General features: G+C 38.4%; 23 protein-coding genes and 1 long non-coding RNA gene across 40 annotated transcripts; 12 read left to right on the forward strand and 12 right to left on the reverse strand.

Moving 5' to 3' along the window:
* Nucleotides 1-9,435: 9,435 nt before the first annotated feature.
* LOC137130274 (sulfotransferase 2B1-like) lies at nucleotides 9,436-13,550 on the reverse strand. The gene is made up of 7 exons (XM_067510187.1): nucleotides 13,372-13,550; nucleotides 12,990-13,234; nucleotides 11,157-11,365; nucleotides 10,933-11,059; nucleotides 10,676-10,770; nucleotides 10,246-10,426; nucleotides 9,436-10,052 (listed from the first exon to the last, which is right to left on the reverse strand). The coding sequence occupies exons 2-7, from the start codon at nucleotides 13,123-13,125 to the stop codon at nucleotides 9,937-9,939; spliced, it is 864 nt and encodes a 287-aa protein (XP_067366288.1). The 5' UTR covers nucleotides 13,126-13,234; nucleotides 13,372-13,550; the 3' UTR covers nucleotides 9,436-9,936.
* A 223-nt stretch (nucleotides 13,551-13,773) lies between these two features.
* Nucleotides 13,774-18,433, reverse strand: LOC137130273 (sulfotransferase 2B1-like). Of its 3 annotated transcripts, XR_010914826.1 has the most exons (7): nucleotides 18,298-18,433; nucleotides 16,020-16,228; nucleotides 15,796-15,922; nucleotides 15,543-15,637; nucleotides 15,113-15,293; nucleotides 14,546-14,919; nucleotides 13,774-14,001 (listed from the first exon to the last, which is right to left on the reverse strand). XR_010914826.1 is itself a non-coding variant. In XM_067510184.1 (6 exons), the coding sequence occupies exons 1-6, from the start codon at nucleotides 18,431-18,433 to the stop codon at nucleotides 14,804-14,806; spliced, it is 864 nt and encodes a 287-aa protein (XP_067366285.1). In that variant the 3' UTR covers nucleotides 14,303-14,803. The 3 variants fall into 3 exon arrangements, 2 of the variants coding, with proteins under 2 accessions (XP_067366285.1, XP_067366287.1); XM_067510184.1 differs by lacking the exon at nucleotides 13,774-14,001 and having other exon boundaries at nucleotides 14,303-14,919; XM_067510186.1 differs by lacking the exons at nucleotides 13,774-14,001; nucleotides 18,298-18,433 and adding an exon at nucleotides 17,853-18,243 and having other exon boundaries at nucleotides 14,303-14,919.
* A 272-nt stretch (nucleotides 18,434-18,705) lies between these two features.
* On the reverse strand, nucleotides 18,706-24,960 carry LOC137130272 (sulfotransferase 2B1-like). Of its 4 annotated transcripts, none has more exons than XM_067510182.1 (8): nucleotides 24,803-24,960; nucleotides 24,234-24,609; nucleotides 23,060-23,143; nucleotides 20,853-21,061; nucleotides 20,629-20,755; nucleotides 20,372-20,466; nucleotides 19,942-20,122; nucleotides 19,132-19,748 (listed from the first exon to the last, which is right to left on the reverse strand). In XM_067510182.1, exons 2-8 carry the CDS (start codon nucleotides 24,247-24,249, stop codon nucleotides 19,633-19,635), a joined length of 828 nt encoding a protein of 275 aa, XP_067366283.1. In that variant the 5' UTR covers nucleotides 24,250-24,609; nucleotides 24,803-24,960; the 3' UTR covers nucleotides 19,132-19,632. The 4 variants fall into 4 exon arrangements, with proteins under 4 accessions (XP_067366284.1, XP_067366283.1, XP_067366282.1 ...); XM_067510181.1 differs by having other exon boundaries at nucleotides 23,060-23,146; XM_067510183.1 differs by lacking the exons at nucleotides 19,132-19,748; nucleotides 24,234-24,609; nucleotides 24,803-24,960 and adding exons at nucleotides 18,706-18,830; nucleotides 22,685-22,922 and having other exon boundaries at nucleotides 23,060-23,226.
* Nucleotides 24,961-27,027: 2,067 nt separating this feature from the next.
* On the reverse strand, nucleotides 27,028-32,252 carry tmem147 (transmembrane protein 147). Of its 2 annotated transcripts, none has more exons than XM_067511393.1 (8): nucleotides 32,233-32,252; nucleotides 30,770-30,869; nucleotides 30,573-30,642; nucleotides 30,390-30,455; nucleotides 30,144-30,280; nucleotides 29,956-30,040; nucleotides 29,491-29,612; nucleotides 27,028-27,967 (listed from the first exon to the last, which is right to left on the reverse strand). In XM_067511393.1, the coding sequence occupies exons 2-8, from the start codon at nucleotides 30,844-30,846 to the stop codon at nucleotides 27,847-27,849; spliced, it is 678 nt and encodes a 225-aa protein (XP_067367494.1). In that variant the 5' UTR covers nucleotides 30,847-30,869; nucleotides 32,233-32,252; the 3' UTR covers nucleotides 27,028-27,846. The 2 variants fall into 2 exon arrangements, with proteins under 2 accessions (XP_067367494.1, XP_067367493.1); XM_067511392.1 differs by lacking the exon at nucleotides 32,233-32,252 and adding an exon at nucleotides 31,210-31,300.
* Nucleotides 31,288-34,900, forward strand: LOC137130813 (uncharacterized). Its single transcript, XR_010914897.1, has 3 exons — nucleotides 31,288-31,371; nucleotides 33,308-33,468; nucleotides 34,762-34,900. It is a non-coding gene; the product is annotated as an uncharacterized lncRNA (long non-coding RNA).
* On the reverse strand, nucleotides 32,382-35,039 carry LOC137130811 (macrophage mannose receptor 1-like). The gene is made up of 3 exons (XM_067511391.1): nucleotides 34,741-35,039; nucleotides 33,989-34,628; nucleotides 32,382-33,453 (listed from the first exon to the last, which is right to left on the reverse strand). The coding sequence occupies exons 1-3, from the start codon at nucleotides 35,037-35,039 to the stop codon at nucleotides 33,244-33,246; spliced, it is 1,149 nt and encodes a 382-aa protein (XP_067367492.1). The 3' UTR covers nucleotides 32,382-33,243.
* A 3,910-nt stretch (nucleotides 35,040-38,949) lies between these two features.
* Nucleotides 38,950-48,888, reverse strand: gapdhs (glyceraldehyde-3-phosphate dehydrogenase, spermatogenic). Its single transcript, XM_067510753.1, has 11 exons — nucleotides 48,791-48,888; nucleotides 43,035-43,094; nucleotides 42,256-42,352; nucleotides 41,928-42,034; nucleotides 40,784-40,874; nucleotides 40,569-40,687; nucleotides 40,362-40,443; nucleotides 40,091-40,242; nucleotides 39,824-39,986; nucleotides 39,560-39,657; nucleotides 38,950-39,425 (listed from the first exon to the last, which is right to left on the reverse strand). Exons 2-11 carry the CDS (start codon nucleotides 43,061-43,063, stop codon nucleotides 39,356-39,358), a joined length of 1,008 nt encoding a protein of 335 aa, XP_067366854.1. The 5' UTR covers nucleotides 43,064-43,094; nucleotides 48,791-48,888; the 3' UTR covers nucleotides 38,950-39,355.
* A 25,231-nt stretch (nucleotides 48,889-74,119) lies between these two features.
* LOC137131032 (basic helix-loop-helix transcription factor scleraxis-like) lies at nucleotides 74,120-85,479 on the reverse strand. 2 transcript variants are annotated; one of them, XM_067511805.1, is made up of 3 exons: nucleotides 84,584-85,479; nucleotides 84,119-84,335; nucleotides 74,120-74,940 (listed from the first exon to the last, which is right to left on the reverse strand). In XM_067511805.1, exons 1-3 carry the CDS (start codon nucleotides 84,988-84,990, stop codon nucleotides 74,902-74,904), a joined length of 663 nt encoding a protein of 220 aa, XP_067367906.1. In that variant the 5' UTR covers nucleotides 84,991-85,479; the 3' UTR covers nucleotides 74,120-74,901. The 2 variants fall into 2 exon arrangements, with proteins under 2 accessions (XP_067367906.1, XP_067367905.1); XM_067511804.1 differs by lacking the exon at nucleotides 74,120-74,940 and adding an exon at nucleotides 79,676-82,310.
* A 16,858-nt stretch (nucleotides 85,480-102,337) lies between these two features.
* si:dkey-33i11.1 (B-cell receptor CD22) lies at nucleotides 102,338-114,864 on the forward strand. The gene is made up of 19 exons (XM_067511806.1): nucleotides 102,338-102,658; nucleotides 102,753-102,818; nucleotides 103,664-103,762; nucleotides 103,944-104,055; nucleotides 104,167-104,312; nucleotides 104,436-104,556; nucleotides 104,668-104,804; nucleotides 104,941-105,063; nucleotides 105,384-105,530; nucleotides 106,866-106,971; nucleotides 107,257-107,420; nucleotides 107,953-108,102; nucleotides 108,290-108,421; nucleotides 109,263-109,344; nucleotides 110,481-110,520; nucleotides 110,750-110,836; nucleotides 110,950-111,083; nucleotides 111,465-111,592; nucleotides 111,890-114,864. The coding sequence occupies exons 2-18, from the start codon at nucleotides 102,770-102,772 to the stop codon at nucleotides 111,565-111,567; spliced, it is 1,932 nt and encodes a 643-aa protein (XP_067367907.1). The 5' UTR covers nucleotides 102,338-102,658; nucleotides 102,753-102,769; the 3' UTR covers nucleotides 111,568-111,592; nucleotides 111,890-114,864.
* Nucleotides 114,865-115,300: 436 nt separating this feature from the next.
* Nucleotides 115,301-120,042, forward strand: LOC137130446 (B-cell receptor CD22-like). Its single transcript, XM_067510620.1, has 10 exons — nucleotides 115,301-115,482; nucleotides 115,636-115,974; nucleotides 116,055-116,279; nucleotides 116,801-117,079; nucleotides 117,687-117,977; nucleotides 118,121-118,199; nucleotides 118,803-118,833; nucleotides 119,040-119,201; nucleotides 119,305-119,414; nucleotides 119,631-120,042. Exons 1-10 carry the CDS (start codon nucleotides 115,398-115,400, stop codon nucleotides 119,686-119,688), a joined length of 1,659 nt encoding a protein of 552 aa, XP_067366721.1. The 5' UTR covers nucleotides 115,301-115,397; the 3' UTR covers nucleotides 119,689-120,042.
* Nucleotides 120,043-120,044: 2 nt separating this feature from the next.
* On the reverse strand, nucleotides 120,045-130,801 carry hpn (hepsin). 3 transcript variants are annotated; one of them, XM_067510622.1, is made up of 14 exons: nucleotides 130,660-130,801; nucleotides 130,459-130,535; nucleotides 129,893-130,033; nucleotides 125,444-125,551; nucleotides 125,210-125,251; nucleotides 124,630-124,759; nucleotides 124,426-124,545; nucleotides 124,185-124,225; nucleotides 123,756-123,921; nucleotides 123,306-123,496; nucleotides 122,443-122,538; nucleotides 122,159-122,301; nucleotides 121,834-121,998; nucleotides 120,045-121,431 (listed from the first exon to the last, which is right to left on the reverse strand). In XM_067510622.1, exons 3-14 carry the CDS (start codon nucleotides 129,927-129,929, stop codon nucleotides 121,387-121,389), a joined length of 1,284 nt encoding a protein of 427 aa, XP_067366723.1. In that variant the 5' UTR covers nucleotides 129,930-130,033; nucleotides 130,459-130,535; nucleotides 130,660-130,801; the 3' UTR covers nucleotides 120,045-121,386. The 3 variants fall into 3 exon arrangements, with proteins under 3 accessions (XP_067366723.1, XP_067366722.1, XP_067366724.1); XM_067510621.1 differs by lacking the exon at nucleotides 130,660-130,801 and having other exon boundaries at nucleotides 130,459-130,657; XM_067510623.1 differs by lacking the exons at nucleotides 120,045-121,431; nucleotides 130,660-130,801 and having other exon boundaries at nucleotides 121,861-121,998; nucleotides 122,101-122,301; nucleotides 130,459-130,657.
* Nucleotides 130,802-130,850: 49 nt separating this feature from the next.
* LOC137130448 (carcinoembryonic antigen-related cell adhesion molecule 8) lies at nucleotides 130,851-137,852 on the forward strand. The gene is made up of 8 exons (XM_067510624.1): nucleotides 130,851-131,492; nucleotides 132,027-132,169; nucleotides 132,389-132,468; nucleotides 132,579-132,784; nucleotides 133,665-133,928; nucleotides 134,361-134,672; nucleotides 135,770-135,872; nucleotides 136,640-137,852. The coding sequence occupies exons 1-8, from the start codon at nucleotides 131,432-131,434 to the stop codon at nucleotides 136,701-136,703; spliced, it is 1,233 nt and encodes a 410-aa protein (XP_067366725.1). The 5' UTR covers nucleotides 130,851-131,431; the 3' UTR covers nucleotides 136,704-137,852.
* Nucleotides 137,852-142,180, reverse strand: LOC137130449 (B-cell receptor CD22-like). Its single transcript, XM_067510625.1, has 7 exons — nucleotides 141,949-142,180; nucleotides 140,903-141,247; nucleotides 140,590-140,811; nucleotides 139,811-140,095; nucleotides 139,471-139,552; nucleotides 139,322-139,355; nucleotides 137,852-139,232 (listed from the first exon to the last, which is right to left on the reverse strand). The coding sequence occupies exons 1-7, from the start codon at nucleotides 141,992-141,994 to the stop codon at nucleotides 139,128-139,130; spliced, it is 1,119 nt and encodes a 372-aa protein (XP_067366726.1). The 5' UTR covers nucleotides 141,995-142,180; the 3' UTR covers nucleotides 137,852-139,127.
* Nucleotides 142,181-144,940: 2,760 nt separating this feature from the next.
* Nucleotides 144,941-149,319, forward strand: LOC137130948 (uncharacterized). Its single transcript, XM_067511673.1, has 6 exons — nucleotides 144,941-145,183; nucleotides 145,516-145,648; nucleotides 146,281-146,516; nucleotides 147,154-147,301; nucleotides 147,831-147,953; nucleotides 148,064-149,319. Exons 2-6 carry the CDS (start codon nucleotides 145,552-145,554, stop codon nucleotides 148,111-148,113), a joined length of 654 nt encoding a protein of 217 aa, XP_067367774.1. The 5' UTR covers nucleotides 144,941-145,183; nucleotides 145,516-145,551; the 3' UTR covers nucleotides 148,114-149,319.
* Nucleotides 149,320-152,414: 3,095 nt separating this feature from the next.
* On the forward strand, nucleotides 152,415-156,515 carry fxyd11 (FXYD domain containing ion transport regulator 11). The gene is made up of 7 exons (XM_067509370.1): nucleotides 152,415-152,584; nucleotides 154,233-154,277; nucleotides 154,714-154,746; nucleotides 155,195-155,209; nucleotides 155,406-155,480; nucleotides 155,695-155,719; nucleotides 155,847-156,515. The coding sequence occupies exons 1-7, from the start codon at nucleotides 152,419-152,421 to the stop codon at nucleotides 155,875-155,877; spliced, it is 390 nt and encodes a 129-aa protein (XP_067365471.1). The 5' UTR covers nucleotides 152,415-152,418; the 3' UTR covers nucleotides 155,878-156,515.
* Nucleotides 156,516-157,047: 532 nt separating this feature from the next.
* fxyd3 (FXYD domain containing ion transport regulator 3) lies at nucleotides 157,048-168,251 on the forward strand. Its single transcript, XM_067509372.1, has 8 exons — nucleotides 157,048-157,204; nucleotides 163,844-163,899; nucleotides 164,704-164,745; nucleotides 165,083-165,106; nucleotides 165,380-165,454; nucleotides 165,563-165,599; nucleotides 166,063-166,103; nucleotides 167,714-168,251. Exons 2-8 carry the CDS (start codon nucleotides 163,866-163,868, stop codon nucleotides 167,731-167,733), a joined length of 273 nt encoding a protein of 90 aa, XP_067365473.1. The 5' UTR covers nucleotides 157,048-157,204; nucleotides 163,844-163,865; the 3' UTR covers nucleotides 167,734-168,251.
* A 1,467-nt stretch (nucleotides 168,252-169,718) lies between these two features.
* On the forward strand, nucleotides 169,719-183,044 carry LOC137129919 (proline rich transmembrane protein 1B-like). The gene is made up of 3 exons (XM_067509369.1): nucleotides 169,719-170,005; nucleotides 170,782-171,009; nucleotides 180,514-183,044. The coding sequence occupies exons 1-3, from the start codon at nucleotides 169,865-169,867 to the stop codon at nucleotides 180,658-180,660; spliced, it is 516 nt and encodes a 171-aa protein (XP_067365470.1). The 5' UTR covers nucleotides 169,719-169,864; the 3' UTR covers nucleotides 180,661-183,044.
* A 3,706-nt stretch (nucleotides 183,045-186,750) lies between these two features.
* Nucleotides 186,751-195,019, reverse strand: sdha (succinate dehydrogenase complex, subunit A, flavoprotein (Fp)). The gene is made up of 15 exons (XM_067510592.1): nucleotides 194,879-195,019; nucleotides 194,328-194,411; nucleotides 193,861-194,022; nucleotides 193,561-193,704; nucleotides 193,135-193,299; nucleotides 192,883-193,031; nucleotides 192,582-192,706; nucleotides 191,674-191,842; nucleotides 191,345-191,540; nucleotides 190,701-190,872; nucleotides 189,049-189,167; nucleotides 188,776-188,887; nucleotides 188,513-188,643; nucleotides 188,146-188,259; nucleotides 186,751-188,016 (listed from the first exon to the last, which is right to left on the reverse strand). The coding sequence occupies exons 1-15, from the start codon at nucleotides 194,939-194,941 to the stop codon at nucleotides 187,930-187,932; spliced, it is 1,992 nt and encodes a 663-aa protein (XP_067366693.1). The 5' UTR covers nucleotides 194,942-195,019; the 3' UTR covers nucleotides 186,751-187,929.
* Nucleotides 195,020-195,106: 87 nt separating this feature from the next.
* LOC137130434 (coiled-coil domain-containing protein 127-like) lies at nucleotides 195,107-198,615 on the forward strand. 2 transcript variants are annotated; one of them, XM_067510593.1, is made up of 4 exons: nucleotides 195,107-195,282; nucleotides 195,934-196,071; nucleotides 196,828-197,072; nucleotides 197,179-198,615. In XM_067510593.1, the coding sequence occupies exons 2-4, from the start codon at nucleotides 195,942-195,944 to the stop codon at nucleotides 197,608-197,610; spliced, it is 807 nt and encodes a 268-aa protein (XP_067366694.1). In that variant the 5' UTR covers nucleotides 195,107-195,282; nucleotides 195,934-195,941; the 3' UTR covers nucleotides 197,611-198,615. The 2 variants fall into 2 exon arrangements, with proteins under 2 accessions (XP_067366694.1, XP_067366695.1); XM_067510594.1 differs by having other exon boundaries at nucleotides 195,968-196,071.
* Nucleotides 198,616-199,053: 438 nt separating this feature from the next.
* Nucleotides 199,054-200,501, reverse strand: zmp:0000000930 (telethonin). The gene is made up of 2 exons (XM_067510595.1): nucleotides 200,198-200,501; nucleotides 199,054-199,873 (listed from the first exon to the last, which is right to left on the reverse strand). The coding sequence occupies exons 1-2, from the start codon at nucleotides 200,329-200,331 to the stop codon at nucleotides 199,525-199,527; spliced, it is 483 nt and encodes a 160-aa protein (XP_067366696.1). The 5' UTR covers nucleotides 200,332-200,501; the 3' UTR covers nucleotides 199,054-199,524.
* Nucleotides 200,502-203,892: 3,391 nt separating this feature from the next.
* Nucleotides 203,893-205,597, reverse strand: mrpl32 (mitochondrial ribosomal protein L32). The gene is made up of 3 exons (XM_067511798.1): nucleotides 205,410-205,597; nucleotides 205,027-205,220; nucleotides 203,893-204,438 (listed from the first exon to the last, which is right to left on the reverse strand). Exons 1-3 carry the CDS (start codon nucleotides 205,504-205,506, stop codon nucleotides 204,187-204,189), a joined length of 543 nt encoding a protein of 180 aa, XP_067367899.1. The 5' UTR covers nucleotides 205,507-205,597; the 3' UTR covers nucleotides 203,893-204,186.
* Nucleotides 205,598-206,039: 442 nt separating this feature from the next.
* Nucleotides 206,040-209,461, forward strand: psma2a (proteasome 20S subunit alpha 2a). Its single transcript, XM_067509297.1, has 8 exons — nucleotides 206,040-206,186; nucleotides 206,717-206,793; nucleotides 207,301-207,433; nucleotides 207,605-207,727; nucleotides 207,842-207,923; nucleotides 208,150-208,223; nucleotides 208,423-208,480; nucleotides 208,577-209,461. The coding sequence occupies exons 1-8, from the start codon at nucleotides 206,146-206,148 to the stop codon at nucleotides 208,691-208,693; spliced, it is 705 nt and encodes a 234-aa protein (XP_067365398.1). The 5' UTR covers nucleotides 206,040-206,145; the 3' UTR covers nucleotides 208,694-209,461.
* Nucleotides 209,462-209,818: 357 nt separating this feature from the next.
* Nucleotides 209,819-226,334, forward strand: LOC137129892 (ATPase family AAA domain-containing protein 2-like). Of its 3 annotated transcripts, none has more exons than XM_067509291.1 (30): nucleotides 209,819-210,195; nucleotides 211,036-211,190; nucleotides 211,554-211,606; nucleotides 212,516-212,699; nucleotides 213,282-213,369; nucleotides 213,478-213,559; nucleotides 214,124-214,270; nucleotides 214,433-214,553; nucleotides 214,890-214,904; nucleotides 215,333-215,434; nucleotides 215,744-215,852; nucleotides 216,126-216,241; nucleotides 217,372-217,546; nucleotides 217,798-217,886; nucleotides 218,287-218,446; nucleotides 219,008-219,098; nucleotides 219,252-219,429; nucleotides 219,541-219,677; nucleotides 219,809-219,941; nucleotides 220,234-220,420; nucleotides 220,901-221,086; nucleotides 221,221-221,356; nucleotides 221,790-221,986; nucleotides 222,362-222,521; nucleotides 222,725-222,847; nucleotides 222,937-223,101; nucleotides 223,180-223,905; nucleotides 224,103-224,236; nucleotides 224,464-224,592; nucleotides 226,179-226,334. In XM_067509291.1, the coding sequence occupies exons 1-30, from the start codon at nucleotides 209,998-210,000 to the stop codon at nucleotides 226,209-226,211; spliced, it is 4,509 nt and encodes a 1,502-aa protein (XP_067365392.1). In that variant the 5' UTR covers nucleotides 209,819-209,997; the 3' UTR covers nucleotides 226,212-226,334. The 3 variants fall into 3 exon arrangements, with proteins under 3 accessions (XP_067365392.1, XP_067365391.1, XP_067365393.1); XM_067509290.1 differs by having other exon boundaries at nucleotides 213,475-213,559; nucleotides 226,179-226,333; XM_067509292.1 differs by lacking the exon at nucleotides 214,890-214,904 and having other exon boundaries at nucleotides 213,475-213,559; nucleotides 226,179-226,332.
* A 129-nt stretch (nucleotides 226,335-226,463) lies between these two features.
* LOC137129893 (zinc fingers and homeoboxes protein 1-like) lies at nucleotides 226,464-242,834 on the forward strand. Of its 5 annotated transcripts, XR_010914786.1 has the most exons (10): nucleotides 226,464-227,885; nucleotides 231,350-231,641; nucleotides 231,795-232,258; nucleotides 232,515-232,718; nucleotides 232,963-233,178; nucleotides 233,701-233,859; nucleotides 233,971-235,203; nucleotides 237,334-237,561; nucleotides 238,161-238,236; nucleotides 238,704-242,834. XR_010914786.1 is itself a non-coding variant. In XM_067509294.1 (9 exons), the coding sequence occupies exons 3-9, from the start codon at nucleotides 231,428-231,430 to the stop codon at nucleotides 237,613-237,615; spliced, it is 2,772 nt and encodes a 923-aa protein (XP_067365395.1). In that variant the 5' UTR covers nucleotides 226,464-227,885; nucleotides 228,866-230,143; nucleotides 231,350-231,427; the 3' UTR covers nucleotides 237,616-242,834. The 5 variants fall into 5 exon arrangements, 3 of the variants coding, with proteins under 3 accessions (XP_067365395.1, XP_067365396.1, XP_067365394.1); XR_010914785.1 differs by having other exon boundaries at nucleotides 237,334-238,236; XM_067509294.1 differs by adding an exon at nucleotides 228,866-230,143 and having other exon boundaries at nucleotides 237,334-242,834.
* Nucleotides 242,835-244,665: the final 1,831 nt, after the last annotated feature.

Consider the following 244,665-nt stretch of genomic DNA (forward strand, 5'->3'; position numbering starts at 1 on the left):
GTGAATTGATTCATGTCAAACCCTGCATGAGGCTGTGGGTGCAGTGATATTCTTGTGAAATTTCTGTTAAGGATGTTTTATTTCAAACACTTGAAATACACAACTTATTTACCGGATAATTGACACTGCTAAACATTGCGCACTGGAGTCTAGAATTGCAGAAAACAAATTATATTTTACTAATACATGTTTATCCAGCAGGGCAGCAAGGTATTGGAGTGGTTAGTGCTGCTTGCTAACAGGTTTCCTCCAGGTATTCCGGTTTCCTCCTGCAGTCCAACGACATGCATGTTCGGTTAATTGTTGACTCTAAATTGCTCGTAGGTGTGAACACTTGTGTGTTCATCTGTGTAGCCCTAAAAAGACTGGTGACTTGTCCAGGGTGTACCTCGTCTCTCGCCCTATGGCAGCTGGGATAGGCTCCACCTCCCCGTGACCCTAAAAAGAATAAATGGTTACAGATAATGGATGTACATTTGCATAAAATAAATCATGCAAGTCCACATACCTAGGACATGAGACTCCAGTTTACATCTGGACCAAAACACAGCCTTACCCCTTAACAAACTTTTAAAAGCAACCCGACTGGTTTTCGTCTGTCAGCAAGCCCCGGTTGAAAATGTGGAATGGCACGTTTAAAGCAAGTGATGTAATGAAAGGTTGGGTTGATGGTGAAAGCCTTCACTTAAAGATGACTAATCTAAGAAATACATTACTCACAAAAAGTTCGGGATATTCGACTTTCAGAAAAGATTGCAGAGATTTCAGAATGCACCTAAAATGCACTATAACCTTTACAGGTGAACTTAATTTGACCTTTTATAAATGTTTGAATGCAAATGTACAATGTTCAATGTTTCAGTACTTATTGTCTAACATGCTGTTCTCTAACAAGGTGATCAAGCACAAAAATCACAGCGTGATTCATGGATCAGACATGACACCATAGACAAAACTGTCATTCTCCACATTTCCATTTTGCAAAGGGATCATTATAACTTGTATTATATGTGCATTATATGAGTACCCCTAGGGTAGAGGTTCAGTGTTGGGTAAACTGGCACGTAACCTCCTCAAGCAGCATTACTACAGGTCATTATGGTGTATCTTATCTCACCCGCTTGTGTTGACTGAGGCTTTTTCTTTTGTTGAACTGTTGCCTTGGGGAGTTGATGAAGGGAAAAGGGAAACATAAACATATACAGTAAAATGCACAGTAAAAATGCTGCATATAGTGGCCAATAAACAAAATTTGAGGAACACGTTTGTGCATCGTTCTGTATATATATATATATATATATATATATATATATATATATATATATATATATATATATATATATATGTGTGTGTGTGTGTGTATGTTTATGTATATATGTATGTATGTATGTGTATATAAATATTCTCCCTTGTCATACTGGCCATACATTCAAAGTAAGACATAGGGAGAAGGGGGGAACCATGAGAAAAGGTGGAATCTAAACTGAATATAAATAAAATGTATTAATATAGGACTTTGAGTAATAGGATTTGAGTAACTCACAAAGCTGAAGGCAGATTTTAGGTTTGGCTGAAGTTTGAAATGTATTCTGCACAGACTCTGGTTTCTGCACTGCAATCCAGTAAAATCTCAACAATGGAGTAATTTAAACTAAAACTATTGATGCAGGAAAGTCCATTACAGTGGCAGAATGATATGAGACTGGAAAAATGTTGATGTTGTAAAAAAAAATCTAAACTATTAACTTATACAAAAAAATTAAAAGAAGGGATGTGACACAGTGATGAATGTGCAAATGGTCTTAATGTACAGTCACTTAGACTCAGCTACATTCTGGTCTCCAAGGCATATTACATATTATTACTAGCTTTTTCAGTCAGTCTCTAAAGATTTAACATAACCTACGAGTCCTGCCGGATGTTGATATAAATGCTATGTAAATATAATCACAGTCGACCCTGAACGCTACGAGCTTGATGTGCCTGCCAGTCTGACTCTGTGACCTGGAGCTACTTAAACGTATGTGACTTTGTTGTGTCTGAGTCCCATTTAGTGACTTCTGCTGTTTATTTTGTCAAGTCTTTTTTGGACCACATCCTCTTATGCTATACAGTGCTACATATAGCGTCATCCCTGTTGCCCCCCACCCCCCACCCCCACCCCCACCCCTCTAACCCACTCCTACAGGCTTGTGTCATGCATACAAGAAGAGAGACATGCTACTGAAATAATAGAGAGAAGTGTCAACTGCACCCAGGAGCTACGCTGCAGACGGCACATAGATGGGATGTTAGGTCAGTTTTGTTGTCTAAAATTCATGTTCAGTTAATGAGAGAACAGTCTGCTGGCTTACTAATTTCGAGGTAGCTGTACTTTTTTTTATGGATAACTATGATTCAGATGACCACAGACTGAGAATCAGTCACTGAAATTAGAAATAAAGAAAAATAACCAGCAGAACAAAAACTTTATTTATTGATGCTATCAACAGGCAAGGCGAGAATAAATACATCTGAAGATTGAATCATGTCAACTGGTCCTTTTTCTTCTTGGTTAGAAACTTTTCGCTATACATCCAAGCAGCTTCTTCAGTGTACACTATTTCCTGGCTCCCTCAAGTCTAATTTCTAGTTAATATACACACCAGGTGACTAATAGGGATGTTCTCCCAGCTGATGTGCCAGGGGTCTCTCTGTCCCTATACCGCTTATCCTACTCCTCTCTCCAAGGCTCTCTGTCTCTCTGTAGCTATACGTGACCAGTCCAGGGTATGTCATGGCCAGTGGAGGCTGCCATACCATTAGATAACATTAACTAGCTTCCTGCCATTACTGCTAATTGCCCCACAGCCGAGACCTGTGTTAACACCCTGGGTGGGCTGTGACAGAGTGTGTGTGTGTGTGCTTGTGTGTGTTTGGGAAATTCATATGTTATTCATATGTCGCCAAATACAACCTACCTGTTTCTGTTTATTAATGCCACTGTCCTGGGCAATCATTTTGTTAGTATGTTGTTTGTTTGAAGTATTGTTAAAAAAAACTATTTAAAAATGGAGGAAGAAAAGGTTTAATTTAGACTGCAGTGAGATGGTTGGTAGAGATAGCATGCAGCCAGACAGAATGTATATATTGTCTATGTTTATCACAAGGCAGAGAGGAAAAGTCCATAATCAAAACTGGCTAAACATCTTTGGGCCGGATGACATACAGTAAAATGTAGAAAATCAGTTGCATTCTAGTAAAGGATGAACACAAACTTATGGAAAGATCTCTTATAAATGGTAAATGGTCTGCACTTCTCATTTACCTATTCACATACCAATAGTAGCAGGTGCCATGCAAGGTACTCAGCTCACCCACAAGGAGCAACTTGGGGTACAGTGTCTCGCCTTCAAAGTTTATACAAGAGGAGGAGGGGGATCGAAATGCCATCCCCAGGATTGGTGGGCAACTTCTCTTACTCCTCAGCTACAGTTCTGTAGTGCACAATAGTACATAGTATATAAACATGCTGGTGCCTAAGCAACTTTGCTGTGCCAATCAGAAAGCGAGAAGAGGATGTTTAGATGCTGCAATGTATGTTATAATTGGTCAATCTGCAGATTCTTGGCTATACGAGACTGGTGATAGCTGGCCACGAGCTTTATGTTTCTAACAGAGACATAACGTATACATGACTTAGCTATTTAAATGATACAGAATCACAGTAGATGAGCTAGTCAGACTCAACGAGTGCACTGGTGAGCTTATTTCAGTACCTTTAGGTTGTGTGTGTGTGTTCTGTAACTGAAAACGCAAATAGCTTTATAACTGAGAGAAACATTTTCACTTACTAGGAAAAACACATCATATTAGTAAAGAGTGAGTGGCTAAAAAAACAACAGGGAGACTGTATAAATACATCCGGTGGACGATGTTAGATTTCAGCTGTGAGCGAATTTTATAAACTTTTAACCACTCCAGACTATTCCAAACATTGCAACTGATCAAACACATTTGTTTGTGCTTGACTGAAGCTTCATCTGATAAAGTCAGTGTCGCTTTGGGCAGAGGAAGTCAACAGACCTAAGATGACTCGGCTGACTGAGTGTACAAAGTTTAAAAAGATTACATGATCTTCACAGGGATTATTGGCTATCTGGAACAAATGTGTACGTCCACAGTAAGCTGATGAGAAGAGGGCATCAAAGCAGGCTGGCATCCTGTGGGCAGCCCAGGGCAGGACCAGTGGGCACAAGGCGGCAGCGAGGTGGGTGTCCAAGAGCAGGCACCATATTGTCTGCCCACATAGACAGACACACACTCCCAGGACCTCCCATGGGTGCAAAAGGCCACCATGTAATTGAAGTGTCAGAAGCCAGGGGATGGAGAGATGGGAGTGACACACAAACAAGTACTCAGAGGGGTTATGCTACAGCACCAGCGAAATTACACTACCTAATGTTGCATTTATAATATTATGTACAATGTTAAACTAGATCAGAAACAATGGATAATAGATGGCCATTAACTTTTGTCAGTCACTTTGTGGCTTTAGCAACCGCTGAAATGTAGTGTTTCAAGATTTAGATGTTTCTCTGGGACGCTTTTTGTCCTCCGCTTTTGATGACATGCGCATGATTTGTAGGGTTAGTGGTAAATGCCCTGATTGCAAAAAACATCCCATACTGTGTCTTTATTGGACCTAAAGGGAACATCTGGAAATGTTTTTGCACATTTGGCAAATGTGCTAAAAATACAAAGAACAGTAAAGAAACACAGAAAGAAGCATGCACAAGATAAGCTCCACCATTTTAACCTTCTTTCACAATAACAAAGGGAAAAAAATCCCAGCAGGTAAAACCCCATAGACTAAAGGCCTAGTAAAGTAATTAAAACTGGCTATAAAAAGGATGATCTGAAGCAGTCTGAATATCATCAGGCTTCCTGATAACAAATTTCCTATAGATGTCAAAAACTGACCCAAGATCCCACTAGAAGTTTTACTGTACACTTTGACATAAGTGGTGAGTCAAATTTAATGAGGGCTGAAGTAATGCAAAACGATAGAGTCATCATGGCTCCACCAAAATTAAAACAGTTGAGAATAAAAACCGCATAAGTGATACAAAACTTTGTATAATAATTGTCCCAAGGTCAATTACTTTAAAAAAGCATGCAAACCAACTGCCTTGAAAAAAGAATAAAGGTTAATTGGATCAGGAATTTTATTTCTACCTGCAAATGCTCATTAAGTGTATCACACTTACAATTAAGTTTACACAAGAGAAACAGTGTACAGTAGTTAGAAATTTATTTTAGGTGTACTTGTAATTTGGTATGGAGTACTCAGAATTATTATTTAAAAATCATTTCAAGTTGAGTGTACTGTGTGTTGTCTTCAAACAACACACTTATTTAAGTTGTAACGACTAACAAATTACTGCCTCCCACTGGTTAAGTAGTCTCATTGGCTAATTTGTTGCTATAGTACTTAATTGATTTAGGTTACCTTTACTCAAAAACAATGAGTAAAGGGGTTTGTTCACCCTGCTATTACCTATAACTTGATGAAAACTAATAAAAACTGCATATTGGTAATAACTGCGTTAAGTTAACTAAAAAAGTTAGGATTTTGCAATCTATCATTTATTGTCTCTGTCATGATCTGGCTGTCACATTCACTTCCTCACTTCACTTGTCTTGGACTTTTATTTTGTACCCCTTTCCACTACTTCCTGTCCCCGGTTCACTTCTCCAGCTTTATCACTCATCACCGTTCACAATTGTTTTCACCTGTTCCCCTGCCTTTTTAAACTCAGCGCTCACCTCTGTTCCCTGTCAGATCATTGTCTTTGTTTGCCTCTGTCATCCATGCAGCACACTGTCTTTGGGTTTACCTGACTCCTGGTTCTTGGACTCTGTTTTCTGTTCCTTTTTGTTTATTGGTATTATTAGATTATTAGATAGATGGATGTTTAGCTTTTCCAGTTTCCCGTTATCTTTGTTTTAGTTCCCATTAGATAACTCCTTCCCTCCTTGGTTTATTTGCCTTTGTTGTTTTAATGTTTAGTTCTCCTATTGAGATTCTTGGGATCTACTCCCCTGGTTTATGTTTAGGTTTCTGTGTTTTTTTTGTTTTTTTTAACAACTTATTTGTTAGTTTTGTTGCCCCTAGTTTTTTGTTACCACCTGTTTAATCTGCGTTTATCTTCCATTCCGCCTTTGAGTTTGTCTATTCAGCCCTCGTTAAATTCCTATGTGCCTTTGAGTTAATTCCTTGTTTCTAGTTTGTGTAGCCGTCCCTCTGGGATTGTGCCAGTTTTTTCCTCCTTTTTTAGGAGTGAGTTTATGTTATTTTTTTTCCTGTCTTTTGTTATAATCATAAATAAAGCTTTTCGAACCATACCCCCCTCCTTGTTGCACTTGGGTCCACCCTAAAAAACAATCCTGACAGTCTCTCAGGAGCATTTAGGATGCTTGTATGATAGATGACAGAGAGGGACCTCCGGGAATCAGCAAACATGTCCATTATTTTGGCAACAATAAAATGAGGCAATGACAGTTGGCACCATGACAAGATTATGTCCTTTTTCCTGCTCCCGTAAATAAACTGAATCACAATATCATCAACAGACTTTAGATTATACACTGTTGCCCATAAAGTTGGAATAAAATATATTTTAACTCAGCATATCAAATTTGTATTTATTGATCAATCTCTTCCAAACATATCACAGTGAAGATTAAACCACTGCCTCTTAACCTTTGCAAAATAGAGGAATGTGTCTGAAAACAAAATTATACAAATTTTATGTACACATTTTTCTGACAGAATCAAACATTTAGTGTACAATATGAAGAATAGAAAATGAGTAACCCTATGGAGAAACCAGAAGGGGAGTGCCTCTTTTATAGATAGATAATAGATACATTCAAATACATGTAATTTCATATCGTATGTCCAAATAGTTCAAGGTCAAGTATTCAGCCACCTGTACAATTAAATCAAGATTAAATAAAGTATCTAGCCCTAAAAGTCTCTAGCTAAAGAACACAAAAACTTCTGGCCTCTGAAGCTCTTTATCACCCACAGTTGTATGTTTGAGTGTCATGCTGCAGAATGAACTTGGGACGGATCACAACCACATGACCTTATTGAGAACTGTAACGGTATTATTTTTATTTTAAGTGTCATGTGTTAGTACAAGTGTTTTTAGGTTTGCCAGTAAAATGACAGCATCATGCAGCAGATTTACTGGTGTCTTTTAAATACTATAAAAAACGTTTTACTATTATGATGAATTTTCTGTGTGTGCCTGTGGATCTTACAGTCTGTATCCCTCAATCAGTTTTTTTTCCCTTTTTCTTGGAGTGAGTGCAGCATTTATGAATGAGAATGTGCTACACTATTGATGGGGAGTCCGGCTCTTTTCAAAGAATCTGCTCTTTTGCCTTGGCTCCCTTAAAAGAGCCAGCTCCAACTGCTCCCAAATAGCTCCTCATTTAGTATCACTCAGAGCCTTATTGCCATAGTCTAATTTAGCAATTATGAATGTTGTTTTGTGTATGTAATTTTTTTATTCAGTGTTTTCATAAAAGCCTTATTTTTGTTTTTATATTACATAAAAAATACACAGGTGCACAAAGTGTCCTTGGGCAAGACACTGAAGCCCAGCCACCACCATCGGTGTGTGAGTCTGTGTGTCAATGAGTGAATGGGATCAATATTGTAAAGTGCTTTGGATAAAAGCGCTATATACGCGACTATTTATTTAATGGTATGTTTGTCCTCGCATGTGATTGGCCGCATGGTGTGTCCATCAAAATAAAGTCCCAACCCTTCGCTGCATGGATTCTCAGCTGAGTGGAGCAGGAGCAGCTGAATATTCTCGTTCGCGAACCTCATGCTGAATGGCTGCCCTCTATTGGTTGACTCTGTGATATTACACTGTACCATTTTTCATTTGGCTCTTTCCTTATGTTAGTCCTGCCAGGACACCAGCTTTTAAAATCTGGTTACTTTTTTGTGTGTGCTCCTTTAGAGGGCATGTCTTTCTGACTCGTTCTGTCTCTTCCCCTGTTTGTGTCTGGTGTGCACAATTACAAACATTTTTGGACGTCTTTGCATTCAGTTTCCTTTTTTATTTTAAACAAAGGTAGAGTACCCCAGAAGTAAGTGGTACCACAACATTTATTTTCTGCCCAAGGGAGGAATAGGTCATCATGTATGAGATTTATTTTGAAACTACCCAGTAAATATTGGACTGTGATTACACGGTAGACACTGTATCACAGCTTCTCTGTCATGTCACAGATTTTATTTATCATATAAAAAATAAAGAATATAGACTTTGACACTATTTTTATTCCCTCAGAGTTTTGCCCTACAAATAGTTCTATCAGCCGGTGCATGTGCTGGCTAGAAATACCTCCTAGTTTGAGCATGTCTGCTGAAACACACACCTATGGTTCTCATATGTAAGCAGTGATGAGAACAATGTAACATAAACGTATATTCTGCAGTGTTTGCAGGCTGTATGAACCATTCATAAGAACCACAAAGTGCTACAGCAGCTGCTTTCCAATAGGCCTACCATTATAATGGACAATAGAGCATTAACATCTATGTGAGGGGACAAACTTGCAGCAATGTTTGTCCGAAAAAAGTGTCTATTAGCCAAATTTAGGATTTGTTGATTTACTTACATTGTCTTACAGTGACACATTTAGGACTAATGACTTTTTCCACCTTTAGGACAACAGACATCAACTGGAGGGAAACCATGGTTCAGGCGGTACAGCGGTCGTCCACCAATCCCCCCAGTTGCTGGTTCAATCCCAAGCTCCTCCGGTCACATGCCACATGTGTCCGTGAACAAGAAACTGAGCCCCAACTTAGTTTCTCCCAGTTGAGCACTGGCCAGCTGCATAGCACCTCCCACGTGTGTGTGTGATTTTGAATGAGAAGTGGTGAACGAGAAGTAGTGTAAAGCGCTTTGAGTTCAACATTCTCAATCCAGTAAACAATGAGGCTTTTGTAAATGCAGCTGCTGTGAATGCAACTTTGTCTGCTTTTTTTATGTAACTTCCTGCTACTACTTTCTGCTGAGGAAATACTGAAGCTACTTCAGTCAAACCACAGAAAAGTTTTACCAAGTAAATCTGACTTGTCTTTTAGCATCAATTTTTATTAAGAACAAAGCAACCATTCAAGTAATGTTAATAGGGATGCTGAATTCAGTCATAGTGATTCAAAAGTGGAAAAACATTTAGTAAGTGTCCCTAAGTTAGTGGTAGAAATGTGTATGCAAGGTTAAAACTGAAAAAAAAGTATAATTGAAACACTTTGAAAGTGAATTTCCCATTAAGACCCAATATTCAAAACAAAGATTACAAATCGTTTACAGCAAAGCAACCGTAAAACACCATATTTCAAATGATTACAGCATGGGGTCTGTTTTACATAACACTTCTTTATTGCATCAGGGTTTGCTTTTACCCCATCTATGTTAATTTCAGAGATAGTAGTTCTTCCCCATACATTAACAAGAAAATGAGCTCTATTTTCAATAACCGTAAAAACCAGATATGACTAAAAAGCTCTGGTAGTAAAGCATCAAGAACAATGAGCTGAAAATAGGTGTAAGGGATCCAAATGATCATCTTTGTAGCAGCATTTCCTTATTGGCAACTTACCATAAATTGCATTCATGTGTTAGTTGTACAAGCTGGATCAATTCACTAATGTAAAAAAGAGTTTTTCATAATATAAAAACTTTCATTGGGGCATTTCACATTTCAGTTGCTAAGATATTGTGCATTACAAAAGTCATGACGTGCTTTTACTTATATGCTTAATATTAAACTGCCAACTTGGCCTGGCCACGTTAGCACCAATTTCTTCATCAGGGACATTTTTCTGCGCTCTCATTCCATCTCTGCTCCAGCTGCTGGTCAATCCAGGCTCCACGGCAGAGAGAAGCTCTCACCCTCCAGCTGTTTGCGAATGACTGATGTGAATCGAGCCAGTTGCTCTGTGTTGAAATGGTTTTTCCAGTCTCCAACCACACCTGACAACCACACACAGACACAAATACAGTCTCATAAAACACCACAAATCTGATCTAAAGACAGTGGCCACAGGGTTTATTAAGCAGCCAAACCGCACCAGTGAAAAACTGTTGGACTTAAAGATAAATCAATTTTGCCTTGTTTAATCCAAAGTTTTTAAGTGAAATGCATGATGGATGCATAAACACTCACCTTTTCTAAAAAAATTTGATTTCTCAGAGTCCATATATTTCTTTGGCACCAAGCTGAAGTTGGACATTTGGTTGGCCTTCATAGATTTAAAGGAGCAATGCTCTGCTATCTTCTGAATTGTCTCTTCACTCAGATTTCTGCCCAGGAAATCTGAAATGTGTCTGAGAGCTTCAGGCAGGTCCTAGAAGAGGAACCAATTACTTTAGTTTTATTTACTATTTAGCTGTTAAGCTAGTGTTTCAAATAAATTAAACTTTCATATTATGCAATTCATATTTTTAAGACATTAAGACACAGACTGACACAGTATCGGGGTGGGGAAATAAATGTAAAATCCTGTCTGACTGGAACAGTAACAGATATACTGGTAGTAAATAAACACACAATCGTAATACACCATTTCTATAAACATGAACAGCTGTTATTTTACCTTAACCATTTCTTCATATGTGATGTACAATATTCTGTCTCCCAGCTTTGCTAGTCTCCAACCCTTCACATGGTCTGTCCATTTTCCAAACAGCACTGCACTCAATACACATATTATTCCACAATAAAAACTACAAATACTTCTGTACTTTGGCAGAAATCAAAGTGATAGCTTTGTCTTTCATGTGCTGTCCGTGGCTCCTTTATTTTTAATCCATATACTTCTCAGACTAAAGTTTTCATGATGTGACCTCTGACCTTTGCCCTCTAAGAATTTCTCCATGAATTCATCGAATGTCCCCGGATCTTCAAGAAATCCAGCCATTCGGTGGAAGTAGTAGGAGGACACCATGACATCCTTGGGGTTTCTCATAATATAGATCACCTATGACAAAGGGACAAGAGAAAATCTAAAAACATTTAGGATGTGTAACTGATGTGTAACTGATGTTAAAACTTTTCTTTTGATCACACCCATTTACCTTGGCTTTGGAGGTGTGTAAAGATGGGGGCATGAGGTAGTAGGGAAAATGTGAAACCAGTGCCCGTGGTGATTTCAGCCGATCAGCAACTTTTGCTAATCTCGTGTTTTCCAGCCAGGGAACCCTGTCCCAATTAGGAATAGTTTGGATGGGCATCAGATCGCCTCCATTCAGCACCAGTGAGAGGATCTCCTGAATCCAGACTGTACCTGCGATTCAGAAGTTATTATTATATTTTCATACACCTTGCATCAACCCAGAGGTTCAAATGACTTCAAACACTGAAATCCTAAGATTTTTCTTTAACATGAAGGATACATAGTTTAACCCACTGTATGCTGGGACGGCCTCCAGTCCCCTGACACTCAGTGGGGATAAGGATGTAAGGATGTATGGAAAGTAAATAAATGAACTGATTCCAAGCAGGCATCACACTCACAAGCCCCGAAAAACATAAATGACTGGAGGTGTTGAGGAAATTAAATTACTTCCCGTGGTAACAGCAGAATCACATGTTTAATACATATGATTCAACAATTTTTTTGTATTCCTGTTCAATTAATCTCTTTCTAGACAATATGTTAACGAGCTTACTTTGTCTGTAGGTAGTGTACAGTGGAGTTTTTACACTAAAAACAGCCAACTGCTGCAACTGGAAACAAAGCTGAACACAGCTACAGAGCTGCACTACCGCAAAAAAAAAAAGTGCTATGAAATGCAGCAAACACAGATTAGACTCTTCCTCGGGTAGCATGATGGTGCACAAACACCTCCTTCTTTTACCGAAAATTATATTTTTTTCAAACCACAGGACTTTAAATGGCCTCATGGTAAATGTACACCTCTTGATATACAAGCTACAACATGCTGCCCTTGTGCATAAAATGGTGAAAAATAAGCAGTACAGAAACTAGCAAAACCTACTACACCAACACTAGTAAAAAATGGATGACCTGTGATAAGAGACAACAAACACATCTGTACCTTCTTAAACAAGATTCTTGGCTTACTCCAAGCCCCCCGCTGTGTGACACACTGACAGTGCCTGAACATAATAGTGCTTAGATCAGGGTTAATCTGCCATTTTACTCGTTGTTCTTCTGTCTAGACAGTTTCTCTTCTTACTTACAGTCAAACAAAAAGAGACTATTTTAATATGGAAGATGCCTATAATTTCAATTACAGTGTCTTTTGGATTAAGCCTGGTCTTAAAGAAAAAGTGTTTTGCATCAACGATTTTGTTTTTTTTATTATGTTTTTATGTATTTATTTTATATACGTAGTAACTTCTTCTACTTCTTCTTCGTCTTGTTCTGTTTACTTTTCTTATTATTGGGGTTCCCAGTGGCTCAAAGTGTTGAGCATTGGGTTGGGATGCAGAAGGCCACAGCATCGAATCCCACCACACCGGGAGGAGGTGCACGGATGTGCCATGTGGATGTAAAGAGAGAGCATCTCACTGAGGACACCATCAGCGATATGCACCTACCAATGCAAACTTCACGGTGTAATGGCAACCGATGATGTCCACTGAATGACATTAGTGGCTGCTTGGTGGTGCACTCACTGGCCTTTTGTGCCGGCGATCTACGTCGCTCGTGCCACGAGTTTGCGTCACAAGAATGTGATGGGATGAATAAAACAAAGTATGTTTTATCAGTACTAACTTAAATGTAAACTGCAAGCACAGTTCAGGCACAGTGTGCAACAGCATTTACAATTTCCTAGCTCATTTTTTTTCTACTGTAACAGTCAAACTACTTGGATGAGAGGGGACCCGAAATCGACCCCTCTGGCCACGTGTGAATCTGTGTCTGTCGTACGAACACTGACCTGATTTCGGGTAAGTTACAGCCAAGACATCATCGTCTTTAAACGAGAATTCCTGTGCAAAGTTCAAGCACTCTTGCGGGTGAGTCTCTCTGGGAATCATAAGTCCATGATAATACATATACATCTCGGAAGACATTATGTCGCTAGTGTTGCCTCAGTACTTTTCTTCCGTGTTTCCCGAAGAAGCGAACGACTACCTCCTGGTGCCCGCAGCTCGAAGCGATTTCACTTGGGGTCCCTGATCCCTGAGCACCAAATCATGATAAAGTTATGTATTTAAAAAACAAACCCTACACACACTGTACAATGAAAATGGGAACACAACATGCTTATAAAAAGCTGATATATTCACCAGAGTAATAGATAACAAAAAATACTATACCTGATTTGGGGTAAGTCACACCAAACACGTCAGTATCTTCCACAGAGAAATGTTGAGCATACTCCAAACTTTCAAGGGTGTGAGCTACTGGGGGGAGAAGAAGACCTGAACGCTCTCGGAGGAAGACAAATGTGTCTGACTGCAGTGGAAGGACGTTTTCTTTTTTAACTGGCAGACCTAATGTTACTCCTCATCCTCAGAGGCCGTCAGGAATTTTCTCTTCTTACGAAACACCCTTCTTTCCTTAGCTCATATTTTTTCTCTTATGATTATGGCAACTTTTGGCCTTCTACATTGTTTCTAAAAGGACACTCAGTACTTTATCAGCAGTTGTTTCATTTAGGGCTTGGAACCTTTAGAGGATATTGAAGACCAGACCAAGTGTTTTTACACAGGCCTTCTTTTTTAGGGGTGGATTGTTATGAGCCCAGTGTAATAAAACATATTCCATGAATTTATGTCACTCTAGAACATTGATTTATAGATGAATTAAATCAACTCATTCTCATCTTTATCTGGAGGCAAAAAGCTGCGGTGATCCCATGTTAATGCATTCTCCAGCTGGAGATGATGGTCTTAAAGCGTCTTATAGCGTGGGAATAATAGCGAGTTAGATTCCAGAGGTATAAGCTAAGAAAGAAGGGAAGAGAGACACAGACTGAGATACAGCAGCGGTACATGTGGTACAGACAGGACAGATGTTAGAAAACATCAGATGAGTAGTATTTCCGAGTAGACATCCAGGACATATTAATCTACTTTCAGTAATATTTGTTCTCAATTTGTCTATCACTTCCGTTTTGTTTCTTGACGGAGAAAAGAGGTTTATTTATCAATTCCCATTAAGACCCAATATTCAAAACAAAGATTACAAATCGTTTACAGCAAAGCAACCGTAAAACACCATATTTCAAATGATTACAGCATGGGGTCTGTTTTACATAACACTTCTTTATTGCATCAGGGTTTGCTTTTACCCCATCTATGTTAATTTCAGAGATAGTAGTTCTTCCCCATACATTAACAAGAAAATGAGCTCTATTTTCAATAACCGTAAAAACCAGATATGACTAAAAAGCTCTGGTAGTAAAGCATCAAGAATAATGAGCTGAAAATAGCTGTAAGGGATCCAAATGATCATCGTTGTAGCAGCATTTCCATATTGGCAACTTACCATAAACTGCATTCATGTGTTAGTTGTACAAGCTGGATCAATTCCCTAATGTAAAAAAGAGTTTTTCATAATATAAAAACTTTCATTCGGGCATTTCACATTTCAGTTGCTAAGATATTGTGCATTACAAAAGTCATGACGTGCTTTTACTTATATGCTTAATATTAAACTGCCAACTTGGCCTGGCCACGTTAGCACCAATTTCTTCATCAGGGACATTTTTCTGCGCTCTCATTCCATCTCTGCTCCAGCTGCTGGTCAATCCAGGCTCCACGGCAGAGAGAAGCTCTCACCCTCCAGCTGTTTGCGAATGACTGATGTGAATCGAGCCAGTTGCTCTGTGTTGAAATGGTTTTTCCAGTCTCCAACCACACCTGACAACCACACACAGACACAAATACAGTCTCATAAAACACCACAAATCTGATCTAAAGACAGTGGCCACAGGGTTTATTAAGCAGCCAAACAGCACCAGTGAAAAACTGTTGGAATTAAAGATAAATCAATTTTGCCTTGTTTAATCTAAAGTTTTTAAGTGAAATGCATGATGGATGCATAAACACTCACCTTTTCTAAAAAAATTTGATTTCTCAGAGTCCATATATTTCTTTGGCACCAAGCTGAAGTTGGACATTTGGTTGGCCTTCATAGATTTAAAGGAGCAATGCTCTGCTATCTTCTGAATTGTCTCTTCACTCAGATTTCTGCCCAGGAAATCTGAAATGTGCCTGAGAGCTTCAGGCAGGTCCTAGAAGAGGAACCAATTACTTTAGTTTTATTTACTATTTAGCTGTTAAGCTAGTGTTTCAAATAAATTAAACTTTCATATTATGCAATTCATATTTTTAAGACATTAAGACACAGACTGACACAGTATCGGGGTGGGGAAATAAATGTAAAATCCTGTCTGACTGGAACAGTAACAGATATACTGGTAGTAAATAAACACACAATCGTAATACACCATTACTATAAACATGAACAGCTGTTATTTTACCTTAACCATTTCTTCATATGTGATGTACAATATTCTGTCTCCCAGCTTTGCTAGTCTCCAACCCTTCACATGGTCTGTCCATTTTCCAAACAGCACTGCACACAATACACACATTATTCCACAGTAAAAACTACAAATACTTCTGTACTTTGGCAGAAATCAAAGTGATAGCTTTGTCTTTCACGTGATGTCAAAGGATCCTTTATTTTTATTTTTCTTCTCAGACTAAAGTTTTCATGATGTGACCTCTGACCTTTGCCCTCCAAGAATTTCTCCATGAATTCATCGAATGTCCCCGGATCTTCAAGAAATCCAGCCATTCGGTGGAAGTAGTAGGAGGAAACCATGACATCCTTGGGGTTTCTCATAATATAGATCACCTATGACAAAGGGACAAGAGAAAATCTAAAAACATTTAGGATGTGTAACTGATGTGTAACTGATGTTAAAACTTTTCTTTTGATCACACCCATTTACCTTGGCTTTGGAGGTGTGTAAAGATTGGGGCATGAGGTAGTAGGGAAAATGTGAAACCAGTGCCCGTGGTGATTTCAGCCGATCAACAACCTTTGCTAATCTCGTCTCTTCCAGCCAGGGAACCCTGTCCCAATTAGGAATAGTTTGGATGGGCGTCAGATCGCCTCCATTCAGCACCAGGGGGAGGATCTCCTGCATCCAGACTGTACCTGCGATTCAGAAGTTATTATTATATTGTCATACACCTTGCATCAACCCAGAGGTTCAAATGACTTCAAACACTGAAATCCTAAGATTTTTCTTTAACATGAAGGATACATAGTTTAACCCACTGTATGCTGGGAAGGCCTCCAGTCCCCTGACACTCAGTGGGGATAAGGATGTAAGGATGTATGGAAAGTAAATAAATGAACTGATTCCAAGCAGGCATCACACTCACAAGCCCCGAAAAACATAAATGACTGGAGGTGTTGAGGAAATTAAATTACTTCCTGTGGTAACAGCAGAATCACATGTTTAATACATATGATTCAACAATTTTTTTGTATTCCTGTTCAATTAATCTCTTTCTAGACAATATGTTAATGAGCTTACTTTGTCTGTAGGTAGTGTACAGTGGAGTTTTTACACTAAAAACAGCCAACTGCTGCAACTGGAAACAAAGCTGAACACAGCTACAGAGCTGCACTACCGCAAAAAAAAAAAAGTGCTATGAAATGCAGCGAACACAGATTAGACTCTTCCTCGGGTAGCATGATGGTGCACAAACACCTCCTTCTTTTACCGAAAATTACATTTTTTTCAAACCACAGGCCTTTAAATGGCCTCATGGTAAATGTACACCTCTTGATATACAAGCTACAACATGCTGCCCTTGTGCATAAAATGGTGAAAAATAAGCAGTACAGAAACTAGCAAAACCTACTACACCAACACTAGTAAAAAATGGATGACCTGTGATAAGAGACAACAAACACATCTGTACCTTCTTAAACAAGATTCTTGGCTTACTCCAAGCCCCCCGCTGTGTGACACACTGACAGTGCCTGAACATAATAGTGCTTAGATCAGGGTTAATCTGCCATTTTACTCGTTGTTCTTCTGTCTAGACAGTTTCTCTTCTTACTTACAGTCAAACAAAAAGAGACTATTTTAATATGGAAGATGCCTATAATTTCAATTACAGTGTCTTTTGGATTAAGCCTGGTCTTAAAGAAAAAGTGTTTTGCATCAACGATTTTGTTTTTTTTATTATGTTTTTATGTATTTATTTTATATACGTAGTAACTTCTTCTACTTCTTCTTCGTCTTGTTCTGTTTACTTTTCTTATTATTGGGGTTCCCAGTGGCTCAAAGTGTTGAGCATTGGGTTGGGATGCAGAAGGCCACAGCATCGAATCCCACCACACCGGGAGGAGGTGCACGGATGTGCCATGTGGATGTAAAGAGAGAGCATCTCACTGAGGACACCATCAGCGATATGCACCTACCAATGCAAACTTCACGGTGTAATGGCAACCGATGATGTCCACTGAATGACATTAGTGGCTGCTTGGTGGTGCACTCACTGGCCTTTTGTGCGGGCGATCTACGTCGCTCGTGCCACGAGTTTGCGTCACAAGAATGTGATGGGATGAATAAAACAAAGTATGTTTTATCAGTACTAACTTAAATGTAAACTGCAAGCACAGTTCAGGCACAGTGTGCAACAGCATTTACAATTTCCTAGCTCATTTTTTTCTACTGTAACAGTCAAAGTACTTGGGTGAGAGGGGACCCGAAATCGAGCCCTCTGGCCACGTCTGAATCTATGTCTGTCGTACGAACACTGACCTGATTTCGGGTAAGTTACAGCCAAGACATCATCGTCTTTAAACGAGAATTCCTGTGCAAAGTTCAAGCTCTCTTGCGAGTGAGTCTCTCTGGGAACCATAAGTCCATGATAATACATATACATCTCGGAAGACATTATGTCGCTAGTGTTGCCTCGGTACTTTTCTTCCGTGTTTCCCGAAGAAGCGCACGACTACCTCCTGGTGCCCGCAGCGCGAAGCGATTTAATTTGGGGTGGTTCTGTGGTCCCTGAGCCCAACATTGATCTGGAGATTTTCTGCTCATTTGTCGTCAATAATGTACACGTTTGAGCACCAAATCATGATAAAATTATGTATTTAAAAAAACAAACCCTACACACACTGTACAATGAAAATGGGAACACAACATGCTTATAAAAAGCTGATATATTCACCAGAGTAATAGATAACAAAAAATACTATACCTGATTTGGGGTAAGTCACACCAAACACGTCAGTATCTTCCACAGAGAAATGTTGAGCATACTCCAAACTTTCAAGGGTGTGAGCTACTGGGGGCAGAAGAAGACCGTGGTATTGAACGCTCTCGGAGGAAGACATGATACTAATAATAATAATTAATTTTATTTATAAAGCAACCGTGTCTGACTGCAGTGGGAGGACGTTTTCCTTTTTAACTGGTAGACCTAATGTTACTCCTCATCCTCAGAGGCCGTCAGGAATTTTCTCTTCTTACATAAAACCCTTCTTTCCTTAGCTCATATTTTTTCTCTTATGATTATGGCAACTTTTGGCCTTCTACATTTTTTCTAAAAGGACATTCAGTACTTTATCAGAACATCGATTTATAGATTAATTAAATCAACTCATTCTCATCTTTATCTGGAGGCAAAAAGCTGCGGTGATCCCATGTTAATGCATTCTCCAGCTGGAGATGATGGTCTTAAAGCGTCTTATGGCGTGGGAATAATAGCGAGTTAGATTCCAGAGGTATAAGCTAAGAAAGAAGGGAAGAGAGACACAGACTGAGATACAGCAGCGGGACATGTGGTACATACAGGACAGATGTTAGAAAACATCAGATGACTAGTATTTCCGAGTAGACATCCAGGACATATTAATCTACTTTCAGTAATATTTGTTCTCAATTTGTCTATCACTTCCGTTTTGTTTCTTGACGGAGAAAAGAGGTTTAATTGTCAATTCCCATTAAGACCCAATATTCAAAACAAAGATTACAAATCGTTTACAGCAAAGACACCGTAAAACACCATATTTCAAATGATTACAGCATGGGGTCTGTTTTACATAACACTTCTTTATTGCATCAGGGTTTGCTTTTACCCCATCTATGTTAATTTCAGAGATAGTAGTTCTTCCCTATACATTAACAAGAAAATGAGCTCTATTTTCAATAACCGTAAAAACCAGATATGACTAAAAAGCTCTGGTAGTAAAGCATTAAGAACAATGAGCTGAAAATAGGTGTAAGAGATCCAAATGATCATCTTTGTAGCAGCATTTCCTTATTGGCAACTTACCATAAATTGCATTCATGTGTTAGTTGTACAAGCTGGATCAATTCACTAATGTAAAAAAGAGTTTTTCATAATATAAAAACTTTCATTCGGGCATTTCACATTTCAGTTGCTAAGATATTGTGCATTACAAAAATCATGACGTGCTTTTACTTATATGCTTAATATTAAACTGCCAACTTGGCCTGGCCACGTTAGCACCAATTTCTTCATCAGGGACATTTTTCTGCGCTCTCATTCCATCTCTGCTCCAGCTGCTGGTCAATCCAGGCTCCACGGCAGAGAGAAACTCTCACCCTCCAGCTCTTTGCGAATGACTGATGTGAATCGAGCCAGTTGCTCTGTGTTAAAATGGTTTTTCCAGTCTCCAACCACACCTGACAACCACACACAGACACAAATACAGTCTCCTAAAACACCACAAATCTGATCTAAAGACAGTGGCCACAGGGTTTATTAAGCAGCCAAACAGCACCAGTGAAAAACTGTTGGAATTAAAGATAAATCAATTTTGCCTTGTTTAATCCAAAGTTTTTAAGTGAAATGCATGATGGATGCATAAACACTCACCTTTTCTAAAAAAATTTGATTTCTCAGAGTCCATATATTTCTTTGGCACCAAGCTGAAGTTGGACATTTGGTTGGCCTTCATAGATTTAAAGGAGCAATGCTCTGCTATCTTCTGAATTGTCTCTTCACTCAGATTTCTGCCCAGGAAATCTGAAATGTGTCTGAGAGCTTCAGGCAGGTCCTAGAAGAGGAACCAATTACTTTAGTTTTATTTACTATTTAGCTGTTAAGCTAGTGTTTCAAATAAATTAAACTTTCATATTATGCAATTCATATTTTTAAGACATTAAGACACAGACTGACACAGTATCGGGGTGGGGAAATAAATGTAAAATCCTGTCTGACTGGAACAGTAACAGATATACTGGTAGTAAATAAACACACAATCGTAATACACCATTACTATAAACATGAACAGCTGTTGTTTTACCTTAACCATTTCTTCATATGTGATGTACAATATTCTGTCTCCCAGCTTTGCTAGTCTCCAACCCTTCACATGGTCTGTCCATTTTCCAAACAGCACTGCACTCAATACACACATTATTCCACAATAAAAACTACAAATACTTCTGTACTTTGGCAGAAATCAAAGTGATAGCTTTGTCTTTCATGTGATGTCAGAGGCTCCTTTATTTTTAATCCATATACTTCTCAGACTAAAGTTTTCATGATGTGACCTCTGACCTTTGCCCTCTAAGAATTTCTCCATGAATTCATCGAATGTCCCCGGATCTTCAAGAAATCTAGCCATTCGGTGGAAGTAGTAGGAGGAAACCATGACATCCTTGGGGTTTCTCATAATATAGATCACCTATGACAAAGGGACAAGAGAAAATCTAAAAACATTTAGGATGTGTAACTGATGTGTAACTGATGTTAAAACTTTTCTTTTGATCACACCCATTTACCTTGGCTTTGGAGGTGTGTAAAGATTGGGGCATGAGGTAATAGGGAAAATGTGAAACCAGTGCCCGTGGTGATTTCAGCCGATCAACAACCTTTGCTAATCTCGTGTTTTCCAGCCAGGGAACCCTGTCCCAATTAGGAATAGTTTGGATGGGCGTCAGATCGCCTCCATTCAGCACCAGTGAGAGGATCTCCTGCATCCAGACTGTACCTGCGATTCAGAAGTTATTATTATATTTTCATACACCTTGCATCAACCCAGAGGTTTAAATGACTTCAAACACTGAAATCCTAAGATTTTTCTTTAACATGAAGGATACATAGTTTAACCCACTGTATGCTGGGACGGCCTCCAGTCCCCTGACACTCAGTGGGGATAAGGATGTAAGGATGTATGGAAATTAAATAAATGAACTGATTCCAAGCAGGCATCACACTCACAAGCCCCGAAAAACATAAATGACTGGAGGTGTTGAGGAAATTAAATTATTTCCCATGGTAACAGCAGAATCACATGTTTAATACATATGATTCAACAATTTTTTCGTATTCCTGTTCAATTAATCTCTTTCTAGACAATATGTTAACGAGCTTACTTTGTCTGTAGGTAGTGTACAGTGGAGTTTTTACACTAAAAACAGCCAACTGCTGCAACTGGAAACAAAGCTGAACACAGCTACAGAGCTGCACTACCGCAAAAAAAAAAAAGTGCTATGAAATGCAGCGAACACAGATTAGACTCTTCCTCGGGAAGCATGATGGTGCACAAACACCTCCTTCTTTTACCGAAAATTACATATTTTTCAAAACACAGGACTTTAAATGGGCTCTTGGTAAATGTACACCTCTTGATATACAAGCTACAACATGCTGCCCTTGTGCATAAAATGGTGAAAAATAAACAGTACAGAAACTAGCAAAACCTACTACACCAACACTAGTAAAAAATGGATGACCTGTGATAAGAGACAACAAACACATCTGTACCTTCTTAAACAAGATTCTTGGCTTACTCCAAGCCCCCCGCTGTGTGACACACTGACAGTGCCTGAACATAATAGTGCTTAGATCAGGGTTAATCTGCCATTTTACTCGTTGTTCTTCTGTCTAGACAGTTTCTCTTCTTACTTACAGTCAAACAAAAAGAGACTATTTTAATATGGAAGATACTATAATTTCAATTACAGTGTCTTTTGGATTAAGCCTGGTCTTAAAGAAAAAGTGTTTTGCATCAACGATTTTGTTTTTTTTATTATGTTTTTATGTATTTATTTTATATACGTAGTAACTTCTTCTACTTCTTCTTCGTCTTGTTCTGTTTACTTTTCTTATTATTGGGGGCCCAGTGGCTCAAAGTGTTGAGCATTGGGTTGGGATGCAGAAGGCCACAGCATCGAATCCCACCACACCGGGAGGAGGTGCACGGATGTGCCATGTGGATGTAAAGAGAGAGCATCTCACTGAGGACACCATCAGCGATATGCACCTACCAATGCAAACTTCACGGTGTAATGGCAACCGATGATGTCCACTGAATGACATTAGTGGCTGCTTGGTGGTGCACTCACTGGCCTTTTGTGCGGGCGATCTACGTCGCTCGTGCCACGAGTTTGCGTCACAAGAATGTGATGGGATGAATAAAACAAAGTATGTTTTATCATTACTAACTTAAATGTAAACTGCAAGCACAGTTCAGGCACAGTGTGCAACAGCATTTACAATTTCCTAGCTCTTTTTTTTTCTACTGTAACAGTCAAACTACTTGGATGAGAGGGGACCCGAAATCGACCCCTCTGGCCACGTGTGAATCTGTGTCTGTCGTACGAACACTGACCTGATTTCGGGTAAGTTACAGCCAAGACATCATCGTCTTTAAACGAGAATTCCTGTGCAAAGTTCAAGCTCTCTTGCGGGTGAGTCTCTCTGGGAACCATAAGTCCATGATAATACATATACATCTCGGAAGACATTATGTCGCTGGTGTTGCCTCGGTACTTTTCTTCTGTGTTTCCCGAAGAAGCGCACGACTACCTCCTGGTGCTCGAAGCGATTTCACTTGGGGTCCCTGATCCCTGAGCACCAAATCATGATAAAGTTATGTATTTAAAAAACAAACCCTACACACACTGTACAATGAAAATGGGAACACAACATGCTTATAAAAAGCTGATATATTGACCAGAGTAATAGATAACAAAAAATACTATACCTGATTTGGGGTAAGTCACACCAAACACGTCAGTATCTTCCACAGAGAAATGTTGAGCATACTCCAAACTTTCAAGGGTGTGAGCTACTGGGGGGAGAAGAAGACCTGAACGCTCTCGGAGGAAGACAAATGTGTCTGACTGCAGTGGAAGGACGTTTTCTTTTTTAACTGGCAGACCTAATGTTACTCTTCATCCTCAGAGGCCGTCAGGAATTTTCTCTTCTTACGAAACACCCTTCTTTCCTTAGCTCATATTTTTTCTCTTATGATTATGGCAACTTTTGGCCTTCTACATTGTTTCTAAAAGGACACTCAGTACTTTATCAGCAGTTGTTTCATTTAGGGCTTGGAACCTTTAGAGGATATTGAAGACCAGACCAAGTGTTTTTACACAGGCCTTCTTTTTTAGGGGTGGATTGTTATGAGCCCAGTGTAATAAAACATATTCCATGAATTTATGTCACTCTAGAACATTGATTTATAGATGAATTAAATCAACTCATTCTCATCTTTATCTGGAGGCAAAAAGCTGCGGTGATCCCATGTTAATGCATTCTCCAGCTGGAGATGATGGTCTTAAAGCGTCTTATAGCGTGGGAATAATAGCGAGTTAGATTCCAGAGGTATAAGCTAAGAAAGAAGGGAAGAGAGACACAGACTGAGATACAGCAGCGGGACATGTGGAACATACAGGACAGATGTTAGAAAACATCAGATGACTAGTATTTCCGAGTAGACATCCAGGACATATTAATCTACTTTCAGTAATATTTGTTCTCAATTTGTCTATCACTTCCGTTTTGTTTCTTGACGGAGAAAAGAGGTTTAATTATCAATTCCCATTAAGACCCAATATTCAAAACAAAGATTACAAATCGTTTACAGCAAAGACACCGTAAAACACCATATTTCAAATGATTACAGCATGGGGTCTGTTTTACATAACACTTCTTTATTGCATCAGGGTTTGCTTTTACCCCATCTATGTTAATTTCAGAGATAGTAGTTCTTCCCCATACATTAACAAGAAAATGAGCTCTATTTTCAATAACCGTAAAAACCAGATATGACTAAAAAGCTCTGGTAGTAAAGCATCAAGAACAATGAGCTGAAAATAGCTGTAAGGGATCCAAATGATCATTGTTGTAGCAGCATTTCCTTATTGGCAACTTACCATAAACTGCATTCATGTGTTAGTTGTACAAGCTGGATCAATTCCCTAATGTAAAAAAGAGTTTTTCATAATATAAAAACTTTCATTCGGGCATTTCACATTTCAGTTGCTAAGATATTGTGCATTACAAAAGTCATGACGTGCTTTTACTTATATGCTTAATATTAAACTCTGACAACTTGGCCTGGCCACGTTAGCACCAATTTCTTCATCAGGGACATTTTTCTGCGCTCTCATTCCATCTCTGCTCCAGCTGCTGGTCAATCCAGGCTCCACGGCAGAGAGAAGCTCTCACCCTCCAGCTGTTTGCGAATGACTGATGTGAATCGAGCCAGTTGCTCTGTGTTGAAATGGTTTTTCCAGTCTCCAACCACACCTGACAACCACACACAGACACAAATACAGTCTCCTAAAACACCACAAATCTGATCTAAAGACAGTGGCCACAGGGTTTATTAAGCAGCCAAACAGCACCAGTGAAAAACTGTTGGAATTAAAGATAAATCAATTTTGCCTTGTTTAATCCAAAGTTTTTAAGTGAAATGCATGATGGATGCATAAACACTCACCTTTTCTAAAAAAATTTGATTTCTCAGAGTCCATATATTTCTTTGGCACCAAGCTGAAGTTGGACATTTGGTTGGCCTTCATAGATTTAAAGGAGCAATGCTCTGCTATCTTCTGAATTGTCTCTTCACTCAGATTTCTGAGCTTCAGGCAGGTCCTAGAAGAGGAACCAATTACTTTAGTTTTATTTACTGTTTAGCTGTGAAGCTAGTGTTTCAAATAAATTAAACTTTCATATTATGCAATTCATATTTTTAAGACATTAAGACACAGACTGAAACAGTATCGGGGTGGGGAAATAAATGTAAAATACTGTCTGACTGGAACAGTAACATATATTGGTAGTAAATAAATACACAATCGTAATACACCATTTCTATAAACATGAACAGCTGTTGTTTTACTTTAACAGTTTCTTCATATGTGATGTACAATATTCTGTGTCGCAGCTTTGCTAGTCTCCAACCCTTCACGTGGTCTATCCATTTTCCAAACAGCACTGCACACAATACACACATTATTCCCCTCTCGGGGGAAGACAACTGTGTCTGACTGCAGTGGGAGGATGTTTTCTTTTTTAACTGCCAGACCTATTGTTACCCCTCATCTTCAGAGGCCGTCAGGAATTTTCTCTTCTTACATAACACCCTTCTTTCCTTAGCTCATATTTTTTTCTCTATTATTATGGCAACTTTTGGCCTTCTACATTGTGTCTAAAAGGACACTCAGTACTTTATCAGCAGTTGTTTCATTTAGGGCTTGGAACCTTTAGAGGATATTGAAGACCAGACCAAGTGTTTTTACACAGGCCTTCTTTTTTAGGGGTGGATTGTTACGAGCCCAGTGTAATAAAACATATTCCATGAATTTATGTCACTCTAGAATATTGATTTATAGATGAATTAAATCAACTCATTCTGATCTTTATCTGGAGGCAAAAAGCTGCGGTGATCCCATGTTAATGCATTCTCCAGCTGGAGATGATGGTCTTATAGTGTCTTATAGCGAGGGAATAATAGCGAGTTAGATTCCAGAGGTATAAGCTAGAAGGGATCAGAGACACAGACTGAGATACAGCAGCGGTACATGTGGTACAGACAGGACAGATGTTAGAAAACATCAGATGAGTAGTATTTCCAGGTAGACACCCAGGACATATTAATCTACTTTCATTAATATTTGTTCTCAATTTGTCTATCACTTCCGTTTTGGTTCTTGACGGAGAAAAGAGGTTTAATTATCATCTTGATCCCATGGTCTAGCTGTGCATTAGAAAACCCCTACTAAAGCCCATTGGCAACTCTGTGCGTCATGGCTTGCTGCAAGAATGTAGTCCCACTTTCACTACAGCAGCTTTTTAGTAAATGGAGCAGAATTTATTTGACATAGTTAAAGACATGGACCTGGAATTCAACCAGCTTTTTCGTTACACGACTCAAACATGAATTTTTGATTTCTGCAACAATACTGCAAATTGTATTGTACGCACCCTTTCTGTATATATTCACGTTTCATTTAATTCTCATCATCACATATACATAGTTACTTCGTAGGTACCTTTTGGCTGTACTGTATGTAGGGTCAGGTCAAGACCCTTCACCTTTTAATCCATTCCGATCTCCACCCCACCACATTTTTATTGGATTGCTAATCACGAAACAATACTAAACACGTAATGGAAAGACCAAATACGTCCACATCGCCCATTTCCTTAGGACTTCTTTGGATTTGTTTTCGTCTTTCTCCTGGGAGAAAAGTCAATCCAAGTTTTCCTGTTATTGCCTCTTTCTGTCCCTTTGCCAAGGACTCTGGTTTCTCTCTGTGTACAGAGAGAACAGAATGTGAAGTTTGTGCCATCCACATTTTAACAATTAAAGCTGGCGCAAAAACGCACATGGAAGGGATATAACAGACACCCCCATTGCACATTGTTAAAAAAACATTATTTAAGTGAACAAAATAGTCATTGTTAAACATGCTAGATATATTGTAGCATTAACATAGATTTAGGAGACAGGAAATGGAGTTATAAAGTTATAGGCTGGTCAGCATGCTGAGATCACAAAATACTATGTATGAAATATTACACAAATGGTAGCAAAAAACAGCAGCATCTTCACACTGAATTACATGCAATGACAGTGAGGTGAACACAAGAACAAACTTAATGTATAAAGTGCAAACAATGTGCCTCTGGATTAGGTTTGAAAGAAAACTACATTATCAGTTAAGTTTTCACTTATTTTAATGCCGATCATTTACAAACAAACAAACAAACAAAAAAACACCCAACACTTTACCACTGATTAATTAAGATACTGGGGTCAGATAAAAGTCATTTCTGCCAAAGAATAACCATTTGATATAATGTGGTCATAAGTTAACTTCAGTTAATTCACACTGTAATCCTCAGTACATATTCAGTTACACTTGTAATCTTTCTCTAATAATTTGAAAAACCTTGCTACAGGCATGTTTCACCTACAGATTAAAATTAGCTGTATATAAATAAACTTGTAAATTTGTGGCCATACAGTAAACCGTTGCCATCATCCATCTGTTAGAAATCCACTGTACATTTCAACACTAAATGAAGCATTTACACCGGCTCATTGATTAAGACATAGAAAAAAATACGTTTATAAAGTCACTACTCATTTGTAGTTGTTCTAATACAAAATTAATTTTTCACAAAACCAACTTAGGCAATTGTTGCAAAAGCCTTCTGATATCACCAGTGATGCTGAGGTTGTAAGTATGAGACTGAAGGTTTACCCTTTGATGGTCCACACATGCTGATCAAAACAAACTGACAGAACAGTTCGGGTTAATGTTAGGGGCTTGCATATCAGCAGTCTCTGTTTCATTTCAAGATAAACTCAGTCCAAATACCCAATACCAAAGGTTGTTTCACAGCAGGCTTTGGTGTGGTGTGGGCACTAATGACTAATATCGTGTCAGTTGTTGGGCTCTGTGTCATGACAACCCCGATCCAATCGGGACCAAAAAGACTGCAGAAGTCTTATTTCATGGTGCTGAGGTTTACTTAGTTGCTGTGGACTAGAGTGACGAAGAGAAACAGTGAGCAGAGAGAGATGGTACCGGTCAGGACAGCTTTGACCAGCAACACTGTCCAACTGCCTAATAGGAAGAGATGGACAAACAACCTGAAGGCAGAAAAAAAACCCAATGGTTAAAAGGTTAAAATATTACAGAACAAAGCATTTCTGAAACCAACAATTTTAAACAATTTAAGTAACCCAGAAAATAAAGCACAGAAATTTGCAGCCCCTGTGTTTAATCTTGTTTTCAACTTCTAGGCAACTCCAGCCAACAACACTGACAGCACAGCAACCTGTTCTGAAAAAGCTAACTCAACAACATGATTGGTTAACTAGTGCCATCCTGTGGTTAACCGAGTTATGGCAGGTGGTCACACCCAGTTAAAGTCAACGTGCATTACTTTTAAAGTTGACTCCAAAGGCTGGACAATATTTAAAAGGTCTTGATTTTTTTTTTTTTTTTTAAGAGGTCTTGATTTTGAAAAAAAAAAAAAATAAAAAAATAAAAAGAAACATGCCATCCTTGGGAGCTGATGTGTTTTATTAGTTTTTGGAAAAAAAACTGAGTTTTATGGCAAAAACAAATTTAAAAAAAATCTAGGTGGCTGGCGGACCGCTTATCAAACATGAGTAAAGCACATTCTATGGCGGTTTTAGTGTCTGTATGGTGATTAGGGCATTATGATCAATTTATAAAATGACCAAATCAGTCAGTTAAACTAGGGTAGTACTCAAATCTGACAATGCTCAAATGTGCAGTCTGAATACAGTTTAGGGAGCTATAGACTTAATTCCAAAGTGACAAACTGACTGGTTAAAACACTGTAAAATTACTGAAAGGCTCATAACAGTTTGCTTACATTGTGATCTTTTTATTTGACACGTCACTCTTTTCCATTACAATGTATCTGCCCATTAAATCCCCTCTCTGGTCCATCACAGCAGTCCCTGTTGTGGTTATACTCGGCTGAGGTCAGCTGCTAGCATTAGCAGACTGTAATTATGGGGGCATTTGTTTTAATCCTCACATAGAACAAAGAGATTTGCCGATTTTTAGTAATTAATAATAATTGATTTGTGTGAACAGGATTCAGCAGTCCTGAACTCTAATGTTTTTTTTTTTAAAAAAGAGAGAGAACTCCTTGAATTCTTTTTTTTTTTTTGTCCTTTCGGCTTATCCCGTGAGTTCAGGGTCGCCACAGTGGGTCATTGTCTGCATGTTGATTTGGCTCAGTTTTTTTTTTTTTTTTTTTAACGTCGGATGCCCTTCCTCATGCAACCCTCCCCAATTTCTACAGGGCTTGGACTGGCACTGCACAGCTGGGGAGGGGATGGGCTGTTAGGGATTCAGTGTCTTGGCCAGAGAAACTTTGGACGACTGCCTTAATTCATAGAGGGGAGAATAAAAGCCCAGGCAGCTTTGACGCTTGTATCAAACAGCAAATATATTGCATGTGCTTGCGCTGCAGCTAATGTATATGTAGACATCGGGCTGATGATATGTCATGCAGCCATTCTTTCATCAAATTGCTGTACAAACACATTAAATACATAAATAAAAAAGACAGTTTAATTCTGTCTCCTGAATGTGTTCAGTTGTGTTGAAAATACTACCATGTAAGACTTACTCCATTAAGAACGCCTTGTAGACACAGAGAGCCAGCAGAACAGTAACAGGCAGTCTGAAGCTCTTAGGAAGGTCATATCGCGTAAACATCCATACCACTGCTGCCATGGCAATGTAATGGACCTGTGTACACAAAAATATTTACTAATTTAAAATGAGGTTTTACAGAGTCAGATGGACCTATGGAGATACTGAGGAAAGTAGATTGAGAATGAAACATTTTAAAATCCACGCGCATTTAAAATGTGCACAGGAACTAATTATTTTGAGAATTTTCCCATTTGAAATCTTTTCTGGAGACGGTTGCTGTCAAGGAGGTAGATGAACACTGTCAACAAAAATTGAAAATTAAAATGTCTCACAGAGTGAGAGTAGAGAAGTGAAATTAAAGATAAGAGAAAGGACAGAAGGTTGGAAACATGAGTAGAGTAAGTGTGAAAAGCACAAGTAGAGAACAGCTACTCACCAAACTGATGTTAGAGTCAAAGCTCATCTGGATGTATTTCCAGTCAAACTCAATCCCTCGAGCTCCCACCCACAAAGGCAGACACCTGAAGAACCACAACAAACAGTCAGACGCAATGCTTAAATATGAACAACCGTTTGAAAAAGTACAGCTGAAGTTTCTTTTACAGCAACTATGCTACTTCTTACCTGGACATGACAAGTTCTGCTGTAGCCCAGCCCATGGCAGCCACCATTATTTTGTACTCTCCTTTACCAGCATTACGAGACATCACAAGGTGGAGACCTAACAAGTCGGCCAAATCCACTGTTGCCTTCATAAATTCCTGGAACACAAGCACATACTTTTGTAGCCTCCTACAGAAGCTGTTTCTTTTAAATATTCTTTTCTTGCAATTACATTCTAATGTTGCAGAGATGCATCTTAGCACTTACCCCCACAAAGTCATAAACTCCAGCTCCCCCTTCCCATGTGGGAAAAAATGTAGCAAGGAAAAGCATCTGCAACACACACAAATGACCTGCTTTTCACTCCCAAACACAAGGAAATGCTACTGTTAATGTTTTATTTGTACAATAAATGATGAAGAACAGCAGATCATCAGAATGCTCTTTTACCTTACAGAGTTGGACAAACAAGTAGGTAGCTCCTGCCTGGACACACCTCCAGAAGGCATTGTACTCTGAACTAGAGATTGAACACATACATAGTGTTGAGAGGATTATAACAGGATTATATGGAATCCCCCAAAAACCTAGGACAATGCTTTTTAGTCTCTGAGCATATGTTGCTACAATGAAGAACAGTCACTTACAGGCCACTGCACTTGTACGTTATGAAATAAGGAAAATATGCCAGAGCAAAGCAGTTTCCAAAGTGAAACAGTGTCATGTCTGGTTACAAAATACAGCTCCCTGGGGAAAGAGATAAAGATGAGAAGACTTCAGATAAAAATATACAACAGAACAATGTGATATTATGTACTGAAATATAACATGTCACCGACAACGACATATAAACATTAGTATCTGTTAAAAGCAGGCGTATCGGTTCTACATTTAAATTAGCTCACATCAGCATAGTCTACAATCCGGTAGTCGCTGTATGCAAACCGCTAGGTCTAACGCTCACTGACACTAGTCCTCAGGAACATTTAAACACAAAACAATATTTAAATAAACAGTTTTTTGTTGTTGTTGTTTTATTTAGTTTTGTTAATCCATACGGCAAAATTCCTTCTGTGTCAGCCCTTACCAAATGAAGAAGATAATCTCGCTAAGGCCCCGCTGAATGACAAACGGAAGTAGAGCTGGTTCTACATCAAAATGTCTCCGGAATAAAACTACGAGAAATTTCTAAGTGTTCCGCATGACGCTCGCCTCGGTATATGGTAACAAATGTAAGGTGATTTTAAAGGTAATATAGTACTTTACATTGTGTACAGGGTATACAGGGAAAAAAATGCTTGTTATCATGATATCACAGTTTTCAACACTACCTTAAAAACGACTAGTTTATGTTATCTATCTATCTATCTATCTATCTAATTGCTCTTAGGCTGCTTGTATTATGATCAAAAAACAAAATGCTAGTCACAACAGGCTGCTTAACTTCCAGCGTAAGTTATTTGGACAATAGCAATATCTAAAAGTCTTTTGTTTTGCTTTACTGCAAATAGCTTTTGTAGTGTACCTGAAATTTAGTGTTCTTGCTTGTCATTTGACTCATTTCCAAAAGATCCACAACTTAAAAGAAAATGGGTGCAGGCAATTAGGCGAGAGGAAGGGGGAAGTTCTCTACGGAGGATTACATTAAAGCAGACAGCAGTCATCTTATAAACGGAGTTGTCCCAAACCGCTTTTCGTGGTGCAACTTTGTTGCTGTGATATAATATAATATGTAGTATGTTCCTATGGCAGAAGTTTATCCCATTTATTCCCAGTCTGTTTTGTTGACTCTAATGTAAAGCTAACTGACTTAACCTGTAAGGTAAAGTTAGTAAGCTTTACATACTTAGGGTTATTGCTTACAACACTATTTCCTTTTACATGATTAAGGTATCACATAACATAACAATAAATATTCTTGTCTGAGATACAATCTGCGTACAGGAGAGAGAGATATAAGCGACGGAAGAGGTGATAATCTGTACACCGAGAATTACAATAACTTATCTAGGTGTGCTGCTTTATGAATGTTTATGCTGGTAACTATACAAATACAATCATTTTATTCGTTAATAGAGAAGTTTGAAATACTAATGCAATCCATTGTTACCGTGTCACTGCGCTGCAGAATGTAAAGCGGAAGGGTTACCCGTTCGCCAAGTACTTCTGGTTTTTGTGAAAAAGGTCAATTGTAGAGGGCATAAAAAATATTACAAAAAATAATTATATAAACTATTATAAAATATAATAATATTTATATTATTTTTATTATTTTATTATCAACAGCTGATCAACAACAGCCACAATAATTAATTGAATGTTCTGGCAATATAGGCAAAAGGGACTTACAACAGCTCACAGGCTCCTAGGTGAAGTAAATAAGTACTTGGCTTTGTGCTTTTGTATCCAGCCCTTTCAAAGCAGTAAAGGGCCTTTTCTGATGCCATAAAGTAGCAGCATTATAGTTGCAAGACCATCATTGCAAGACCATCATCAGTACAACTAATAGAATAAACTCGAGATGAACAAATTACATAGATGAACAGTGCCAAAGACCTTACAGTACAGTAACCTGAGAGATTCCTATGTCAAGGATAATTTATTCTTTTTAATCAATTTTTAAAAAAAATTTATTGAACAAATTACACAAGTATTAACATGTGTGAAACACCCCAAAGGAATCTCAAAATATTTATTTTTAGCAAAGTGAAAAGTGAGTCAAATGACATCCTCAATCCCCGTGTGTGGTAATGTCCGCTATTGCAATAAACCAAAGAAATTCTAATACTAATTTCTAATTCTACATTTTTAGTGGTCATGACAAGTATTATTAAAACAAAATGTACCAATGGAAGCCTAAAACCCAACTAAAATATTTTGGCACAATTATCTTACTCAGAATTGTTTAATATATATTTTTCTTAGTTTAGTACTTGTAGTAGTTATTTTTTTTATTTTGGATAAAATGTATTTTTACAAGTGTTACTTGTGGATGATTTTTTTTAGGGCAATACTCACACTTATAGTTGTTTATAAGTTTGTCTACTTCTATCACCTCTACACACAGTATATGACATTTGTTGTGTATGCATTTCTATGTAGCCACAGACTGCCACCAGTATTAATGTTCTTCATTTGTGTGTATCATGTATCTGAGGCAGATGAAGTTTCTTCTTTCTGTGCAGTCCCTGGCGATCCAGCTATCTGTGTCGTATTTTGAAAGGGTCCCACAGCGTTCATTTGGAGAAGGACAATCTGGCCCCTCATCTTCAAGCTCCTGACCGTTGATCCACCACCACTGCCCTCCTAGGAAGCGTAGGCCCATCCATATCTGAGAGATTTAAGGGCAAGCATTCTTATTTTCATATACATTACATTTACATTTATATTTAGTCATTTAGCAGACGCTTTTATCCAAAGCGACTTACAAGTGAGGTACAAGGCAAGCAAAAATCTAAGTCAAGGAGAAAACATTGAACTTGCATAGTTGAGGACGTTGTAGATGAATATGTTTTTTGGAGACATCTCTACAAGTCTGTGGGCATTAATTTATATTTAAAGTAACTTAAAAAAATATATATTATGTATATTTTGCAAACCTTTGTAATGGTCTAATTCTATGTTAAATTATAAACTTTATATTCAACACAGTTGCAACAAACCAAGCATTTCATAAAAGAAAACAAAATAGAATAATGTGGTGTCAATTTAAATTATGTAGATTGGACCAGAGAAAACACATCCACTTTTTTTGTTTTTAGATTATTGTACCAGCATCCAAAAGACATATTGAACCTGTGACAAAGGTTCACCTACCTTGATTCATTTCAACCCCCACCCCCCATCACCCCTACCCGTTCTCTGACCTCATCAGTTGTGGCTGTGTAGATCCGGTTTCTGACGTAGCTGTAGTCATACAAGTGTTGCAGACTAAGTAGCTGGTGCTGGTAAATGCAGGGACCTGACAAATCATCACATGCTATTCTCAGATCCTCGCAGTGTATCAGGGCCTCCTCCCACGTCTTGTTCTCCTTTACCAACACCAGGTTGTCATCATAGCAGACAAACCGAAACTGACTTGAACACCTGTTGCTATACCACTTTTGATTTGCAGCTTTAAACGAAACACAGTCTGGGGTGAGTGGATGTCCTTTTGCCCAGTTACTGTAGATGAATGGCTGATTTCCGATCCATTTCCAGTTCATATCAGCGTCTCTATACAGCCCAATCCAGCCAGAATCCTGAACACTATCATAGCTCGTACTGGTGATGGTGGCTAGGGTACTATTCATTACCTGGCAGTACAGAGAGGCCTCGTACCATGTGATGCTACCTGGGTTAAAGAAAGTTTTGGACCTTTGTGAGCAGTATAGGTTATGTAAGTTTGAACATTGCTCACTATACCACAGTAGATCAGTTTTTACAATTGCACAGAGACTGCTCTGCTGTCCAGTGGCCCAGTATGGGCTTTGAGAGAAGTCATCTCCTGAGATCCCTTTTCCAGTTCTGAAAAAAGAAAGCAAATGACCGGGTATCTGACTTAGCAATTGCATTTTACCTTGTTTATATTTCCAGTTAATGAAATTAGCATAACAATCATTCCAAACTGGATACTCACTCAACATTTATCCATCTCCAGACTGTGCTGTCCTTGGAATCTCTGTGTAGGCCAATCCAGACTTGTTCAACTCCTACTTCCAACAACCAAGAAGCCAGCCAGGGTTCAACCACTTCGTTCCAAGTAATCAAGTCAATATAGTTGTTCTGACAGTAATTTCTTGCATCTGCCCAGTTCATCCTCTCCGCTGGAGAGAATAAGTTTCTTTCTATGATAGCTGCCTCCAAGCAAAGAGCAGTGATTAGCAGAAAGGAGAGTGTGAACTCAATGCTACTCTTGTTCTCCATTACTTTTCCCATTTCCTCATCAAGTCAAAGATGTGCCATATAGCAGAAACCCTATTAGGTAAGCCAGTGTGTGGCCAGTGCCTGCTGGGGACCTTTAACTCCGCTTTTATAGAAACTACATAATGTGGTCACTCCCACTTAGACACACCTCACCAGATCCCATTGACATGATGCACCTTTATGTACCTGGAGCTAGTCGTGCGAGCATTTTTTTAATAATGGTAAATGAATGGCTATTAAGATAACCACTAGAATTAAAGGCAGATAATGAAACTAAAAATGTTTTTTTCTTTTTTTATGCTTTTGTCTGTGCATCAATTAAATTTAAAAAGTTTATGCAAAAATGAGAAGCCTTATTAGTTGTAATCTAGCTTGAGTTGAATATTATATTAATCTATACAAAGTTATTAAGGTTTTGGCTTGACTTCAATTTTCAAAAAGTAAATGGTGAAAATAAAAGAACAGATGAAAAAATTTGAACAAATAATACAAAAAAGTGTAACCAAATCAAGTCATGTGTGCAGTAAAAGCCTCTGTTCTTTTGCATCTGAAAGCTTAATTCAAAACTTGTGCATTCAAAACTGTCCAGTCTGTGCTTGGGTGGGGAATTTAGGCTGCAGGCAAATTAATGGATTTGAATCTCAGTAGTCAAGAGATACTCTTGACCATGAACTTGTAGACATTGCTGAAAATGTGCTGACATTTGTCTGCTCAACTGCTTTGTTCCATCTAATATTATTCATTCATTCAAAAAATAAATCTGAGCAGAAGTTGTAGCTTTGTTAAATCTGTAAGGTTAACAATAAAAACTTGTTTTTACTTACATATAATTATAGAAGGTTTGTACAATTCCATAAATATAGCTAGTTTTGAAAATAAATGTTTTTCATAAGCTGCTGTGCATTTTTTCTTTAACAAGACATATTTGATATCTCAGCCAACGTTCATGTCCATGCAACAAACACATTGTTCACAAACTAGAGGTGTTACCTAAGAGTCTTCAGTCACTTAAAGTCAGCAGTTCTACAAGACACCCTGTTAGTTGTGTCATACACTGTATAAACATATTATATTAGATTCTTATCTTTGTGTTTAGTGTTACAGTAGTGAACCAAATGGAGTGGTTGCTTGGATATTGTAAGTCACTCTGCAAGCACAAAGAATTATGGGAATGTTTATGTGCACAGGGCTGCAGCCTGTGGTTAGGCACCATACTATTTTATATCCTTTAGAAATACAGAGTCCTGCTGATCTCTCAGAACAGTCAGCTTGCTCACTTGCATTAATCCAGCTTGGATTGACCACATTTAAATATATTTACATATAAGTCACCTAACTAAACAATATGTTACCAAAACCCTTGATGTATACAGTGTACAGTAACTGACTTGGTGTTCACTGTGGATGTTGCAGCAACACTACCACCAATGGCATTGGTCTAATGGCTACTGTTGCTCTCTTGACATTGGTAGAAACATTTGATTTCCCTCTACCCTCAACTGACTGCAACCCTGTAATGTTAGTGAAACAAAGTTAGTTGATATTTTATATGCAGTTGAATTATTCTTCCCCTATTTGAAATTACGTGTTTTGGCAAACTTTAAATTTAATTTAAATAGGTCTATCACAATTAATTTTAGAAGTGGTTCTTCCTAAGTCAACAAAAAATGCAACTTTTAATGACTATTGCAGTCCCAATTTATTTAACTTCCTGAATAGAATCCTTCAGAGCAAACATTTGAAAATCAGGTTTTGTCTTGAACACATGTGATGCAAGTAGTCAAGGGCTTCATTAGTTGCAGCAGGTGTGCTTGAGATAGAAAACTTGAAATACCTGAACTGGCACAGGATCTGTTGAGTGTCATGTTTGATTGCATATTAGAAATATGGGTAAGTTGAGCAGAGTTCATTGCCTTTCACAAACAAGAAAAAGAAAGTGAAGACAATGACTGTTTCTGGAGGCACTTTTAGAAGCATAGCCTGCAAGTTTGACGTTAAAGGAACAATGGCTGTTCTACCTGGATATGACAGAAAAAGAAAGCTATCCAGATTCCTGAGGAGGCAGATGGAGGAAACCCTAAAGTGACTGCAAAAGACCTGTAGCAAGACTTGGTGGCAACGGGCAATGAAGTTTCAGTTTGCACAATTGCAACAGGTAGTAAAACTTGTTGACCTATAAAAGTTATGATGAAGCCACTTAAAATATTTTCAAAACAATACCTTTGGGTATTTACACCCTGACTTTTAACCCATACATTAAAATGCAATAAACAAAAAACCTTGTTTGTAACCATCAGACCAATCTCAGCACAGTCACATCACAAAAAGCAGCAATTGGCTTCACATTTCTCTTAATCAGTTTAGTGTTGGCTGCTGCTCATCTCTTGCCACCACCCCTGCATGAGCCCCAATTTCTCTCTGACGCATAATGTTGAAAGGTTTCTCAAGGTCCAGAGCTCAGGATCTCTTGAAAAGTTGTAGAGATGATAAATTCTTAATTCCTTATCATTAAACTAAGAACTTTCAGACTTCTTAAAAACCTAATCATTCTATTGCAAATCATAATTACTACATATTTCTGTTATTGACTTCCACGAAATTACGTAGAGCAGGCGCTTAGACTTACGCAAAATAGCGGCCGCGCCGTGTGTTATTTGTTATGTTTGGTGGACGGTTATGCCAGACGTCAACTTTGCCGCCATATGAGATCGGGCAAGACTGGTCTGTATAGAAATACAATTAAACACGAAAGCGCCAGTTTTCTGGATAAAAAACTTAACGTTTATATTTGTAAAACAATTTCAGTGATTATTTTTATATCACAGCTTAGATGTCATCAGTGTAGAAGAAATACTCTTTTGTCTACAGGTACTGAATCTATATTGTTTGGCTGCTAAATACTCGAGAGTTGTGGGTATCAAGGTAGGAAATTCAACCATTTCAGCTTGCAGCTTTAACACTACACTGTAATAAAGAGATGGCAGTTTAGGTGGAGGTGAAGGCAGCATCTAAAAGACCAGTCTTGGGATTTAACTATCAATGGATGGATATATTCAATACTTCTGCCTATAGTTACAGTACAAAGACTCCGTTGCAATGTCCTCAATAAACCAGCAGGTGGCATTCCAAGAGTTAGTAAAAACTCTCAAAGCTTTATTTATTTATTTAAGCACTTCCCGTTAAAGAGGAGGAAATTAAAAAATATATAACCAAGGTACAGAAAAAACTACACATTTATTGTGTTAGATGCAGTCTTCATTCTGACTGAATCTTGTGTCCAGATGCCTGAAGCTTGCACTGAAAATAAAGTGACATTTTAGAGAACAAATGGCCACTCTGAAAGTTATACTGTTATGATACCCTGTGTATTGTTGTTTTCACGTGTAATTAATGTTTTAATACTATAAGGGGAGTTAATTAACCATTTTCTATAATGTCAGGTAGTACTTTCTAACAGGTTTTCTTATCAAACAGGATGTCTAAAAATACTAGTATACATACTGTACTAGCATGTACATTGTCAAATAAGTACTTTTTACAGTACATTACCTTAGAATGTAATTTAACACACACCTTTATAGATGCTTTTATTTGTAGCAAACTGTTCTTCCTCATTTCTTTACAATATTCTTTAAGTTACAACAGGTGAAGTACTAAATTTGAGTGTAAAAATAAAAATGTCACAATTAAATTGAGGAGCCTATGGTTAAAATTGGGGTTAGATCAATAAAGAAAGGAAATGGGTCTGTACCAAGAGAAAACAAAACAAAAAACACGTGTTTATTTATAAACTGATGAGTGGTAAAAGTTATACCGTGTTATAAAATACAATACATATGTATTTGAAATATTTTTTCTGATTCTGTAGTGGTGGAGTTCCACAGGACAGCATGAAGATAAGATAATAATCAAACAAGGCAGCTTAGGGTTTTCTGAGTTTTATTTCTTTGTCTCCATTTTTTGATGGATTTGTCTGATGATTAAACTTTTAAAACACACCAACAGGGAGATGGATACAGTAAGTACTATATTTTGGAGCCATATTGACACATCTAATGGAAAATCTAAAGGGAAGTGGAGTGGGGCACACAGACACAAATACTGTCACCGACTTATCTTCTCGTCATTAAAGGAACAAACTGAAAAAACACTCAGAACACTCAAACACATAGATGCTGCTGCCTACTGCACACATAGTAGTAGAGTAGTAGAGCTGGGCTGTGTGATGCTATGACTTGGCTTTCGGTGGGGCTGATGTGTAAAAGAGAAAACATGGGTAGATGGTTGGGGTGGTCCCTTTCCTTTTGTCCTTTATGACCAGGAACTGTCTACTCCTTGGAGTGCATATGCAGCAGCAGATCAGCGACACGGTGGCTGTAGCCACACTCATTGTCATACCTGCAGAGAAAGGGTGGCAAAAGAAAAGAGCAATTAAATGAGAAATCAGTTTTGAAACGATAAATCAATGTTAGTCCTTTCCTCATTAGAGCATTGCTTTAGATAGGGACTAAACAAGACATCTGAAAACTAACCAGGAAATGAGCTTGACAAAGTTGTCATTGAGGGAGATGCCAGCACCAGCATCGAAGATGGAGGAGTGGGTATCACCAATGAAGTCAGAAGACACCACCTGCAAAACAGAAATGATTGGAATATATTTTACTTAATTTATTTAGTTATTTTCTCACAAAACAAGTATGAATTCTCTTAAATATCGTTTTTTCTATGCACTCAAAATGAACAGCACACACCAATGCTTAAACCCATTCGCCCCAACAAGGAACAATGTATGTTACCTGGTCCTCAGTGTAACCCAGCACTCCCTTCAAGGGTCCATATGCAGCCTTCTTGACGGCTTCCTTAATCTCAGCGTAAGATGCAGACTTACTAAGGCGGCATGTCAGGTCAACCACTGACACATCAGCCACTGGAACCCTGAAGGCCATGCCTGTAAGCTTACTGGAAAGAACAACAGAGAGAGAGAGGGGGCTTATTTAGTCGTTCCACATTTATCAGGTGCAGCTGTTGCAGTTCAGGTTGATGGCATATGTGTTTGCCCTAACCCGTTAAGTTCTGGGATGACTTTGCCCACTGCCTTCGCAGCACCAGTGGAGGCTGGAATAATGTTCTGGTGAGCACCGCGGCCATCACGCCATGCCTTGGCACTGGGACCATCCACTGTCTTTTGGGTGGCAGTATATGCATGGACTGTGGTCTACAAAGGAGAGTCTCATATTACATGCATGAAACATACAATGTCTTGTATCATTTAAAGCTAAAAATACACCCATAATTATTTTTAGCATAAATACATAATAGAATAATATGATTTACCATAAGAGCTTCCTCAATGCCAAAGCTATCATGGATGACTTTGGCCAGGGGGGCCAGGCAGTTGGTGGTGCAGGAGGCATTGCTATCGATAGAAAGAAGGACACATCATTAAGTTCCAGACTACCAGATTTATTTCAGTTGTAACTGCTCCTTGTAAAATAAAAACAGTACTGTTTCAATGCACGTCTAAGACTTATCGTGTGTTACCTGACAATGGTCATGGAGGAGGGGTCATATTTGTCCTCATTAACTCCCATAACAAACATTGGAGCATCAGGTGAGGGGGCGGACACAACTACACGCTGAGCTCCACCCTGGAGGTGAGTCTAATGGGTAGATAGAGGAGGGGAGAGCGCAGATTAGAAACTAGCAGTCAGTATGTATTTGTCAGTGTAAATGCATCTGTGTATCTGTATACATACAGAGGCCTTTTCCACACTGAGGAAGACTCCAGTGGACTCAACAACGTACTTGGCTCCAACACTGCCCCAAGGGATTTCTGCTGGCTTCATACTAGAGTTTAAGAAACAGCACAGTCAGTCTCATTAAATAATTACTGCTGTTCTTTAGTATTAGTAAACTTGGGGATAAAGGTCAATTACCACAGAAACAGTATAAAAGTAAAAACAAAACATACAGAGACAGACATGGAGCAAGTTTCATATATTGTGAGAGAAGTGAGCCATAGTGGAGGGAGACAATCTTGTTAGCACAGTATATCCTGTGGTTTTATGTTAGTGTTTGCAGCATTTTTGAAATACTTTTTTTCTGAAAAAGAAAATAAAATGGGCATGGGATGTAAAGATTAGGTGCCTTGCCAAAAAAATGATGATGTTTGAAAACGGAACACAATAAACCTCACAAAGAGGAGCTTTGAAACAGGAATGCCTCTTCCATAGGCCTCCGTTTTGTTGATATAGCCTTTTGAAGAGAGGCGCCCATTTCTCAATAGACTAAAACAACAGCTGGTGCTACGGTTTGGCAATGTAAATGTAATGTGCAATGTAAAATGTCTATTAGGATTTTATCACTATAATTATAATTTAATCAATGTTTTTTGTTTATATATATACTCAAGGCATACAATTATTCAAAAATATCTTTATTTATTTAAACTGTATGCTATTGTCCAGTAAATAGTCTGGACTATGTGGAATGTCAATAAAACAAAAATACCTCAGGCACGGCTGTACTTTTCTTTTCTTTTTTTACAAAAAATGCTTGTCTAAAGAAATTGTATTCTGGGCTCTGAACATTCCGAAATGCCTTCAACACTTCGACACAGAACTCGGTAGCTGATGAAGGAAAATGATACCTAAGAATATTATTAATTATTAGTCTGTCATCCTAAGCTGTTGCGGCAGCTAATACACAGCGACAACATAATTTGTTGATTAGGTGTTTGTCACACAAAAGTTTTTAAATAAAACTGATTTGATAGATTGCCCAACCCTTTCTGGTGTGTGTAGGTTTAGCTGTAGCAGTGAAGCCAAAGCCAGCAAAAAGCCTCATGCAAATTCATTCAGAACATCATGCCTCTCAAACAGTCATCCCGTCGTCACTTACCACTGGAAGACAGAAATGCTGTTGCCATCGACAATAAGCTTGCCATCCTCGTGTTTGACATCACCAGCGTAACGGCCGTGGGTAGAGTCATATTTGAACATGTAGACCTAGGGGGCAGGCATTTATGCAATTACAAAATTATTACAGTAAGAGAAACAGGTTAAAACTTTGAGATTAAAGGCAATCTCTGTTTAGGTAGTAGGTTTGATTTATAGTATGCACATAGTTAACAGTTAACAATAGATACAGCAGGATTAAACCACTGATTTAGTGATGATGCTGACATAATACAAATAATAATTTAAGTATGAGCAATTTGTTTTCTCACCATGTAGTGCAAGTCAATGAAAGGGTCGTTGATAGCCACAACCTTGATGCCCTTCTGAAGGCAAGCCCTCAAAACCAGACGGCCAATACGACCGAAGCTGCAGATTGAGGTAAGGGGAGGGAGAGAGAGACACACACAAAGAGGGTTTTAATAATTGGAAAGTTCCTCAGGATGTCAAAGCTCTCTTTGGACCTAACATGAAACTTCTCATAACCTCACACAGTTTTGACAGCCCTTTAATTTCAGTCAACATTTAGAAATCATGAGTTCTTAAATTCTTATTATTGCTTCACTGCCTTTGAGTTGTCATTAAGATCAGTGAACAGGCCTTTTAACTTTCAAAGGACAGAATCTTGGTCATGGAGCTGTGAATGAATAGTGAAGAAGTATGTGTCCTTAGTAAACTTGTTAAATAAAAGAGGTGCAGGTGGGAGGAAGGACCTTCAACATCGTATCAAAGTAAACTACAGTTTTTACTGTGCCATTACCAATTATGTTGCTGTTCTGCATTACAATTGTACTAATTGGACTGGTGCTGAATGGGTCCACGCTATCATACGTTGCATTGAGAGTGGATGTTATTGAGTTATTTCACCTATAGACCAAAGTCCTTTTAATAACTAGTAACTAACCACCGGAAATTGTTGAACAGTCGATCTCCATCCGCAACAATTGTTGTGAAATGTCAATCTGCAAAATATGCTCTTAAATCAGTCCTAATCAATCTAAACTCATCCACAACCACTATGTTAATTAAAATTTGGCTGTTATCAACTTACCCATTGATTCCAACACAGAGGTTTGACATGGTTGCTGCTGCTTATGGGCTGTGAAGTTACCTGAAGAGAAAAAACAAAGTCAATCACTTAGAAACACTACAACTGAATGATGAATATGGCATAAAAATGCAGGCTTAGTAATTTCATCTACCAGGCAATACACTTAGTGTCCCTGGTAGCAATGCCAGGATTTACTGCAGCTTAATAATGTGTCAGCAAATTTGCTCTCTTCTTTGTCACTTAATATAAACATCAGATGACAGTCATGAAAACAAGTGTTATGCTTATATAGTATAACATTATGAAAAGATCCTGTGATTCAAAGTAGACAAGACAGAAAGAGTCGAAGAGCAAGATTCTTTTTCTCTTCAGTGATGGCAAAATACAGGCTGTAAAATAGCAGGTTTTATGTGCATCCGCTGCAGGGGTAGAGAGTTATTACATGCAGCGACATGTTTGGAAAACAATGGGATATGAAGGGAGGGAGATCCTGGTAGGCATGTAACCTAACAAACAGAGACTTGTTTAGTGACTTAACGCAGAGGAAGCCTGGTCTTGAGTCAACTATGTGACCTCCTTTCTCCTCTGCTTTCCACTCGTTTTCACACTATAAGCCCATCTACTTTACAACCCACACCTCCTCTCTCTTCTCCTCCCACTGTTTCGGCCCCAACTTTTCTGACTGTTGCCTCTTTTTTCCTTTCTTGGACTCAATCTTCCCAATAACGCCACCTCTTTGCTGCTATTTATATATTTGCACAAACAAGCATGGTCTGCTGCTTCCCAAGTCTAAAAGTCATGTGATCTTTCTTACTGTATGGAAAAGTGACATCAATCTCTTCAAACTGCATTAGAGCATAAGTATTAGCACCATCAGTGGCAAACATTTTTGTTTGGATTGAGGCAAGTGCATACAGAATAAGTAAGGGCAACACAGATTGACCTTGAAACTGGCTGGCTGTCATTTTAGACTACTGTAATCTCCTAATCTGTTGTGTGTGTGTGTGTGTGTGTGTGTGTGTGTCAGTGGGGAACACGTAGGATAGGCTGTCAGTGAGGTGAAATGCATTGTGGGAGAACCTTTAATACACTAAAGATGTAACCAGATTACATTATCTCTTGCACATTCTACCACACAATTTCAAATATAGTACATGATGCCCAGGAACATTTATCACAGATTTATTCACGTGTCAGTGATCACAAAGAGATGCTCTCTGAAACTCTAACACTACTTTCTCCTACCAGTCACTAGTCAACAGTTGCTGCCACTGGGTCATTTGTAGCATATTCTTGTTTGTAACATCTTTTCAGTGTGTGTTTATTCCTGTCCTTGGAAGGCAGAGCAGCCATTTTGTGTTCTGCTGCTAGCATCCATAATACAAGGTCAGAGAGAGAGAGAGAGAGAGAGAGAGAGAGAATACAGTACCAGCAAGCTGTTCTCAGATTTCCTTTGTCTCCTTTCTGTTTGGCTCCCACTATTACCTACTATGCATTGCAAGAACTGCAGTGAACTTTGTTCTTTCCTAAGTGTAAATCTTAATTGATTCTGGTAAGTATTGAAGACTATATATACACATGTGTGTCAGTCTGCCTGTATGTACTTGGTGACGCTTTCTCTCAGGTGCTTTCTTTCATCGTTGGCTCTCAAGCCAACAATATGAAATGTTTGTGTTTGTATTTAAAATATACTGCTATCTGCAGCTGTAATGGATAAATAGAAATGAAATACTAGCGCTTCGTGACTATGTATCCAACTTCCAATCTGACTTTTATTTGCAAGTTCTCAAGCAGCAGTAGGAAAAAATCCTCCATAAAAGCTGAATACCACTCATTGCCAGCACCTCATCCCACTTCACCACACAGTCCTGCCCCTTAGACTGTAGGCCAATCAGCTCTGATGTGGTATTCAGCACACACCCTGTGACAGTCCTCTCGTGTTCCAGCTATCAGAGGCAGTACTGTGCAGAGCAGAAAGGTAACATATTGTTAACTCTAACTAGCAATCTGCTGAAACTCATTAAAAAACAAGAGGCAGGCAGATGGGCAGACATATAAAGTGTGTCAAGAATTATTCAACATTTTTCTAACCATTTATAGCCAATTACAGATTTACTACATTTTGCTTTTGGCTATTTATCAACGGAGGTCTGACTGTAGGAGTTATGTACTGAAAACTGCTATATCTTACAAAATCTTTGCATTCTCTATTTCACCAGCTTGAGGTCAAACTGTCAGTCCATTTCATGCATGGTGCAATCCTCTCCTTATTGGTTAGACAAAGATAGGAAACAGTCAGTCAGAAGAGTTTCAATAGTTTCCAATCCTCCTTTAATAGAAAGTATACACCGTTACACATAACTTCTCAACCAATTACTCTTTATGTCTCTGTCACTCTTATCACAATAACTCTTAGTTTTCCTCATTTGATCACTTTGCCTTAATTTTCTTTCCTTTCATGTTTTTGTGCTTTATCACCTTCCTCTACATTTTTCTCAATTTGTTTCTCTCTCACTTGTTTGGCTCTATTGGTACTCTCATCGCATTTCCCCCATCACCCAAACTAATCATTAAAATTCAGCACCCCCCACACCATTGTTTGCCTGTCTAGTCACCATCATTTGGCACAACCCTACCCTCCCTTTGAGCTAAAATCTATTTTACTAATACAAACCCAGAAACCTTTTCCATTAAAAACACAGACAAAAGGCTCCATTATGCATACACACACACACATTCACCGCCAGTGCCCTGTAAGTTTGGGTTAGCAGGAAGATGTCAAATATTCCTAATAGGGCACTGGTCCTGGCTACCCACTCTCCACTCTGAAATTAGACTGTGTAACAAGAACAAGACAAAACTGCTTTGGTCCACAAATAGGGGTGTTCTATGTTCCAGCTCTGGATGTGCCTCTCTAACAGTGTGGTCTGCTGGGTTTATTTCCTTAAATTGGCGACAGTTAGACACCTAGTGCTGAGTCACTCTTGAGTTCCTTCTCTCTTACACACATCCTGGGCAAAATGGCTGTTGACTAAGTCATTTGCAGAGAAAGATTGGGAGGGGCACTTATATTAACTAAAAAAAAAAAAAACGCTCTTCTTTTTAAGTGGAAAAACTGTCACTTTAGAAAAGAAATTACACATAACAGTAAAGAAGGATGAATGACTTGTAAGTAAATTAAGTAAGTAAATTAGTCCCAGGAATATAAAATAGATTATGTGGAGCATCCATGTCTCCCTACTAACCTGACTGTAGTCCATGTTTGGTTGGAATAATAGGTCATGTGTTTTGGTTGTCCCTGCACAATCCTATTGGCTAATTGGCAACACCTCACTAAGCAAAGGGGCAATATGCCAGTCACAGTCACTAAAATTTGAATTTCAGACATTAAACTGACAACCCCAATATATATCACTCACAGAGCACAATTGTCTGCTAGAGTAAGTAACTGCTAGATTCATGACAAAATAAGCTAAAATGTATGAGCATTACATGCAATAGGCTAAATATTTCTGTGTTGGAAATGGCACTATAATAATGATGGGCCTCAGAACACGCATACTTTAGCTTATAAAGCTGGCCTACTTTTATATGGATATTGCTTGTTAAGCTTTGTTTAACCAGGAGATGTAGATCGCTTTTATAACATATTGCATACAGACTACACGAGATCACAAATAACTGTTCTTTCACTTAAAAGAACAATCATACATAAATCAGTAATGTTATAGTACAAGACAGAAGAGATTAGTCCCTCAGAAGAATGAGCTTCTAACTTCATACTCTGCTGCAATTCATTTCATTACTAAGTGCCATGCTCTGTTCAGACTTATGGAATGAGTAATATGGCGTAGTCTAAGGCATGAGGAAGCCAATCTCTCCTTTGATCTGCATGCACCAAATGTCCCTAAGAGGTTTTTAACTATAGAAAATTAATGAAACTGGAAGAAATGTTAATTTTGACATTTCATTACGGACATTTGTATTATATGCATATTAAGCTGGCGGGATGCTGAATAAGAAAGGCTTACTCTAATCGAAATTACAGATGTTGTGGAGATTATGGTTATGTGGTTAAAATACTTTCTAAATAAAAAAAATACAGCAAAATTTGTATCTCGTGGTGAATAGAATGAATGCTAATTTCTTTCTAAACTTATCATAGGGTCCCAAATCCCAGCACAGTACTTAGCATTGGCCTAGAGGTTTATAGCCTGTTATTATTAACCTTCAGAACTTGAGCTATGTAAAGTGAAAATCTTATTCTAGCATTGATTACCAATTTCAATAGAGAGACAAGTTAATCAGCATCACTAAATCACTGGGCCTTCTATGACCTTCCTCAGCTGAAGTGATGACCTTCAGCATTGAGACAAGGCCAGACATGGCTGCACCTGCAAGTACCACACCTACAAAAAAAAATCAATCAAAGTAACTGCTTTGATGATTTGGATGCTAGGATATAATGGCGCACATTAACTTTCTAATATTTTTAACAGTGGCATCTAGGCTTTGATATATTGAATCTCAAAAATCCATTTTTGTGTTTGCTTCCCAGTTTTCTCCACCACATATGTAACGTTCGCTTTTAAAGACGCAGGCCTCTTTGCAAACCGCATCAACAAGTCAGTCGAGTGTGAATTCAAACTGCGGCGGAATCATGCGACACTACAACAGCTCTTTGCCCTTCCAATTCAAATGCATCAAGGGGTTTTCAGGGCGCCTCTTTCATCTTTCGATATGACATTAAACCAAGGGTATTCGTTTGTCCCGTTTCGTTTCTTGCATCAGTACTAGCTATTCAGACTTCATCATCAAGAAGAGAGAAGGCACGTAGCTTCACCTCTTTTCACGTAACCTTAACGTTACTCATTCAGCTCCTAATGGCTTGTAACAGCTCGCAGCACGAATGCAGACGAAGTGATTCGGCCAGATATTACTGTAATCTCATTTCAAGTTCATCTATACTTAAACAAGCTGTTATTGCGCAGTTTGCTGTAGCTAACATGGTAAGATATATTACTGTATTAGGTTACATAACATGGAGACTAATCCACTTCCGCAAAGATGCAGCATTGGGAGCTCCAATGTCACGTCACGTGCGCAGACAATTCGTTTTCAGATAAGTGAATTATAAGATAAATTAAGAAAGAACCATAATTAAAACATGCATAATTTCTTCGTAACAACAAATAACTCTTTATTTGTTTAATTCATTGGCGACTTTACAAGTGTTGTTAATATTTTGGATTTATGACGGACTTCGAGGCCTTGGCCTGCATCCCCTCCCATCCTCGTTTCTCTCTTCCTTCCTGTACCATTACAGTGTGCATCGAAAAGAGACTGAAAGAGTAAGCGATTTAATCATCCTGACAACATTTTAACTTAAAGATACTTTACTCCAATTTAAACCGAAATCAGATTTTTAAAAAGCTTTAAGCGTCAAATTTTCCTTACAGGCTAACATCACTGGTTTTCGCAGGTCGTTTACGGATTTTTATAATGATAGTCTCTCGAAAACATGCTGCCTATTTAACTTGAACGTTAAAGATGACTTATCGTTTAATCTAATGTTAACTCAACGTTAGTTAACCATGCGGATACCGTTTTGCATCAACAGATAAACTGGCGTTAACGTTACAATCAGTGATAGATTGAAACGTTTCTAATGGCCGCAGTTTGCACGATGAAGGCAGAGTATTAAAACCTCGTCGTTACATGTACCACGGCACACTGAATGGAGTGTGGCGTCTTACCTCACGGATGATGCTGCTTGAGCCTGTGTGCGCAATGCCCAGTATGCCCTTCCGTTTTTATATTAGACACGTGCCTCCGACAGCCTGGTCGCCCTGACGACGTGACGTCACGCCATCCTTTGCTGCTGCTAGAGTCCATTATGAACGAGGGACTAGTCACGGTGTCTTTACGGCTGCCATAGTAACGCTATTCTGGTTAACATCTTACCCACACAACAGTATTATAAATATTGTGTTGAAGATGAAAAATATTATCCACCTGAGTGAAAGCTAGACAGAGAGACAGACAGACAGAGGAGAGGTAGGGAAACTGGCAATATGCCAACCTGAAAGTGGCGAGGAATGATGAAGCATTTTATCCCATTGCTATTATGCACAGAGTTGGACACGTGGATATGTAGAAGCATTGGGCCAACATAGCTTGATAATTAGAATACACAAACACAGGAAGCAGCAGCCGCAGCCGCAGCAGATCTTAGCAGTCGGAATTATGTTACAATGTTCATGTAATTGGTAGGTAGATCACACTCTGCATGTGGTGGGGCCCTGGAGAGCTGCACGGTCTATACAAGCATGGGCCTCATTGTGCATTGATCTGTAAAGGAATGCCGCTGGACTGCATTCAATCTATGTGTGTGTGTGTGTGTGTGCGCGCACTTATAAGGATGGATGGACAAATGTTATGTAAGAAGCCATGAATCTAACATGCCATGTCCCCGTGGAGACAAGCTGTTGTGCTGCTAAATCGACTTCGTAATAATATCGTATGCTCCCTTGTTAGATCACCACCTTATGAAAGAAAAAACTCTTAAATCAAACATACATTGAATGATATCGTCTCCTCGTGTCAGAAAGGACTATAAAGCCTACGTGAGGGATGATGCGTAGTATAACACAGGAAATACAGTGTAATTCGAGCAGGAACCCTCACTGACCAACATTTCCACACCCATCGTACATCCCCTCACATTTCCCGCATTTCGTCATCTCTGGGTTGCGTGGGATTTCCGCATTGTAAAGCAAGAATGGTAGTGTGCAAAATGTGAAGAGAAGTTAGGTACGAGAGAGCGCTCAGGTTAATAAAATTCCCTTTTTAATAGCCATGATATTTGTGGGTTTTTAAAAAATCTGTTTTTAGTAGTAGTAGTAGTATTACTATCCATCTATGTATCCATCTGTCTATCTGTTTGTTTGTGATCTTTTGTAAAGGGCTGAGGATATCCAAAATACAGTTAGCCTTATCCTGAATCGACCTATTTGTGTAGTTATAAACATCTTTGTAGTTTAGCACCACCCGTGTATTGTAGCACTATTCATGTTCACAATCTTAACTGTGGCGCCATCATCTGGATACATTCTGCACACAAACACTGCTGTACATGCATAACTAAGTGTAAAATGTGAAACAAGTAATAAATGTGTGCAAGATGTTTAAAACAGGTCTTGTGCCTTGACATAATTAGACTTTTTCTGTTTGGTATCAGCATATCGTGCACAATGAGGTACAGGCAGCATACAAGAGGTTTTAGAGTGGCCTTTTGCAGAACATTTACATTTACATTTAGTCATTTAGCAGACGCTTTTATCCAAAGCAACTTACAAGTTAGGGCACCTATGTTTGTGGAGCTCAGTCCAGTGGAAACAAAAAACCAAAAAAACCCCCCAAATATTTATATATATACGTATGTATGTATGTATATATATATATGTGTGTGTGTGTGATTATATATATATATACACACACACACACACACACACACACATTGGAAGCAATGGCAAGTTTTTCTTGCAGTAAATGTGGAACCTATCATTATGTTTGGTCTGAGCTGGCAATGGGTCTTATCCCTGGGATGTATGTGACTTGACTGTACTCAACAGCTCTGTTGAAAGTGAAGGAGCCAGTGGGACAGGCACATTGAGTGCTGCTCCTGCACTTGTTTAATATTGACTGGGGATGGGCCCATGTTGTGAAAACCTAGGTTGCATGATCGGTGGGATGAATGTGATTAAACACGTTTTGCTCAGTTTGGTTTGTGTGCACCAGATGGCGCACTTGCCTTTCACATTTATAGAATTGTTTTGCTGCAAAGGTGGTGTTGGTATCTAGTCACTGTCAGTGGAATCTAATTCTACACAAATGCCAAATTGTTGTGAATATGAAAAAACAAAACAGTATCTAATAAATGCATGAAAAACATATAGTGTAATGAATTACTTAATTGCTGTATGGACCACGGTGAGTGGTTTGATCCCCGGCCATGGCTATATGTCAAAGTGTCCCTGGGCAAGACACTGAATCCCTAACAGCCCATTCCCCTCCCCAGCTGTGCAGTGCTGGTCCAAGCCCAGTAGAAATTGGGGAAGGTTGCGTCAGTAAGGGCATCCGGCGTAAAAACTGTGCCAAATCAACATGCGGATAATGATCTGCTGTGGCAGCCCTGAACTCACGGGATAAGCCGAAAGGACAAAAAAAAAACTTACTTAATTGCTGTATCTGTTTTATTTAGAAATAGCAAAAAGAGATATGCTTGTGCAGGCCCACGTTGTGTGCCTTGTTTGGGTTATGCTGATGAGGATTTGGGACATGCTATTTAATACGTCTCTTTTGAAAATCACAATCATTATCATAATTTTGCACTTTTTAAAATAACTGTATATGCACTTTTAGGTTATTATATTTCATCTTGGGTGTCGCAAACACAACAGGTTCTCCAATCAAAATGTCATCCTTGCAGTGCTTCCCCCAACATTATACATGTCCAATGAAATACCAGCATCCTTGATGTCTGCAGTGAAAGCTAATTCCTGCTGTGTTTTAGTTCTTTTGGATCCAGATTTAACAAAGAGAATATTTCTTTACACACAATATCTTAATGGACACCTTCACTGATTTTGAACTTTATTCTTTTGGTTCTAGTTTAGGTAGTACTAACCTCCCTACATTAGAAATATCTCTCTACTTCTAACTGAGAAATGCCTCCAGACATCACTTGGAGGAGCTTTCAATTCAAATGATGTCAGTTGTTGCTCTTACTATAAAGTTTGTAATCATGGTCAACCTGCTTTTCCAGAGCTCCTCCAGATGACATAATCTGAACTCTTAATGATGAAAAACTCCTCTGGTGGATGTCATCAGGGAAATTAGCTTTTCAGCTATAAGCAGAGGAATAATCAGAGAAAAGTTTTAAACCATTAATGTATATTTTCATCTTAAACGAAAGTCATAGAAAGCAAGTTAGTGAAAAATTGGTGAAGTTGCCTTTTAACACACAAAGCAATCTGCACACTAAACCAAAGAATTTGGACACTTTTTAGGGATCTTTATGACCAAGCTTAGCAAATCATTTTGCAGACATTGTGTAGTTTATTTATTGATCAGCTTTAAAGCAGATCAAGAGAAACCTTTAAAAAATGAGTAGTATCTGGATCATGATGCATTGTGGCTGTCACAAAGTCAGCTTTTCTCAGATATTTTTCATAATTTCTTTCCTCTACACATCACGTCTTATATTTGCAACGGAAAGCACCTGTGCAGCAGAACAAAGTATTTATTGATATTTAAACTTCCTTAAATAAACTGTCAGCTGAAGTGAGCCACTAGCCAAATGACAAATCTTTCATATACACCTCCTACCACTACTTAACAGGAAATTTAGGTCTGAGCAGAGGTGTGTGGGCGTGTGTGTGTGTGCGGATATGAACATATGAAGAATTCAGGCCTTTCTTCATACACATCCCTGAAAAAACAAACCATTTGTCATTATAATTCAAACTTTTTAAATAATTTCCACATGTTCCAGTTATGTCAAGGTTTTAATAGTCAGAGCATTATCCCTAATTTTCACATTCGCATTACTCCCTACACGTATGATTGTATCTAATATAGTTTTTTCTATTCATTCTCAAGCCCCTGAAGGTGATTTAAGAAAACCCTAATGCCATGAGTGTGAACAGTTCAACACAGTGAGCCCATGGTACCATTAAAACAACCTCCTGACCCCCTCCAGGCAGAGAGCTGGCCCTCTCTGATAATATTTTCATATGCTGTGAATTATAAGTGTTTAAAAGGGCACTAATCGCAGAGTTACACTCATGCCAAGAGCTGCTTAGCATCAGTCAACCACGAAAACTGGATAGAGGGCCTAAAAGTTTCAGCCAAAGTTAAAACATTCATTAGAACAATTATTTTTTATGACATATCTGCTTTTTTTGCAAAGTATATAATGGAAAAGTGGGGATGAAATAAAACAAAACCATTTTTAGTCTGATTTAAAACGTAAAGCTGTGTTTGCAGAATTTTCCAAACTAGCTGATCAAAAAAAAATGGTGGAAGGCTGAGTCAGCCAAAAGGTGAGGAGTATGCCTAAAGGCAGAAGGACCTTGGCTATACCTCCTGCACTGGCTGAGAGTTTATGATTCTCCGATCTGAACAACCGATATAGGAACAGAACAGCATCAAAATTGGCTTTTGAGCAGTGCTCTGTGGAGCTGCATAGACCAACAGGATGAGATGGTGGAACTGTGGCTCCTCTCAAAATGCATATAACCATATGAATATGGGGATTTGCCATAAGGTGATTTAATATGCAAACATCACATTGGCCACATAATAGGAAACACATTGTAGGTCATTTTTTGCAGAAGTTTCATTATCTATTGTCTTACACCAAGAAGAGTTTACTGCTTTGGAAAACAGAATTACTAAATGAATATTCATCTTTTAAAAGTAATCATTTTGACTGAAATTATTTAGTAATTGGTGAAGATTTTATGTAAAACATAGTATCAAATATACAGAACCCATTGATCAGTTAATCTATATATCCTAACTCCCTGTCTCTCTACTCCAAAAAACTCTCTCTCCAGCCTCTCCCACTACTGTATTTTGTTTGGCCTGGCACTGAGGGAGTGGAAGTGTCACCTCATCACAGCAGGGTTTTGTTCACCTTAGAGGCTGCACTATGTCTGTTAATGTGATTTTAAATCTTCAACCTGGATCTGGCAGCATCCTACAAACACTGCTGGCTATGAAACTACTCTGTGAAGCCCAACATGTTTCAGTGCCAGGTTTAACCTTATTTGGCCCAAACAAGGTGTTGTGCAATAAAATTGTTCTCAAATTCCAGTGAGCCATGGATTTAATGTTTGAATTGAAAAAAAAATACTTGAATGAACAGTTATAAAAGTTATAAGATGTTTACTGTCAAAAACGACAAAAAGAGACTAAAATATTAATGAAAAATGTATAACTAAAAGAATTTTACCAAAAACTTGGGGAGAGCAGTGCTTAGGGATAAATACATATGTGAAAGACGATTGGATAGCATTGTGGGTATTGTAGGCACCAGCTTTTGACAAGAAAGAAGTGTGGAATAAAAAGTTCATATACAGTATGAGGGTGTGCTACATTAATCTGACAATTTTATAGTGTGTGTGTATAAAATATTGCAGAAGACGAGCACACAAGTAATGCTTTATGTCTTAAAATCTTGCAGCTCCCCCCATCATTGCATCTTTATCTTTTATCCCTATTTCATCTTGATTTATTTCCATTATCTTTAGTTTTTCTATTTCAGCTCTTTCAACCCTTGTTTGGATTTCTCAAGAATTTCTGCAGACGTGTTATTTTTGTTCACTGAATATTAGGTAATTTTCTATCTAGTTAATTGAGCAGGAGTTCACATAGTAGGTAAGTAGGTAAAATGTCTGTATGTACAAGGTCTGTATTTAAATGTATGTACAACATCTAACTAGTTTTCCAGCTGGGCAGGTAATGTGCATATACAATATTTAGTGTTTTTTGTGAGTGTGCATGTTGTTCACCAGTTGTTGTGGTTTGAATTGAGCACAAGAGCAAGAGTTTAGTCATATAATGGTTGGGGTGAATGTCAAGGGTACGATTTAAGAAAGGAAGCAAGTCCATGGAATGTCCTCACAATGTGTGTGTAAGAGGGAAATTTGATGACTTTGTGTACGTGTGTGTAAGACATGGTATGGCAAGGTTAGGACGGCATTCTTGGGAGTACAACGTGTCTCGTCTCTTCTGCTCACCTTCTGTCAAAAACATCAGGTGGGCCTCTGGAGAGATGAGCAAACTTTCTTGGAGGAAAAGAGTGAGTACAAAGTTGGGCAAAGTGGGCGTCAGTGAATGAAAAAGTACTGAGATGAGATGAGCAAACCCTTACTAGAATTGATATTAACCGTTAGCTTAGCATAACAGTAGCTTACATATGTAAAAGGAATTAATTCACAGTATATGTTTTTTTTTTTCACTAACATTTTTTTACAGACAGACAGAAACACAAACCATTCTTTATTCCGCTGGAATTTAAAAGTAATTTAAAAGCCATAATTCTATTCTTTATTTAGTTTTTTTTCAAGTGTTTATTACAAGGACCAACATTACTAAATAACATGTTAATAATAATGCATTGTTACTTTTCTTCTGTTGTTTATGATAAACGTGAACATGGCAATCTAAAAACAAGCATTGAAAATACAGATGTCTTGTTTAAAACTATGTATCACACAAGCTGCATATTATTGTATAATCTATATTGTCAAGGTAACTTATGTTTTTTTTATTTTCAATTAAAAGAAAGGAAAAACTTACTAGAAAATCTACATAAAAACAATGCAGGTTCAAACAAATGGATAACATATGTAGTAGCATTCCTGTGTACAAATAAACTGGAAATAAACTCACATTCATTGTAGTATGTAAAATTTATACAAGGATGAATATTAAAGAAAGTATTTATTACAAGCCAGCCTCTAAGGAGTTTTTGTTTTATTTCAAAGACACATTTTAGCTTAAAGCAGTAAAATATATATATGGAAACTTAGTAAACTATATTGTAAAATCAAATTACATGTTACTAAGTAAAATACATCTGTCAGAGAAAGTGCTGCATGTGATGATAATATACCAAGGCAGCACAGTTTTTACCTGCTGTGTACTGTGAAACAACTGCTACAGAACTGTTGTAAAAAAAAGATCCTGACAGTTTGAGCCTGTCAGATTACTGAAGTCCAGCTGCATGTGTGATATGAACTGGGTATCCACTATACAAAAATAACAGTAATGTCTCTTCCTCACTGCTAAAACACAATATGAATTAAACTCTTGTAATGTTCATTCACAAGAGTAATACAACTTTTATTTTATTTTGAATTAAAAATATAAAATCGTGCCACAGGAGGAGAATAGTGATTTTAATGAGGAACTGCACTGATGTAAAGTCTGTTTACAGTTATTGTGAGTTGTGACACTGTACAATAGCATTATTATTTGATTTAAATACGTAAATAAAATTAATAGACCAAGACCAAAACCTTTAATTCTACTTGTGTAAAGCAAGCAATGCATTTTTATAGATTTACAGTGTTAGTTTTTTCCCCATGTTCTTAATGAGGAAGAATGATTTGTCCATCTAAGTCTTAATTTCTTGATGTGCTCAGCACACTATATTCTATACTGAAGACCACACAACAAACAGTATGAGCTGCTATGATGTTTGAACAACTGCTATGTCACAGTCTTTTTTCAGTTTCTGTATGTTCTGTCCTTGGCACTATTTATTTATTTTTTATTCTTTCTCTCTCGTTTCTCTCTCTGAACTTTTTAAAACATTTTAACACCTTGACTTCATCAGCTCCTCTTCTGTGGCCTCCTTGCATCAGCACCCAGCCCTGTCTGTCACAGTATATGCAGACAATAAGCAGACCATTTACCTCTCTCCTTTTGTTCACTCCTCATCTTTCCCTTTCTCTCGTCACTATCATATCTGACACTTTGTAAATCAGGGACTATTAAGAGTATTAAACACATTATCCAGCCGTTAGCTGCGCATGGATAATGTCCTTGTGTACTTTCCGTCTGTTTTCCATTTTCTCTCGGTATTTCATTGTGTCTTCTTCTCCTTGCTCTTTGTCCACCTCCTCTCTTAAACCTTATTCTGCCTGTTTATTTTTGTATTACTGCACTTCTTTGCCTGCTTTCCTCACACTTCATTTCTCAGTTTCTTTCAGCACTGGTCTCTGTGTGTCTCTCTGTGTCTGTATGCTGATGTCATGTGTTTGCTTTGGGATGTGCTGCACTCTTTGACATGTATATGGAGCAAAACCTGTGATAATATATGCCCAGACCGCTCCTTAATTAGTAGTTTAAATGTCAAAATACAATTATCCACAGTTCTTAATTCTTAAGGAAGGGAACTGATGATTCCTGTGCAACTTCATAATAAGCTACAATATGCCTTGTATTATGATTAAATGACCTCCAAAGAGGCAGCAGATCCCCTCACTGTAGAGTTGTATGCTTGCATGCACTTGCTCATAGTGAAGGATCACTCATGTGATGACAATTATTTTTTTCACGCCTCAGTGGACCAGTGCCTTTGGTTTTTGCACCACTGCATACTTAAAGGTGCATTCATCACCACAGAAAGAGAGGCCTCTTCTGGTTTTCCTTGTATGAGCATCACAGCCATCGAATTTGTGCTGTCAACCACATTTTATGACTCTACTTACTAATGTTGCTACCACAGATATAAATTCACACGTCACTTTAGTCAGATATTGAAACACCAGCCAGTTAAGCTTTTTGCGACATGACCTATACCAAAGTCTTTGCGATGAAAGCTCCTGCCATCTGTGCCCCAATAATACATCATCTTTCAAAGTCACTTACATTCTTCAGGTTTTTCCAATAATTTGTCATTCATTTGTTACTCCAACAATGCTGAACACAAGCGACAGAGATTTTTGAATTTGCACACTGAAGGATACTTCTTCACTGCAGCTGCTGGGGCAAATCTTTGTTCAAGTGAAAACATTTTTCTATAGGCAGCAGTATTACATATTTGTCATGGGCCCCTCCCCCCTCCAATCATATTTAGACACACGCCCCCTCCAAACACACCAATCTATCTGCTCTGGGATGATAGAAGTTGACATTGTTGTGTATCAGACCTTGACAATCTGTATAGATGTCTACTACTAAACGACCAGCAATAACAAACCTTAAAATGTAAATTTGTTCCCCAAACATGAGTAAAATTACTTAAAATGGCTCGAAACCACAAAATACAAGTTGGTTCTTTTGTTATTTTGTGGCTGTGGGAACAGTAATTTCTGGGGCCCTGCATTTAGCACCCTAGTGTGCAATTTGCACCGCTGCTCCCACTTGTACCTCTGTTAAGGTAAAAAGTAGGTACAAAAAAACTATGAATACATACAGTATATATATGTGTGTGTGTGTGTATATATATATATATACACACACACACATACTGTATATAAACATATATATATTTAGCTTCCACGAAAATAGAAACCTAGGTCCTCATAGAGCTTATTAATGCTAATAGTTATATTTATATTCTTATATGGTTTTTTATTTTATTCGTGCCATGGTAACACCCAAATGTGCTTATAAAATACGTCCAATGCCCATTATATTGATACATCAAATAAAAAAATTCTGAATGTAAAATACACAAATTATTTGAGAACTGTAGCCCTCATATGCAATAACTTTGTGAATTGAGGTTAATTGTTTTTTATTCATCTTGTAATCTGCAATTTAAGTCTAAAGTCTATTTTTAAAAGGCTAAGAGAGAGGACAGAAAGAAACTGCTTTTGCGCTGAGCTCAAACCAACTTTGTTGCCAGCACATGGCCTCAGCTCAAGGAGCAACCGATCTCCTTGTTAGTCTTGATTTCATATTTTGACCCAAACCTGCAAGTTCCATCTGTGTGTTTCAATCCAAGGTTGACTGAAGGATCAGGTTGCCCCTCTGACTTCCTGATATGTACATGTGTGTATTTTTGGTTGATTGTCTATGCATACACACTACATGTGTCTACATGAATGCACATGGCTTTGTATGTGTACATGCAGGGATGTATTGTGAGTGTGTGTTGGTGCGTGTGTGTGCTTGCATGTGTGTGATGAATGAGGGCCAGGTATGGGTTGAGAAGAAGGATTGATGGTCCTGGAGGGACTCGGCAGCTGGAACAGAGAACAGCAGACAGACAGACGGACGGATGGAGAGAAACAGGAGTATAAATCAGAGCCAAGAGGAGAACAGGAAGATGGCTGGAAGTATGGAGGATGATGAGGAGAGGAGAAGGCGGATAGGAATATCATAGAAAAAGATGATTGTCCAGCCAAACAAATGGCAAATTCTTCAGAAATGATGTGATGTAAGATTTCAATAATAACCCAGTAGGCTGCAATATGTGCCATCATCCAGAAATGCCAGGAGACCATAGGAAATATCATATAATACTAATGTATCTGACCACAACCATTCTTGACTCTGTGCAGACACAGAAAGACAGACACACACACACACACACACACATACACAGACACACTTGCCTCACTCTCTCCTGACCACATCCCCTCCTCTCTCCCCTCTTCCCAACCTCAGGTCGTGTGGTAATGAGTGTGTGATGGAGCCTCGTGGCTAACAGACTGGCAGAGGTATTTTTAGCACTTCTGGTGGTTTCCATCACTAACTATGCTCCTACTTCATATTTCAAGATTGAAACCTACCTCAAAGGAGAAAAGCTGATAGTTTGTTGCAGTTAGTTTAAGCTATCAGTTGTGGTTATTAAAAGTACTGGGGAGATTTGTGGATTGACAAGTAGGACTGTAACTGGTGAAAACTGAAAAAACAAAAGTTACGCACCATGAGGAAAATAATGAGGGGCTATTTTTAAGTTGAACAGATGCAATGCATTGCAGCAGTAAAGTTAATGCAAATAATTCTAGCATAAGCATTCACTTGTCTTTACATTAATACATGACAATATGCTGTATGTCTTCTCACCTATAAAGGTGGCAACCAATTACCTCAAGTTTAAAACATTCAGGACAGACACTTTGAACATGACAAGAACTAATAAAAAAGCAAAGCTGGGAGCAGCCTAATGTTGGTTTGGAACGGCTCCCATTGCTTGGAACCACAGTCGAAGCAGCACCAAAACAAACTAGCAGCTACCAGAGATCCTCTTCATTCCTTTACACCATTTCACTCTGTATTTGAACAACAATAGAAAATAAAGACATAACCAAGTTGGAGGAAAACAATGTACTAAAAGTTCCTGCTAAAACCACCACATTCTCTAATAGCAAACATAGGCACCAGTAAAGGCTTAAAAGGCTTTGAGGAAAGTTCAAGACTCTGGTCAGAAGCAGGCAGATTGCGTGACAGCTTTGAAATCAGGACTGGTTTTAAATCAGAACCTGACATTTTTCCTGACATGTGCCTTGCAGGTATTGTGTTGCATGTGGTTGTAAGCCACAAGACAGAAGAGCCATGACAAAGTGTTCTCCATAACAAAAAATGAGAAAAAAGGAAAGAAAGTTTCCCAAAAAGGATGGCTGACCTAAGTGTATAGTTTGGACACGCATGTGTGCCATTTTAAGTGCTGCCTCAACCACATTTTTTTGCTGATAAAAAGCTTGTCATGCATTGCTCACTTTGTTTCCATAACGGCCTGTCAGCTGCAGTTGCCACTAAACAGTATATTTAACTCTCAAACACTTAGCAGAAACTCCCGTAACACAGCCAATTTGTTCCCATAAAGGTCCAACTATAAAGTTTCCTACCATTTCTTTTTCCATTTTCAGCTTGTTGTTGTCTTAAACGGTTAGCAGTGCTTATGCTGAGACCTTAGTTATAAATCTGCAGATAACTGTGCAATGTCCAGCCATAGAGGTAAAACAACAGAAAAAAATCTAGATTTGAAATTATTATGATTTTAATTATTATTGTTTTATTTAGTGTTTTTTGCTGAGAGTTACAGTGAGCAAGTTATCAGATAATTATGAATTGTCATAGTTTAAATCAAATGATATATGTTTTTTCTTTCTGCAAGGAACAAAGTTTACAATAAAAGTGTAGAAAGCCAAGCATCTCCTTCATTTCCTGATGTTATTCTGTAGATTTTCTGAGGCCAGACATAAACCTGAAATATGTAATGCTATATTATATATTACTATGTAATAAAAATGTACACATGCGCGAACGAGACGTACAAAATATTATTTATGTTGTTCAAAATATTATAATTTGTTCTTCCAGCACAAAGAGAGCGCATTCTGAACTGATTGATGACAGCGGAGTGGAGACCTTATTCCTTCGTTCATTTAAAAGCCTCCACGTTTTTTACAGATTAAACATCCTCCATCTTTATTTCTGTTGGCAGGCTTGTCTCGCTCTCCCTGAACATCTTTCCTCTCTAACAAGGAGGCTCATTGTCTGTGGAGGGCAAGGTAAGTTTACAGCCTATACCGAGACAAGTGGCAGAAGCACATTCCATGACTTACTGGGACCTGTAATCCCATCACTCCACGTCTTCCATGGTCTGTTTGTACCGTTTGATTGTTGGGTCTCTACAAAGTGTAAACAGAAGCTGGTTCTTCTCTGTTCTCTAGATGTTTTCACTGTATTCTCATATTTCTAAACATAATCACATCAATGTAAAAACAACATCAATTTTGCAGCCATTGAATCATTTTCCATTATGCCACAGCCAAAAACGGGGGAAAAAGCATTTCTGAAAACGAAGTGAATTTGAGAAGATACATCTTTGGTGATTTTCGTTGGTGAATGAACACAGGCTGACCTATCTTCTGTGTCTTTACTGGAAACCCTTCTCATTCATTACGTCTATGTGGTTCTGGCTTTTACTTTCTGTCCATCTGGATCCACCTTAGTTTCTGCTTCTGTCTGTCCTGTCTATTTTGTCATCTGTACAGGAACTTGAGTCAGGGCCTTCTGGGAAATAAGACTTCTGAAGGATCTAATCCTTTTCTCTTGAGCCACAGCCTCATTCTGGTGCCTGTGTGTGAATTTGTTGAGTTATTACATGATAATATGTCTAAGACTAGTATTACTAAAATAGAAAAACAATAAAGTCATCTAAGACAAAAATATTTCAAGTAAAGGCAAACAGTTTGACCTTTTCTCTTATCTCGTGATTTTTCTGAAATTTCATGTTGAAAAATTCTTCTCCTGCTTCGATTTGTTTCTTCTCATTTCTCATTTGTCCCTTCCTATAAGCCAATAAACTACACCGATCACCCTTGTAAAAACATTGTGGTGTTTTATTGTTGTGGTGAACAGGGGTCAGCATTTTGTCTGTGGTTACACAGCCACCTATGCAGCAAGCTGTGATTCACAGTGAACCACCACCTCTCTACAATGGCCTGCAGTACACTTTTTCCACCATACTAAAACCACCAGCTCATATTAACATTGGGGCTGATGGTTAAATTAGATTATATTCTTTTTTCTTATTCCATTTCTTAATAAGTTTTCTTTATTGTTTAGGAAATTTCTTACAAAAATAAGAAAGCTGTGCAGTGGGCACATAAATAGATAATTAAGCACAAATGTTTTTTTTTTGTTTTATTAAACAAACTGACACCATTAAAATCAAAAATTATTCAAGCTGCAGTTTACATTTCACTGAATACATGTACACAGCCAAACTGAAAGATTTATTCATATCCTGATGTTTAATTACAAGCCCAACCTGAGTAATTATGGTGTAAAGTGCTTCTGCACACATGAACAGTCGATGTTACACTACATAACAACCACATTCAGCTCCACAACAAGTTGCGGTAAAACTAATATTAATGAACCATATGAAATATTATCAGCAGTGCTCATAATTCTGCAGTACAACAGAGCTTGCATTGTACATATTAACATACTTAAGTATTTAGAGTATTTAAAAGCCATTAATATGTAATCCTTTTTGCCAGATTGTGACCTTTGTCAAACCTTGACCACACTTTTGGATCGAAACCCATAAGAATTTAGTTTAATAGCTTACCAAAGTTACTTATATCTGCCTAAAATCTAAAATCGAATTGATACCTCAAGAACTGGCAAAAGTGGGTTGAGTCACCAACTACATCTTTTTTCTTTTATCTATCAGATGATCCCATTATTATGGATCCATGAGGGCTGCCCTTTCCTTTTTCAGTCAGAATCTCACTTTTGTCTATAGGAAAACTCAATGGGCCTCACCTCAGCCCTGACCACAAAACCACATTGTGTAACTGCCACAGTAACCTGCTCATGGAAGTGGCTACCAAACTGTGGTGCCCAAACTTCACAGGCTGTGTCCTAAACATCCAGCTCACTGTTGCTTGTTTGGTAGATCTTTTCAAATGTATGTAATATGTGCTACCTACTTTATCTTCCTAAAACAAAGTGTGTTTTTGAGTTCTCAAAATGTGTTGATGACCTGTATGGGGATCTGGGGCATGTATATGTGCTGTTGCTGTGTGGATAAGTAGGACAGTGCAGTGAATTTAGCTTTGATGCAGTTATTTCTTTCTATTTATGGTTACAGTACTGTGAGATAATTTGATGAACAATTTCTGTTCACTGTTTGTTTTCGTTTTGTAAGGATTACCTTCTTGGCAACAGCTGGTGCAACTATTTGGCATTTATCTAAGGATAAGTTGCTGTGCTTTGTAAGGGAATGTGATGGTGAGAGAGGAATGCTGCAACCCAAAATTGAGGAGTGTTTCTTTTTGTTTGTCGAGTTGGCAACTCAAGCCACATAAACAGACTTCCGTGTTGACTCACAACTTGTCCTTAATTGACTCCAGACTTATAAATAATGACTCATTAAGAGCCAAAGATTTTTAATGTACTGAAAATTTCTGCCTGAGGAAAGTTTTTTTTATCCCTCTTCAATCCTTTAACCCATCTCAGACACACTTGCCAGTCACAGGTGTGTTACATCCAAAAAATAAAACACACGCATGGCATCCGCAACAGGATCAACACCATGTTGTAGCCTTTAGAGAATTTCTAAAGTTATGGACTTAATGGAAAAAATATCTGAAATGCCTGAAATCATTCAAAGCAAGTGGTCGTATCACAGTGAACTGTTAGATGGTCTTTGGAAGCTCAAAGGGACAGAATGCAAAGCCACAATAAACCTTTATTAGTTAATGCATTGGATAAAATTCAAGAGGGGAAAATACTCTTGGAATTGCCACATTAAGCTGGAAAAAGAAACTTGAGACTTTACTGGGATTCAGATTTAAACAGTTGACTCTTATTTCTATCCCAGAGACTTAAGACTGAGCTGAAGTACTTCAGACTTGACTCAGGCTAGAATTTTTAGAGGTAGAGTCAAAACTGAGTGTTATAAGTAAATGTAAGCATTTCTCCATATTTCTCTATTAACTGGCCAGTAAAAATTATGTTAGCCACATATTTATTTTACAATAATGTTGACTCAAGTTTTGGGTACACTTCCTGACCAAAAATAGAGCAAACATCACTAGCATCACTTTCCAAGCCAACTTGCTAATTAAAGTCCAATGTTAACTAACATTACGAGTGTTTGTGCATGAAATGCCTGTTTTATATTATTATAAAACAGGCAATATTTCATATTGCATTTAATCCTTTCGGCATCGTGTCACTCCTCTAAAAGCACTGCAGGCAGACAAGGTAAGAGAATCATTTGCCATTTATTACTGCTAATGTTACTGTAGTAACGTGAAGCAGTAACGTGAGAATTACAGAGGAATCCACGTGTTTTCACAGGCTAGTTGTAACATATGTACAGTCAATTCACACAGTGGCAGGTTGTCTGGGTCAGATGTATTCTCACACGCAGCTCCTCTGGGTAAAATCTAGAGAAGTTCAAAGCAGCTGATAGATAAAAGCACATGATGTATGTAGCGGTACACCAATATACTTTTTGAACATAGCCACACTTGTTTAATTTGGCGTTAAATTCAATATTGTGTTAAGACTCTACTATTATTATAAATGACAATTATTGGTTGCATTTTGCTAAATCCAACCTGAAATTTACCTGGTGAATTGCAATATGGTACATTTGTGTTGCTTTTGTTGTTCCTCATAACCCCAACTGGACCTTCAGAGCTGCAACAGTCACAGCTGCAGCAATCTCAGGTTGGATTATGCAAAATGCAACCAAAAAGTAGCAGGGGGGCACCTGGTGTGGCTAATCAGATCAATGATCATGTATAGTTCAAATGAAGGCCTCTGTGGGGGTAGGTTTAACAATGGCGGTTTCTGCCGGATCTGTTTTATCAAAGTTTTTAAAAAGAGAGAACATTTGTCATTAATGGCCAGTGGCAAATCACACACTTCAAGCACATGTTGATTGTTCTATTCCATAATTGTTTTACTAACTAACTGAATATATTTTACATCTCTATGACAAGAATAATATATTTAAATTATGTGTAGAGTACACACACAACAATTCTGCGAACAGTGTTGCAACCATCCGTAACCCAGCCTTCACTTCTTTAATGCAAAATTGTAGCTAGGACTTCAGGAAAAAGACCTGTTTCCGAGACATGACCCCAAACACACAGCCAAAACTGAGTCAGAGGAGTCCAGGCAGCTGAATTGACAATGTCAATGAGGCCTTGACGGTTTCATTTTGCTCATTTTTCCAAATCAGTGAGATGGAGCTGGAGCAATTTAGCAGAGTAAGATCGGACGAAAAATGCACAGTCCAGATGTGCAAAGCTGAAATTATTCAACATATACTCACAGCTGTAATTGCAACCAAAGGACTACACCAATTTTCTCTTCATATTCAGCAAGACGAATATTTTGGCTTAAGCATTTATGCTACTGCTTTACTCTGCACCACATTGTCTGTAATAACACACCTGAATCTCTTTGGACATGAATCAAAAGTGTATATTGCGAAAAGAATTGTTTGTGCGATTAAGCCACAGGAAATGATCACCAACTCTGCAGCTCCTCACAGCTCTGGAGCTTTTGTCCTTTTGTTAATTGTTTTACTCTTTCTCGTTAGAAAGGTTGATTAAAGTTGATTAAGGATTACTAAGTAGGAGGATTTTACCTTTACATCGTGCCATCACTAGCATTCTAACTGCACCAAACAGTAGCTCACATCTGAGCAGTGACTTCAGTTATTGTACATTGTGTTTTACATTTGTTGTCTCCTCAGTGATGCTACAGTAAAAAGTGAGGAGCCTTGACACTGATTATTTTGTCTTGTCCTTTTTTATTGGCTACAGACTAGAACCAGTGGAAGGATATTACAAATGTGTGCAGCCGGGTTTGCATTTGTAGCCAAACGTTGACAGTGCTGAGGAGTGGGATTCATATGGAACATATTGTTGTTATGAGCAGTGGAAGCTGTCCAGCTGCCTACAGAGCAACAAATGTACGGGATCATATGGTCAAAAACCACAGCACTGTTACTCTCCATAACTAAAACTCCATCTCTCACTCTTTCTGTCTCACAGGCACGACACAAATCTTCTACATAAACAAATGGATGCACACAAGGACACCCAGCAGGCGCGCACACAAAAAAACAGCCACAGAGCACACTGACTTGCATGCACGCACAATTAATGCTGATATAAATCAACTGCCCATTTTTTTCCCAAAATTCCACAAAATGATCTGCCGTAATTTATAGTGTGTTTTTCACCGAGGGGAGCGTTACTGAGTTCTGGGCTGTAAACGTTGCTCTGCCATGTTTATTTTCATTTAATTTTGTCCTGCCTCTACAACATTTACCTTGGTGATTTAAGGAGGCTGAGAGTGGTTTTGGAATACAACCAGTTGGCAGCATGTGCATTTCTGTGCGCGTCTGTGCATGCGTGTGTGTGTGTCTCTGTTTTCATATCCTCAAAAGCATTAAGCTACAGAATGCTCATCGTTTGGACTCCATTCTGCAGTGTGTTTGTAAAAAGGTGAGATGAAACAGCTTCACCTGTTGTGCACTGTGCACCTGCCATTTCACCATATGTGCAAATACAATTAAATATCCCTGAATACCTGATTATCTTTCAAGAACATGTGAGGAGAGCATTTAAAACAAGAAAACCCTTACAGAGATTTTTAAAGTATTAGTTTGCTTTTATTGCTTCTGAAATTATTCCTTTTACAAGGTTGGTGTTATTTTATATTTTTCTTACTGTCAGTAAATCATATGAAAAAAAACAAAACCTTTCAATGTATCTCGATACTTTCAGACTTCTCCAGCTCGGCCCCAAGCCAAGTGGGAATAAAGTCCCACTGAAGATGTAAATCCTTTAAAATTTGTCACAAATATATAGTTTAATGGTTTCAACAAACTCACACAGGAAGAAATAATGTTTTTGTTGGGGACTATTTTTGGGATCGGATTAATACACATTTGGTGAACTGTCCATTATACACAGCACCAGGGTGGTGTATGTGAGCTTAAAATAAACTACAGTGCCCATGTTAGTTATAATGAAGCCACATGTCACAGAGTTGAATAGTGTGTCTGTCTTATGTGGTTTTAATTTGAGTTTTAGCACAGCAGTGTAGCTCTGAGGCACAGAGGAATACCATGCCGTATGTCAGGCCTCTGCTTCAACAATGTTTGCATTTTATGGAATTTGTTGATGATATAAAGAATAAAAAAGAAAAATGGATTTAAGTCAACATGGCTGCTGAATGACTTGTAGTTCACTCAGAGCCTGAGCCCATAATTTGAAGGAGTTTCTTTTGGTTCAACAGGTAGAAACGGTTCATTAATCTTACACATACTGTATGTCACTCAGTCAGTTAGTTAGTGTCGCTTATCCATCAGCCAGTCAATCCCTCATTCTGTCAGCCATGTTTGCCAGCTTGTCAGCACCCAACTAACCCATCAGGTAGTCAGTTAACCAAATAATGGAGAGAAAAAACCATCTAACCAGCCAGTCAGTCAAACCAGATCCCATCATGTTGGTTAAGACTGGTTTTCCTTAAGGAAATCTGATTAAGCATGGAATAGAAAGCGAGAGAAATAAATGGAATGAACCATGTCTGGAGCAGCCACACACTCTGTGTGTGTGTGTTGTGTGTTTGTGTGTGTGTGTGTGTGTGTGTGTGTGTGTGTGTGTGTGTGTGTGTGTGTGTGTGTGTGTGTGTGTGTGTGTCTGTTTCTGTATCTGTGTGTGTGTGTGTGTGGAGAGGCAGATCCTGGAGTTATTTTCTGTAATACCCCCAGTTTCATTTCAGGTTTGGTTTGGGTCCAGGTGGTTGGCTTTAATGTAGTCCAGATGGAAGACGTAGAGCGAAGAGTGGCCAAATTTTTCCAGAGTTTTGGTCGAACCAGGGCTTTGCTAATAAAAGCAGAGGAGATTTTCACAGTTCCGCAGACAAAACCTTGCATTTGAATTCTCTAGGGGGAACGGAGAGCGAGTGAGACCGCAATGTTATACTTTGTTTTTATTAAAGGGGGTGATTGACAGCTTGGAGGGAATTTTCCAGCATTAAACCAGGGGTCTTATTGGAGAGGACAGAGCACAGAGCACAGGGACCTGGCGAAGCAAAGCAATGCTCTGGCAAGCTGCTACTGACTGAAGACTTGGCTTTTCCTCCAGTTCTCTCCTTCTTCCCATCTCTTTCTTTCTCTCTTTACCCTGTTTATAGAGAAGTGCTGCAGTCTGTACCTGCTCCTCCTCCTTGTCACACCCACCTGCAATCTCCAAGTTAAGGTTGGATAGAAGCAGCTATGTTCACTTTTGTTTTCCTTTTTTGATTTCTGGACTTGTGCCTAATAACTGTGTCCAGGGTAATCAGAGTTTTTACTCTGGAGAGAGCTGCACATGCTCAGAGTTGGATCTGAGCACACTTGCTTAGAGGCTAATAAAACACAAAGTACCTCCTGATTCACAAAGGCTGTAAAAGGATGAAACTCTTGCAGCCCAGTGTGCGCATGCAGCTCACTGTAGGCACCAGGGTGTGTCCCAACCTAACTCTATGTCAATGTCCATCTATCCCCAGCACAGATCTAGAAGAAAAGTCTGTGAAGGTTATCCACTGTTTCTATTTTTTCAAGGGAAGACAACTTAATGCAGGAATGCAAGAGAAGCTCAACATTACCCGATTAACATTTACCAGCTATTCTGGGGTTTCTTGGTTGATAAGATTTCATACGTCTCCCCTGCTTGTCACTGATCCTGTTCTTGGCTCTGTTTTCTGTCGTTGACAGCACAGAGCTGTTATGTAAAGTATAAATCTCATTCACACCTTATGTCATTCTAATATGTATAAAACATTCCCAGCATTCAAAAAACACTGCTGCTCTGAACGTTACAGTTTTGTTTGGAAATTTGTGTTTTTGAACATTTAGATACAGTAAATCATACCTGATTTCTGCAGCTTCGCAAATGTGAAATATTGTAAGTTCTAACAGTTGTTTATCAGAGTAAAACAAATAACTTTTGAGTTTTCAATGTCAATTTAAGCTTTTGCAGCAGAGTACAATTTTATAGACAAAACTGTTAATTCACAAAAAAATCTTTTTCAGTGGCTATTTTTATTTATCATGAGAATAACCACTAGTTGCAGTCCTATGGATTTCAAAGGACAGGACACCGGATCCCCGTTAAATATCACTTTTTCAGACAGACATTCAGCTGCAGCTGTAAGGTACCAGCGAGAATTTCAATTTAAAGAGGGAAAAAACAAGAGAAATAACAATAGGGAGAACATTTTCAGCTCAGGAAAGAACACGATCTGTGTTTTGTTACCTGGCTTGATCATGCTTAACCGCAAGCTTCAGTGCAAAAAACATCTGACAAGCTAAACTGAAGAGGAACAACTGGCTTTTACAATTCAGGTTGTTTTCAGGAGATAAAATATTGCACAAGACTTTCTGAGTATTTCAGATGATGAGAAATTTTGGTGTTTTGCTGAACCACAAAATCATTTCTGTTTGTGATTTTCAATATAGCAGTGCTTCATTCTCATGTGTCCTATGTAATTTTCAAGGATATTTATTATCACAGGGTATCAAGTGACTGAATGTATGTCACATGTACATGTAAACATGTTTATACTTTTGGGAGTAAAACACACACATGGAGACACATTCGAACACCGAACACAACCACAGAGGCTTCCTTGGTGGTATCCTTTCCAGCAGTAAATGTCTTTTTAACAACTAATTAAAGGTGAACCAGGTCGCTGGCTAACAAGAAAAATGTTTACACAGAGGAACTGTCAGAGAGTGAGAGAGAGAGAAAGAGAAAAGATTCATTGCGGGGGAGAGAGAAGAGAGAGAGGGAAGGTAGGAAGAAAGCAGGAGAGCTGAAGGAGGAAGAGTCTAGGATTTGGCACTTTCACAGGTGTGCACAACAGGGGGGTTGAGGAGGAAGGAGCCTGTGCACACATGTATACATGTGTGTTGGTGTTAGAGTGTGTGCATGAGTGTGTGGACCTGCCAAACTGGCCACCTGTCTTTCCCTCGTTGTAGTTTTAGTGTTTCCTTTCATCCGGCCCTCAGCAGCACAGCTCCCACTTGGAGCAGTTAGCCTCCTGCCGTGTGTGACTGTGTGTATTTCTGTGTGTGTTTGTGTAGCTCAGCTCCCAGTTGGATTAGAAAGACTAATGTTCCTAAAGGTGCATTTCACTCTTTCCTCTATGCTTTTTTTATATCTTTGTTCTTTGTGTTTTATAGAGACAGTTCAAGTGGAGGCAGGAAGTTGGCCAACAAGCATACAGAGCAGGAGAGGACACCAGAGGAAACTTCTGCTCCAATGTCAACAGGAGGCCATGCTTCAGAAAAAGCACTGCTACCTATCCATCTTTAATTAATAGACCTTATTCAGCTGGGTACCATCTGAGCGCAAAAACATGGATGGATTGGAAAAAACAGGAAGCGCTCCTGTCTCCTCCACTGATTCTCATGTTATGACAATTGAGAAATGTAGAAATGACTCATTTTGAGAGAAGATCCAAGAGACTGTCTAGCCACTTATTAAAATAAAAACATCTTACTTGTATTTGTAAAATCTGTGTTGAGAATTACAAGCTTTACATTCAGCTTCCCAATAAGACATTTAGTCTTGAGAGGGGGCAGGAGGCTAAGTACCTCATGAAGCAAAGCCATCACTGGTGAATTTGAAATAATTTCACTAATGACTTATTTAAACCTGCAGATGCCAGTATTTTTACCAATATATATTGTATTAACAATATGGCTGATGACTTTGTGTAATATAAAATGTGTCACTGAGACACCCACAGCTCCCCCAAGCTTTATGCTTTAGCACCTTTGAGCCTATTGTTTTGATTGCACGTTTTTTATTCAGGCTCAGTGCTCTCCTCATCTCATCATTTAAAACCAAACAAAATTAGAAACTAGCTGTTGAACAAAGTAAAGCATTTTAGTCGCAGAAAAAAACAGTGCCAAGTGCTAGTCAGCAAACAGTAAACACAACATGCTGAAACAGCATCCAACATTTCGGTAAGAATGTTTTAAGAATCACAATTGGAACGAATATTAAACTGTAATGCTATTAATTTGAGACAATTCAGCACTTAACTATCAATTGTTTTTTATTTTCCACAACTACATTAACTTAATGCAATGCCATTATTTCCCAAGAGTGATGGGAATAAGTAAGGGGTACATTTTAGTTGTTAAGGAAAGAATCCATGTTTCATGAAAAACTTTACTCCTGATGGCTACCATGTTTCATATAATCCATTTATGCCAACTTCTGAGGGAGCTCACTGTGAAGAATGAAACATGGAGTAAAGATGGGAAACAGAGAACATGACCTGCAGCTCCAAGTTTCAGTAACAGGTCTAATCATGTTTGTGTCTCTGCTAGACATAAGACTACCATGTGCAGATACAAAATCAATTGGCATGAAAGTTGAGCTATAAAAGAACCGTTTTCCTTTAATGTGATATCAGTATTTTGTTGTTAATAAGTCATTCAAAGAAATAAACAGTTTGTGTTTTACACATTTAGGCCTTCACTACATTCTGTCGCCTTTCTATATATCTCCAACATGTAAATCTTGATTAATCTAAATCTTCTGCAGGCCATTAACCTAAAGCCCCTCTGGTATTACCAAAGGCTCTGCAAATGCCAAGACCAAAGCTGCTTTTTCAGCTACCAGTATTCACTTGCCGGATTTCCTTGGGGATCTCTTCGTCATAGACCATTATACTGATAATAAGAAATAGTCGCTCGTCCAACCTCCGGTTCACCTTGGTCCAAAACCGCCCACTGAAGTACGCCACAGCAGCCTGCCCTCTCAGCTGATCTGTTTTCATCAATGTAAAATACAGAGATCATTAGACAGCTAAGCTAAATCACAGATCCTTCTGCTTAGCGTGAGTGCATGTGAATGTGTGGCTACATGCATGGATACAGCACTTCCCTCTATTCGTGCATATGTAAGTTCATTGGTGTAAATGGTCATCTTTGTGTGTGTCTGTGTGTGTGTGTGTGTGTGTGTGTGTGTGTGTGTGTGTGTGTGTGTGTGTGTGTGTGTGTGTGTGTGTGCTAAATTGTGTGTGTAGGCGTAGGGGGAATCTGATCTGTTCTGTGTGGGAGGAACCAGTCCCCCCCCCTCTCAGACAGACAGCCTGCTAGAGAGATCAGACTCTCAGACTAACTGGACCAGAAGTCATTAGGACACACTAGACACACAGCGCTTTTTTTATTTCATTATTTAATTTTTGTTGCTGTTACCTTCTTTTAAAATACCTTCAGCAGTAAGATTATCTATGTATCATTGGCTCATAATAAAACTATGATCTTTTAAACAAGTGCAACTCACTTTTCAAATCTTTGTTTCAGCAACCAGTGAGCAGCAGGGACCACTTACACCGAAACTCTGTCCCGAAATTTAGCCTTTTGTTTCCCAGTATTACGTTATGGGAGGAAAAATTAGCCCTGGCATTTGAATTTAAAGGGCATTTCAAGCATAATATGCCAGAACTGCATTTTGTCATTGGTACAAGTGATTTTCCAGGAAGGATTTTGCAACTATCTTTTGTTCATTATTTGGCTGCAGTCCTTCCTGTGAACCTTCCTAAAGCACACTATGAAGTATGAAACTACATTTTTCTTTCTTCCATCCCAAATTTAAATAATTTACACTTTTCACCTTTCATCATCCTTGTGGCATATTTCATTAAAGTCAGTGTCCTCTAAATGACATCGGTATTTGGACACATTAACTGTCCTTCATTTGGTGCTGTTTATAATTTTGGGGTGTTTCAATAGATTACACACACCGTAAATCTACTTTGTTTTTCACTGTCCCTTCCACTAAAAACTGTTTTGGCCGTGTTAGACTTTAGAATTTTTGTTGGTTGTTTTTCTTCACCAGACACTGTCACACTGTAGGAAAAAAGCTCCATAATTGGCACCTCTGTTGTAGAAACAGCTTTTTACTGTTGTAAAAAAAAAGGAATTTGGAAACACCACACTGGTGCAGCACATGGGATAGCCTCCATTAAAAGAATGGTTCATTTACATCTCACTTAATGCTAGAAAATAGCTTGAGAAATGCTGCTGTTACGTCATTTTAAAGTGCTGCACTAGGAGACAGACTGGGTATAGAGTGCATTAAAAAGTCCTAGTCCTCCAAATGAGTTTTAGTAATAAAAGATAGGGCAACCATGAGGTGAAACCAGTACTAGCATCTCTTCATCAAACAAGGTTCTGTCAATGCTGATGGTTTTGCATGAATGAATTTAAAAATGTATTTATCATTTAAAAAATAGTGTCAGCTTTTTTCAAATCAGAAGGGCAACATTCCACATTGCTAATGTCCTGATCATTTTCCATGAAGGAAAAAAAAACCCAGAGGGAAGCTGGAAGAGAGGGACGATGAAGAAAGACATGGAAAGAGCAGAGAAGAAAGGGCAGAAAGACAGATATATACAGAGATAGATAAAGGTAGATAGAAGGTAAGTGGTGCATAGCTGAACACGCTGGAAAGCCATCACCAACCAGACTTTGGCCTGTAGCACTCCGGGGAAAAGAAAGGAAGAGCAGAGCAGAGAAGAGCATGTGGAAAGGTAAGGTAGAGGACAGCGAGGGGACACAAGCAGATGTCCAAGTAGTCATACCTGCAGATTCGATCTTGGTGCCCCCCCCCCTTCTCCCTCTCTCCTATTTCCTCTGCTTCTCAAACCCCTCTTGTCCGCCTTATCCTCTGCCCCTCTGTCTGTCTGCTCTGATCTTTTTTCCCCAGAAGAGAAGGAAATAAAAAGGTGGAAATGTGTGTGTGTGTGTTTGAGAGAAAAAAGAGGGATGAGACTGAGAGTCAAAGGTAAATGTGAAAATTAGGATGATTTAAGCTACATGTGTAGTTGTTGTGAAACATGCTGTACTGCTTCTTGGCTAAAATAATTTTTTGAAACTTTCAAAATCATCTCTCTTCTAACTGCAAAAATGAGCGAAAGTACAATAAAAACCACCACGTCGCATTAAAATGTCCCAGCAGCAAAATACATTTTCACAGTGGAAAAGTTTTAAAATGTTTATTGGTTTAAACTGGAGGATTTCAGAGCACAATCTGTTCAAAATACCACTGACATATGAATGAAAATATACATCCAGATATACAAAAAATTTATTGGTCATCTTGAGTTATTTTCCAGCATTAAGACACTTAAAAAAATGAAATGATGATGATATGATTACAACTGGCCAATACCACAGAAGTTCCATCATGTTTTAAGTGATAGCCATAAACTGTGTCATCAGCAAATGTTTTGTACCTCCTCATGATTCCTAACAAATGCCATATGCCTGTTAAATAACATCGTATCATTATATAATGTTATGTCACATAAATATACATTTCTTATTCAGTTTACACATTAATAACAGACAGCTTCTGATGAATACACATTTGTCTTTCATAAGTTTAATGTTTTTTGATCATGTGCCTCAAGTTCCTTAGACTCTGAAGAGTTGCTGAGTCTTTGAACCATACAGTGAAAAGTCTCAATGATATTGAAAGATTCGTCATGGTGTTAATACAAATTTGAGAGCCGTTTAAAAGTAGTGATGAAAAGTGTCTCAAATTTTAAAACACTCTCCCAGAGTAAGGAGAAAAATTAAGAAGTGAACAAAAATAAATGCTTTGTGAAGTTCCTGGAAAAGTCCTGGAAGTGCTGTAGATGTCCTTCAAAGGTCTTTGAAATGCATTGTCTGAATTGCAAGTCTCATACGTCTTCAAGTTGCAGTAACTGTAAAATCACTCAAAGCGCTGTCAAAACGAGCAGCATTTAATCCGCGTGGTTTGCGTTCTCGTTGTTAGCTTCTGATGGCTGTCTTCCTGTCTCTGTCTTTGTTCTGCAACAGAGAAAACAACAAGTCCCATCATCACTGATTCAATTGAAATCTATGTAAAGCAAAAGTTACAGTTAGTCCTAACATAAACAGAGGGAAACAGCTGGTGGCATATAACCTTTTGCATGTCCTTTCACATTTTTATCATAGTCTGCTCCAGAAACTTGTTTGACAGAATCCGCTCTAGTTACATAAACGTGTACAAATAAAACACCTTGTGTGCCTGGTTTAAACTGAAACTGGGGCGGTTTTCCAACTCCTCTTCTCAAATATGCTTAACATGTCAGTAAGACTGCTATGTTTGATGTCAGGCCCTAAATTGTGGTGTCATGAAAGCAAAATGCACATCTTGGAAAGAGATACTGTTTTATTGCAACCATTGGCACACTCAATTAATGTGGTTTTGTCAGTAGGCCAAGGTTGCTAATATCCTTCCACTGTTGGAAAAGGTAAATTAACCCTGACTGCATCCAGTAAATTCACATATTATGTAGAGTATTATACACACATCAGTTGAAGTAGCAGTTATCATCAAGTATTTGCTTTAAATAAATTTTTGACTTGAACAGTGAAATCGTAAGTGTGACAACCCTGCAAGATGATATGCCTTTCATTCATTTGTGGTATCAGAACAGAGGATTCTTGATTTCCTGGCTGGTGAGGAGACTGTCTCTATCTGGCCAGGAAAATAACATCACATTTTCCCTCCTCACCTAACCTCCACTCTGCTCACTTCTCAGGCCATCTACCACTGGCTTTTCAAGCTCCAATCCACAGATTTTACTGAGCACACCACTGAGTTATATGCAACACACGTCACCCCTGCTTTGGTAAATACATCTTAGGGCAGCTGTTTCCAAGATTATCTCAAATGATCTTCTTTATTTATTTATTTAGAGATCAATTTCACATTTCACAAAAGCGCTACAGTGAAACTACAACTTCATCTCCTGAAATTTTATCTCCTACTCTCATATCATCTCGACTTTCTCTGCCCCCCTCCCTCGCTCCCCTCATCGGCCAAACACCTGTTACACATTTCCTCTCAGACCGTGCATTAAGTGTAGGTGTTTGGAAAAATCCGATTGACTGACATCAACAAAGGTGGGTAGGTGTTTGGAAGGGTATCAGGCAGTAATGAGGGGAGTGAGATCATAGGATTTGGAGAGGAATTGGTCCTCCCACTGATTGAGGTGAGTGAGGAGACACAGGAACTATTACTGTCAAATTCTTCCTCCTGTTGGATTGAGAGTATAGGATCATTATTAGACTGCAATTATCTAGACACAGACTATAACCACTGTATTTTTGCTCCTTGATTTTGTTCTTCTTGTTGTTTACTGCTGATTTTCTTTTTTAAATTAATAGTGCTAAATGGAAATGTGTACAGTATGTTGAGATACATCTACTACAGTTACAGTAAGAATGTGCCATACAAATCAAAGAGTCGCTGGTCATCGATAAAACATTTCACTCTAGTGATTAATAATTACAGTGTATGGTTAGAAGATTCTATTGAAGTAATAAGGGTAAGTAGTGAATCTGACTAATTGCAAATTCAACCAGTTTCAACCAGTCATTTAGTATATAAATATAATTTGGGGGGGATGAAAATGCATGAAACAGACTCAAATCATCTCACAATGCAGTGTAAGAATCAGTCATCGCTATCCAAGACCGTACAATCATCACAAATGTCAGTGAAGAAAGGGTTACATTAGCAAGATAATATTAATGACCTGAATAGTGCTCAAAATGTATCTAAATTTTATCATGTGACACATTTTATAACCTGCATGGCTTTGTCTTAGCTAGAAATGTTGAACAAATACATGATATCAAACAAAGCCTGAAAACTTTTTGGCCTCGATTTGGCATTGCTGTTATTGTGCTTCCTTTTAACACAAACCATAAAACCAACAGCTGGAAGACACAACAGCAGCCGGACTCTACGGTGTCTGTTGGAAGGCACTGTGGAAAATTGTAGGTACTGTATTTATCAGTGGAAAAGTACTTGATGTGGGATAAAGAAAGTGTGTACATGAAAACTCCAATTCAAAAACTGTGCATGACAATAGGCTGATTTACCAAATTACATCAAATTACCATGACATCAGCCCACGCCTCACTGTGCGTGCTCAGCTGGTGAAGGCGGTTCAGCTGTAACTGGTTCAGTCAAAAGAGGAGGCCTGGCTTGGTAGTCAAAACAATCTCTGAAGACTAATAGGGCATGGTCGGATGACATCTCTGCTCTCTCTTTCTCTCTTCAAACACCCACACATACATAAACACACAGACATGCTGACTTCCCAAGGGGGTGATCTGTCCGACACTAATATGATTACCTCATGATATTTACTTTAGATACAGTCTGATGATATTTCCACACTGGAACAATATTATTGTCTTATCAAAGGAAAGTCTGTCTTTAGTTTAATGTGAAGACAGTAAACAGTCTTTTTAAGCATTTTATTCACAAATTCAAACTTTGATATTGTTTTCCCTCATTTTACCTATAACTGTGGGTTTTCCACAGTCCCTCTCTTTCTTTTTTCTTGGGTTAAACCGTCAAATACAAACATCTAATTTAGTCTCTGGCTGCACGAGAAGACGAAGGACTGGTTGGAAAATATAATTGCACTTGGGTAGTGGCCTGACAATCTTATAAGGAGAATGGTATTCAACCATGAAATAAAAACTGCTAATATCCCTTTTAGTTTATCAAGTGGAAATATATGAATGTGCGTCAGTGCCTGGAGAGGTTAACAGAAGTTGTAATTACCTCCATAAATGATAATGAATTAGATCATAGGCATATAATAAAATGGTGCGACAAATAACATCAAGCATTCAAATAAAGCTAACTATCACACAAAATAAGCCACAGTCTGTCATTATGTGGCTTTTATCAGACTGTGATTCAGGTTCAATGGGGTTTGCTAATAAGCATCCTGATAGCTTCAGAAAGCACTTCATGTTAGATTGCCTAATCAGATGTAGTTCACACCAGGCAGCCACACATGTATTTAATTATCCCCACATTTTAATAATTTGTTTTGACTGCAGTAAAAGCCCAACATAATTTTCGCCGGTCTCAGCTGACTTCATTCTGCTACATTACCCACTAACCATCACTTCATCATCAGTGCTGTGATGTGCACCCTGCAAAAACCAATGTGTCATTAGCTTCAGCAGTTATTGTTTTAAGAAACTGCACAATTTAAACTTGCGTTTCTTTGTGCTGTAGATTTCTTTTAGATTTGCTCTTTGCCTGGCTCAGCTTTCTGTAGCTTTGTTTTAATTTGCTCCATGAGCAACCCTCTCCCTAAAGACCAAAGGACAACAGAATGATAGTTTTCCTAATAGATTTTGTTAGTTATGTGACCCGGCTTCTTCTGTTGGTCTTAAATTAGGCTTTAACTGCTCCCATCTGTGCTGAGAATACACAGACAGGTCCATGCATGAAGGCACACAGCCATACAGAAAGCCAGTCTCACACACGCACATACAGACACACACCCAACGTGGATGAGAGTATGTTTGAATAATGCCTGTAGTATTCTAGATACCTTCAGTGCACCTCATTAGCATAGCTCCAAACGAGAAGCAAACAAGCAAAGCTCTTGCTCGTGAATCACAATACATTAACTTCGAGTCAACACCAGCATTATCAGTAAATGAGGGTAATTTGGTTTTCATCTATGACTTTGAAATGTCCACCTGTGACGTAATGCTTTTTTCCACTGAAAACAGACTAATAACCAAATGACTGTAAAACCACAGTCATTAACATGCTCTTGCACATGTTCTATCCATGCATTTAAGCCCTCTTAAGGTGCATGGTTCATTTGATCTCTATAAAGAAGCAAAGTGTAGTTTCAGCACAGTCGAAAACCAACTGTCCAAACTGGAGGATAAATAGCTAAGTTGATTATCCTGCTGAGTTGTTGGCCATTTCTCCCGCTCGCTTTCTCTCCTTCTCCATCTATGTTTCCACAACTTCCTGCACACCATTAGTTTAGAAAGTGTTGAAAGCACAGCCGTCGTCCAGGGCTCTTTAACTGAGTAATCATATATGAGGTTTTTTGGGTGTCTAGGAAGAAGCAATGAACTGCCGTCTGGCTGAAAAGACTAGAAAAAAATAGAAGTAGAGTGAAATGCTTTTGATAAAACTGTGGGTTTGTTGCACTGTACGGTTTTGTGTCAGTATTTCTACGCTTGTGCATGTGTGCGCGTGTGTGTGCATGTGTCATTTGTGTAGGTGTGAGTGTGTATATAAGCAGGCAGGGCGTTTCACGCAGAGTGGTTTCCAGGCTTCTTTAACATCACCATCAAAGCCCAACGTAAATGTGTTTCTAATAGCTGCAGCTGAATTAAACACTGGCTGTGCAGGCCTCAGCAGAGGATAAATCATTTACAGAACAATTAGCTCATTGGTTGCTCCGCTCTGTACCGCCAATGACTTCCAGACTTGGAGAGCCAGCCAGTGTGTGCCTGTGTCTCTGTGTGTGTATACTGTACTATATATTCAGAGACACATATAAAATTTCACTCATTGTGTCACTCAGAAAAGCCTCAAATAAACACACACATACGAGTTCACTTTTTTCTCTCTCTCTATCAACTCCAACACACACAAACACACAGACACACACATGAAGAGATAAGTCAGTTTCCAATTGCACGGTGCAGTTTTAGTGCCACTGTCTTTTCATCCACCCTGCTTTCCAGCCGCCCACAACAATCATCACCTATAAAAGTTTTACAGCAGCCCAGATGTAAATTAAAACTGTTTGCAATATTAGGAGGAGTATACATCATTTATTAGGTTTGCTGTCTCACTAAATTTATACATTTCTATTTGGTTTATAGAAAATTCCAAATAAATCACATTCCTTCAACTTGGAATTAAATCAGGGTCGTGCCTTAAAATGCTTGTAAAGTCGACTAAACTCAACCGTCTCAAAGGGACAATGGTCTTTTTACAGCAACCACACTATAAGTATCATAGTTGAAAATTTTATTTTGTTTCCAAACACATAAATTCTCTCTTTTGAATTCATCAAACATTGAAAACTGCTTGGACTTGTTATACCAAGCCTAAAAGAAAGGTTCAGCATGACTAACATAGTATTAATGACAGCACCGGCTAAACATCATCTCAGCATCATTCAGCTGCATACAAGTACTCTATTTACTATTAACTAAGTACAAATAAACATGTATTAGTACCACTGCAGATGCCCAACTGGTACAGAACATTTCAACATCAGTCATCATGCCTTCTTTCAGTGACAGACTGGCAATAGTAGATTGACGTGATATCTAAAAAAGCTGCAGTTCTGCAGTATTCCTGCTGTAGGCACCTGACAGTTGCACTGATCAGCAGAGTTAGAGAGGCCTAACACAGGATCTCTGCATCAATCACCTAGACAGCATGGGGATTTAAGCAGCTCACAGCTCACCTCAATCCTCTACCCTCAACCATGTACATCTCATTTACAGATGTAGCCATCAGGAGCGTCCCTGTTTTTACTGCATACATCAAAGACACCAGTGTGTGAAGGCTGTGCTCCAGTCTGTCCATGCCAAACTGCTGGTGCTCCACCCCAGAAATGTTTTTTATGAAAAGTCAAAATTGACCACGATGTATGTGGATACTTAAGGGATAACTTGGCTTCTGATCAAAAGATACTAAGTAAAAAACATGCCCCCTTGTACTGTATGTCACTCTACATGACAATTTGAGAAGGGAAAAACTCATTTAACAGAAGTACAGCTGTATGCATCATACTATACATTCTACATGGTTTCTACAAGGGTTTTTATTGGACTTTCCTCAAAGCGTTTTTTTAAAAGATAAAGCATGAAAAAATACTTTTTAAAAATGCACCATACTACTTTTAATAATTTACTTTGCATCACATTACCCATCTACAATTCTGGTGACTCAATCTGAATATCTCTCAGTAATTTACCTAAAGTCATATAGATAATTAAGTCACATACAGCATGTATCCCATGTAATATGCAGTAGTTCGGCTCTCTCTGTGCAGTAGTCTGACAGGGTTATTTCATTTGAAATAGTGTATACACACATAATAAGAGGAAATGAGCGTATACTTTTCTCACTTTCACCCTCTCCCACATTGGAAATAAGTGTAATTGAAGCAGCTGCTCTAAGCAGACCTGACAGCTGTGATGAACCTCAATGACCATAAAAACATACAAAGAGAGCACTCAGGACACAAAGTCTCATTTTACGTTCACAATCGTTTCCTCTCTGTAATCACAGCATTGACTCTGCCCTTTAGCCCACTTAAATGCACTGTATAGTCACTTTTGCAGGGGAAAATGAAATGCTCTCAGGTTCTGCCAATCAGAGTTAACCACTTAAAGGCCGGGTGAATCCAGACTCTCTTTTTTTTGCCTGAAACAATTTGCATAGTAATCCTATCAATAGTGTAATCCAGACATGCAATATGTTCTCAGAAGCACTATTTCTACACAATTCCACAGTGATATCTTTCACTACTACTATGTTAATTTGTTATAAATTAGAAATGTCTGATGGTATTTTTCTTGTTACATGTCCAAACGTGTAACAACTCAACTGTTTGACTCAGAATAAGCTCTTACTGCATCAAAAGCTTAAACGCATCAAACAGGCTTTAATCCACTGCAGAATAGCTGACATAGTCACCAACAAACAAACCATTTCCACCTGTTTGAGTCAAGCAGGTGGAAATTACAATCTACAGAACCCTATAGTTTAATTTGGAACAAATGAAAGTACATAGCATTTTGGAGTTGTTTCTATAAATTTGATAAACGCGTGTGGTACCGACATTTATTATCAATATATTTTGTTTTTTTATAATATATGAGACTACACTAAATGTACCTTACACAACCTGTTTTTCTTCCTCCAGACTCATGATTGTGTCAATTTGTTAATTAAATAATCCGTCATTATTATCCATGATTATCAATTATTAAAAATAATGGATAATGAAAACATGTTTTTCACCAGTGCAATTCATGAAAAAGAGTACAATTGCTTGTGGCACACCACGCATCATATACACTGCACTATTATGACTTTCTACACAGTTAATGTGAAACAGCACAATGTGATTGACAGTGAGTAGCAGAGCCTTAGTCAAAGTGTCTCTGTTTTCACATGAGAAAGATTCAAAATTATTATCTACTCAGCATGCATTTACAGGTCAGTCATGCATCTGCAGCAGTGAGTTGACAGCAGCAGATAGTATTGCGCAGCTCCTACTGACAGCTCTGCCCTCCACCGGGCTGATCGATATGCACTGAGCTGGTGCAGAGCTCGGGGGGACAAGAAGGACGTGGGGCTCCAGCTGAGGAGGAAAAAGAGCAAAGGAAAAAGGAAGGATGTACAGAAGCAAAAAGAAAAGGAGACTGGTTTCTGGTTGGTTATCTCCCAGACAAGGGTGTCTGGGTTTAGACACCAAACACATATAGGCTTTCACTTGCAGAGGTTCAGAAGGGAGACAGGAGGGAGGGGGAGACGCACACTGCTGAGACTCAGGTTATCCCCCAGCTAAAGGGTCTCTGGGTTTAGACACTGAGGAGGGTATTAGCTTTCACACACTGCTGGGGTAACGGGGGAGTCTGCCAGATGTCAGCTCCTTACCCATAAATCCTGCTAAATGGGCAACGGCTATGAGTTAGGGGGGGGAAGCTGACTGGACGTCACCTCTCTATCGTCCTCTGTGGTTTTTGCCTAAGGAGTGATGTAAATTTGGATTTTAATCGGCTGATGTCAATTCTTCATTCTCTGTTATTTCTCATCAGACTGACAGTCTTCTGATACTGAAAATTGTCCTGATTATGTCTGTTCCCTGTTCCCAATCAATCAAATATTGAGTTGAAACTTCCATTGGGTTAATTGCTATTTTTCTGTGTATCTATTAAGGTGAAGAATGAGTGCGACATTGGAGAAAGAGTGGAAGAGGAAGTGTGCTATCACTTTCACTGAAAAGAGAAAAAAGTAAGTAATTGTCTTTTGTTGTGTGTTTAAATTCAATGCAATGTTACTTGAAAGAGCTACTACGACAACGTATAAGTGTACACATTTAGTACCTGCATTTCATCTTGTGGCATTTAGTTTCAGTGGAACAAAGCCATTACCAGTGTGGGTATCTGTTCTCCGGGACGTGAGATTAAAAGCCTTGTATTCAGGCTGACGTCAATACATTTTTTAAAATTATACACATGGTTTGGATGGAGTTCATGGGCTCCCGGATCATAAATCTGACTCACTGCATAAATAGGTTTGTAAACTTTAAATACATATTTTAAAGAATAAAAAAGAAAAATGTAGAAGGGATGCACTTTTAGTCGCTGTTATGGTGAAAAAGGCTGTGTGCTGTTTGACCCACCTCTCTGATCAGCCCTGCCTCAGCTGCTCTGACACAAAATAATCACTTCTTTACTGTCAAGTCGGTTTCAAAAACCACCTTGAACTTTCAAGCCACCTGCTCGAGCTAAACTAACCCCCAAAAGTACAATAATGCACAGTCCTTCACCCCAGAAGAGGACTTTAAAGAGGTTCTGCCTTTAAAATCCCTAAGGGCCAATCAGGTTTATAGACACACTCAGTGATCTCAGGTCAGCTTTAAACACCAGACTGACCCTAAAACACAACGCAGTTTCCCAAAAGAAGCTTCAGTCCTATATAGATTTTTTAATTCTTCTATTCAAAAAAGTGTTACAGAATACATTTATAATAGTTGTTTAGGTGAAATGAAAATAGTCAAGAGCTCTAATTATTTTCCTACTATTTAATGACACTTTTAAAGTGATGATTACTCAGCTGTATTGAGGGGTTTGTTATAAACGCTATTTTTGATCTATCTTTACTTCAGAGATCAATGGCTTTCGGTTTGTCCCTTCGATGGTTACCACAGCGGAACATGCGCCATGACAGACGCCCTTCCTGCCGCAACCCTTCCATTTTATCCGGGCTCGGGAAAGGCACAAAGGTAGCCCTCGATGGCTGGGTGGGGCCACACCTGGTGGAGTGGCATTCGATCCTGCGGCTTTCTGCATCCCAACCCGATGCTCTACCCATTGATCCACCAGGCCTCCTTTCGATCTATCTTTACTTATTTATTTCTTTTTTTACTTAAAATTATCTGCTCACCATTTTCCTCTGGTTGCTGAGGCAGAAAGTACAGATGTGCTTGGGCTGAGTTGATTGGTCAGATCCCCGGTTAGGGGAGGAGTTCACGTGGAAGAACGGTGGTGAGGGAGCGTGGCATGGCTGTCCGTCATGAAGCCCCTCGCCCAGGAGCAAGACGTTGCCCAGATGACTTATGTAGCTGCTGGCCAAACGTAGCGTCTCGATCTTTGACAGCTTTCTAATCATCAAAATAGAGCAAGTCGCATTAATAAAGAAAACAACATTTTTAGTTGTAATTTGAAAAATGAAATTAGCAGGCATTGGAACTTTTTATACGGTATTTTAAAATAGAGACACAACAAACATCATTCTGTCTGTATGACTTCCCAGATTCTATGAAATATCTGACACACTGTGGCATTGCCTCAGTTACAGTATTTGTGCGTGAGACCAAACGTCAGGGCACACGGGTGAATCATTCTGTACCTGTCTGCTGGCTCGGTGGGGATGAGTGTGCGAAGTGCTGTGAATGCTGTGTTGACAGAATTAGTGCGATCTCTCTCCCTTGCGTTGGCCGCAGTCCTCTGGCGAATCTCGCCTGGGGGAGATGACCCCGTGGGGCCAAGCCTTGCAGCCATGCCCACTGCACCTATACCACCGCCTCCTCCTCCTCCACCACCACACAGCTTCCTCTTCCTGTTCACCTTGATGTGAAAGGCAGATGGTGATGAGGATGACAGGCGGAAGGCAGCCGAGTTGGAGGAGTTTGTGCTACGTTCCTCTGAGCCTGAGCCCTCGCTGCCATTCTCATCATCGTCTTCGGAGAGGAGTGCAATGTCGCCATACAAAAAGCGACCTGCAGGAGGTGCCGTGCGCAGCATGGCAAATGTCATCTCCAACACAGCAATGAGTTACAAAGGTTTCTTGATGCTGGTAATAAAGTTGTCCAACAATGAAATAGTTACTTTAACCTCAAATTTTGTTAAGTCAGGTTGAATCAGATTTGGACGAGTGGAGTTAGGTTTGGTTTAATAAATAACCAGGTAAGTAAGGAGTCAATAGTGACTTGACCTCAGAGCGGCTGTCACAGATTCCCGATCCCTCTTGTTGTTGGTTCTTGGTTTGTGCAAAAACACCTTATGTCCCAAAAGTCAGCCTCTAAATTAATCCTTTGAAGAAAATAGATTTTATAATGTCATGTTGAAGTCAGATTGTTTTGGATTCATCTTCTGTTTCTTCTCTAGACTGCTTTCTTAGTCCTTTGTTTCTTTGGTTGTCTGTTTTAATTTATATAGCAAAAACTACTCCCAGTCTTTAGCAGTGGTTTGACTCTCTCTTGCTTTCTATTGGTCTCGCTCTTGCCCTTCTCCCTCTTTGCTCCACGTGTGCCTGCTGTCTGAGTGTTTCCTTCTGCCTCTGGTCTTATAGCTGGTGGGAGGGCCGGAGGACTCCTCTGCTCCACCCTCTGAGCAATAAGGGTCCCTCAGCTGCTGTCTAGAAGCAGGCCGGAGAGACCAGAGGCAAGAGGCAAACCATCAGCAGGAGTTTGTTTTGGCTGCACACTGGTGTGTTTCGAGGGGAATCCACCCTAAAACCGAAGTTGCATCATGCTCATTTACTAAGTGGGTTTGATGACCTTAGAGGCCATGGTGCCATCAGAAACTCACATTCCTAACAGCATGAATTCTGCATCCACATTCCCATTCACTTTCTTGGAGGGGGACTTGCCATGAGTTTTTTTTAGCTGGACGAGTTTTTCTTCTTCCAGATTTATTTGACACAGCAAGCTACCAGTAAGACAGGAGTTTGCAAAAACTAATGTTTTCTTCACCCACTTTTTTGACAGCAAGTAGCTGAGAAGCTTGAAGTTCCCTTTGTCTCTTTTTCCTCACGCTGCCTCCTCTTCTGTGCTTTGTTTTTCCCTGGACAGCAAGCTGGGAAACTGGCTGCCGCAGCACTGGATGCTGACAGTTCAGGCTGAGCTTGTGGCTGAAGCCGTTAACAGGGTTAATTTGGCCATGGCCAAAGCCTTTTATATTTCTACGAGCTGTGTCACTGGAGGGGCCTGCAAGTAGTTTGCCTTGAAGGGATAACATTTTTTAGGGTGGAGTTTTTTGAGGATGAAGCTAAAACACAGGGGTTTATAGTAAGGGAGCTTCTACTGCCTTTACTCACTCTAACTATTTGTTTTCCTTGGAAGGAGAAGAAAATTTTAGAAGAGACAGCAGAGACAAAAGAGGGAAAAAAGACACGGCTGGGATAAAACTAATGAGAGACAACTGAATAAAAAAGCTCCATCTTGTGCTAAAAGACACTGTTTTATTAATTTTTCAAATTTTCACACAGGTCTTAGTAAAAGCGTTACGCAACCTTCATCAAACTCTAATCTGCTTTTCTTACTTTACATCTTTGGGATTTTATTAGCCATGATCGTGCAACTTAACTCCCCTTTCCAAAGAAATGACTGGCGTTTAAATTTTGTTTCCTACTTTAACTGTGCAGTAGTTAAAGGTTGACAACCTATGTAAAACTCAACTATGGGGTCTATAATCCTCAGTAGTGCATTATTATAAACTCTAAACCCAAGTGCCATTGCTGGTATGCATCTTTTGTGTGGATTGGCAACCACAACCTGCCGCTGAAAAGTAATAGCATAATGAATAATCTGTCAGTGTTACACAATGTTATGTCTCTCTCTCTCTCTCTCTCTCTCTCTCTCTCTCTCTGTCTTTGTTTTTTCTTCTTTGACCATATTTCTCTTTCCCTCTCTGTCTAACTTTCAATCACTGCGTTATGCTGTATGAACAGAGGCCAATGGTGGCTGCAAAGGATGATTAAAGTACACACTACAAGCCGTTCTTCTAGTGGTAAGGACAGTACAAGAAGCAGAATGACTAGGGCTATAGATGGTGATTAAACCATGGAAATCTGATTCTTCTCTGTAAGTATTAAGAAGTATGAAAAATGAAGAAAAAAACAGTAAAGCAGGGTTTTAGACCCTCAGACCTAACTTAAAGTATAGTTTCAGCAACAAAACCACTGAAAGTATGGAGTGACTAACATATTATTTTACGTGATATAACCTATAATACTAACAACTGATAAGACATATGAAAAGTGACAGGGGTCCAAGGATTTGTAATTAAAAAGGGGTGGAAAGCACTGGTTAAACCATTTACAATGCATGTTTTTATGTAAAAACCTGATCTGTAAAGTAACTACGGGTGTCAAATAAATATATGATATGTACACAGAACATTGAAGATGGCTCCAGTAATCCAGACCACCAAGAGAAAATTTTAAATTACCTGCACAGAACCTATTTAACTCCCGCAAGCTGCCTCTTATGGATGAACTTGGGAATTTGGGATCCCATCCACAGTTTGTCGAAACAAAACTTAAAAATATTAATGTCACCCATCAAAGTCCCTAGCTTCAGTGTCCTAAGTCTTCTACACTGACCTCTACTGTACATCTGTTTCCCACACCTGGGTATCAGCAACTGCTAATGGTTTTTTTGTTATTGTTATGCAAGTTTGCAAACAATAAAAATCTAAATCAACCAGCTATTGCTTCTTAAAAGGCAAAACATTTATGACAAAGTTTAAAATAATAAAATAGTAATACATGGGAAACAAAAATACAACTGCTGGACAATAAAAAAGTACCATGATAAATATTTTGGTTTATTCATGTTTCTGTTAGGAAATGAAATGAAATGAGCCCTTATTGCAATAGAAACAAAGAAATTTAACTATATCTATAATGAAGAAAGTAAAAGAGACTTAAATGGTGAAGATGTGAAGAATAAAAAGTTATTACAAGTCCTGACATTCTGATTGTGGTCAATCATTAGAAGTTTAAAGGGTGTTAAGAGTTAAAAGATGATATTAGAGTCAAACTGATGTGTTTATGATCAGTGTAGAGTATTTCATAAAAAAATCCTACTACAGCGTAGTGTAGATCACCACCCAAAAGTCTTGATTAATGACTGTCAGACTGTTTTTAGTCAGACTGTATATTTTTGAATGCCTCCCAACTATGGAGACATGTTTCCATACCACCTTCACTGTGGTCCGTTATTACATGCATTGCCATGATCTTCCTCTGATTTGCATCTCCCAGGAGCATGTGGCTGGTCTAACGCAGTATCCATTTCTCTCTGAATTGTTGCCCGCAGGCCAGAAAACATTTGCCTAGGTATAATGTAGACACAAAGTCTTTTCATAAGAGCACATAGCTGCATTTGCCAGAAGAATGTTGTATAAAAACGACATGGCTATATTACAGCACAATAATGGTCACATTTACATAAAATCTACATAAGATGTTGACCTAACTGCACAATACAGACCCTGGATTTTAGAAATCAGAGCTAAAAGGAGAGTTAGTATTGGACTCCATATAAACAATTTATAATGTTTTAGTCTATGTCAACTAGATGTGTAATTAGACGACTTTTTGTTAACATGTACCAGTGTTAATATTATTTCCCTGGTGTGTGGGATGCATACTGTATAAAAATATTTCTAATGCCTTCATGCCAATTTAGTTTGCATTAAACCAAAGTCTTGTTCCACGTTTCACACTTTTTTGCAACGATTTTAACCCAAACCTATAGTATCTTAAGTTAATGTCACGAGAAGAGTAAAAGATAATAAACTGCAGAGATAAATTGTATAATTAAAGTAAATCACTGTATTTAATGAATAAATAAGAGTTTTCTTATTTATGTGCTGATTTGGTAACAGTGCCAACTAATCCTACATTGACTGTTGGTAAAGGTGGAGCTGATCTTTACTTTATGTGCTGACAATGGTTAACCCATTTAGATAGATCAGCTTTTATTTCCATATAATAATTTTAAGACACATTTACTATTTTTACATCTAACCAGCAGGTGGTATTAATGTTGTGGCTGAGCAGTGTAAATACACCTATACATCCAGGTACATATGAAAGATTAAATAGTCAAGAATTGCACTATAAAGACAAATGAAATCTCTAAGCTACATTATAAAAAGGGTTAGAAGATGTAAACTGTTACAAGCCACTGAATATCCCTTGGAGTATAGATGTAAATCTACCTAGAGCAGGCCCTCCTCAAAACCTGAATAACCATGGAAAAAGGAGACTATGCTACTACTACTACTACTACTACTACTACTACCACTATTACTGATTCTAGTAGTACTCTACTGCTACTGATTCTAGTAGTGCAATTGCTTGTTTGGTATGATTGTGAAATTTTACTTATTTTTTTGTAGATTGTTCTTTTTTAATCAAATTGATTTTTTTATACTGCCTTTTTTTATGTCATTTCTTTTTCATTTGGACATTTTTACTTCTACTTTTCTACTTTACTTCTACTTTTGTTTACATTCATTTTTACAACTACTTCGACTCCTACTGTAAATAACCTCTTTACTGGAAAACCAAGTATACATGCAGCAGAAGAGTAACCTGATTTCTCCTCTACCTCTGATTTATTCGGAAACATGACTCACAGATTTTGCTGACAGAAAACTCAGCTTCCAGACTCTTCATATTACAGTATTAGTATGTGTGTTTGGTCTAAACACATAACGACATAAACACATAATTTGAATTAGGCAAAAACAAAACATCAGAGGTAGGTTATTCTAGGGTTAGGCACTAACCAAAGATGTTAGGATTAGTAAAAAAGTCTTTTCAGTACCTCTTTTAAGTTAAGAAAGTACCAATTTCACGACTGTGACCAAAACAAAAACAATCGTCTTGCACTGGACTTGCATCAGACTTAAGCCCCTGTCTCCTGTGTAAAAGTCCTGTGTTCTCCACCACAACCTCCCGACTGACAAACCTTTAAAGCTTTAATGAGTATGTCATGTTGTCTTGTTTACTGCTGCTACTAGATGGAACCAAGAGTTAAAACATATGTCTTCATCATTTTTCATGGACAGTATAAATAACCTACTCTCTCACATTTCACAGGAGGACAGTCTCCTACTACACCTATGACTCCTCTGATGGTGTTGGAGTCGAAGCTTAATCAGAGAGCGGTAAAAAAAAAGCTAATAACTCTCAGCTAGAGTTTGCCAGAAGCCATGTGGGAGACTCATCAACTGAAAGAAGATTTGATGATCTAATGAGACCAAACTGATTATTTTGGCCTTCAGACTAGATGCAGTGTTTGGTGGAAACCAAACACTGCAAACACATCATCACACAAACACCATCACCACTGGAAAGCGTGGTGGTGGCAGCATCATGCTGTAAGAATGCTTCTCTGTAGCAGGCCCTGGATCGCTTGTAAACATAGAGGGTAAAACAATCACAGCAAAATATCGAGAAAACCTAGAGGAAAACCTGATGGAGTCTAAAAGATAACTGCAACCTGGGAGATGATTTGTTTGTCAGCAAGACAATGACCCCCAGCATACATCCAAAACAGGCACGTTTTGGAGCGAGTCAGAGTCAGAGCTCAGATCTCAATTCAATTAAGAATTTGTGGCTGCTCACTCACAATCCCTGTGCAAGCTGACAACATTTGAGCAATTTCAAAAAGAAAAATAGGAAAAAAATTATAGTGTTCAAAACTTTGAGACCTGTTCACACAGGAATAATGCTGAATAAGGTGCATTGCCTGAATACTGAGAAGTGACTACTTAGGCAATCATTTGTTTTAGTATTTTTTTTGACTCTTGTCAGTTTGATATGATAATTTGTTTATCTGGTGATTAGTGAAAAACCCCAAATTAAATTCGTAAATGCTTCAGTGTTTTAAAAGGAAAGTAAATTGGAGCTTTTTCAATATGCAGCACACATTGATTATTCTATTGATAAAATCTGATGAAGTACGCATCTCTTCATGAGCAGGTGACATTCATAAACACCGCTCGAGTGAATGGACACCAAAGTTGGGGCCATGACCACAAATTTTCCTGGTGCCAAGTGGCATTTATCTCAGTGAAACAAGCAATGAGTTGGAGCCTGAACAATGTGACCTCACATTTCAAATGGCCAACACTCTCTCTACAACCTCTTTTTCTCCTTTGGGTTTGAGTTTTGTGTGTTTACATTGATGATTTCACAAAGAATTAATCACGTATGTAAATATTCACAGTGACTCCTGTTTTCCTTTAAAGACACAGCAGCAGCAGCAGCAGCAGCAGCAGCAGCAGCAGCAGCAACACTTGAACACCATCTGATAGTCATTACCCCTCCCCTCTCCTCCTTCCTTTTTCCTTCTCCCTCCTTTTCTTTTCCTCCTCTCCTCTTCTCGTTCAATACTCTTCTCTCAGCTCAGACTTGTTATTCATTAGTCTGATGAAAAACACCCTCCAACTGTGGCTCACACACTTTTACACAAAGACGCACACACCCCCATACAGCCCCAACACAGCTGAACTGCTCTGGCGCGGGTCAGGGACCTGTCAAAACTCGGAAGCAGGTCTGGACCCAACACGGACTACGGAGAAGTCGGAGAAAAACTCCGGAAACAAGGAAATAAGCTATTTATCGAAGTCCTTGGATGGTTGTTTTTAGTCTGCGCTAAAAGTAATCACATTAGAGGAGAGTAGAAAAGATTCTGGACTTGTTATGGTGCCACTGAGCAGGGGTCTGGAGAGGGGTCATTACCAAAATTAATCGTCTGCTTTCCATGGCAGTGAGCGCGAGAAAGGAGGACAGCAGGAAGAAAAAAAGGAGGGATGATGGAAAGTAGGAGGATAAGGAGAAGGAGGCAGCAGTTGTGAGACAGAGGAAGAAAAGTAGAATAGAAAGGAAGGAAATGAAGGGGGTGGGGGGGGGGGGGGGGGACGAAGGGGAGAAAGTTGGCAATGGCCTGCCAAAGCTCCAGACTCCGTGGTGTGCTGCGTGGGGGAAAATGGTCGGAAGTGCCCCCCCTCCCACTACCACCACCAGTTTCAGGATCATTCAGCCTCAGCTCCAGCCACACTCTACTTTGTTTCCCAAGAGAGCCAGACTCTACAGCTGGCCTTATTAAACTGAGAGAGGCAGAGACACAGAAAAAAGACGCAGAAGGAAAGAGAGGTCACACAACTGGAAGACATCAGTTGAAACCGTGCTTGCTCCTTTAGTTTTTTCCGTTCATATCCCATTTTATGATAGAGTTTCTCACAAACACGCTTGTGGTGCACTGGGTTCAAACACATAGTAAAAAGCTATTGTTTCATTCAACATCCCTCAGAACACTGTTAAACAACGAAACAAATGCTGGGAAATTAAAGTCTGTGTGACTTTTATCTCGTTTGTCTGAAGGCTGTCGTCATACATCTGAGCCCTGCTGCATGAGGGTGTCTCTTATAGTTGGTTTGAATCTCGCACTATTTGTGAACAAAATGGAGCAATAAAAGAAAACATGGGAGGTGGACATCTGTTTCCAATCTGTTATCTGCTGTTCATGTGCAATTTGCTTCTTTTCTACTGCAGCTTGTCTGAGTTGCAGTTTAACTAGTTTTTTCTTTGTCAAAGATGCTCTCTGCTGTAGAATAACAAAATAACACACATCTACGCCACTGAACGACTCCACTGGGTAGGTGTTCAAGGCAATCTCACCTCCAGTAGACAGGCTTACTGCTTCAATGTCTCCTGTCTGCTGTCTGTCTGTCTGTCAGTCTCTCTGGGGATTCCAACGGCAGCACAACGGATGGCCAATACTGTAAAAGGCTTGTTCATCAAACCTCACTTTGTTTGACCAAAACCGATGCAGCTTTTGCAGCATTCATATTTTTCAATATCCACCATAGCTCCAACATTTATTCCAGTGAAGGTGAAAGTTCTGGTTCATGTCAGTGAATATATAAAGTAAAAATTTAAGATATCATTCACATTTCTGCAGCCAGTAAGACCTAGAGCAACTCTCTCACGGCTATTAGGTCTCTGTTAGGTACTGGTAAAATTACTATGAGGTACAGGGATTGACTGGATGCCAATTTGGAAACACTGCAGGTCATCTGTGAGATATTTGCTTTTTGCAGTATATACACATTTAAAAGCTCTCCATAGGCATTAATGTGAGCCATACTCTCAAGGGACACTGATAAAAGCTGTGTTACAACTAAATCAGTTGACTACAGACAGCTGTAGCTGCTCTACAGGCCATTCATGAAAGGGAGTAACTCAAATGCTAAAAAATCGGAGTTGAACATATTCAACTCAAAAAAGACTTGTTCAGTCAGAGCAGATCTAACCTCCTTTTTACTCGCTCTGAGTTATCGATGACATAAAAGCAGCTCCCCTGACTCTGCCGTTAAAGACTCAGGCCAGTAGCAGCTCTGCTTCTCCTGTAACAGAGGCATAGCCGAGGGGTAGCAGACTAAAAAAGAAATTGGCTGTGATGTCATCGCCACTAATGAGGTGGTAGAAAAGATTTGACCACCTGACTCACTCACCACCTTTCTTCAAAACTCTCCCAAACACTTTCTCACTTTCTTTTTCTTCTTCTTCTTCTTCTTCTTCTTCTTCTTCTTCTTCTTCTTCTTCTTCTTCTTCTTCTTCTTCTTCTTCTTGTGTTTGGCTTTTTTCTCTTCCCTGGACACGATGTGTTTTCCCCACTTGGTTCTATAGGCTTAGCCAGACATTTGCACAGCCGCATGTACACTATATGCAAACAGCAAACAACTCAAGCTCACAGGGACAAAACTAAAATGCAGTTCACTTCTTAACTGGATATGTTGTATAGGAACATGTTTTGGTAGCAATATTTCTTCTTGCAAAATGGACAACCTTTTTTGTATTTGTGATAAATAGATATCATCTGAAAGGTACTTGTAAATAAAGGATTTTACACTATAGTTTTCCAAGTTCTGAAGGCTCTGGTTGGCTCCAATACGTTCCATGGTGTAATGGCTGGCTGCCTCAAATGCCAGGGAGCTCACATCACTGAGAGCTGAGAGTGGGACAGAGAGAGAGTGGGATAGGTGCTGGTATCCAGCCTTTTGGCACGAAGTCTGAAAAGTACAACAACTTCTAACAGTTTTTCAATGAAAAGCAGTACATAAAAAATTAGAGGCTCATATAAAGGATTAGTAAAGAGAAGAATTTAAATCAGCTGGGAGACAGGAGCATAGGGTTAATGTGAGATTACACCTGTTACCATTAAAATATTTGGATTAATAAACAGTTTAATCTAGATTTTTATGGTTATTTGACACTTCTCCAATGACATAAGCAATATACAGTGTTTACAGTGTTCAGGAAGAACACTGTAAACAGCCAAAAGCAGTCTAAACATGTATTTATTGAACTTTTCTTTAGCGAAGTTTGGCAACACTAATTGCAAAAAACAACATTTCCCTACAGGAGTTGTGATTTCATAATTTTACCAGATATTCACTAAAGGTATAACTTCCTAACTAAATGTGTGCAGCACTAAGAAACAAGCCACAATAAATCTTTCAGTCAACACTAACACATTTCCAGTGCTCTATTTTTCAGACTTCTGTTAAGATTTAATAAAGAAGCTTTCCAACAGTTTTACTTAGGGAATGTTACACAAATAAATATTAAAGTGCAAAAGTGGTTTTATTTAAAAACTTTTTATTTCATTCTTCATACTGCATTTTGTCATTGTAATGTGGTGCAGCAGAGAAACAATCTTCAAAGGCTGGACCTGCACACTCAAAGACGATCGATCTTTAAAAGAAAGAGGTAGCAGCATGTTGGAAACAAGGTCTTTGACTCTCCTACTGATGTTTGTAAAGACTTTTCTGTCTTGCTTATTCAACATTTTGTATAAATATAGTATAAATACAATATTATACAATTATACTGCAAAACAGTTGTTTAACTAACAACCCTATAATGTATGTGTTATTGTGTTTCAAAGGAGAGGGGGTTGTAGGAGGTGTGAGTAAAGGTGAGAAGTGTTTTGGGAATGGAAAAACTGAGAAAGAAGATTTAATCTGATGAACTTGTTAAGGGAGGCTTAGGGTTGAAGTGAAAGTTACGTGAAGTCAGTCAAACCTTTATGCGTGTGTGTGTGTGTGTGTGTGTGTTTGATGTAACAGTCTTGTAACAGAGCAGCTGGGGAGGACTGTCTCATGAGAACCACTGCAGCCAGCTATTAAAGCATGCATACACACACACATACACACACACAGACACACGCACGCACACACGCCACATGCACACACACATGCACACACACACAGATGCAGACTTTAATAAAGTTATTGCTCGGGAAACAGACCAGACCAAGCCAATGTGAGTCTTTTATAAGGCGAGAGTGACACGGTCATGCTCACATTCATATAGATCCACATCTCTTCAGCCAAAAACAAAATAGGATCAGAACCAAAGGGCCTCATTATTCTGACTTTTAAATGTAATAATCAAGATTTTAACTGACTGTACAATTAAAAAAACAAGCAATAACAACAAAGATGCAACAAAAAATGGCCTATTGTTGAAGGTGACTCAGCAATTAGTGCAGCTATTATTTGGTATTTTGTCTGCGTACTGTAAAACTGTAAATGTACTGCAAAACTGCCCTGTCCAGATGTGAAGTTAGTAATACAAGACACAGCAGGAGGTATAGTACACCTGTTGAATACTATGAAGTCAGTAGCTCAATGAAACACCTGTAAAATACCAGATTGTGGTACATTTATTCATGTTTAATATAGTTTTACTTTGCTCTTGCATCAATGTTGCTGAAGTAACATTAAAGGTATGATGTTCCATAAAAGTCTATTATATTAAAGTCAGAGCTTTTTTTCCAGTTTTTCTCCCTCTTATTAAAACAACAGACAGGTGCAAGGGCTCAGGCAAGTTTTTCTGTTTATGTCAAGTCTCTGTTTAGAGAAAAATTTGCTACAGACGGAACTCCACATCAGTCTGCGCCACAAAAATCTACATTTTTCAACTAAAACCACTGTTTTTTGCACATTCACATGTCATCAAATATCTTTTTATCCCTTAAATGTAGGAATTATATTGAATGACATCATGCTGCAGCTGACTAGGAGCTAACGCTCCTATTTTAGAGCCGGTGGACTGTTTCCAGTGAGATGCTATAACACAGTCCAGATGAGTCCCTATAAAGATTGTCTCATTATCACACACGCCGCAGCTGCATGACCACTGTGTATATGAGTAAGTGTGTCTGTGTGTGTGCTTGCGTGCGTGTGTGTGTGAGTGAGTGTGAGCACGTGCAGGCTGTGTTTGTGTATATGTGTCTGTTACCATTTAAATTCTACTTGCAGTCGATTGCCAGAAAATGATATGTGTGGACCATTTTTCCTCCAAAGAAACTAATTATAGGGTTTGAGTTAAGGTTAGGGTTTGGGTTGGGTTTGCAGGAAAGTCCTGGACTGAGCTTGTTCCATGTGGACAATGTGAAATCAGGGGCGTAGCAAGAGGGCACTCGACACCAATCAAACCCGATGCTCTCTCTTTGTGCCACCCCAGACTTTCTAGTCTATATTTGTGATATGTATGCATCATATAGATAGATATGCTTTTTTATCCTGTATAACTTGACTTTATCTTGTAGAAGGTGGCGGGTTCGCATCACTGACCTACTGTGGCCTTTCTGTATTGAGTTTGAATGTTCTCCTAATGCTTTGGTGGGTTTCCTACAGGTACTCCACAGTCCAAAGACATGCATGTTAGGTTAACTGGTGGCTAAATTGCCCATAGGTGTGAATGTGAGTGTGAATGGTGGTCTGTCTGTGTATGTCTCTCTGTGTTGGCCCTGAGATAGACTGGTGAAGTGTCCGGGGTGTACACCGTCTGTCAATCTATGACAATCCATGACAGCCCCCTGTGACCCTAAACATTATAAATGGTTACAGATAATGGATGAATGAATGAATGAGTTTATCGTAGTAGCGATAATGTGCTTCATAGCCTGACATAGACACAGTGTTTCCCTGATAATAAATCTGACATCTAATAAAACCCAGAAGAATAGTTAACAGTGTATTTACAAGGTGTTTACAGGCTCTTTTGTTCAAATGAAAAATGTAATTGCTAAAAAGCCAATTGGCAATTCAGTGAAAAGTCTATTTGTAACACATTTATCATAGCATTGTATTCACATTGTGCTTAATGAAGTGAAGTTGAAACTGTTTTACAGTTTGTTTCAGCAATGTTCACACCTATAAATCATGTAAATACTTATGACATGAAGACTGATCATTATTTTTTTCTATTGACCTTTCCAACAATAGTAAAATTTATTCTAGACCTGGTTGTTTTCTTTCCTTTTGTTCCAAAGTTGTAGCTTTTGCTTAATCATTTACAAACCTGTCAACTGCCTCTGCAAAACTGGACATGTCTGTAACTAAACACATCATCTAGTATTAAACCTGGAAACACGGCAAATACTTTTTTGTAATTATGCTGACCTTTTGTGTGTCCCAGATCTTGCAGATGAAGGAAATACATTTACAAATAGCAAAAATGATATGATTAATGTTAAGCAAACTATTTCGTGAGTGAATGTGTGTGCATGTGTGTGTGTGTGTGCATGTGTGTGCATGTGTGTGTGTGTGTGTGTGCATATGTGTGTTAGTGTGTGTTGTCTTTGTCATTTTGTCATTTTTCTTCATGAACAAACAGAAAAACAGCAATATACAACATTTGTGTTTGGCAAATATTTAAATATAGAGATACCTTTAAGATGATGCATAAAATGCTATCTCAACAACCAAGTGTAAGTATTGTGCATAACCTGGATCTCCTGTACAATCTGCAGAGGGAAAAAGTAGAGAGAAGAGAACAAGAAGGAAGAGGAGGAGGAGGTAACAGAGGGAGAGTTTCCGACGGTAGCCCAGACCTGACAAGTTCCTTCATATCCGACTTCATTCAGGCCCATACACGAACTGTTCAAATGGTAAAGCCATCACAAGCACACAAAACACACGCACACAGGCGTGCACACGCACACAGAGTCCCACATTATGTCTCACTGTCAGACACATACAGAAGACACACATGTTCTCTCTTAGTCTACACCAGGAAATGGCTTTTACTCATATTTGAAAACACAAGAAATACAGAGAGAGACACAGACAGTCAGAGATTCAGTTGGATCTCAGCTGAAAATTTTGTCACTGCAGCCTGAAATCAAAATTCCCTGTTGGGAAAATCTGGAAAGCAGAGGTAGCAAAGTTGTCCTCTTCTTTCTGTCCTCTGTCTGTGAAAATTTGAATAAGTATTTTGATTTATCCTCATAACTGAAACCTAGATTACATAACATGAAGTTGCTCATGATCTGCTGGAGCCATCCCCCCAGCTCAGGAGTCACAGTACTGGGACAACTTGCCTTTACTCATTGGTAGCATCTCAGTGTGTGTGTATATCCAGTGGTGGAGTCAAGTAGTCAAAAACTGTACTTAAGTAAAAGTACAAATAAACAAACAATTATGTACTCTAGTATCTGCTTAAATTCCTACTAAGTAAGTAAGTACACGATTTATATTTTACTGTTTCACTGAGTATTAAAAGTAAAACCATTTGACAATTGTTTTTCTCTGTCCTTTGCTGTGGATTAGTGTTGCTTTATGTTTGGGGGGACAATAACCAATTTATGGTTAGAGACATAAATGATGGGTTGAAAATGATTAATTATGTGATCTGATGCTTTTTGCAGTTTTATTCTGTTAACTAATGTTGAGGGAGAAGAAGAGGTAGGCAAAGCCAAGTTCAAGTTCAGGGAGCCAAAGAGTAAAATTACTGCATTCCAGCTCATTTTGAGTACTGCTAATAATGTTAAATAACTCTCTTAAATAAGGCAATGGAAGAAGAAACTGAGACTATGCCTCTCTCTCTGTAGAGGTTTGTTTTTATAAAGAAATATAAAAAAGGGTTTATTATGAAATCTGTAAAGTGACATGATTGTAACGCATCTTTGATTGGAAAAGTTGCGTTAGTAAAAATTGAAAATTTTAAAATTATAGATATTTGCTCTTAGATACAGTGGAGCAAAAGTCAACATAGCTTTAATTAAATCTACTTAAGTATCAAACCTATTAAAACCTCTTAATATTATTATAAAACCTTTATATATAACTTCCTTTAAATCTCAAAGCCCATCTGTAAGTTTCTACTTTCTCTGTTGATGCGTCTTCAAAAGTTATGCGCATTCTTCTCCAGGGGCAGTGATTTAACATCAGGTTAAAACAGCAATGTATTCTTACACCACTTACCAAAAATGTGTACGTAACTCATGTAGCCTGGTAAAATGAGAACCTGATCTTAGTCAGCTCAGTTGGACAAGGCACAAAACGAAGATGTAATTTTGTCTGCTGCCACTAGACGGGGTGAGAGACGGGGGGAAGCAAGCGCTTGCCCATAATAACCACCAGACATGACTCATTCAGCGTGGAATACCACAGCAGCCACAGACAGGTCTCTGGCAGACAAGGAGCAGAAACCCGACTCTGCAGCAGAGTTTGTGAATGGGGCAGGAATGAGCAAAACCAGGGTAAATATAACAGTGCTGCAATAGGTTTCAAAGATTTAGGAGTTTTAAAAATGTATCAAGTGCTTGGTTTGGCTTTTTGATAAGGCTAAATACTTTGTGTGTTAATGATAACTTTAAAGTGAATCCAATTAAGAAGAAACTCCTTCTTCTTTCTTAGCCTCCCTTTATTTCTTTTGGTTAATTCCCTGTTGGTTTCAGTGACTCTCTTGGCAAAAATCCCGCTCATCAAGTCATCACGTAGAGCTCCTAAAAGACAACATATCACATTGTCAGATGTGATTGTAGCTCTGATCATCGTCATTCTTGCCCAGACTTCCCCCATAGAGAGCACCACTCAGTTTGAAGACTAACATATGTTGGAAGGTCCAATCATTATTTGCTTATGTGGAGTCCTTCCAAGGCGGGAGGGACTGCAGAGCCAAGAGTCTAATCTGTGGGCATAAGGAATAACATAGAAATAACATATTGTACAACTTAAAGTATGGCAGGGGAGCAAACTGTGAGCGGTCAAATTACATGAAAACAGCAGGCAGGAAGTGTTTTGCAGCAGCGGAAAATCTTCAGGTCCATTCTGACCACCAGACAGTCACACTTCATCTGGCCGGGAGGCTGCGGTCAATGGTTGGATACCTTCCCTACCGTAAAGGCTGGACACATTGTCATACATTTGTCTGTTGCTCCTTCTCGCACTTTTTCATTTCTCTGAAAAATCTAACACTTATCTACTTTTAAACAATTTCCTTTTTTTTCTTCTTTCATCCTCCTTTTCCTCACAGTTCTCTCTGCTATTCTCACTTCATGCCCTGTCCCTTTTTCTCCCCTTCCTCCTTAGCAAACTTACCTCATCATGTTTTTTCTCTTTGTCCTCCTTGTCTTATACCTTCTCCTTCAAACATTTTCATTCCTCTCTCTCTCACCCTCTTTCTCTTTCTGTTTGTGGTCAGTCACACATAATCTAGCTCCATCCATCTGTTTCTCTTCATTCGTTTAGTCTGGACTGTTTCTGATTAAGATTACATCAGGCTTTGACCTATTAGTGTGCCATGATCCTTTTGAAGCCATTCTGTGGTTACAGGTTAAGCTCAAAGCCACCACTCTTCTTACTCCACATAATACAGTCAGTATTTGGTGGTGGGGGGGGGGAAATATCAGCATAGGTTCTTAAAACCTTTCAGCCAGGAACCAAAATGACTTTTTTTCCCTGGGATCCAAGATCATTAAATCATGCGAGAGTTCTTCTCATGTGGAGACGCACTAGAGGAGCGCCTGTGACCCATTTTGGGTCCCAACCCATAATCTAACCTAGCAATCTGTGAACTGGAATATATTCTTCATTTAACCTAATATCCTGCAGATTTTTATTATATTTCTAAGGTAACTTTCCCAACCAGAGGATTTCTGTTTCTCATTAGGGTTGAAGTTCAAAGTCCAAGTAATTTTCCTCACTAAACATAATGCAGACCTCTTGTAGAAAATTTTATTTTTTAAGACCCAAATGAGAACAAAACCATTACCACATTACTGCAACACTAATAATTTGAGCACAAATATACAGAAATGTGGATCCTAATGTATAACTAAAAATCCCTTATGTTGTCTCCTCTACCATTTTTGATCATCTGGCTAATAAGCAAAATGTGACAGTCATTTCCAGATGTACATCAAGATATGATCTCTGAAACCTCAAAAATAGGTCCCATCTCTTTCCTCTACTTAAATGCATGTGGATGGAGATTGACTGAAATGTTAAACTGTACATCATCATTACTCTTGGGTCAAAGCTAGGGTAAGTAGCCAATTGGCCGAGTCATGACGCTAAACTGACATCTATTGGCCAAGTTGTGGCAGGGTAGAATGTTAAAGTCATTTAGACTCATCAGGCTAAGTGGACACAGTTGACTGAAAGGTCTCGAACCTCCCCACGTCTGGTTGTGGGTCGCTTTTTAGTGCCAACACTTCTCAGTTAGAGCATTGGATGAGAGGACAACCGGGTTGGCTGAGTCTATATCCGCTTGATTTATGTACATTAATGTATGCCAACAGGCCTGGTTTTGTTTCGTAAATGGACCGTACAGGTACGTGTCTTCTTAACAATCATTCAATCATCATGATATTGCGACAGTGTCAAAGTATAAAAGACTGACTCACCTTTGATCACTGAGTGTACTGCATGTCTACACCAATTAGCCACAACGTTACAACCACTAGCTGGTTTTAATTTGGTGGGGGACAGGGGTCCTCGTGGGCACTTTGACAGATATGCAGCTTCTCTATATGCAACAAGCTGTGATGCACTGTGTTCTAACACCTGTCCATCATAGCCAGTATTCATTTTTTCCAACTGTCCACCATCACAGTGTTTCTGTGACTCTGTGTATTGATCTGTATTAAACATTTGGTGAAAGCTTTGCTAATCTGTGTTTTCAAGTAAACAATGTCAAATGTGTGTTGTGAAAGCTCTCAATAGAAGTAGGCTGTTATTGTATGATTCAAAAGTTTTTGAGAAACAAAGTACTGTAATATCAGTCTGGTCTACATAAGATTGCAGATTGTTAAGGCATATTGTTGAAAGTGTTTAATTTCTAGTGGTCCAGTGATTATTTTCACGATGGGCATTTAAAAATCAAGTCAACAGCAGAAGTCAGCAGACATGTTTATTCAGTATGTTCACAGTGAACATATTTTAAGGCTTCGCTCTCATCCTACTGTTCTTTTTATTTGCTGTGTTGTAAGAGCACAGGTTATTTGTGTCCAAATTCCCAGCTGTGAAAGTGACATGATCACAAGCACTTTCACAGTAAGACCAAAATGGAAAGTAGAGTCACAACCTTAAAAACAGTTTCAGAGTTACAATGGAGGAAGTAAGAAAAAGTTGCAATATAAACAGTTTAAGATGGTTGGTGAGAAGGGAGCGAGAGTTACTTTAAAAACATGCATATACTCCTTCTTCCTTTACCTCTTCCTCCTCCTTCTGCCCCTTCCATTCCTCCTCCTATTTCACGCCACCCAATTCTGATCACCAGTCAGCTCATTATAAAACTCACCTCCGTCACTGTCCTAGTCGCACACATCCCACCAGTCTCTCTCTGTTAGACTGACTGAGGTGAATGACGATACTTTAAAAGGTGAGTGCTTCATATTTGATCAGCTGGATGGATTTTACACTGATAAAGTAATGTTCACCCCCCTGTCCGTTCTTCTTATCCGGTGACATTACAGATCTTGTGTCAGCGGAGATGTTGCCAGGTGCGTTCATTCTAGGCACCATCCTTACAGCTTTACCAGGTAAGAAGAACTTTGTATGTTTGAAGTTATTTCTTATTGAGGTACAAATTTCAGATGCAAAGATGCAAAGTTCAGATGCAAAGTTACGAACTAAATTCTTCTTTTCCAAGAAACATGAGCCAACATTGTCTTTGAATGTCATATATTTATGTTTAATTCTGCATTATTATATCAGAAAAATTTCACACAAAGTATAAAACCATTAATAACCATTGGAACATAATGACTAGGATCCATTGTGCACACAGGGTTGTGCAGGCAGGCGCCCTTGCCCTTACACTCAGGTTATTTATAAGTATTGATTGCCTTTTGTGCAAGGTAGTCATTTGGGCAGACAGTCAGCAGCACAGGATGACACCTTGGGTGCACAACAAGGCTCATTCTCAGTGCTTGAGGTTTATGTGGTTCTCTGCGCTAAGCAAAACTGTGGTTTGACAAGTTTTCCTCAGAGGAGCCACATGGAAGGAAAACTTTTACTTGTGGGCAGTTAGAATTTACACTTGTTTCACTTTCCAAAAATGTAGTCACCAAACGTACATTAGCCAGTTTCATCTGGTAGGAAATGTAATTTGTAGATATAACAGCCACTTTATCACTTACGTTTTTTTTTTTTTAAACACTAGAACAAACTTTGAAAATCAGCTTAAGGTAATTAGCCTCATCATCTGGTCTATCTTGTTTCTTCAGGTTGAACATAACAAATATTAGTTTTTTATGTGTATGCATAGTAGTCTGTCCTTTTAAACTGTCCTTTTTCTGTGCATGTTGTATATCTTGCTGTTTATAATGTAGCACTTGTGTTCCTCTAAATTCATCCAGACTCACACCAATTTGTGTGTGCACAGGTATCCAGAGCAGGTGGAGTGTGTCATTTTCTAGGAAGGACATATGCGTGTGGTCAGGCACAACTGTCACTCTGCCCTGCCGTTACGACTACCCGCCAGGTATAAGAGCAATACATAAGCCTTTTAGTTTGCATTTTTTCATCACATTCACGTCAAAACTTATCCAAGCTCCAACTGCCAAATCCTCATAATTATTTATCAATGTTTTATTTGTTGATGCTTCGTCTTTTGCATGTGTTTTGATGCATTGTTTAGTTGTGGTTTTCATTAAACTCGACAGGGCACAATGTGAAGCGGGTCATGTGGTTCCGTGTGTCTGCAGAGGGTCGAAGGGAGTTCACCCACCACACTGACCCGAACCAGATCAGCCGGTCATACCATGGACGCACACGGTAGGAAAACATGTGATGCACATTGAAAAATGAAATACTGTCTGTGAAATTTTTTAAAAATGGTCTGAATTACCTAGTGAAGAGTTGTAATATTTTGGCCCTGTATTTCAGCTACATTGGGGGCAGCTACTCCAGCTGTTCAGTTCAGATTCGGAGTGTGAAGCTGAGTGATGCAGGCCAGTATCACTTCAGGTTTGAGACAGACCAACCACTGGGCAGATGGACCTCCCCTGACACTGTTAATTTGGATGTAACAGGTAAGTTTGGAATTCTGAAACTGCCATGACGTCTCATTTATGACTCTGATGATGGGAAAGGAGAGAGCCTAAACATCTGCCTGTGTTTTTATACTTGAATCTCTGTGTAAACGTATATGTCAGACCTCCAGGTGCAAGTGCATCCAGGCAGGCCTGCCTACATGTTTGGCTTTGGTGAGACTGTGTTTGTAGGCTGCCAGGCCACAGGATGTGCTGCTCCAGGAAGGAGCCTCGCATTGTACAGGTGGGTGAGTGTACATGTGAGTGTTTAAATGGTCAACAAGTGGTCATCAACTGCACTTAAAAAGTAGGTTGTTTATTACACTGTAAATGTTTTGTGATGTTATGCACACAGGAATGGACTAAACCTCGGTTCATACGAGAAATGGATGATTATCAACCGCTTTGACAAGCAGCACTGTGGAGCATACACCTGTCGACCAATCCCACCACAGAATGTTCAGTCCCCATCCCTGTCCCTGGCACTGGGATGTGAGTAACTTCTACTGCATCAATATATGGCTTGAAAGACTTGATCAGGGACTGCTAATGAGCCTGATAAATGTGAAGGTGTCCAATTTTCTTCTCTCCTTGTCTTCCCTGTCTGTCTCTCTTCTTTACTTCCAAGATGGTCCTCACTCCACCTCCATAGCTGTCTTTCCGGTTGGAGAGGTGTCTGAGGGGGGGTCTGTCACTCTGACCTGCCGTAGTGATGCAGCTCCACCAGTAGAAAGCTTTGCCTGGTTCAAAGGTACAGGACAGCAGGGTCTGTTTATTCATGTACAGTAAACGATGACCCCACTCACTTATCAGAATACACATAGTACACTGGGTAGGTATGAGCTAAGCGGTCGATGACAGCTACATGTACCGTAGGACGTTTCTAATTTGAACATATTAATGTTCATTTCTGATTTGTTAAAAGGGGATAATGTTTACTTTGAGACCTGAATTTAATTAGCACAGAATCACAGTAACTTTTTGAGAAGAAAATCTGGTACAGCATGTTGATATTTTATATGATTATATAAGAGTCGTGTGAGCTAATCTCTGTTTTTTTTTTTTTTCCAGACATGGAGAGTGGCAGCATCCCAGACAGTTTTAGTCCTCAGCTCCATCTGTCCCACCTGACATACACAGACAGAGGAGAGTATTTCTGCGTAGCGCGCAACTCACTGGGAACAGATCGCTCCCAACCACTTCTCCTTAATGTCACTTGTAAGTTGTTTTTATCACTATCACATGCAAAATGTCTTTGTCCCACTTCAAATGCCAGCACATTTTATAGTTTTTCTCATCTGCCTAGTCCACTCTGAAGTCACATTTTCAAAATATCTTCTGAAACAGAAGATCACTGTCCAAAATCACAAAGTTTGTTTGCAAAATTTTCTCACACAGGCACGGTAATGGTTAGCGCTGCCGCCTCACAGCTAGAAGGTTGCTGGTTTGCATCGCGGACTGTAGCCTTTCAGTGTGGAGTTTACATGATCTCTAATTTATCCCTTAAGCTTGTGTTCAAACTAATACATTATTTCATTCAATCATTACACAATCAACACTTAAATACAGGATAAAATATGGGCTGTATCTATGTAGTGGCTTTCTGTTATTACTGATGCACACACGTCCCCTTCACTGAGGAAACACAATATTTAGTAATACAATGTAGTAGCAATGTCTGAAACAACATACCTCAATAATATTGTGTTATATTGTGTAGTACTGGAATAATACTAGAATATATGTAATATATTACTAACCACTAAAGTATCCATATCTCAATATCCTAACGTGATTTTACTAGACATAATAAACTTGACAGATACAAGTTAGCTTGATTCACTCCTGTGTGCATGTCTTTCTGCACCCAACTGTCATGGAAGACCAGCATTGAGCCTCTAGACTAGACCAATTCAGACTTAACATTTAAATAAAGGCATGAAATACTCTGAGTTTTACATTTTCAATTAAACCACAGGTTCTCTTGGACATCACACTGAATGTTTTTTCACAGATGGCTAACTGATTCCTGATTAAGAGTTTTATGTAGGGGGTGGCACACATATACATTAAGGATTAATAATTTTGCAAGTAATTTCTATAAGCTTTTGTAAAAAAAAAAAAAAAGAAATGTTTGACACTAGTGGAAGTGTTAACACATTTGAGGAAAAGAGTTCTGCTGTACTAAGAAGGTGAAGATTAAGATCAGTGGATCCCAGTCTCGAAAAGAAAACTGTCAAATCAATAATGCTTAATTTAGAAATAGAAGCTTGACTGTAAAAAATAGTCCAGATGTATGACTCTGTCTGAGGTCCTGTTGTGAAATCTGTCATAGGATAGGCTGGGTTAAACTGATTGAGAAACATGTCTATTTTAAACAGTAGTCATAATGGGAAGTGAAACACATACTTTAAGCTTCTATCTGTTGAGTGTTGCTGTTAATAATTGAATGTAAAGAATAAAAAAATATTTTTCTTAAATAACAGATAAGTGATTCTGTCGCCACTAACTTAAGCATGTCTGAGAAGTTCTTGTCTTTGTCTTCTGGTTTAGACTCTCCAAAGAACACACATGTGCTGGTGAGTCCTCCAGGTGACATTAGAGAAGGCTCAAATGTAAACCTGAGCTGTGTCAGCCAAGCAAACCCACCTGTCAGCAGGTATGAAAACTCAACAAGAACATTATGATGGAGTCAAAGTTCATCAAACATTCTTGCTTCTTTCAACTGCTTCTCCAGCTTCTGACATCGTTATCATAATAATTGCAATCAATCACTGCCATCATCTTAAAATTATTTCATTTCTTTTTTTTAAATATGAGATCGAAATAAGTACAAAGCGATTTATAATAAACATTCATTTATATGTAAGATATTCAAATAATGAATGAAAAATAATGTTTATGCCCAGTATTCATCATCATTATCATCATCACCCTCCTGCAGGTATGCTTGGTATCGTATCTTAGGTGAACAGGTTCTGGCTAAAGGGACATTTCAGAACCTGACCTTCCCATCAGTGCGTGCCTATCACGGTGGTCAGTACTATTGCACAACCTCGAACCGACTGGGATACCAAACCTCCCCTATGGCTACGCTCAACGTGTTCTGTAAGTATTTATTGTTTTGTCTGTTGTGTGTGATATATTTGACAGTTTTCTAGACACAGATCCACTTTTATCAGGCCTAGATTTGGCTGAAGCATTTGACACATGTACTTATTATCTGAACTAATATATCACTGTACAATTAATGCTGTATATCATATATAACTAATAATACGTATCTGAGGCCATGTTACTCACTGACAGTGTTGGGAACAATGTCACTATTGGCCAACCTGTCTTCTCTTCACATCCATACCTCTTTCTTATTCCCTCTTCTAGTCTAATTGTTGCCCTATTTGTGCTGTTTCTGCCTCCAATAGATTTTTCTTTCATATACCTAACTGTATTTACAGTAGGATCCACTTTCGGGAAATACATTTGACCACTGAGGATCCCAGAAACTCTCCAACTCTCCTTTTCTCTGAATTGTAATCATTTTCACTTTAGACATTCACTGTACTGTAGAATAAACTGTTGCAGTTGTATAATGACAAAAAAAAGCATCCACCCCTGCCTCTCTCCCTCACAACTCCAGACCCTCCTAAGAACACCTCAGTCTTGGCTCGTCCCTCCAGTGTGGTGGATGCTGGCCGACCTTTGACTTTGACCTGCATCAGTCAGGCCAACCCAGCCGTGGACAACTTCACATGGCACCGCTTAACTCTGGATGGGGGCTCTGTACAATGTTAGCATCTTAAAAATGTGGTTCCACCCAAGGTTAACATTACACATCATCAATACATAGCTCTATAACTTATGGTTGATGTTTGTAACCAATAAGATGCTATGCTTTGTGTTTGTCTCGATCCACATCCTACCTACCTATTACATGAAACAGTAAAAGGATCTTCCCTCTGTTCTCCACCCTACAGCACGGGGTACAAAGTCTGGTCCTGTCTTCACCTTCACAGAGGTCGGCCCAGGAGAGAGTGGTCAGTACTACTGTGAGGCCAGGAATCGAATCGGAGCCCACAGTTCTCCCGTCCTCACCATTCGAGTCAGAGGTAGGTGAAGTTACATACACTGGCATGCTTCAAATGCTTTTTTGTCTGTCTGTTGCTGTGTTTTGGAAAAATATTATTACAACATTTTTATATTGATGTATAAGTGAAAAAGTAAAGATTCTCAAATCTCACTTGGTGTTGCTGAAGTTACTGTTGAATGCATTCATATTGAGTGTGAAGCTCCGGGGTGATTAATCTCTGCTGGAAACTGTTCCCTGACACTCTCCTGTATGTTGGCTTTTCATTACTTTCCTTTTTTCACATTTAAAAGTGCAAATAGAAGAGATGTGTGTCACTGATGTGTGTCATGGTTATTATTAGCCCAGACAATTGAAAAAAAATTTAAAAAGTGGTCACATGAAATTGACGCAGAAGAGATGTTTGAATATGTTTCAACATGGTTGACACAATAAGCAATGACATTGACCCGTCACTATCACAGCATGAGGTGCAGGCTCTGAACTTTGTTGTATGCAGAATTGTCTCATGTCTTCTGTTTCTCTATGAGTCATGGTTAGTCATGTAAAACCCTTAAACTATATAGGGCGAGGAGGAGGTGAGGTGTTGTGGAAAACTACTATTTGAGGCTAGACAGCTGAAGAAGTGGAGTTTGGAAATCAGAACTGGAAATACAAGCCTCAAGTCTAGACTATTGAAAATGATGCATGGCTCTTTCCCCATTCCTCACTTTCTCTGCTTCTATTTTTATGTCTGCTGTGCTTTTTGTTGCACTTCTATTTGTAATCTTCTCATCGTGTTTTCTCTCATCCATCCATCACTTTCTCCCTGTACAGTATGTTTCCAGTCATGCTGATAACCTTTTTTATCCTTCCTCTGGTAGGTCGTCTTAAGGTCATTGCCTTAGCGTCTGCAGTAGGAGTGTCTGCCGGACTCATCACTCTCACTGTGGCCGTTATGATCAGGTGACAGGAAGTGCACTCAGGTTCAACCACTGCATGATAAACTGTTGTGTTACACCCCATTCAACATAGGCAAGAGAATAAAACAAGGGAGTTTGCTCAAAAGATCACATAAAAAACAGTTATAGTACCAGAAGTTGATCGAGGCTAAAGAACCTCCCTAAGCTGCTTAAGCTTTACTGTGGCCAAGTTTCTGTGCTGTTTTGTTCTGTAGCTAATATTATCGATATTAAAGGATCTGTATAATAGGACTATAGCCAACCTCTCTGGATGTGGTAAACAGAACAAAAATCAAGTTTCAATTGTGGGAAATGAGCTAAGGAAAACAAAACAGATACAACTGAGCTCTCAGATAAAACATCATTTCCTCTAAGAATTAACCATAAGTTAAGACAGCAGGAATAATTTCAATTAATTCAACCAACTCTCTCCCATGAATTATGTGACACCCTGCAATCTAAAACATCATGAAAAGCATTGCAAAAAGCATCAAATTCTTTTAAAGAAGCAATAGTTACTAAAAAATGTACAAGGACTGAACAGTTTATTAAGTGTCGGAATAAACAGAACTTTCTAGAATTTCTACCAGAGAAACACAAAAACTGATGTTGACAACATGTTGACAATCACAATGCTTCTTGAACAATGTCCTTTGGACATATGAAAGGAAACTGCATACCACTTTGAAATATGAAGGAGGCTCAGTTGTGTCATGGTTTTGCTTTGCTGCATCTGGCACAGGGTGCCTTGAATATGTGCAGAGCACAGTGACATCTGAAAATGATCATGGTTCTGCAGAGAAACATGTCCAGAGTTTGAGAGGTCTGTCATGGCTCATCCAGCAGGATAATCACCAAAAACACTCACCTAAAAGCATCAAGAATGGATGAGAAGAACAATTGATGGAGAGAGCTGAAGAAGGCACCCTTCAACTCTAAAAGAACTGAAGCAAGACGATTTACAGTCCTTTTATGCACACTTCTGTAAATCCGTGTTTTACTTCTATGTACGTTTTCTGATTATTTTATAGATTTTTACATGAATTTAACCAACAGTCAGCCAGTTTAATGTTTTGTTTGCTTTCCTTTTTACTACTGCATGAGTTATCAATCAATTTAACAGCCCCTGTGTCTTCACAGTAAGAACATGCACAGAGTAGACATGGAGTCAGCAGACAAGGTACATTATTTATTCACTAACTATTTTTTGATTGGTCTGTCTTAGATGTTAAACATTATTCCACAGTTTTGCCTTGTAGCTATCAGTTAAAAAACATGCTGTTAAAACACATAACTACCATTATCCATCATTGCACAATAACATCAGGTCCTGTTTTGTTTGTGCGTGTGTGTGTTTGTGTGCGTGTGTGTGTGTGTGTGTGTGTGTGTGTGTATGTGTGAGACACCAGCGACCCTCAGTGACAGCTGACACCATGTTTTACGAGTCAGCCCACCAGACCTTCCAAGTGAGAAAGGGCAGGATGTCTGACATACAGGTGAGGCTCATGCCACAACCCACCGTCATACTCTATATAACAGTAACAGAGAACTACCACAAATTTACTGCATTTTTATGCATGTATGTGTGCATGTGTGTGCGTGTGTGCAGGAAGAACCCGAGGACTTGAGTGACAGCTCCCACCCCTCTATTGTTCCTCTACATGATGCTCCACCAGTGACTGAAGCTAAAACTTGTAGCCCAGCCTCCAAGTACATCACTGTCCATTATTCCAAGTTGTCCAGGTACACACCATCAAATTTTCTTCTCCTGTGAACTACATCCTGTCATTTTCTGCCCCCATCTTATAACTCCTGTGTCCCTGTAGATCTGTTGACAACAGCAGCAATCTACTTTCACATGTCAGTTTTTATTTTACAACCACAGTGGCTCTTTCCTGCGATCTCTCTATTTCTTCTTGTTTCTTTAGATCATTACATTCTCTGTCTATTTCATTCCTTCATCCTCTTACTCTCATATCTGTGATATTCAACACATTCATCTGTTTGTGAGGGGACAATAAATCTCTTATCCCAGTTTTAAAATAATACCTGTTTATAATGTTATCTGTGTCAAATGTCCACTCAGACTCATATGGTTTCTGTTTCTTGTTGGTGATGGTCCAGCACAGACCAGGTGCAGATCCACAACCTGCCAATGGGTGGTGATAAAAAACCAAAGGACTCCTCCAAAGTTGTTTACACTTTACTGCCCAAGCCTTGCCACTAATGGAGGACATGGGGAACTTCCTCAGGTACAGCAACAAAACAAATGCTAAAGTTCAGAGTTGACCTATTTTGGCTTAATAATTTCCCAAATATGAATTTCCCAAATAGTGTTGAAATAAAAATATCCAGTAGGAAACAACCAAAACGAATTTAAACAGCTGAATGAATGATGGCAAAGTTATCATAAATAAATAGTTCTCTATTGTTTTGTTATTTGAATAATTTGTTATTATGTTTCAATTACCTGTTACATTTATCCATGCTTCTGCCCTTCAATTCATATCTACTGTCCCATTTTCCTCTTCCGCTGAACAACACATCAGCCTCCCCCATGTTAACCAGTCACTTCACATCTACCCAGAAAAGACCATGAGACTGGAAACGAGGAACTGTTTGAGCTCTAGCCATGCCTTACACTGTTCTGGGGGACATATTTTGTTAAAGAGATTCTCCATGGTTCTTTACACCATTACGGCAGCAAGTGGCCTTTTTACAGACTGGGAGTCTCCACCCCCCCACCCACCCCCCTGCATGTTCCTCAAGTTTTTCTATGCATCTATCCAGTGTATGCTTTCCACTGAAGGGAAATTGATCATCAGTACTGACTGGAGCCATTTTGCTTGCTTTTATATCTCCACTAAAGACTAAAACTAATCTTGCTTTTGACATTGAAATTTCAACACAGACAACACAGTATGACTAAACTTTGTATCCTCAGAGTATTGATATATAGTAAGTGTTCATATACAACCATGATTGTCTCCTCTACAATGTGAATTTGAGATGGTGAACAAAATCTGACATGTACTTTCAAAACTATATGCAGAATTTGACACATGGATTTCAGCACTCAATTCAAAAAGGATCTAAACAGGCTTGTTGAGATATTTTTAGTTAGATAGCTCCCTTCCATTAGGTCACATTTTATATAGTGCAGTCTAAAGCAGCAATATCTATATGTTGTAGTTTGTTAAAGAAACCTACGGCGGCGCATTGCATTCATCAAAGAAAAGGAGATTTTAGAGGCCACAATTACGAGATCCGTATCTCGAGAGATCCGTTTCTAATAATTGAGAAAGGCAACGTTACGGAACTTCGGATCTTGTAATTAAGAGATATGTTTCCCTTAATTACGATATACGGGACTTAGAAAATATGAGAACGCTTCAGAACCTGCCTTAGATTATAAGGTTTTTAGGATGTCTTGAGTATCATAGTGGTTCTGTGATAGTTTTCAATATTTCCAGAACTCTATAGTAAAACAGAACTGTCGATAGACAATTCGGCGGATTTAATGTACAAAATGTCAACAAACAGGCTATAAAGCGAGGATTCATTTGCAGCATATTATGACGCTGTAGGTTTCTTCTGAAATTTGAAGGCTTCATTCCATAACTTGCCTATGAATAATCACGTTTTCAAGTTTCCTTCGTTGATACGAGGAAATTAGTAAGTTACCTGTACGTCCAATGCTACAGAGCGAAAATAACCAAATTTAATTCTTAATTCTTAATTTTGCTCTCACATTTATTTAAAGAGTTACTGAATACCATACCAATACATTTGATTTGTTTCTTTGTCGACATAGAATTTTGGAGAATGTCACATTAAAGAATAAATCCTTTCAAAACGTTAAAGATAAAGATTTCACCCGTGTCACCAACTTATACAGAAAACAGGAAGTGTCGTGTTGCTATGGATACGAAGAGTCACACTGTCGGCTGCGAATTGAACTTCGAGTTTACAGCCTATTTCTTAACATTTTAAAAAGCTAAATCCACCGAATTACAGTTCTGACTTACTACAGATTTTTGGAAATATTCAAAACAATCACAGAACTACTGTGATACTGAAGACATCCTAAGAATCTGATTAATCTAAAGCAGGTTCTGAAACGGAAAATCCGTTTATGACATCGGATCTCGAATCCATAATTACGAGATCCGAGATCCGTTTCTCGTGTTTATGAGATCCGTTCCTCGTAATTATGCATCTTAAAAATACAAGATAAGGCCTCTAATTTTTTCCCGTTTGGTGAATGCAATTCGCCGCTGTAGAAAACAGCTACAGAAAATTAAACCCCAAAAATGTTATAAAGTATCATGAATGAACAGTATGCACGTTTTGCGCAACTTATTGATTAGGGGTTAGTTAAGTGTGCAGAAACTATAATGCACAATGAATTTAGACAATAAAAGATGATTTGAACTTCCTCTAAGAGCAGAAGATATGTGTCAGCCTTGGTCACATGAATCCTACACTCAGTGTTAACAGGCACAACTTTAGATTTCATATCAACAAAGACATAAAGTAAAGGCCATTTATCCTGGAATGGAATACAGAAAATACAGTAAGACACAGAGCCCTCATATTGAATGCAGAGAAAATAAAGATCCCTTATCAAAAAGTGTCAGTTGTAATTTTGTGCATGAATTTTCCTGAATGTGTCATATGTCCTAACTTCTTGCTTTTTTTATAGGTGGTCTAACTGACACTAATTGTTTTACAAGGTTGTCAACGCTACACCACACTTATCACTAATCTATTTATGTAGCACTGTGGGATGAGAATAGTGTATTTCACTGAATATTCTGATTTTTTTTTAAATGGACAACTATCATCTCTGGAAACTGCTTGCACCACAAACATGGTCTTACAAAATGTAAGGGAAAGGAAACAGCACAGCCTCTGTACATTTTGGCAATTCTTGCTGGTTAAATCTTAAAATCAAAACAACCACACCATGATTTCTTCACATTCTACATGTATTTGTCCACAACACAATCTGAAAAAACCTTAAGCCTCTGCCTGCATTGCCTGTTGAACTATGTTGCAATCAGTCACTAAAGAGGCATGCGCTTGCCTATAATGCAAGTTACTGAATTTCTAATAGCCCATTTGCGTAAAGCTTTAACAATTCATTTTCATGTTCATGGGATACTTTTGAGCTTTAGGAGTCACAAGAAAAGTCTGGTTTGTGCTTGTTTAAAAAGCCTCCAAATATCAAAAAAGCTCGACTACAGTGTTAATGTGCATAATACAGTGTAGAGACCTATAAAGTGCTAAAAGTGTCTACAGATCATCATAGATCAACACATTTAGACACAGCTACTGTATACTGTATTCTTAACAGTTTCATATTGTAGTCCACCTTTGATTTGAAGCATTTGTTACATGGTCCAGTAACACCACCCTGTGGATGGAGGCAGTTCATGTTGATGATAACGATAATGATGTGAGACCTCCTGTTTCTGAGACAATGAACACACTCTTGTACTGAAGTGATCTGTGTATCTTGGCCAGATTAAAAATGTTTTCCAAATGAAGAGCTTTCAGTTATTTCTCTACATCCTTACAATGGGAAGAGCTCAAACACAGAATGCATCCATCTTTTATTTGCATAAAGAACTGAGATGAGTGTTTCATTGCACTCCTGTTATGTTTGACTGGCTGTGGTGGACCCCAGTATAACATTTTACATAAACATCTCACACTGGGAAATTTATGCATAGAAAGAGATACTGAGACTAACCTAAATTATAATTATACTGTACTTAGTCACCTACTTTCCATAGTGACAGCTGTGCGCTGCTGGAAACAAAATTTGTAATATATGTACTACATGTTCAGGACAGTATGTTGTTTACTTCTTGTTTCACCACGTGTTTTTCAACGTCATGGAATTCATACTCAGAGCCAATGAACCGAAATAAAGAGAGGAAACCTTCCTACTTCTGCTTTTAACTCCATTAAAGAACCTCCTAAGATTTTACAAAAAACGACGGTTTCGTTTCGGTACTTTTATTTTTGACTCAATGACAGATTTGTTTTATGAACCGTGTCTTCATCATCGCCTCCCGTTTGATTTTAACAACAATGGAACGTTTGGTTTTGATGATTCTGGTCATTTTTCCAGGTAAGTGAGTACACTGAGTTTTTATTTGTTCAGCTGAGAACATTGTCCTGCACTTGAATTCAATCATTAGTCTATATAAAATCATTATTAGATGCTGTTGGTAAAGAGCTACAACAAGATTAAACTGAATCTTTCTTTACTTTTTTCTGCAAGGTGTTTTGAGTGGAGACTGGGGGGTGGCCTTCAATAATCAGTGTGCTATAAGAGGTACAACCATAGTTATAAAGTGCAAATATAATTACCCTTCTGGCCACTTTGTTGAATCAGTGGGTTGGTCTAAAGGCCAGCTTGCTTTTGGTCAGAATGCGCTGTTTTCCCTTTCCAAGCTTCCTCCCGCCCCAAGCCACTTTATGTATGTAGGCAACTTCATGCACGACTGTAGTCTGAAGATCAATAATGTACAAGACACTGATGAAGGCGCATACTACTTCAGTTTTGTTACATCATTGGACAAATGGAAAAGTAGAAGACCTGCTCATTTGTCTGTAAAAGGTAACGTAATCATTAAAAGATATATTTGTTGTTAATTTAAATTGTTTTCAAAAATGAACCTATTTCTGTTTCCACATCAGAGTTGATCGCTCTTGCACAGCCTAGCACTGTGATAGAGGGAGATGATGTCAACCTCACCTGTCTGTCAGGTTGTCCCACAACTGTTTTCATTGTGTGGTTTAAAAATGGGCAACTAGTACAGAAACCACTCTCCAAGGTGACGAGGGAAGATGCTGGAATGTATCACTGTGCTGTATTGGGACAAGAGATGGCCAGATCTGCCTCTGTGGCTCTGAATGTTCAATGTAAGTACCCGTACATAAACACACAGACATGCCTCCAAGCAGGACACTGAATAGGATGTGGTTTATCCAACAATGGAAGTCATACCATTGGCCACCCTGAGCCTGGTTCTGTTGTAGGGTCTTGCGTTCTTCTACATATCTGTATAACCTTGACTTTATTATGTAAAGTGCTTTGTGATTGTTATGTTGTAAATTGATGCTATATAAATAAAGTCAACATTGAATTGAAAATTGGATTTAGTTTATTTCCTCTTAAAATATGGGATATTCATCAGTATAGAGAACAAATCAGTTTTGCTAGGATGATTTTCTTTTCAACAATAAAGTGAAAACAAAGGCACAATATGAAGACATAACATTAAAGGTTGTGTGTAGTGTAAGGAAGAGATAAACAATTAAACACTATCTAGAGCATTTACCTTGCTACCAAATTCCACTTTTCAGAACAGCTCAGTCTTAAAGATCAGAGTTAACTTTTTTTTTATCTTTGTGTCTCAATTTCCTACTTTCCTCTGAATCAGATGCTCCCAAGAAAGTCACATTGTCAGTGAGTCCATCAGGGAACATCATCAAAGGAAGCTCAGTGACATTCACCTGCAGCAGCGATGCCAACCCGTCCGTGGAACAAAGTGGATACAGTCTGTATAGAGGTGGTCAGCTGATCAGTGCAGGTCAGAGTCACACTATCTCTGACATTGAGCCCAGTCACAGTGGACTTTACTTCTGTCAGGCCTCAAACAATATCAGGCAGAGGGGTGTCGACGTGACTAACTCAAGTGAGGTCCACGTGGATGTCCAGTGTAAGTATGGAGTGGAACAATCTGTAAAGTGATGATTCAAAGTAATTCTCACTTACAATAGTTACTTAATATGAGAACTTCCTCAGTGTTATTCTTGTCTCAGTGTACCTGTCAGCATGTTTTTAGGATGTGTCAAAACAGACTGACATAATTTTCATTTTTCGCCCTACCGACTTCACTACAGCGGATCATTGTCAGCATGTTTTTACGTCAAATGCCCTTTCTGACGCATGTATATTATGCATATTAAGAGAAGAAATCATGTCTTGATAACCTTTGGAGAAATTTCAATGTACAGTATGTTAAAGAATATATAAGAATGTTGTGAAAAAGAATCACAGCTTTTTCTTTTAACTGAGAGGAAAGAGAAATGTAGCATCTGCTATTTTTTTGTTTATGTCTAAAGTATTTTAGATATGTGAAAAAGTGAATGTATCCAGTGTCAAACAAAAACAATTAAACAAAAAAACTTAAAATATTATCAGTTCAATTTTCTATTTGCAATATTAAACAGTGAAAATTCAAAAGGCCAAAATAACATTTCTAAAACTGTATTTTTCCTGTGTCAGATCAGTGTCAAACATCAAATGTTTGCTCTTTTGTTCAGACCGTCCAATGAACATCGTGGTTTCAGTGGATCCACAACACATTGTTGAGGGCAGCAGTGTGAATCTGACCTGCAGCTGTGCAGCTAATCCTGCAGCAGACCACTACACCTGGTACAAGAGGACGGAATCTTTCAGCTCTAGCTCCCTGCTCCAGGTGGGCTCAGGGCAGGTGCTGTCTCTAATCTCTGTGGAGGCGTCCCACACTGGACTCTACCTCTGCCAGACTGGAAACAGTCTGGGGTTCAACAACTCGACTGAAGTGCTTCTGGCCATGAACGGAAGGGAGTATGGTTCGTGAATTAGAAACTTTCATAGTTTTACACAAACAAAAGTCATATTTAATCATTATATTTAACAAAGGCAGAACTGCAGCATTTTCTACTAAACTACAGTAATTTAACATGACTAAGTGTATGTGTGTGTTCCTGTTCAGTCATCCAGCCTGTACCAGCCATGGTAGGAGTTGGAGTTTCTCTCTTTGTGATGCTTCTGATTGCTCTGTTTTTGTTCTGGTGAGTCAGTAACTGATGAAGTGTGAATGAACTAAACACATAATTTTTACCACATATTTGTGCTGTTGCTGCATATTTTTTTCATGTATGGTGTAATATTTTTTATTTTTCATCTAATGTTGTCATGGCTGCATGTAGAGTGTATAATTGTTTAACCACTAACAGGAGTTTTAGGGCTGGACATGAGCTCAAGTTCATGTTTTTGTTTTAACATGATGAATGTAGGTCTCAGTAACTACTTGGTAAATGGTAAATGGTCTTCAGTAATAAAGCACTTTTCTACCTTATTGGTACCCAAAGCCTTTTATACTTCTCACAATCACAGATACACTCAAACACCAGTGGGAGTGCAGCTATGGGGTGCGTCCATGCAACTCATAGGTGCAGATTTAGGAAAAGGCAGAATGGTAGTTATGATTTAGCAATAAAGCTAATTTTTTCATACACCAATAGTTTTCTCTGCAAACAGAATAAAACTTAAAACGTATCTAAACCGCAGCAAAAGTTAAACAAAAAAAACAAACAAACCTTGTTTTGAGGGAAGTAACATTGCCATAAAAACCACAATGATTAATTTAGTGTTTCTTCATCTTTTGTTGGTAGGATGAAACGGAACATCCAGCCAGAGAAAGAAGTAAGTACTGTACATCCATAAACAATTGGCATCAAATGAGTGTCTTTTTATTTTCTAATTTACAAGGACTTTGTCCTTGGCTCTCATGTTTCAGAATATTGCATTACCAAATTAAATATTCTAATGAAGACACATCGCAATTAACTAACAAACAAAGGAGAACTGTGAAAAACATGTCACATTATTTCTTCTTTTCTCACACTCAGACTGTGTCCGACGTCAGGCTCAGTGAAAGAGGCTCATGTTCTTCAGCCAATCAAAATCAATTTGAGCATGTTTATGCCAACATCCACTACTTTCCTCCTCCACCTGATACTGCTGCTCAGGACATCACATCTACCTTGCAGAATTCAGACCATAAATATGATGTAAATATTGTGCTCAAACATGAATGTTCTGAAAATAAAAAACATAATCACTAGGTAATGTCATCAGATTATGAACAAATTCACTCTGTTTAACTTTATTCAGGTTTCCACCTTTTATGAAGACACAGTTATCTATTCTACAGTGACCAATAAACCTAGAAACCCCAGACTTCTACATCACATAAATAACAGCAAAACTCCACAGAACTGCAGGTGAGTTCACTGAGGCCATGAATGTAAATTTACTCCAAGCATACAGTAACCAACAGTAAAACCTTCCAATTATTTTTTCTAGATGGCCCCAAATGTAGGAAATTCAGTTAAAATATTTAATTTAAATTAAAATATCTGAATTATAAAATCTGTGTATAATTAAAGAATTTAGTCTCGTCATTAAAATTTGATATTAATATGTAATTTTCTCTTCAGGTCCAAAGAAGAGGATGATAACTCTGTGATCTATGCTACTGTGGCTAAATCCTGCTGAGATTAATGGAAACTTTCTTTCTATAGAGGTCATTATTAAAAGTTGAAAATCTTAGTGTGCTGTAAGTGAAAACCTGAGCTCAAGTGCAGACCTTCAAATTGTGTGATTATACTTTGTATTTATACTTTTGACCTCGGAAAGTGTTTACATTTTTTATACTATATTTTTGTACCTCCATACTTACTGAATACCAACGTACAGTAGGTATTTAATTTTACACATGACTGTTAGTAAAAGGAAAAAAAACTCAGTGCCCTTTAGTTCCTTATCTTGTGCCTCTGATGCTGTGTCTGACAGTAAATTGGTTCTGTAAATAATTACATTTTAAAAAATACATGTGACATTATTCAACAATATCTGCGTAAATTGTTTTTATTTAATTTTTTTCTTACATTACAACACTTAATGCATCAATTTACATTATACAATTCTTATTTCTCAAACATCACATTTGCTGTAAATGTACACACATTGGTTTTATCTCAAAGGGGGACTGCGTGTGAGTGGTTTTGGACTGCATTCACAGAACGTATACAGTTTTTAAGTGATTTCTGTCTTGTCGTATGTTACACTTTGTATAGTCAAGATCTAAAGATCAGCGCCAGAAACCGTTAAAATTAGATTTTATGAGAACAACCCCACAGGTACTGTCTCTGTTTTGTTATTGCACTTTTAAAAATTTGTGGATCATTTAGACAACTGTAATATGTCTTACATAAACACCTGCATACACAAGACATTAAGTAATATTTACAAAACAACAAAAAATACTGATTTGAATATGACCATCATCTTCACTTGTCCATTATAAATGTAAGATTTTGGTATACACAACGCTTCCATGAATATGTATTCATGGGAAAACATGAAAGAGTTTAATTGTGCAACACTAGAAAGTGTTTAATTGTGCAAGATGAGATGTTCACTATGTAAAAAGTTTAAGATGTTCTGTAACCTTTCAAAACAAAGCTTATTTGCTAGATATACTCATGCGTTACTGAAATTCTTTTCTGCCTGCGTTGCACAAAGTGTTAAAGTTGCACAAGACCTTTAATGATCTTTATTTACAAATAACTGTAACTGTATCACAGGGAACATTCACTACAGAAAACCCAGTGCTGGAATTTCCATCTCTTATTATGTATAATTACATCTTTAATGCCTAAGATAAATCTAAACCTACCTACAGGCCTATTTCAATACTCTACACTGTTTTTTTTTTTTTTTGTCTTTTAGTTATACTACAGTACAGTAATGTTTATCTAAAATATATAATATGTGAAAACATTTATATCAGAAATATAATCTATTTTAATGTGATTTGTCTTTGAGTTGTGATTTTGATACTATTTCACTTTTGGCTGTTTACCAGGCCTAGTATTTATTTTCTAATGTCTTCATAACTTAAAAATAACAAAATCATTCAACTTCAACAAAAAAGGTTCAAAACCTCATGTTTCTGATAGACATCTGTCTGTGTTTATCTGCAAAGATACAGTATATTAGTAGGATATTGGCATTCAATTTCTTTACTGTAAAAGATTTTAGGTATGCAGGAGAATTTGGAGCTGCGATACAAGAGAACCATCACATCCTTTTAAACACGGTAACACCTGTTGTAACACTCATTGACATCTATAGGATCTACCCATATTGTCCTCCTAGAGTAGAGAAAATACAAATATGGGTGCAGGAATCTCATGTCCGAGCTAATTTGTGAACCCCCGGAGAGTTGAGATAGTTCTGAGGAGAGATAAGAGAAGACTTTTAAATGTAAGAAAACATCACAGTTATATCTGATTAATACTTAGAGGATCTTCAACCTTACACATTTCCATAATTAATTATAAATGTACTAATGCTGATCTCATTAAGACACTTTTGTTTGGAAACCTGTCCATTTTGTGTTTTGTCTGTGTGTGTATGTATGAGTAAAGAAGAACTGGGTGGTCCCCTACTAACTCTGTTTTCCATGCAATAAATAGATGTCGTGTCGATTGGGTTTTTTTTATTGCTATTGGGCATTAACGTTAATGATGGTCAAAAAACTCTGTAGCAGTATTTTGTATGTTTCAATTACAGTAAGATGACAACATAATTAGAAAGATGTGATAGAGAAATGCAATAGAATTTTAAGCCTCTTACCCTCATAGCAGTAGATATCCAGGGTAAAAAACGGGACACTTTGGTGTAGACACCAGGTTTCTTGGCCATAGCACAGCCTGTTCCCCAGCTCACCACCCCCAGTAGACGATACCGACTGGTCTTAGATAGACAGTCCTCTGCCACGAAAGGGCCACCACTGTCTCCCTAAATCCACACATAGTGGTAATAGTTTATGCAGACATTATTATTTAAGTCTCCATTTTAGCCAAGTATAAACACTCACAAGATTGACCAAAGTAAACACACCCAAATATGCAAACATGCTTTTTTAAAGCAGAATGCATAAACACAAGTAGACTCGGACCTGACAGGCATCAGTTCCTCCCTTCTCATAGCCAGCACAGAACATGCTGGTGGTGATCTGATTATCGTAGTAATCGGGAGCGTTACAGACAGAGTCACTGATGATTGGGACATTGGCTTCCTGGAGAACATCTGCCAGATGACCTGTAGATTAAAAGATTTCAAAAATTGATAACCACAGGAAAGCAAACGAGGATGGACATCCTATAACTTTCCAAAACCTCAAGGAATGTAAATAAAGCAGTGTTCGGTGTATTACAGTACAGGGACGATCGAGAGACTCACCATAGTATCCTACATTTCCCCAGCCTGTTACTGTTCCCATCTGTCCGTCTATCAGTCTTTGACCATATGCTGGCAGGCAAATAGGCTGTATGTATTCTACAAAATACATATTAAGATATATACAAACACCTTTGCAGAATAATGTTTCATCAAACACACACAGATTCATCACTTATTATAAAATGCAATGAACCACTTAAATGATCAGTGAAGTAAACATAAATAAATTGTTAGCATGATCCAAATCATGCTGTGTATAGACATGTAGAAAGTTTTGACTTGTATGATACAGCATGTCTTGCTTTGACTCCCAGACTCAGTATCCAATTCACTGTATTTGATTCTGTTTTCCTCACAGGGAAAACAAATTTTGATTGGGCAGGGCTCCAGTAATTCAGGGGTGAGTCTGTGAATGAATGCTGGGTGTAATTATACGCAACAAACACTAGATGTCACACATGGCCTACTGAAACATTTATTCAGCTTCTAGTAAAATAACAACAGTGACACATTGGTATTTCTCCTCATCTTTTTGCTTTCCTCAAGAAATTACATTAGTAAATAAAAGCCAGTTCAAGACAGATGACAGGAAAAAATAAATTAAAAAGGAATGGGTGGTTATATTCAGTGGTTATATTCTGTTCAGTGCTTATAATTATGTTGGATAGAAAAACTTTTGTGTTGTTGAAAAGAATTTTGGAAAAACAAGAAACGTACAGCATGAATTTATGCCATTTATGAAAATGGGTCTGTGTCTTTCTAGTCTTCTCTCAGTGTCTTGTATCATACAATCCAATACTCATGCTTGTGTAAATGAGACTGAAAATCTGCCTGCTTAACCTGTGTGTCATTGTGTGTCCTACCATTGAAAGTGAGTGGCTGGGTGAGGGCCAAGACAGCAATGTCCCTGCTGTTGTCATCAATGTTAGCATCCACAAATGGCAGGTAGCTGCTGTGATAAACAATGGTCTTGACCTCCACCACATTGGCGTTGACTGGTTTATTATAAATGGAGCCCAGCAGCACACGCCAGCGATTAACATAGCGGTATCGTCTAGCATGACAAGTGAAAGACATTTTTTTTTCTGTTCTAAGCTTATTATGCTCTTTACACAAATATTAAACTTTACACATTCAAGCACACACAGTCTTAAAAACAGACGAAGCAAACATCAGAAAAATCTGATAATGTAACAGTGCCATAAAGTACAGCCTAAGGGAAAAGGGATAAACATAGCTTTATTCGAAAATAATACAGTTTCAAACATGTCCAGGTTAATTTTGTTTATGTAGAATCAAGGTTTGTCACCTACTCAGGGAAGCAGTGAGCTGCAGAGACAATCCAGCGGTTTGAGATGATGGACCCTCCACACTGATGAACTCCATCATACTGCAAGCTGACCTGCCAAGGCCAGCTGCCCTGCCTGGCATCCACACCCCCAACTATACGGTCTGCTGCAAAACTACGCCTGCCACAGTCTGTGAAGGAGCAAATGGAGGGTTAATATAGAGGGTATGAATAACAAATTATAGAGCAACGACAGAATAGAAATGAGCATGAGTCAGTGAAAGAATAGGTAATAAAAATGGAAACAAATGTGAGATAAGCAGAAATAGGACTATAGGGCATCAGCATTAGACAGAAAGAAAAAGATGATCTTTGCCCTTTAGAGAAAAAGACCCTCAGTTTAAAGTGAGCCAGTGTTTTGGACAACTAGTTTGGATCTCTACTCACGCCTTACCTTGGCACAACAGTGTGAGAACTTCCCTGCTCTCGCAGTCGCTGGAACAAAGACAGACAGCGTTAGTATCAGCCAGACAGAGAATGAAAACCTCCAAACCAACTTCCTGTTCAGCTTTTCTCTATGCTAACTGAGTAGAGAACTGAAAGAAGTGGCAGGAGAAGCAACAGAGACAACAGTGTAATAGAACGTTAGACTGCTGTGAGGCAGGTGCGCGATCAAACAGACAGGTGTTTGTTACCATGGGAACAATGAGTCTTTGATTTTCTTGCCATAGCTGAGATCTTCTGGTCTGACACAGAAGAACTCTCCGCCATCTCCACTGGCTTCTGGCACTGATGTGACTGAGTAATTCAGCACACTGAAACACACGCACATGCACATTACATCGGTATAACACTACAATCCATGACACCACTGACACGTAACTGCAAGTATATCTCACCTGATGAAGCCCACTTCTTCGCAGCTGATGGTTGCAAGCAGTTCATTCGCTGAAGAGGAACACACCTGACGCCACCTTCTTTGGGTGGAGTCAAAGACTCTGAGATGTTGGTCAGCAGAATTGACCTGAACTACAAGGGTTCGCTTTTAATACACGCTCAGTTTCAGCTACTGTAGCTACTGTGTTTTATTTTCTTTTGAATATCCATATAAATCATTAATTATCAGAAACATACATGTAATGTAGATTCAGACAATGGCCTGATTTTTCTGAGTACAATATAACCTCATCAATGTAATACAAAAAGTTAAAGAAAATCCTGCATTCTCACCAAAATTAATCACTATTTCCTCAGCCCAGTTTGATTTTCCGCTTAGGACCAAAATCATACTGTATACACCATACCTAAAGTCAGTAGCACAATTTTTAATTTATTTACATGTAGGACTTCTCCTTATTTAAAATTCGAAAACTATTCTGTTGACAATAGGAAGTGATGTCAGATTTTATTAAACCAATATTTGGAATCTGGTTTAAAACTACAGATTATATATGAATCACCATATCCTCTTGTACTCACCATCATACAGACCCGTGTCTTCTTCCATTGTGCAGTATGTAACTGTAGGGGGGTAAACAACAATCTTTTTTTAAGCCGGCAAACAAAGATTTTAGTTTTGGAGTTTTACAGTGAAAATGTTAAATTATTAACACCATGAAATATCAAAAGCAATCGAAGTAATAGATTTTGGTATCAGGTGGTTGACTATAATGTGCATGTGCTGAGTATTTGCATGGGATCATGTGGTCTTACCTACGGCCCAGACGGCTGCTCCAATGGCTCCCAAGGTCATCAACGTCACGCACACACCAATCACCCGGCAGGGGGTCAACACACAGGTCAGAGAGATTCCCCTGCTCCCTGCAGACACACACATACAGTGTATACATGAATGTACATGAACTCATATTAGATCTATGTTTACAGAACAACAGGCGGTATACAGCAGCACTCAGCCTCAAACATTACATAATATGCCACCAAACAAAGGTGGCAGAAAAAATGGTTTAGCTTAAACAAGGGGAAGTAGTGCACTAAAGTTAACTGTTGTTTACAGCTCAGAATAACACAAGTGCTCTTTGTTTGGACTATTAAGCAATGAACAGCAAAACTGTTTCAGCTCGCTGTGCCAACGAGAAGTGCTGCAGCACATTTTCTGGCACAGTCTGAAAAGTACAAATGACACAGAAGAGATCAATAGTCTAAAGTTTAGCATTACTCTACAAAGCAAGAGTAAACTCAACTTCAACTACGTAGCATATTCTGTCATGTCTGTTCTGTGGGCATGTCAAGCATGTGTGCCACCTGCACACAGGTGTTGTTCCCCTTGTATCTCTTTCCACCCGTTATCCTTTGCTTTGAGCAAAGTTTGTCAACTTGACCCACACCTCAGAGTTGCTTATTTGTCGTATTTTCATGGCTTGCTGTCACGGCTTATTTGGACACCTGTATGGTATATTGCTGCTTTGTTTTAATCTTTATTTTATGATGTCTAAGGTGGCTAATAAGGGATTCCTTATTGTCTGGCACAGAGAAGAGTCACTGTTTCATCCTCCATCAAATCAGCTTTAGGATAATGAAGATAATGACCTTTTTTATAGGTACTGTAATCCTAAACAAATCCCAGTAATACATGATGCCTATGATCATCATTATCATTAGAGCAACAGTCCTGGCAAAACCAGGACACAAAGATTACACCTCTCGATACAGGCACATTCAATCAGATCACAATGTTCCCAATTACAGGCAATGCTGTATGTATGAGAGGTTGCATTTTACATTTTTATTAAATAACATATTGGTCCAAAACAGAATTACACTGATTGATGAATCTTTCTCTTTGAAGCCCCTGTATGTATGTAGGGGAGATGGGTATGCTGTTATGGCTTACTTGACTTTTGCTCAGGTTAAGTGTGGGAGACATTGAGTACAAACACTGTTAAGAATATTATCTGCAGAATGGTCCTTTTCGCAGCAGACTTTTTTCATACTAGTAGGGAAAAAAAAAGGTGTTGCCAATAGAGAGTTGACTCTTCATATTCAAGTATCCGGGTGTCACAGGGCTACAATTAGGCCAATGAGATAATGATGACGATGACAATGCATGTACATTGGGTGTAATCTGGGCCAATTAATGTAGCCTGGATAGAAAATGCAAATGTAACCTGTAGTTATGTAGTACATTAATAATGAGAATTTTGTTCCATAGTTGAGTTCACTATAGCAGTAGCACTCCAATGGCTTTTGCAGATTTTTCATTTACTATATAGCAAAAGGCAAGGACGGTTTTAGTGATATTGTCAAATAGTGTGCCAGGACACACAAGTGGAGATACTTAATATGAATGTTCCCTATTGAGTAAGAGAAAACAGACACAAGATGCCAAGTTTCCATGTCCATGTTCCATCTGCGAAAAAGGGACAAAATGTTATCAAAATGAAAAACAGTCCAAATGTAACATTCGACCTGCAGAATACTGCACATGGCATTTCTTTTTATTTTATTTTTTATTTTTTTGTTTTGAACGGGTTCACCAAACTGTCACCAAACTCAAGAGTCAGTCTTGACCTGCGGAACAGAACAATTTTAAGGACAACAAAGAACCAGTATTGTACAGAACAACACACACTGTTTGCCCCCACAGTTGTCGAATTCGAACCAAGAAACATGATAGCTGTGTAGACCTACTAATCCAGTGACCTCTCCCTCTTCTCTGCTATCTCCTCACATCTGCTCCCTACCTGCTCGCTACACAGCACAACCTCTCCAACTTTCTACCTGGACTTTGACTTGATTTTTCCAGAAAACACGCTACCTTTTCTTACACTCATGTCTCTCATTCCTTTTTCCCCCTCTTTGTGCCTCATGTCTCCTCCTCCTCTTTTTTGTGCCTGCTCTCTCTCTGCTCCTCCTCCCTTCCTCAGACTGCCCCTCAAACATTAAGTTTGCTTAATAATAGTGTCACTGTGCCTTGAGTTGTAAAATTGCAAGTGCTGATTGGGATTTAGAGAAACATAAAGAAAGATAAAGGCAAACAACAGCAACAAAAATGAGTAAACATCTGATCACACATTGACTGGACATTGTATCAGTAAAATCCTGAATTGTGATCATTCTCTGAGATATTGTTTTCTACACACCAAATCTTCGGCACCTACCCAGGTACTGTTCACCCCCTTATTTCAATAACCCCTTTCTTTGTCTCTCTTTCCTGCTCTCTATCCAGCCAACACGGTACTATTTACAGTCATGCAGGACGAAACAAGTACTATGTTATGCTTGAGATACATTTTTAACAGATAAAGCCAATGCAATGCATCACTATGGTTCATGAATATTTCACAATGCCGTAGGACTACCACATAAAGGTGACTGGATGGTTTATTGCCATGGTTTGTGGTGTAAATAAAGTTGGCACGAGAGGCATGGATGAATAATCTTTCTGTGACCATTCACACAGAAACATTTCATGTATCATTTTTAATTTTAGGTTATTCCTATATTTACCAATGAGTCACATGAGCTGCCAGAGGCATCACAGAGTGGAAAACCATCTCATTACTCTTTCTGTGGGTTGTTGGGTGGGATACCCTTAGCTTTGCATGCAATGTTCCTTCCTACTTTAGCATTTCACTCTTTGGTGAAAATAACCAGCTGTGTACCAAATGAGACACATGCATGGAAGTCCACTACTTGGGGGTGGGTGGTATATATATGCTAGAAGGCTGTGGTTATTCCTCTTCATAAAGGTAAGGACAGTTGGACTGTGAAAGTCTACTGTCGAAAAAAAACAACCAGATTCTATGTATCTAGGTGTGGCAAGAGTGGGATAAAGCAAAGAGAGCTGTACAGAAGCAGAAGGAGACCACAGACACAGCAGAAGACATGACTCATACTTGGTTGTCATGGTGCACACATAAATTAAACATCTACATACTGTACAGTAAATATTGTCCTGATTAGGATAATACTCTGCCCTTGGTAGTGGCAGTGTTTCTGTGACTGCACGTTATGTCTGCATAGTATGTAAACATGATATGATTAAGGCAAATAAAGTTTGTTTCTGAAAAGTATTACCTAACTAAGACCAGAAAAAGCTGTCCATATGTGCTCCTCCCTAACCAGGCTCTTTTACATAGCCTGATTCATTACATCTGGGTGGACTCTCTTCAGGCAATAGAAAGTTACAAACTTTATGTCTTTGTAGACACAAGAAGGCACCAATACAGTTACCAAGAAGACCTATTAATGAGAATGTAAGAATGACACAGATTGAATTTTAACTGAAGACTTCAATATAAGGTAGGGACTGAAGAAATAATGTGTGTCTGTGTGTGTGTGTGTGTGTGTGTGTGTGTGTGTGTGTGTGTGTGTATATATATATATATATATATATATATATATATATATATATATATATATATATATATAAGATTTGTCATATCAGAAGAAACTTTAGGAAAGTGTAAGTGATCAAATAGTTCTGTATTTATTTTTGTTTCACAGTTCACACTGGCTGTGTTCTAGCGGCAGTAAAATAGCAAGTGATCTTACTTTTCCTGCTATAAAAGCACTGGTTAATACTGTCATGAATCATAAGGAGCCAGAATGTTGCAAAGTGTTTGCACAAAACTTTGGCATCATAACACAGCATCATGTTGAGAATAATTTCCTTTTACTGATGCTGACTGTAGAGAGAGTGACTGGTGTTGTTTGTTTATAACTGCCAGGAAGGTCAGTTGTTATTGGAACAAATTTACAACAAGGTGTTACCTTGGTAGAGTATGAACTGTGGTTATTTCTGGCTCTTTATTAACATCACTTACACATTTCTATTTGGGTTTAAGAATTAATCTAACGGAATGAAAACATTATTAAAACCAGTCCAAGTAAATGTTTTCCAAGCTCGAAGACAACCCTCAAAAATAAAACCAGTGTATATCAGACAGATAGCCAAAGTAGCTTTGAACAAGACTGTTAATGGTTAACTGTCAGGTGGACTGATGTCTGGTCCCAAACGAAGAGAACAGACAGGACAAGCTGGAGCATGACCAGCTCAGCATTTTAATCTATGTCTGTGTGTGTGTGTGTGTGTGTGTGTGTGTGTGTGTGTGTGTGTGTGTGTGTGTGTGTGTGTGTTTAGAACCGGGGAGGGGTGGGAAGAAAAGGCACCAACAACAATGTCATATGTGCACTCACCCATCTTTCCCTCGGTTACAACTTTTTCGGCATACATCTGTATAGAGCAGGAAGCAGTGGGCAACAGTGTCTGTAGAGCAGTCTCCTTCCTTCCTTCTCTCCTTGATTCATCTACAGTAGTACCTCAGCGATCCCTTTAGCCTGATGAAATAATGATGAAAAAGAGTTCTATAAACTCTTCCAACAACAATATAATAACACATTTCTTGTATGTCTGCTCAATATATTATAAATATTTAACCCCTATATCGTAAATATCAAGGCCATAATATTTGAAACACAAACTTGTTGTGGGAGGCTATTTGTATATTTATTAGCTTCTTCTCAAGATCCTTCTCAAGAGGTTTTTGTACAGAGATGATTGGTATGATCGGTAGATCAGTAAAAGGCATTAAATAAGTTACTAAAACACTTACATGTTTCACCAAAATATGTTTTTCCCCGCGAGCTACTTGTTTTTACACCTAGTCATTCCTTAACTAAAAAAAGCCTATTTTTTAGAATGATTTCATGAAAGCTACTTTCTTCTCAGTGTTAGAATAACAGAGCTAGCGTTGCAGACTCACCTTTCTTTCCTTTAAGCAGGTGTAGCTTCGGCCTTCTCCTTCAGTGAAAAGTACTGCTTTGTTTTTCTTTATCCGCACTGAAAAGAATGGATTAAAACAAATAAAAACGTCGGCCTCGGCGACAGGCGAAAATACACGGCACCACAGATAAATCCCAGTTTTCAGTAAATCCTTTTTTTGCTCTCTTCACAGGTTACTGACCCCAGAGGAGAAAAAACAGCTAGAAACTCCCAGCGACGGTTTTAAGTGTTTCTATCAACCAAAACCATTTGCGCCGGCTTCCACCAGCAATGTGAGAAACATCTGGAAAACAATACGAGGTGAAACAAAGTTAGTGAAAGTTAATCTGAAGTTTGTGGCTCGCTGAGCTCGTGCTGTGAGAGGTGCGCTGCGTAGACCGGAGGGGCACGAGTGACGTTAAGCTACGTCGCTGAGTGGACAAAGGGGGCTCGAGAGCAGGTGTCTGAGTGTACACCTGCTCAGGTGGACACACTGTTCTATAGGGCTGCATTAGCATAATGAGACAGAATCTAACACTTACTTGAAGGCAACATAACATGAGGATGTTCGCTGCTTTATTATACAGACAATATTGTCAGCAAGTGTGATGAGTGATCATAAGACTGTATTGTGATCAAGTCAGCCAACATACAGTCCTTTTATGGCTAACCCCCCCCCCCACACACACACACACACACACATGTTTAGTAAGTTCCCTTTTACAGAGAGAAAGCCCAAACATCCATCCAGTTCTTTCTTTGCAACAAAAATAAAGGGAAGTTAGACAGATTGAAGAGAAATCAGTGACTTGAGTAAATTTGAGCCTGAGAAGACGAGGGCTGATCGGTAGATAAGGATCACAGTGTCACAGCCACAAGTTAAAAGGTGAGGCAAGAAGTGCAAGTGTACAAGAAACAACGACAGCAAGTCACATTAAAAATAACAACCACCACATCAGAAGACGAAGAAGAAGATGGATAAAGACATGTCACAGAGCTGCTGGTTGCTGCTCACACTCTCTCTGTCTCTGAAAGGTAGGAGTGTTTATGAAAGTACCAACAGCAGTGTAGTTTCAACACAAGTTGAACAAAATTGTGTCCTGATGCCAGAAAACAAATAATATGTGTTCCTGAAACTGTTTGTTATATTATTTCAGGAGAAAATCAATTGTTTCCTCCTAAAAGCATCTAAGTTGAGACTGAATTTGGTCTTTCTAAACAGACAGATCTTATTTCTTATCAACTGTGAAAAAGCAGCTCAAATGAAATAAAATTTTAAAAAAGCCCACTAAGGCACAACACTTGAATAACACTGCAAATTGCAACAATACCTGTTTTATAGGTAGACTGAGTTACGTTGTAGTTGTTTTCACCCTGTCTCTGGCTAACATTATTTAACAATCTACATGTTTTTAAATGATTGTTGTTTATGTCACTGATGTCACAGATGAGTTCTGTAATATCACACAACTAAGTTGTTCCCATGTTTTCCTCATTTGAACAAATGATTAAAAATGGTTATAATGTTTTAATATTATACATTATGTTGTTAAAACTATTATTCTCCAGGTATTATTGCTGGTGATTGGTCAGTTCATCTTCCAGACAGTCCCATCTGTGCTGTGATTGGTTCCTCGGTGGTTCTCCCTTGTTCCTATGACTACCCCCAAAGTGCTAATAACACCAGCGGAGAGGGGCAGCTCTCTGCTCAGGTAATTTAATAAAGACGCCTTTGTTAGCTGCTGCTGTATATCCTGCGGTGTGTTCTCAAGCTGAATTTGTGGCGAATGATCTGTGTTCATTGTTGAGCTTGATTACCAGTAAACCACTTTTAAGTTTGCCATAAAAGATCAGGAAGTGACTTTAACATCAACACTACAGTCTAGTTAGTGGGATTTACAGTAGTAGCTGTCTTTATTGTTCTCATGTAGACCGGAGGTGTTGAGGGACAAGAATACAAAGTTTTGTCTGAGATGTGGTGTCTTGAAGAGAGCCGCTGTATCACACCAAGGTATTGCGTAAGACACAAGAACACACCACATAAGAAAATAGCTCCTGGAATAATTTGAGAAATATATGAAGTACTGTATCTAAGTCTGACTTTGCTGCTCTCTTTGCCAGGTATGTGTTTCACAGTGCTGCTATTTTCCCTGAACCATCCTACCAGAACAGAGTGCAGTACCTGGGGCAGCCAGGAACAAAAAATTGTTCTCTGAGGATTTCTGATCTGAGACGGTCAGACAGTGGAACCTACGTGTTTTATCTTATCACCAACCATCCAACAGAGAAAATGCCAGAGCAGAGAGGCATACAGCTCCTGGTGGCAGGTGGGAATATTCATTTAATATTACAATAGATATTAAAGACCATCAATGCAAACAGCACCATCTGCAGCAGATGCATTACAGCCACAGTCAATCAGTGTTTATTTGTAGGAATACAAAGTGCCAAAGAAAACAGAAACATTTAAAAAAAAAGGCCAAACTTTTTCAAACAGTTAGTCAAATGTATCTGCACAAACAAAATGAACCTTAAATACTAAAATCTAAAATGATCAATTTCCCACTGTAATGTCTATTGAAATTATGAACCTAAAAATGCTTATGTACTGCGGTGGCAAGAAATGTTGGTGTTTTATCAGCATTGCAGCAATTGTTAACCACTTCCTCTGTGCAATCCTCTGTGCTCTATGTATTATTTTGAAAAGCAAAACTGAAACTTCAGTCAAATTATATATACAGCTTGACCTAACAAACACATTTCTAAAGCTAATTTTCGAATAGAATCTTACACTGATGTTTGCAGCTTGATCACACTCACAGCCAACAAGTTGGTTTTGTCTTTGCTGGACATAGCAATTTAAGGTTTCAGAGACAATTGAAATGCAAACTCTCTTTGTGTTTGTAGTGCAGGGTGTAGTGTGTTGCGAAATGGTGATGTTACTTCAGTTACTTAACTGGGCAGCCTTGTAGGTTCAGTAGCTGCACAGTGAAAACACACACCTTTAAAGCCGGGGATCAGGTCATTCAAATACAGTTGATTTTGATGATAAATGTTTTTGTATATAAGTTTTAAATTGTATTCTAGATTTTATGGTGGGGGGGGGGCAATAGAGGAAAGCTAATGAAGGAGAAATACGATCTCTCTGGCTAATTCCAGTCAGTACTCTTGCTGCAGCACATAAAATTATTACAACCTTTTTTCCAGATTCCCCCACTGCAGTGACATCGTCAGCGCATGCTATGAGTGACATAACTGAGGGTGCGACCTTACGTCTGGCCTGCTGCAGCCCTGCAGCCACTTCAACAACACTTTTTAGATGGTACAAGAGCACAAGCACCAGCCCAAGCCACACTGGATTAGTGTGGTACGTGAGTCAAGTTACATCAAATGACTCTGGCGCCTACTACTGTCAGATACGGACAGGAGAAAAAATCCAGAACTCACGAATACTTGCCATTGATGTGCAATGTAAGTTAAATTTATTTACTTTGTAAATTCACAAAAAAATCTCATGTAAAATGGTGGACATCTTACGCTACAGTCCTCAAGACTATGAAGACTATGTATTATCTCTGAAGTGATCCCTCATCTTTAGCCTTAGGTTATTCAGTTTTTGTATCTGGTTTCTTCTGTGATGCATTTAACCTTATTAAAAAGAAAATGATGAATGACACAAAGAATGTTTGAAAAAGAAATCCCTTAATGTCAAATAAAGTTTCGAGCAGTTATTGACAGAGGATATTAAATGAGAAGGCCTTTAAAAAATTTTCACTGGATGAAGAAACTGTAAATAGGTTAGATTTAACTCGATAAGTGGGTTAAAAGCACTTTGTTTGTTTGACAGGATTTAAAATGACCTGAAGCTACATGTAACTGCCCTTTGACCTCCTTGTTGTCTAGATGCTCCTCGAAACACTGTTGTCTCAGTCTCTCCTCTTGGGGAGCTCCATAACAAACTTCCTGTGACTCTGACCTGTAGCAGTGATGCTAACCCACCTGTCCAACTGTTCACCTGGTACCAGGGGGAAGCATGTCTCCCTACAGCAGACAAAAGCTTTCATCAAGCAAGACAATCCTTGACTACACCCACGGGAAGAAACCTAACCATCAGTAGTGTCACTATCACTGCTGAGGAAAAGGGGCAGCACTGCTGTGTAGCACGCAACAGACATGGATCACAGACTTCTACTATAACACTCAGAGATTTCAAAAGTAGGTAAATGAGTAGGTAAATTTAAGTTTCTATATTTTAAAAAATATAGGAACTAAAATGTTATTTGAGGACTAAAGGAAGCATAGTAGTAGTGTGGTTAGTGTTACTGCCTCACTACTTCTTTGTGGAGTTTTACGTTTTTCCTGTGCTTGTGTAGGTTTCCTCACACAGTCCAAAGGGCTGCATGTTAGGGTAATCGGTGACTTTAAATTGTCTTTAGGTGTAAATAGTTGTCTGTCTGCATGACATATCTGTAAAGCTTTTGTTACAACGAAATGACAGGTGAAACCTGTCCACGGTGTACATGTACCCCATCTCCTAGGACAGGCTCTGGTCCCCAGCAATTCTAAACACGATAAGCAGTTCAAGATAATGGATGCAAGTCATGAATAGAGCACAAGGCAGTCTTTATGTAGGTTAGTGAGAGAAAATATTCTTCCCCTGGCCCTTGGACTATAGCTAGTATTCGATAATACATACATGAAGCCTCAATTTTTTTAATTGTTAGTTGTTTCTTACATACTGAGTTTTGATGCCAGATAATGTTTGTGTGCTCCAGGCATCCCGAAAAACCTGGTTTTGTGCATAGACATCTCGATAAGTTCAATAATTTTAACATAGCATAATACTATGCTGCTACTCTGTAGAAAGTCGTATTTTCTGCACTAAGAAAGACGATAAACCTGAGACGATGTGTCCCACAGAACAGATAATTTATATATCTCCTGCCCTTTTTCCATGACCTAGGAATGAGCTCACATACCAGCGCTAATGCTTAAATGCATATACAATAAGAAAGATACATTTTGTTGAATTCAATTGTATGTAATAAAGACACGGGTAGTTTTATACCTTCCAAACATCACTTTTGCAAGACATAAGTTTGCTATTTTGCATTCATTTGAAACAATAAGAAACACATTTTACACATGCATTATTTCCTTCTATTGAATTTAAATCAGCAAACTGCAAACAAGCAGAGGGTCCACAACAGACTCCCTTGTTTCCTTAAAGCCCAACATTAAGAAATACTTAAATTGTAAAGGTAGTCAATTCAGGTTCTGTACATTCACATGCACTTATTTGTCCACTACAGCAACAAGCGCATCTGAGTATTCAGACAGCAGAGTGGTGCTTATTGGAGTGACCATAGTTTTGCTCCTGGCTATTATAGCCGTAGTTGCTGTCCTCCTGAAAAGGTGAGTAATTTGCTTCTCTTACAACTGTTTAGTAGTACTATATTTCTATGCTACCTATATCAACAGTTCATCATTAGGATTCCTCTGAGGTACTGTATTTTGGTTGGTCTTAAATATAAGTAACATGTTTTGAAAAGAAACAGTTGAGGGTGTGACTGACAGCCCCAACAAAGAGTGTTACTGTATCTGATAACACAATTACCACAGTATACATTCAGTGCTTGTTGCTTAGCATATTCTGATATCCCAAAACAGATGTCAGCAACAGCAAACAGATGTCACAAAGTGTCTCTGTGTGATTGATGTCCACAGATCCACAGACGTGTGAATATTATCAAAAGAGCTTCATTGTTTGAGTCTAAAGTTGCAGTCTCAAGTACATGAACATATTATGAATTATATTTTATAAAAAATATTCTTATATGTTTAACTTGGGTATGGCTGTAGCTCAGTTGGTAAAGGCAGTTGTCCATGGACCACAGGTTCAGTTGTTTGATCCCCAGTCCCGGCTATATGTCAAAGTGTATCTGGGCAAGACACTGAACCCCCAACAGCCCTTTCTCCTCCCCAGCTGTGCAGTGACGGTCCGAGCCTGGTAGAAATTGGGGAGGGTTGCGTCAGGAAGGGCAGACATGCAGACAATGATCTGCTGTGGTGTCCCTGAACTCACGGCATAAGCCGAAAGGACCAAAAAATAAAAAATTCTTATATGTTTAACTTAGTATTTCAAAGGTCATGTAATATTTGTTATTTTTCTGTTCTTTTAGGAAACAGGGGACATCCTCACGCCAGTCATATGCACTTGCTGAGACAACGGCTGCAGAACCATAGATATGCAGCACCAGACACCGATTTATTTTAGGAATCATAGCCAACAAACTACACACCTTTCATTATATACATGGCATTCAGTTGTGGGCTCAGCAACCCTGCTGTTTTCATTTAATGTAATTTGTCAGTCTTTGGCATTTTGCCTTCATCTCTTCTTGTCATGTAAATCCCTAGTTACATGGACCTTAAAATGAATATCACATTATGACTGATGTGGTTTTCTAGAGTAATTGCTTCACTTTGAAATAACCAATTGTAAGCAAAGGTCGATGCCTATTACATAATTTGTTCCTGTGCTATGAGAAAAAGCTAAATGCATCTGTTAGGTAGCATTTTTCAATAAGAAATTATTAAAATATTTATTATAGCTGATAAAACAGGCTGTAAACACTTGAAAACACAGTTAACATCCAGAATTTTTTTACACTTTTACTAGATATTTTGTAATATATACTTTTCAGCAAGCGATATCTATAAATAGGAAACAATGAAGTACGTTGTTATTAGAACCCTGTTATTACCGATGATGAGTGTGAAGAGGATGACTGAAAATGCATTAGTTTTAATCCAATTAAAAGCTGCTAGCAGCACAGACTGGTTCATACTTGTTGTCGTTTTTGAGTAAACTCATCAGTGTGATAAGGCGCCAACAGATACTGAGCAGATACAGAGCTGAGGATAATAGCCTTGAGGACAGTGACTCTGACACCAGGACATCTATTTGCAAAATGTTCTTGTAAAATAAACTATTCATCGTATTATTCTATTTTTAGTCAAATGTTAAAGAGACAACAGCTGAGTATATTGTTGTCGCTATCTCCTATTTTTAATGGCTAAATAAATAAAAATGTTTGATGCATCACGTCCAAAATACTGCATGTAAAGAGACTGATTCATAAAGAAAATCAGGTCAAGAGTTCTTCTGTCAAGTTGCTTTATGGTAAATCTTTATCAGTTTCATTATGTTTTCTGAAGAGTGCAGAATATTGTAGGTGCTTATCCTGTAATACCACTGATTCCATCATTTATGCTTATTAAGCTCATTTTTAAACCAATGAATTCTCTCATTGAATTTTGCCTGAGATTTGGTTTAAATGTAATTGTGGTGAATTGTGGTGTTAAATGTCAATAAAAACAATGCTTAATTGATTTGAAATTCTTTAGTTGTACACAGCAAAAGAGAGGACATCAAACGTGAAGACTGAGGATTTTCTTTTTTTTTTTTTTAGGTATTTGCACATTTTTTTATTTGACACTAACAACAAAGCTCAAGACTGGAAGTTGTGTAATGCTTACAAACACGCAGCTGTTTTAACATCTCATGATTGTGTGTAATCCATAAATGCTGCAAGAAATGCTTCTCTGCTCTCAGAGACATATGCTGCCATCTAGATTACATAATTTTAGCAACACCATACCAAAGCAGACCAAACCTGTCACCTACTGAAAACCACTGAAAAAATATCCTTTAAAAGGTAAAGCAAATGTTCTCCCCAGTTTCCAAATGTGAGTATTGTTAAACAAAGCGGTGATGCAACATAACATAAGAGGTGAAAAGCATGCACATGTCCCAACTCTTTTAAAACCTGTTGTTCATATCACATTTAAATTGAGAACATATTGTTCCTAATACTGTGTTAGCTTTAATATTCTACAGGTTGTTTTTGTACACATTTTAATTAAACATAAATTTTAGAGTTGTAGAGAGAAAATCATTGTTTTTATGCACATTTTTCATAGTGTCCCAACTTTCTTGGAAATGAATTGTTTTGTAGATTCAGTTTTCTGACATTTAAAGGAAACTGTTGAAAGAAAAAAATCCTTAGAAATTTAATAAATATAGTTACTTGCATAGAAAAAAATCTTATACTATTTTTGAAATAACATACAGTAGAAAAATAATCAGACCATGTTGATAATACAGAAGTCATAACAATATGTCTTACAAGCACATACCTTATACCATTATTACATCACCTAGCTAGCTTTTATTCCTGTTTGATGCAGAAATGCATTAGTATGTGCCCATAGTTTTTATCATAAACAATAAGATTACTGAATGGCAATGAGCTACGTAAGCTTTCTATAAAATGTATTTTATATTTAATACAGTAGATAAGAAGGCTGATAAGAATTTAAATATAAGGGGGCAGCATTTCCTGGTTTGGAAACACCCTGATGTTCCCAGTAATTACAAACAATTGTTAAATAACAATATTTCCAAAGTGATCAATTAATATTTTCCATGTATCATATTCATGTATTTAAAGTACCCAGAAAAAGGGCACTGTCACAGACCGAAAGAGGAAGCCAAACCTCCTCTGCTGAGCTCCAGGAAGTGAACAGTTATACTTGAGCCAATGTGCAAATCATCTCTCAAGTATAATCAAATGGAATCATGCTTCATTAGTCTTCTTCTTTTTTTTAAACATACATTTCCTTCTGTGTAACAGTTTTATCTTTTATTTTATCTTTAAATTTTTTATTTTCTTGGGAGGCACTGACATTTTCATAATCGTGGCTGTGCTCCTGAAAAAGATGAGACATAACAGTATGTGTCAACTGTATAATTACAAACTATAATTACAATTACTTAAACAATACTGGGTCTTTCTTACCTTGTTATTCACAGCAGACTTACACGTCTTTCTCCTTAAAATGAAATAGGAAAAGGATCTCTTCAACATTCCCTGACAGCCATAGTAAAATGAAACATCTCCAAAGGGTGCAACATTGAAACTGTTGTGTACAGTGTAATTTAACTCACCCGGCCCAGATAACAACCAGAGGAAGTAGCACCACAATAACAACTTTCAATCCAATACCAACAAAGAGAATGACACGGTTGACTGTTAGTAGAGAGAGGGGTAGAAAATAAACAGGCTAAGTTGAAAAAGCTGTTTGTTTAAAGTTGCAATTACATTATTTTGTCATATTAGCCATTTGGCAACATTTGGGTCTTATTCCAGACTGATGGTTGCATGTGTGATAAAAAAATACTTGATTTTAAATTGAGGTCACTCCCACAGTTTCCCGAAAATTGTTTCGAAAACGCAGGTCATGACTGCTCAGTCTAGCAAGAAGCTTTAAGTCCCCTGCTTACTCACTGTCGTTTCGATCCACAGTCAGAAGCACCTCAGTTGCGTTGTCTTCTCCCACACTGTTCCTGACTTGACAGAGATAGAGGCCAGTGTGGGACGCCTCTAAAGACTGAAGAGACAGCACCTCCCCTGAGCCCACCAGGAGCAGGAAGCTGGAGCTAGAAGCCCTCCTGTACCAAGTGTAGTTTTCTGCTGCAGGATTAGCTGCACTGCTGCAGGTCAGATTCACACTGCTGCCCAATGCCAGACTGCCTGAGTGACTCACGTCAATGGACACATTTGTAGGAGGATCTGTTGTTAAAACAAAACCATTGCATTGTTGTCTACAGTAAATCCACCTATACCTGACAAAGCCAATGTCAATCGATAAAACATTTACCAAAAAACGAATATCAAGCATCAATTGAGTTTGATTCGGAAGCCCATTAGCATAGCATCGCAACAACAGGTAATATGTCCATTAGTGAGCTTTAAAGATGGTGGTAGGTAAATGATTATACTTGAAAAGTTATTACTCTGGGCAATAATATGCAATATTATTTCCAAATGTGAAACTATCACTTTTTGCATAATGAATGTACTGAATACATATTAAAGTGCAATGTAAGTGAGCATAGTAACCGGAGCCTCAGGTGTACTAAAGCAACAACTGTCTTACTTTATTTTTTTAAACCTCAAAAAGAAGACATGTTTCTGTCAAACTCTGAATAAATCCAGTTACAAGTGACATTGCAGATTTCAAAATTAAGAGCTCAACAAGTCAACAGTGTTGGTATTGTACTTACACTGAACATCCAGAGCCACAGGATCTGAATGCAATGATTCCTGTCCTTTGACAGCACAGAAATAAGTCCCAGAATCCTCTGCCTGAGCCCGGAACTCTGGTTTGGCCAGTGGAAGTCCATCTTTGAACCATACTATGCTCGGAGATTGGCATTGGGTTATACATTCCAGAGTCACCTTGTCTCCTGCTCTTACTTGCTCTGGGTGCACTTCAGCACTCAGCCCTGCATATCAGTCAGGGGAACAAATTATCTTAGTAAATACTGTGATGTTAGGCTGAAAATTTCAAACTCACTCAAGTCAGGATGATTTTACCTGTGACAGACAGATACACCGACGTTTTACTACGCTGTCCAAACTTGTTCGTATCAAACCTGAAGTAGTAATATCCACTGTCATTAACCTGCAGTTCATGAATCGCAAGGCTGCAGTTATGCTGCAAGTCACCGTGATACTCAGTACGATTGTCATATGAAGGAAAGTCAGAGAGCCTAACACGTGTCCAGATCTTATCTTTGAATGCCCCTTTGTACCATGCAGTCTTTGTTACGGTTTCTCCATCAGTGTAATTGTATGTGCACCTGAAGTCCACTGATGATCCCTTTATGGCACAAATATTGGGGTTTTCAAATGTCACTGACCAACCAGCACTCACAGTTCCTGCAGAGAGGGAAGGACAAGCCATGTAGTATGTTTTATTGCTTTTATTGACTTATACACAGATCAGCCCCAGCATTAACTATAGTGCTCTTATTAGTGTCATGTACAAAAGTAAAAGAATTGGATTAATAAAATAATACTAATTATGCTACTTGTGGCAAAGTACAATAATAAAAAAAAAATAATGGTCAAAGGTCACTGTTGGTGAAGCTGAATGAACCACTTTATGCGCTGACACTTCATTTATTAGGTCATAATATTTGTATATTATATTTGTAATATCTGTACCACAACCACCAGGGGGGGCTGTGGCTGTGGTGTTAATGAAGAAACGTCTCAGGGAATATGCAAAACACGCTGAAACTTATTTAGCAGGTACTAAGACATACGCATTATGTAGGAGGTATCTTGGGTTCCTAGTACAATATGTCCAATGGGGCTCAGCAGTGTGTTTTTACAGCTTTTTTACTGTGATATCTGTGAGAAGGTACCAACACAGTAACGTCAAAGCCATTGATCTCAAACAATGAATTAAAATGTTGAAAAGCTCTGCACAGTTGTGGGGAGTCATCACGAAATTTTTTATTTTACCATTATAAATCTGACCGTCTATGCTATGTTTGAACATTAAAACATTTAAAATGGACTAGAAGAATGAAATTATGAAAAATATAGCATTTTAACTTAAAAAGTCTTCTTACCTGACTTTAGGATAAGAAGCACCACCACTGCCGTTATCTTCTCCATGTCAACGCGAAACACTAATTATACACATCGATTTGAGATCTTTGGTTTGATCGTTCATAAGTGTTTTCGAACCGCAGCGAGTAAATTTAAGCTACTTCCTTTAACTGCAGGCAAGAGACCATGTTCCGATAAGTGGCCCTGATGCTCCGTCGGGCGCAGATGGCTGAAGGTGTCATCCGTCCTTTCATTTGACTAGAGGCAGACAGCAGCGATGAGTCATCAAAAGTGGCCTGGTACCAAGAGAAAAAACAGAAAGAGACACAATTAATGCAGTAAGACTAATAATATTTTTTTATAATATTTGCGAGCTGAAGAATGATTGTAAAAAACAGAGACAGAAAAGTAGCCTGGTCGAGTGTAAATGAAGAACTTTGGAATGTGAGACTTTTATCCTCTGTGGCGTTCAGAGTTAACGTATGCGTTAACTCTAATATAAATAAAATTAAAATTAATAATAATAATAATAATAATAATAATAATAATAATAATAATAATAAGATGAGATCCCTGTCAGGAATGATGTGTAAAAACTTAAATAAAAACAGAATGTAACATGACTGGGTATAAAAGGAGCATTTCAGAGAGGCAGAGTCTCTCAAAACATTGTTTTCAGAAAAATTTTCCTCAATGTAAAATTGTGAAGACTTTGCTTTGATCCAGAGGTTTATGAAATGAAAAGTCTACAAGAATGTGCACAAAGGACAAGGCCAAACTTCAAAAATGGATGCGTGTGATCTTGCTCTCAGGCGGCACTGCATTAAAAACAAGCGTGATTCTCTACTGGACATCACTGCATGGGCTCAGGAGCATTTCCAGGAAACACTGTCTATGAACACAGTTCACAGTGAAATCCACAAATGTAAGTTAAAGCTGTATCATGCAAAAAAGAAGCCATTTGTGAACACGATGCAGAAATGCTACTGAGTTCCAAAACTCATTTAAAATGGTCCGAGGCAAAATGGAGAAGTGTTCTGTGGTCAGATGAATTAAAATTGGAAATTCTTTTTTGAAACCATTGATGCCGATGGTATGGGGGGGCATTAGTGCCTATGGTGTGTGCAGCTTACACATCTGGAAAGACACAATCAATGCTGAAAAGTCCATAGAGGTTTTAGAGCAACATGTGCTGCCATATATACTACATCTCTTTCAGGGAAGACCTTGCCTATTCCAGCAAGACAATGCTAAACCACATCTATCACAAGAGCATGGCTGTGCAGGAGAAGAGTCCTATGCTGAACTGGCCCGCCCGGAGTCCAGACCTTTTACCAATAGAAAACATTTGGCGCATCATAAAACAAAAAATATGGCAAAAATGGTCCAGGACTGTTGAGCAGCTAGAACCCTATGGAAGTATGGGACCATATTCCTCTTCTAAAGCTCCAGGAACTGGCCTCCTCACTTCCTAGACATTTAACCAATTCAGCATTAGATTTAAATTAATGGAAATTGTGGTAAAAAGTGTAAAATACCAAAATTACAATTAAATTGACAGAAATTGTAAACATTAAATATTATGAACCATGTTAATTTTAAATCAATATGATACATACATTTAAATTCATATGATTTAAGAAGTAAAATTTAAAGGTTGTCCCAGGCACAGCTGAAGAGCTCAGAATGAAAAATCCAGATCATATACTTAGTCTTGGTTGGAGACTCAGGTTCATGCAGAAGGACCACGCCTAAAGATGCGGGGCTAAGAGAACAAGAATTTATTGAGGTAATTAGGTCACAGCACAGAAATCATTCCCAACCCTAGACAGCTTAACACACACATGAATTGAATAATTGGTTGAAGCTCTTCTGGCAGCAAACACCACAAACACATAATGTTCACACAGAGATGCTTCAGCTCATATATAAGTTTATAGGACATCTGGTGTTAGCAGCTCTCTTAAGCTCAGCCACAGCATCTGTTAAGTTAAAGTTTGGCTGGACTGACTGCATCACTCCTTATCGTGGAGATTTGTTTTTGGAGGTCACTATCAAAGACCACGTCAATGTTTCTGGCTACCGGTTTGACAATAGTACCAACTTCTGAAAGAAGTACTAAAGATGATGTGGAAAGTAAAGGCCCAAGTGTTGATGCTGACAACATTAGAACTGTCAGTATAGAAAGGCACTCCTAGGTACAGTTCCATTGCAGAGCCCTCAAGCTACCAGGCCTCTGACACACATTACTAACAGTGATGAGAAGTGAAGCTTTTTCATCTGAGACCAAAGATGAGCCTCAACATACAAACTAATGCATCCTGCCATGTGTACATCTATCAATCCATCCATCCATCGCTTTCAGAGTCACAGGGAGCCGCAGCCTATCCCAGCTGTCATTGGGCAAGAGGCAGAGTACAATACGGACAGGTCGCTAGTCTATCTCAGGGCCAACATAGAGAGACATACACAGACAGACAAGCAACCTATGGAGAATTTAGAGTCACCGATTAAGCATGTGTGCATTGCCTCAAATATACATTTGTTGAGTGAAAAAACACTAAGAAATGAATCTGGCAGATTGCTTAAAACTGCAGTTTGTGTCTCCTCTTGTGGGAGGAGATGGGAATAGTTGTCTGAGCAAAATGATCAAAACAACAAATGCAATGTTAGTGAGACTCATCCTGTAATCCTGCATGCTGAGCTACTTCACAGAGAATTGGTCCAAAACCCTTAGAAAATTGCAAGTTCCTCCACTTTAGTGCAGCATTTTGGTAGATGCTATTTGCTAGATTAAATTAATATTAAACAAAGTTTTCTAAAATCTTCTGGATTTTTACCTCAAACAGTTAATGAACTGGCAGTTCAAGAAGTACAGGTATGCGGTGAGACTTCTGCTGTGATGCCAATGGTGACAATGCTGACATTTGTACCAGCAGCTATTTTTATCTCAGGCTGGGCCTGCTAAACCTGTTTCTTATTCACAGAAATCTGTCTTGTGAATTATGCTTCTACCTGGTAGAGTTGGAGGATGGAGTTAGGCAGAATGAGGTGACTGAGTATGTAAGATTGTGTGGAGACGCTGACAGTCTCCTTATAATAAGATAGTGTCAGTAGTTATATGTCAGAGAACGAGATAAGAAAAGGCATCGAAGCTTCTGGCAAGTTCAGTCCAGTGGAAATAGGACTTTTTTTTTAAGGAGCACTGTCAACTTAAATAAGGAAGCTGCTGGGGATTTTCCAGTTAATTTTGTGGTTAGTGCTTTTCTTTACATTTCAACGTAGATTTTTATTATGTTCATATATTTACAAATACCTCTCAGATCGCAATACCGGTTTAAAAAATGTTAAAGATGTGAAATCAACATAATCAACCTAAACGAAACAAAAACAAAATGAAAATCTTGATTGCTGGTATGTAACTGTTAGTCAGTGGAGAAGTCATTTCAGAACTTTGAAGTTATTCTCTTCTAATTATTCCTTCCTATTTTTAAAGAAACCCTGACATGTGGGCCACTATGTTGTTGCATACATTGCAGTCCTTTTTCGTACTATGAAGAGAAATATTACACTGTTCAAACTTGCAGAGAATCGTATGGCATAGGAGAGACTGACAGGAGAAAATGGAGAAGAGAGGGAAAGCAGAGATGTGGAAGTTGAAGCTTTGTCATTGCTGCTTGCTGCTTCTGGCCCTGCTCCAAACCACTACACCCTCATCAGGTGAACATGATGAGATTTGGATATAGATTTGAGTGCTTAAACACAATAATTTAAAAAGTTCAAACAATAATTAAAAAGCATTATAAAACTGAAAAAAGGGTCTCAGCCAGACTTGCATCGGCGCATTGCAGTTTGAAAAGTCTTTCAGTTCAACTTTAGCTATTGAAGAATGTCTTTATCTTCTCCCACTTCAAAAGCACATTTCACCAAACTCAACTCAACAATTATCTGAATAATGTGTTGCATAATCTGTATGGTTGCTCTGACTCTGTTAGCCCTTTGTCTCTGTTCAGGTCTTTAGCAATTTAATGTCTGACTGGCTAATTATAAAGTAAAGGTAGATTGCAGTGTAGTAAAAATTCCAGTAAAAAATTATTTTAAGCTTCGTGAATTAAAGCTCAGGTGCATAGTTAGATGTTTTGAATACTGAGTTGGATTGTAATTCCTTTATACTATAAACAAATTTAAAATCGACTTGACGCAAACTAAAATTTTTAATTGTCTGTAAAAAAAGAAAGTAATTGTAATTCTAATGATTATAATAATTGTATACGTTTTTATTAACCTTATGCTATTTATTCCTCATCTCTCTCTCTTACCCACACATCATTTACACCCCATCACTGTTCCAGCTCAAAACACCTCCACTACCATCTCCCCTGTCAGTACCATCATGAATTCGTCACCAAACCCTGCTCCTGTCGCTTACATTACAAGTCCTGCTGATGTCACATTAGCTGAGGGGCAATCGGCTGTGTTTCGCTGTGGAGTATCCACCGTCTCTCCAAACCTAACGTTCACCTACTACGGCAAACAAGACACCTACAACCTTACCTGCCCTTATAGTTATGTGGAACCTGTACCCCAGGTGAGGCGGTCAACATCTGTGCCAGGTGTTACTCTACACGTCATCTTTCCTTCTTATTACCGTCCTCCTGCCTCTCACACATATTCTACTAACCTGAAAGGTGTAAAATTGGTCTTATTCAAAATATTTCACTTCATTTAACATATTCTGGAGAGCTTGCACTTAGAAATGGAATTGCTTTATTAAAATATGTTTCTTTAAAGAGAGTGCCCTGACTTATACAGTATCTGAGAAGAAGGAAAACAGTGTACAAAAGAAGGCAAGAGACAAACAGTGGGACCACTGTTAAAGGTAGTACATAATACTGACCACATGCTGTAAAACCATGCATGACTGACTTTCACTGAAGTGCAGTTAAAATCGGTATGTGTGGATATTAAAACATGTGTATTTAACAGAAACCCGGCTCTTTAGAAGCATGTTTAATAGCATTTTTTCCATCATATGCTGCAGCAACACTCTACCCTCTGCTTCTACTCCCCATCCACCCTATACCTGCTCATTCCATGCAGGCTGTGTCAAGGAGGGCTGAAATGTAGCCCAGCTCACAACATGTTTACATTGTTTTTCATTTTTTATTCATTGTTTCCCATCTACGCTACTGAACAAGTCTTTTATTTTCATCGCTCTTCCTCAGACTCTCTATGGAAGTTGCGAAATGAAGGCTGGAGAGTCACTGGCTGTGTGGACCCTCAGTGCAGCCTCTTTTTTCGACAATGGCACAAGAGTTGTGTGTCATCAGTTAAATAATCCTAATGCACCTGCTGCCATGCTTTATGTTTACAGTAAGAAATCCTTTACTGAATCCTTTAATTGTCTTTTATTTATTTTGTAATGACCACTTATGTGTTCCTGGTACAAAAATTCTGTTTACACTTAAAAATAAAATATCTACTTTTTAATTGCCTCAGCATTTCTATGCAGTAAAAGTCCATATTTAAGTGACATTATAACAGCATTCAGGACATGGGGCTTGTTTCAAAACTTTAAGTCCATCTGTGTCATTTTTGGTACCTTTAAGCGAATCCTGCATTGAAAACATTCTATAATTACAACAACAGTGACCACTAAGAGGAAGTTTTTGTGTCTGACAAGCAAGTCTTTCCTGTTAGGTATCCTTTACTGGAACAGCTATGAGATTTTTGCATTTAAGCTGATTTTATCTTTCCTCAGTGTTTGATTTTGGCCATAATGTTGAACACATTTTTTTGTTCAAATCTCTGTTCAAATCTTTCATTTCTTCATTTTTCTATATCCACTGTGTGATCTTTCCTGACTCATTTTTGCTCCCTATCCTGATTTCTTCTCTTCCAGAAAAAGGCACTAACTACACCACTCTCATTGTATGTACCATTGGCGGCTTCACTGTAACTGTGTTGGTGTTTGGTTTATTATACTGCGTCCTGCAGAGATCTGAAAGATTCCAGAAGTGCTTTGGTGAGTAGTGCTTCAACAGACATGTGTTAAAATGCAGGAATACTTTGACAGAATACATTGACAGCAGAAGGAAAACGGCTCAGTAATATGTGATGTTTTTTTGCTTTCAGGGGGGGAAGAAACAGAAGACGATTTGAGTACAATAGTAACAAAAGACTAAAACGAGACAGAAAGCTAAGAAGAATGAGTTGCCATCAATTTCTTTGTAAACAAATCTAGAGACGGGCTCCATTCAAGATCAAACCTACAAAAAATAAAATGGATAACATAATTAACTATGTTTCTTTCAAAGTCCTTTCATCAATCTAAGTGAAGAGACATCTGGACTGAGCCCAGGTCTGAAAATGATGCTGTCTGAAATGTCTGAGGCCTTGTTCTGACGCCAACGAATGGAAGCACAACATACTATTAAGCAATCCAAAAACTGTACCAAAAAAATTATGCAGGAACTCAGCTATGAACAGTTCAGATGTTATCCAAATGCTGAGTAAGTAGCTATAAAAAGCTTGGCTGCAGACAGTCAGCGGCTAAAAGAGGAATTGGAGGGTAGGCCTCTTGTTACGATTCATATACAATCGCAAGGAAAATGGCAGTGTTGCAATTGTCTGGTTTTCTTTATAAATTTATCATGTGATCTGATCTTTAGCAAAGTCACATATATTAACAAACACAACATTTTTATGCCCTTTTATGTCTTATTACTGAATGCACACATTAAGTGATGGTGGGAAAAGTAAGGGCAACAGTGTTTTAAAAACCACAAACCATCATCCACTTCCTGTAGCTGTGATTCAAATGTGCACAACATTTAGGAAGAACTGTGGAGCATTCTTCTTTAACCGATTCATCTCAGCCATATGTCTGGCGTCAACTGCTCTCCTGAGTACTTCACTGCAGGGATGATGATTTTTTGTTTACACGGTCCTCTCTTGGGCCAGGAACTTGCTGTGCCATTACTTTTTCTTATGACTGTATGCTGGCAGCTCTTTAAAAACAAACGGGAAATACATTTATTTACCAATTTGCTGATGGGTCCAAGATGTGCAACTAATACTGTAGGTTAGTCAGCTACACTTCACAGTTTGTCCACTTGATGGAAGCAGTTCACATGGACACAACAAGAGAGAAATAGTGACTTTAGAAAAATATTGTAATTAGAACTAAAATGACAATTCTTATTGCAACTTTTTTATATAGTTAAATAGTAAGGAAAGTTTTCATAATGTTTGTTCACACAGTCATTGTCTTTACATAAAGGAAAAGTAGAATAGCTCTTAGTTCCAGAGTTGGTGAAGGTAAACCTTGTTTTTTAAGTTGTTACTGGTCTTTATGGTTTATGCCCTTTTCCTTTTAATTTCTTTACATATGTCTATGATTACAATACTGTAACACACTTGCACTTCTTTTGTTTGTTTGTTTCTTTCTTTCTTCTTGTCATCTGTTGCCAGTGCATATGAAAAGGTTGCTCGAAGTGTGTTGTCTATGACCAATAAAAGGGAAGTGATGTCAAACCATAACCTGAGTCAACTTAAAATCCATAAAATGAACATTATGATTCACTCACCCAAAGAAAAACTGCAATGCAATCCATTATTAGGAATTACATGGTCATAAATTTCCAATTTTGTATTTGTAGTTGTTTTTTAATTCAGGCAGTAAGCTCTGTCTCTAAACTTTCATCCTGTAGCCAAATTAGCTCCATACAACTGGATTTGACTGACCTTACCAGGGTGAAGAGAGACACAGGAGCACTGATGCATTTCTGACAACATGATCACAATCTTCATCTATTTTTAAGTCTTTTCTAATTTGTAAAACTATCATTAACTTAAATGTACACCTCTCACTCTCTTCCCATATTGTTACCAAATTGCTATTTTACTAATAAAATGCTAAACATTATTGTTTATTGGCCAATTTACAGATCCAGAAAATAAACTGAGTGGTTGTAATGTACTATGGAATGATATTTGCTATTATAATAATGATGTATTATGGCAACTGCTATCTGAATAACTTTATCTGTGGTCTTCATTTCCCTCAATGTGTTGTGACACCTGAAAGAGCAGCATGGACAGCCAACAAGGCACATGCGCACACACACAAACACACACACACACACACACACACACACACACACACACACACACACACACACAAACACACACACTTTCAGAACAGTCAGCAGGACACAATTCTCGTCTTTTAGTTGATACAACAGAAGTTGTATGGAGCAACTTGTTGACTCAGCTGCTCAGCTACACCTCATTTCACTCCATGATAGGCCCCTGTCTCTGGTGTCTGATTCCTGCATATATCGCAACAACTGAATATAAAGTCCTGTAATGGTGAGTGAGAGAGAAAAATGTGTCAGTCAGGTTTGGCAGTGTATCATTTTTCATTTCTTAGCTCTATTTGGCAACCATACACTGTTTATTTAAATGTTCCCAATACTGTGAATGTGTAATACAATGAAAAAGCTCAGAAGTGTTGATGACTGATGGCGGGTTGTGATTTTTTACATTTTTTGCATTTAGAATAATGTGAAGATCTTTTAAGTTTTAGGTTGCACTGGAGTAGCAAAAACATAACTGGGTATTGTGAGTAGAATAATCACATCAAACCAGTTAAAAAAGGTTATTAGTCCAGTCTAAGTCTCTGAAATAACTAATATGAAATCATATGAAATTTAAGAAGAAGTGACTTAAAGACTCAGATATTTTGTCTTTATTCTTCTCCTTTGTCACATATCACTAGTGTGACACATGCACTCACACATTGAACTGCATGTACACACATCTACACAGATAAGCACCGCATGATGAGATTAATGTTACTATGCTTCAAAATAAAATACTGGAAATGAGTATATCTGCTACGTTTTATCATCATTTTGTCATCAAATCGATTAAATTGACATAAACATGGACAAACAAGTCAGGATTAAAAACAATCCAAGTGGGTCAGAACTTGAATGAATCAGTGAAGGTAATTAAAATCTCGACCTCTTGCTCATGTTTAGTAAGAGTAAAATACTCAGCAACCCTGAGACCAACACAAGGGAAGCAATTTATGGGAGGCAGGAGCACTGTACCTGAGATGCCAAACAATGCAACAAAAAGCAGGTCAATTGAGCAGATGTGTAAGAAAGCAAAGGAAAAAAGTAGAGGAAGAAGAGAAGCAATGTACCGTGTAACAAAAACACACCCTCCTCGTATCGTCTAACATTTCCTAATACATTGTGAACACAAGAACAAAAGGAAATTCTTTATACTGAATATGGAAAATGTTACCACTAAACCATTAGTATTTCAAGTATTTTCTCATAGTTTTTTATCAAACTCATTGTTTTCTACTTCTATCTGTTGTTAAAGGAATCATATTATGTTATTTGTCCAGGTTACATTACATCTACTAGAAAGTGCTTATATGCTTCAATGTTTCTAAAACATATCCTATTCAAATACTGTTCATTTCTGTAGTGCATGTGTATACCCAGCTCCTGGCTTCTTAAAGGCCCATATCTGAAGCCCAGTCTGCTCTGATGTGTAGCACTGCTCCCTAGGAACCAGATTCGCCTACCAAATCCAAGTCTGTTGCATCTTCTGTTTAAGTTGCGTCAGTGGAGTCTATAGCAGCTGAACATCTACTGTGATTATTACAGCCACAACACAGACTGCAACTAAACAATTGCACATATTCAAAAAGGAATCTCATCTGATGTTCAGTGTTTGATGTTCTGATGTCTGATTACAGATGTAAACCAGGAAGAAATTAAATTTTCTCCAAACTTTAAATGTAGGCTAAACTCTGCTTCACATTGTCTTTACCAAACTGTGTGAGTAATGACCATGGATGCGTCCAAGAAAGTGACCTACGGAGCCCAGTGAAGCCTTTGATGTGAGGAAATGCTGAGGCGGCATGTTATGTTAGCAAATCCAAACCCAAAATTATGTTATCTTATCAATGAAACAAAACTTTAACATTTGTTCTAACATTTGGTATTAATGACAACGACAACTTAATAGGTTCTCTCTCTTCCTCTTGCTGACCCTAAAAAATTATTTATAAATTAAATGAAATCTATTGATGTCTAGTGTTGCCCTCATTCCACCACAGCAAAAATCAGAAATACTTTCCTCTTCACATTTGCTGTTGCTTTCTCGGTGGGTGTGCTTCAGTGCTGTGACCTGCTGAACCTGAGGGCCAGAGCCAATGTCCATTTATGGACTTCCAGCAAATTTAATGCGTTAAAGTGAAAGTAGAAATACAATGTGTTAGAACAAAGTGCTTGAAGCAATCTGAAATCTCTGAGAAAGTACTTCAGCAAGGATGTGTGTGTGTGTGCATGTGTGTGCGTGTGTATGTGTGTGTGTCTAAAAATGGCCCTTTGGATGCAACTAATAAATACCTTTCACTTTTCACACACACTGATGTTTATGGAACAACATTGCCCTTGTTTCATATGCATACTGTACGTCTGCAACCATCACACATTCACACTGGACATGTGCACATAAGTTTACATCCCAAACAAAGAGGAGGAGCAGATGTTACTTATTCAGGTAAAACAGAAAATTCGGTCTTTCAAACAGACAGACTCTCCTCTGCTCCTGGACCCGTCAGCTCAGGTAAGCAGATGTATGGTGGAGCAAGGCAGGATGCAAATCATTGCTTGGTGTCAAGGTCACTATTCGTGTAAGAGATTGTCTACAAGGCCTGTAATTCTCATTTAATAGTTTTTTATACAGAAAATGTAAATATGGCGATACAGCGTTTTGGTCTATGTGAGGTAGACAGAATATGTGCGTCAAAAAAGAAACTCAAACAGCAAATATGCCTTTAATGACGAACATTCAGGCCAGGCTCACATGGGAAAAGTGATGTTTTTAGGCATTTTATTCATCCAGGTGTAAAGGGTATGTAGGGCTGCTGTTTATGATGTACATGTAGAACTATAGTTGTTAAATCAGCTTTTGTGGTTAAACTTTCATTTTTTTACCTTTTTTATTTTAAAAGTGCTGTGATTTAGTGAATAACAAAACAAGTGCACTGAGATGTTATTAGGCAAATCTCACATCTCACTAAACTGATCCAAATCAAATTATCTTGTAAAACACTTTTAATCAAAGTAGACAAAGTGTTCTGCTCCATTCAGTCAGTTTCTGTTGTGTCATCTGAGAAGTGTGAGGCATTTTAAGACAGGGGATTAGAAGGACAAAGGCGCCTTTGACCTTGACTAATATCATGCTGATACTGAACCGTCTGACAAAAGCTGTGATGGAAGTAACAGAATTGCCATGAGAATATTTATCTTTGTTTTCAGTAGATTCACATTTCCCCAAGAAGACAGTGCAAACTGTTTATCTCTAAGATTCCGAACATAGATACATAATATGTATAACACTTTTTAAAAGGTACAAAACATGTTTTATCTAACATCAAGTTTACTGGATTGTTTACTATAATTTGTTTCAGTAACAGACAAGGAACGGAAAAGATGTTTGAGGCAGGCAGATGTACAGAAAATTTCCAAAATCTAGTGACTTTGAGTCCAAGTGTGTCCAGGGTAACAGTGCCTTACATACGTTTGTAAAACTAAATACATTTAGTATGAACCTTTTTTAATTCTTTATTTTTTAGTAAGGAAGTTAGTTACTTACACTTAAAGACAGTTGAGTCAAATGTATTTTATACTCTTTTCGGAAACAGGCTGTGAAGTTTTGACCTTCAAACAAGCCAAACAGCCCCAATTATTACAATTACATGAGCAAAGAAATCCCCTATTCAACTTTCTCATATAATGCCACCATATTACTCTTCATTATCATTTTCAAAATACATGTTATAAAACTATAAATCTTGTTAGTAAATAAACTGAAGCCACTGAAAAGGTTGAGTATTCCTTGACGTTACTGTAAGTGAGAGATTATATTGTACAAAGCCCATAACAGCCTGGTGCAATGTGTTTCTTTCTGCTGCTCGAGTGGAGGATAGAGGAAAGTTGTCTGGAGACCTGCTGGGTTTCACCCAGAGACCAAAAATGATCCACTGTTTACTCTCCAAACACTCAGAACGCATCCCTGCTGACGAGACACTGACCTCTTATGCCACAAGGACATTCTTCGTGGGGAGAGGGAGAAAGAGAGTGAGAAACAAGTAGAACGTGATGGGAAAAATATGCGCCTTCCTCGTTCCATTGTTTCTTGTAATCTCTCACAATATCATGTTCTCTCTCCCCCCGCTTTCTTTCTTTGTGTCTCTCTCTCTGACTCTTAGTCATGTTGAAGATGGGACATTTCACGCTTGTCGTAATCCTGGCAGGTAAAAAACATACAGAACAGGTCATTTTCACATACTGTGTGTGATTTCCCTTGTCACTAGGACATAATGTCAGTGCTACTTAGATAGAGCCATTGCGACATTTTAACTAAACATTCACCATTACTAAACGCAACACAGTTTGAAGCTTTAAGAAAGTGAGTCTGTTATCATAAATGATTATGTCAAATGCTATAGCAGACTGCAGTTTACACAACTGTAGTCGCTGAACTGTGAAGGGCATCAAAGTGAACATACACGACTAGACAACACTTTCGCTGTTCTGTTGCAAAATCACAAACTCACCTATGGGCCCAACACCACACAAAAAACAAAAGCTTTGCTTATCTCTTAAAGTGCTGACTATTCATTGACATGTTACCTGTTAGGACGTTGACTGTAATCAAGGACAATTGTCATTTGTCTGACTTTCTTGCAGTGCTCTTCACCCTGTTCATGGAAGCTGAAGCCAGTAAGGCCAAAACCCTTTACTTTGCCTTTATCGTGTGCTGAGATTGCTTTGTTGTGGAACTGGTTTATGAAATAATCCAGGATTTTAGCTTATTTTGTCTCCACAGTAATTGGCTGAAAAACATGCTTTCATTAGCAAAAGTTTGTCTTCTGTAGTGTTGAGGCAGCAAAACTTTGAATATTTTTATACTGTTAAAAAGAAAAATGCCATAAGAAAGTAGACAGAGCCTATGACTAAGATTAATATGATTTGTGTTACCATAATGTTTGCTTAAAAAACCCAGAAATCACGAACCAGTGCTTTTGGGGGTGAAACCTTGAATCATCAATATTGTATCAGACTAAGCAAGTTGAATTGATGCTGCTGTTGCATTATATGCTGTTTAATGTTTGTCCATAACTTTCTCTATTTTCTTATATCTGCTTTGGATTTTTTGCCTGGTCTACAGATCCATTTGTGTACAGTAAGTATAAACACTCTTGTCTCCTACTTCCTATAACCTATAATATGCTCATTTGTAGGGATTGGAAAAATTTCTGATTTAAGTAAATTAACTTGAAGTTTGCATTTATTTCAGTATATGTTTTCTTTGTAATGCAAATTTTAGCTTGTTAAATGCACCAGGACCCTCTTAATCTCTAACCTTAATTGTCTAACAGACTATGAACGTCTACGAATTGGAGGCCTGGTTTGTACCGGCTTGCTGGTGGCTGGAGGACTCACCGTTTTACTTTGTAAGTTCTGAAAAATCATACAGGTTAATATACCACTATGTTAAAAATAAATAAATAAATAACTTTGCTTTAATTCAATTAAGACAGATGACAATTGATAAGATGTTTATCAAATAAAATACTTATGTCAGCATAAGTGAAATCTGAGTAGTAATAAAAATGCTTTTGAATTGTTAAAGTGTATTTAACTTCACTTCCTGATTTGCCTCCACAGATAAACAATGCCCCAAGAGGAGCAAGTAAGTACAGTATTTTTTCCTCCAAACTGTCAAAATGTTAACATGTGGCTCACTGGCCCTTTTATTGTTTCACCTTATCTATCTTTCAAACCACCATCCCACCTTTCATTTTGTCTTTACCTTGTAGAAAAGCAGACGATGACAACAGCACAATCTAATATCACCACTGACAAACGGGTTTCATTCAGGAAGAAGACGGGCTAGAGGTGGCGAGATTAGGTGTGTGGTGCTGCACTTGAAGGAAAAAACATAGCTTAGATGATTAAACATCATCTGACTGGTGTAAAAAAAACACCATTTATATTTCAAAACGAACTGAGGTTACATGAGAAAATCATTAGCATGTAAAAGCAGCCTCATAGAGTGACATCATGAGTAAGAAACTAATGTGTTCTATTTTAGATACATTTTCATTTGTACTGGCATGGAAATCAGTGATTATTAGTATATTTACAAAGAGTATCCCCATAAACACATGGACCTGCAAACCCTATCTAGTTTGAAGTATGATGATTAGTTTAGTTACTTTTGTGTTGCATATGCATAGCTTCTGAAACTGTGTGCTGTTAAGAACATAATAAAATGTCACCTGTCAATTGTTACCAGCTGTAGAGCTAGCTTATCTGTGTGGTCAACCATTTCAACTTTGATGGAATTAGAAATAAGTTATTATTACCATTATTGTGGTGTGCACATATCAAAAATTTAAATATTTGCACCTATGCTAAACCAAATTAGAGAAATTCAATGTTGTAGTTTCACAACTATATACTTCACATTAAAGAGTTTGAGTCAATGCTTTTAAATTTGTTTCCATTATTTTTATAAAGACCATCACATTAAAAAATAATATCATCCCCAATGTCATTCCAAAGTTTGAAAAAAAAAAATTAGAAAACGGAACCAAACACAGACACTAAATGGTTCACAGGTACAACAGAGCTGTTCCAAGCTCCTGATCTCTGCTGTTAACCATGTTGTTTTTGCAGCTCATTTTAGTTAATTGCTCGGTTTCTTGTGCCTTGTCTCGGTGGCAGTGCCAGCCTACTCTCTGTGGACTGCCGCAGCTCACTGTCTCTTATTTAAATCCCAGTGTGGAAGTTAAACGGCCATGTAGTGAAACAATCCAACTCTACAAATGTGGAGTATTCGTGCTCGACAAGCAAACATTAAATGCCCCCGCTTCTCCTAGCAGCTCGCGATCCTGACTCTGGATCAGCTTCCACGCCCCGCTCCTCTCCGGCTGTCTGCTCTCCAGCGGTGGGCGGACGGGAGAAACCGACCCGGGATCAGGGTTCATCATCCGAACTGTAGCGTGTGAAACTCGGCCCCTTTTCTAAAACTAAGCCAACCTGTTGAGTGTCACAGTAGTGAGGGCAGGGTGTTGGCGCACAGGGTGGAGAAACGTCGCTGGTTCCGACTCACATTTCCGTTTGCCTGAGAAATTTCCTCGTTTTTGTAGCTGCTGTATACAACCTATTGGAGGTAAGTGTTTAACGAAGAAATTAGGTGATATTTCATAAAAGGCTGTTTCATTGTAGTTTTCTTCCGCTGAGGAAATGCTGAGGAGCAGTTATGAAGTTCAAGTTCAAGTGCGCATCTCTTAAAAAAGTGTAGTCGAGCCAATGTGAGTCCAGTTTGGAGGAAGCCTTTAATGCCAGTTCATGTAGTGCTTTCTTAACAACTTTGCTTTTGCGAGGGAAACGGCCGATTAATAAAGACTGTTATTAATAGGTTCATCCAAAAATTGTAAAGTCCCAGAGAAGCTCGAATCATATTTACAGACCTTCATTCAGCCATAATATTAATAGGTCAGTATATATCATAAGCACGCCGTGTTATCAGGCTAACATTTGCCCTCCACACCAACCAGTGCCAGGACAGTGGACCGGGGCCAACGTGCGCGCTGTGTGTACTGGTGTGATACTGGTGTAACAGAAGTACTACATGAGTAGTACGCATTTTTTTTTTAACCAACCAGATAAGAAAAAAAAACTGACCAATTAAATGTGGTTTGATAGCAACCATTGTTCACGTGTTCCAAATAACTGGCCTTCAACAAGCAGCGTGACGCACAGTGGGAATGTAAAACGTGTCAGGACATGATATCCAAACCCACAAATTAGCAGGCAGAGACTTTTTGCATCTTTTTTTAAACATAAAAGACATTTGATACATGGGTTAATCAGCTCTCTCTCCCTTTCTCTCTCTCCCTGTGTGTGTGTGTGTGTGTGTGTGTGTGTGTGTGTGTGTGTGATAGAGATAAAGAGAGAGAGAGGATAAGGGCAGTGGTGATAACAGTTAGCTACCATTTGGCACAATGGCAGAGTGGGACAAGGTCAGACAAATGACCTGTCAAATCCTGCCTTATGCTATAGAACTTTACAGAAGAGGAAAACATATTTATTTATTGAAATAATCAACACTGTCACCTGCAAGAATGTTGTTTTTGGTTTTATGTTGTTGAATAAGTATCAAATTTAACAGTTGTCATCACAGGATCCCAGTTCTGTCTGTTACTGGTCAAAGTGTCATCCACAAATTTTCTGTTTGTCCATTGTTGAATCATTTTTATATCGCTGAAGGGAAGGTTTTATCATTGTTTTAACAGTATTTACAGAAGATTTGAGATGCAGTTAGCTGACTATGAAAGGATGGAAATGCAACAGAAGAAATGTTTTTGTTTGTCTCATCTTGTTTGATATTGTCAAAGTGCTTGTGTGACTCATGGGCACTGACACAAAATGTGCACAGGTAAAATTTAAATAGAATTTCACATCAGACTATGCTTGATGTTATAGCAAGTGCAGTGAGAGTAAGACGACAATTTCTTCTTAGCGTTCTGCACAATGGTATGTATAGGCAAAAATATAATATAGTTGTGTAAAACATGTTTACTGTGTTTCCAAAAGAGCTAATAAAGAAACAAAAGAACTCAGCAAAGTTATGGTGAAGGCGAATGACGGTGACAAAAAAGACAGTTGTCTTTCCTTTCTCAGGTTCGACAGACTTAGATATCTGTCCTCACCTCTCCTCACATGACCACAGATTATAAAAAAAGAAAGAGCAAGGGAGTAAAACAGTTGTGCATGATGGAGGGGGGAGCTCCTTGGTGAGGCGCACACCTCCTCCTCATTTATCCTTATATCAGTCTGAAGGCTCAGAAACACAACACAAGAAGACACTGATTGTCTGATCACAGGGTTGTGATTGTGACTTTCACCTCATGTAACAACAGAAATTTACAGCAGAGACAATTATTTCTAACTCTGCTCCTGATATTTGTGATAATCGCAGCACCACATCAGCAGAGTTGTGCTGTTGGTGCATCAGGAGATTCATGATTTATACAAACTTTATTAGAACTGATACTATTCAATATGTGCAACATGAATAGTTTTATAACCAGAAAATGAGATTAAATGACAGAAATCCATCCACGGCTCTTGACTGCAGGATGAGGAGCATGACATCTGTTGCTAGCCTGTTGTTACCATGTGTGACTAAAGGCTCTACTATGCTCAACTCCCTCTTACCCTCTGTGTCTTTGTGTCCCTCCTTATTCCCTTGTTTCCCCGACCGCAGTCTTACTCGCCTTCCTGCCTCTTCTGTTCACTCATGTTTCCCAACTATAAGTCTTGTTTGTACTTTCTCTTTCTCCACCCTTTTTCTCGGATCTTTATTAGTTGCCTGCCTCCACTCATTCCCATCTCTTCCTTCCTATCTGTAAGACTTACTTATTAGCTAATGGATTTAACACTTTAGTTGGATCTGTTAGGACTCCTCTGTGGTCAATAGCTGTTAGCTGTTATCACACAGCTATTCCGTAGCCACAGAGGAAAGAACATCTGCTCTTTAATAATTCAGAGTTACAGTGTTGGACCATACGCTCCATCAGGCACATTCAAAAACATCTGCTCTTTAATAATTCAGAGATAAATTGTTGGACCATACGCTCCATCAGGCACATTCAGTCCTAGAGAAAAATCATGTAATGTAGCCATAAAATGACAAATTCTTGATCGGACTGGTGAAGTGAAAGGAAGAAGTCAGTGTCAGGTAAGGAAAAAGCTAATTATTCATCACAGAGAGCAAAGCAGGATCACACTGTGTTGACTGTGTTTAGTCTACAACATCAGAGACTTTCCTGTGTGTGTGTGTGTGTGTGTGTGTGTGTGTGTGCGCTTGTATTTGTTTGGCCGTGCGTGTGTGTGTGTGTATTTCATAAAGGATGTGTTGCACATTGGAATTCAGTGTTGCTAATTTAGGATAAAAAATGTCACTGAGAATAGACAGCTGTCTTTGTAGAGCGATACAGAGAAACACGCACACACACACACACAGACAGTGTGCTGGACACAGAAGTGAAGAGCATTCAAAGGGGCGGGTGTGGGGAGTGGAAAACATGCTGTGCACACCCTTACATCCCATTACACTCATAGTCATATGCAAACAAAAAGGAGGAATCAGAATTTGACAAATATACAGTATATGTAATATTTTAGATTATATGAGACACGGTTTTGGGAAGGGGTGTCACACGTATTTATCACTTGGCTGTTGTAATACAACATTTGGCCTCCTATTTTAAGGAGGCAACTGCACATGATTGTGTGTATGTGTGCCAAAGGGGTGTCTGTATATGTGCTGTCACCACCCTAGGGAGGGAGTAGTAAACACTAAGTCAACTGGTTGCCTTTGTCAGTATGTCTGAACTGTGTGTATGTGTTTGTGAGACAGAGAGAGAGGCAGTTTTTTCAGTCAGGAATACAGATCAATACTGCTAGAATGAGAATATTGTTTAGTCAGTCTGTTTATGCATCATCGAACAGTGACAACTTCTTTCCAGATTGTCATAAAATATGAAGACCAATCCTGTTTGGGTGACCTTTATGAGCTTTTTCATGGCATGAAAAATCCTATGTACAAGTTTACAAATTTAAATTGTAAAAAATATACACATTTAATTCCCAGCAGCCCGTAACAATCCAGACATATTCATGTTGCCCAGAGGAGGAATATCCAGTAACAAAGAAGGGACCATAACATCCAATTAAATAACTCAAATTGGATACTCAGGAAGTTAAAGTGGCATCTAACAGTAATGTCTTAACAGATTTTACAGCAAAATGTAAAAATGTAAAGTCCTGATTGAGTCAGTAATCTCATACATTTGTTGTTACAGGTATGAAAGTTAAAAGGAGTCAGCATGATTGTATAACCTCACTGCAGGTGACATAATGGTGGTACAGAAAAGAGAAGGTGATGAAGTGTTACCATGGGATGGGCACAGAGCCTCGAAAGTGCTCCATGGTGTTGTTGAGTTTGCAAGGAAAGGGACAAATGAGTGAAAAAGACCTAACAAAGGAGGTGAAGGAGCAAAAACATGCTAAAAAACAGAAGTATTGAGGAAAGGTCTAAAAAGACTGGAGAGGAGACAGAGGCTCAACAAAAGCAGAATATCAGTGTGAAACAGCGTTTTCAAGCAAACAGGAAACTCTTACAGCTTTTCACATAAGTGGACAGGGGTATACGCCAGAGACAAAGACAGACTGAAAGAAGGTGTTAAGATGAGAGACTTGTTAAGTGTGTGCAATATGTAAGCAACTCAGCAGGAGCCCACAGGGACACACTGCGTGTGAATTTCCATGTGTGAGTGTGCAGAAACACTCGCTGTGTCTTTCCACCTCTATCAAAGAATAACTGAGAGGGTAAACTCTTCTGGTTTCCCACATGCACTGTACAAGAACAATGTTAATTTTACTTGTTTACTTGTTAGGTGTTAAGATGAGAGACAAAAACAATATTGGGAAAACTGTCCTTAAGAGAGGAAGGAAAGGAGAGATGAAGTGAGAACTGAAAACAAAGGACAAGGGACAGCCGGAGTCAGGCAGAGTAGTGTGACAGAGCCAGAATAGAAAACTCTTTATCCCTGGACCAGGCCAAGATGGAGATGTGGCACCACAGATAATTTATGTCAAGAGAAACTACTAGAAAAAGAAACTACCCTTTAAATAGAGTATGGCTCTTTAGAAATTGCTTGGCCACAGTAGTTTGTAATAAACTTTTCTTTCCTTTCGGTATAGCAAATGTTTCTCCACAACCAAGTATGATTCTTTTCTTGTACGGTTAAAGTTGAGATGAAACAATTTATTGATTGATTGACAGAAATCATTTGTCACATTTGAAGCAAAAATTTTGACTCTATTATACAGTGGCTATCACAGTCTCCCAGCACTAAAAGTGACATCTTTAAACTCAAAAAAACAATATAACAATATAAACAACAAACAATAGTTTATTTTATTTTACTGTTCTCATCTCACAAATACACCTCCAGCAGTCATGTCCTAGCTCTGTCTTATTTACTTTAGAATATGATCTTCAAACAGGAACAGGAAGGCGCCACCTCTTTTATAATCTATACTCTGTCCCCTCTCCATAAGTCCTCCTCTTACTCCTTCCCCTGGCTACCCTTTTAACAGGCTCACCTTCAGCCTTCCTTCTGTGTCCTCTGCTCTGCCTGCTCTCCACCTCTTCCTCCTCTCCTCTCTCCTCTCTGTGTGTCTTTCTCCTGAGGTAAACCATTCTCTAGTGGTTGTTGGCCTGTTTCCCATCGTCTGCATTCCCCCTGCCTCACCACGGGTTGCTGTGGAGGAGAGAAGCACTCATCCTGCTCTTGTCTTTCTCGATTTTTGCCAAACTCCAAATACCAAGTGCTAAGGAGGGAGACACATTGTTTTATTTACACCCTCCTTTGCTGTGATCACATAGACTTAAAGGTCACTGATGTGTCAGACGCTTAAAAATGTTAGATGCTAAACAAATTTAAAAGTTTACTGAAAGATCTTCAGCTGAATAGCTGAATGTACAGCAGTATTTTCTCTGGCTGGCCAGAAAAATTGTCAAACAGAACTTAAACAGACAAGAGAGATAGATAACACTGTGGAACGCTCTGAGTGGCAATGTGCACTAAGTGGAAAATCACTGCTGTGTTATCTGAGGTGTGTCTCCTCCCTGTCCACATGGTGCCTCTGCTGGTGCTGTTTCAACAGATGCAGCTTTTACCAGCTCAGGCAGTGTGGGGGACATAATTGTAGTTGTCGGGAAATGTACTTCTTCATTAGGGATGTTGTGATTATTGCCAATTCTGCCTCAGTATTTGGTGAGATCTGTTTTGGACATTGAAAAACAAATATATCTCTGTTGCCTAATGGCACTTCATAAACAAGCAGAAAGCTTACCATCTACACACTAATGTCCTGTAGAAATAACATTAGAATGACATTAAGACAGATATAGCTTTGAAAGGGTGAGTGCACATTAACAATATTCCCATGGATTTGTTTTGGAAATTTGGAAGCCGGTGTTTTTAAAAAAGTTAAATGCTGGACAGCCACAGCAGGATGTATGTGGGGATATACTTTATAATAATAAAAGTGAAAATGTTACATTGATAGAAGAACAAAGAAGATATAATCTTTGAAGATTGGCATAGGACCAGTGTAATACATTACCCAGAGAGATTTATTTCTCCTGTTAAAGCTCCATTTGAGCACTTTGTCCCACCGAATTCAGATCAAGTTTCTGTGTGATACAAGAGTAAGCTAGACCACTTTGTGCCTGTTCAAATTAGATTACATCTTCTTTATGTGTGCTTCCAGGGGATGGATGGGGGGGGGGGTCCCATGTTTGTTTAAGTCCTTTTAGTGCCCCTCAGAAAACACAGCAAGGCTACATGCATTGCACCACTTCTCTGTTGACTTTGCTGGCTAGTATGAGCTGGTTTGCAGAACTGTAATCAGCTTTCTACCATGCACAAAGATTTAGAATTTGATTATGTGTTCCACTGGGATGTGGAGCTAATGTTATTTGCCTCAGGTTATTATAACTCGAGCCTCATTTAAATCGCACTGAAATGCATGCATGCATCAGCGAAATAAGAAGCTACAAGCATTTTAGTCCATACAAGTTTGAATTATTATTATTATTTTTACTTATTAAGTTTGTTGGGAAAATTGGTTTAAGAATATGCTGCATATAAAAATCTTTGCACAGTAGTCTGATCGTGTCCCCAGTTGTTCAGATTGTTGTTGATGTCACTATTTGTACTTGTCTCGGAAGGTAAACAGTCTCAACTGTGAAGATGTCAAAAATCTCTGCTTTGGTGTTGATGACACGTGAGTAAAGTCTTCATTAATTTATCTCTGCCTCATTTTACAAGGTAGACAGTTCATTGGTGTCACTGGTATATTTTGGCGTCACTAATTACACTGTAAGTTGTTTCTGCCAGTCAGCTTTGTATATTTTTGTAACTCCAACTAACACATCTGAGGAGAGACAAATACAAGTAGGGTTTATGACTTTCCGATCTTTCCTTAGCTCTAAATTTTAAACTCTCTGGACATCTATTACCCTTATCTGTCCTAACATCAGCATCCCAACACTGTAAAAAAGATTAAGATGGCAAAATAAAGTGTGGTACAGTTACAGTGCAGAAATGAAGGTGAAAGTAACAACATTCACATGAAACTAGGAACAGAGAAACAAAAGTGAAACAAACAGGAGTTTATGAGATGATTTTAAACTGATCTGGTTTTACAAAAAAAAAAAAAAAAACACAAAGCAAAGATTAAAGAGAAAGAAGTGCTTTATTCACTGACACTGATAGTTTCATTTGTCAGTGAGCCAGTCACCAGCTATGTCACATGCTCTGTCCTCATCCTTCCTTATCTTAAGATAAAAGTTAATAAGCCACTAGAATTCCAACTATTTAAGTACAGTTTTTTGCTTTTCAGCCCGGTAATCCAAATTTTAACAAGGAATAGAATTTTATACCACCACCTCCAGATCAAGTTTCTATGTAATAGAAGACTAAGAGAGACCACTTTGTGCCTGTTCAAATTAGATTAGATTTTCTGTACACTGATCTGTGATATAGTCAGTATGGTACTTGGACTGTTTTTTTGTTTTGTTTTTTTCAGTTGTGTCGCTGGTGGTTGCAGAAGAACAGAACAGTAAGAACTGTAAGTGCATTGATTTTGCAATTTCACTATTGTGTTTTTTTATTTAATTCCAGTAGTACAGTTGTTATTTATTCTATCCAAGATGGACCTCTGCAGTTACATCCAAAAGTGTTTTCTTAACTTTTTGAATGAAAGCATCAATGTTTGTTTTAGGGATGAACTGTGTCCACCTAGTGTTAAGGCATATTAATGATTAGTGACGGAATCAGACTAAACCATAGTGAATGCTCATCTTACTTTGTGCTGTTGAATTTATTATTTATTATGAGTTTGATCATGTAAATGTTCATGATTATGTACCAGTTGTAACTGAAAGCCTTTATTTTTATTCCTACAGCGGAAGATGACCCCTTTACATTTGGTAATTATTCATTATTTATTAGTTAATAGCCGTAAGATAATGATATATGCACCAGCAATTATTGTTGTGAATATGAAGTTGACAAAGAATTAGTATAAATGTTTACTGCAAAATGCTTTTCAAATGTCACAAATATACATGTGACCGTAGTTTTTGTTTAGAAATTCAGTATTGGTCTCCCCTTGTCTTGCAACACAGGGTAATTGACTTGGATATTTTGTGGCTGTGATGCATTTTTTACAATAAACTTTAGAATGTGATTTGTTTGTGCAGACTACCACCAACTTCGTGTTGGAGGCCTGATTCTGGCTGCCGTCCTTTGTCTCATTGGCATCACAATCCTGTTCAGTGAGTTGCAAATTAATACACATTCCCATCCACATGTGCAGACATAAACAGGCTCAGATGATGAAATACACTCAGATGGCAGAGAATCAGGTTGCTGTTTTGTTTCAGGTGGCCACTGCAGGTGCAAGTTCAACCAAGACAAGAGGTAATCCTTCATGCAGTTTAGCCTGGAAAATGTTTGTCTAATAGTGAAATATTGAAAATAGCAATATTTCAAATTTATTGTGTATTTCTAATTAACGGATTACTAAACAAGCACAGTGACAGGGGCCTGAGACGTTAGGGGGTCCATGTTTGAAAAATCTCAGTTAAAGGACACAACATAACCACAAATAAAAGCATAATAAATGCAAAAGGATTGAGAATATTTAAAAACTGAGCAAAACCATGAAAAAACATACAATTTGTTGCAGGTATATGCAGGCATAAAATTACTACAACCAAACTTCCAAAAACAAAAATCAATTTTCTTATAATCCATTCATGGTATCGCTAGATTACCACATCCCAACAAATGGTGTCATTTTCATGAACCACAGATGTCTCTGGAAATGAAAAACATCTTTTGCTTTTCTCCTCTCTTACACTTTCTTACCTTCTATTCACAGGAGGACAGGAGGTGCTGCTCAGCAAATGCTCACTGATCAAGGTACAATAGTGTGGTGTGTAATTACAAATAAATTCCCCAGAGGGGAAACTTGACCTCGCTCTTTAACAGGTGGCGCAACTGTGGGTATCTGGCAGAGAAGGGATGGGAAGAGACAGGGAAATGGGGGTGTTAGAGGTTAGTGTGAAGTTGTGGATTCATAACAGTTGCCCTGCGGGAACAGAGAATTACACACAAAACACTCATGTCATTCACCCCAAGCTTGTAATCCAGACATCCTATTATTAATTTGTACTGTCCCCTGATGGCACTGATGATGTCAGATGCTACTGGAAAACCAAACTAGTCCAATTTAATGTAGACAGAATGCACAGGTGGCCAATATGGAAAAACAAAGCATGTGTGCAATATGTAAGCAACTCAGCAGGAGCCCACAGGGACACACTGCGTGTGAATTTCCATGTGTGAGTGTGCAGAAACACTCGCTGTGTCTTTCCACCTCTATCAAAGAATAACTGAGAGGGTAAACTCTTCTGGTTTCCCACATGCACTGTACAAGAACAATGTTAATTTTACAGTAAACTACAGTAAATAATTGCTTCACTTACCGTCATAAATTTGAGCTGCCAGTATTTCAGTGTTTGCAAAAACCTAAAACAAAATAGACTAAATGTAATACTTACATTTAAACTGTGCATATGTAACTCCACATAAACATACAGTATATATGCTGCAGATATGTAGATATACAAACACATATACACACATCTGCAGCTGCTACTTTAAATGTTCTCATGAGTAAAACATTCAACAACATTAATACCATTTGGTGGTTTTACTATTAAATAATAATATTGTTTTCGTAAAAATATCACAATGTAATAAATGCTGACGTATCATTACCACCATAACCAGCAGTCACCAAATACGGTAGTGGGTTTTAAATAAGCTCCATCTTTATGAACACTGATCTTTCACCCTTATTTTTTTCATAATTACTGAACATGTTTTGCCATAATTACCATTAAAAAAAGGCCAAAATATTGTTTAAAAGACATTGCTTTCTTAGTGGAATACTTACAACTTGGTACTTAAAATGTAGATTTTAGTACTTTTACTTTAATTATTTCTTTTAGGTCAATGCATGCTCTATATACTTCTACCACCTCTTCACACAGTGCAGGCTGCGTACCTGCAGACTGCCCAGAGTGCCCATGCTGACACTGGTCCTCCATGACATTACTAGGACCACCAGTGTTAATGTTTTGGCTAATCCGTGAATATGTTCGGATCTCTAGCAAAAAACATACTATAACGTACAAACTAAGAATCGATATTTGCAAAAACACATTGTGTGGAATTACTGTAGAAGTAATAAAGGAAGTCAACTCTTTTTTCTTTTTTGATTATCAATGTACTGCAAGGGTTTTATACAAAATACAATAGAACTTTAAAATGTATTGAAATTACAGTTTGAGTCACAGAAATTGTATTAATTCATTTTTAAAGTCAACTTTCTTGTAATGTGAAACTGTTTAAAATAATATTTCTGAATGTGTGTAAGCCAGCATATTATATGTTTGATCATACATTCAAGCAGAAAATAAATCATCTGAATATTGAAACACCTTCCTGCCTGTCTCTTCCTGCAGGTCGTGCCTGTGACTGCTAGACATCAGGCAGCACACCCTGTCTTAGCATGGAGGAGCAGCAGCGCCAGGATTTGTGACCCCCAACAAGAAGCTGTTGTGTTTTGTTTTGTTTTTTTATTTAGGGAGATCAACAGATTATAGTCTGTGTGTAGCTTATATGGGGTGTAATGGTTTCTGCCTCATAACAGAGCTACTGACCTGCAGGCCACTACACATTTTTTGTCCCTTTTATCTAAAACAAAACTTTTACCAAAAATACCCAATGTCTACATACTGTCACTTGTGTATGTATCTCTGTATGTGTAAGTGTAAACATTGATGTAGATATTAGTTGCTTACTATAAGAAATTTATTCCACTGTCTCGGCTTTTATGTCAAGTGTATGTCCACATAGTCATGAGTAAAAATAGTCCTGTGCATAATGCGTCATAAACTTTTAATTCTCATGTTTAGCTTTATTGAGGAGTGTGTTGGATTGCTCTGTTCAGAGACACAGAAAGAGTCTCTCATGTTTCTATAAAACACTTGTTGAAACAACTCTGAGCTGTGTGTGTGTGTGTCTGTGTACAGTTTTGTTACAGTAGCAGGTTATATGAATCATTTCATCAAACACACCATGGTAAGCATTTACTAAACCACATTTCAGCTGCATAAAATCTGTATGATTTAAAAATGAATGACAAAGACTCACTTAAACAGGGGTCTTCAGATATTGCCTGGTTTGATATGTTGGAATGAATGTGATATCAGACTGGTGGTTTGCTTATGATAAATCAAACCAAACGAAAAGTATGAGCAATTCATTGTCTGTATCATTTGTAGTTATAACTTGTATGCTGGGAATTAACTCGGTAATGGCTAACATAGGAATTCCATTATGTCGCAACAGTGCAAGTAATCGTTAATAAAACTGGTTCAGAGATGTATGAAAACATTTTTTAACTTGTAGGTTTTGTCCGTTATCTGTAAAGTGGACTGTTTGTTTGCGTTGATTGTCCCTCCACTGACCCCTTTCCTCTGGAGAAGCTGTGGCGCCGTCTAGTGGGCACTTACATGTTTTTTTCCCCTATATTCTGAGGCCTCCAACCATCAACTCTTTCTTCATAGATAGACACACACACACACAGACGGAGAAGAGAAAGTGACATTGCTGTTTCATAATTGTGAAACGAGGAACATGCCTTTTCTGAGGTCATATTTTTATATTTAGATTTAAACATTAATGATTTGGTCTCACTGCTACTACTCACTGAACCTCATTACTGCAGGAAACATACAAAGACTGTAGCACCTTGTTTTCCAGTTAATGTCGGTGTAATGGCGCCCCCGTAAGAGACCCGACATCGCCTGGGCTGGACCCTCCCTCAGAATGTGTTGAATCAGTGTGGTGAGAGACAGCAGCATCAAGTCGACTATTAGTAGCCAGAGTGGGACCGGAAATCACGGGTAAAAATAAAAGTCTAAACTATTGGCCGCCACTGGTGAGACACTGTTTCTTGTTGGATTTGTTCGGGTCTCACTATTTTTGGTCATCGTAGCATTGATAAAACAGCAAATCCAATGGTGGTCTAAGACTTTTCCACAGTGCTGTAGCTATTTTCAGCTTTTTTTTTGGTAAAACGTTGATTATGATTATTCTACTTGCATGTCCTTCGGTGTCTTGCATTCAGAGAACAGCCTGTAACTCAGACAGTTGTTCACCTCAAGCTTTTCATTGTTGGAAAAACTCACAAATTCTCCTGTTGCCCAGACACCGCACTTTTTGCCCCTAAGGTTAAAAGCCCCGCTCTGTTATTTTCTCTAATATTTTCCCAAGACCTAGGCTGTTTATATTTCTTGGCGTCATCGCCAGTTTTCATGGAAAGATAATCTCAATGTAATTTATGATATACTGTAGTTTTCGAGGCATTGTGCACGAGCGATATCTGCGGTGCTTTAAATTTGAAAATAGTGACTTCAAGGTTCCTCTTTATTCGGTTTGACTTGACACTAATGATAAAATCAGCAAAGCCCGTACTTTGGACTTAGACACTGTGAGGTCTTCAGGAGGCATTTACCTTCAAACGCTTGACCGGTGAAAAGGGAGGTTTTTTCTTTTGTTTAGTTTTTTCGTTTAATTGCTACAAATAAAATCAAGCAAATTGTTGCATTATGGACCCCAGCAAGTCTGCGAGCTCTCCCGAATGGGGTGGTGAGAAGTCCTCCATGGGACAGGCGCCCCCTCCGCCCTACCAAGACAACCCCAACCTGGGGTACCCTCAGGCCGGACTGGGATACCCACCACAGGCCCAGGTAAGGAGCCCGGGCCTCTAAATAAATTTTGTCTTTTTTGTTGTTTTTCTTCCATTAAACATTCTTAAAAAGAAATATTTTATATTTGCCGAAATATTCGAAGATTTTTTTCCTTTTAAATGCAAACATTTACAGCGTTTTCTCAATTTATTTTAATAAATAGATAAGGTTTCTTTTGTGTTTATTTTACTTCGATCATTTCAAGACCCAATTTTAAATAAAATAAATTGTTACTGCAGATTGTGCTTTTATAGCCTATTAGGCTGTGAAAACTAAATATTTATCGTAAATAAACATGATATTTAAGTTTTTCACTTTTTATAATGCACTTGTCAATAGCCTAATTGAACTTGCTGAGATAGATTTAAATAAAATTAGTTTGAATTGGAAAGGTTATAATGAGGATGATAAACCCAGTAAGTCCTGTGTTGCAAAAAACTATTCAAAAAACTCTGTACCTTAACAAAATAGAGCCATCAGTTTTCTTGATAGAGTTAAAACCTGCCAGAATTACAGTTTTAAGATAGTTTTGCCTTTCCTTTAAATGTTTATTAATTGCAAGCCAGCAAGACTTGTTTTTGCACAATCGAATACACAGTTTGTTCATTTGGTCTGTGGCCAAATTGTTGTTGTTTCATTTGTCATCAGTTTACTGGATTCCATTCTCCACCCGTACTTTTGGCATCCACTCCAATTTTATCTCACTGCACACAGTAGCATGTGACGTGTTTGCCTGGAAATGAATTTGAATTGTATTTCATGTCTGTGACCTGCAGGGCTATCCACCTCCATCACAGTTTGGGGGTGTTGGGTATGGACAACAACCATACCCCATGGGTCAGCCGTACCCAGCACAGCCAGGCGCCATTACTGTCCAGCCCGCAGTTCTCATGACTCGAGCCCCACTGGCTCAGCCTCTCAATGACTACTTGGGCTACTCCATCTTCACGATGCTGTGCTGCTGTCTGCCTCTCGGAATCGCTGCCCTCGTCTATTCCATCTTTGTAAGTTTAATTAACTCACAGTCAGTTTCCTCATAATCTATTTCATACATGTGGAATCCCTGAGTACATTTTCCCCAAACATGATTCCAGTCATTACATGAATGTTCTGTTAGTAGATTGTACATTCAATCCTACAGTTCAGTGCACAAATCACAGTGCAGTAGGAAAATATAAACTTCTCCCACTAGGGTCTTCTCATTGGTAAATGTACGTTTTGGCATGTGAAACGAGCTGCAACATGATGAAATTGGTGTTTGCAGGGTTCAGTTTACAGTGCTTGTAAATAATTAATTTAGTCCACAGTATAATCTGTTTGTGTGTGTTTAAGGCAGAGCCAAGTTTGTAGTGAATGACTGTTACTGGAAGGGGCGGAGGATATAGAGAGAATCCTGGATGTGGGAGGAGTGAAAATGGGTAGGGTGGAAAAGAATTGACAGTTATTTTTTATAGTGCCGGATATTGTGTTAGATCAGAAGAACCCTGGCCTGAATACTACATGTTTTTTTCATTGCTTTTGACCAGAATTATAATTTACCTGTAATTTGACTGTAGCTTGAAACGTGTGTTTATACAAGAATCTTTTGAAGGTGCAACCTGGCTGCACTATTTAGATTGATTTAGGTGAATTACTTTTAAAAAGGCCAAATACCTTTGCAATTACTTATTCACAGTTGAATATTTGCAGTTTTTGTATTTGTAGTATATATGTATTTACAGTTATATATTTGTAATTCATTCATACTTTGTAAAGAGCTGTTTTCAGTTTGACTTTAAGGACATTTATACTTACATTTTCATCAAAAAAGTCGAATTGAATTGATCTCAGCTTGTTGCAGTGGTAAGGGACTGCTCACTGTGGCATACCTTCTGTAGCAGCAAATGCTTAACTCTATTTTTAGGCTTACTTCATTTAGCTTCCGGTAATTACCTTTATGTTTGAAACCACACATTTTACACATTGTAACATACAACCACGCTGTCTGTACCACACTGTACATATCATACCTGCCTTTTACCACACCGGTATTTACCATTGGAGCACAGGATACTCTTTTTATTGATTGGAACCTAGTTGAAGTATAAAGGGTAAAATCCATCAAAGAAGCCATCTGTTACTCATTTGTGGTTGTTTTCTGTCTCTAACGAGACCAGATACTCTGTCTCTATAGCTGAGTCTCAGTCAGCAACTGTATATTGGCCTCTGGTCCTAATTCTATTATAGTAATGAACAGATGCTGTTTGAGGCCCACAGATACAGGCGCAGGACTGAGCGAACTACGCCCTGAAACAGGGATTGCTAGAGCAAACTATTTTAAGCCCTGCTTTATTTGTATGTGCCTACCTGTGGGGTACTAGATACATCTTTCACACGCATTCACATGAATAACAGTTTGGTTGAGTATCAATTGACACATGATTATCAGGTCATTGTTTGAAAATAAATCTAGATAAAGACATTTTTAAATTACCTTGACTTTTAAAAACCAGTTACCAACAAAAGTTATTTAAAATACAATTGCATTCTTACTGTAAAAGTAAAATGAGCTGATAGAAGTTAAATATGAAACTGCTTGAAGTGATCCAAATGCAGGTCAAAAAGGCAGAAATTACTAAGTGTTTAGACAACATGTACTTCCACGCATAGAAAGCTGTGTAAAATGATGTCAACAAACTTCACTCAGTGTGTTTATATAGACCATCTGGTCCAGTCTTGCAGTCATAAAAGCAGAACAAGTCATCTTGACCAGTCCTAGCTCATTATAAGGGAGGATGTTGAACATTCCTGTTCTGCACACTTTTGCTATATATTTTAGCCAACATAAACAAAGAGTGTTAAAAATGTGATTAGCAAAAATTAACCTGAGTCAAGGTCAAACCTTGTTTGACATTTTAGAGAATGTGTTAGCTGTTAGCAGTTCCTGCTTGCTTTGTTACCATGGGTGTACATTCAACAACTACTGGACAACAACTACTGACTGCTTATACGTACTGTAGACATTTTGCTTAAATTTGGTAATTATGGGTTACGCTCTGAAGTTAAAGGAGAGCTTTATTTATGCAATGGTTCAACAGTGGTATGGATAGTTGCACAGTGAGGATACCACTTTCAGTGGGAATAGGTGATTTCAGCAGTGTGTGTATGAGGTCTGGGCATTCTGATTGGAGAGGCAGAAATATATTGCTGCATGGCTGAAAGGGTTCAAATACATTGCCAGACGATGTCTGTTAGAATGAAGGATATTGCCTCAAAGTCCCCTTATCTCTATGTGACACTGTGATCAGCCTATCTCTCTTCTCCACTGTAAATGCTGTAGTTGACAGGCCTTATCTGGAGCTAGATAGATATATCAGTTTACATTATTTAGTGAAATGCTTTAAATGAATGCTTTTATTATGTTGTGAATTTTATATTAGCATAAAATTAACTATTTAAATGTGATTGTTTTAGACCCTTGTAGGATTTACGTTAATGGCTTAAAACAAATTACTTATTATTCTGGGTTGATCGAAAGAATGGTTCAACAAAAGTACACAAAAATGTAGGCCTTAACGGTCGGTAGTTTCTAATGGAACTACCTCCCTTGATGAAAGGAACTTGAACACCCCATATAATAAACTGTCAAATCGTAAAAGTGGACATCAAGTGGCTAGTCAGATTTGTAGTATTTACTTAGACAGGAATCAGTAAATTCTTGATGTCAGATTGTATAGATTAGGACTAACCGTAGATTTCTGTTTTTATCTTTAGCCAGTTTTACATAATTTTCTCAGATACAGTCAACTGCTTCTGTTGACAGTGCTTATATTCAAAAATGTATGTTGTATTAAACTCACTATAGTATTTGTACGTTTTGTAATCTGAACTGAAACTTTAATGTTGTTTTGTAGTTCATATTTAAAAACAAATTGAATCTGTCACCTTTAACATGCAGCGCTATTGCTATTTCTGCTTTGCGTTCTGCTGTTCACTTTGCTGAGGCCTTCAGCTGACTAACACACATTCTCAGTCCATCTGAGGAATCACTGATCACTAACATCACAACCCTTTGAGCTGCAGTTACAGGAAAGATCCCACACGTTACTACGCCTACTGTTGCATACCAGACTTCACCGTGGCAAATTTTTGTGTTGACACCCCCAGTATTTGAGTACAGGGATTTTTACTAAAGAATTTCTCCCTTTACAGCTTAGACCACATCTTAAATCATTAATGAGTAAAGGCTGGTGAACAGGCCTGTCAAGAAGAATAATGAGTTCAAAGCACAACTTTACTGTTCAGGCTCAAGGAAAACCCTAGGTTTCATGTGATAGGTTTCATCCTTCCCAAACTTTTCATTTCTTTCTAAACAGTCAGTTACTCAACCTGTACTTACTATAAACCTGTTTCGCATACGTTTAGGTTTTGCAATGATTCCAACATATTTCGCAATAGTGTAACCCATTCAGACTCTGTTCCTCCTCTGTTGCTTTTAACATCTGTCTCACATCCTTATCCTTTATGTGTGAATATATCACTTCCTCATAATAAGTTAATATGAGTTATAAGTTAAGATGATTTCTTAAGAAAACAGTTTAGGCCATCAGATTTGGAGGATCCTAGCTGCATAATTGAGAAGCAGAGCAGTGTTAAAAAAAACACGAGTGAGTGTTTCAGAGTCACGTTGCCTGAGTTATGTGCTGAACAGTCGATGATGTATTTTGTTAACCACTGTTAAACAAAAGTTTACTGCTCTCTGACCGATACACCAAATCATGGCATCACTCATTCAGTGCACAGCATAAATGTGGAGAAGATAATACATTAAATTTACAGTTGGCAGTCTGGGACGAGAACAAACAATGAGGCATAAAGGGTATAAAGCTGTGTACATTTTGTATAACTTGGCTGTTGTGTACACAGCTGTAACCGTCTGTAGTTTCCGGCTTGGATTTACACACTTTTGACCAACTATCAGTACTAACACTTTGAAATGAGATCTGTGTCAGCAATAAGGACCCAGTGTCAATAAACCTATTCCTTTTAAAGTAGTTTGCAATCTGTACTACACTGAAGAATAGCAATGCTGAGGACTACAAAAGGGCCAAATATGACCTGCGTAGATCTATTAGGGATGACAAGAGACAGTACAGGCAGAAGCTGGAGGGATTTTATGACAGCTCAGATCCCAGGCACACGTGCCAAGGTCTACAACACATCACGGACTGCCATCACAGGAGCAAGGGAACCATCACCAAACAAGCCACACTGCCAGATGAACGGAATGTGTTTTATGCTCGCTTTGAGGTCCCAAGTGAAGACCACCAGAGGGGACCGGTGACCTAGGAGAGTACGCAGAACACATCTCTCACTGATTCATCAGCAGAGGTGTGTAAGGCCCTAAAGAAAATAAACCCAATCAAGCACCTGGTCCAGATACCATTCCTGTCTCTGTTCATCACAGCTGGTGAATGTGCTTGCAGACATCTACAACCTGTCTCTAGCACAGGTTATTGTGCCAACCTGCTTTAAATCCCCCACCATCATACCTATTGGTAAGAAAACAGTGTGACCTGTCTCAATGACTACCAAACTGTGATGAACAGCTTTGAAAGGATTGTGATAGAAATGATCAAAAAAATCCATTCCAGAGACCGTTGACCCATTACAGTTTCCATACTATCAGAACCGCTCCACTGATGATGCTATGAACACCGCCATTCACACATCTAGAGGGCAAAGACATCAACAGAATCCTGTTTAATACGGTCTAATCATCCCCTACAAATGAACAGAGAAGCTCCTCCCACTTGGACTGACACAAACCCTGTGTGACCCAGTGCTGTAACTAAAGTCACAACTGCAGCTACACTTCCTAAGAAGACTGAGAAAATTTGGGATGCCGTGCAGGATTGTGATTGTGATTGTGGGGCTGTAAGGTAGAGCGGTCATCCACCAAACCCGCAGGTATTGGTTCGAGCCCCGGCCTTTCCGGTCACATATCTGAGCCCCAACTTAGTTGTTCCCGGTGAGTTTTTGTCTAAAAGCATAGCAGCTCCCCCATCGGTGTGTGAGTATGTGTGTGACTTTGAGGGCCAATGGGTGAATGAGAAGCAGTGTAAAGCGCTTTGAGTGCTAACAGGTAGAAAACAGCAATTTCTATAGGAGTGTGGTGGAGAGTGTGCTCACCAGCTCCATCATATTCTGGTATGGGACCAGCTCTGCACAGGACAGAAAGACATTCCAGGGTGCAATTAAAACTGCACAGAACATAGTTCTGTTAGCCGCTAGTGCCTTTTGGCCTTTTGCAAATAAAAAAAAAAAGAGAGTTAATAGTCAAAGTATTTTGGACTTTCATCAAATCCACATCCTAAACACCAGACACAAGACACAAGCAGTATCATATTTTAGTAGTCTAGTAGTAACAGTAGTAGTAGTAGTTCCATTCAGTGAATAATGCACAATAATGACTTCACTCTCAGACAAAACTGTCTCTTGTTGCAGTATCGCAAACTACTAAAGCGAAATGGAGGCACTAGACATGAGATGAAGTATAGAGAGATGCAGAAAAAGATAAAGAGTGGAAAGAGGAAGAATTGCTGGAATGAAAGTGATAAATAGGCTAGGGTGTGGAAGGAAGTGACGAATAGAGAGAGATTTAAAAAGTGAACATTGTTTGGGAGAAAGTTCAAGCTGTCCCCATTTTTGGTTTGGGTTTGTGTCAAACTGTGGGATTGTGTCACTGTGGGATTTTATAGCTGGAAGCCTGAATAGTAATGGAAACAAGAGAGTGGAAATAACAGACATGAAGATAGGGATGGGTGGGGAAATCTGGATCTGTCTGGACTCTATCTTACCTAACATTCTCTCAATAGCATTTTGGCCACTATGGAGAAAAGAGCCAAAGAAAAAGTTCTTAGCTTTTGTTGCTCTGAGTTGTTGAAAAGACAAATTGACTTAATGTTGCTATTAAGTTTAAATTTACAATGCATTACTTTTAAATCTCCAGAAAATGAGACAAATGTTCTGTCTCATAGTCTTTTGTCAGGATAAGACATAAGCACCCTGTGTCTCTAGCACCAGGCCCCTCCTTATTTTTCTGATAACAAGTGGTCCTTTGTTTTCCCAAAACATCCGCCTTTCTCTACAGTTTAGTTCTTACTGACAGTAGATGAGCATCCAGATAGTAACTTTGTAATGCTACGAGTAGCAAATCATTATAAGTTAAAATCCCCTAAAGGGGAAGTATAAAAAACATTTTCCTTCACAATAGGTGAAGTTGTGCCAGAAACTCCTGCTTTGCAAAAACGTTTTTCCTCCAAAAACATCGCTTTCATTTAGAACAACACAGCTAAGGGCAAGTATCATTCCAAAGCTATTGTTTACTGTTGCTTTACATGTTAACATTAATGACAGCAACCACCCTAGTACCTTTTCAAACAAAGTACACCACGTGACAATCTGTACAAACGAAGAGGGACAGATGTGAAAACAATTCTCCACCCCAAATTAAAAAGAGATGAAGGATAGGACTCGCATAAGACGCATGTCAAACCTTTGTAAAGTAAACAGCTGTGCCTGGAGAGTTAATCTGAAAATGTGCACTGTTATTCCCGTCTCCTCCCTCTCTACCAAATCAGGATCTCACTTCTTAGAGGTAGAATAGTTTGACTTATATTTTACTGCATCTCTGCTGTGTACTTATTATATACACCTAGAAATGTTTTATGCTAGCAGTTATGGATTTACACTGCAATTTATGTGGGGACATAAATGTTGTTTTAATATTTGAGTTACGTTTTTGTCCTGAATTTCATTATTATTAAAAAATGTTTTTTTTTTAGATGCTAAAAGTTCTATTATGTCTACTAGGTGGTGCCTAATTTTCAGTGTGCGTCATTAGCTGACCCTTTTGTTTATTGAAAACAGTTTCCTGCAGTGGCTAAAAACAAGATTAAAAAGAGCATAGCTGTGGGCCAGGAGGTTAAAATAAAGAGAGCAAAGATGCTAAAAAGGTCAATAGAGTTGAGTGGAACGAACAAAAAAATATTTTCCATGGGGTCATTCATGTAAACAAACCTTTTACATTACATATAGTAACTAGATTAATTGATTGCCATACAATTCCCCTTATCCTCCCTTTAAACACTTTCACGCCTGGCCTGTCATTGTCAGTAAACACTATCCAGTGTCCCTCAGTGCTAATAACAACATGCAGCGTTTATTCTGGGGGAGGGACCACCACTGAAGGCAAGGCTTAAATAAGTCAGTGGTGATTCTTGAGCCCTACTTAGGACCTTGGAAGCTCATTTGAAGAACGTTATATGTCGGTAAAGATTGTGTACTAGTTAAGTCATGTTTTTCTTCACTGTCACTTTTAACACCATCAGGGTCTCCCTAAGACTGAAGAACCTACTTAGATTTCTATATAACAAGAAAAGTTTCCATGACTCAACTCAGGTTAAAAAAGCTGAACTCCCTGAAACCAGCTGCAGCCTCAAGGCTTGAGTTACATTTGTGTTTTAACAAATTTCTTTTGTCATTGTAAGCCTACAAAAATGTGTGTGCTAAGTGCAGAGTGTGTGGCCGACAAAGTGGCCAAGCAGGATATGAAGATGCACTCTAGCAGCAGCACTGCAGGAACACTTAAAGATTATTTATATTCACTTGAATGGACCTGAATTTACATTACATTATTATTACATTACTGAAGCTGCTAAGATCATTTGATACTGTCCCACCAGCAGTACGTGGGATTGCATCTTGAGTACACATATCTGTAATTTCTGAGGACATGCATAACCAGCAATCCACGGCTACACAAGGGCGCAAATTTGCATTGGCCTATGCGTCATTAACAGCAAGTATATCTGGGCAGTTAGAGCAGGGAGAGTGGGGGGTGGGCCGAACAGGGCAATTACATATGCAGTTTTAGGAAACCTGAAAAGTTAAATCTAATTAATAAGGTTATTATGCAATTATGGAAGCATGATTTGTATTCCCATTTTTGTGGTTTTATCTATATAATTCTATTTTTATCTGAAGTTTTTATCTTAGAAGGTGTTTCAGGTTTTCTCTTAAATAAATGAAGATTACTTGAAATAAACAAGGCACAATAGATAGACTAATAGTTAGAATAGAATCAAATCTCATTTCATACCACAAAAAATATGCTATGTTAACTTGTGTTATCGTTCATATCAGTCAACCCCCCCCCAGCATAGACTTTAACTTTGGCATGGAGCGATTGTGACTGGTGTCAAATAACAGCTACCTTGGTGTAAAGGAGAAACCAAAGACCCCACACATTAAGCATATTTTAAGCATTGCCAAAGTTATAATGGCTCCCATGAGAAATTGTACTGTGAAGCTGCTGGAAATTGACTTTCACTTCCTGCACCTGGCATTTAACTAAGGGGAAGTTGTACTGTATGCATGCAAAGTGAGGTCAACTTGTTTCTAGTGGTTTTGTGACTTTGATTTCACTTACGGTACACTTTCAGTTGTACTGTCATACAGAAAATACTGTAGGTTTGCAGTGGATGTTCTGATTCAGTTTGTGGGCACAGAGTGCAGCTTCACAAACAGACAACCAACATTGGTGCCATGTGTCTGCTCTACCCCATTAGGACCCTAAAATGAATGGTGAATACCAGCTGTGGTTGCCACTCGCAGCTGAGCTGAGAAGTATTCTTTTTTCTGCAGAAATATTGACATGTTTTTCTCTGTAAATTCAAACAGATTTTAAGATCTTGTGAATGATTCGCCTTAGAATTCAGTCAAACACATGTTCTAATTTTCAGTTTTAAATTTTAACAACATTAATGTCAAGTGTAATACCGTTACTGTTTTTTATAATATACAACAAACCTTCGTAGCAATGGCAGTCCTTGTTTTAAAAGCAGAACAAATATTTAGTTATCCCTGCCCTGTGAAAGTGCTACAGTAAGAGTTCACATATAATGTATCTTAAGTCCTAATTAAACCTGCTTTGTCATTTACATTTTTGTAAAAAAAACAGTTCCTCATGGATGGAGTTGAAGGGTGTGTAACAGGAAGTGGAAATAAGAGACTGTTTTTATAGGTCAAGGTTGTGTAGTCTGTTGGTTTCAACAGGTTCACCTCTGTTGCTGCACATGCATCAGCAGAGGCAATAGTGTTGTCTATGCCAATTTACGGCTTCTTTTTTTTCTGTTGTGATATTAAAGATATTAAATTCTTGCTAACACATGATTGTGTAAAGTAACCTGCCGATGTTGCATAGTTGAGAACAATTCTAATTTTCTACCTTTAAGCAGTTGTAACTGTTGTTTTTACAGGACTTTCATTCTTCACATTCATCATTCAGCCCCTACAGACCCAGATAGTGGGTCTGATCCCCCAGTGGGTAGAGACCAAAAACAAAGCTGAAAAGAAAATGAATCTCACTTTTATATTAGTAGAAAGGTTTCAATGATACAGTAAATGTTATTTAGTAAGATCCGGATAATCTCATGATATAAAATGTAATCTTTTCTCATCTTCAGACCCGTGAGGCTAATCGTTCTGGGGACCAATTAGAGGCAGAGCGGAGCAGCAGGATGGCCAGGACACTGAACCACGTGGCCCTAGGAATCGGTATTGGCTTCATCATCCTCTACATTGTCTACGCTGTGGTACTTGCTTCTCGTTAAATATCTTTCGAGTCCCCACAGTCTTTTTGCATGAGACATCCAGAAATGGGAAACATTACTAGGCATTTGAAAAAAATGTTAAAGCTACAATTAGTAACAATATAAAGGTAAAGGAATCTCCATCAAAGTGTAGAGTAACCACCACCACTTTCTAAAGAAACATAAATTTTATTTGTGTTTGTAATTTGCTTTGTATGTTATCCTGTGTGCAAAATCCATATAGTTTTGATATGTAAAACATTTTGATGCTTTAGGAGCTTTTTGAGTGTAGCCGCACCATGCAGTATGTGATACTGTATGTCAGATCGGAGTGTCGATTCATTTCTCCAATTTAAAGAAACTAGACCTATTCAGTGTTCTGTTTGTTAAGAATTGTTGAGTATATATTCACAAATTATAATCCTACACATAAAAATACAAACATTTAGCCTGTTTGTCACATAAGGGTATCTGACCTACAAAGTAAGAGTCCACACTACAGAACACTCATCTCCTCTTTTTCCAGTCTATTTTCCTCATTTTTATTCTAGCGAGACATTCACAGTTACATAATCACCAGGAATTTATCAGTTTACCAGTGGAGCCAGGATGGCTGACATGGGCAGTGGCTTAATTGTTTGCTCTAGTTCACTTATTCTGAAAGCTGTTGTGTGTTATGTATCATGGTGTGGATGTTCTTTATCATTAAATGTCTGTATACTCTTTTCAAGCCAAAGTTGAAAATGCAAGATTTTGCAGTATACCAAATGTCTTTTTAAATAAATTTTAAGTATAATGAGAGAATAAAATGCTGTGCTGTGTTATCCATTTTGATAACCTTTTCAAATCACTGCCAGAGCGTCATTTGTTTCAGTATTCAGCGTCTAGTTGAGGAATATGTTTCTTGTTGATAGAGATGAGAGTCAAAAGGCATATCTTTCCTGCATAGAGAGACTTTGTATACAAAATCAAACTCTCCCTAAGGTATGTGTGGGAGAGCCAGTGTTTTTTTTTTTTTTACCCAGAAATGGATTCACAAAAGACATTTTAATCCTTAGAGAGGAAATGGGAAAAAAATAGTCAAAGATGACACAGAAAACTGACGATCTCTGATTCGGACGAACACCACATGATCTCCATGTCTGTTAGGTCACTTTCCACTTTACTGTCAAGTTTCCAAGTAGTATTTCTAGTTATTTCATTAACGTGTCCATTTGTAAATTGTCTTGGCAAAAATGTTTCTATTTGATGGAGATTTTTACTTTGTCATGACATTCTGCAAGCACCCTGTGTCTCAAGTAATATACAGTATGTTTGAAGTTCAGACGTAGAAGCTGTTTCAGTAATTAAAGTGTCAGTACAGATTTTTTTATAAGATAATAACTCGCGAGTCCCCATGAAATATAACCCTTCTAAGGCCTTTACGGTAAATGTTTAAATGTTTGTCTTACAAAATTTTGGCTTTCCCAGCTCCACCCTCTTCCTTCTTCCTATTATTGTGACTAATTTTATGCCCCCTTTTCTTTCCTTTTTCAAAGCTCTGGCCAGACTTAATACTCTTAATCGGACTCCAAGTGTCCTCAGTCTTCTTCATCATCATACTCGCCTTCCTAATCTTCTCTTTCTGTTCCACATCTTCTTTTATTCCATACTTTTCTTTTTTCTTGTAATTTCAAACCTGCCTCTTTTTTCATATTGCCCTTTCATATCATAGGTATCATTTATCATGGTGTCATTCGTCATAGTGTCATTTACATTCACAAAGCCTGACATGTAAATGGATCACCGACGTGGGCAAACCTGTCCTGCTAGATTTGGGAGGAAACAAGGAGACAAAACTATGACCTACTTACCTTTATTCTATCTAACACTGTCAGTAGTCAATACAGTGTCTCCTTTTGCTCCTCTCTACATATTCCTCCCTACAGTCTTTACCATCGTCATGGTGTCCACTGTCACTCGAACATCTCTCAACTTCAAACTGACAGCATATTTATTACTCTAACACACTGCATTTCTATTAACTGTCATATTGGTTTTAATGAAATTGTTATTATTTTAGACATATAACTTCATTAAGACACCCCCCCAAACTATGATAAGGCTTAGATGACTACAAACAAACGTATATTTTCTCCATTACGTTTGCTTGGGAATGATGTATTAATGTAGCAATGCAACTGCTCTGTTCTCATTTGAATTGTATTAACAGCCTGTTATGACAGTTTTGAGGAACAGATTAACAGACAATTCTATGTAAAACAGGTAGTGATCAGGCACAGCTTATTCACCGTTATGTAGTGCTCATTTAGATTTTTATCCAATTGAATGTATTATTTGGGCTTTTTTTGCTCACGCAAAATGATTGTACAACATGCATTTTTAATAAAAAGTTAAAGTTTTAATTCTTTGGGGGTTTTGTGAAAACACACACATAAAGGGCTTTTGGTTAAAACTGTCCCTTTCCAGGTTTATCCTTTTGCAGACGCTTGGTCATCAACTAGTTTCTGGCAGAACTGGGGTTGGAAATTTGCCCACGCTTCTTGGAACAATGGGTGGAGTAATGTAATTTAGTTCAGCTTGAAGAAATCGATTCTGGAGCAGAAGCTTCTCTTTAGGAAGTTTGCATTTCTGCCTCCGGCAATGCAAAAACCACTCGGCTGACGCTGGTGAGCCAGCAGGAACTAGCTCATGGCAGACCTGTGCCACAATGGTTCCTGGGTTGTACCTGGTCAACCGAACTAGTTTCCTCTCAACTGAGTGGGACAGTTTGGGTCTTCTTCCAGACATGGGAAAGTGACTAAAACTCACAACCTAACTTACGAATCCACAAATGTTTGAGCTGATGATGTTGGATTCTGCAGCTGCTCAAAAATGTCTCCTACAGACATTCCTGACTTGTGTAAATCTACCATCTGCTTTCTCAGTTCTGCACTCAGCTCCTTTCCAAAACACATTGAACTGCATATTGGTCAGTCCAAATGAGTGCTGCCAAACAAACCTTTTTACGTTGGCACGGAGTCGCTACCAGCTGTAGTCAATCATTATCACTAACAGGAAGTAAAGAGGCCTTGGGCTTGGCAAGTTAAAAGACATTCCATGAGACATTCCTTTAGTACCACTGAAAGAATATTGTGAGTGGGTGTATGTATATTTTTATTTTGGAAACACCACAATGAATTAAACTTTATGCTCCAGATTCGTTGTTTTTTCTCTTAAAGGTGGATGCACTACAATCATTCTGCCAGTAAACAAATAATTTAAAGCCTAATATTGCCATGATAATTCTGTTTAAGTGTATGTAAACTTTAGACTGCATTTGTATATCTATTGCAAGGCCCATATAGGGGCAAACATAGCAATATAAATGCCATGATATGTAGCATTAGTCTTCCGCTGTGGACATACAGCTCAGTGCCGTAGTTAAAGTGAAGTCTGCATTAACTTGTACTTGTACAAGTATTATAACATGTTCCAGTCAGGCCCCAGATTCTGCAATCATCTGCCAAAGCAGATCAAGTAAGGAAACCCATTCTAACCTCACTGTATCTATTAGTTTGTCATACTTTTTATACATTGTGCTATTTTACTCCTTTTTTTAAACCTCATGAAAGCACTTTTTTACTTGTTTTATTGTTTGTTTAAATAAAGAATTAGACCTTTATTATTATCTGCTCTGAATGCAAGTATTCATCATGTATTGTTTAACCTTAGTGAGGTTCTGAAAATGCAGAAGTCCCTCTCTCTTGGGATGTGCACACATTCACAAAGAGGAAGAAGCAGCTGTGGTTGTACCAATTTGACACACTTACAGCTGTTGAAATGTACCACAACGTTTGTGTCTTTGGAAATATTAAAAAAATTGTGACTGAAATATTCTCATATAGATGAAAGATGTGTTTTGCTCTCCTTTGCTTCGTGGAACTTTAAAAAAGCAAAATGAAACGAGGATACAGACTTTTCATAGGCTTCTCCTGTTTTATTAAAATACTATGATAAAGACAAGAAGATTTAGTGGCCTTTTTAAACAGATTGAGTGCTTTAGGATTGCTGTGTTTTCTATTGGTAAAACTGAAAGTCCAGTATCAAGGATTTAGATTGTGGGTAGGTTAACCATGGACCCAACCCTAAAATAAGTGAACTCACTCAACCATCAGAAACCCCCAGCCACCTGTCAAATGATTTCTAAAATGCAAAATTATGTGTAGACATTAGAAACAGAACAACCTCCCTCTCTGCTTAGACATTGGAGAACCAGCTCTTCTCTGACTATCCCAACCTGACATTAGATTGACTCTTCATTAGGTCACTACTACCTGTGTGATGAATGTGTTTGTCTTCATGCAGCCTGTTCTGCTTCATAGTGCTCAGTTGCCAAGGCCTGATGAAGATGTGAAACACTGGTGAAAATTTGCATGGAGCCCTCAATCTATTCTTGCCAGATCTTAACTTTTTGATCCTAACTTCAATATAAGTGCAATAAACAACATATTAGGTAGAATATAGTATGACAACTAGATAGCTCACTGACAGCAGTTAGTACAACAATAAAAACAGAATTTCCTGTTTCATGGTTAATCACAGCACCTTTGTGATCACTTCTACTCGTCTGCGGTGGTTGAGGTTACTGGTGCAATAACGTGTTGCCTGTACAAAACAAATCCTACAGTGCTGAAATGGACAGTGAGTAACATTAGGCTTAGAGAATAAATCATAGGTTCGGAATTTACCTATTCTGTAAGAGTGTACTTTTTTAGCAAATATTTAATCTTAACCATGATCAGGCATTTGACACTTCTCCACCACTCAGCTGATCCTGTCTAACCCAATTAAAGACACAGACATCCATTCAACAAGTGTTTTTTATCTTTCCCTAAATTTTCTGTCAATAGCCTCAATGCCATATGGCGGTGACTTCTATTAAAAGTTAAACTACTACTAATGTTTGGTCTGTTTTTATCTCCACCTTATTTGTCTCACCTCACATTGTCAAATGGTTTCAGTTTACATTATTATTTAGTTAGTTATTACAGTTGCTGTAATATGTCCTTTATCAGAATAATAAGGTTTAATGTTTAGGCTGCGGCTGTGACATGAGGTTCACCAGTGACAATTCAGAACTTCTTGGCGGACAAGTAGCTTCTGCTGCCTCCTAGCGGCAGAAAAAAACAGGCACTGTACAAAATAAAAACTAGAAATCCTTGCTACTTAAAAAGGACCCCAGACTCTGTGTAAATATGAGCAGTCTCAAGTTTGTACACATTTTCTCAAGACCTGTTTTTTGTCCTTATTTCTATTGTTTTACCTTTACTTTTACTTTCTACTGTTATTTACTTTACTTACTATTAGTGAATAAATCAAAGATATTAAATAAGAGATAAATTACAGAGCAATGTCAAAATCATTTAAAATAAAACTAATCTAACAGATTAAAAAGCAATAGCAAATTAACCTGTTTAAAATGTGATCAAAGGGAGGGCATTGTTGTAGTCCAACGTGTTGGTTTTAAAAACACTGATCAGCCTCAGACATCACTCACAGAACTCCACTATGACAAAGTTATCACATCTTATTCTTTATTTTTTAATTTTAATTTTTCATACTTTATGGGTCTTAAGTTTGTGATCCTGGGAGCAAGATAAAGACAAATTAGTTTGCATATGTTGTCTACACTTTATTTAACATATGAATACTCTATGGATAACAAAACCAGAATGTTTTTCAAAACGGACAAAAAGAAATAAATCACGCTTTCCCCAATTGAGGACAAAATGAGTAAATTTGTTAAATACTTCAAGTAGCAAACCTGCATCCTTCACTTTAAATGCTAAACCAAAAACTCAAACTGCTGTGTGAGCTTCACTGACCCTTAACAAAATCTATTCTTTGAGTTTAGTTTTCAGAGAAAGCAATGGCCACCCCAAGATGTACTGAAACTAGTGTCTTGACAACTGAGACACAAACATGTGACTAAATTGGCTGAAATTTCATTTTTTTAAACATTAATAGTAAGGACTGATTAACTGGATAATACATACAAATTATCACAAGTAAATATTTTTCAAAGACATAAGGGCAAAGTAAGGAAGAAAATACCTTCTAACAAGTTCATAAAGTATACTTTAACTTGCCATGTTTATTGTACATTTATTCAATATTTACATACTTAAAACTGAGGCTTAAAGGCGACGTGCATTAAAAAAAAATGACAATCATCATCACTTTACTTCAGAAAGCCAAAGCAGAGACATTTTTATTCAAGAAGCATTTAATGTACTGTAAGAAATAGGAACTCACAAGAAGCTGAGCTGCAGTGCTGCAACACATCAACTATTCACTATTGTTTTGTTTTTAAGCTGTAGGGGGAAATATTCTCATTTACACACTCGTTGAGTATCTTGGGACATAAAACGGCCAGCTCACAGTGTGAAAGGTTACCAGACCGTGTTGTTATCGCAGGAGAACAGGAAGGTGGAATCAACAAGGTAGCACTGAACAGATAATTCTGGTTTATTTTAGCCCAGCAGATTTCCAATAAATGTGAGACATTTGTGACTTAATGGGATGTTCATACACCTTTTGCTGCTTCCCACATTCGTTTCGGTTTTCTCAATGTGTCAGATGTGGAGAGTTGTGGCCACAAAAAAAAATGATCCTGTTGTTTTCATTCCTCTGCCTCCATCCTTTGAGATTCTAGCACTTGATTTGCTCTAGACTCTGATACATAATATAAATCTGAAATGAATCATCCTCGTGAAAAGATATAATCCAATATTGAATTCAGTTTTTACTGGTATAAGTATAAGACGGTGGAAACACCTCACACATATAAACGAATGGATTAACATGCACAGTACCAGGTGTAGATGCCTATAAGTCCTTTCTGTGTTGGCTTCTGATCAGACTCAGATGATTTTTAAATGATTCATGTATAAAAATAAAATAATATATTTTTAAAAATCAGGATTATTTGGAAAGCTACAGGGGGCTTTGCACTGGTGGCCTCAATATACACGGTTTAGTAATTGTTACCCAATATCTCTGCAACGGACGGGATGGGTGCAATTTTAGTGTGATCCCTAGAGCCACATATATAAGAGAAAACTTAAAAAGCTTCAAACAAACCAGAATTATCCTCCAACTATTCTAAATGATTACAAATGTGCAACCAAAGGCAAATTTATTCTCAAAATGTCATCTTGATTAAAGGAGAATGTAGTTAAATGAATATCCCCTGCCTGGATAAGATGGGTGTGAGAGGAGATAGAGAGGAGTGAGAAAAAGGAGCTCTTAGTAGGAGCGGATGGCAGGAGGGATGTGGGCACAATCCTGTTCGTCCAGTGACCTGTCAATAACAGGGCGGTACTTCAGGGTCACCTGTTATTGGACAAAAGCAAAGGTAAATATTAGATATATGCCATTTACCTAGCAAGTATGGAGACTGGTATCCTAATATCCTCCTTTATGCATCAAAAAACACTGAACCCCTAACTTAATCCTGAGTACCTTGCCAGTTTTAATGTCCACATAGGACAGAGTGTGTTTCCTCCAATGCTGATCAAAGGGTTTTTTCTCCTGACCCTGCAGAGGCTTGGAGTAGTCGCACTCATCAACACGTTCCTGGAATATATATAAAAAAAATAACAATGCCAGAAGGGAGACTGACTGTAATCAAGACTGAGAAATTAAGAGTTGCTTAATGATGCAACCATCAACAGATACAACAAGAAACAATTTGCAAAACAGATCAAAAAATAGTGAAACAAAAAGTAGGAGAATGATGTAAGGTAAGCAAGTAGGAAAAATTGGAGTAGGAATAAATCCAAGGTAAGATAAAGTGACATATAAACAGCTAAAACATATTGAAACTGACCTTGAAATCCTCTCTTGCGTGGGCTCCCCTGCTCTCCTTTCTCTGCTCAGCTGAGTGGATGGTCTGAATGCCATTTAGCATCAGATTCTGCAGCTCCAGAGTTTCCACCAGGTCTGTGTTCCACACAATGCCTTGAGAGGAGAAAGACATTTACATGTATTTTATAATTCACAATATTTTAAGTAGTACATCTACTGGATGTTTTTGCAGAAAGGGGCTGAGACCACTGGAGCAAAAGAAAATAACCCAAAATGGTATATTACCTCTGTCAAAAGTCTTAATGTCATCCAAGGTCTGGTAAATAGCATCCATCTTGTCACATCCCTCCTTCAGGACAGAGCCAGTGCGAAACACTGCAGCATGGGATTGCATGGTCTGTAGGGAGAGGTAGGACGAGGAGTGTCATTTATACACCGGATCCACACAAGCTAGATTATAATGTGAGAGACTTCAATAGCACTCAAGAAGAGCAGTAAGACACAAGGTACTACTAAAGCTGAGACAGCTCTTAAAAACTGGTCTGATCAAATGTGTACCTTCTGCATGTTGAGCCTGATCTCAGATGTTCTCAGGCTTCCATTGGCAAACCTCAGCTTGTCCAGGTTGGCCACAGACTCCTCTCCTGCACTGGGCTTCAGAGGGGACAGTTTCTCTCCTAGAGAAGAAAACAATGTCAGCAATGAAGCAACAATAGTAATTTCCACTGAAACACCAAAGTCAGCAGAAATCTGGAATTTTGTAGAGCATTATAATATTTTAAACTATTAGTCCTATTAGATCAAACAAGAAGGAGAATTCTGTTTTCTTTCCTTCATTTAAATGAGAAATTACTTTAACTCTGTCATTAAAATAGAAAATTTTCAATATAGACTTATTTATGCATATTATTTAGTGCATCATGCAGTTAGGTTCATAAATATTAAAACAGTGATAAGTTTTTTGGCGCATGCCCTGAGTACACCACCATATTGAATTTAAAGTGAAACACTGAAGATGTGATCAAATTTAAGCCTTTCAGGGTTATTTTAAGCAGTTTGACAATAATATGGCACGAGTCGTTTGGAAATAACAGCCATTTTCATACACACACACCCATTTTTAGTGACTCAAAAGTAATGGAACAAACTAACATTACAAACAAAAGATATGCCTTTAATATTTGGCTGAAAATTATTTGCAGTCAATAACCTATGGACATGAGCAAATGCTGCTTTTCTTCCCTCAAGACGCTTTGCTGGGCCTTTACTGCAGCTGCCTGTAGCTGCTGCTTGTCCCTGGGTCTTTCTGCCTTCAGTCATGTTCTCAATAAGTGAAAAGCTGCTCTACTGGGTTAAAAATATGTGACTGATTTGGTTGTTGAAGAATATTGGATCTCTGAGTACTTTCATTGTATGTTTTAGTTTCATCAGTCCAAATGATTGTACTGTAGAACCGGGCAGACATTTATAGTTATTTTCTGGTTAAATATGGCCCTACTTTTCCTGAGCATTTCTCATTTGCACCTTGATGTCAATCCTCTGTTTACATCCATGAAGCCATCTCTCGAGTGTAGACTTTGACTATAAAACAACTACTTCCTCAAGAATGCTCTTGATTTGGTTGGTTTTGTGAATCTTTCTTCTTCACCATCAACAAAAGTCTGCAGTCATCCACTTTAGTGGTCTTCCGTTGTTTTTGTAAGCATTTTCCTCTTGCCAAGATTGCCAGTTAATTTCCTTTTTAAAATAATGTTGTATTGGCCACTCTCAGTGTATTTGCTTCCTTTGTGGTGGGATTATTTTCATTGTTCAACCTAAGGATGGCCTCTTTCATTATGTTGTGAGTTCCGGTCAACAGTTAGCAAATGCAAATGTAACACTCAGAACCAACTCCAGGCCTTTTATCTGTTTCATTAGTCATGGAGTACTGGGGGCACAGGCCTCGCAGACGTTTGTTACATTAATTAAAAGCCACCATAAACGGAGGTGTACTTGAAAATGGCTGTAGGTCCTCAATGATTAATGCTGTACTATTGTACAAACTCCTTAAAAGAATGCTGAAATTCTTGAATTCACTGAGATCTTGAGTTTTTTATATTAAATTCAATTTTGTGGTATCAAAAAACAAACAAACAAACAAAAAAAACTTATCATTGTTCCAATATTTAGAAACCTCACCATACACGGAAAATAAAACATAGGGTCTTCACCAGGTTTGTGTAGCTCTGCGATGCTAAGGGCGCAGGCTCTGCCAAACACCACCAAGTCTAGCAGTGAGTTGGCGCCAAGCCTGTTAGCACCATGGACACTGGCACAGGCAGCCTCACCACAAGCGTACAGTCCAGGAACCACCTTGTCTTCTCCATTGATATGAGTGATGACCTGATGGACAGAAATTGAAGGATGTGTGTCACTTTGTTGTGGAAATGAACAAAGGTAAACTATACACTGGCAAGGAAGAGTTTGCTATAACCTACACACACACACACACACACACAATATATTTTTGGACATCTTTTGTTGGTTTTGATCAATAATCGCAATCACGGATCACAAAACAAACAAAATATGAAAAACAACTAAATTGAAGAACGTAACTGTTGTAATATTCTCAGTGATGGCTGGGCCAGTTCAATCACCAGATCTTAACCCCATCAATCCTGTGTTGAACTAGTTAGAGGGATGAGATGGGAACACAGCAGACCTTTTAGGAGTGTTGTTGTAATTGGTTTGCGTGTTTTTGTGTGGTTTGTGATCTATTAACAAATTATTATTTGAATAAAACCAACAAAAGATAAACTGTGTAGATGTTTCCAAAGTTTTTCCTGCCAGCATGTGAATGTAACTTATCTACCTGTCCCTTGTAGTTTGTGGGTATTCCACCCATATTGTAATGGACAGTGGGAAGGACGGGGATGGGCTCTTTAGTGACGTCAACTCCAGAAAAGATCATGGCCGTCTCTGAGATACCAGGCAGCCTTGCAGCCAGCTGCTGAGGTGGCAGGTGATGAAGCTGCAGGTATACATGGTCCTTCTCTGGACCAACACCCCTAAAGAAATTAAGATTGATAGGTTTGCTATGTTATTCCACTCTTTTTACTTTGAAAGCAGAAAGCCTCAAATATTTTCTGCACAATCTTACATCCCACACAGACACACATATTTATATATTTTAGTCCATACCTGCCCTCTCTGATCTCTATAGTCATGGACCGAGACACCACATCTCTGGAGGCCAAGTCTTTGGCATTGGGTGCGTAGCGCTCCATGAAGCGCTCTCCCTCGCTGTTAATAAGGATCCCTCCTTCACCACGACAACCCTCTGTAATCAGGCAACCGGCCCCATAGATCCCTGGAAGGACATGTATGTCATGAGGAAAGTCTGTCCTACTCAATTTGCTAAATGTACGAGATCTGCTGTTCTTAAGCAATATTGTATTTGATAATATGATATGTATTATATTAAATATTTTACATATTGAGAAACAAAAATTATATTAATGTCTTTGCATTAGTGACGTCTATTTGTGGAGCTTGTGGATATGTCCGATCTTACACAGAGAATGACTCAATTATTTGTATGTGAAATACACCATTCTGCCCACAGGTGGTGGTAATAATATCTCTGTTTCCCATACAGACATTTGGAACACAGACCAAATTGACTGAAATGAAAAGTCCTTTACATGTACTTAAACCAGATGTTATTGTCCAGTACAGTACATAGGACAAAAGAACATTGTCTAAAGTAATGTCCAGTAAAATTTAAAAAAAGGTGAAACAAAGAATTGCATTTACTATCAGACATTAGGACAAAGAGTTAAACACTGTGAGTTTATCACACCACTGCAACTAGGCTATAAAAATAATGGACCTTGATCTGTCTTCAACAGAACCATTACTAGTTCGAATTATTATAAGTTATTTATTATAAATAATCTAAGGATGTCTTATAAGTAAAAATTTTTCGGCTGTGGAAGTTTCAAGCAGTTGTCTTTCAAGTTAAGACAGATGTTCGCTGCTTTAAAGCTTCAGAACTAAAATTACTGAATTATAAAGGTTTACTAAGTTAATGAGTTTCTTTTTCTCACCAGTAGGATGGAACTGTACAAACTCCAAGTCCTGACAGGGTAGACCAGCTCTGGTCACCATTGCAGTTCCATCTCCTGTACTAGTATGGGCAGATGTGCAGCTGAAAAAGGTTCGTCCATAACCACTGAAAAGAGAGGTAAAAGTCATTTATCATAGGTCAAATTTTGTTTGCACATCAGAAGACATTTCTTCCCTGCATTTTACATACACTCTTAAATTATGGTAATTGGAGTTAAAAGTGAGGAAAAAGTTTTCAATGTATTTTGTAATGTATTTGCAAGCCATAAGTGTGATATGTACCCAGTAGCAACAACAGTATTCTGGGCTCTAAAACGGTGAATAGATCCATCCTCCATGCAGAGAGCAATGACTCCTTTACACTCTCCATTTTCCATCAGCAGGTCCAGGGCAAAGTACTCCACAAAATAACTGGTGTCATAACGAAGCGACTATAGAGGAGACCAACAAGTCAACCAGATACATGAAATATGAATCTTCTTGATGGATGGACTGAGTCAAATAAAAAGATCTACAACAAGCATGTGGACTTACCCGTCCATAAAGTGTGTGCAGTAGAGAGTGTCCTGTCCTGTCTGCTACACAGCAGCAGCGATGGGCCTGGCCTCCTTTTCCATATTTCAGGCTCTGACCTCCAAAGGCTCTTTGGTAGATCTTCCCATCTTCAGTGCGACTGAATGGCATGCCAAAGTTCTCCAGCTGGGAAAATGTTACACAAAAAGAGTAATATGAGTTATTAAGCTGCTATTATTGTCACTTAATCCTTTGTGGCATAGCTTATTTTAATGGTGTGACTAAAAAATAAAACTTAATTACTTAAAAAAAATATATAAAAACATGTATATACCTTTTTTTAATCGAGCTTTAATAAAAAGTACTATCGCCACTAATTTAGTAATTTTTTATTTTATTGAAATTAAAATTTGCAGTCAAGGTCTGTGTGTCTGTGTGAGAACTTGCCTCTACTACTGCAGCAGGAGCCTGCTCTGTCATGTAATGTATAGCATCCTGGTCTCCCAGCCAGTCAGATCCCTTAACTGTGTCGTAGAAATGCCACCTCCAGTCATCATTCTCCATGTTCCCCAGAGCTGCATTGATTCCACCCTATGAATCAGGTTGATATTCAACTATAAAATAACAATGGTAAAGCAACAAAACTACTGCTGACGATGTTTAGGATTTACGCAACACATTAGTGTTCAAAGTTTGATAAATACTAGTCTGTATACAGTACACATCAAGCATATTTTATTGTTATACCTGTGCAGCAACAGTGTGAGATCTGGTGGGAAAAAGCTTGGTGACACAGGCAGTGTTAAAGCCAGCCTCTGACAGGCCAAAAGCTGCTCTGAGTCCTGCTCCTCCAGCTCCTACCACCACAGCATCAAATTCATGATCCACCACTGGGTACTGAGTAGATACCTAAAAATAATAAAGGAAAATGTTAATCTGGGGTACACCCTGAACAGGTCTTCACAGACATACAACCATTTCAACTCACAAATTAGCCTAACAGGCATGTCTTTGGACTGTGAGAGAAAACCGGGGGATACCCCACCCAGTTACGAGGACAACAAGCAAACCGCCCACAGCTGGTGAGTGGATTTGAACATGAGACCTTCTAGCTGCCTTCTAGACCTTCTAACCATTTCCCCACCGTACCGCCCTACTACTAATTGCAAAAGGGTAAATGCTGACCTACATAAACAGATAAAAATGTAACTCACATCATCAGAGAGTTTCACATTTTTCTTCTTTCCATAGATGGAGAAGTGAAAATTCCTGGAAGCCTGAACTGCAGCAGCAGGGACCTAGCAGGAAAAATGATAAATAAGAAAACATACATCTTTTTACGTTTCAATAATGTGACAGATTATAATTTAATAATTGCCTATGGTTTTATTATAAAATCGTTTCTCCTTAACGTAATTATTTACATGTAATCCTGTAACATTTTGCTAGCTAGCATCCACTTATTAACAGATAAGCCAATTGGCATTTATAAACAAGCTGGAATACATCATGTAGACCATTTACAGAGCCATAAATACAATTTACAATGTGCAAAAAGGGAGGCGTCGTTGATACATCTAACATTTTATTAGTGTTACAAAATAGCTCTTTTGTTATGGTGTCACATTGAAACCCTCCTTGACGCGTTACGCAAATCAAAATGCGCCGGCAGTACAATTGTATCAACGTAAACAGTAAACCAGGATACATAAAAAAACAAATATAGATAGGGAAATATTATAATGCAGTTTTTGTTACTACTCACCGCTTTAGTTTTATATAATATCCTCTTCGAGAGGAGACGAGAAGCAACGCGTACACTCGCCATGTTGTCACTAGAGGAACAGTTTCAGCAACACGGCGGAGGAATAGATATTATGTTGCACTGGACAAAACCAACTTCGGAAAACAGAGGTGTCAATTACGTTACGCAAATTGTTTTCCTCAAAAGGCATGCTTAAACGTATAGTAACATAAAATACTGCTTCGCTAAGTAATACGTGGTCTAAAATACCAATGGACCTATTGTAATATAAATGCCTTTGGGCTTTGAGTATAAGTCAGTTCACATTTATTACCCCCCATTGGTCTGGATGAAATGATAAAAGCGTAAGAATTGTATGTTGGTGTAGGAACGAATGTTTAAGTGACCTAGACGTTTCTTTCAAGGTGAGATACAGTAATATGTATTTATTATGCATACACTGATATGTTGTTGGACGTGCAGAGTTATTAAGCTACGTGTTGTCTTTGCATTAAATACGGCAGTGATTATGAGCCAGCGTGCTAAACGTTAGCTAGCATGTTAGCTCGTTGCTAGCCTTGTTTGTGCCCGGGCTGTCAAACTTCCGAGATGTGTCTGAGTGGAATTACTATTGCAAGATGCCGCAGTGTTTTGCTACATGCTAATGAGCTAATTGCTAACTATCATTTCTACAAATAACTTCTCTAAATGGCATATATGTTATTCTGTTTTTATATAATCTTTTATAAGCTTATTGGAGATTCTAAATTAACTTAATCATCATATGGTTAACTATATTAATGACCAAGCCACTTTATAGCTGTAGCTCGCAGTAAAAAAGACTTGCTGCAGCATCAGTATGAATGGCAATACTCCCTTCAGCTTATGCCATGATAATACTCATTTGAATGCTGGAATATTCACAGTAGATAAATACTTTGGAATACCTTTAGCTGGAAACGAAGTATTCACAGTGCATTTTCTTTTTGGAAATGCTTTTTCCAGTTATACTACGTTTTAAACAATGTGCTGGTGTTTTGATATTCCATCAATGTGTGTGTATGTGTGTGAGACAGTATCCTCCATGAACAACTTGAATGACCCACCCAGGTGGAACATCCAGCCAGATGCCAGAGAAAGGGGGGTGGGGGCCGGTGACGGCAACCAATGGAACTATGCCCTGCTGGTCCCTATGCTGGGACTGGCTGCATTTCGTAAGTTACACAAGTAGATGCTTCTGAGGGGGACAATCCATTCATTATCTGTAACTATTTATCGTACTTAGGCTCACGGGGGGCTATTCCAACTGTCAAAGCATAAGAGGTGGAGTTCGCCCTGGAAAGGTTTCCAGTCTATCTTGGAGCCAACACAGAGAGACATGCAAAGACAAACAGCCATTTACATGAATATTCACACCTACAGGGAATTTAGAGTCACCAGTTAACCTTACATCCATGTCTTTGGCCTGTGGGAGGACACCAGAGTACCCGGAGTAAACCCACGCAAGCACACAGAAAACGTGCAGCCCTCACACAGAAAACTTGCAGACTTCACACAGAAAGGCCACATTCAGCTGGGGAGGCAAACCTGCTGTGAGGTGGCCGTGCTAACCAGTGCTAACCACTCCACCACCTTGCTGCTCTGTCCGGCTTTGTGGACAAAGCTATAGTTCATGAAGAACAACATTTGGGTTTCTTAATTTGGATGTAATAAATGTAAAGCGGGTGAAATTAGTATGATATCTCGCTTTAAGTTTTTACTGTTTTCCTGTTGTACTGCATCATTGTGACTTGTCAGTAGAACTTATCCTTTTAAATACTTAAATATCCTTTAAAACCTTTTATTGCTGGGTGGTGTCATCATCAGGTGATTCACAATTGCTGCAGTTTGTCTTGGCTTCAAAAAATTTTTTTAAGATAGATGGCAGTATATCTAAAACTCCTTTGTCTTACCTCCCTATACCTCCTAAGGCTGGATCTGGACCAGAGAGTCTCAGAGGGAGATCCAGAGGGTTAAAGATGAGTATGAAAAGGATGTGTCTATAATAAAACGTGAGATGGAGGCACGGTATCAGGAGACACTGACAGAGAGGCGCAGGGCAGCGGCTACACTAGAGCTGGAATTGGAGAAGGAGAGACAAAGGGTCAGAGGCTACAAGCAGGCCCTCATCTCACAGAGCCAGCAGCTGATGGAAGAACGGAAACAACTACAAAATGTAGGTCTTGCCTTGTTCCCCATGTGAACATGGGGTACATTTCACTTCTAACCTGTCCTCTGTTCTTCATAAACCAAAACCAACTTTTTTTTTCTCCTTTTACAAGCAACGAGATGCCTTGGAAGAAGAGAAACAAAAGGCAGTAAAGTCTGGTGCTGCAGGTGCTTTACTGCATCATGCTCTGGAAAAGGAGAACGACTGGTACCAGCGAGCCACTGCTAATTTGAAGGAATTAGAGGGTCTCCTTGTGGAGCGCCAGAACGCCTACTGCTCCCTCATCCAACCTCGAGACCAGCGGCTTGAAATGGAGAAGAACATGCTGCTAAAGGTTGTCAAAGACCCCATCGGGGCAGAACTGAATCTAGAATCTGACCTGAAGGATATTTTTAAGAGAGATAAGCACTGTGCAGACCTGCTAAACATGGACAAGAGGAAGAATGGGAGCCTCATGTGGGTGTATCTCAAGTACTGGCAGCTGCAGGTCACTGTCAAGAAACACAAAAGAGCTGAGGATGCCATATTGGGAGGGAAAATCTAGTCACACAAGTCAAAACGGAATGATACACTGGTATTTTTTATTTGACTCTGAAAAATGTTAAAAGCTTGTTGCTCAGGAATGGAATGTGTATGTATTTTTCACTCTGTGAATTATTTTTACCTCAAGTTAATGTTATGGCAAAAAGGTAATCTTAAAAAGACAATGTTTCATCGTGCTGTAATATTACCATGTTTTTTAAAGCCCCAAATAGAAATTATTAGTTGTAAATTAACTGATGATACAGTGCATCCAGAAAGTATTCACAGCACTTAACTTTTTCCACATTTTATTATTTTACGGCCTTATTCAAAAATGGATGAAGTTCATTATTTTATTCAAAATTCTACAAACAATACCCATAATGACAAAGTAAAATAAGTTTGTTTGAAACCATCTGGTACTATCCATATTGGATACACAATTGAGGTTTAATTAAACGTAGAGGTTTATTTTCTATCACTTAACTTCTAACCCAAAGATTTGTGTCTGAAGTTAACTCCCAGAGTGCCATGAACTATATTAGTTTATAGTTAATAATTTATAATTAATAAAAAAAATTCTGCTCCCTTCTGTTAAAGCATAACGTATACACAAACATGTGTATTTGTAATTATTATTGGAAGGTAACTGGAAGTCTTTAGTTATAATGAAAGGTGTGAATATGTTGTGGAGGATATTTAAAGAGAGTGTGGCTTACTTTAGTGGAGTTTATTCTGTCTATGACATCCCTATCTACAGTTAATGATACATTCATACATTAATGATACAATGATGCAGTACAAGTTCAAAACCCTGTAGAGTAGCATGACTGTTTCTTATCACAGGTTTGAAATTTCCTGTATTTAATACAAGTTTGTTGGGCCTTACAGTTATCAGGCAGACAGAACTCTACTGAAGGTGCATGTTATTTCAAATAAGGGAACAGATGTCACACTATTGCTCATATTTCATATTATCACAAAAACATGTTCATTCTTCATACCTGCTATTAAAGGGTTAATTACATTTGTAGCATATTTTCTTGCTTATGAAATCTCTCTGTACTGTTGTGTTTGTTTATGACCATACCTTGGTAAAGAAGTGCAGAGACAGGCTTACTCGTGTCTGGTGGTCCAGCAATTATCCACTCTAGAGATTGTTCTGTTACAATCGCTGAACATTTATTGAATTCCATGTTCCACAATTCAGCTGATACAGTAATTCCACAGAAAGCGTTGAGATGATAACCAAAAAGTCAGCAAAACATGTTTCACAAAATAATTCCACTGAACACACTAAAAAACTCTGTACCTCCACAACTATACGCAACTTTTCACTATCCCCATGTTGCTCTCCCCATTTGTTTTTATTCTAAAACTGCTCAAACCAAACATAGTTTTCTTGAAACCTGCTTAGGCTTAGGCATATATTTGAAGGGCTCAAATATATGTTTAGTTCAAAAACCTTATTTTCACTTTAGCTTGTATTTTTCTCTCAGCAGAGCTGCACGTGTGTAAGCAAGAGGGACACATAGAAAGATGGGACACATGAATAACTTGTATTACCAGTTTTAATCATTGACAATTGTAAAAGTATAATTTATTTCTAAAGCATATTAACCTTACAAGAATCAGTAGCAGATGTGTTCAAATCTACAATACAGTGTATAATTCATACGATTCATTTAATTATACATTACTTCAACATTATTAAACCTGTTTAAATAAAACAAATAGATATTTTAAATTTGAAAAGTAAATCGCTCTTAACATAATACACAGTTTTTTTCATCAAACAAGTCTATTACTTGGATTCCACTAAGAATGTCAACCTTTCAACTTAAAATCCATTTGTAAGCAACAGGTTACATGTAAAGTTTATTTTTACAGACACTAAACTGCAGATTTGAAAATCAGTCTGCTCCACCTCCTTGCTTCACTCCCTCCTCTGCACCCGCTGGGAGACCTCCCTGGGAGAGCCCATCAGACTTGATGCTCTGAAGTTTACTTTGACTGGCTTGCAGAGGTCCTGAGATATGGCAGGTGCTTTCTGTTTATCTATCTTATTATTCACCTTCTCTAGTATGACTGGCTGTTGTGACAGCCCAAATGTGGTTGTCTCATGTAGATCCCTGCTGGTGAAGGGCAGCTGGTATTCTACCATAGCTTTGTTGTGACTGCCCAGTCTCAGTGTTTGGCTGGGACTCCTCTCAACCATCAAGTGGACCACCTGTTGCTGCTTATAACTCTCTTTGCGACTGTTGTCTGTCTCTGACAGTGTCAGCCTAGAACACAGTGCACACACCATTTTCAATCTAGTCTCTGTAAATATACTAAATTAATGTGTTCAAGAAGAAAACTGCTAGTCAAATAATTAAGATGTTTTTGCAGTTGCTACTTGCAGCAATGTCATGGGTCTGGGTGAGGTAATTAATTATAGGTTTCACTCCAAACAAAACGCAAAGTGCAGCAGCCATTTTCACACCCTAATGTATGTGAATACATCATAGTGAACACCTAATATAACTAGCACATTACATTACAAAAGATACAAATTAGATGTAAATGTCACAAAATGTAAGAATGGAGCAGAACTTTGGGTAACATACCTATATTGTGGTCTTGTTTCAATGACCAGGCTCAGCCAGCATGCTTGGTAGCTCTCTCTCTTCCAGTGGTTGTCCTCCTGAAGATCACAGTAGGAGTTCACCAGGTAGCAGCCTCCTCTGCTCAGACAGTGCATGATGTGATTGTGCCAAGAGAGTGAATGGTAACGATTGATCTTTTACCTCAGTCCTGCTTGACGTGGAAAGTCATGGGTAAAGGAGGTAAGAAGCTATATATACATATATTTATGTATATATGTTATATTCCACTTGTCTCTGTATGAAGTAGTCAAAGGTGTGTGTGTGTATGTGTGTCAGGATATGTCTTAAATATCCAATCTTGTTTCTATTTTTAATCATCCACATCACATTGTAGTGAATGAAGTGAATGTCTGCACTTATGGCATCCTGAAGGTTGGTTTTCATTTGAAAAGGAGCTTTAGTTTTTCCATGAAGTAAGCCAACCCCATGAATCCAGACCAAATTTAAAAGTGAACTCCTACTGATTTCATTTGTCATCCTATAATATTTAAGTGTTATTGCAAGTTTCTGGTTGAAAATGAGCTGCAATCTAAATGTTGCTGTAATATCATCATTGAGGTCTTATAATTAATGCAGCATGGAGTGTGCCTTATCTTCTATTTTAGTTGTATTTTGTATGTTTTGGAGACATGTGAATGTGTGTTGACGGGAATATGAAATGACTAATCTGTGTGAATCAGATGAAACCAGGGTTCACTCCTACAGGTCAAAGAAAATATCCCCTAACTCCTCAGATGTCTCTCACATACACCACATGTCTCAGGAAGGAAACAGCTGAAGTCACCCAGATCACTGACAGCACTGATGCAGCTCATTAATCAAAAGCTACGTCAGTGCCTCGTTTAGTTTCATGCTGAAAAAAATTATGTTTGTAAGCGACATCAGTTCTCAAACAGTATCATTATCAGTGTGTTGGCCAGCAGGATAGAAATGAGAAGAAAGATTCAAATATATGACAAGTTATGGCTTTATTACTTTTCACAGCAACTACACAACTGAAAAGAAGCTCCTTGGTAAAATAATACTATAAGGTTTGATTGAGGCAGTGCCATAAATGTTGGACTGTTGTCAGTAACAGAGCAACCCAAGCCTTGCATGACATTAGTAAATATATTTTTGTAAGGCAGCAGAAAAAGTAGTAAGAGGAGTGAAATAGCATTAACAATCATGTCTCTAAAAAAACAATATTTGTAAAGCTCTACCTGTATGATTTCAAGTATTTCAGATTTTAAATTTCAAGAAGGGAATGGTAATCAAAACTGATCACTGTGGGACTGGGCAGTGACAGTGTGAGGAGCAACTTCACGCTGTTGCTGTTGCTGCTGAGGCTGTTTCTGGGCAACTGTTTCTACAGTCGCTGTCGCTACAGTCGCTGTTGCTGTACCACCAGGCATAAAGATGAGCTGAGAGGCAAGTGGAGTTCAGAGATAATGATTGACCTACATGATGAGGAGGAAAGACAATACACAACGTAAATGGCTAAGACTTTAGTGAATGACTCCGTAAATACATGGAATACTTAATGATGTTCCAACAATTCAGGTATTAAGGAGTCATTTTTAACAGTACTTCTTTATAACACCAATTTGTTTGGAAAGAAGCAAAAAAATAAGTGTGGTGTTTAATAAGTGGTTATTATATCATAGGAATTTGTGTCCCAGCCAAGCACACCTTTCTGAGTATAACTTAAAATGGACACAGCGCACAATGATTTTTAACTCACCCTAAGATACATCTGTCCCTGTCCTGCTGAATTAATACCCAGCAAAACTGACTGATTAAGTGCCATAGTTGTAACGGTAGCTGGGGCCATGAAGACGGGGATTAGTCATCTCTCCTCCTGCAGATGTGGTGCTTAAGTTCATCTGCAACAGAAGATTAGACATTTCAATTAAAGCTAAATAGTATTTTGAAAAACACTATATATCATAATATGTCATAATTCAGAAACTATGTACATAAAGTCTTACAGTGGTTGGTGCCTGGGACATGCTGTTACTTGGGGTAATGGACTGATGACTAGCTGCAAGCGTGGCCTGGTAAAAAAATAAAATAAATAGGATGAAGAGTAATGTTTTGGCTTATAACATCATTGCACTGACTGTATTTACAATACATAATTAAATAATTCTAGTTACCTGTTGTACAGCAGCCACGTTGTGCAGTTGGGCCCTATTGAGCTGGTGCTGCAGCATAAGCTGCTGGAAGTACTGAGCTGCATTTGGCTGCCTCTGCAGTGCTTGCAGAGCCTAAAAACAAAAAACACAGATACTATTATCACATACTGTTTTGAGTCTAATCAGAAATTGCTTATATTTATGTATTACTATAGATTCACAATACCAAACATTGGTCCTCTTATGGTATATTTGCAACAGTAATAGATGTGATACACTCACCTGTACAGCCTGTCTCTCGTATAGAGCCATGTCTATCTGGGTTGCACGGGAGTTCCCACCTCTCTGAGTATTGCCACCTGTGGTGCCTGTGTTTTGGTCTTCACCTGCATCCATGTTTGCTGCTCAAAAAAGGCCAAAAAGGCCAAATGGCCATTCATCAAAAGTAGTTGTGACAGAAATATTGTGTAATAAATCCATCCTATCATTTAACCACATATTTTCAACTTCTTAAGTGTTGATATTTATTTGGAAGGCTTGTTGAACATAAAATGTAGCATCCTTAAAACAGCCTCAAACTAATTTGTATATGAAAACTCAAATGATCAGGTTTCATAGCTTAAGTACATAAGAACATGACATCTTAAATGGGTTTTAAATGTCACACTGTTTGGGTGAAATCTGACAGTTTCTAGTGTTGATATTATAGGTTTTTAATAGTTCAGTAGAGCTATTATTATTATTATTTATTTATTATATTTTTGCAAAATTATAGGACACATTTATGGGGGGTGGCTGTTGTTCAGTTGCTAAGGCAGTTGACCATGGACCACAGGTGGTTCGGTGGTTCAATCCCCGCTCCCGGCTACATGTCGAAGTGTCCTTGGGCAAGACACTGAACCCCAAGTTGCTCCCGGTGGGTCAGGTGAGCACCTTGCATGGCAGACCCCACCATGTGCGAGTATGTGTGTGTGAATGGGTAAATGGGAATCAACATTGTAAAGCACTTTGGATAAAAGCGCTATATAAGCGACTATTTACCATTTATAGCTTGCTACAACCCTGCACAAAGGTGTAACTGACTAACGTTGACTTGGAAGCTTAGCAGATCGTGTAAGGCAGGAATAGCATTGTGGTAATTTCAATAACAGATTAGCTGTCAAAGTAACAGCTAAATCTAACAAAGAACAGGAAAGCTTCTAAACACACTATGAAAAAAGCTAACCAGCTGAAGCTAACTACAATAGACTTTGATTGTAAGCGATCCTTGAACAAAAGAATGGCAGACCACAAACAATTTTCTGGCTAGAACTTTTGCAAAAATGTTTGCCTCGAACCAAACCCTGCCCCTCAGAAGGCGTCGTCCTTGTCTTCTTCTTCTGCTGCTGCTTCTCTACTTGTTCTTCGCAAGATTCTCATTCTCGACAGTCCGCATTTGTTTGATTTTAAATCCCTAGTGGTGGTGTACAGAGGCAAAATAACAATGTCTCTGTCAAAATATATATGGCGTTTAAAAGTGAAACAAGTACATATACCCAATTCTTGTTTCAAATAATGCATTTATTGTCATACATCCAAGAATACAGTAAATTTCTGACAGGAAATGACATATTAACACTTTAAATGACATACATTATTGATAGAGCATAGTATGTTCACACAGATAAGTAAAATCTCTGATCTGTTAAAGTTGAAAGAACCTTTTATGGATACATCAAACCTTTTCATGAACTGAATAACAAAATAGAGTGATACTTAAATGTTCCAGTCAAATCCGTAGCTGACCAGACCTGTGTCCAACTGAAGGTATCAAATGCTGCAACTTACTCAGCATCAGTAGCTGAACCAGGCAGGCCTTTTCCTGGCCAACTCCACTATTCTTTTGTCTTTTTCCTGTGGGCTTGGTGTCTCACCCTCATACAACACAACTGTCTCCACAGTTGGTGCCCTAAGTGGGCCTCCTTCCATTGCTTGAATCTGATGGCGAATCAGACTTGTCTCCTTGCACACCTTAGCATAACAGAAGCCACACAGGACATGTTTCTGCTTCAGGTGGCCACATTCTGGACATGGCTCAATGTTGGTCTGAGAGAGGGAGACAGTGAAGACCTTGGGTTAACTACTTCATGTAGAGGCACCAATGGCAATAAGTGACCCTACACTATGCATGTGCAACCAGGAAATATCAATTGATAACACTGGTTAATATCAATTATAGTGAAGATGTTACAGTGTTAATCTTGGTTTTATTGTAAGGTGCTCTGTTGTTATGGAAAACACAATTCCAATAGGGGTTAAACACAAACCAAAATCAATTGTACATAATTTGAAATGTGTCATTTCAGTTATTCTATATGTGTAACACTATCAACAACTATTTACTCGGAAGCAGAGTAATCCAGTTTTTAAGCGAATTCCTTACAGATATTCTCAATTACTGTTCAATTTTCACAACTTTTGTGGATTATTGTGATTAAAAAATTGTAGCAATGGTTTCACTTAACTTACTTTTCCACTTATATTAGTCTTTTAATAATACTGAATTGTTTAAGCGGTTTTTATATTAAATTTGTACATATACTTTTATATTGCCTCATATTTTATCATTATCTGTTATTGTATATGGTTTCTCTTTTATTGTTTTTTTGCTGAAGTACACATCAGAGGATGTACCTTGATTGTTAGGAGTTTGTTTTCAGCTCTCCTTCGGGTGCGGTTAACCTCTATAGTTCGCCTCTTCTTAGGTGCTGCCATCCAAAGTATGCTATCAAGAAGTCCAGGACGCTGCTCTGGACTCTGCTCTTCCAGCTGGTCTTCCTGGTTGACCTGAGGCAAGAGGATGGGGCCATTTACTGCCAGTGCTGGAGCTGCACACAGGAAAAGCACCGTTACAGTTCTTTATTAAAACTGCAAGTCAATAGGTTCAGCACAGGCCCCCCCAGAAGAAAAACGAAGAAATTTTATTAAGATGCTAAGCAACCACGAACATGGGAACACAAATGCAGTAGACTTTCAATAATGTATCTAACGTCCTGAACTGTAATCAGTGAACTTACCCAGATGTTGTTCTAGTCCTGCCGCCTGCAGAAGTCTGCTTTCAATATGTAGCAAAGAGGATCTGAAGCTGTGCACTAAAGCGCTTAAAGTCATCATTTTTGTTGTCAGCACGTTTCTTTTCTTTTCACTTACATGTCAACCAGCTCACGGTCACTGAGGATCATTACGTCATTAAAGAGCGACAACACGCCATATTTCTTCTTCTATTTAATTTTTCACCCACACTAGTTTTGTCGCTTTTAGTTTCTTGGCGCCATCTGGCGGGCCGAACTAATACCATCTTTTAATCTAGTTGTGACCTCCAGTCAAAGTAAATTTTGTTTATTCGTTTAATATCTTTCCGATTATGCCGATTGATTGATGCCAATAGTGATCAAATACTTCCCAAATGATATATTACTTTAGAGCTAAAAAAAAATTACCTTTAGGTCTGTAGCTCGTTTATGGTAATATGAATATCAAAGAACACACATAAACGCCAAGGCGATGTTTTACCATTTACTGTATCTTTAGGTAACTTTTTACATTTACTAAAATGTACAATTTTACTAGTTCCAGCCCTAATGGTGCTCACGGATGAGTGATAATAGCTAACGGATAGATATTTAGGAAACACTGATTGGTATTCTATCATTTGGAGGGGTGTTTGTGGAGTCTTCATAGGTGGCGGTAAACACACTCTGACGTGGGTTCGCAGTCTCCGTTCAACAAAGAGCAGAGTAGAAGAAGATCAAGATGGCGGAACGAGGCTACAGTTTTTCTCTCACCACATTTAGGTAAACTTTGTTCAATTTATAATGAAAATTAAACACTACATCTAAACTTACAGTCAGCGTAGGCTGTTATTTGGTAGATATTCGTTAAATTGTATGCATATTGTTAAATGTGAAGAGAAGGTTTTGGGAGATTGTGGATGCTGCACTGTCATTGCCGGGTAGTGTAATGAATCGACTAACGTCAACGTTAGCTTGAAGCTAATAAGTTTTTTTGAACAGCCAAGAAACTCTTTGCTTCAAATAGCCAAGATAAATACTTGCTTGGTTGTGTTAGTGACACATATAAGGGATAAGAATAAACAGATTAGTTTTACAAGCTAATGTTTTAGAGACTAGCTAGTATAGCTAGCGTTAGCTCAGATGAGTCATTTGTTTTCAGCTTTTGCTTTCAGTTTCGTAGTTGTTCAATGTTATACGCTGTGATTATACTGTATAATCATAATTAAATGGTTTAGTGTTGTTCATTATTCTTCTGCCGCAAGGCATATTAAATGTGCCTCCTTTTTGTGTTTTTTTGTTTTTTTCTGCAGCCCTTCAGGGAAACTGGTTCAGATTGAATATGCCCTGGCAGCTGTAGCAGCTGGAGCTCCTTCGGTTGGCATCAAAGGTATGAAGTAATAGAAAAAATTAAACTGGATATTGAAACAGATTATTTTAATAACTCAGAAAACACAATAAGACAACCTATCAGACAGTTGTTTCATCTTCGGTTTCATTTGTTGTTAAGTTGCTAATTGTTTTAAATTGCTTATTGTTACATTCATTGTTAATCGATATATTCCCATCAGAATAATTTGCCTTGATTTCGGTATGGAGACCAGCATGACGTTAGTGGCAGTGTGCACCACGTTTTTTTAAATAAGCAAACAAAAATGGTTTGGTAATTCTCATATTGTCAAAAAGTAATATTGTGCTACAGTTTTGCCCTTTAATTTACTTTATTGTTCACCATAATTTGATTTGTTCCAAGTTAATTAGCAGACACTGGTGCTGCACTGTAAGCTCTTCTCACCATCTCTAAAGATATAATATGACACGGCATTGTTTAATCTGAATATGAATTCAAAGCAATGATTATTTTAAAGAAACAAGCTATGATGTTCTTGGATTTCAGCTTCCAATGGTGTTGTCCTGGCAACAGAGAAGAAACAAAAGTCAATTTTGTATGATGAGCAGAGTGTCCACAAAGTGGAGCCCATCACTAAACACATAGGCATGGTGTACAGCGGCATGGGGCCTGACTACAGGTGGGCACTAAATGTTTGCAAGAAAAACAGAACACCACCAGCTTAGCTTTCTGTCCTACTTTGTAACAAGAAGTATCTCTCAATGTTATGTCCAACAGTAAGAGACAGAACCAGAAGACAAGTGTGTGTGACCACTTAAACAAACCTTAATAGCTTTTGTTTTCTATACAGGGTTTTAGTGCGACGAGCCCGAAAGTTGGCGCAACAGTATTTTCTGGTTTACCAGGAGCCCATCCCCACAGGCCAGCTTGTCCAAAGAGTTGCCTCTGTGATGCAGGAGTACACACAGTCTGGGTGAGTTATGACAGACACGTGAATATTCACATGTTTATAAATGCCTTTCTTTTTATTTAATACATAAAATTAATTCAGTTTGAATTTTAAATGAATCTGCCATGTCTCCTCTAGTGGAGTTCGTCCATTTGGTGTGTCATTGCTGATAGCTGGATGGGATGAAGACCAACCCTACCTGTTCCAGTCAGACCCCTCTGTATGTTGTATTATTCATTTTCATATTTAATTCTGTTAATTTAGATACTTAACATTTTATAATAGTTTCCTTTTTTATCTTTGACCACAGTCCAACCCTGCCTTGTTGTAATAATTATACTACTCATTCAGTGGGAGAGTCGTATGTTCGCTATTAAGTCTGCAATGATTTTTTTCCCCTTGTATCTCAAAAGCTTAAATTTGTAAACATTGTTTTTGATTGACAGGGTGCATATTTTGCATGGAAAGCCACAGCAATGGGAAAGAACTATGTTAATGGAAAAACATTCCTGGAGAAAAGGTAGAAGTTTACCATTAAATTTGGGTAATGAAAAATGTACAGATTTTGAGCTTGGTCCTCGCTATATGATAAAGACCTAGAGTATTTGTTGTGGTGTAATTTATAAGGTGGTAGTCTGATAAACTGTCACAATTCTATTCAAGTTCCTCTATTTATTGTATACACATTGGTAGATGGAATCTTTGTTTTTGGCTTCCAGGTATAACAATGACCTGGAACTGGAAGACGCAATTCACACTGCCATCTTGACATTGAAGGTATTTCGGTTTAAAAACACAGAAGACATTAGAATATCTCACTCATTTTCCTCTTTTTTACTATTACTAATTTAAAATTATTTCTGTGTGACTCAGGAGAGTTTTGAGGGTCAGATGACAGAGGAGAACATTGAGGTGGGAATCTGCAATGAGGCTGGCTTCAAAAGACTCACCCCAGCGGAGGTGAAAGACTACCTGGCCGCCATCGCATAATCTCACCCAGGAGGCCACATTTCAACACAAAAACGGAACAGAACAGTAGCCAACAGTCTCATGACACATGTTTAATAAAACCACATTGTTTAGCCACATTATGTTATGGCCAGTTTCTTAATGCCCTGAGAAAACATGGAAGGCTGTTCGGGATTACTAGAACAGCAAAAACAATTAACTTGGTCAACCTTTATTTTTGGGCTGCCACTCAGACTAAACTCAATCAGAGGCTGAGATGATGACTTATCCCATCACATAACTAATTGGCTTTATTATCAAACACATACCCTTAATGTGAGGTGTGGCAGTTGGCAACTGTGCATATGAAATGTGGGACTGATGAGTGAAATCTCAAATGTTCCACCGTATCCCTCAGGTCGATTTTCAGATTATTGTTGCAAAGCCAGTGCTATTGGTTAACAAACATTTGCATTAAGCATTCATAAAAAGAAGTAAATGGTAACAAGAATAACACTTATCAGAGACCAGACCAAGCATCTGCCTCACATGTCGGGCTGCTTTATCTCCAACACAGACATGTTGCTCAGATCTTAGCCACACTTCATCAGTATCCTTCAAATACTGTAAAATGAAAAAGAAAGCAAATAGAGAGAATTCAGGGGAATACTTTGAGATTTTACAGTCAGAATCTGTCTGCTGTAAGGCGGTTTTGCAGTGTACTTTTTTCAGGCTAGAAACAATTCTAGAGTTTGTATTTTTTCTTCTGTAATCTGTCACTTGTCCAAATAAAAGGTGAGTGAATGGGGACCCTGTGTATTACATTAATAAGATTTTGTTAGGAAATTACATCAGAACGATATTGTTATTGTGAAATTATGCCCTCTGGATAGTACAACGTCTCCGTACATAAGCCCGAGCTCTACACTAGAGTCCGCACTACTGTATACCAGAGCACCTATGCCAGTTTTATTCGTATCGATCCGCAGATGTTTAAACAACTAACAGGAGTCACGTGATATGGACCGCAACAGTCAGCATACAATGCGTTCCATTTATTGAGTAATTAAATAAATATTTGCCATTATAGTTTGAATTAATAAACAGGTTTGCCAATAGATCTATTTTTTGTGGCGGAAGCGTCGAGCTCAGTTTACGTCATAACCTCTGATGACGTTTATGGCGCCAGAAATCAAGGGTTGAGTAAGCGCTCCGCTGAAGTGAGCTTGTGGATGATTACCGTTATCGGTGGTATGTTGGCGGCCCCCTAAAAGTTCAACATTCAGGGCAGAGAAGAGTCCATTGTGCTGTCAGTCGAGCGGGGATACAGTCGGTTCGGAGTCAAGATGGTGATGCTACGCAGCAGTGGCAATGTCGGCGCTGAGCCGGTGGCACCAATTCCGAAGAGGAGTTCAGTGGAGTTGGACACAAGCTCCGAGTTTCTGTCGCTGATTCCCGCGTCGCAGAGAAAGTCCGCCCGCCTGACCCGGTCCTCCCGGACCGTGGATGATGCCTTCAGCAGCCCTGAAAACAACACTGCAAATGTGAGAATAAACTACACAGTTGGTTCGATAGCTAGACCGCTTGTTGGGTGGACAACATATTTATGAACGAAAGTTTGTTGCGCTAGTTTTGCTAGCGTGCTAAGCTAACTAGCTAAGTTACTTACTACTACTGACCAAAATATTATAATGAGCTCCTACAGTATCTCCAAATAGTCAGCAGTTTAAAATTGCTAAAACTGCACATTTGTTGATTTATGCGTAGCCATAACTTATTAAACGTTTCAGTCACAATCGTTAAACTAGGTTTAAAAAAAACAAAACACATCTCAACTATAACAGTTAACGTTGGTGTTTTAATCAGGGTTCTGTTTAGACCTGATGGAATTGACATTATTATCTGGTTAAACCCATTCGTTCATTCATTCATTATGTTCTCTTTATTACAAACTTTTGTATATGACCGAAAATTATTTACGAAATGTGCTTGATACACTTATAAAGGCGTTAATTTGTTAAACATACTGAAATGCGGTTGTCTTCGGGATAACTTTAATGGATTTATTATTATTTATTTTTTTATTTAAGTGTCTGCTTAAACAGCGCCGGCTGTAGGTCCTATAGAGCAGATAATGTATTAGTGGCCTGTGTTTGTTTCATATAATTAACTTATATTGTCAGGTCATATGTGTAATATATGTATTGCATGATTAATTTAATTTAAAGCAATGAATGAATTACTAATGCTGCATGTATGTAAATGGTAAGGGAGTATTGTGATTTGTGGTTGTCTTTCCAGTATTATGAAGACATGCACAGACCCATGATTAACTTGCATTCCTTGAAATGGCAACTGCTAAACTTGGTATGTGACTGTTCCAGGGACATGCTGATACGAAGGAGGAAGGGGCCAGTGGTATTCATCACTCTCTGAGAACAAGGGGACAGCGAGGTAAATTAGAGGTTTCATTTACTGACATGGAACCAAAGACCAGCTCTCCTGTGGCTGAGGACAAGGGGGGAGGATGCTGCACAAGGTAATGCAAGGTCACTTGATAACACAGTAGCAATTCCTCTTAACTTGCAAATTTACAGAGTTAGAAATTAACTGTAGAAAACTGGTCTCACAATTGTGCATCAAACATTAAAACTAGTATGTGTTTCCTACAGTTGGCTATATTTTCTCATTTGTGCAATTTCCACCTGTGATTTATAATATATGATTTGTTGCCAAAGTCACAAACTGCTAAAGAAGTCTTGTTTTTTCTCACCTAACATAACTTTGTCAGTAATTATCTAATATTATTTGTAACATTTTATACTATAGGACTGTGATCTACTATACAAATAAGTTTTTCACATTTTATTTAATTTTCTTTTTCTTTTTTTTCTGGTATTAGGAAATCTTCCAGGCTGCAGAGAGATGGAAAATCATCAAGTGGCAAGCAAGCAGGTACTGTTTTGTAAAGTGTATTTCAATAGAAGCACTTTGATCACATTGCACAATAATTAAATATTTTTTTGTAGTGTCTATGTTGCTCACAGGCTAATGAAACGCAGGGCTAGATATTGCCACTGATCTCCCAATTCTTAAATCCAAAAGTCGAAAATCGGCTCAATCAAGTTAGATTCATGATGGTTCATTTGCATCAGATAAATGTCTGTGTTTCATAAAACACTTCTCAGATTTTTGACTAGGAGCCAAAAGTTATTCAACATTCAAATAGTGAGGATCACTGTTGATCCATTAATGAAGAAGCGTGTAAAGTTCACATTAGACTAATTTGTAAATACATTATTGGTTTTAAAAGAACAAGAGATTATTTTTAACCATTGCAAAGGACTAAAATGTGACCTCTCTATTGGGCCCACATTTGCAAAACCCTTGAGCAAGAAAAGCAATACAATGTACTTGTAAAAAATGTTTTTGCACAAGGATCATCAGTAGCAGATGCTTCAGCTAAATGCAGCACATTCACCTGGCTGATCAGTTGCAGCACAGACAAAACACAAACTAAAATCTCTCATATCTCATAGCTAGAGATAACATCTCTTTGTCTGTGTAGCCTATTTTAGACTCCCACTCAAAGACATGACTTCTAGTTGGCTAACCATCCTGAGTCGTGAGAATCCTGTAAACTGCAGCAGGCTAACATAGGCTTTGACTATACATGTCATGATTCATTCTCATAATTTACCTCCTCTGCATACATGTAACATTATTGTAGATGAGATACATGTTTACAGGTAAAAGGCTCAGTTGCAAAATTGACCTTGGGATTTTAAAAACAATGTTGGCTAATATAACAAGCAAAAAGTATGAAACCCTATTAAATCTATTTAATGCTTCTGTTGTTGTTAGATGTTCTAGAGGAGGTGGAGGGTTCTTCCACTCCTAAGAGAAGCCACTTTAACCTACAGAGCCATGACGTGGGGGAAGAAGAAGACGAAGAAGAGGATAGGTCTGTGCGACGTAGTTCTCGAATCACCAGATACAAATTGGATTCCCGCAACCAGTCGGTGCTTTATGATCGTCTCATCACCAAGTGAGTTCAGCATCAACATGGTGTATTTTGGATACAAAATACTTAGCTGAGGAGCAATTGCAGTTGTCCACCAACCCCATTGTTGTTGCCTCTATTCCTGACTCCTGTGGCATGTCAACGTGTCCTTGGACAAGAATGCTGTGTTAGTTCCTCCCACTGATCCTGTGTGTGTGTGTGTGTGTGTGTGTGTGTGTGTGTGTGTGTGTGTGTGTGTGTGTGTGTGTGTGTGTGTGTGTGTGTGTGTGTGTGTGTGTGTGTGTGTGTGTGTGTGTGTGTGTGTGTGTGTGTGTGTGTGTGTGTGTGTGTGTGTGTGTGTGTGTGTGTGTGTGAATAAGAATGGGTGAATGAGAAGCAGTGTAAAATGCTTTGGGTACTGATAAGGTAGAAAGGCACTATATAAGTTCCCCATTTACCATCCCATCTTAATCAATGTTTGTGTTTAAAATAAAGGTGCAATTCTAACTAAAGTAGAAAATACATTTGCACACATAGACGAACAACTATGAAGTTGAAGGCTCAAAATGCATTAGTGAGTGATGAACTTTGATAGAGTCTAATAAATTCTTCCTGATTTTTCCTCAGCACTGCTGAAGCTGTTCTCCAGAAAATGGATGACATGCAGAAGATGAGACGCAGACTGAGGAGCAGAGATAGAGACACTAATGAAGAGGTGAAAATTTAAAGTTGAAGCATTTCCTTTTAGTTTTCTGGTTGACTATCTGAAAAGAAACTTAAAACAGTGACCTAATTCAGCATTTGGGATTTTTCCTCTTAGCAGATGGGTGTTTACACCAGGGGAAGGATGCTGAGGTCTCTCAGGACAAATGTGGAGAGTGAAGAAACCAAAGAGCAGAACCAAGGTGAGATGATTAGACCATCTGGATTCATTAATCAGGTTATACAGCAGCCAAAAAAAACTGTATACTGTATAAATGTCGGAAACAAATTTTTGGTGTGGGAGTATCCTGGATTTATACAGTAAGGAAGGATGAGAAGGCGAACAAAACCAATAATATGCAACAAATGCCAACTCATGCTGTAGAGTCGAAATGCAGTCACAAAAGACGGCTGGAAGTAATGCACAACATAAGCCAATATAACTGTGACCTACTATTTAATTGATGCCAAGTGAGAAGTGAAGAATTATGTTCTTCAGACACATGTTTTGAATGACTCCCACACTGTATTAATTACTGAGACAGTTTTGAGAGAACTGCTGTAATGTAGTGTTTTGGTTTTTTTTTTGTAAAGGGGGGCAGTGTAAGTGCTTGCTCTCTCACAAGTAACTCTTAAATAAAATGTAATTTTACTATTATTACTAGTGTAAAAAATTTGAAAGTCAATATGTGGCAGGCTGTCACAAATAAATTAATGTATGGAGAAACAATGTGGTCCATATCTTGATGTTGCTCATTAATTCACAGGAGGGGATGAGGATGATCATGACGAAGAAGAGGAGGAAGATGATGAGGATGAAGATGAGGATGGTGAAGATATGGAAGAAGAAAATCAGAGGCGCTATGACTTCAGGCAGCGAAAGACTGTTGTTCGCTACCAGGCCCCTCAGGATGGTACTGCTTATGGTCAAACAATTGATGACTATAATGATTGCAATTATTAAAATAGTAGAAGTGACAACTTGTGAAATTCTTGTAGCACTTCAAACCTGCCACTTGGTCTAAAAGTGTTAAACATTTAAAATATGATAAGGTTTTTAAACTTTTTCTCTCCAGAACCCAGAGAACCCAGGAAGCGCAGCATGTACTTTAAGGGCCACTCATCTCCTACCAGGCGCAGGTTTAGATTCAGCTCAACAGCCCCCAGGAGCCCCTACAACAGGAGAAGAACCAGTCTGTTAGTATGACAGTTCAGCAACCACCTTTTAATCTAAGATAGAGGAAGAAAACATCTCTGACTATGTAACACCACAATACATTTTCTCACACATAATCACACTTAAGCTGTATAAATTCTTACTTTACCTTTGAATAAAGCTGCAACATTAAACCATACATTTTTATTTTTAAATCAGGTTTATCAAAGCTTGTATAGAGTCACAACTGTAACGCTTAGTTGCTTAGCATAGCTTACAGAAAAGACTACCCTACAATTTAGAGCCACATCGCTGATATCATTGCTTTTTAAATCAATTCCAAAATTCCTCTTTTTTTTAATTCTTCCCACCCTCAGGAGTATTTCTGAGAGGTAAGAACTTGACTACTTATCATTGTTTAATGTTGGTGTGTAGTTTGTCTTGGGGTGCTGTCTGTCTCAGCAAGCACTGTGGCTGTTGGTAGGTGTGGCACATTTGGCTTCATTTGAGTACTGAGACCACAACCTAAACCAAATACTCATACTCATAGTTTAAGCATTGTTTTTCCAAAGAGTATTCGGTAAGTTTACCCCCATTTGTTGATGTGGTGTGTTACTCAAGTGGTGGAGATGGTGTCATTTAATGGTTGGTTGAGTCACCTGCTGTGTATTAATTTTTTTTATTTTTGCTCAATATGTTTTTTTTTGTTTGTTTGTTTTTCCTCCATGTAAACGCATTAAGTCCTGTGTTGTGGCAGAGAAGAATATACCTATATATTGTTTAAATTTTATTTATTTTTTTACATTCTTTGCCCTTGCAGAAGGAGACACGCCATTCATAGTAGTGACTCCACCTCTTCATCTTCAGACGATGAAAAGTTCCAGAGACGGAGGAGTAAGAACAGGAGTAGGTCAATCAACAGGTGAGATCAGCTGCAGCTGTCATACAGCACAAGTACAGGTAAACAGGAGATCTTCACCACATAGTTGATACACAAGGGTAAATAAAGCTTACAGTTCATTAGTTTCTTTTGCAAACTATGTACTCTTTTTGTTTTAAATCTTGTGGCCACATAAGTCTCTTAATGGTAACATGTTGTACGCTGCCACAAATTCATCATCCTGTATTATGTAATTTTACACAGCCCAGCATAATAACTGCTTATGTTAATATGTGTAAATAGTGCTACCAATGAAAAGATATTTGCATGTTTTCTATGTTTTTCGTGAAGATGTCTGCCTATGAACCTTGTAAAAGAAGACCTCCTGGGAATCCACAAAGACAGAATGAAGATCGGAACCAGTCTTGCTGATGTGGACCCAATGCAAATAGACAAGACAGTAAGCTTTGCCAATATAATGTATTTAAGGCAGTCTGATTAAATTAGCAGATTTAAACATGACAGAATATATTATCCAAACATAAGATTGCCCAGTTTTGCAGAGCCATTCTAAAAAAAGAAAAGAGTACAAATATATGTACATATACTGTACTTCTCATTTCTTAAAAATAGTTTTTGGTAATAGCTTCACATAGATTGCAGGTTGTTGAACTAGCTTTACCCTTTACCAAGGAGAAAAGACAACACTAATGTAACGTCATTTGTGATTCAGGTATGCTTTGACAGCATAGGTGGTTTAAGCAGACACATTTCCGCATTGAAGGAGATGGTGGTTTTCCCTCTTCTCTACCAAGAAGTGTTTGAGAGGTTCAGGATACAGCCACCCAGGTAAATAGTGTGTGATTTATAAATAAGAGAGAGTGGTATGTTTGCTTGCATATGTGGAAACATCCCCAGTTATTGTTTTGCATTCATTTTATATCAGTGCTTTAGCATTTTAATAGTGGATTCTTTTGAGAATATCATAATATCGCCATTGCAGTCAGAGAGGTAGCTTATGTAATACCATAGTTATAAGATCATAAGAAAAAGGAATCACTGCAATAAGATCTTTTCCTTAGTTTAATACTTCAATTCAAAACCTAAAACACTTCTCTAATAAAACCACCTGTTTTAGAATCTCCCATTCAAAATGTTTGTATCTTGTTAATAAAACTAATTATATTTCTGAATCAGGACTCTCAATGTCTATTTGAACTAAGTAGCTGTGCAAAAGCAAATGGCGAACACTTCTGCTATATACAGGCCCACAATACTTTTTTGGTACTACTTGGTACGATATTGTACCAAATATCTACTGTACACGTACTGTGTTTTACAACATGTTAATGATTGGGCTCACAGATTCAGAATTGTGCAAAGTAACATATTTGACAGTAAAAGATGCACTGGAAGAGAAACGGAGAGACTACTGCATGAGACTGGAAAAGGCAGCCAAAGCAGTTGGTAATATTTGAGCTATGAGAGATGCACATCATCCCAGTCGCCATGGTTCTCTTCCAAATTTTTTATTACTGCAAAATCTAATCAAAGTCATAAGCATGTATGTACAAAACAAGAAAAATCAATACTATGTTCACATTCCATTGTTGTTTTGAACATAGCATCCATATACATTGTATTTCTGACATGTCTATCATATGTTATGCTGGACATCACAAAACATGCTGGACGTCACAAAACATTTTGCCTCTGATACAGGGATTATAATACTTTGTAATCTTAATGTAAGAAGTGTTTTTGTTTCATTATAAACTCTGGACATGTAAGTTTCATATTTAAAATAGATTTCCTGCTGTACTTTTACCCTAATCAATTTTTTGGCCTTTCTCTCATTCCTGGTCACCTTTCTTTTCTGCTCATCTCCTCACTTCTCTACTGCTGCCTCAAGCTTCCATTGAGTTTGTATGCTACTTAAATCCTAATATTAAGGTTTTTATGCTTTGTCTTGTCTTTAGGGGCTGTCTGTTTTATGGTCCTCCTGGGACAGGGAAAACCCTTGTAGCCAGAGCACTGGCAAATGAATGCAGTCAGGGGGAAAGAAAGGTGTCATTCTTTATGAGAAAAGGAGCTGACTGCCTTAGTAAGTGGGTGGGAGAATCTGAGAGACAGCTACGCCTGCTATTTGACCAGGTAAACAAGAGTCCTTATCAAAATCCAAAATGCTTTTTGGGATGGATGAGGAGGTCAGGCTTGTCCTTTGTTGTGTGAGTGGTTCCTTCTTGTTAAAACATTTACTTTAAATCTAGTGTCATTGTTGTTGACCCCATAACATGCTGATTTGAAAAAAACTAAGCTAAAGCCTGTAATTTGTAAGAACCAGGTGTAAAGATGAAACTATGTTGGTGATTAAATAGCTATTAAATTGTTTTTGTTGTTGATAGGCATACCAGATGCGTCCATCCATCATCTTCTTCGATGAGATTGATGGTTTGGCTCCAGTCAGATCCAGCCGTCAGGACCAGATCCACAGGTCAACAGTGCTCTTCAAACTATACAATATATGTGTGTATATGGATAATGAGCCACACCCTAACACAAGAGGAGTTTCCTACTTATCTCTTTCAGTTCTTTACAAATAGAAACAGTTTACAATCATTGTACATTATTTGTAATACATTTTTAAATGTTTTTTTTTTAGGATCATAGTGTATGTATCAGCATGTAGGTTTTAGAAAGAGTTGGTCACAGCAACTTGCAGTGAGAATGTGGGAGTTCACTATCCATTTCAAGGATGGAGTGATAGTTGCCTTGAGTGTTGCTGTGCCAAGGACTTAATCTGTGGCCTTGATTTAGTAATCATTATAGTTCAGTATTATATGTATCAGTTAATTGGAGTTGTAAAAATTAATGTTTGTTTTCTTTCTTTGTAGTTCCATTGTGTCAACCCTCCTGGCTCTTATGGATGGATTGGATGGCAGAGGAGAGGTTGTTGTGATAGGAGCCACAAACAGACTGGACTCCATTGACCCAGCTCTAAGAAGACCAGGACGCTTTGATAGAGAGTTTCTGTTTGGCCTACCAGACAGAGAGGTGAGAAGCTCCAGAGTCCCCATAATGCTTGGCAGACATCATAAAATAGATCACGGGTCACCAACGTGGTGACCGTGGGCACTAGGTAGCCCGCAAGGACCACATGAGTAGCCTGCGGGCCTGTTCTAAAAATTCGCATTAATCGTTACCCAAGAAGTAGCTCTAAGTTTCAAAAAGGTTGGTGACCCCTGAAATAGATTGTGTGCGTGTATGTTTAAGTCAAATCAGAATCTTAAAAATGCAATGTTATATGGAACATTGTAATTTCTATGTTTTATTAGCTTGTGGTGTACCTGGTCCTTGTAAAATGTCCTGGCTCTTAGATTAGTCATAATTCAAAGAAGTAAATAAAATGTACTTTTAAGAAGTTTTATATTGCCATGGTTTTGAACATTAAACTGTTACATATATTAAACTGAACAGCAACAGGACGTTATAGAATAATAGCAACAACTCTAAGCATACTGATATGAGAGGAGGGTTTTCAGTTTGCAAATAGTTGGACCTGGAGTTAAGGTGTGTGTGTGGGTGTGTGGGTGTGTGTGTGTGTGTGTGTGGCAGGCAAGAAAGGATATTCTGAAGATCCACACTAGGCAGTGGACCCCTCCACTATCTGACACCTTTCTGAGGGAACTGGCTGACAAGTGTGTTGGTAAGTGGAACAGTGTGAAAAATGTACCTACACCTACCTTATAACTTTGTATAAACAACTCCTAAAACAAAATTTAACTTAACCAATTCTCAGGAGAAATTGATAGTCAATTGTCTTGGTCGCCATTAATAGCAGGCGGTTTTTGCTCGGTAGGTTATTGTGGAGCAGATATTAAGGCAGTGTGTTCAGAGGCAGCTTTGTGTGCACTGCGCCGTCGCTACCCACAAATCTACTCCTCAACGCAGAAACTTGTACTTGATGTCAACTCCATCTCTATCACAAACAAAGACTTTATGTATGCCATGTCCAAGATGGTTCCAGCTGCTCAGAGGTATGACCAAGACAACTTTACAGTAAATTCTTATTTTAATAGTATTATTTTGGCAGCTCCTAGTCTTACATATGGTAATAAAGTAAATATGATGCTGATTGCGGTTTTTAGAGCGGTAGTGTCACCAGCCAAGGCCCTGATACCTGCCATTTGTCCTCTCCTGAGCACCGCTCTGCAGAACATCCTCCACACAGTTGGCAGAGTTTTCCCGCATGCTGAGCATGGATTAAGGGGGAAGAGTGAACAAGGTACAGTACTTGTACAGCCCTACAATCTCTTGTTTTGTTTTGCATTAATTTCATTTGACTCCTTACTGCTCGTTTGTCTGTATTACAGGAGTACCTTCTATAGTGTGAACTTGTTCATGTTCTATTTACAGATGTAGCCTGTGCTATGTTTGATGATGATATGATGTTCAGTGAAGACGAGGACTATGAGGTATTCTCGACTGGAAATGCCCTTAACTCTCAACCCAAAACAACTGCTGCTAATGGGGTCCTCAACCACCGCAGGTGTGTTAGTTATTACTCAGGGTCTTTGTTTGTCCTTTAATTGTTTCAGATTTGCAAGTATTATTTCACATGATTTCTCTTTCAAATTCTTAGTCACAGTTGTGTATATAAGAAAACAAAGATAGCTGATGTGTCTAATTGCATTACAACAGTTTTTAGCCACTGTTAAAGTGACCTGAATCTTTTTTTCAGATAATTAAAACTACCTTGTGAGCCCTTAGATATTTCCTGAAAATAAATCTGAAAATCCCCTCTACCTCACCCAGTATCTCTGTCATCTCTAATTGTGAAGGAGTGTGATGAGCCAGCCGACATCCTACCGTCCTAGGTTACTGTTGGAGGGCAAGCCAGGCTCAGGTCAGAGCTCCCACCTGGCTCCTGCTGTCCTCCATGCTCTGGAGAAATTCACAGTGTATACACTGGACATTGCTGTGCTGTTTGGAACTAGTGCAACTGCACCAGAAGAGACCTGTGCTCAGGTAAATTAGATTTTCATGGAGACGTTTAGTAACACAAGTAACAAGCAATGTCTTTTAAGTTGCTATATTTAAACATCCTAGAGCCATAAAACCATTCCTGTGAACTGATGGAGAGTCCTGGCAGTCTCTATTGTTGCAAACTTCTTTACAGTCTACACACAACTAAACCCAAAAGAAGCATTTTGAAATTGTTTAATATTCTAACCATCAGTCAAATAACCCAGAGCTCTTCAGTATGCAGTGCTGTGAAGCGGGGAAAAAGCTTATCCTCATTTTAAACAACCTTTAGACTAAGATTTTAGTCAGTTTAGTAAGTTTTTTTCTGACTGTCAGAATTGGTCGATAAATTCATAGAGGACACTCTTACTGTGCTCATACCTGTGATTTATAACTTAAGCCTTTTTATCATATAGGTCCCTACATAAATGTATAAATATTCATATCATATATTTATGTTGCTATGTCATATACATTGTGCAGATCTTTGTTGAAGCCAAACGAACTTCTCCCAGTATCCTGTACATCCCTCACATCGGACAGTGGTGGGAAACTGTGGGTCCTACCTTAAGAGCGACCTTCTTAAGCCTGCTTAGCTCCATCCCTGCATTCTCTCCTATACTGCTGCTGGCTACATGCAACCTTCCTTATGACCAACTCAGTATGGAGGTAAAGAAAAACAAGACAGTAATGGCACTCTGCTGATTTAGGGTGTTCATATGAGGACAGTTTTTAAAAATAGGAATTGTGGAACAAAACCAAGAAGTTAATATTTCTGATTTCTTTCCTCTTCTTTTTGTCAGGTTCAAGAGTTGTTTCAGGTGGAGTATGGGGAGGTTTTCCATGTTAAAGTCCCTACCAGCAGAGAAAGAAAAAACTTCTTTGAGGATCTGATCCTAAACCAGGCTGCAAAGCCCCCCATGTCAAAAAAGAAAGCTGGTGAGAAATAGGTGGCGCTTTTGTTTGATTTGTAGTTGATATGGTGCTTTTCTTAAGTCAGGCTTCATTTGTGTTTGAAAACTATTGCTGATGAATAATTTAAAATTGCAAGTATTTAATACTGATTTAAAAAGAATATGTTGGGATGTGTTTCGCTTTTATTTGAATTTTTGTTTATTAACTAAGTGGTAATTGATCCTAACTATTTTTGTCAGTGGTTGGCAATTTAACCCCAGACACTGAATAGAATTTATAGAATTTAACCCAAAAGACAGTATCATAAGGGCAAAAAAAGACAGCATATTTGATAGCTTTTTGTGTGTTAATAAACAAAACTGTTAAAACATCACATTACAAAAACAGAAAATTAGACTTTGTCGGGCATGCAAAGTGCGTGTAATGTTTGAATACATTTGCAACTTTCTCTCTGCAGTGCTTCATGCGCTGGAGGTGCTCCCTGTTGCCTCTCCCCCCCCACCACGTCAATTGTCAGAAGAGGAGATCCAAAAATTGGAGGAACAGGAGGAGCATACCCTTAGGGAGCTCCGCCTCTTTCTGCGTGATGTTACCAACCGCCTGTCCCAAGATAAACGTTTCAAAGCTTTTACAAAGCCTGTAGATTTAGAGGAGGTAGCTGTTCTGCTATTGGTGTTGTTAATATTTTCATTATCTGTTCCTTAATTGTGCTGTTTACTGAAGATGTGGTGTTGAATGGTGCCTCATTAGGAAAATAAATAGGTTTTATTCCTTGATTCTTTTATTCCTCAGTGGGATAAAAACCTCAACTAAGTAGTGAGGTGAATGTGATTGTCAACATTTAGCACTCCTGCCTGTCACCATTTATTTTTTGAAGCTACCACAAAGTCACACATTTTCTAATCCTATACAGAAAACAGAAAATTAATGGATTATTTGTAGTGTAGCAGATTGTGTGTTGCTCAACCGATCCTATAAACTGAAACCCATTACTATAGTACTATGTTTGTACTTTGTCATTTGTTTCAGGTTCCAGATTATGCTGAGGTGATTGAGAAGCCTATGGATCTGTCAACTGTTCTCTCTAAGATTGACCTCCACCATTATGGGACAGTGAAAGAGTTCCTCCAAGATGTGGATCTCATCTGGCAGAATGCTCTTGAATACAACCCAGACAGAGACCCTTCAGGTACACCAGACTGATGCAGCGTTATCACTTAAAAAGCTAAATTTGACTGTTCAAAGTTTATGTTATGTTATTTCATATCTATATTTAGTCTTGATGTAAAAGTCCTGAATTCGGAGAGCATCAGTCAATTTGTCTTAACTCTGTGTGTGTGCGTGTGTGTGTGCGTGTGTGTGTGCGTGTGTGTGTGTGTTTGTTTACTTCAGACCGGCAGATCCGCCACAGAGCATGTGCACTGAAGGACACGGTCCATGCCATCATTAGAGATGAACTAGATGAAGATTTTGAGAAGATCTGTGAGGAGATAAAAGCATCACGCAACAGAAGAGGTTAGTCCTTTGTGTGTGTTTGTGTTATAGGCAAACACATATAAAAAAATAATTTAAAAAATTTATTTATATGTTTTTGTCTATCTCAGGTTGTTTCACCACCCGGTTTGCTCCTTCATTTTACCACGTCCTTCCCAAACCTCCTACTGATGCCAGAACCACTGATGTGACCCCACAGAGAGAACGGACTGGAACCACAGTTTTTGTTCCTGTCAACATAAGTGCCTCTACTGTTACAGCACCAAAATACTCAGGTAGAAATGCGGACAACAAAACTAATAATTAATATAAAATGATTCTAGCAAATGAATGATCTTCCTTTGTTCCTCCAGTCCAGAAGAAGAAAAGGAGGAGGAGTCGCTGGTCCACTGGCTCATATGCAAAGAAGAAGTCCTCCTCTCCTCATGTTTCTAGAAATGAGGCAGAATTGGGGTCTGATGAGGATGAGGAAGATGGAGACGATGAAGATGAGGTTGAAAAAGAGAGAGTAGCAGAGTGTGACGGGGGAACTGAAAGGGAAGAAGATCAGATGATAATTGATGTAAAATCAAGGCCTGCAAAAACTGAGGAAGATAATTTTGGGTCTGCTGCCAATAACAGCCAGGAAAAGGAGAAGGTGGCTAAAGAAGAGAGGAGTCAATCTGCTAAAGACAAAGTTGTTTTGTTTGAAAGCAAAACACCAGAAAATGGTGACCAAAACCAGAGCAGAATGCATAAAAATATCACAGATCAGTTGGTACTTTCAGAAGAAACCAAATCATTAGTACAGGGTGAAAGTGATACGGTTTCACTGAACACTAACAAGGAGAGCAACACTGATGCAGAGGGAGATATCCAGGAACAATCCAACAATGTGGAAAATGGTGAAACTAACAACCAAAATCTTACAGAGACTGAGAAGAGTCCAACTGCAAGTGTGGCACACAACAGAAACAATGTAGCCAAAACTGAGGAGACAGAGCTGAACAGCGATGCTGAACCAATGCAGGTGGAAGCAACTGAAACCTCAAGCACAGGTGCTTCTGCAGCTGTCAGAGGAGAGCAGGACATGAACACAGGTTGGATATTAGCAATGTGTTACACTCCCTTTTGGTCTTTGATTTGAATTATAGAGAAAACGTAAAGAGAAATGGCGACCCTCAAACCACTGTATCCCTTGCTTAAGAAAATCTCTATTGACTGTACCGAAACTTAGACTAAATAGGTCAGTGGACTTGTCTATTATATAGTTTAAATTCTTTGTTTGTTGTGTCAGAGTCGAGTGTAAGGCGGATGACTCGTGCTCTGAAGCACGCTGTGTTGCAACAACAGATGATTGATGTGGACAAAGCTCTGCAGATCCTGGAGCAGGAAACACCTCTGCTAGTGGTGGATAAGGACAAATTAAAGGTGTGGGATACTTTGGCTGTGTGTGCTGGCTTATTCTTCAAAGTGTTATCATGATAACTGTCATTGTTTTTTTGGCTTCTTGATTCTGAAATAGGTATGACTTTATGACTTAAGCTTCATGTTTGTCTGTCCTTTTTGTCTATTGCGTGAGCTTTTTCTTCAGATGAGCATGTTGAGTTCGCCAAACTAATATGTCTTCTGCATATGTCATCATTTCCTTACTCTAGGAGCTTTTGGAGAGAGTTGTTACCAAGACTGATGGTTACGAGGTCTACAAGTTGGAGAAACTCTATGCTTTGCTCTGCCAGAGCATCTATAGACATAGACGAGACTACAACAAAACAACACTAATACAGGTTAGTTTAGATTGAAGTGATGAGCAGATATAGCCTGATATTATCAGTAATTGAATGACAGCAAGCCCCCAACAGAAAGGTTTGGATTCATAAATCACAAACGATCATGCATACCAATACTGACATGTGCATACAGCATATTTTGGACACAGGTGGTCGAGTAGTAAACTGAAGTAAGATTTTATAATTATCATTAAGGTTGCATTTAATATTAGGCTTTTAAAGATGTTTAAGGCCTGTTTTAAAACATGTCAGGAGGATCAGGTCCTGAGATTTTTGGGATAGTTGGTGCGAGATGCGTTCTCACACCGAAATGAAGTATTCCGTGTAATTGGGCAAGGGTTGGTGCTTGGGCACTTCAAGTAGGAGCCAGGACATGACGCAAAAACAAAGCTGCGTAAGTGAAAGTGTTTTGCTTGTAATCTGAGCACTACATTCAGTTTTTCCTTAACCTCCCAATCCCTGCTGCTGAAAAACACCCAAAAACACACTGCTGCCACTACCACGCGATTCCCGGTTTCCTGCACACAAAAGAAAATATTGTTCCTCACAGTCTGAAAGTTCCACAAGTGCTTTTTCTGCAAGTGGGCTTTCATGTGTTTTGCACTTGAGAGGCTTCTGTCTAGCCACTATGCCATAAACCCTAGATCAATGGAGGGCTGCAGTCGTGGTTGTTGCAAATGGTCTGAATACTTAAGCCAATGTAAAATTTCACTTTTGCTTTATTAATAAATTTACAGACATTTCAGTTTGACATTATGGGGCACAGAGTGTAGATGAGGATATTGAGGGGGGAGAAAAAAAGAATTGTAACAATTGTAGTATTGGTCTGTAGCATAACAAAATTCAATAAGGTGAAGGGGGACTGAAAACTTTCTGATTATACTGTAACCTTTTACCATATGATGAGTGAAGCACCTGGACCTGAAAAAACATTATCAATACAGAATTTCCCACACATACATTTACTTGTGCAGGCCATGTAAGTTTTGAGGCCACCCAAGTATATTTGACCCCATGACTTAACTAAAGGACTGTTTCCGAGTCTAATGATCCTGTAGGCTGTTTAAAACAGAAGCTCAGATTAAGTGTCATGAATGTTAATAAACGATTTTAATTGATAAAACTAAAACTTATCTGTGTGGTTGCGCTGCATAGTCGTGGAGAAACAGTTAGTGGTGGTGATTTTTGACAGTTTTTAAAAAGTTAATATAATAATGAGGATTTATAGCAGTGGATTTAGTTGTGCATGCCCTGAACCATGAACAAACCTCTACCCACACCCCTTATTCAGCCGCCACCACAAGTATAATCAAATTCTGTGGGAAACACTTCGTTAATGTCACTCGGTACACCTCTGATCTTTACCTATTTTATTTTGGCTGCAGTGAAGAAAACCTTTACCATTCCAGTTTTCCATTCTTTCGTGTTGTCTAAGATGAAAGTAGGACTGTGACTGTATTTATCCTTAAAGTTGAATATTAACAGTGTTATTTGTTATTAAATGTGGGTTAACATACAGTAGACAGTGAAATTATTTCAATGTCACTAATTAGATCTGCTTTTCTGGTCTTTTATTTCACTAGGAGATGGAACAGGAGATTGAAGACTTCAATTGACCTTTCCCCAATCTGTGTAAATATTCAAACATTGGTTTTAATTTTATAGAAATCTAGACATCCCCATGTGTGCATTAGATAAAAGTATGTATTATCAAATGCTTATATTTTATTAAATGATTTATCTGTAAATGTTGTGTGCCTTTTTTTGAGACAAAGATCCTGATCAAAACCTCCACTAATAGCTGATATTGTCACCATTGCTATAACTTTTGAAAACCCAAAGTCACTTGTTCATTACTGTGTATAGGTAACGTTTGTATCAGGTTTGCTTTCTATTTCTATTTTTTTTTAGTCCAGTTAATTTTTCAAAGGCTCCTATCAGCTGACTGAAACCCTCAATTTAGAAAGTGCTGAAATGAACATGTATTCCTGTACAATATTATTCTAAGGCTCACTTCACTTTTCACGTTCTACACATAGCGTGGATAAAGGTCCAAAATGTTTGTCTCGAGAGAACCTTGCGTAATCTTGTTTTGTGCAGTGAGACTACACATTTTATGGTATTTACCTGGTTAATTAAGGGACTAACAAGATACTAAAGAACTGCAAAATTAAATCGAATGATCCAAAGTTTTTATTTGTATTTTTGGAAGTTTGGCACATTTAAGGGACTAAAGTCCGTATTTTAATGTCAGCTGCGTAATTTTGTAACTTTTTAAACTTTTATTATCTTCTGATATTATCCTGTGGTAGTCGATTCTGACCAATAGTACAATGGTAAAAACAGATTCTATTTTCAAAATACGGTCTAAAAATTCGGCCATCAACAATAAATAGCATTTCGTTTTGTACAGGCGACAAAACCCTGATTGGGTAACAAGAAGGTTGCACAGCAACTTGTCACAAAACGACAGCGCCCTTCTATTCAAGTTTTTATAACATGGAAATGATTAAAATAATAAACACAACCGTTAACTGCAAGAGAGTTCACGGTTAAGGTTTACTGAAAGGAACCTTTGCAATGTCAGTGTTGTCCTCAAGTAGCTTTTCAGACAACCCTAGCAGGTCATGTAAGGACATTTTGGCAAAGAGCCGGGTCGGGAAACGAATGAGTTTCAGGCACAATGCAAACTGTTTTAAATACCCAACGTCTTTCTGGGTAGGATATAGCTTAAACGACCTGATACGTTTATTATCGTTATTAAAATACTAAACCTTTTGCCAAGTTTTCAAAATATTTTAGAGCACAGAGTCGCCGGGGAATGACGTCAGGACGTATCGGATTGAATGATGACGCTGTTTGATCATTAAAAAAAAAATCTGCCGTTAAAAAATATCAGAGAATGAGGTCAGAAAACACTGTACTAGCCGTTCCGTAATGAACATACCTAACGAGCGTTTCTCAATACAACCTTAAAAAGACGCGCCCTGGGCATAAAATAACCTGTTCCTGACGAGCAGAGAGATGTCCGGTGATTCCAGCATCTGCAGACGGGAGCCGTAGCCGTTAGACCGGTCTGTCTGTCTGTCTGACTGCCTCCCTCCGCTGGCTTTGGGTAACCCGCAAGTCCAAATATCGTTAATGCTTGTGTGGTCCCCCATCAGGCAGGGGGTGAATGGTTAGCCGGGGGAAGGAGAGACACCGGCGACGAATACCACCGGACAAAATCTGAAAGCAGCTCTGCTGAGATCAAGGAAATTACTCCTCGCCTTGTTCGCCTCGACAGCCTGGTAACATTAGCAACACAGTGCAAATTTCAGTAGTTCCAGCAAGTTTACCGCCAGAGGTGATCAATAATAATGACTGGCCCGGCTAATGCTGGCTAGGTGGACCACCTCACTTACATGCTATCTAAATGCTATTGAGCTAAGTTATTTACCTTTATGTGTTAATTTTTCGTTCTAATATTTACTTTAATAATAATAAATTAGCTAGCTCACACCTCCAAATAATAGTGCTGCTATCTGTTATTCCAAACGGTCTCACCGTGGCGTTGCAGCAAACCATATTGCACACGTTATTAAAACAGTTTTAATCTGTTACAGAGACTTTTATTTTTATTTTTTTTTTCACTGTTTTAGACGTGGACATTCGCAAGTTTGTTGTAGAACTTGTGTCCTACTGAAGGATGTGTTTGGAAGTAACGCAGTCATGGAGTAAAAATGTGGTTTTTGGTAATAAAATTAAGTTAGGCCTTATTTAAATCATCTATTATCCCAATCTGGTCAGTGTGTACACTGTTTATGTTCCAGAATAGTAGTTGGGGCCATATTTGATTTGTGATTTAACAATATACTTTCTGCAGAGTTGCCAATGAAAGTAATATACATTACTTTGTATACTAAGAGACAAGGGATTCCCTCAACAAGACAATACATTAACATTATGTTAACATACTTCGAGTATGAGGATCCTGTGGCTCTTACCTTTTTGCCTAGGTGGTTATTAACTCTGGTCTACCTGGACAGCTAATTTGAAAATGGTCATTTATTTACATATTTTTTTTTACTTTTGACATATTATTTTGACTTCACTTTGTCTTATGGTTTGAAAACAAGTAATTATTATTTATTTAGTTAATAAGGTTGCCAAGCCAGTGTCTTCTTGTGCCAGTCCCAAGTCTGGATAAATGCAATGTGTTGTGTCAGGAAGGACATCTGACATAAAACACATGACAAATTAAACATACGAATCATCACTTTCACACCAGATCAGTCGCGGACCGGGTTAACAACGACCACCACCGGTGCTGTTGACCTACAGGGTGCCAGTGGAAATTGGGCTATTGTTGATCAAAAAAGGAGAAGAGAAAGGCATGTTCATAGGCAGAGAGACAACATCCAAAGCCAGTGATGAGAAGGTGATGGGCAGGTTTGGTCTTCAGGACAGGAACGCAGAAGGACAGATGGTGGTAGACTTTGCAAAGAGGATGGAAATGGCTGTAGTGAACACTTTCTTCCAGAAGAGGCTGGAACATAGGGTGACATATAAGAGTGTCGGTAGATGCACTCAGGTGGACTACGTCTTGTGTTGAAGTAATCTGTGACTGCAAAGTATTAGTAGGGGAGAGCTTAGCCTGACAACACAAGATGGTGGTGTGCAAAATGAAGAGGGCTAAGGCAGAGCAGAGGATGAAGTGGTGGAAGTTGAAAAAGGAAAAATGCTGTGTAGCTTTCAGGGAGGAGATGAGACAGGTGCTGTATGGTCAGGAGATGCTTCCAGATGACTGGACAACTACAGCCAAAGTGATCAGGGGGACAGTTAGGAGGGTACTTGGTGTGGCATCCGAAAAGAAGACGGTGGACAAGGAGACTTGGTGGTGGAATGAGGAAGTTCAGGTGTGTATACAGAGAAAGAGGTTAGGTATGAAGTAGTGGGACACTAAGAGGACTGAAGAGAGTAGACAGGAGTACAGGGAGATGCAGCGTAAGGTGAAGGTAGAGGTGGCAAAGGCCAAACAAAGACCATATGAGGACTTGTATGCTAGGTTGGACAGTGAGGAGGGAGATTTGGATTTGTACAGGTTAGCGAGGCAGATAGATAGAGAAGGGAAGGATGTCCAGCTGGTGAGGATGATTAAAAAAAATCGGGATGGAAATTTATTGACAGGTGCCAGGAGTGTGATGGGAAATTGGGAGTTGAGGAAAATGAAAGAGAATGAAAAGTAGAAGAGGTGACTGGTGTGGAGCAAGAAGTAGCAAAGATTAGTAAGAGTGAGGTGGGAAGGGCATCGATGAGGATGAAGAGTGGAAAGGCAGATGACATACCTGTGGAGGTATGGAAGTGTCTAGGAGAGGTGACAGTAGAGTTTCTGACTAGTTTGTTTAACAAAATCTTTGAGAGATAGAGGATGCTTGAGTAATGGAGGAGAAGTGTACTGGTGCCAATTTTTAAGAACAAGGGAGATGAGGAGAGCTGTGGCAACTTCAGAGGAATAAAGATGATGAGCCAAACAATGAAGATGTGGGAAAGAGTAGAGGAAGCTAAGGTAAGGGCAGACTTATGTGCATATGTGATATTTTGCATATGAGAGCAGCAATAGGGTTTCATGCCTAGAAAGAGTACAAGAGATGTTGAGGTTCTCTTTGGGAGTGACGAGGATGGACAGGATCAGGAATGAGTACATCAGAGGGACAGCTCATGTTAGATCTTTTGGACATGAAGTTAGAGAGGCCAGATTGAGGTGGTTTGGACATGTTCAGAGGAGAGACTGTGAATATATATCAGTAGGATGCTGAGGTTGGAGCTTCCAGGCAGGAGGTCTAGAGGAAGACCAAAGGGGACATTTATGGATGTAGTGAGAAAGGACATGAAGTTAGTTGGTGTGAGAGAAGAGAATGCAGAGGACAGGGTTAGATGGAGACACGTGATTCGCTGTAGTGACCCCTGAAAGGGAATAACTGAAAGTAAAAGTAAAAGAGTGAATAAGGTTGCCAGAATCTAGCGTGACATCTTAGAAAGTGGTTGTGTCTATCAATAGACCAAATCCCAGATGTATCCAACTTTAATTAAATACATGTACAAAATACAAAAGAAACAGCAAATGCTAGTTTTTGAGAAGCTGGGACCAAATTTACTATACTGTTAGTCATGGTTGGCTTTGAGTTACCAGTATGCCCGAACAACATACAAACAGTTTAGTGTGTTAGGTATGTAACGCCATGCTTTATGCACCTTCCCTGGAAATTAAATCATGTCACCTTGATGAGAACCTTTGCTGACATATTGATCCAATTTGTTATTAGGACAGTTTATTGTTAGAAAAGTGGCACAGAAAACTCTTTGTTGGGTGTAAGGTTGATTCTGTATGTATTAAAATATGTGGTATGTATTGAATTTCATACATATGAACTGCATATGACTAAGTACTGCTTTTCTTAATTAAATGGTTGTACATTGCTGTGCAATTTAATAGCAGTAAGCAATATATTGGTTATTTTTCAAAGTGTGATAGTTTATTTTTAAGTCAATGGCTATTGCTTGTCTTAATTCAAAAATGATTAAAATTGATTTTTTTGGTCAGAAGCCTAAAGCTATTCAGTTTGTATCATTAGATAGGAAAACTAAACTACTCCTCACATGTATAGTGCTGCTTTTTGTATAGCTATATCTATATATAGAGAACTTACTCTTTTCGTAACAGATTACAAGTATATGTAATATATATGCATTTTTGTTTTACTTCCTCCAACAGCATTGAAGGACTCTAACATGTGAACCTTGTCGAACATCATCTTTACCTTGAGTAGAAGTAAACAGAGTTTATTTGATAATGTCGAGCCGTCGGAAATCGACCACACCTTGTATGGTGTTGCCCTCTAATGTGGTGGAGCAGGAAGAAGTGGAGGAGAAAACAGAATCGAAAACAAATGAGGGCGAGGCAGTAGAGGAGGAAGACACGAAGGTGAAGGAGGGAACAGAGGAGGCGCTGACTGCAGAGGAGCTTGATCAAGCTGTAGTGGTTGTCCCCACACCACCAGATATAGGTGTTGTAAAATTGTTTTTGATATATTCTCTTGCGTGTAAATCACACCATCATTCTATAAGCCTGAATGTATACCACCCTCTAAGCGAAGTCACTATAAATCTGAATTAACAGGAAGAAAATATTTCCCGTAATGAATTCTGTATTCTTACAGATGAGCCCAGTGTCTCTACGGTAGAAGACAGTGAAGTACTTGGTCCTTCACTAAAGCACAGCTCTGCAAACCCTTCTGAAGCTCAGAGTAGCGACCAGCCCACCCCGGTTCTACAGTGTGATGCATCTGACGAAGGAGGTGCAGACCCTGCCTCAGTTGCTGCCATCTCTCTCAGCAAGACCCCCATTATGAGGATGAAGACCAAATCTGAACCAAAGAGGATGGCTGTGTCCCTGAAATCAGCGGACGAGACAGTGGAGAGTTTTGGAGGAGGAGGTGAGGGAGAGCTGGGAGGAGAGCAGGAACCCATTGAAGCTCCTCTGGGGCCAATGACCCCAGTTGAGATGCTCCTGCATGACTCCATGAAGCTTGGAGGAGGAGGCCTGCTGGTCAGCCCACCCTCAGAGCAGCAGAGGAAATCATCCATTTTAAACCCCACGGTTTTGCCTGCTGGACTGGCACAGGTATAAAAGTTTGACTATATAAAGGTTTAGCCAACTAATTTGAACAGTGCATATGCAAGAATATTTCGTTTACTCTTGTCTTTGCAAAATAACTCACCAGCAGCCTGGGCACATAAAAGCTGCTCATAAGTTTTGATAATAGGTGCAGAGGTTTGATGTCAAGTACAGAGCATATGGACAGGATTTGAGCAATGTCTCCTTTTCCCACTATGTGGTATTAAAGATCCAGATTTAAATCATCTCCCTTTCATTCCAGGTGCTGTCCGCCTTCCAAGCCCAGCAGAGTGCAGCAGCAGCTCAACCACAGCTACTAATTCCACTCAGCAGCATCCCTTCCTACAGTGCAGCTATGGATACAAATCCTCTGCTAGGCAGTACATACAAGAAGTTTCCTTACCCTTCTATGGCTGAGATCAGCAGCCTTGCAGCACAGACACAGTTCACAGAGGAGCAGATAAAGGTACGTGAGAGAGGATAGTTGATTTGGGCTAATTACATCTGCTGACAAACTATTTGTTTTCACCCTTGTCTGTTACAAGGGAAGAAACCTCATAAAGCTTCAAGTAGGACCTTATTCTTGGGTATATTTTACGAATTAAAAAGCCAGCTCAATCTTAATTTGGAATTGAATTCTGATAAACTTAAAATATGACCTTTTTGAATATTTTGTAAATGGTGGTGCAACATGCTTTATCTACAACCAGGTGTGGTTCTCGGCTCAGCGGCTGAAACACGGTGTCAGCTGGACTCCAGAAGAAGTGGAGGAAGCCAGGAGGAAACAGTTTAATGGCACAGTGCACACGGTGCCTCAGACCATCACTGTCATACCTGCTCACCAACTCTCAGCTGCTGCCAATGGTCTGCAGTCCATTCTTCAAACTTGCCAGATAGTGGGACAGCCTGGCCTGGTGTTCACACAGGTAGAGATGGATAGAAAAAAAACAATGCTTTGTCCTGCCTGACCTTAAACTGTGGCACTTTAAACCTGTTCTGACTTTGAGATACTTTTGTTAGAATTGTATCAATTTGTATTGCCTGTTTTGGTCAATTTAAAGGGAGTTTTGGTCAAGTGATTTTATTATATAACAGGTTTTTACTTTCTTTTCCCAAATTGTTAAAAACAAAAATGAAGCATTTGCCATGTTTTTCTAATTTACTTTTGATGATCATACAGTAAGGCTGTGTAGATAGACATAATTGTAAAAACATAGACTTTATATAGATGTACTGGTGTTATCTTAATAAAAATGATCTGTGTTGGTTTTGATTTCTGGTCAAACCCACATTTTGCAAATGTGAGAAAGGAAACATAAGGTTGGCAAAAGGCACAGGCGAACCAGCCTTTTCAGTATGGTAACATGATACTACTAACTTTAGTTTCTTTAAACAACAGGTACTTTCCTTTCTGACTGTATCTTCTTTGGGTCTGACTCTGACTGCAGGTCGGCCCAGGGGGGAACCTTCCAGTGACTAGTCCCATTACCTTGACAGTTGCAGGGCTGCCCATTCAATCCCATAGCTCCAGCAGAGTTTCCTGCCAGCCATCAAACAGTGAGCTGAAACGGGCTACGACTGTTCAGCCTCCCTCTCTCTCTCCACAGGTGCAGACAGTATTTATAGCTAGCTTTCAAACAAATGCTTGTCACTCTTCTGTCGTTATAGCTGTCAATGAGATGGTTACACTTAATTTATAACTATCTTCTTTCTTTAAGGAGAATTCTGCCCTTAGCGTGGACACATTCAGTATGCGGCCTAAGAAGTCCAAAGAGCAGCTGGCAGAGCTGAAAGCCAGCTACCTAAAAAACCACTTTGTCACTGATGCTGAAATTGCCCGTCTAATGAAACTCACCAACCTCACAAAGGGTGAGATCAAGAAATGGTTCAGTGACACTCGGTATAACCAACGCAACTCCAAGAATAGCCACGTCATTGTTTTCCATGATGGAGGAGGTAGAGGAGGGGGCAGCTGTAGTAGCAGTGCTAATACCACCATTGTTATTGACTCAAACGATGAGACCCCCACATCTCCTCATCCTCCACGCACTCCTCCTGTTAAAGAAAAGGAGACACGGCCCAAAACTTGGAACCCATTTCCAGATTTTACTCTGCAGAAATTTAAGGAGAAGACGCCAGAGCAGCTGGTGGTGTTGGAGGAAAGTTTTGGGAAGAGTAACACCCCCACAGATGAAGAACTGAGCCGTCTAAGGACAGAGACTAAGCTGACACGGAGGGAGATTGATGCTTGGTTCACTGAGAGACGAAAAATGCCATCGCTCAGTACCTCCTCACCAGATTCTTCAGAAGGAGGGAAGATGGAGACAGATGGGGCAGAATCAGGAGAAGTACGGGCAACAGGAGGTAATCTCTCTTGTTCTCCTTCAGCCTCCACGTCTCGTAAAGGCAGTCAAACTCCTCCGGGAGGTCGCAGTAAACAGCTGCCTACAACCAGCAGCAGCAGCAAAGACATCAAAGATAAAAGTAAAAAGTCTCCAGAGCAGCTTCATATTCTGAAAAGTGCCTTTGTGCGGACCCAGTGGCCCACACCAGAGGAGTACGACCAGCTGGCAGAAGAGAGTGGCCTTCCTCGGTCCTACATTGTCAGCTGGTTCGGGGACTCTCGCTATTCCTGGAAAAATGGAAACCTAAAATGGTTCTTTCAGTACCAAAGTGGCAATGTTGAAGTGGTGAATCTCGGAGGAGGCAATAAAATGGGAAACGTTAGCGGCAGAAAAAGACGTAGCCGGAATCGCGGCTGGGGTAGGTCCAGAACTAGGAAGCAGCCAAGACGGTCTGCCTCCTCCAGCTCAGATGTTGACAGATCAACCCCTTCCAAGAAATTTAAAAGTGGGAGGGAGATCTTGAAGGAGTACTACCTCAAGCACCGCTTCCTCAATGAGCAGGACCTGGACGAGCTTGTCAGCAAGACCAACATGAGCTATGAACAGGTAATAAAAACATTTGTCATCTGGATGTGAGAGAACTTAGGCATGATGAATTGTTATTTCAGCTTCTGACCCCTGTGTCCCATCTTATTGATATTCTTTGGGGCTAATACATGTTGCAAATTCAGCTGCATGACAACTGTCAGATTTCCCTATCTTAAACTTTGTTGAATAATATGGATGTCCCGATACCAATACCAGCATCGCATATCGGTTCCAATAGTGCCCTTGTGTACTTGGACTCAAGTACTCATTTCTTTTATGCCATGTTAACATCGTGTTAGGTGAGCAGGTAGGCAGTGGTGAAACTGTGGTTTGGAACTGTTTTACAGACAAATCACAACGAAAGTTAACCTCACTGCAAGCTCTGCTCTGCTAAAAATTTATGATCCTGTCATTCTCGTGAAGATTATTTTAGTGAACTTTTTAACCAGCAGTAACCAAAGGAGATCTACAGTAACTTTACCTGACATTTTGTTTGTTTTATAAAGTTATTTTAACTAAGTAGACTCTATAGTCAATGTTACCGGCAACATCCAGGATCCAGGATCCCACCCCAAACTGGTGTTTGTTTGTCTATTGTTTTCTTATTTTTAGACAAAGTTGCTCTCTATATGAAACGCTGGTCGACACCATGTTTGTTTTGTGGGATTGTTTACTTCAGATTGTCCAGTCATGAGGAATGTGCTCCTCCCAGACTGTCAGATAGTAGAAATCTGAAGCAGTTGGTGGAAACAGTATGACTGTCAAGTCTTTGAAAGTCTTAGTCTTCGGGTGTCTTGGCAGTACTGTTTGCAGCGGCAGTGTTTGTCAGTTTCTTTTATCTGTTTAAATTAGGTGAATGAGAATTTTTATGTCCAAGAGGTCATAATAGAAACACAAAGGTTTAGTGCTTGTATCAGTACTCAGTAGTGTGTGAAAGTACTAAAATGTAAGTACTTGTACTCAGTCAACCAAAATGTTGTATCAGGACATCCATATTGAATAATGTGATTTGGTATTTGTGTGTGGTATGACTTGAAAGACTAGGGCTACATCACAATTGTAATTCTAAATGATGAGGCTAATAATAAAATACACATGCAGTCACTCTTGTGCTGCTTAGGGAAAACGTGTTGGTAAGGATTGTTTGCAAACATGCTCATATAAAGCATGGAATTTTATATAATTAATTGTTTTCTGGAAACAGCAAACTGAAAACTGAAAAGCAAAACTTCACTTACCACAATAGCCCAATAGACTTATGTGTTCAGTTTTATTTCCCTGTTTTTGTATATTATGGTGTTAATTTTTTTTTCTTTAAAAAAGGTGTACTGCCTTTTATTTTTCATTTTATTTGCAGCTTCACAGCTAGAAGGTTGTAGGTTAAGGTCCCAACCGTGGTCTTTCTGTGTGGAATTTGCATGTTCTCCTTGTGCTTGCTTGGGTTTCCTCCGTTTCCTCCCACAGTCTAAAGACATGCATGTTAGGTTAATTGGTGACCCAAAAATTGCCCTTAGATGTGAATGTGAATGGTTGTCTCTCTGTGATTGGCCCTGAGACAGACTGGCGACCTGTCCAGGGTGTACCTTGCCTTTCACCCTTTGACAGCTGGGATAGGCTCCAGGCACCCCACAACCCTAAACAGGATAACCAGATGTATAGATGGAAATAACATTTTTGCTTTGATTCCAAATGCTATAATAGCAAATTATAACCACCTCTCTCCGCTTGTTTCCTATCTCTACACTGCCATACCCAATAAAAGCCTAAATAAAATATAATTACAAAGTGGTAAAATTTTAATTTACTTTAATATATATTCATATATATTAGGTGATGCTGCTTTGATTTTTTGGGGGGGGGGGTAAACCACCACAAAGGATTTGACATGACATTTTATAAGGTTCATCCACCCTTAAATTAAAGTTAGCTTTTTTTATTTCAAATTAACTGTGGTTTCATATGGAGCAAAACTTTTGAAAATTGTGTCACTGTCCAAATATATAAAAAGCTAACCTGTATTTTGCGTAAAACATGTCAAATTTGTCCCTGTGTATAGTCATTATCATCAATTTCCAATGTCCCAGAAAAAAATAACCTTGGTGTCTACAATAATAGCTTAAGTTAATATGTTACTCTTTCTCTAAAAAGGTGAGAGAGTGGTTTGCCGAGGTCCAGCGACGCTTGGACACGGGGTCTGATCCCTTCCAGGAGCCTGCTGCAGGTAGTACAGTTGGGGATGGAGGAGAGGGGGAAGGAGGGAAGACGAAAGGAAAGGTATCTACAACTACTGAGGAGCAGAGCGGCGAAGGGTTTGGAGATGAAGATGATGATGAGGAAGAGGAGGAGGACGATGGTGATGATACAGATGACAGTGAGGTTTGGGAGCCATCACGTAGTGTCAGAAAATCCTTGTCTGTTTCGGAAGACTAGTGATTGTGGAAAGCACAAAAACAAACGTGTTATAAGAGAAATACTATGATGATTGTAGCCGTGTGTAGTGTTTTATGACACTGATTTGCATGCGTTCACATTCACAAAAGGTTTTTTTTTTTTTTTTTTACTATTTCTGAATCACAACTACATGAGACTAACAAATGGACTTTAACTTTAGCTCATTCTCTCAATACTTTTTTGTAAGTAATGTGTAAAAGTTCAAACAACAGAAGAAGGGGTTTTTAGCAAATCCTCCACATTTTTGGTGGCACACCAAACTTTGATAATGATTTTTAAAAAAGCAATCAAACAATCATTTGTGAAAAACAGTACCATAAAATGTTTATAGGTGAGGTGAACTGTTAAAATAGTTCCGCAAAACATTGTTTTCCATACAGCGTTTTGGATGAATAATGACTGTAGTAAATACAGGATTTTAGAAGAAATTAATTTACAGTGTCCACCAAGCTCCTTGATTAATTTGCACTCCTTGCTTGCCTAAAGGTACAGTGTGTAACTTTATTTTAATATTTTTTTACTAGAAATATGCTACAAAAACGTAATATGGAGAGGTGCTGTTGACGGCTCTCATGAAGTCACACTGCCAGGAGCACAGAGGTATTCACTTCAAGTTTTTTAGATAGGCTTACCCTTATAATTTCAATTATTTCTGCTTGGTTTCTTTTAGAGCATTCTCATTTTTTGTAATTTCATAATGATGAATATCTGAAGAGTTAGGCAAAGTGTGGTGGAGTGTGTAGCAGAGCAGCAAGAGGGAGGTTTGGGCAGGGCATCCTAGCTCTAGCTTAAGTTGCATATTGTAACTTTAAATAAAGCCAGTAGGGGAGATTATCTATATATTTATGCTGCGGTTTATAAGCAAGTGTGTACTTTAGGCTGTTATAAGCACAGGCCTAACTTTGAACTTCACCTTGTAATGTTATAGTATGAATATTTCACAGCTGAAACAGAAAAAAAGGCTAATTTGTGTTTACAGAGGTGCTTAAAATGCATGACAGCTAGGTGTCACTGTTGATTATTGTCCCCAATGAAACCAGTGTACTGGTTAATTTTCCATGTTACAGTGTTGGAGCATCTTTGTCTGGCACTTGTGAAGATCACAGCATAGACTGGATTGGTAAGGCTGTGATGGACTGACTTTGAAAGTCAGGTCCAACACGACAGGAGAAAAACTACCCGAATGCTGAATGAATGACATGATGCTGTTAAATACCACAAGATGTCTACTCAAGTCTTCCCTTTTTAATCCCTCATTGTTCATTATTAGTATTATCGACTTTATAACTGAACATCTACAGATCTGATGGAAAAATGCCACACTATGTGTTTAATATGCATTGCTAATTGTGTTGTGACTTAAATTTTCAGCTTTTGATGAAATTCATCCTTCGCTATTATAAGCGTTGTAAAGGGGATTGTATTGTTTGAGGCAGTATGAGGTTTTTGTGCCAAAGTCAAATGTGTTGTGTCCTAAGCAGTAAGCTACAGTTTAAGACAGAGGGACCTTAATAAGGGCCACTATGAGGAAGATGCCTTTGTCCTTTCAAATGATAACAGAAACACAAATCTTTTACTGTAATGTTGCCCACTTTTGTTCTGTGTCTAATAAGACTGCAATCACCAACACCTTGCCTTTAGGTTTGGGATCATCTGATCATGTCAAAACGAGGCCTGTGAATCATTTTGGGTCCTGACCTGTACTTTAAGAAACACTGTTAAAGTATTTTAAACAATAATCTGACTCCAGCACCGGAGAGATAAACCTGAAGCACCTAAACTAAACATTTTAAAAATTGCACTTTGTCCTCTTTGGTTGGTAGGGGATTATATCCTGATTAGGCACCTTAATCTTATTATACCATGAAATGGCTCTGAGAGACCAAATTAGTTTTGTATGACTTTGAACTGAACCAGTATTTTGCTTTTTTATCTTCATTGTATTTTCAAAAGGAGGAATATATCGAGTTTATCCAGTTTTCTAATATTATTTGTTATTTCATATTTGGATATTTTTATGGCTTTGAAAACTAGCAGAACAATCACCCACTGCTTTCTTTCACTAAATTGCACAATTTGAGCCCCATTTTTAATACTTTCTCCTTTTGAAATTGCATATTTTGTATTTGTTGGTATGTTTTGTATTGTGGCTTTAAATTATGGAAGATGCATCCTGTCTTTCCGCTGCACTCACATGATCCTGTTAGCCTCTTTTAGCCCTCTCCCTCAGTCCACTTTTGTAAAACGAATGCCTAGATTTCTCAATGTGCACTTCCCAAGACATGTTTCTGTAAATGTTTGCAGTGTCCTGTGGGTTCCCTGTCCCATTACATTGTCTAGTACACAAGCAGACAGACGGACAGGGCTATAGAGAAATCTTCAAAAGACTGAATCTGTGCAGAAAATTAAGACACTCTTTCTCTTGGGAATTGTTGCGATGCCTAAAGAAAAGCACACCACTCTCTATGTGGTGGGAAGTCTACCAAATAATGCTCGTCTTTCTAAACATTTTCTTCACGCTTTATTGCATAAAATAACAGGACAATAGACTGAAAGTTGCCTCGACTACAGTTCTTCACTGATAAAGAAGAGACTGTTGAAGCTTTGCAAATAAACCTATGTGCCTAAATGGGTATACATAGGTATACTTGTTTGAACAGAATTTCACCAACTCTTGACAGAAGGTGAATATGGAGAATATGTGACTTTGTTGGAAATCAGAAGTAGTTGAGTGATTCTTAAAGCAAGTTTGTTCAAACTATGTTGCGATGCATGCCTGAGCTCTGCTTTCTATTGACACTAAAAGATGCCTAGATAATATGTTGACACTGGAAACTTCTGTTGTAAGTCCTTAAAACAGATACTCTGATGTACTGAATTTGTTTGTGTTTTGTCACCAAGCATTTATCATGCTACATGTTGTCACCTTTAGCTACACTAAAAAAATTTTAATGAGCATCTCTGAAACTGATGCTGGCTGTTAGATGCATGGTAGCATGACAAGTGCCTGGCTATGACAAATGTCAGTAAATTCAACATGCTAAGGTATACCTTTTGTTGAATAATGCATGCAATAACAATGACAGATGCTCATTTTCTACATACAATATTTTGGGTTGGGATACTTGGCACACTGTAAGCCTAATGTGGTCTGAACTGTTTGTGTAGCTGTGTAACTGAACATTTTTTTTAACCATTAAATCTAGAATCATTACTTTAATCCCTGCCACTATTAGCTTGGGCGGACTTTCTTCAGCTAGAAGTTGCCACAACTGTCTTTATGTGTGTGTCCATTTGTTACCAATTGATTCTACTTATTTAACATAATCATTTACTACATATGCAACACAAAGCCTGACCACAGTTAGCTTGTTTTAGTCCACAGTTTGGACTAATCCTGCTCCCATGTATCCAGCCCACAGTCTTTTACAGTGTGCTGTTTCAGTCTGTTTTGAATGGTTTTGTATGTTTCTATGAAAAGGGTATGATTACAACTCTTTCCAGACATCCGTGGATTGTTGTTAACAATGAAGACTTATACAATATGTATAATAGAGTAGTGTTTTTCAAATAGAATCTGTTTTAAAGTTCAGCCAGTGTTGTCTGAGTGGCTTTTTGACTCTTTAGTTGCAACGATATAGAATAAGAACTCAGAAGAAAAGACCGGCTTATAATGGAAGGCATTGTAAATGATTTCTACATGCTAACATATTCAAATATAAGGCTCTACAAATAAGAAATTAAAAGCAGCATTGCTTAAGGTGAAACTCCAACAGTTCATCAAGTTAAATGTAAAGGAGTGCTACTCCTCCACTATTTGTCCAGATTTGTTTTGAAACAAACATTTTAACAGGAAGCATTTCTAATAAATTGGATGGCAGAAAGTGAAAGACAAAAGTACTTTGTATTTTTGGGAAACAGGCACCAGCGTTTTCACGCATACCAGAAATTAAATGTCAGGATTTTTACCATTCTTTATTTATGTTTAACCCTAATTTTATAAAGCAGTGACCTATAATAATTATAGGTCCATTTTGTGGGAGGCTGTAACAGTCAGTCAATTCAGTCATTTGACAAAATCAGCTGTAAATCCGGTGAATGCTGTGTTTTAGTACAAATAGAGCCAGCGTAGCACTACTGCAGTGTAAACTGTATACATATATTTTTTAAAGGATTGTTGAGATGCCGTGTCTCTTCTCAGAGTTATGATTTTATATTCGACAGTTATTATGTATCCAAGTTAACCTTGTAAGTACTAGGATTGTGGCCACAGTAGTTATCTACTGTACTGTAATGCTCATATGTCATATCTGTACCCTTAGCTAAAATTATGCTATAGTCCTCACTTGATTTCTGTATTAAAAGGGTAGTTGTTAGAATATATGTTTCCTAAATGTTTTCACTATACTGCTGCCAGCTTTTTGGTAAAAAAAAAAAAACAACTTTAAATACACCTTGACAAAATTGGTTTACTGTATGTATGAATGAAAATGTGTTGTGTGTTTTTTGTTTTTGTTTTTTTTTTTACGGTAACATTTTCAGCCTCTTTTTTTTTCTAATTTAAAGTGTATTTGATACTAGTGTTTCAGCCCAAGTTACTTCTAGTAAGCATGCTTTATTTTGTTTCAGCTTCAGTACAACTCATATTTCCACACCCGTTTTACTGAATGATGACGATAATCTCTTAGCTTTTGTATAAAGTTAAAGTTGGTTTTGGGGACACAGTTACTGCAGGAAGAAAACCGTGTTCAAACTGCACACTCAACCTCAATAAAAGGGTGATTTTTTTTTTTGGAAGATAATTGATATGTAGTGTGCCATTTAAAAACCATGCCACCCTGAATGAGTTGAATAAAAATAAGCGAAATCATTCAGTCTATCAAAAATTCAGTCCAATAAATTTTGGGAAAGATGCATACTTGACATTGGACTTTTTGCAGGTGATACAGTTAAAGGCTGAGCATAATCAATACCTGTGAAAATTGGTTTTATTCTGTGTCTACACAACTACCATTTCTTGTCATTAGTTATTAGCATGTAGCTAAAAGCTTTGAAGCAGTTTGTCCAATGTTAAATTAAAATCCCAGTTGTTACTGCAGCTCTTGCTTTATTTTTAGCTTGACTTGGAGAACATTTATATTTTATACTTGTTTTAGGACAAATCCAATACATTTTAAATAAAAGATGTGCACTCATGAGCAGGATTTTGCCTTTTGTGCATTGAATTAATGTGATACTCTACAAGTCTGTACTAAATGCAGATACAGATCAGAAAGTACTGCACTGTCCTAAACACTAGCAAGACAGTCTGCATTTGAGACCTCACAGCATGATCATTACAGCTACTTAGTTACATGGTGAATTACTGTTGTGATGAGAAAAAAAAATGCTAAATGCTTCCTAATAGAGTTTAACCAGTCTCAGTAAAAATATCAGTAACAGAGAGTCGGTGGTTCAAAACAATGTACAGGGATTTAAATCTTTGTTTGTTTGTTTGTTGTTAGTCCTTTTTAACAAAGTCTGTCAAAAATTCTTTTTTAAAACAGTGAAACAAACAGAAAACTAATTCAAATCCTTTTCAGTATACCACCATATAACAGTACTTATATGAAGGAGCAGGGAGGATATATTTCTATAAAAATGTAAGATATTGGAAGGAAAAACTCCTTTTTGAAGCAAATGACCTGATAATGCAGCGATATTTGAGATATTTCTCAAAAAAACAAAAACTCAGTATTTTGAAAGATGTAAATATTAACCCGACTGTGCTTTGACTATGAAATAACACCTAGAACCATCTATGAGGCAAGTGAGATTAGTACAAAGACAGGAGTAGCTAGGAGAGGGTATCTTCACAAACTGTGGAGAGAGAAAAGGGCTGATAAGCTAACTGAGGTTAGTGAATTGTTGATTTTTTTCTTTGAAATATCTTGGATATAAAAAATTTTGATCAGAATCTCTTGTCTGTTGATTTTTGAAAATGTTTTAAGTTAAAAGGAAGGAGAAAGATGAATGATGCTGTGGAGTCTGTTGTTCATATCTCTGATGGGTGAGTATCCAGCTTTATCCACATGAATCTCACTTATCTTTGAAGTGGCTGATAAAGGGAAGGAGATTTAAGGCAGATCAACAACAATGGGACTCAAGGATAAAATTATATTAAAGTCCTAAAACAGATCCCCATTATTCAACACAAACTTTGTAAATTCTTTATAAATTGCATTTGATTTAATTGTTAGGGGCAGTTTGTTAGGCAGTTGTCATACTATAGTGTCAGTGGTTAGATTCCTGGTCCTTCCTGGTTATGTGTCAAAGTATCCTTGGCCAAGTCAATGGGTCAGGTGAGCACCTTGCGTGGCAGCAACCGCCATCGGCGTGTGAGTGTGTGTGAGAAGATACATTATCTGTTGTTCATGTCTCCGACGGCTAAGTGACTGATATAGGGAAGCAGATTTAAGGCAGGCAAACCAAAAAAGCACTCAAAATGATATTAAAATGCTTAAATATCTTTACTATAAGCAGATCCACAAATATTTTCATTATTTATAAAGTGGATTTAACCTAATTGTTGATAATATATTGAAGGATGAATATTATGTTTTGTGCCAAGTAATGGTTCCGTGGTTTCAAGCACAGTGCCTTGCAAAAGTATTCACACCCCTTGAAATTTTCCATGTTAAATGTTTCATGTGATAGACCAACACAAAGTGGTACATAAATGGGATATGTCTACCAGCTTTGCACATCTAGAGAGTGAACTCTTTGCCCATTCTTCTTTGTAAAATAGCTCAGTCAGATTGGAAGTAGGGCTTCTGTGAACAGCAATTTTTAAGTCTTGCCACAGAATCTCAATTGGTTTTAGGTCTGGACTTTCCCTGCGTCATTCTAACACACGAATAAACTTTGATCTAAACCATTCCATTGTATCTCTGGCTGTATGTTTAGGGTTGTTGTCCTGTTGGAAGGTGAACCTCCTCCCCAGTCTCAAGTCTTTTTCATACTCTAACAGGTTTTCTTGCCCTGTATTTG

Source organism: Channa argus, chromosome 7 (assembly GCF_033026475.1).
Source record: "Channa argus isolate prfri chromosome 7, Channa argus male v1.0, whole genome shotgun sequence".
Classification (NCBI taxonomy): domain Eukaryota; kingdom Metazoa; phylum Chordata; class Actinopteri; order Anabantiformes; family Channidae; genus Channa; species Channa argus.

Bases quoted from the DNA above. Each gene is read 5' to 3' on its own strand.
- LOC137129892 (XM_067509290.1), top strand. From the start codon at position 209,998: ATGGTGATGCTACGCAGCAGTGGCAATGTCGGCGCTGAGCCGGTGGCA. The intron at 211,607-212,515 runs GTACTGTTTTGT...TGTTGTTGTTAG, and splicing joins ATCAAGTGGCAAGCAAGCAG to ATGTTCTAGAGGAGGTGGAG. The intron at 220,421-220,900 runs GTAAATTAGATT...TACATTGTGCAG, and splicing joins CAGAAGAGACCTGTGCTCAG to ATCTTTGTTGAAGCCAAACG.
- fxyd11 (XM_067509370.1), top strand. From the start codon at position 152,419: ATGCATACTGTACGTCTGCAACCATCACACATTCACACTGGACATGTG. The intron at 154,278-154,713 runs GTAAAAAACATA...ACTTTCTTGCAG, and splicing joins GCTTGTCGTAATCCTGGCAG to TGCTCTTCACCCTGTTCATG. The intron at 155,481-155,694 runs GTAAGTTCTGAA...TTGCCTCCACAG, and splicing joins AGGACTCACCGTTTTACTTT to ATAAACAATGCCCCAAGAGG.
- zmp:0000000930 (XM_067510595.1), bottom strand. From the start codon at position 200,331: ATGCACTGTCTGAGCAGAGGAGGCTGCTACCTGGTGAACTCCTACTGT. The intron at 199,874-200,197 runs GTATGTTACCCA...ACTGTGTTCTAG, and splicing joins GAAACAAGACCACAATATAG to GCTGACACTGTCAGAGACAG.
- LOC137130948 (XM_067511673.1), top strand. From the start codon at position 145,552: ATGGAGAAGAGAGGGAAAGCAGAGATGTGGAAGTTGAAGCTTTGTCAT. The intron at 146,517-147,153 runs GTGAGGCGGTCA...GCTCTTCCTCAG, and splicing joins ATGTGGAACCTGTACCCCAG to ACTCTCTATGGAAGTTGCGA. The intron at 147,954-148,063 runs GTGAGTAGTGCT...TTTTGCTTTCAG, and splicing joins AAGATTCCAGAAGTGCTTTG to GGGGGGAAGAAACAGAAGAC.
- mrpl32 (XM_067511798.1), bottom strand. From the start codon at position 205,506: ATGATGACTTTAAGCGCTTTAGTGCACAGCTTCAGATCCTCTTTGCTA. The intron at 205,221-205,409 runs GTAAGTTCACTG...TCCTGTGTGCAG, and splicing joins AGGACTAGAACAACATCTGG to CTCCAGCACTGGCAGTAAAT. The intron at 204,439-205,026 runs GTACATCCTCTG...TCCCTCTCTCAG, and splicing joins ACAAACTCCTAACAATCAAG to ACCAACATTGAGCCATGTCC.
- LOC137130446 (XM_067510620.1), top strand. From the start codon at position 115,398: ATGAACCGTGTCTTCATCATCGCCTCCCGTTTGATTTTAACAACAATG. The intron at 115,483-115,635 runs GTAAGTGAGTAC...TTTTTCTGCAAG, and splicing joins GATTCTGGTCATTTTTCCAG to GTGTTTTGAGTGGAGACTGG. The intron at 117,978-118,120 runs GTTCGTGAATTA...GTTCCTGTTCAG, and splicing joins CATGAACGGAAGGGAGTATG to TCATCCAGCCTGTACCAGCC.
- LOC137129919 (XM_067509369.1), top strand. From the start codon at position 169,865: ATGGACCCCAGCAAGTCTGCGAGCTCTCCCGAATGGGGTGGTGAGAAG. The intron at 170,006-170,781 runs GTAAGGAGCCCG...TGTGACCTGCAG, and splicing joins GATACCCACCACAGGCCCAG to GGCTATCCACCTCCATCACA. The intron at 171,010-180,513 runs GTAAGTTTAATT...TCTCATCTTCAG, and splicing joins CCCTCGTCTATTCCATCTTT to ACCCGTGAGGCTAATCGTTC.
- hpn (XM_067510622.1), bottom strand. From the start codon at position 129,929: ATGTATGCCGAAAAAGTTGTAACCGAGGGAAAGATGG. The intron at 125,552-129,892 runs GTGAGTGCACAT...GTGTGTCTGCAG, and splicing joins TGTAACCGAGGGAAAGATGG to GGAGCAGGGGAATCTCTCTG. The intron at 125,252-125,443 runs GTAAGACCACAT...ACCCCCCTACAG, and splicing joins AGCAGCCGTCTGGGCCGTAG to TTACATACTGCACAATGGAA.
- LOC137131032 (XM_067511804.1), bottom strand. From the start codon at position 84,990: ATGACATTTGCCATGCTGCGCACGGCACCTCCTGCAGGTCGCTTTTTG. The intron at 84,336-84,583 runs GTACAGAATGAT...TTTGATGATTAG, and splicing joins CCCACCGAGCCAGCAGACAG to AAAGCTGTCAAAGATCGAGA. The intron at 82,311-84,118 runs GTGAGCAGATAA...TTTCCTCCTCAG, and splicing joins TCAGCAACCAGAGGAAAATG to CTGGAGCCCCACGTCCTTCT.
- si:dkey-33i11.1 (XM_067511806.1), top strand. From the start codon at position 102,770: ATGTTGCCAGGTGCGTTCATTCTAGGCACCATCCTTACAGCTTTACCA. The intron at 104,805-104,940 runs GTGAGTAACTTC...TTTACTTCCAAG, and splicing joins CCTGTCCCTGGCACTGGGAT to ATGGTCCTCACTCCACCTCC. The intron at 111,084-111,464 runs GTACACACCATC...GTGATGGTCCAG, and splicing joins CATTATTCCAAGTTGTCCAG to CACAGACCAGGTGCAGATCC.
- LOC137130273 (XM_067510184.1), bottom strand. From the start codon at position 18,433: ATGTCTTCCTCCGAGAGCGTTCAATACCACGGTCTTCTTCTGCCCCCA. The intron at 16,229-18,297 runs GTATAGTATTTT...TCTGAATCGCAG, and splicing joins TGTGACTTACCCCAAATCAG to GTACAGTCTGGATGCAGGAG. The intron at 15,294-15,542 runs GTAAAATAACAG...TTCCTCTTCTAG, and splicing joins CATATGAAGAAATGGTTAAG to GACCTGCCTGAAGCTCTCAG.
- fxyd3 (XM_067509372.1), top strand. From the start codon at position 163,866: ATGTCAAAAATCTCTGCTTTGGTGTTGATGACAC. The intron at 163,900-164,703 runs GTGAGTAAAGTC...TGTTTTTTTCAG, and splicing joins TGCTTTGGTGTTGATGACAC to TTGTGTCGCTGGTGGTTGCA. The intron at 165,455-165,562 runs GTGAGTTGCAAA...GTTTTGTTTCAG, and splicing joins TGGCATCACAATCCTGTTCA to GTGGCCACTGCAGGTGCAAG.
- LOC137130449 (XM_067510625.1), bottom strand. From the start codon at position 141,994: ATGGAGAAGATAACGGCAGTGGTGGTGCTTCTTATCCTAAAGTCAG. The intron at 140,812-140,902 runs GTAAAATCATCC...ACTGATATGCAG, and splicing joins GGTGTATCTGTCTGTCACAG to GGCTGAGTGCTGAAGTGCAC. The intron at 139,553-139,810 runs GTGAGTAAGCAG...CTCTACTAACAG, and splicing joins GACTGTGGATCGAAACGACA to TCAACCGTGTCATTCTCTTT.
- LOC137130448 (XM_067510624.1), top strand. From the start codon at position 131,432: ATGGATAAAGACATGTCACAGAGCTGCTGGTTGCTGCTCACACTCTCT. The intron at 132,785-133,664 runs GTGGGAATATTC...CCTTTTTTCCAG, and splicing joins CATACAGCTCCTGGTGGCAG to ATTCCCCCACTGCAGTGACA. The intron at 135,873-136,639 runs GTGAGTAATTTG...CTGTTCTTTTAG, and splicing joins GTTGCTGTCCTCCTGAAAAG to GAAACAGGGGACATCCTCAC.
- LOC137130274 (XM_067510187.1), bottom strand. From the start codon at position 13,125: ATGTCTTCCGAGATGTATATGTATTATCATGGACTTATGATTCCCAGA. The intron at 11,366-12,989 runs GTCAGTGTTCGT...TCTGAATCGCAG, and splicing joins TGTAACTTACCCGAAATCAG to GTACAGTCTGGATTCAGGAG. The intron at 10,427-10,675 runs GTAAAATAACAG...TTCCTCTTCTAG, and splicing joins CATATGAAGAAATGGTTAAG to GACCTGCCTGAAGCTCTCAG.
- LOC137130811 (XM_067511391.1), bottom strand. From the start codon at position 35,039: ATGGGAAAAGTAATGGAGAACAAGAGTAGCATTGAGTTCACACTCTCC. The intron at 34,629-34,740 runs GTGAGTATCCAG...TTCTTTTTTCAG, and splicing joins TGGAGATGGATAAATGTTGA to AACTGGAAAAGGGATCTCAG. The intron at 33,454-33,988 runs GTCAGAGAACGG...TAAATCTCTCAG, and splicing joins ACACAGCCACAACTGATGAG to ATATGGATGGGCCTACGCTT.
- sdha (XM_067510592.1), bottom strand. From the start codon at position 194,941: ATGGCGAGTGTACGCGTTGCTTCTCGTCTCCTCTCGAAGAGGATATTA. The intron at 194,412-194,878 runs GTGAGTAGTAAC...TTTTCCTGCTAG, and splicing joins TATTATATAAAACTAAAGCG to GTCCCTGCTGCTGCAGTTCA. The intron at 192,707-192,882 runs GTACATATCACA...CTCTCTTTTCAG, and splicing joins AATACTGTTGTTGCTACTGG to TGGTTATGGACGAACCTTTT.
- LOC137129893 (XM_067509294.1), top strand. From the start codon at position 231,428: ATGTCGAGCCGTCGGAAATCGACCACACCTTGTATGGTGTTGCCCTCT. The intron at 231,642-231,794 runs GTGTTGTAAAAT...GTATTCTTACAG, and splicing joins CCCCACACCACCAGATATAG to ATGAGCCCAGTGTCTCTACG. The intron at 233,860-233,970 runs GTGCAGACAGTA...TCTTTCTTTAAG, and splicing joins CTCCCTCTCTCTCTCCACAG to GAGAATTCTGCCCTTAGCGT.
- psma2a (XM_067509297.1), top strand. From the start codon at position 206,146: ATGGCGGAACGAGGCTACAGTTTTTCTCTCACCACATTTAG. The intron at 207,434-207,604 runs GTGGGCACTAAA...TTTTCTATACAG, and splicing joins GGCATGGGGCCTGACTACAG to GGTTTTAGTGCGACGAGCCC. The intron at 207,924-208,149 runs GTATGTTGTATT...TTTGATTGACAG, and splicing joins TGTTCCAGTCAGACCCCTCT to GGTGCATATTTTGCATGGAA.
- LOC137130434 (XM_067510593.1), top strand. From the start codon at position 195,942: ATGAACAACTTGAATGACCCACCCAGGTGGAACATCCAGCCAGATGCC. The intron at 196,072-196,827 runs GTAAGTTACACA...ATACCTCCTAAG, and splicing joins GCTGGGACTGGCTGCATTTC to GCTGGATCTGGACCAGAGAG. The intron at 197,073-197,178 runs GTAGGTCTTGCC...TCCTTTTACAAG, and splicing joins AACGGAAACAACTACAAAAT to CAACGAGATGCCTTGGAAGA.
- gapdhs (XM_067510753.1), bottom strand. From the start codon at position 43,063: ATGTCAAACCTCTGTGTTGGAATCAATGG. The intron at 42,353-43,034 runs GTAAGTTGATAA...CTCAATCTGCAG, and splicing joins CTCTGTGTTGGAATCAATGG to CTTCGGTCGTATTGGCCGTC. The intron at 40,688-40,783 runs GTATGTATACAG...TCTACCCATTAG, and splicing joins TCAGTGTGGAAAAGGCCTCT to ACTCACCTCCAGGGTGGAGC.
- tmem147 (XM_067511393.1), bottom strand. From the start codon at position 30,846: ATGACACTGTTTCACTTTGGAAACTGCTTTGCTCTGGCATATTTTCCT. The intron at 30,643-30,769 runs GTAAGTGACTGT...TTCAATCTCTAG, and splicing joins ACGTACAAGTGCAGTGGCCT to TTCAGAGTACAATGCCTTCT. The intron at 30,281-30,389 runs GTAAGTGCTAAG...CTTGTGTTCCAG, and splicing joins GAGTTTATGACTTTGTGGGG to GAATTTATGAAGGCAACAGT.
- LOC137130272 (XM_067510180.1), bottom strand. From the start codon at position 22,820: ATGTCTTCCGAGATGTATATGTATTATCATGGACTTATGGTTCCCAGA. The intron at 20,756-20,852 runs GTAAATGGGTGT...CCTTTGTCATAG, and splicing joins TACACACCTCCAAAGCCAAG to GTGATCTATATTATGAGAAA. The intron at 19,749-19,941 runs GTGAGTGTTTAT...TGTGGTTGTCAG, and splicing joins ATCAAATTTTTTTAGAAAAG to GTGTGGTTGGAGACTGGAAA.